This window comes from Amblyomma mixtum, chromosome 5 (genome assembly GCF_055824585.1).
Source record: "Amblyomma mixtum isolate Tamu chromosome 5, ASM5582458v1, whole genome shotgun sequence".
In the NCBI taxonomy this organism is placed as follows: Eukaryota; Metazoa; Arthropoda; class Arachnida; order Ixodida; family Ixodidae; genus Amblyomma; species Amblyomma mixtum.
This window is the reverse complement of record NC_143016.1, coordinates 99387168-99608851: the sequence shown is the minus strand read 5'-3', so window position 1 is coordinate 99608851 and position 221684 is coordinate 99387168. Positions and strand designations below refer to the sequence as shown.

The following is a 221684-nucleotide window of genomic DNA, read 5'->3' as shown; positions in this document are numbered from 1 at the left end:
GAGTCCCGGCGAATTAGGACTTGGCGGCTAAAGCTAGCGAGGTCAGAAAGAATCAGCAAGAAACTTTCAGCATACATACTCCCTAGAGAGGGTGCCGCATATGGTGAGAATCCAGAGAATAAATTTGTAGAAGGTCAATCCACAAGAAAGTTCGCTGCTCGGGGTGCCTGGGGCTACCACCTTATCGCCTACGCAGACAGCTCAGTGCTAAGACTCCGGCTCGCCGTTGCTACCTATACCATTCATGCCCTGGACATTATCAGCCAGTGTCGACTACTCTTCCCATCTCACGCATTACAGCTGAAATTGTAGGTCTTCACATGGCGGCAGACCTCCTTAGTGCACTTCTTATCTGCGAATCCCGCTCAGCCCTCCGACAACTCCTCACCTCAGGCAAAGCAACCCAAACTGTTACCTACCTTTGATAAAGCTGCAAGCTCCGGGGGATAGAGGCCATCTCCTTTCCCTCCACTGGCTCCCCTCCCACACCGCCATCCCCAAAAGTGAGGAGACAGACACTTGCCAAGCAAGCTCACAGTCCGGATACCCCACCCAGCACGACTGCTCACAACACATCCCGAAACAGGCGCTCCTCTTTCGACACCCCGATCCACAGGTTGCATCAGGACACCCCGCCAAGACGCCTCACCGCCAGCTGCTCCGCAATGAGCGTGCCCTTCTCCCAAGACTAAAAAGGCCACCGGCCTCTCTCGTATGCTTCGACCTTCCCCTTCTTACTCTCCTTCACATGTCTGTCCCCCTTCCTTCCACCTCTCTAGCACCCTCCCCTTTTTCTATGTAGGTGCTGAGCAATGCTACCCATACAGGGCCACAAAACAAAGCACCATTTCCCTCTTTCACTGCAGAACTTTCTCTCTCGCAGTATTTCCAGCTCATGGCAGTAGAAAATACAACATGGGTTTAGCAGAACGCATACGAATTTCGCCTACTAAAGATGAGTGCACCTGACAAGAAAGCATGAGGAGCAGAGCGGAGCTGGCTATACAGACACACAGAAGGCAGTCATGTGCTATGTATTAGGATGTGTACAAATAGGAGCAACAACCTTTGATGGAAGTTAATAGCCAGTGTCCCCACTGGTGCTTTTTTTATTACTTGCTTTGCAGAGCATGTTGGTTCTGTCAGTCTAGTATAAAACACTACGATGTGTCATGACAAATTTGCATTTATTGCCAAAATTTGCAGCGAATTTATTTCTTATCCAATCATCAATTGGCCATCTAATGATGTCATATCCACTGCAAAAGCTGCCACTGTGTGGTTACACAGTCAGTGCCATGACCACATTTTCTTGAGCAAATTAGGATATTAAATACTGGAATATATGCGTTACAACCAATGCTGATAGCATCGCCATAACACAATCTGTGCAACAACAAGTAAAATCGATATGCTCAGATTATGTTGCAGAGCCCGTTTAATGACTTACAGAACACGTTTCCATGAATTTCAGCACAGTACACATTTAGCAGTGTCAACACAGGTACAGCTTATGGAAAAGCTCTTATACACAAGCTCTTAGTATAGCTTCTGTACAAGGTCTTGCTTAAAATCTCGTCATCCAGCATGCGAGATGTTTTGTCTCTCAGCAGGCACGAGCAGTTTTACCTAGGTAGCCATAGCGCACATCGCACCGACGCAGTTATTGAAATTAGTTGTGTTCATTGACAATATTAGAAAAACCCAGCTTTATGCAATAATGAGCTCTACCAGTCCATATTTTTAGAGCTGCCTATTCATATGTCAGGTTTATTTCTTTCACACTATCTCTAGCTGGTTACCATTACTAACAAAGACTGAGACTGCCAGAAGAATGTATATGCTGCACTCTAAAGAATGTAACATTTTCCATCAGCTTCTTACTAACACACAGTGAGCCTGAAATTGTTAACACTTCATTTATTTACACACATGGTCACCTACTCTGCCCAACATCTCAGAATAAAATAAGCAAAAGCAAGCACTATATGCTGAAATTCCTGTGCTAGCGCATTTTTGTGAGACAGCTTATTTTTGCATGTCAACTTACTTGGTTATGAAGCTAAAACCGGCTGGTTAACTATTAAAGCCAAACTGGCTCCACCAGTCAGAAAACAAGTCAACAATACTGCAGGAAACACAGTTGGCTTTATCATTTATGCCTTCTGTTGTCACGGTTCACAGCAAAAAATCACACACGACTGCATCAGGGCTGTAACATGAAAGGATGCTGGTGCTTACAAGCACCAAAGTGAACAGACATTTTCCTGCAGTCATTTGCTTAGTTACAAACTCGTTCGACCAGAAAAACTTCTTAAAACCTCAGCTGGAAACTAGCCCAGGAGCTTTTGTTACTGTTGACGTGAATGACATTAAGAGAACACTGCAAGGCACCTGTAGAAAAACCTTCCTTTAATTCTTATTCAATGTCACTGCTGCAAGTTGTATCTCAAAAAATCTCATTTGACTGCATGCTTTAGGTTAGCATCCGATGACAATGCAGCTGAGCAAGTGCCTGATGTGTATAGCAAGTGCACAGCTAAGTTTATGTGCCTGGTTAGCCAGTGACCCAAATTGCAGTTTAAAACTATAAGAATGGCTCTGTTAATTAGTCTAATTGCTTTCTTCTCTTTCCTATCCCTCAAAACAACACTACACCAATTTCACCGTTATCTCATCATAGAGGCCAAAATTCTAGGACTGCAGCCTCAGCTTTTATTGGCACAGAGGCCATTAGAATGCTAGTGGGACATTTGAAAGCCACAAACCTGAGCTGCCACCTGCAGACACACTCTAGTCATTTTTTTTTTTGTAATTATGGAGCTATGACCATTGTCACAATCCATGAACACAACAGGCTAAACTTTTCTTCTCAGGCTCTCATTGCTTTCAAACCCTCCCCATTGTACACAATCAAACCGGGCACTACGCTTGGTTATTCTCCCAGCCCTTCCATTCTTATCTCTCTCTTCCTGTACTTGCCAGCAAATCAATAAAATTTTCTACATCACTGTGTTGACGTGGGCTGTTCATGCAAGCCTATGTTGTGCATTCTTCTATCTCCATGGCCCAACTTAAGCTTGCAAGTAAAATGCTTTTCAGAAACAGTAACGGAAGCTTTTAATTCCACTAGTCACCCCCATACAGTTCTTGGCACACCTGTGAAATGTGGATGTCCTTTATCGGTGGTATGGCACCATTAATGGGAGTCTTCTTGTATTCATACATGGCATGCTTGTCAGTGATGGTAGCCGGTGAGTCCAGTGTCGCTGTAGCAAAGGCGATGATGGCAGGATAGAGGCAGAAGCCAAACATGAGTACAGCAATGACGCCCACAAGAGGAATGGCGATGGCCCACACCTTGTCGGGAAAGTAGGTGATGCCCATTGCCCTCAGCCAAGAGCTTGGGATGTATGCCCACAGCACGTAGAGAGCAAGTCCCAGATGGCATGACACATACAGAACGTAGCCATAGATTGCTCGGCTGGCAAGGGGTGCCGGTGTCTTGATGGCCATGGTGGTGATGACTGTGCGGGCAGCGTCAAACGAAGCCACTACACACGTCTCAAGATGCGGGCCCAAAGCGCTGGACCGTGTAGATGGCAAGTAACAGGAGGTCAAGAAAAGAATTCACACCAACTCTCAAATGCCTTGCCTCCTTAGCAGTGAAGTTTCTGCAAAAGAAATGAAACGGCCAAGTAAGTTTTCCACCTACTTGCAATGTATTCAAAAGGAAGTGAGGTTTGCGCAGCACAGGCAGTCTGCAGAGACGGTTTTAATGCAACAGCAACACCACAACACATGGCCTGGTAAGTGGAGAAAGCAGCTTTGAGAAACTCACACAGTGTTTCTAGAACACCACCAGCCAATGCACAGTTTAAGATACAGATGCCTACGCTACGCCGAAGCCGGCTGACACCTGCATGACTGGGCCATGCTGGGCGCACCATGGCACAGAACACCATCAGGTGCACAGTTCTTGCATTTTAGAATCTCCACAACTCAAGCAGATGTGTGTGGCAGCATTGAGGGGTAACAGTCAAGTGACTGGAGGTTGCGTGTAACATATAGGTGTTACAGACAGCCTTTGATGAGTGCAGGATGTAACGGGCAGCTTTCACGACCTCTGTACCTAGTGGCTTTGCTTACAAACCTGAGCAAATGCCATACAGCATTTGCCTAGGGAACAAGGCATGCCATGCGTTTTGTATTTATCTCTCCGAGTAGTAAAATATTCTCCTAAGCAAACTATTGGCCTATTTGGGCTCAGCCATTGACCACAAGGTAGCTTACGATAGTCTGCCTTTTTTTGTACATAATTTGACACTGCAACTTGCCTAGATTGTCTGGAATCGGCAAAAAACTGCAGTAGGCTATGCACGAAATTTTCGTCGAGGCAAGTCGAATAGCCGATTTGAGAGGCTGCGCCATATGGGGAACTTCGAGACTCACCCCAGCTCCAAGCAGGTGTGTGTGTGAAAAACATTTAATGCACAGAATAAGTGGAGGTTAGCAGGAACACTGGTTGCCTTGCAGTTTGCCTGATGGAGCCAGATGGTGACAAACCTGGCATGAACCAGCACAGTGTGTTTGTTCCCTAATGAGCAGCCAGTGAGACTAGCGCCCAGACACGGACAATACAACATTTTCTCATGGGCACCACCATTTGAAAGAAGTTAATGCCGTCTAGTTTCTGGTGTGATCATGATCGCCATGCTTGTTTGTGCAACCAGCCACCTCTACATTTGGCTAAGCAGGAGCAGTTGCTAGCTGGACTCTGCATGCATGTTCGTTTTAGCGTTTCTTTCCTCAGTGGCAGCTTTTTTAAATAGAAAATTGATCTGACAAGGCTCTCCTGGCTACGCCAATCTTGATCTAGTGCAGCGGTCAACCGCACAGCGTGCCTGTGCACATGCCAAACGTGCACTGGACCAGCAACAAGTGCTCAGTGTAAATAAACAATGCGGCTAGAAAGCAGATGCCTGAAATTTTAAATGAGCAGGAACTGTCATGCTAAGTTACTTTTAATCCAGTGTACTAGATGAATAAAAGATAGATACATGCAAAAATTGCTCTCTCCATTCTTGAAAATACTCATGCATAATATTTCAAAGTTTACTCAACACTCAACTGGTTCTAACATGGTTCACATGAAATTTATGCGACCAAATGCTTCTCTCGTTAACACAAATGAAAAGAGACAAATGAATCCTGCTGGCAAATACTGCTCATTCGAAAGATTTAAATCTGTAAATCCCTTTCTTAACTCTCCTCGGTGAACGCATGTTAGAGAGCTCAAATTAGATATGTTCATGTGCAGAATTCTGTACAAAGGTGGCATGAAAATTTCCTGGCACTTTCGTAACATCCAGTACATGCCTGATGCGTTTTTCTCTAATACACGACTATGCGGCACTGCCCGAATACAGTGACCATATCTTGCCTGTGCATGCCATACATGGTAGTCCAAAGCAAAACAATAAAGCTGTGACAGTTCGCACAAAGTAGCTTTTTTTTATTTAAAAATCTATGTATCTATATATATTCTTGCCGAATACTCATTTAACCTATGCATGGTAACGAAAAATAATTATTTGTTAAAATGCGCTGAAAAGGTGAGAAAACAGCTGATATCCAAACAGAGTACAGCATAGGCAAACCTGGCTCATCCGCAGTACACACCAACGAAGGGAGGAATGACCCCTTCCCAGTGCCACAATTACATTGCTATTCGTCCTGAAAATGGCAAGCCATCAGTAGCATGCCCGTCCTTTCAGTTTGCTCCCAGAGTTCTCTGGCACCGACAACACATTTCTGCAAAAAGGAATTTGTCCTCTGTTTGCCAGACTCTATCCAAGCGGTCATACCGGTTTAAAACACAATTGCCAGTTGGTTTTAACTGGTACTTACTCGTTTGAGGCGAAATCAACTGGAAATAGTTGCTTAAATCAGTTAGAACCAATCGAGCATTTTCATCTGCAAGTAATTTTAGCACCTCATTAGTGCCCCTTAAAGGGGTGGCGACACCAAATTTGTGGTTGGCGCGTTCTTCGTTTCAAACGCTTTTTATTGCTCCAGAAAGCATGATACACACTCGAAGATTCATATAATCACAGTGAATAATTTAAAATCGCATTTTTAGGTGAACAATTTTCGGTTTCGGTTTCTGAACGCCGAGTTGGACAGTGACGTCACTGTCTAGGATGCTCAACTATGCCTGGTCATGTGGGCACACAAAGTTATGACGCACCCACTGCTGCACTGTCTGCTTTCTCACACACGTGCTGACCAGTGCATGAAAACAATGGCATGGCTAGTCCCAGCAGCTCGGATTTTGACGAATCTGATACCAATGAGGACATCGACTTTTTTTTTGATCGCATGCTAATATCACCTTCAAGGGTTCGCGTGAGGGTGCGAAGCACTTGCAAAATGCCAGTAAACATGGCTAGCTCGGCAATACGTTGACAAAAACTAACCGAGCGAGTGGCGGATCGCAGCAAATGCAGCTCGCTTGTACGTCAACCACGCTCACGTGGCACGTCACTCGTACCTCATGGCTGCGGCTGTAACTGTGCCCCGCTCATCGTACGTCACTGTATTTTGGTATGATGTCACTAAAACGTTGGTTGCTCTACCAGCGTAGTGATATCAGCAATGATCGTGCTAGCGATGGGTCTAGATTGTGAGAGTGAGCATTTAGGCAATCTTTGGAACCGAATTAAAATATTCTTTTAACATTTGTTGTGCCCAACACCTGGCTATGAGTTCCCTTAGCGTACAGAGGAATCCCATAGCAGGCTTTTTATAGCCTCAAACTTTGGTGTCTCCACCCCTTTAAGCAACTGCTTTTAGCCTTACTTGCAGCCCAAGAGTACGCTGGAGATTATGCACAGTAGTGTTTGAAATAAAACGTCAGAAGCAAAACCAAACCCTTGCAGGCAGCACTTCTGACGCCTCCTAAGACAAAACATAGTTTATTCTTACAATGGCTTCATGAGTGTCGAACCAACCGGCCCAACAGCAAGTTCTGTTCAATGGCTTCATACTGTTTGAAACTTCCATCCCTGCACTTTTATAAGAAACATGGGGTAACATCTACAGGTTAAGCTGACTAAAATTCGTACACAAAATAAGTTGCAACTATGTTGTTTTCCCGTTTGATTGTACACAGACACTCTGCACTTACATTGTGAGTATGTTTCCCTCCAAAGAAAGTTTTTTTGAGCAGCCGGACCTCTTTGGGTCAGGGTCAATGCGGAGCGAGTTGTACACTACTTCTGCGTCTCTTTCAGATGGAAACGGCACTGACACACATCTGTTAAATTTACGATAAGGAAAAAAACCGCACTGGAAAAAGCTGCGCTTCCCACTGCAGGGACCGATCATTATGATAGTAAGAAACTCTATGATTATGAAGAAGCACTGCATTTTGTCCACGTCTAGATCAACATTACTAAAACAAAACGAAAGTTTCAACGAAAACTATAATGTAGACAGTGGCAGGAAGGCTTGATGTTGAATTCATAAGTGAAATCGCAGGCGAAGCACATTTGGAGCACTTAATTTGAGCTCTGATATTAAGCGTTGTGCTATTTACTGCAGCTACTACGGACAAAGGATACGCAGACAGACCAGCGTCAGAGGAGTCTTCTGGATGCATCGAAGAAGTCATTTTGGCATAGTGGGTTAACGTGAAAGCACTATTGTGTCTTCCAAAATCACCTTCCTCTATGCCCTTCTGCCGGTAGTTAAACCATAGTACTAGTGCACTGTAACCATAGGTTGAACTGGCACGAGCGCCATATTTTCAGCAGCCAGGATAAACAAAACCTTCATGACTTTTTCTTTCAGTCTAGAACTAGCCTGGTAGCCAGCGCCACCACGCTACGCGAGTGTGGCTCCGAAGCAATGGCTTGATACTGCTTTTGTTTATCTCATCTAGGCAGTAGTCAGCTCTTTAGCTGCGAACCAGCCTGCAGCTCGCTCCGCACCTTACGGCATCCAGCAGATTGCTTTGATTGTTTCGTGAGTGAGTTTCCGTTCTGCTGAATGGAAGTACACGCCGTCTGAGAAGATTCGTCGTCATCTGGTCACTGTGTTTCGGACGTGTTGAAATGGGGATACTTTTTGCCAAGCTATGGAGCTTGTTCACGAACGAAGGTGAGTGGTCTTGCTGGCCAGAATGACTCAAAACTTGGTCCGATGTTATCGCGCATGTTTTTCCCCCTTGAACAGAGCTTCTGCGTAGAGCCGAGCAAAGTTTGTCGCCGTGCTTGGCGCCTTGGATGTTGTGTTCACCTCTTGGACCTCGATTCCGCACCGTTTCTCAAGGCAACAACTCGGTTGCTGCGTTTCTCGCCTATCTCCTGATGCGTCTTCGCTTGTGCTGACGCGTTTTATTAATCACTCGCGCAGATTTCCTTGCTCCTTCGGGGCTAACCCTTGCATAGCTCCGGAGGAAACCAGCTAAGCGTGGCAGCGGGTGCACATTCGCGAGTACCGTTGGTGCCATCCCAGCTGTCTCGCGACAAAGAAAGTGGTGCCTGTGAAAGCGTCTCGGACCGGTGAGACGATTTCCGCCTGACCCAGTTTCCCCCGCGGGCAAGACGGGCTCGCTAGCCGCTGTCGTTGCTGACCAGCCGCGTACAGCTGCTGGAGCATCTTTTCGGAAGTCGTTATCTCTTGTGCGCGCCGTGACGCAAACGGCGATCTGCCCTCGGGCGTGTACGGCCTCTGACGTCTGCGGAACTCTTGGTGATCGTTCATACCCCCGCTGGGGTCAGGAAAGCGCGTCAGGAGCGGATCTCCCGTCGAGGCTCTGTTTGCCCGTGCGACCGGGCTGAGTTGCGGAACGGGCGAGCCCTCCGCTGCTCCGGTTTACGATTCCCACTCCTAATCTCGCCCGTCAGCGCGATAACCTTCGATTTTCTGGCGTCGGCGCTGGACGCCGTGCGCGACACAAAGGCCTGCCGACGTCATGCCGCTGGGACGGTGCACCTGTTGCAGAGACAATTGGCGTAGTGTTCGGTCGTTCCCTCTAACTATCCGAAAGGTCAACGAAACGGCCGTGGCCAGCGGAGTCTTGTGTGGGTCGATGAAATTGAGGCGCGCCAATGGGGTGGTTCATTATCGAGTTTATTTTTGGTACGGTTTGTTTCTCCTGCTCGAGCCGTGTATTCTGTGTATTTTTTCGCGGAATATTTGCTCAGCTTTTAAAGTTCAAAATAGTTTTCGCTGCAGTCTGTTATTAAGTTCTCATTGCTACGGGGCGCTGATGCTCGACCCAGCAAGCTTCAGCCGCTGTTTTCCTACTTTGGGATGCGCATCAATGCTGTCGCACTGGATTGACCATTACGAGAGCAGCGATGCTACGTCGGCACAGCTGCTCGGAGAGGATTTCGGTGTTGGTCTCCTTAGAACTGGTTCCAGTTTAGCAAGACCTTGAAGTCCCCGGGCGTCTGTAGTCAGCTGGCTAGCTGGCCGATCGCGCTGTTAACATACGCTACGCTTTTGTCATTGCTTTTCACCTGTCGAGCTTCGCGACGTCCTTGTGTGGGTTCCTGTTGCATTCCAGACCTTTCGACAGCTCTTTGATATTCCCACTGCGTCGTTGAAATTGCACAGGCTTCACAGCTTTACTCCATTGCATCACACCGAAAATGGCATGACAGAAAGAAAGAGTGGCTGTGGTAGGGCCGTGCAGAAATGTATCGAGAAATATAAGCCATCCATCTGTGGAATGAAGTTCTGAGAAGGAATGCAGTGAATTTTTTCGTCTAAAATCTCCACGTCAATTCTTATTAAAACATTTAGCGAAGTTCATTTTAAACGCTTTTAAAGAATCAACAGCTGGCTACATATGTTCTTTAATTGATTTAAAGATCAGGGAGCTATACTAGATTAGTACATTTTTTTTAAGTTCACATTACGTATAATACTGTGAAAGAATACTTTGAATGGTGAGTTCTGTAATACCAACTGGAATTTTGTTTTGTTTGACCTGAATGCCAGACTTGCTGCCAGCTAGTTAACTACACTGAGTGCATTTGTACACGTATTGCCCATTTAGTTTCTTGTCTCATTCATTCATAGCTCATGTGCAAAACTTAGACAAAACCTCAAAGCATTATTGTAAGCCATTTCATTTCATCTTTATTCAACATCAGGTTATGTTAGGTGCTCAGGCAAAAGGCAAAGCAGTGATGGCACAATACTACAATGTGCATTATTAGCACATACATGAAGCAGAATGCAAACAAAAGACTGTAATGGACGATGACAGCACATTTTAACTACACTCAAGCAGAAGGTACATGCAAGGAGAAAAGTCTGTAAAAAAAAAGAGGGCAATGCAGTTTTATATCATATTTGCAGAGAAAGAAACAAGCCAAACATAAGAACAAGTCAATGTTATTTGGTCATTACCTTTTTATTTTTCTGCTGACGTACGAAATATGACTGTTCATATGCATGTGCCTGGATTATAACCCAGCTGTGCAGTGCTATACGTTTGTTAAAAAAAATGAGTTACTGATTTACCTAACAATAGCTCCGCCGCGGTGGCTCAGTGGTTACGGCACTCGGCTGCTGACCTGAAAGACGTGGGTTCGATCCTGGCCACGGTGGCCGAATTTTTGATGAAGGCGGAATTCTAGAGGCCCGTGTACTGTGCGATGTCAGTGCACGTTAAAGAACCCCAGGTGGTTGAAATTCCCGGAGCCCTTCACTACGGCGTCCCTCATAGCCTTAGTTGCTTTGGGAAGTTAAACCGAAACCTAACAGTATTTTCATCTCCATTAATTGTATTATACCAGTTGCCTCTATGGCGGGTTGCACTGAGAGTAAGTGTTTGAAGCTAAAAAATTTGCTTATTGTCCACATATATTACATAGTCTGTGTCTTTCGATGTCAGTGGAAGTTTAGCGCTTGTGTTGTGTCCCTTCAGTTTTGTGTGCTATGGATCCTCATGTCTTTCAAAGGCTGCCTTGAACCGACATGTTTACGTAATGATCAGAGCTAAACCTTGTGCGAAACTAATACCACCAATGAACCTTTTCCCATTAATTGCATGAATGCCGAGAAAGGATTTTGGCATGAAAGCAATTGTGGCCAGCTCTTGCGAGGCATAGTGACACATACAGTTGAGTCATAGCTTGTCACTGTCATAAAGAAAGTATACTCATGTCACATGTAGTCATGCGAGGTTTGCTGCGTGTGATAATCCTTTTTCAATAAATTGTACTTTGCTTTGATTGGTTCCATAGTCTCACTAAAGCTGGAACTTTTTGTAGCATATGATCACTCACTGAGAACTGTTTGTGATGTTCCTTCTGCGTTTAACCTATTGCAGCTTTTTTTTTTTTTTTTGCTATCACCTACGTTATTGACAGCTACGTATAAGACAGGATTCTCTACTGTATTAAGACAATTTTACGAAAGAAAGCTAGTGCTGCAAGAAACAAAGCTTTCTTGTGCTCACTGAATAGCTGTGGGTCCCATCTCCGTCTCACAATTTGTTGGCAATGAATTAGAAGCCTCAATTACCGCAAGCCAATCAGGTTGGTGATTGTGCGGGGGATACTCTTCCCTCTCTTATAGGTCGCTCACTGGCACTCTCTAGTAGTCAGCTTTGTTAAAATGAGATGATGATGCAATCATGTCTTTATAAATGGCAGAAGACTGAAAGGCATGAAGAGCAAGTGAGATAACAGAGCTGTTTTTCTTGCACATAATGTCAGGTGCTTGAATCTGCCTCAAAGCTTCTGCTGGAATTCCAGCATACTGAGAGACAAGAGTGCAGGAACCAGGCAGTCACTAATTGCAAGTGCATGGGAGCCCTGCCAAATGAAGTTCAACTCTCTCTCTCTCTCTCTCTGCGAGCTTCTCAGTGTGCAGCTTTGGCAATTAGTCTAAGCTTGTCTGGAAAGAGCCTGTTGAGTCTGTGGAGTCGTGTCACATGCGCTCCATGTGCCCAGATAGCAATGTAACCTGAGGAGAGCTCTTCTGCTGGCTTGCTTACGAATGTTTGTCTGCATGAGTCTCTGCCGGTTGGCTCGTTAGGCCTGTGTGTGTGGGAGGGTAGTTGTGATTAGGGCAGTCTGTTACAGTGAACTTTCTGCTGACCTTTGAGGAACGACAGCATCTCTGGTTTCTTCTGCTAGGCAGTGTCTTTAGGCAGTGCGTTTTTTTTTTTTTTTGTAATGGTGTGCATTATACAGGAACTGGGACATGGAATTTGCCTGCACCAGCTGAATAATTCATAATCAAATTTTTTTACCATGTCATATCGGTTTCAGCAGGCAAACAACAGCTGCGATGCAAAAGACGAGTTGTGGGGTCATATGAGCCATACAAAAACTGCTATATAGTCGCTGCTTGTTCATGTTTTGTCATTCCATCTCTTGGTCTGGCTTGAGTAAGGGCCACTTTTCAGCTGCTGAAACCGAAACAGCATGAGAGAAAAATTCAGTTATAAATTATTTATTGTGTGTTGGCGAAATCCATGTGGCTGTCCATATTTTCTAAAGTCCTATGCATCATTCCAACGGAAGAACACATACTTAAAATTTGGTGTCTACCCGTCTTTTTGACTGCTGTTGTGCTGAACCACACAAGCTAGAAAGGCCTCACTACTATGCATAAATCTGCATGCACATTCGCTCTGCAAATCGTGACACATTTGACTCATTGCGCTGTGAGAAAGAGGAAAAAAAATGCCCTGCAGGAAACGTCATCTGCTCCAACTTTGTTGTGTTGTTTTGTTGCCATTGTGGTCATACTCAGTTTCTAGAAATTGTACACCTGTTGTGCTGCCAAATGCAGTCTATGGCCATTAGTCAAATCATGGTGTCGCTTCAGAGCCGAGTCAGATTATCCGGGAAGATTAAATAAAGGTGCAATTTGCTCATGTTTTGTGCACACTTCTGCGTACAGTTTTGTGCATGATCTGAATTAACAGGAGTGAATTTCACAGAAGTCTATTGCGTACTTTTGCTACAGAATTTTATTTCCATGGCAGTCATGTTGCATAGTGCAGAAGTGGCACAAAAATTGACAACGAGCACAGAAAAGAATTGCATCACAAGCACTGGCTTTCAGCAAATTTGCTCGAGTAACAGCACACTCTTGTGTCTTACCCACACAGTAGCCAATAACTAGTTCGCTTGCCCTAGGTTACTTATTGTACCTGCTTGTGTCTGTACCCGAGAGCTCATAAATATCAAATCACCTCATGACAGCGGTGACAGTCACAAGAAAATAGAACCACAAGTAGCAGCAGGAGGAGGAGGGGGAAATTTAAACAAGTTCGTCATTGTACCAGGCATACATTTAATTTGTTCCACTGCAGAAAGAAAATTGGTCACTGCACAAAAGTACAGGCGGCATTTTTTCCCACGTACGAGGTACAAAAGCTTTGCAGGAGTGCAAATCTAAGCCCTGGAAAAAGCAGGGGCACATGCGGAAGCATTTTGTCAGTTTCACAGACAAATGTTGGTGAGGTGGTAATATTGGTGATGTGTTCACAGCAAGTTCAGGGAACATAATAGCGGTGTGCGCAGGGCAGGTACACTTGGGGACACAGTGCTGAGATAGTGCTTTAGTTGGGAATTCAGCCAAGGTATTATCGTGCTCCAACACAATCAGAAGTTGGGTTGTGAAATTATAGAGATGACAGATAACAAGAATAATCATTGCTATGTCAGTGTCCCATCCAGCGCACTGACCGGAAAAAGGTCTTTCAGCAAACATTCGTTATTTTTTCTTTTAATTGTTGACTGCAATGTAGTGATTTGTTCGCATATCTTTTTTTGTACTTTTTGTCTTTTCCACGTGTGCTCCAATTAAATCAATATGCTATTATTCACACGGACTTAATGACAGGCAGCATTTCTGGTCGCGTGTTTAAGTTTTGTTTTTTCTCCGCTAGGAATAACCAACAATTTATTGTTGCCATTTTAATTTTAGGTTGTGTCTTTACACTTTCTGTGCATGTTCCACAACTTGCTGTACTGTCTTGCATTGCCTACTTTTAATTCTTGTTTTCGGTCTCGCCTTTCAGAACACAAGGTTGTCATCGTGGGCCTGAACAATGCCGGCAAGACAACAATACTTTACCAGTTGTAAGTGCTTATGCTTTCTAACCATGCTTTCTTTTATTGTCTAGCTGCTGACGGATGCGCATTGGAAATAGGCAAGACTAATTCTTTTCAGTGTATTTCCACAGCTGTGTGAGCATCACAGTGTCAGGTTGATGTGTATAATGTTTGTTTTCGTTCTGTAGCATGGGAGAACAGTGTTACATTTTTTTTTTTACCTATTCTTTGCTTGAATAGTTGATTAGCTTTCACGTTACGTTATGGAGCGCTGGCAGCCAGCATCACTGGTGCTGTCGCTAGCCTAGTGCAGCAGCTAATCCTCTCTTTGGGAAAAAGGGGATCTATGGCTGCATTAGTGTGTAATGTGAAATACAGGCTTTGTGGAGCTTCATTTGCTCCTTACTTTTTTTTTTTTTTCAGCTTCTCTAGCATGGTTATCTGTGGTGATTGTGGAGCTTGAACATTGTGCCTTTGCTTCCTAGAATAAAGGAAAATTGAGCCGAGTGGAAGAAATGTGTCCATTTTTGCTTTGTGCCCAAAGAGCCGAGCAGTGCCAGTTTTCATTGAGGTCTGACAGTGATCTGTTGAAATACATTCCTCTACTGTTCGCAAAACCCAAGGGTATGAACCTGCAATACCCCTCTTTGGCACGTTGCTCTTTGTCTCCTTGGGTGTTGTGTTGCATTCCCCTTCGCCTGGTCTCAGGTTCTGATAGTGATTCCAAGATGAGCTTTTGCCCAGTAACAGTAGAAGGGTGCTGTGCCCTGTTTCTCCTTTGTGTAATTCTATACTGCCTTTTTTTCTTATGCTTTGGGGCTTCTTTTCTTGAACACAATGAAATGGAAGTACCTCAATGACCACAAATTCTTATGACACCATCTTGTGTGAAATATATCTTCTTGCTATTTCTGGTGGCACGCTTGATGAAAGCAAGACTTAATTAAGTGCAGCAACAGAAATAGTAGGTGCATGAAAAACTGTGTAATTGCTTTTTTTGGGTTGGTTTGGTTTATGGGTGTTTATCTTGCCAAAGCGACTCCGGCTATGGCGGACGCCATAGTGAAGGGCTCTGGAGATTTCGACCACCTGGGGTTCTTTAACGTGCTCTGACATCGCAGAGTACATGGGCCTCTAGAATCTCACCTCCATCGAAATTTGACCGCCGCGGCTGGGATCAAACCCGCGTCATTCGGTATACCATCCTGCATGGCATGTTCAAACTTGCAGAGAGCTTAGGTTCCTTATGGGCCTAAGCCTGTCCTTTAAGCACTGTTCCTTGTGGCACATGGGGAATCAAGTTTAAGTATTTATGCCAGTTCTTCTTCACTTTTAATGCATATTTAGCAAAACTGCCGCAAGGCTTTTAGCTTTTGTTTAATTTTGTTTAATAGAAGGTCTTTTTAATGTTGGTTTACTGGTATCATTTCTTTCACAAATTTGTCATTTCCTTGGCTATAGCTCACTCTACATTTTTTACATGATAGAGGTCTTACTACAGCATGGTAAGAGTCAGGATAATGAAATGAAATCAGCTAGCTGCGGGGGCGCAGTGGTTATGGTGCTCGGCTGCTGACCCAAAAGATGCGGGTTCGAATGACATTTCGACAACCCAGGTGGTCGAAATTTCCAGAGCCCTTCACTATGGCGTCCCTCATAGCCTGAATCGCTTTGGGATGTTAAACCTTCATAAATGAAATGAAATCACAGTGCAATGATCTGAGCTGTCTATATTTTTTTAGATTCATTCAGTGTGACTCTTGCTTATGGCACCAAATTCCTCTTGAGCTTTGACTAGCGGTATTTGTTGCTGTAGTTTTTGCTGCTAATTTGTCATTTGAATCAGCTGTCCAAGCAAAATAAGTTTGTCTTAATGTTTACTCTGGCATCAGTTTAATTTTTGCCATGAACAAGCACATTTTGTCCAACATTGCACTACATTGTTGCCTGGAGGCTGGATTGTAGAGATCACAGCTTTATATTGATATGCAAATATTAGTCTAATATATGTTGTTAGCCTCCTTACTTGAGTTATGTCCGTTAGCTTCTGTTAACTGAGTAAAGAAAAACATTTGAGTGTGGCAGGAGCCAAACTTCAGTTGTGCTAAGGATAGCTATAGTGGGGAGGCGGGGGCCTCTGACTATCTGGTAACCTTAACTCCTCTGACCTTGGTCTAGTGCACTAGAACGGCGTTCTGGTTTACTCAGAAGTGTGCATTTTGCTTATGGTGAATGTATTGCTAGTCACTCTGACTGTGGTGTATGGCGGTTGATGGTACAGTTCAGTTCATCATGTACTTATCAGGTGCTTAGCGTACATGATGCACAGAATAGATTGAAGAAGGTGCCAGCGAGCTTGAGTGCAGTTTAGAGCAGAGGGTCATTTGTTCGTTTTGCTGTTTTTTATTGGTGTGCTGTGAGGGGCTTTTATTGATTGGCTGTCTCCTCTCTTCTGGTGTGTGTGTGTATAGCCTGATGAACGAGGTGGTACACACGTCGCCTACCATAGGCAGCAACGTGGAGGAAGTGGTGTGGAAAAATGTTCACTTCATCATGTGGGACCTGGGCGGCCAAGAGTCTCTACGTGCCACCTGGAACACATACTACAGTAACGCAGAGGTGAGCACAATGCTGCCTGCTGGCTTGGCCTTCATGCCTGTATGAAATTTAGTGTATGGACAATGCTGTAGCAGTTGTGAACAGAAATGGTCGTGAAGTTGCAGGGGCACCAAAGGGGAATATGAAGTTCAGCTGGAATGAGAGATCAGTGTCCCAATATTGCAAAAAGATTCAGGGGACACTTCAACGATCTAAAGTGCACGAGGCGAAAGCCTTTCCATGCAACTTTGGCTAGTCAGACCCATAACTAACTAGTCATGACTTATTAGTTGATGACTGGTTAATGACTTGTTATTCATGACTAATTATTTTATGACTGGTTAATTACTAGTTAGTCGTGACTTGTGGCTAGTTATTCCACTTCACATGTAACGGATGGACAGACAGTCATGGCCGCAAGTACGAGCCATTAATTAAAGGCTTTCGCCTTAATATGTGATTTTTACTATAAGCGTAGCTTGGATAAGCCAGAAAATGAAAGTGAAGGATTGCAGCTTTATACCACTCGGCAATTTTCTATCTGCATCTGGGCAAGCGAATTCTTTATCAGCCATGAATGCCTGAGTGCCTTTACACGCAGTGCTATTTTGATGAGAGGTGCAGTCAAAATAGGAATACCAGGGCGGCAAGTGCACCCGAGATGAGAAAATCTGAAGCGTCATTAATTTCGCATGCCATCCATTCAGCCTGCTTGAAGCCATCATGTGCAGCAAATTCAGAACTGCAAGCCAAACATGAGGTCCGAGTCGGTCATGCTTTTTCCGAATGATGAGGCCGCATAGATTGAGCTTATAGATTGAAAGAAAGTAAACTGGACTTCAAAGTTAAATGTACAATAGCACCCTGTGGTGGGCCAGGGGATTTTAATTTTGTCCTTCTTTTTTTCTGATTTTGCAAAGAGCTCAAAGCATATTCATCATAAAAACAGCATAATATCGCCCATGTTTTGTTAATGCGTAAATAGGGGTGAAAATCGGGGACTTCGTTTGCACTTTTATTGGGAACAAAGTCACCCTTTCATGAGAAAAACCTTTCTAAAGGGATGGTCCATCAGTTCTTGGCATAGCTTCTTGTGTCCATTTGCATTTTTCTTCATTCCCCCTTTAAGCATTCTACATGCACTGTAAAGGGGCTTCACGGGCTTCCAGTATATAAAATGTGGAAGCCATAGAGACATTGCAGAGACCGATGCCGTCTATTATCATCTGTCTGTCTGCATTGTCCAAAGATGTACCATTCGTAACTGGCACTGTGGTGCGAAGAAGGGCTTAAGACAGTTCCATCCCATCATGTCCTGAATTTTGCCAAATGTACTGCTTAATAATAATGAGGCAGTGGGTGTCCTGCCTTGAGTGGCATACAGCAGTCTTATCTTGTTCCTATAGTTGTTGGCAGGCACCATACAAATCATAGTTGTCATTTACAGCCATTTCCTCGTATTAATATTTCTATTTCATCTGTGACTGAGGATAGTATAAAAGTCTCTTGGAGAAACAGCTTGACCCACATTTGTAATTATCCTTTGCTCGGCTAGCTGCAAGAGTGTAATATTCACAACAGGTAAAGCAGGCATCATCAAAAACACAGATGGTGCAGGAGAAATAACTTTCTTTTATTCATTTTTAAGCTCTGAAGCACAAAAAGGCGTCTGTTCCATGATTGTCTCTCTTGAGATCTGTGGTTCTCTTTGCCATCTTTATATTTTTAAAGTCAGAATATTTCTGTCATCCTCTTCTTTGAAATTTATGGTTGTCATCATCGTTTTAACGGGACGGGAGTGAACATAATAGCAGCAGTGGTCAATGACTGTGTTGGAAAAACCTACAGCATGTGTGCCTTGCCTGTTTGGTCTACACCTTGCATATTTGCAGGGATGGTAAGGTGCCAATGCTCTACATTGATCTTAATGAATTGTTCATGTGTCGCAACCGTATTATTTAAATAATGTAACAAGTTGCAGTCGATCCCTGTGATCCCTCTGGCCTTGTGGTTTTCATTGATGTAACTTGTGTTCTGGTTTGATCACAACTGCTACGTGGAAAATGTAGACAGATTCATATTCATAATAAGCACTTTTTCCCATGAGTGCATCACTTCTTAACATTGTCCCTACCACACTGGTGCTGTATTCTCTGCATGCTGTTGAGGACTGAGGGTGGCTGTTCTGCCTCGCACCATTAAACTTCTGCTTCCCAAGGTGATGAAGGAACCTCTGAGCAGCACATGCTTGTGTGGCTGAAAGGTTGCAGCCTGGTCTAGTGCGAGCCTACATTTTTTATGCAGTGATGCATTCTAGACATTTATTTCTATGTATCTTGCCTTTTGGTTCTCTGTGCCACACCCTCCACTCATTATTAAGAACCTAAATTTAGATAGCACACAAAGGGGGCTGTCAGAAAGTGAACAATGCATTTGTGCTGACAGACAAAGATGTGACTTACTATATCTCTAGCATGTTTATAGGCATTTTATGGTTGTTTGCATTTCACTTGTGTCTGCAGCCATGCTTTTAGTCAGGAAGTAAGGTGCAGGGAAATGGAGAGTAGTTGAGCTGGCTATTAGCCTCGTGAGAAAGTAATCATATTAGCAGGCAGTAGCAGTAACAGCCGTGCACAGCAGGAATACCTGCCTGGCCTCCCGGTAAATTCCAGACATCCTTGCAGACCTGTCTCGTTCCACGTTGGCCGTTAGCACTTGACAGCCAGGCTCGTAGCATGCATGCGGTCTGATTTACAGGCTTGTGTGCGTGTGTCACTCTCTCTCTCTCTCTACGAAGCCCCTCAGCAGCTGCCTGCACCATGTTTGGCCCCCTTTTCCTTTTCATTAATGAGCTTCGCTTGAAGGCACGTGTGCTGGGGATAATTTGGCCTGGAGTGTCACAACAAATGGGTGACAAAAAATAAATAAAACTAAAACGAAGAGGGAGACGTCCTGTTTGTTTTGCTGGTGTGCAACAATAGGTTCGCAGGTGCTTGAAATCTGGGGCCCTTGGCTGCTATATGCCTCATAGCCCAACGGTGCTGCTTTCGAGTGTGGAATTCTCTCTTGTTGTACGTGTTTGGCGCAGCTTGTCATCACAAATGCCCAATCTCATTGCCCCTGCTGTACAATATGTGTGATGGGCATAGACTTTATGTTGGACAGAGCAACTGCGGCAGTTTGTGTTTGTGTAAAATATCCTTTGGAGATGTTAGAAGGAAAGCTTACTGTTTGTTGCTTGTGCCTTCAAAAAAAGAGTATTACAGGTGGTCACCTGTTACACGCCCATTCCTCCATGCTGCTGTGTGTAAAATTTTATGTGGTGAAGTTCCATTTCACAACCTGGTAATGTCATTAAGATGCAGTAATCCTGTGTCTGTTTGGCTGTAGCAGATGCTGTGGAATGCAGCACTGAATGTAACTGAATGCAACTCGCACTGAATGTAACACGTGAATGAAGTTGTCTCCTCTGGCTTTTGTTCTCAATTATGTGGTTAGAAGAGCAAAACTTGTGTTGGTGTGCATGTTGTACCACTTTTGAATGCAAGGAAAACTCCTTACAAATGTTCAGGGCATTTGGGATTGTGTCGTCTCTGCAGCTCAAATCATTGTGCTGCACATATTGGCACATATATACAAGTCTACATTACCTTGCCTTGTTAAGGACTTAAAAGCAAAAAGTGACGTCAACCAAACTAGGACTGATATGGTGGCTTGGCTAAAGTGCCACTTGATAAGTATGTGTATGTCGTGTGGTCTTTCCTAAAGGTCTTCACCCTAAGACCTTCACCAGAAAGGCCTTTCAGACATTATTACTGTTTACTAACTAGTACTGGCTAGTAAACAAATATAGTTAACTAGTAGCCCATGATGACGTGCAAATGCTTTCGCATTCACAGCGCGTAAATAGTCCTAAGTGCCCTCTGTAGTTTTTTTTTTTTTTTTCACGATGACCTGTGCAGTTAGGTGAATAATACCTGGACTGTTTTCACTTACTAAGGTGCCTCATCAGAGGCTGTCCAGTACCCGACATGGGCGTCAGGCAGTGCATCTGCAATTCAAACTAGTTTTCCGGTCCTTATGTCTGTTGTCGCTGAAGTGACCCTTGGGTCTGGAAGCTATTGAACTGATGTGCCTGCAACTTTTCCATCTCATTTTCAGTTTCTCATAGTGGTGGTAGACAGCATGGACCGGGAGCGGCTACCATTGACAAAAGAAGAGCTTTGGAAGATGCTTTCACATGAGGTAACTGTTATTTACCTTGGTTCCTTGCTTTTAACAGAGATATGTAGCTCGTTTTTAGAGACCCTTATGCATAGTGCGAATGATGGCTGTACTATCTGGGCCGCACCCATAAGTGTGCTCGTGGAAACTGCGCTCGTGTGAAAAGATTTCACATAGGAACTTCTGAGCTGCTCGTTATTGTGTGTGATATGAACAGGTATATGGTAGTGATACTTGGCAAAACAGGCTGTTCTTTTTCACCTCGTGAGGCCTTTGAAGGAAGCTGTGCCAAATTTCAGCCTTTTGTAAGTATGTGCTGCACCTTGAAATTATTTCTTTGTCTCAGGCAAACTCAGCATTCTTCATATCACAACTAGGGTGCCTTTTTATGCCAACTGGTGAATGCAGTGAATAATTCTGAAAGCAGTGAACTTGGTAGTGCGTCCTTCGCTATTTTCGGGCAGGATGTTCTTGCTGTCAATAATAACGTGTTTCTGAATTTCTGATAACGGTCATGATAACGTTTTTATGAATTTCTTGCACAATATGCATCTTCAAAACAGGTGAAGATAATTCTGCAGTTCTTTGGCTGTTTATTCTCAAAATTGTGCTGTGCGATTTGTCAATTTCCAGTCATTGTGGCATTTTTTACAAAACTCTGCACAAGCCTGGAAAAATTAGCCGTTGATGTGGTTCATTGGACGCTAATGAATATTATATACTTACTATTACGGTATATTATTAAGACGAAAAAGAATATTTGTTTTGGATCGAAATAACAAACAGTGCCTGAAAGTGTTGGGGATAAAAGGAGTCCAGATAACTAGGTTTTATGTAATAATAAAGAGGGGCGGTTGCATAAACATGCATGTGAGGTTGTATGCATCACCTCGGCTCTTTTAGCTGAGTATTCACTCTGAGTGATGAGGGAAAGCCTGTAAATTTGCAACACAGTGCAACACTGGGAATAGTTTTCACTTCTACTACGCCCCAACTTCATCTCTGCTAGTCTTAATCCACACTCCCGAGTCTCATCCATTAATGTTAGTGGTATCAGTCTGTAAGGTGAGCCTGTTCTGGCACGAATGCTCACACTGGCAGATCTCTGTTATGGCTAAGCAGCGATCACCTCCACGCAGAGCAGCAGCTCTCTGTTAGATTTCAGTGCCGCACTGTGAGGTGGTGATCTGAAGTGCAGCGTCACAGGACTACATTGCTCTCAACTGAATAAGCAGGGGAGTGCTTACAAATAATCTTTGTCTTTTGTAGTAGTAAGTTCAGTTCTTCTGTTTGGTTAGGGCGAAATGACATTTAGCCCATTAGACAGTTAGTCTCCATTCCGTCAATTGTATTTGTTTCATTCAGATTTAGAGACGTTATTTCAGCGCTGTGACGAATTTGTGATGGTAATAGAGGGCCTATTAAATGGTGGATGCATTGATGAGGTCATCATTCTTTTTTTTTTCTTCTTCCATGAGTGGGATAAATATTTTGCTGTAGTAAACTGCTCACAAATCTAGCTACAGCATATTTGTTATGAAGAACAGGCACATAGAGGCAGTACATGAACATAGCAAATGAAAAATGAATCGCTTGCTAGAAGCTTGGGAAATAGGTTTGTTTGAGTCTCGCTGCAGCTGTTGTTTGTACGCTGAAGTTAGCGCTATCACATGCTGCTTCTACGCTTGCTAATTCTCTCCGATCGCTGCCTGGTTGCAACCATATTCAATTCTCAGCAGGAAGATTTCAAATGGTGCCTGTTGAAGAAACGCTTGCATACCTTACTCATCTTATGCCACTTGTACTGCCCTCTAATTCGTTGGGTGCCTATGGGGACTTGCGCGTGTGGGACGCAAGTTGAGAAGAATGAAATGAAATATGTAGATGGACACTCACTTTGACAAAACATAAATCTCACCCAAGTGTCTGTCTAGCCTGACCAGCTAGAACATGTCAGGACTATGGATTGATGCAGTACCTTAGTTGTATCTTAAGGGAAGCACAATTACTGCCTTGTGCTCCGTTTGCCGCATCACAGGCCAGTTGTACATTCAGAAGTCATCAGATATGCTAGCATGCAGTTTAGCCACAGACTTTCTTTCCGTGCAGAAATTTTCTGCACTCGCCCTTTCGGCTTTTGAGGTTTAGTGGCCCATTGCTGCAGCTATCTTTGGATCAAGTATGTAATGTTGATTAATAAATGGATAGAGTGCTTGCCAAGGTTTGTTTTCCAGGAAAAGAGAAATGGAAGTGACACCAACTGCAAGACTGACTTATGCTCCAGCTCTGACATGGAAGCCTTGTTAACAAATCTTTTTCTTCAGTTCTTTTCTTCCTTGCTCCTACTTTTTTAAAGTGTAATATGTTCTAGCACTCGTCGTGCATGTGATTCACAGTGAGTCAGTGCAACCTTTAGAAGTTATTCAGAAATTTGCAGCTTCCACTGCGTTCAAAAACAACCTGCAGCAAATTGGCCCTCGGCTGTGCATGGTTTAAGTGAAGGCTTTTGCAAATGTTGACATGTGGACTAAGTCGGCATGCACATAGCATCGTGTTTACATTACTAGAAAGAGAAGTGAAGGTCACATAGATGCCAGCAGCAACTTCACAACACCATCAATCAGAAAGCCAGATAAAGGACTCAAGTGGTGGAGGCTGCAAGCTAGCGTTACATGCCTGACAAAAGGTCAAGGAAAGAGAAAATTCGAAACCTGCTGCTGCTGAAGTAAAGTGGCTGGCTTTATACTAGCTTTTACCATAAGTATACTAGTAAAGCCAGTGTACCATAAGCATACTAGTTTTTTGTTGTTCTTTCTTGTGTTTACAAGCAAGCACATAAGGGAAGGACAAGCCTTTCGATGTCTTCTCTTTTTTTGTATCAGAGCTCAGGGCATAAAAATAGTTTCCATCGCAATGGAGGACATTAGCAAAGTACACTCAGGATTCAGTAGGTGTCAAGAGATACCAAAAGCAAATCACAAGCGCGGCTTTTGAGTATAAGCACTTTCTGCTCCTTTCAGTTGTCACATTAGGATGTATTACTGTAATTCTGGTGAAGTTTTTTTTTCACTTTTCTGTTCTGCAGTTTTCCACTGTTTTTTTCCCATTCCATTTTGGTGCTATGCTGTACGAAACCGCTCCTATGTATTTTCGCACTGTTTGTTGTTCCCACTGTTTTGCAGTTATTTTTTCTTTCGTTCTTGTATGATGTAGTATATGAACCACTCCTATTCATGTCCTATTTGGGCTGATAGTACCAATAAATAAGTAAATAATCTGTTTTTCTTTAGTTTTTTTTTTTTTTCACAATCAGTAGAGGATTGCTGCTGCCATGGCTTCACAGCAAGACACTTTAAGACAAACCTTGTTAGGCATTTATTGCCTCTTTCTAATGGCCACATGCCTAGCTTTTGTGCTGAATGTGATTGTGCCCACGTGCCAGCTTTCGGCTCTTTGCTGTCAGCTGCACGTACAACCTTTTAATTTAAAACTTCAGATTTTTGCCGGTTTCGTTTTGCTCACTTAGTTCTCATCTTCTTCTGAATCAGTACTTAGGTGTAAAGGATTTCCTTCATTTAACCCTTTTAGACACACATTATGTTCTACTATCAGGAAGAAAACTGAAAATTTGTGTGTTAATATTTCTAACTTCCTACTTCACAAAAATAGCATAAATGGCTCAAAAACTTTAGAAGTTCGCACACGTCGCACAGTTCCACACTCATGGAATTTGAGCCCTATTCTTCAGAAAAGTGTATTTATGCCTAATTCATTGCTTTCTTTATCATACAAAGCTGTTTCTGCAACGAAAACTCAGTTCCCATGTCTTTTAGTAAGCTATTGCACCGTGTGAGAGACGAAAAAAATTACAGCACTACCTAGACGTAGCATAGAGCTTCGCGATGTTTATCTTTATTTCTTGTTTTCGGAAAGCAATCTTTTTTTTTCTAGACAGGAAGTGGCTTCACCATTCTGTCCAGGAGGAATTTCAAATGTAGCCAGCATTACTGGCTTCGTTAAAGCAGCTCTAGACACTTCGAAAAAAGTTTGAAAAGTCTTGGGCACTATTGTAAGCATCGTGATGCAAAGGGTTAAAATGAGTTCTGCATCCTTACAAATTAGTGGAGTTGCGACACTCTACTCCAAGCGTTCCTTCTATCTGTTGGCATGTAGAAGAAACTTCCCAGACAAGCGTTGGGTTACAGGTTGAAATTTAATCATTCACATCGACGTACAGCCTACGTGGTTAAATACCATTCACACACAGTGCCCACCAATGGGGTCTGAGGTTCAGCCCCGGAGTGGCACCTCCTGCCCCCCCTCCCCCTGGGAGTGTTCTTTCTTTCCACTGGAGATGGCCGTGAATCGTCGCCCAACACACATCCTCGCTGCTCATGTGGCACCATCGCACAGCTGTGCCTCAGCTACGCATTCTCCACTTCTTGGAAGAGCTCATCTTGCCGTCGCTGTTGTCTCACCACCACAACCAGCTTTGCTGCCACCTCCAGCAAGGTTTGGCACAAACCTGTATGTGTTTCGCACTTGCGCAGTGGCGTCAGTGCTGTTGTCTCCACCGATTTCGCTACATGGCACAACGAGGGAGTTGCACGACCATCAAGCTAGCGGCCTTCACACATGAAACTCGATCCACACTCCCCACCTGGCACACGGAAGGTTACTGAACTGCACGACAAACAGCGCTAATTCTTTTTGCTCTCCTGCGACGTCTCGCCACTTGCCGCGCACTTTCCTCTGCCACGTGCAGATGGCTTTTCACTGTGTTTCGTTGCGTCATGACAGGTGGCTCTCCATGAGCAGCGCCGTCCAGGCCTTGGCCCTTCTCCAAACACTGCTGTCGCTTCGCTTACACGAGCATGTCTCGCTATTGCCTCCTCTGCTGACTGGCCGTAACTGAGGAGAAACGCTCATTGTTGGCGTTTTGCCAATGTAGCAGGGTTGCCCAAGCAAGCCACTCAATTCCAGCGCATAGGTAACCCTGCGGTAGGCGTCGAGTTGTAACAAATGGTTTTGTCAGTTTTGTACACTGCACTTGTAAAGTTGCAAAAGTGGGGTTGTTTGAGTGTGGGATGCAAGCTTCAAGTTTTTCTCTTCTTGTGTGTGCAGGATCTCACCAAGGCAGCAGTGCTGATCTTTGCCAACAAGCAAGACATCAAGGGTTGCATGACTCCACGGGAGATTTCTGAGCAGTTGAATCTGACCTCCATCAAGAAGAACCGGTGGCAAATCCAGGCCTGCTGTGCACTCACGGGCGAAGGGTCAGTTGAGCAGCCTTGTTAGAGCTGTGTTGTTAGGGAAGTGCCTGTGTTGGAGCTGAATTGAAATGCTGTGCTTGGAATATACGAGGTGTTTTGGGAAAGGTGGTCAACAACTTTTAAAATGGGTTTTTGAGGCAAAAAGAAGCTTTTTGCAGCCTCGTAATACCAATTTGGCTGACATTAAGAAACAGGCCAGTCATGTTGACTAGTAAAGTGATTAACTGAATTCTAATAGTTAACTTTTTAACTATTACTTACTGGCAGGTGATTGCAATCGGAGATTTGTAGCCACCATTAGTAATAGATGTATCAGTTTTTAGAATTCCGAAAACTCTATTACCTTTTGCACTATGGCTCGACAAAATTTGGCTACATCATGCCAAAATACATGCGCTTTCAAAAAGCATGCTGGCAAAGCAACCCCTCCAGTGCATGTAACTAGTCGAAATCACTAAATTTTGTCAAGCCACGTCAGCGGAGTAATCGCGTTTTCAAAATTCTTTGTGTTCACTAAGTGTTCAGTATCTTAATTGCGGGCCCTCTGCCTGTTTTGTTTTTTTTTCACCTGTGGGGAAAAGCCCAGAAAACACTTTTTTCAAAATTTTTTTTGCCCCTGAGCCCTTCCATCTCTAGTCAAAGGAGCAGGTGGGATTTCTGAGCTGGCATTCTGTACAACGGAGCTGTTTTAGCTCTCTACTGCACGGTGAGCCTCGGTGCAGTTTTTACTTATGAGTGTATGGTACAGGTTGTCCAGTGAAAAAAGTGCTCATTCTGTTGCACTGTGGAGAAGCAATTAAGACCATTTTTCTGATCTCACGCCATCAAAAAAAAAATCTGAGAAAACTGCGTTACCATGCTCCTGTTTTATTGCAACTAGTGCACCACTTTACTGACGCCACTGTTTATTTTAGTTTCAATGAAAAGGGGAAGGATAGAAGTTGTTAGCGGTAACGATGCTGCATTTTTCTGGCATTTTTCTGACTGTCTAGAAACAGGAAGAAACGAGGGAAAATGGTGGATCTCGTTATGCTTTTAGACACTCCAGTCGCATGGTGGGGTGGACGCTGTCCAGATGGCTTAGGTGGAGTTGTAATCCAGGGTTTGACGGAATCCCGTCTGGTCAGGTAGTGGCATAGTAGAATGTAAACAAGGAACCCGTAGCGGTTCCGAAACGTCAACCAACCCCCTTTTTGACGTGGTCAGTGACCCAAGTTTACATTCTACTTAGGTGGAGCTGCACGGTAACTCGTGTTGCGCACAGGCATAGAGTTGAGTAGCTGGTTGCATTCGCTTTTTCTGTTCCGGATTCTTGCTCAAGTGACACAGTTTGTGAAAAACATTCATATTATGTAGATGCCTGTTCACTGAACCATTGCTTCACCATTATACGCACGTTTGGCTACTGCAATGTTCATACCTATCTTGTGCATTTCACCAAGTGCTGATCAGTCCACAGGTAACATGCCCGGCAATAATAGATAATTAGCAGTCTACTTTGGTTGGCAGCAGGTATAGAAAATCGCTTCTTGATGTGGGGTCAATATGTAGTATGTGACAGTGCTTACCACAGTTTTGCCTGGCTGCACTTTTTCTTCTTGAATTTTTTTCCGCAATTTTTCAGGATTTACATGGCCATGCCTGTTGCTGTATTTTCATCTCTCCAGGTTGTACCAGGGGCTGGAGTGGGTGTACTCACAGCTGAAGAACAAGAAGTGATAGCAGCTGTTCCCCTAGAAACCCAAGGACAGACCGTGCGCTGTGATACGACCGAACGTCAGGGCAGCTGCGCGCAGCATCTGCTGCTTCCTCCGTCGCCAGCCTGCGGAGGGGGACGACCAGTCACGGGGTGGCAGCGCAGTCTCAGACTGCCATTTCTTCTAAAGAGGTTACTGCCACCGTGTATCGCTGCTGCTGCAACGGCAGGAATTCTCAGAGACAGCTCGAGGACACTTGCGGGCCAGCGATGAGCGAACTGGCTCGGTGGTCGATGCAAGCGGCGACCCTGTCTCTACCCGCGTCGACTCTGTGTGACATTACGGTGGTGCTTTGGTGCGTGTCTGCACGGAAAGTGCAGGTGTCTTGGCAGTAGAGGGTGTTGCGTGCACACACAACTTATTGCTACATTTTAAGCGACACATGTACATACCGAGAGACACTTTCTCGCTTGTTTTTACCGCGCAAACTGTTAATGCTGCAAGTCGAGTCGCTTGCGCCGTGTTCCAGATTTCTTGGTGTTACTTTGATGTGGCACATGTGGTGGCATGCTGTTTTGTAGATGTGCATGCTGGTTTGCTTCATTTTTCTTTCTGCTTGCTTCCTTCCTTCCTTCCATTGTATTGATTTATTTTTTTCTTTGTGGTCGTAGCCCGCTCGTGACTGTTGTTCGGACGCTTCTTTCTTTGCTGTGTTTTAAATTGGTAGCACCAGCATTCTCCGCTCATGTGAGTGTTATATAGACTGGCCCATCAAGCATTGTTCTTAACCATTGCTGTGTGTGGTCCCCATGTACATAGTCGTTTTTAATAATCACGCTTCATCCAGCTTCTCTTTTTCTTGTTTATTCCGTGCCACATCGTCCATTATTGTTTATCAAGGAAGCATCTATGGTATTTAGGATTTCAAGAGTAATTACTGCTAATCATAATAAAAATTCATGCTGACAACCAAATCTCTTGGATCTCGCAAGTTTTGTTTCACTGTCACCATAGGTGTCACCATACCTGTGACTATTGCAATCGGAGGTGAATGTATGGGTGACTTTTGGAGTGGCGGTCGTTGTATTTGTTACTAGATTTACTGAACTTTTTTTATTGAAAAATATATTTGCACGGCTTTTCCATAGAAGCCCTCCCTTCCTTCTTCCATCTTTAATGCACCGCTGATGATTTCATTATCTATGGCGCTGTGCTAGTAGAATGAAGTAGGGAAATTCCACTGCTCACAGAAGCAGTGCTACCGGAAGAATATGAAACGGAATGTATAGTTAAGCCTCATTGACTCATTCTTTAAAAAATTTGGTGAAAAGTGCATTATCTGGGAAAACTTAAGGTCTAAAACCATAAAGGATTTTAAGATGATTTTGAAATGAAGTACAAAGGAAGTTTACTGTTCCTAGGAAGGCTACTCTATGCTTGTTGCCACAAAGTCCGAACAGCTTTAGTTCTAGCACTTGCAGACTTTCACATTTGCCTTGTCTTGTCCTTAGGCCGAAAGAAGCTTCATGTATTCAGTCTCGCAATGGCAAGGATATTTGAATGCTTTGCCCCTGTGCACAGCGGAGAAAATTTCTCCAAGGCAGCTGACTGCCACTTTGATTCTGCTCTTAGTGTCTCGTAGCCCCAGGCCTAGCCTGCTCTATGGGCCGCTGGAAAATCGCATTAACCAGGAACATATTAACCAGAAAAGAAAAACTAACTGCTCATGTTTCTGAGCAAATGAGCATCCAAATGAACTTCGCATCCTAAAACGCAAACTGAGACATGCAACGTGCACAGTCTTTGCGAAAAGTAGCCAGGCTGCATGGTTTGCTTCTCATTCTTATAGCAGAGCCTTTACAGCTTCTGTAAAGATCAGAAAGTTCTTTGAAGGTGGGGGCAGGGGTCTTCTTACCGTACAGAGATTTTGAGCTTGAGGGCTTGCGTAATAGCTGTAATATACGACTGAGAAGCAAACCATGCAGCCTGGTTACTTTTGTCAAAGACTGTACATTAAGCTACAAACATGTAAGAGTGTAGTGCAACCAAAGTTGGAGTGTGCGAGCACATATGGAACCCACATTGCCAATACCAGATCAATAAACTTGAGAAAGTGCAAAGGTTAGCATCAAAATTTACATTTTCGACCTGCTGCAAAACAGTCGGTGACAGCTTTATGCATCCAAGCTCAACTTACCGAACTAGCCACACACAGAAAAATAGCCCGTCTCAAGTTCCTTTATACTCCGTGAAAATAAGTTTAATTTAGACCCTACTCTGTATACTGGACTGCCAGGCAGATCATCTCCATGTACTAACCACCCATTCGCCATTATGCATGATACGTCTAGAGTTGTCCTCTTAAAGTTTTCGTTCCTGCCGAAAACAATTGCTGAATTCAGTCATTTGGGTAATTTGGGTCCATGGTTTTTACGGCAACAATTCGGTTGAGAATACTGAAAAAAAAAACAAAAAAAAACTGGAATTGTGTTTGTTGTAATGTGCCTTCCGTATTTTTTCTCCTTACCCTGTAACAGCCCACAAAGGGCTTGCAATACTGTAAAAAAAAAAAAAAAAATTCGATTGCAGCCTTACCGAGTGCAGGGGTAGTGACTGTGAAGTGCTGCAGTCTGTTGGACGTCGTTTCAAACATGTTTTTTGCCAGGCATGGGCAGTATCGAAGGTGCATGCACCTTCGATACTATCTTTTGATACATTTTGGGCACCAGTATTAGGTATCGCTTTCCGAATACATTTTCCACGTAACGCGTATTTTAACAATACTTGATTCTCAAAACTAGAATAGTGCCACAGATTTTGAGGCTGCTGCTGTGAGTCAGACTTTGGGCCAGCAGCGCTCGCTCAGCCGGTAGTGCACTGAAAAAAGGGAAGATTTAGGAAGAGACGATGTCGGTGCCGTTGGTCTGGTCAGTCGTCTTTCTTCCTGCCTTCCTTGTTTGGCAGACAGATGACATGTTGTGCTTCTGCACAATTAAGAAGACAGGCTCACCGTTACGGCTATTTCAAGTTGCGGTAGGTGCCAACAGGAATGCAAGAGACTTTCGCCTTCATGCTCGGGAGCTTACAGAACATGTTATTTATATTGTATGCATGGTAAAGGTCACGAACTCTTCCGTACGCAGGTCAATAGGGCTTCAGCTCCGGCAGCGTCACATGTATCAGCTGACGCACTGCTTTCCTTTGGTTGGTTTATTGGTGTTAAACGTCCCAAAGCGACTCAGGCTATGAAAGATGCCGTAGTGAAGGGCTCCGGAAGTTTCGACCACTTGTGGTTCTAGGTGGTCAAAATTTCCGGAGCCCTCCACTACGGCGTCTCTCATAGCCTTAGTCGCTTTGGGACGTTAAACCCCATAAACCAAACCAAACCACTTGTGGTTCTTTTAAGTGCACTGACATTGCACAGTACACGGGCCTCTAGAATTTTGCCTCCATCGATATTCAGCCGCCGCGGCCGGGATCGAACCCGCGTGTTTCGGGTCAGCAGCCGAGTGCCGTAACCACTGAGCCACCACGGCGGGGCTTCTTCCCTTTGGAAAAGCAAGGCTACAGGATGTAGTTTTCAAGATGCACTTGAGTTTCTTAACTATGCCTCAAGGATCCTAGAGTCGACGTGGCTATGCTTCACTATCGGTTGGTAAAAAATTTGCTACACTTGAGCTCCCCCTTAAGGGTATAATGAGATAGCTTCATTGGGTTCCTTCAGCGGCCTGGGGTCCTCTTTTTTTTTACTACTAAAAAAATTTATTTTTATTTCTCAGAAGGTCTCCCTTTAAGCAAGTTGGATGAATGTTTAAAAATCTATGATGTGATGGACAGAGACTGCAATGATGAAATTGTATTGCTTTTTTGAAATCTTAACACAACTGAAAACGGAATGTTAACTTGTAGATTTGTAAATAACCACCTCACTTACTGCATTGTATTTCCATGCCTCTGAAGGCAATAAGAAAATTTTTTTCAGTGGTCGAGAGGTAGCGTGCCAGGGCCCCGCCGCGGTGGCTCAGTGGCTACGGCGCTCGGCTGCTGACCCGAAAGACGCGGGTTCGATCCCGGCCGCGGCGGCTGAATTTCTTGAAGGCGAAATTCTAGAGGCCCGTGTGCTGTGCGATGTCAGTGCACGTTAAAGAACCCCAGGTGGTCGAAATTTCCGGAGCCCTTCACTACGGCGTCCCTCATAGCCTTAGTCGCTTTGGGACGTTAAACCTCAACAAACCAAACCAAACCAAGGTAGCGTGCCAGGCTCGCGACTCGAGTAGCAACGGTTCAGTTCTAGCCCGACTGTTTTTCTTTTCAGCCCAAGTTGCTTTTCTTTCTTCCGAGGCACTAGGGAATCGTCGTGAAATGACCTCATGACCCTGTAGACCAGTGACAAATTCTGTAGTGATGTCGTCAATGTTATACTGTGTGATCATTGTGGGTGGGGTGTTTTAACACCCGTGTGAGGTCGTGGTTGTGAAGTCGCGACCCTCAAGACATATCCCAACTTTCTCGACAAGTCAGCACCAACTATGGTGGTTTCTCCACTCAACGGGACCCTTAATGCTTTCATGTTAACAGCCACCTAAACCATGGCCACATCGCAAGGTTCTTTCAGACATAGTTTGAGGAAACGGTGTTACTACCATCAAGTGAAAAAAAGATTAGCAAGATATGCTTTGCCCAATATAAACTTTTAGCCCTTTTATTCTTTGTTGTTTTCCTTCTCGCCTTTAAAGAAGAATGTCCAACTTAATTAAACATAGTGCTCAGGAAACAACTGAGTGGCTTTCCTAAGTGCACGGAGCTTGCACTATTAGCTCAAGCACAAGACAAAGGCAACTGGCAAATAATAGAGTAACAAACGAGTATCGGAAACAGTTTCAAGTTTATACGTAAAGTAGTCAAGAGCTCGGAGACCAGTTCGCATGAGGGACATTAGCTTTAAAAAAACAATTTTGCTAGGCTGCTTCTAGAGGTGACCATTTCAATGTTACTGTGACTTCATTCCAATGCCAAAGTTTTGACAAAACCAGCTGTGCCGACACTTAAAGAAACTAGAGAAATCCATGTAGCTGGAATGGTTTCAAACTCTTTCAAATATAGTGCGCTACATCAAGTACACTAAAAATTCTCGCAACCACGTAAAATTTTTTAACTTAGAAAATCATATTACCAGCGATATATATTTGCGATTTCAGTGCTGCATGGAATTATCAATGATACAGTATTATCTGCATCGGAATTCAATTTTGGTTCGGTATCTTGTGTCGATATCGGAAATTTAAGTTCTGAGGGTATCTGGTATTGGTATCCAAGTTACTCTTTGAAAGTATCGTGCCCAGCCGTTTTTTGTGTTGCTTTGATTCAAGATCATTCGAAAACCCACTTAAATAGAATATTTTAATGTCTTGCTACAGCCATTCGTGCAGCTGTGGGTGAAACTATGTGCATCTGTGAAAAAAGCTACCTCCCCCAACCCATTTGCCGCATTATAACGTGTTCATGCAGCAGCTGATGGTGCAGCCTGTTTAATGCTGCCTATAAACATCGAGTGCTGTGGACTCGATAGTATGCAGAGAGCTCTCAGTCTGTAGAAGCTTTAGCTCAAGTTCAGGCTGAGAAAAATCCTGCACCATACATTTGCTAATGCTTCTGTACGAGGCATAAGCATGCAGTTTCACCATGACTCGGGATGTTTGTGGAAGTGTTTATTCGCGTCTAAAGATATTTCACCACAGTGGGTTGTAAGGCAGCATGACTAACAAGGAGATATTGTGCAAGAAGATTCTCAGTGATTGCTATTAGTAGGTTTGCATAGGCTTAAGGTGTAACTGTCATAACACTTCATGATTCAAAACCCTGATATAATGAATTCCCTTTCTTAATCATCAGCTCCATTCTTGGGCACTACACATTTCTTCTAATCAGAATATCTAACACCATTCAACGTCAACCCAAACATCACTGAAAAACAGATTTCAAACAATGTTCAATATTCACAAAGTTTTCATGGCACAAAATGCAGCAGCACTGTTCAAAACAGGTGAAACAAAGAAGTCTCACAATGCTAAACCATGAAAGTATGAATGTGACCAGCTTTCGTAAGCACAATTCCACATTTCTCGCATTTTTTTTTTTCTTTTCAACAGTAGGTGAGTGAGTGCCTGTGACCATGGATTGTTACTAGGGGACCTTGAGGAGCTTTTTTCCCTTGATAAACACATGTGCATAGTATCACTTGAAGAAAGTCAGTCCTCGATTGGACAACAAGGCTTGACTAGACTAGCATCGCCAGCAGACACACAGGTCTGACAAAAATCTGGCAGACAATGGGAACTTCAACATAAAGCCACAGAACATGAGTGCAAGAGCTTTGCTCAACACAGTAGCACGGCTGTGACAAAGGTGATAAACAGCACCACTAAGGCATGCGCTGCTTCATAGACTAGCTTTGGGCTAAACACAGTTAAGACAAAGAGATGGTACCTCTGAATCACCATCAGCAACAGATACCAAGCCGTCGTGGCAAACTTTGCCAACAAGAACATACAGCATGCAAGCAGCCTGGTCCTGCCGAGACCTTCCCTAAGATCAAGAGTCTGAAGTTCTGTGATCCGCTTCCAGAACATCAGTAGCCAGAAGACAAGACTGCTGTAGGTATGAGTGGCCATCAAGAGGCCAACTAGCAATGGGTTATAGCTGCTCACTCCTACATAGCCAGCTGAGACACTGATTGTGGACAGCTTATTAGAATTGCCTTGATGGAAATGGCAGCACATGCCAAACCAGAAGTATAGCAGTGCCCTGTATGTTACAGTGAGCGGAAGCTCGCCAAGCAAATAGTGCACGGCCTTCTCCAAAAGAATGACCAATGTAAACATGGGGACATTCTGTGGCACATGCAAAAGCAGGCACAGCAGAACCCAAGACTGAATGATGGCCGTCAGGAGGTCGCACACACTGCCTGATCGGTACTGCTGGAAGACGCCCAGGGCCACCAAGAGTGGCAGGTACCAGTAGAAGTTCTCAACGCCTTCTGCGTCGCCATAGTATATGAGTTTCATTTTGTACAGGCACAGGTCCAGCAACGCGAGGTAGAGGAGGAACGAAGAGAACTGCTTCTTTTGTTGCGAAGACGTTAAGATCACTGCCACGATGCCTGTGAGAATGAGAAATGCCAAGACGTGGCGGTGGCCTTCCTCTCCCAGCCAATCTGCAATGTCTGGTAGGTGTGCCCACTTGTCACCGGTGCTGTTCCATGAGCGAAGCACCCTGAGAAGAGCCATGATGCAAAATCCCTTCTTGAAAGTGAGCAGAGGGCTATACACACTAAGACGAGAATAGTAGAAGCACAGGATCAAGACAACACTTGTTGTCATGAAGTACCATGTCAGGTGTTCTTCCTCTATGAAGCTGGAAGACACAAAACTGATGCCATGGAAGATTGTGCAGCCAAGAATGAATAGCTGTGGAGCCTCTGGAATCTCAAGGCGGCTGAAAAGCCGAAAGAAAAAGGAACTTGTCAGGGCTGTGACTGAGGCAGACAGTAGAGACAGGAGGCCTGACCAGGTGCCATTGCCACAACTCTGACTAGACGGGAAGAAGGCACACAATGTGGAGTACTCGAAGAAGGCTAGCATTGCACTTACGGCAAAGGCGGTCTGGTGGAACCGGGGAATACGATGGCTATAACCTTGGACAATGGACAACATCAACAGGAATAGCGTCAGCGCTCCTTTGAGCGCAACTGATACCCCAGTGCCCACAAGGGTCATATCAACAGTGGTACTGGTACTCAAAAGAGCGCTCTGGATGTCAGACATAATGTTCAAAAACAATGATTGTCTTGCTGCAGCTTCATCCTCTAAGTTATTCTCCTTATTTGTAATCTTTTCCAAAAGTGTGCACAGGGTTTCCTTAGCCTGCACAGAAATCTTGTTGTCATTTCCAAACTCTGCCTGGTAGACTGAGAGTAGTTGCTGCAGATTGTATTGTAGAAGAAAGAGCCGTTCCAGAATGGTGTAATTAGCTGCAGCAAGGACAGCTGGCAATGCAATTCCAAAACTACCTTTTGGAATAGGAAGACCCATTAGAAGGCTCAGTGTGGGAGCGATGTCCGCCTGAGACACTGTTTCTGGTGCCGACATCTGTGCACTGCCGAAGGTCCACCCACGTGTAGGAATCAAGATTAATGGAGTCATGACCTCAAGCTCTGAGCTGCCACCATGGTTGCCCAAAGCAGTCATGCCATGGTCTCCCGTGACAACAATTAGATGGTTCTCATCCTCCCTCTTACTCAGGGACCCATGTATCACAGACAGGACATCATCCATCTCGGCCAGCTTGCGGTCGACGAGTGGTGATGATGGGCCATGCGAGTGGCCGATATGGTCCAGCCCCAGATAGTGCAGGACAAGCACATCCCAGTCACGAGCGTCCATCTCGACTGGCACGTGTCGCGTCACGTTTTGGTCCACCTCGGTGTAATCAGACACAAAGAACGATGTGGTGCCGTCATGGCGCTCGAAGTGGCCCGGCAAGATCCGCAGCCAGGTGTCGTCGCCGTAGAAGACGACACGGCGGCCCGCGGCGCGCGCCTGGTAAACCCAATTGTCTTCGCTAATGGCGGCTGCGTTCAGGTTGAGCATGACGTCGCCGAAACCTGGCACTGTGCCCGTCAGCAGCGTCTTTATGCGCGGCAGTGTCACGGTGGGCGAGAAGCCCCGACAGCCGTACAGTGTCGCCGCATTCCTCTGCAGCAATGAAGAGACGAATGGCAGCGATTCGGGATGCGATGTGACGAAGTCAAGCCGCAGAGCGTCGATAAGTACGAACACCAACTTGCGCTTCGACTTTACAGCAACCGACATTGCTGCCTCCGACGGCGACTTTACACCTGGCTTTCCGCATAACTCATATGGGTAGTTAACTTGCTCGCTGGAGGAGCGTCCCGCGGGCTTCTTGACAACTGCGAAGAAGCCGTACCAGAATAAGGTCAGTCCGATCACGTAGGCGATTGCGACGAACCAAAGGACGCACCACTGTTTTGCGTACATTTTTCTTTTTTCTCGTACCGTCACCAGCGATGCACTGTTCTCATTCTCGTAGCACTTGAAAATGCGGCTCCGCCCAATCCTTTTCAGGCAAGACCATATGGTATTCGCAGTCTTCTCATTCGGCCACTTTCGTTCTGCTCAGGTTTGTACGGGCGCTCTCAACGTGACCTATGCTCCTTGTCGATTCGCGTTCCAGCAGCCCGTTCTGGGATCGAGCAGCCTCTTTTTGTCAAAATCCGCGTTCATGTCGAAAGCAAACAAAAGCAACGGGCACTTCACTTCGTGCACACGAGTTCGTGCAGTCACGTTGTTGGACATGTCTTCAGCGAGTTCACCTGGATGCCACTAGCCTTGCGCTCCGTGCAGTCGCATTGCTTTCCTGACACATGTGACGTCCGGAACGCATCATTATTGCACTCGTAGAGCACGTATACATCTTGAAAAAGCGGCAACTACACTTTGGTCTTGGTTTCAACCACGACAGTCATTACATAGAGCACTAAAACGACGACTTCGAGCACGGCTGAACCGGGTAACAGTTAACAAGGCTGGCCCCCGTTATCATCATTGAAAATTCCATGAGGGCGGCACTAGGAGCCGCAAAATATTTTTGCAAGGCGCGTTATCGCCTTATGCCCTACGCCTACGAAACGAAACATCGGCGTTTACGGCGTGGATGGGGTACAGCATAGAGTATCACATAAAATCAATGAAATGCTGGTGATCGTGGCAAAGTGGTAGCAAGCGCCACCTTACGTTAACTCTAGCCACTTGCGTTCTGCATAGATGTCTCGAGGGGAGTGCGCCTTAGGCTTAGGCCACTGATCTCCACTAGGGGAGCTGGATGCCGCATCGAAGTGAAGCCACCGGAAGTAAGCGGCCTTGTCCCGGAAGTCAGCCTTTGGCAGTGCATGAAATCGGAGCTCAGCACGGTTTTTCAGTTCCAGTTTTGTTTTCCCACTTAGCATTTTGTCTTTTCGCCGTTCTCGTCTTTTTCCATGACAATGCCTACCTTTTGCGCCGCCAACTGAGCGAGGAGACCAGCGAAGTCTTCGGGAAGGACGTTTCAAAAATAAGGGCCCATTGCATTTCAATGGGGCGACACTAGCAGACGACAGGACGCCGCTACGCGAGCCTCGTCTACTTGGCTCGGTGTCGTCTCGTTTGCCTAGCTTCGCCAATTGTGCTCTTTACTGCGATGCTTGTTCCCACGCTCAAGCCCAAGTTATGCTATCAATGGGGGATAAATATAAGAAAGAATAGGTTGAAACATTCACCAGGCAGCTTACTTTGCAGCGACCATTTTACCGAATTATGTTTAGACCGAACCGGAGCGAGGGCTAGGCTACTATCTTGTGAGTTGTCGACGGTGTTCGGTTGGTTCACATTAGCGCCTCCAAAAGGTATGGTACTGCTTTTTTGACGGAGCGTGTCATGTACTGTTTCGTGTTGTAGCAAGTTAAGCCTGAATGGTCTTTAATTCGTGGTGCTTGGTGCAGTTGACTTCTAACAGCGCTTCTCACGCGCACTGCACCATTCGCCTTTCTTGTCAGTCGTTCCTCTCGCGCTGTGCCTTTTCTTTGCTGCACGAAAATTCGGTTTTAAGGTGACCTAGCCTCATCGTCATTCCACTACTTCTCCTTTACGCTCGGAATACAAGAACCAGGCAAGAACATAGTGTTTAATGCACGTACCCCTTTGCCGAGGCAGGGTGAGACCTGCATGCCTGTTTTCTTCACTTTCGCAGAAATTACAGGGTTCTGCACACAATGCTCACATTTCTCGCGTTCAGCTTGCTTGTTCCTTTCATATAACAGCAGACATCACACGAAAACAACGCAATAAACTGAGAACGAAAGGGCGAAAGACACGACTTTTTGCATTGAAATACACAGCAGACACCCGACTTCCGGGACAAGCGGTCCAACTTCCGGTGGCTTCACTCGCGCTCGTCTCGGAAAGCGGGAATGCGGCATCCAGCCACCTAGTGGAGATCAGTGGCTTAGGCTTATAAAAACTTTATTATATCAGATAATCAGGACGGCGGCCTCGCCATCCCGTCCTTGTCAGACGGCCGAGATCCCTTGGGACCGGGCGGCTTCGAAGGCATATCTGATGGTCTCTTTTTGTTCTTGGAGGTCCTGGCTGCGTAGCAAAACCTCCCATGACTCCTTGCAATTCACTAAAGGTGTGGATTGGGCGCACGCCCACATCATATGGGCTAAGGTGGCTCGTTCTCCACAGGCCCTACATTTCCCGTCATTGAAGCCGGGCATGAACCTACTCAGCGCGGCTGGATTCGGAAAAGTGCCCACCTGCAACTGCCGCCATGCTACTCCCAGTCAAAAAAAACCATTGAGATTTCCAATTGAGCCAGTTGATTTTTGGGCACCATTGGAACCAATTGGCTAGAAACCAATTGGAAAGACCAATTGGTTCCAGTTGGCTTTTGAGCCAATTGGTTCCAATGGTGTCTGAAAACCAATTGGTCCCATTGGTTTTTTTGACTGGGTAGTGCCAATCAATATTTTTCTACGGAATTGAAATTAACATGCCTTTTTTGGAAATCAAAGCCAACAGACACACATACATCACACACAATCAACACTGCACATTCAGGCACTAGTAGCATACATTAGCTCAATATATGTACGTACATCCAGAGAACGCACTTCTGCTCCAACTTATATACCCAATTTATTTGGCTCTCATGCTGGGGCCGGTGGTGCTTGCCCACTGAGCGCAGTTATTTAATTTAATTTCAGCTCCAGTGGTGGTGTAGGTGATGAGTACAATTTATTAGGCTAAGCTGCTGATAGCTCTTATTGTAAGTACCATATTAGTTCTGCATTTTTCGTCAAACATGCAAACATTCATTGGATAAATTGGATGCAATGGGTAAAATCAATTGGGCTCACCAATTGGAAACCCAAATGGTCCAATTGGATAGTCCATTTGGACCATCCAATTGGAACCAATTGGAAACTGAACTCGTCCATTTGGAACCAATTGGTTCCAATGGTTTTTTTTTACTGGGCTTCCTCCTTCTTGCTCATGAAAATCGGGATGCATATTCCGTGGCATAGGGGGGATTATTATTTTCTGCCTCACTTCAGCAGGAATTCCCACCTCAAGGTCTTTTGTCTGCGTGGGAGAGTATCCCAGCTGCCTTAGGATATACCTTATTTTTTATTGTGAACATGTACCGCCGGTCTCGCTGAGTGTTGTGTTATAAGCGTCAACGCAATGACCAGGTTAGCCCACTTGACTTTCTGCGTGATTGCATCGTTGTTGTTTTCTTATTTATTCACCTGCAGTCATTCTCTTCATCTGCCATCCGGCAACACAAGTGGCAACGCGGTTTCACCGCCGGTGGAGATAAATGTAGCTTATTTCTGCTAAAAGTTAAGAAGTAAGAAAAAACTTGATTCGAGGTATACATAGTACTTCGCCCCCGTGAAGAGCCGTTGCTTCGCTCCGACGTACGATCAGAGTTACTCTTCCTCGAGAGATTTGGAACTCTGGGAGTGCAGAACGTACGAGTCACTCGAGCGGTGCGGCCAAGAAATAACCCCCCACTTCCCTTGGGTCTAAACTTTTGACAAAGGTACAGCTAGGATCAATGTTACTAGAACTAGGGGGATGTACTTTTAAAAGTATGGCCACTGACAAAAGTAGCCCCCTCCCTCGATCGTGCTCTGAAGCTTGCAGCTGTGCATGAGGACGCCGCCTGACGAAAAACACCTACTGTCGAGACAGGCCGGCAATAAAGTGAACTAGAGTATTGCCTAGTTCACTTTAAAGGGACTATGCGACGAATTAAAAGTCGCTTGTAAATGTTTTCAGTGATTAGAAATGATGCTATGAAGCATTCACACCAAAGTATGAGTTAACAAAACTTCGTGCTGGGCTATGAGTCTTCGAAATTGAGCCGGCAATTTATTATGAATCTTTAATAACCGTGTTTTTTTTTATTCGCGTGCCGATTGGTGCTTTCGTAGTGACCGATTTTGAAACTAAAATCATGAAAATATACGTCACTAGTCCCGTGACGTCGGCAGGCCACGACACGCTGCCATTCGCTGGAGTCACGGCAGCCACGACGTCACGGGCACACTTCCGGTAGCCGTGAAAATCGTCTGCTCGTGCCGCCGCACAGGGATTATTCTGTGCGGCGGTTCTGAATGTGGGCAGAGCTGCACTAGTTGTATAGACCTTAATTTCCTTCGGGCGAGCACCCTTTCCGGGCTGTTGCAAACCGGTTCCGCTGCCGCTTCCATTACGCTTGAGCGGGGTGCCCACAACAGTCCACCGAGCAATGTGGCGACCTAATGGCGACTACCAAGGAGCACTTATTGGAAAGGTATAACGGATTCAGTGATCCACCGAGGATCGCCGAAGAGTATTTCCTTGAGGTCTGCCTCAGTATATTTCACCTGAGTTGTTTGGAACAAACGAGAAGGCATCGTGGAAAAGGATGAAAGCAGATTATGGATCCATATGATGGGGAAGAACAGTAAATTTATTAACGGTCTCAGAGAGGGGCTCAATAAAGTTGCGGCATGTCTAGCACGTTAAAGACCGCTGCTTCACATATATCCTCCAACAAGAATTATTTTAATTCGTTTTGTGGAGGATATGATTTATACGCAGTCAAAATGTGGACTTTCCTTTCTTCCCGCCTTTCTCTATCCCAATTTTTACACGCCAAAACGTCGGGTCGGCGCTCCTCCGCTGGCCCGGCCCACTTGGCCCCTTCCCTACCTCTGCCAGCTGCTGGCGCGCGGAATGGCCGCGGCCGTGGTTCCTGCGTGAACCAGTGATCATCATCAAAACTTCTATTTCCACCGATATGAAACTCCTTTTTGGACCCCCCGGCACGCATGCAGGCCTAAGGAAGCCCTACTCAGGAGCCTCACAAACTAAGATCTGGTGAATATACCTTGTCGCTTCACGGCCTCAGCAGCCAGGCGGATGACTTGTTGCTGTTGAGCGGGGTACTCGCGCTCCGTAGCAAGGTCTCCCAGGCTTCTCTATCTTCTATCTTTTGCTTGGCCAGTGATGACACCCTGCTGATGACGTCAATTGCACGGCTTGACGTCGTATGCCAGGTTTCGTGCGAAAGCCCACCACCACGCGTCGCCGCGAGGTGCGAAAGCGGGAATTTTAAAAATTGTATTGTACATTTCCCGCTCGGTTATGAGGTATCCTGTGAGGCATGAGCGCTCAGTGGCCTGTACTGTACATAGTGCAAGCATTTTAAAGCCAAGCTCGAATATCCTTTTCTGTGGCCCTTTAATTTCAAATACTCGAATACAAATAGAAACTCGTCGCAGTCTTCTGGAAAAAAATTGGAGGGCACGCACAAGCGGATAAAGATATATATATAATAGCCCTCATATATAAGTACGTCATAGCCTGAGTCGCTTTGGGACGTTAAGGCCATATATATATACAGGGTGTCCCAGCTAAATGTAACCAAGCTTTTAAAAAACACGGGGTGTCCTAGCCATGTGAAACCAAATGAGGGTTGTTTAGAGTCGCGTGACCTAGTCTGCAGTATTTTTTTCGTTCTTCAAGGTTGAATAATTAGTGAAGCTTAATTAACTAACTTTTTAATTATTGACTTGAGGAACAAAGTGTAAATCGAAAAGTTGTAGATCGCTTTGAGAAACAGCTTACTGAGACATTTGCAGCAAAGTAATACTTACGTATAGTAGTTTTTTTACCGGCCTTTAACCATAACCCGCACAAAAAGAAAAAGCTTCCACATGACAACTGTGCCACTTCAACGTCCCAAGGCGCGCCTTAAAGAATAAAATTCATTTTTTCTGAAGTCCTCTCCTCGATGAGACTTTGGGTGCACATCGGGGCAGAGAAGTGAGCGAGCAGCTGGTCACGTGACAACTTTCTTCTAAGGCCAATAAATGAAGCTACGTAAATCGTAACTTGACGGAAATAGCACTACTAGCGGTTTTTTGAGGTGATCTAAAACTTTTGCATTGACACTTTCTTCCTGAAGTGAATAATTAAGAAGTTAGCTAATTAAACTTACCTAATTAATTAACTTTGAAGAGCGAAAAAAATACTCAAGACTAGGCCACGCGACTATGAACAACTCTGAGTTGGTTTTACTGGACTAGGACACTTCGCATTTTTTAAAAGTTTGGTTACATTTAGCTGGGACACCCTGTATATATATACGCCATAATCGCTTGTTCGGGCTCACAGAAGTGTAATTTGGCGGTCAATTTTGTTCATACTAGTTTAGTTGGGGTGCTTGCCTGATTTAGTCAAAATTAATAGAAAATGCCCATCGTTTGTGGCGACGGTGGACCAATATAATGTCAGTGCAGCAACCTTTCCCAAAATGATGATGATGATTTATTGATTATCCTCTTTGTATACCCCATCGTATAGGGTGGGCACCGCGTCGGCGCCCCAGCCATAAAAAACACAGTAAACAATAAAAAGTACACTACAAACAAGACAATTCACTATTCTTCGTAGCGCCATCTCGCGCCAATTGCAAAAATGAACTTTTCACCGTAGTGGATACAGCGGTAAGTATTCGTTCCCCCAGCAGGCGCGAGATGACGCTACCGGTATTATTGCATAGTTGCGATTGCTATTCTGATTCGTCGTCGCCGCAGACGGTGACGATTAATTATGATTGAATCAAGCAAAAAATTTGGAGTCACTTTGGCGACTAAAGTGGTGCAAGGCGAAAGCCTGAGTACAGCATTCTGCCACGAATGTGGTTGTGAATGATGATTCAAGTGCTGCCAGCGAATGACGCGTCCATTGGCTGTCTGCTTGTGTCACTGATGTGTGGTTAAGATGTTAAGCTTCGCCTGTAAGAGTGGAACGCGACAGCGTCTTGCAACGCCGCCAGGGAGTCCACAGAACGCCATCGCCAATTCGGCTGTACGCCTTGCTGGACGGTAAATTTATTTTTTGAGGAAAGGAAATGTATCTCTCTCGCATATCTGGGTGGACACCTGCACCTCGCCGTAAGGGAAAGGGGGAAGATGGGAGTGAACGAAGACGCCGTATTAGCTAGACGCGCCTTTGTTCATTCCAAACCATTCAGCTGGCATTACGGAGTGGCTAGCGTGCTCGTGTCGCACTCCGGAGACCCTGGTTCGATTCCCCAACTCGACCAATTTCGTTCTCGGTTTTGTTGATTTATGCGGTCTAACTAGAAAGGTTAATTAGGCTATTTCATATTTATATTATTGTAATTCAGTCCATCGTGTTCTGTCATTCACCTGTCAAATGTTGGAACTGTCTAGGATGTTCGACACAACGTATACGAAACGAGCAATGTCGAAGTGCGTGGTGGTGGAGCGAACGCGGCTTCGTACTTATCTGCGTACTTGCTGCGACGCGCGTCTTTCTGTTCTCTCCCTCTTTCTTCTGACCTCTTCATTCTCCTCTATCTTAATTAGGCTAATTGATTAATTAAGCAATTAACTAAACTCATTCCCACTTAGTTGTAGCATCACTATACGATCCCTTTGATTGGTTGCATGGTTACTAGCCAAAATACAATTGGCCCCATTTGAAATTCGCGCACTGTGACGTCACGAGCATTTCGACCAATTGAAAAGCGTGACATTTTCTGTCGACAACTCCTGCTTACAACGATGAGGCATTAAAGGCTTCCGCCTTAATATACCGACGAAATGTAGTATAAAGCAAAACTGACCACCAAATGCGACCTCTGTGTGAGGTGTTAGCCCAGACAATAATTAAGTGAGCGGTTAGGCCGACATAACATTTTTTCTGAATATATTGCCACTAGATGCGCGAGGTTACGTATTAATATAGTTTAATAGATGGGGGAGGGAGATCGTTGGGTAGTGTAATGGGGAGCGTGTGAGAACTGGGAAGCCGCTCGAGCGAAAACAAAAGAGCTCAATTGCGCAGTCACCAGTGCACACCACCGCTGCTGTGGTCATGGCGGGACCACGGGTGCTGCGGGTCCCTGGTTGTACAGCCGCACGCCGGAGAGCACGCGTATCTCGAGTGCGTGCGCTCTCTCCACTTCTGCGCACATTCGCCCTTCGTCCTCTGCCGCGTCAGCCGGCTGGCTGCATAAACGCCAAGGTAGTACGCTGTGGTGCTTTGCCGCGCTGCGCCGTGGGTGACCCCACCGCGGGCTTCCAAAAACTGTCGCGATGCGGCGCCACCACCGCACGATGTGGCGATCCTGCCCGTCCTTTGACTTGCCCTCCTCCGCATGCCTCTCAGCAAACTGCAAGAGCGGAAGGAAAGAGGCGAAGCAAAAAGAAAGTGCGGCACTTTGTTTCTTTTTTCTTTTAGCCGGCCAGCTTTTCTTTCACTCCTTCGACTACTCTCGCCTCCAGTGGTGCTAGGGTAAACATGGCGGATCCGTGCGATCGGGTTACTGCAGTTTGTAGATTTGTTGACCTTTAGGTTTGGTGGCCCCCGGGAACTGCGGATCCTCGCCGCACTCGCTATGAAGGACCAACCTGGGATTACGCACACCAGCCATGCGGCCCACCGAGCGCCCTGTACCAAAGGTAAGCCTCGTCGACGACGAACGAAACGGGAACAGCGCTCCTCCGTTGGGCTGGCTGACACATCGTGCGGAGGACAGGCGCGATCAATAGGAGACCGTCAATTTCGGTTTGTGCCGCGGCGATGATACGTGACAACATGCTGCATATCCTAGGTTTCTCCGGCAACAGCCGGCCACCAGCTTCACCCTTCGGAAAAAACCGTCGGGACGCGAGGTGATCCGGGTCGTGCCCGTACGCGACGCGATGCGCCGAGCAGCCGCCGTCCAAGCGGGTCAACGTGATCGAATGAAACGGCCGCGGGCAGGCAGGTCCGTCGTGCAATTGCGGAGTGTTCAACGAGTGGTGTTTCAGTTTCGTTCGTCCGCACCCGTCCTGCTCGATTATAAGTGGGTCGGGGCGAACTGGCGTGGTCGGGAGGCCGGCGGCAGTGCGGAAGACCGCTCACGACCGGACGAAACGTCTCGCTCAGCTCGGTGCGGGAGGGAACACTCCCCGAACTCGACGCGAATATGGGTACGCGACACGGCGGTTGCGTCGCCGTGCCTAAAAATTGTGCGCGCGCCGTTTTGTTATTTCTTGCTCGTTCGAATCTCTCAGGGGGCTGGGCGTTTTCCCCCACTCGACCGACCGCTTTTGTCGGGACTTCGTGGCGCGTAGGGGAACCACGGGAACCCGGGGCTTTTTCTCGCGTTGCCGTGCCCGCATGGTTCCCACAGCACGCCGCGGGCTGGGCCGAGGCGCCGTTTGGAGAGCAGAAAAAAAAAAAGTTTTCGAAAGTAGATCAATACGCTCGCGCGTGAGCGCCGCTGTGTTGTCCCCCCACCACCGCGAGAGCGGCTAGGGCTCGTTCCTTCGCTCGCGCTCTGCCTTGCTCGGCGTCTTGTCATGATGTCGGGGGGGACGCTGGCCTGCTGCAGCGCAGGCAGGGGGCACACAGGTTAACGGCGTTTTCGTTGTTGTTTTTTTCTTTTCCTTTCGGCGACTCGCTTTTGTGCCTTTTCGCCTTGAGCCGGCTGCTCTGCAAGAATGCGTCGGGATCGTTTCGGACTGAAACGACCGGCCGCCGAACGACGGCTCATTTTTGAGGGACAGGCGAAGCGAGGCCAGCGTGGTCTCGCGATGCGGCGCGAGTCTAAAATAAGTGGGGACGGAGGCAGACGACCAAGAACGAAAGAAGAAGACAAAAACGAATGCGCGACGAGTCTCGTTCTTGTACTTACCTGCCCCTGTTGGCGCTCTTGCTTTGCGTGTTTCTTTCCTGCTTTTTTCGCAGCGAGCGTAACCCGATAACCGCGTGGTTTGCGCGCCAGAGAATTCTTGTCGCGGCGGCCCGTTCGTTTCTTGCTGTTCCTATTCGACGCGCGCGTCCCGTTCGCAGGTCGTATTGTTGCTGTTACTGGCGCCCCGGAGAAGCCGACAGAAACGAAAACAGCGACAGCGGTTGTAAAATATAGCAGCGGCAGTCAGGGACCTTTTCCGTCCGCTCGCTCGACGGAATGCGTCGGGTCGCGCTTGAAGCGCAGCGGCTGGTTTAGGAATGCGCCCGGGAAGTCGAGCGAAGTGTCTGTTGTCCGCCCCCGCTTTAGGCCGCGCGAATGTAATTGCTCGATTTTGACGCTGCTGTATATACTCTCCAGCTGACCGGTTCCTTGCTCTGTGGGTCTTCAGAAACGCGACGACAGCCGGGGTCTGTCGGTTTCGAAAGGCGGTGCGGTGATCCTTTGGAAGGCGTTCACTTGGGAGCGCGATCCATTACAGACGACATTCCGCAGACGGCAGTGTGCCGTCTCTTGCTTGGCTAACCCTGCTTCGCAGAACTGCCTTTGGCGAACGTCCACTTTTGTTGCGTACGTCTTAGCGCCGCTTTCGTTCGGCCTTTAGTTTTCGCGCCCTACTAAACGGAGGCCCGAAAGTGAATATGGAAAGTTTCTTGCATGTTCTAGCAGCCGTGGTCTGTGTTGTGCCGTTATATATGAACTTTGAAGGGTCGAGTGGATATGCGATAGAAAACTATTCATTCGGCGCTTCTCACTCAATCCAAAGTTGACTTGCGCGTCTTGGGTTTTCTTTTAAAGTAACCTGAAGAACGTTAAGCTTTAATTAGCGCCTTAAACGAAACCTGTGAAGTAATTCTTGTGGTCCACCAACGCGTGTCATTTGATGGGCTTAAAGGACCGTAAATACGCTTCCTTGGACAGGCTGTCCGAGCTCAAACAAGACGTTTTTCTTATCCGTCAAAACGACAGAAGGTTGACTGACACAACCTCCGCACTCTTTTACTTTCTTTAATGAGAAAAGCAAAGGCTGTCACCTTGTGAGTTGCGCTGTGATGTCTACACAGAAATTCTGTGTTCTGGAAAGTTGGCAGACATTGCCATCCTCTGCAGTGACTGACAAGGCGTGACCACCGTTTACAATTGCCACATTGTTCTTACGCTGTCCTAGCCAAGGCGACGCCTGACAAGACTCGAGTTGTTTGGACTGCATTGTTCAAAATGTGTGTATCTGCGGGAACAACAGAATGATTCTGAAGCACGCCTATCGCCATCCCTCGACCAATTCTGGTTGCAGTGTTAAGGGAAAATAATTCCGCATTAATCCCACAAAATAATTTCTTTCACTTACAATTCGACTTAATTGTTCGTTGGCCGCCGCGGTGGCTCAGCGGTTATGGTGCTCGGCTGCTGACCCAAAAGACGCGGGTTCGATCCCGGCCGCGGCGGCTAGAATTTCTTTGGAGGAGAAATTCCAGAGGCCCGTGTACTGTGCGATGTCAGTGCACGTTAAAGAACCCCAGGTGGTCGAAATTTCCGGAGCCCTCCACTACGGCGTCTCTCATAGCCTTAGTCGCTTTGGGACGTTAAACCCCATAAACCAAACCAAACCTAATTGTTCGTTGCAAAAGTTGCAGCTGAACGTCTCTTAAGTTTTTAAAGTAAAACTAGTCCGGCTGTCGAAGATTGAGACTTCGCGTCGCGGTGGAGTGATAGCACTCCACAACCTTGGCCCCTTTCATTTTTTTCCCCACTAATGTCACGTAGTGGCTTGTCGTGTGCATTAAGGGGAACGTTTGTGACGACCTCGAGAACGGACATAAGACCCCTTTCGGTGAGCACCTGACCCCGAGGACGTTATGTTCGGCTCCACAGGCCGCTTCTCACGGTCAGCGCGTCCGTAATGTGGCGCGAACTCATAATGTGCCCAGGACCTGGATCGTTACGTGGCCATAAGCGCTACCTTCCTTGCATCCCATTTTTGACGCGCGGTCGTGATGACTTCGCACTTTCCGCGCAGTCGCAGAAAAAGCACGAAACTCGGGACGTAGTTAGTCAGTGAACGTGCCAAGAAAATGCTATAATACACTCGGTCTTCAAAACGAGCCCGCGACTTCAGTATTCTTCGTCGAATGTTTGATATCTGCTCCGAAAGTTCGCTAACCTTTTTACACCTGCGCGCAAACCGGAAATGGAATCTGGATGCCTATTGTGCCACGGGCATCCTGCTGGCTATTCCTGTACCACTAGCCGATTATTAGCATTTTATTCTAAGTGTATATGTTGCTTTGTGACATTAATTGATCTAGTCTATAGACCATGAGGACTACGTTTAGTCAGGGGAACAGCGTGGATTCCACTAGAATTACTCTGTGAAACTCGGAATTCCTTTTTTTCTCTTTATGCTCTTTCTTTCTTTTTTCAAAAGCGCGCAAGTTCTTAGTAGCAGCATCTGGGGATTCCATGGTTAGGGATTATACTACCACGCAGAAATGGCGGAAACGTTTTGAAGAAAGTTCTACTTTTGAGGCAGATAAGGAGAAAGTGATGAAATTGTTGAGTAATCTATTTTTATTCATTTATTTAAAACCTACTGCAGTAATAAAGACCAAGCAGGAGTGCAATATGGGACGAAACTCGGAAACTGCAAAACACCGAAAGAAATGCAGTGCGCTCTAATCACGAGCAGGCAACAATTCGTTTAAAAACAACAAAAAAAGTACTTAAAGCAAACTAAGCAGGAAAAAAGCACAAACAATGCCGTAGTGGAGGGCTCCGGAAATTTCGACCACCTGGGGCTCTTTAACGTGCACTGACATCGCACAGCACACGGGCCTCTAGAATTTCGCCTCCATCGAAACTCAGCCGCCGCGGCCGGGAACGAACACGCGGCTTTCGGGTCAGCAGTCGAGTGCCATAACCACTGAGCCACCGCGATGGCTAAAAAAAAATAAACAGATTCAAAGGGCGTACAGTACACGTTCTTGAAAGACGGCCTCTTCACCTGCGGGATAGATATGAACTGGAAATGCATTCCACTTGGCGATAGTACGTGGGAAAACCCATTTCTTGAAAATATTAGTAGAGGCGGATGTGGCGTGAGGTTGTGTATGATCTTTTGATACCGAGCTGGGGAGCGTGAAGTATGGGCAGGGGCCTCCGTGTGGCGCACAATCATTCTTCTGCTTTCTAACGTCGAAATGTTTTTTGCAGCCGTGAGTGACGATTGCGAATCCTGGTCTGCGATAGGAGCCGAATATAAAACGGACTGCTTTTCCTTGAATCATCTCTCTGAGAAGGAAAATTGAAGTGATTCGTTTCAGTTGTCACTTCGCATGTCGGGGAATTACCCGCAGAGGTTAACGAGAGTTTCGGTAACGCGCATGAAGCATCGCGGTAAAATTTGTGCTGTGGGCGATGTATCAAAGGGTCGAAAGCGCACACGAGCTCTAGCGAGTTTTTTTTTTTTTTTTTCTAGGATTGGTCAGATGTAGCTTTGCGGAGAGTGTCACCAGTAGGCATGGGATACGACACGCGTGGTTATATGACATGGAGACAAAACGTGAATCATTACAGAGTTCTGAAAATGTTGACCAAAAATGACTAATTCGGTCAAATTGTGATGGTCTTAGTAGGAGTTTTTTTATTAATTCCTTTCTTACTGTGTTGACTTCATGTGAGAGAGAAGCCGCCGCAGTGGCTCAGTGGTTATGGCGCTCGGCTGCTGACCCGAAAGACGCGGGTTCGATCCCGGTCGCGGCGGTTGAATTTCTTTGGAGGAGAAATTCTAGAGGCCCGTGTACTGTGCCGTGCGATGTCAGTGCACGTTTGAACAACTCCAGGTGGTCGAAATTTCTGGAGCCCTTCACTACGGCGTCCCTCATAGCCTGAGTCGCTTTGGGACGTTAAACGCCCGTAAGCCATAAACCGTACACCATCATGTGAGAGAGAGGAATTTCTTTCGACGGAGAAAACAGCTTGTATTTAAAACTGTCTCAGAAAATACTGGATGCACAGAGAAGGGCGCTGGTTGCCACATCTTGGCAGGGCGTTCCCGCCAATATTTAAACCGCTGAATACACAGCCTGGAAGCAAACCGTGAACGGCGAAGCGTCTATATGCTGCTTGGGCACAGCTCCCCACTGAACTTCATTCGTTCAGCAAATCGTTCGCGATCCTTCATTCATCCCGTCTAATCCTCGAGGCAGTAATTGCCGCTAAATAGAATCCTCTCCGGAAACTGCGAGCAGCAATGCGAAGGAATCGGGCAGGAAGAGTTTCTTTGAGGGTAGAACTGCTATAGATTCGGTCCACTGAATCAGGAGGGAGTGGTCGGCTTTAAAGGCGGCAGCTGAACGTCCAATCTCTTTGCCGTATAGTAAAAAAAAAAAAAAAAGAGAAAGAAAAAGCTATAGTTGGAAGCTTCAACCTTCCATATACACGTTTTACTTGCAGTTTGCTATCCAACTAATTTAAACCACTTTTTCAACTTTCCGGCCGCCGCGGTGGCTCAGTGGTTGGTGCTCAGCTGCTGACCAGAAAGACGCGGGTTCGATCCCGGCCGCGGCGGTCGAATTTCTTTGGAGGAGAAATTCTAGAGGCCCGTGTACTGTGCGATGTCAGTGCACGTTAAAGAACCCCAGGTGGTCGAAATTTCCGGAGCCCTCCACTACGGCGTCTCTCATAGCCTTAGTCGCTTTGGGACGTTAAACCTCATAAACCAACCAACCTTTTTCAACTTTCCGCCTGAATGCGGTTTCCGTTCTAACGTTTTAGCCCAGCAGTTTTAGTGTTTTAGTGTGTTTTAGTGTAGTGAGCTTTTTGGCGTAACAAATACGTAATAGTATAAATGCATGCCGGGCCTGACGGGGGCGCGGTGGGACCCCCCCCCGGTTAGGTTAAGGTGCATCGATGCCAGCGCCGCCGTCGATGCACCCTCACTGGACCTACCTTCTTCGAGCCTACGTGATGAGCCCTGAGCTGGCCTTCGGACCGTATCCCGGCAACGGGTGTGAATGTCTGCATTCTGTCGTAACGGACCGAGCTTGGCGGTGGTTGTCTAGTGCAATTGAGTCACTGATCTTGGAGCGCCCGCTATGGATAAGCAAGCATGCATGGAGCATGTGATGCCGTCAGGGATCACGCGAAGAAGATGTGGTCGTGGGAGCGGTCACTTCATTGCCATGGAGAAGGGACCAGGACGAATTTTTCTTTAACTACGAAGTTTCTGAGAAAGCTGTATAGCTTTCCTTTGTAGCCGTATGGCTGCGCTTGGGTGGATGCCAATGAGTAATTACTCCCTTATTATAGAAGGGTTACAAGCCCAGTAGCCTCCCCCTCCCAGTTACTGTAATCATTTACACAAATTGGCCACACCGCGGCCGTGGGCTGAAGCACTGGCGTTTCGTGTGCGCGCGAGCAGTAGTAAGGCCGTGAACTTGGGTGCTTGGCCTCTTGGTGTCGTGAACTATACTTTCCGATTAAAACGTCGGTCATACATCTAGCCGATAAAGATACATACCGAAATCTAGTTAATCACTCCCAACTCATGGTTTGTCAACTAAACTAACTTTGCTTCGTATAGTACGCGGCCGCCGAGCTGCGTTTGTTTAGTGTTGGCGAAGCGCCTGTTTCTTATTTTCTCTCATTTTCTTTTTTCTGTGGGCGCTCGGAGTCATGTGGGACACCACATTGGGTAGGCGAGAGTGGCATGCGTTTAGTTGCGCAAGTGAGTTCTATTGTTTGGTGCAAGATAATAACGGATAAAGAAAACAACACGTGGGTGTTTACGGCAGCGTTAGGAGAGCGTAGATGCGCCATATTCCTCGCTCTCCGGCCAATTCAGAAAAGTCTCTCGGGTCTAGCTGCCTCGCGCGAATCGCCCACGTGCGTCTCTGTTTAAAAACGACGTGCCATCGAACTTCCCTGTGGAGGTTACGGATCATTTGGAAAAACGAATGTCCGGTGAGTGGCATGGGGTGATGGCTTAACGTAGCTAACTGTTTGAAGGGGGTGTTGTCCTCTACAGCGTACCTATAGGGGAAAAAAAAAAAAAAAATGCACGCACGCAACAAGTGTCGCTGTACGGAGGGCAAGTCACTTTGCACAAAGCGGTAACTAAACGGGCTGTGTGCGAGAGCGATTAAAACGCGTGCGACCGTAGCAGCTGGCCGCTCTTGCTTGCTCGTTAACGGGGGCATCGAACCGAAGCGAAAGCACCCCGTTGTTATCACCGAGGTATACGAGGCTGATTACTTGGCCCGCATGTTTCGTCTCTGTGCTGTTTTCCTTTCTTTCCGAAGTATGCGATGTAGCCTTAATTGCCGGTTGCTCGAACATTGCAGGTTTCGGGGATACTTCGGTCGTATTTATTTTTTTTTGTTCGTTTTGGTCTCTTGTTTCGTTATAGCGAAATTGTACAATTTTTTTTTTCTCGTTCCTCACGTAGTTGCTGTGATTTTGAAATCGTCCACCTCAGTTAACACAAGGAGCCAGCGAACACTGTTCCGGGCCGGTTTCCTTTAACCGGTTCGGTCCCTTTTAACCGAATCAGTTAATCGAAACCGGTTGAGGCTCTTTTTCCTTTAAATGGCCCCGCGTTTAGCAAGGTTGGTGCTACCGCGCCGCGGCAGTTTGATACATGCTCGCTCTTGTCAAGGGTGCGTGGTATACGAGGACACACAGTTCTATTCGCCGATAAAAAAGGTTCCTCTTCGCGCGTGAGGTGATGACGATTTTGCAGATAACCTGCGATCACGGCGGTATGGCTGTTACCGCGCAGCGATAAAGCGGCGCCGGTAGAAGGATGTAGTATAATACGCTTTCGCGAACGCTCCATTTCGCGCAGTGTGTGCTCCATTACTGAGTCGGGCCTTGGTCCGTGTATAACCGATCACTGTCGCTGCTACTCCCCCCCCCCCCCCCCCCCCCTCCCAACATTCCGCGCGCCTACCCTAATCGGCGTGTAACTACGTGTCCGCTCTAGCAGTGTTGTCGTTCGTTGAATCGATGTGCTTCTGCACATATAAGCGGGGCAGACCGAGACGCGGCGCTAATTGATTTCCTTATCTCGCTTTATATCTCTGCGAACCCCGCAAGCGAGAAAAAAAAGGGGGAAGCGGGTCGCGCGTGTGCACGAACTGCGTTTCGCCTGACGCCTCGGAGCACAATGGTCACGCGTGCGGAAGACACGCAAAGACGGCCAAGTTGGTCGGCAAGTCGTCGCGCGTGGTTCGAGATATGTCGGTCGCTTTCGTGGTGATAATTGTGGCCTGTCAGAAGAAGAAAAAGAAAAAACGGTGAGCGCATTTCTGGCGGCGTGAGAGGAGCGTTGTTTTCTGCCGCTGCTTTTTCGTTTTTTTTTTTAAATATTTTTTTTCGAACTTGAGCTCTGATTTCTTCTTTTAAGAATGTGCCGCCCGTGGAAGTTGTCGGAACGCGGTTTCAGCCGCGAAATGAATTAGTTTCTTGGCGGTATAAAAGCATGCAGCCACGAAATGAAGATTGCGCTGTGAATCCATTTCCCTAGCTGTATGCGACCTGAATGCGCAGTGCACGGCATATTAAGGCGAAAGCCTTTAATGGGCTCATACTGTCGTCCGTTAACAAAGCTTGTCACACGCGTTTAACTTGAGAACTAAAAAAGGTAGAAAAAAAACTGGTTGCTTCAGATAGAGAGGGAACAAATGAACCTAGAAGCCAAGTTGGATGACTGTCGGTTAATTAGTTAATTAATTATGAGCAAAAATGTCGAAATTGCTTCGAAATAGCGCGGACATCGATATAGCCACGTGAACGGTGTGACGTCACATCCTACGGAAGTCGTCGCGGCATAGTGACAATTGTCACAGAATGGTCGGGAAAACGTCAGTTTTGTGTCAAATTAGATGCAAAAAAAATTACCGACGATTACGTTACTTCCTAATGCGAAATTTGAGCGCAGCAAATAAGCTGTTTCACCTTTTCGATAGTGAGTCAACCCCAGCTGCGGAGTTGGTTTCAGGGACAACGCCGCCGATGCCGACACAAACAATATGATACCCTCGCTTCCGCAGCGCTAACAACCAGGTCTAGCCGTGGGAAGGTGGTCACGTATTCGTCGACGTGCCGGGGCCTACGTGAAATAACCGGCGCGTCGGCAACTGAAGAGCACCCTATCCGCCACACAAGAACAGGGGGGGGGGGGACCCTTTCCTCCTCTTTCTGCATGGCGGCGACGGTGTTCTATGCAGTCACGTTATCTTGACTCTCTATCGGCGTCAGCGGCATCCAGCGGTATCAGTCGGTCGTTATCAGTCGGTCGCTGCTAGCGCTGGGGGGATGAAAGGGGGGCGGAGCTGGTTACGAGGCCGACGACGACGCGAAACCCAGGAACGGACGCCAAAGAGCTGCGCTCTAAAATGTGTAATTAAGCGTACCCGAAATATGTACAATTTGGGTATCGATATTGCCACGGGAACTGTGTGACGTCACATCCACCGGAAGTTGTCACGGCGTAGTGTCCTCGGCTTTCGCCTCTCAACACTTTATAGTTACCAAAGTGACCACGCAATTTTTTAGCATATATGGCGCGATCTGCTATCGTGATCCGCTTCCGCCGGAGCCCTACTGCGCATGCGCTGTTGGCGCCCCGGAGAACCGGTTCACGGATCGCGCTGCGCTTTTAAATCTCTGTGACCGCTCCTCCAGGTACACTCTGAGCAAAAAGGAGTTAAAAGGGAATGAGCTTCATGACGGAGAACGGAATCGCTCGTTCCACGACTTGCGCTGCACTTGTCTGGGCACAGATAAAGAGCCTTACAGTTAGCAAAATAGCAACGCTTGTACTTTGGCGGAGCACCTGTCGTGTGAACTAAAATATTGTTCAAGACGCCCCGAGCTTATAACGACGACGTCGTTGCTGTCCGCACTGTAGCGCTGTCGGAGTGAGCCGTAGCGGTTTTGCTCAGGTCTGAAACTTTGTCTTGTATCCAGTAACTTGGTGTACCCGTCTCATCTTTTCTCGCTTTAAGCGTTCCTCGGTTCTCGGTGAATCTTACCGTCAACGATGACCGCTTTATGTCAAAGGCGCCAGTGGTGCTTTGGCTACTTGCGTTCGACCATCGGCTGGGCAGCCTTGGGCACAGCTGAAGTTCGTCTTTACGCGCTGCACAATTAAATATATACTAGTACGGCCTCGTAAAGGTTGGCGCGGGGTTGATTTGGGCTACTCGGGATTATTTAGCTGACAGCGGAGAAGAAACGCTAGTTGCTGGCATTCTGTCGGGAATTTAGCTATAGGACATCGGGTTGCGTAGGGCATGTAGTACGCAGAACAGCTAACTGGCAGCCTGTATATTAGGTGACAAAGTGGACGCGAAGTTTTGGGCGTAGTTGGCGGCAAATGCCATTGTGGAGCATTGCGGTCGGAAAGTTTGCCGGGGTCGCGGATATACAGAAGCGTTTATCTGCATGCAGTGGACTAACCGCGCTAACAAATTCTTAACGTGCGGGCGTTTTGATCGCCATTTCTGCCCCATAGAAACTCAACCCGGGGGTAGAACCTTCGACCTTATGCCCCAAAGCATAACTCGATCCGTAGCCTCCGAGCCACCGCGGTGCAGGATATGCTGTCTGTGTACACAGTCGATCACACTTAGCGGGAACACTAGAGCGCGTGGTTCTGCCTCGCGCGCAGCTGTCGCACTGTCACAGTATCCGCTGTATGGTGACGCTGTCCGTGCGAGGCGCTCTCAACTGGCGTTGGGCGTGCGCGCTCTTGTGTTCCCGCTAAGTGTGATTGACCCTGCACAGGAAGTAACACTTTGGTGTCGCATGCATGTCGGCGTGCGCCGCATCTTGCGATCGGCTGGACGTGCGCACGACGGCGGTGAAAAAAAATAAAATGTCTCGAGCAGCCAGCGGACCAGTCGCGGCAACGACGTTTGTTCCTGGTCCTCCTCGGCTGCTCCAGCGTTCGCTTCCTGTCGACGGTGTGGTGGGCAAACTCCCTTCCGACTCCGAGACGCAGACCTGGCCGCCTGCTTCTCCGTCTCGGCACCTCTTTTCCTCGTCCGCGAGTGCTGTTATATATATATATGCACACCCGTACTAGAGGGTCATCCGCCACGGATGCCGCGGTTTATAATAAAGTGCACGGCTCTCGGAACAAGTAGAGGGTGGGGGGTTCCCCTTGTCTACTCCGCGGCCTGCTTGGCTCGCGTGGTTGTCCGCGGCGGAACAGCGAGCTGCCCAACTGCAGCAGCCGCTCCAGACATAATAATAGCGTGTCGCCGCCTCCGGGACCTGCTTTTGTGCGCTGCTGCGTCTTTCTTCTCGCCGCTCGAGTGTTGCGCGCCACCCCTCTTCTGGTGGGCCGCTCGTCGACGGTCCCCATTGTTTTCGCTTTTCCGCCGCCGCCTGGACCACCATCACCACCCTCCTCCCCCTGCTAGTGTTTTTGTTTGTTTGTTTCGTTTTCTCTGCCGTTCGTAGTGCGTCGCATTCGGTACGTTACCGTGTCCACCACTTCCTCGGCGGCTCATTATCCCGTCTCCTCCTCCTTCTCATATTCGGTCCTTCCCGCCGCCTCTCCTCCCTCGGTTTCTTCTTCTCTTTAACCCCCCTTTCCCCACCCACCCCTTTTATTTCCTCCCCCGTTTCTTTCTTCGCATTGTGGCGGTGATTAAGCGTTCTCGTTCCGCTCGTGACCGGGCGCGCGTGTACTCAGAGCCGACGGCGTCGTTGCGCTGAATCGACGTCGGGTGTTGTTGTGAGGGGGGAGGGGGATTTCTCGTCGTCGTCTTGGGGGTAGTACCGCCGCCCCCTTGTTTGCCAGCTTTGCTGTCTAGGTGTATTGGTAGCTGTGGTTAGCGTTAACAGTTGCTGCTTTTCCTCTGTCAGTTCTATTGTTTAGGGGAATCCCCAAATGTGGATTAGATTTGTAATAAGGTAGTATAATCACTAATTATAGCGTCCACCCAAGCGCGCAGCCATTTGGCTACAAAGGAAAGCTGTACAGCTTTCACAGAAAATTAGTATTTGAATGAAAATTCGTTCTTTCTAATAAGGGATTAAGTACTCACAAGCACCCACTCCAAGGTGCAGCTGTAAGGACGAATTTTCCAACTACGAAGTTTCTGTGAAAGCTGTTTAACTTTCCTTTGTCACCGTATGGCTGCGCTTAGGTGGATGCTAATGAGTGATTACTCCTTGATTTCCCTCGGGTCTGTGTAAACGGTGCACGCGTCTGTTTTAAGGATTTTTTTCTTCTTCTTGGGATGGCCCCGCACGCGAGTACTGGCGAAAGCAAACGCGTTTTTTTTGTGTGTGTGGAGGGCCCCAAGGTTGATTTCGGCCGCATAAAGTTTTTTAGCGCGCGTCGAAGACTCGGTACAAGGACAGCTTTTTAATATTTTTTTTTTTTTTTGCATTCCACCCGCGTTTGGAAAATGCGGCTGCCGCTGCCGGGCATCGAACTGGTGACCTCGGCTACATGAGCACAACGCTGGGCGACTGCGGTGGTTGGTGGAACTCATCGCCATTGCGATCTTTATTGCTGTTGAGGCCCGCTTTTTTTTGTTGTTGTCTCGGATACCTCGGTTTTATGAACGAATTTTTATCGCCCGACCGCAGGCCACCTAGTTTTAACGCATTTCTGATGTTGACACATAAGAAATGGAATTGTCTGTCGAAAATGATTTCGCCGGGGATTCAGGAGCAAGCAGATAGGAGCAGGTGGCAAAGAAAGGAACTGACGTAAAGATCATACAGTGCTGCTTTTTCTGACCTTCCTACAGCCTATCCGTCTAGCTGGTAGCTGTTCGAATGGCTTCGAGCGCACGGAAGCGCCGACAGCATCGAACACCAGACACAGCTCAAAATTGCGCTATATTGCGGAAAGTATTATGGGATAGATGAATGGAAGGTATTCTGGAAGGGAGCATGAAGCCCGCTCCTGATACCCGGGAGCTTGCGAGTTTGACGAGGTCAAAGTCGAGGCCTGACGTCAGCGGTTAGGCAAACGCCGATGCCGATGATGCGGGCGCAGCATTAAAGCTAACATCCTTACCAGCGAACCGGTGTCAGATGTGCTAAAGCTATAGTCAGGCGATCGGTCCGATCCACAAACTATAGTTAGTTTGGCGATGAACCATTTTGTGTCCTTGTAATGTACGAAAAGCGGGTAATGCCACTGTTAAGAAAAATCGTTTAAAACCCTTTTTGTTAGGAATTGAGATTATTGATATGAATTATTCATTCGCTTGACAATTTTTTATGCTTTTAGTTTTATGGTATTCTCGGTAGTCCCTGAACCACCACCCTTTGAACTCGTTGGATTAGGGCTATACATGCGTATAACAGGACTCTTATTAGGCGCAGAAAGACAGCGCAGGACAGCGCTCTGGCGTGTGAAGTTTTATTACACTTTTCCATGGATCTGCAGTCTTTCGTTGTTTCGTCGTGCAGGTATTTCAGTTGCGGTGTTGCATGACCTGTCGGCTGAACTGGTTATAGCTTTATACCTCAGCTTTCCATGCCACTGAAATCCTCCAGAACACCCCTTGACTTCCAAACATTGCCCTCTTCTTTCTGTTCGCCGCCAACCCTTTTTGGTCCCTCTGAATTCCCGGCGCGCGCAGGGTTGGTCACAGGATCCTGCGGCCCACAGGGCCTGCTTCTGAGCTCTGTTGTGGAGCATTTGTGACTGCCCCCCCCCCCCCCCCCCCCTCTCCCCGAAGCTGAAAATCTCTGAAAGGGGTAGGATAAGCAACATATTTCACCTCTCAGAACATTGGTAGCTTTGTAGGCGCGGAAAGTGCCCGACTAAGCATACCCTGCGTGCCGGGTACTTTTGACCAACCATGTTGCGTACTATGCACGCGAATGCATCTGATCGTCTAGCATTACTTCCTTTTCTTTTTTTTTTCCCCGAAGTTTATCTCGCTGTGCTGTGCAGTGCTTTTCCGAGTCTTCCGCGTTGTGTCTGCAGTTTACGTCTGTCCTTGTTCGTGGTTCCGTATTCCCTTCCGTCTTCGCGTCCTCTCCTGACTGCATGTCGGTTGCATCAGTTCCATTATTGTTCCTTTAGGGTTCCTTTGACCGCAGTGGTGTCCTAGTGGTTTGAGTCTCCGCCTCGCGTATCCCCAGTGCCGCCGGGTACTTACCGGTGGTTACAAGGTTTCCCCCTGCTCTGGGGTGAAATGGTGAGAAAAAGGGTTCTCTGACCCCACCTTGTGTAAAGAAAGATACCTTGTGTCATGGTGCTCTTTGGCCGAAGCTGCCCTTGCGCCAGAAAATTCGACATCACCTCTGGGCGCGTCGTCGCCGTAGCTTCTCGTCATCTTCCAAGCGTTTCTGCCATTCGGAAAATCATTCAGTGCCTGCGTCCGCGCTTTAGAGATCTTAAACGGGCCTCTTGGGCCCCGCGTGAGAGTTTAGAGACGAATGGTTGCGACACGACGGATTCGACTCACCCACGCGTGAAGCCCCTGAATGGACTTTATCCCGTCCCTGGGGGCGTTGTTCGTGTGTCCAGAGTGAAACATTTACAGCGCCTTTCCACGTCTCCTTCCTCTTGCTTTTGCTCTTGCGTGTACGTTATCCGCTGCCAGTGCTCACCCTGTGCGGTTTGACACATCTAGGCTGACGAAAAGGCTAGAAATTAAGATCAGCTATGAGAGCGCAGCGAGCCATAGGAAAGGAAAGTGGTGGGAGTGAACGTTAAGGGACAGAAAGAGTAGAGATGTTCCCTGTTTGTCTTTCCATGTTCGCGCCTCAATATTCAATATGGCCTCCGTTCTTCAGTGGACGCAGCTAAACTGCTGATGTTGATAGTAGCGATGGCGACATCAATGGCGTTTCATCATTCTGTCTTATTTAAATCGTTAATCGACAAGTCCCTGTGCCTCTACCAGTTAATCAACCCGCTAACTGTCCGCCTCGTTGGTGCATTTTGTGCGACGCTTTCATTCACTCGTTGGAAACAACAGGTGCCCCGTGTGCGCTCACTGATGCGTCGAGGCGCTGCGATAGAGTAGCGTCGTCACAGCCCGCAGCGGAAGCGAATTATAGGGCCGTACTACATCATCACACGTACACGCGCTGCTCGCCCTGCCTCTACACCTGTCGCAATGTTCTGTCAGTGCTGTGAGCCGAATGTTGAGCTAAGCACGCGTCGAGTGCGCCCGCAGCTGTGCATGGCTGCTGCATGCGCAGGCTTTTTTTTGTCCGCACCGACAGTGTGTGTATGATAACGTGGAACGCTGAGTGCGTCCGCGTGCATGTATGTGTGTGTGCTGGCGAGCAAACTTGCCAGTTATCTGTGCCGCCTGTGCCCGTGTTTCTTTGTGTGTGTGTGTGCGGTAGCGCTGCTAGGCGCATATTAAGGCGAAAGCTTATAATGGCTGATACTGTCGTCCACTGATAAAGCGTGTCACAAGCGTTTAACTCAGGAACTGAAAAATATAGAAGAAAACCAATGGTTGCTTCAGATAGAGGAGGAAAAATGAACCCAGAAGTCAGGTTTGATGACTGTAGATTAATTAGTTAATTAATTATAGGCAAAAATGTCGAAATTGCGTAGAAATACCGCGGACCTCGATATAGCCACGGGAACGGTGCGACGTCACATCTACCGGAAGTCGTCACGGCATAGTGAAAATGGTCGCAGAATGGTCGGAAAAACGTCGGATTTGTGTCAAATTAGATGGAAAAGTGTGTAATTAAGAGTAAGTAACACTTAAGATCCCCGAAAGATGTATAATTTGGATATCGAAAGAGCCACTGGAACGGTGTGACGTCACATCCACCGGAAGTCGTCACGGCATAGTGTCCTCGGCTGTCGCCTCTCAACACTTTAGTTGCCAAAGTGTCCTCGCAATTTTTCTTGTTGTTTCAGTGGGTCACAGCGTTTATTGATTCTGTGGGACGGAAAAATTAACGCGCCAACAGCGCCGTGTTGTCTAGCGTATTACTTCCATCCGTCCGTCGTCTTTTGAGCTGTTGTAACTACATGTCTATAGTTAATTCTGTCGCAGTGCATTCGCTTAGGTGCGCTTGTGCCCTCTCTGTAGCGGTAACCGTTCGCCGGCTGGGATACCTGCTATAACAGGCCTCAGTGATGAAGTTCCTCTGTTCACCGCCCGTTTGCGCCTTCCAGAAGCGCGCCGTTCCACAATTTCCACTCTCTCTCCTCTCTCTGTCATTGTGCAGAAAGCGGGAAACGCGGGGAGGTGAGGTCGATGCCGCGACGCGCTTTTTCCGGAAGGTCAATAAATCAATCGGAGGTGAATCACGTTTGTTTGGCGCACGTGGCAACCACAGACCCCCCTCGCTTGGTGCTTACTCGCGAGAAATAATATGTATAAAAAAACAGCGTGCGTTACAAGCGAAATTCCCTGTAATCCTGATTGAACTATAGGTGGAAATGAAAATCTGAGCAGGGTTATTTTAAATTATGGGCTGTAATGCACAAAATTGCGAGAACACTTTGGCAACTAAAGTGTTGTGGGCCGAAAGCCGAGGACACTTGCCGTGACGACTTCCGGTGGATGTGACGTCACACCGTTCCTGTGGCTATATCGATGCCCAAAGTATACATATTTCGGGGATCTTAAGTATTAATTACGCTTAATTACCCTTTTTTCCATCTAATTTGACACAAATTCGACGTTTTTCCGACCATTCTGTGACAATTTGCACAATGCCGTGACGACTTCCGGTGTGTGTGACGTCACACCGTTCCCCTGGCTATATCGACGTCCGCGCTATTTCGACGCGATTTCGACATTTTTGTTTATAATTCATTAACTAACCACTCTACAGTCATCAAACTTGGCCTCTAGGTACATTTTTTCCTCCTCTATCTAAAGCACCCATTGGTTTTCTTCTATATTGTTTAGTTCCCGAGTTAAACGCGTGTGACACGCTTTGTTAATGGACGGAAGACAGTATGAGCCATTAAAGGCTTTCGCGTTAAAAGTGTACTCGGCGTGTCACTAAACGGGTCACTAAAAAGCTTGGAAGCATTGAGGGGATGTGGAATTGCCATTCGCTGGAGCGAATAGCAACTTACTGGGTAACGAGGCTAGCGCAGCGATGACTCTATTAATTCATTTCTTTTTTGTCACAACCCCATGCCGTGATACTTTCTCTATGACTGTACAGTCGGATTAACTATGAGCGTGATCGCTTTCGTTTGGACTGGACGAGAACAGTAAATCTTTACTGGTGTCATGACGCGTTACTTGCTGTCCAGTAAAAGTGACTGCGAAGGATAGATACGCTAACGAATGGCTATGGTGATGCACTGTCATCGGCCTTATTGCATAAATAGACGGTTATACGAGCATTTACGTACATCCGTGTTAACACCAAAATGGGTATATAGTGCCTCCATGTCCATTCCAAATTCCATGTCTTTGTAAATGAACAAACTTCCAGCTTCCTTCCTGTAACATCTGGCGTCCCTCAAGGTTCCGTACTAGGTCCCCTTTTGTTTTTAATATACATAAATGATTTGCCCTCGCATGTGTCCTGTAAAATTCGCATGTTTGCTGACGATTGTGTTATTTATGAAGCAGTTAATAACAATTCTGATCAATTATCTCTCCAAAACAACCTTAACAAGATTCGGGATCGTGTAAAATTTGGCTAATGGAGCTTAACCCTCACAAATGCAACGTACTCTCTTTTCATCGCCGCCGTAACCCGCTCCTGCCCTTCTATCACATAGACTCCGTTCCCGTGCTGCCAGTAGAATCATACAAATATTTAGGCGTAACCTTGTGCGCCGACCTCTCCTGGAAAACGCATATAACTAGCATCATTTCTTCAGCTAACAAATCCCTTGGTTTTCTAAAACGTCATCTGCACGATGTGCCCATGCATGTTAGGTTATTAGCTTACGAAGCACTTGTGTAATCGAAATTAGAATACGCATCACCCATTTGGCATCCACATCAAGCTTATCTAACCAACACATTAGAAGTTTTGCAAAACCGCGCAGTCAGATTTATTCATTCTTCATATCATTACAGCACGAGTGTTACGCATCTGAAATCGCTTTCAGGCATACAGCCACTCGAGCTGCGCCGCCGCACAGCCAGTCTTTTATTATTTCACAAGTTATTTTACAGCCATCTACGAACTGCACCCTACATGGTCCCTCCGGCACGCATATCTCACCGCACTCTCCATCAACTCCAGATCAGCCGTCCACGTGCACGCACAGTCACCTTCGCAGCTTCATTTTTTTCACGCACCGCCGCGGACTGGAATGGCCTTCCCGCTGACATTGCAACAATAACCTGTCCCGCGAACTTCGCACGCGGAGCTAACACCTTTTTGTCATCATAACGCATGATTACTTTGTCTCACCAAACGTTGTACCCATCCCTTATGTAATGCCCCTGAAAAGGGGTCTTTAAGGAAATAAAATTGATTGATTGAAATGTGCGCCAATTAGCGTACGAGCTGTGCGCATAATTCTTATTCTCTTATAATTCGTCCGTTCACTTTTTGCGCACATTTATAACCGCTGCGGAGCACGACCGATTCCGCGATACTAAACAAGCAGTGTAGAATCCACTCCCACTGTCTCCACTCCCGTGCAGTTCCTCTAATGGTTGTAATGAGAGGAAAACTGGCGCACGTTGCTCACATGGCGACGGTGTGTCGGACTGCGCGCCGTGCCTACAGCGCCAATATGTGCGTCTACTGCTATACATGATGAATGATATATTCGAGAAGAGGCGTGTGCGCGTGTGTACTACTACGACCCGCGCATACAAACCGCGCCGTTTCTGCCGCAAATTGGGCGAGGTTTCGAATCCCAATGAGGGGCGTTCATGCGCAGCGACCGTTAGTGCCCCCCCCCCCCTATTCGACAAAACGAAAAGAAGAAGAAAGAAAGGAAAATATCCGCCCCATATATACCCACCCTCGCCTTCATATCCGCATCAAGTTCTCGCCGAGCTGTTTTCTTTTCTATATTTTTTTGTTTACCCCGATGGCCGCTCGCCTATAACGGTTCTTCGGTTGGCGGTGAAGAAGGGCGTGCAGGGTGTTGGCATAAGCCAGCGTGTGTGTTGGATGTGTTGGAACGAGGTGGAGAGGCGGAAGGCGTCGTCCTTGAATCGCTCCGCACTTGGCCTCCATTCGGCGGCGGGTGTCGTCGCCTCCTTCGTCGGTCTCGTAAAGAAGGGATAAGGAAATCGGAGCGGGCTTGCCGGAAGGAGCTTCCCGATAAGCCTTGCCCTGCCCTTTCCCCCCTCCTATCTATATGGGGCTGCGACTCCGATAGCCGCATTTCCTGTAGCGCGTGAACCCTGGCAACGGCGCGCCGTGAACGATGCACGTGCCGAGCATAGATACAGTTGAACCTCGTTATAACGAAGTTGAAGGAGCCCTGCGATTGCTTCGTTACAGCCGCTGCTTCGTTATAGCCCGTGTTGACCGACCTTTTAAGGAGTTGTCATTCCTTCGTTATATCGATCGATTATTTCCTCACAAACCGTTTTTTAAGGCGGCAGCCTTTAATGCCTCATCGTTGTAAGCAGGAGTTGTCGACAGAAATGTCACGCTTCTCAATTGGTCGAAACGTCACAGTGCGCGAATTTCAAACGGGGCCAAATATACTTTAACTAGTAACCATGCAACAAATTAAAGGGGTCATATAGTGATGCTCCAAGTAAGTGGGAATGAGTTTAGTTAATTGCTTAATCACCCAGTTAGCCTAATTAACCTTTCTAATCAGGCCCGATAAATAAATAAAACCGAGTAGGAAATTGGTCGAGTTCTGGAATCGAATCCCGGTCTCCGGAGTCACGAGCACGCTAACCACCATTCCAGCTCGACGGTTTGGAATGAACAAAGGCGCGTCTAGTGAATACGGTGTCTTCCCTCAGTGCCATCTTCCCCCCTTCCCGTTACGGCGAGGTTCAGGTGTCCACCAAGGTATGCGAGACAGATACATTTTCTTTCCTCAAAAACCAATTTACCGACGAGCGAGGCGTAGAACCGAATGGGCGATGGCGTTCTGTGGACTCCCTGGCAGCGTTGCAAGACGATGTCGCTTTCACTCTTAGAGGCGAAATTTAACATATTTAACAAATTTAAACAACACATCAGTGACACAAGCAGCAACACCGCGCTTAAGAAAGCCTCACCGCACTTTAGGTCAACAAAGTGCCCCCCTGAATTTTTTATAACCAGGCTCAACTGTATATATCTCGATATGTGCTTATGTGCAGGTGGCGCGAATAAATAATGCAGTCGAATCTCTTTAATCCGAACTCGCTTAATTCGAACTTCCGGTTAACGCGAACGGATGCGTTGGTTCGGTCAGCGGCGCGTGTGTTGTTAAGGGCAGCTCGAAGGTGCTCCCCCTTGATTCGAACTCAAGCGTAAAGCGAACAGATTTTACGTTCCCTTTCAAGTTATAATCATTGAAATTGGACTGCATTGCTTGTTACTCGTTACTCTCCTTTGTTGTTGGCTGCTTGTCTGCGAGGAGTATTCAGGGATAGCGTTGAAGTAAGAAGGGTTCCTCTGGCATGCCGAACTCAGCGGGCGAATTACAGCAAGCTATACAGGACCGAGACGGGATGCACCTATAGAAACTAACACTTATGAAGTGCAGCATGCAGTGAATATTTTTTTCTTCCAAATGAAGGAAGATTTTTGCGACTTGTACCAATTTACTGGATATGTTAGAGCCGCACGTGTGTGTCTGGGCCTCATAATCGCGGCAAATCCAAAACGTGGGAGGGAAATTAGCGGGTGGGTGAGAATAGATTGGAGTGCATTTGGCTCTCGCTCCCAAATATTGATAATCTGCTCGCCCCATATCATTGCAAGGGTGGAGGCTTATCCTTCTCAGACCTGTACTATTAATGGTACATATGTCAGATTTTTTTTCTCTTTTCAAAACTTTTAGGATGGGGTGATTTGGGTTCCAGAACGTGGTTGGAATGTATTTTGGGGCTTTTCGAACTTTCGTTTTTCTTCTGGGAAATAAAGGTCTAATATGTGGAGAAAAATATTTATGAAATTTAATTTCGAAGCGCAGAGGAGAACAAGAGGCCCCTTTTATTCGCTCAGGTACGCGCTTATATGCGTTGGTCACACTGTTACATTCGCTTTATTGGAGAGATACAGCATAACGGAAAAGTGCATCCATAGACGCGTACCGGTTTACCGGACGCCGGCTGCGCGCGCATGCGCAGTGGCCAAAGTCCGACAAACCGGTGCACGTCTACGCAAGCACATTACCGTAAAACGTGTTCCAACCTTTTTTGAGAGGAACCTGAAATCCGCGCACACTTCGGGGCGCTGTACACGCGGACAGCGTGCAACTCTCCTGTCGGCCCACCTCCCTCCCTCCCTCTTTTTTTCTGGGTTAGCGCGCAGACGCAGTTCGGTTCTCGCTCGCGCGATTAATCCCTTTCTTGGCGAACCGTTTAGTTTTCCGCTCGCGTGCGAGAACAATCGCTCGCCCGTACCGCACTGCTACCGCAGCGACTGGAAAAGCGTATCGCATGGGAACGCCAAGGGACGGACCGTTGTTTTCGCCTCCGCCGTTGCGCTCGGTCGTGCAAGCGACGCGGGGCACGGTCGCGATTTGGCGCGGCCGGCCGCGCGTGCATATTACTGCGGGAGGATATAAAGGCGGCTCGATTGCACGGCTCCGCTGGCTGGGTTCGTTTCCGTTGGCAAATTGCCACTCGTGCACGGCGCAAGCTGCCGCACGTTAGCGGCTGAAGGAGGAGGGCAAGGGGAGGAAGTGTGAAAGAGAAATTGACGTGGCCTGCGTAAGGAGAGGCGCGTTCTTAGACAAACAGGTAAGGCCGACTACCGGCGAACTGCAGGGGTTCGACGCGTGTACATTGTACGTGCGGGCCGCATGTCTCCCGGTCCCCTCTTCCCCGCCAGCGGCAACGTGTGCGAGCGGGCTGAAAACGCGCGTTTATCGAGCTGCTGTGTAGCGGTTATTGCGCGATCCTCGCGGCTTCCGCCGTTTGCCGCGGCGTTGTTATGTGTGCGCGACGGTATTGGGAAAGCGTGTGCGTACAGCGGCGCGGTTGGTGCGTGATGGTGGTGCGCAAAATACGCGAGAGTGCGGATATTGTTTTAAATGATTTTGATCGCAACTGCTTAGGAACTTGCGCTTACGTCTGAATTGCTTAGACGCTATACGAGCGATTGCTCGAGAAGTATAGCGCCACTTCTGCAGTATCGGAGGCCATGCATGTAGCAAGGGTTGTCGAATCCAGCCGTGTTTCGTTAGCGACGTGCACCTCACTGTCTTGACGGTCGGTCCAGGGAAGCTTTGCGGTGCGGCCGATCGGAACATCCACTTTCCTGATTCAGGAAATCGGTGAACGCATTTGGGGAATCGAAGATGAACTATACAGGCCCAAGTTTTAGTACTAAAACTGTCGCAGTCTATTACAGACGGTGGGTGTCGGCGTTTACGAGGCTACAATAAAGCAAGACTGCGTTACACCGTCCTGGTTAAAGAGGGAATCGAAAATACGAATTCTCGATGTCAAGACAGGCCCGCATAAGACGTGCTGGCGTGCCGCTGTGTTGGCGGAGTATCACACGGTGCGTACGGTCGCAGTGGATGTGACGATCCCTCCAAGTGGTCGAAATTAGTCCGGAGCCCTTCACTACTGCATCTCTCTCCGTTTTCGGCGCGAGGAGGAAAATAGCCTCGAACCGGCGCGCGCGCGCCGCCGCTTCTTCTCCTCCTCTCCTACTGGTGTGCGCGGGCGGCGAAGTACGCGTTGAGTGACGTTCGTGTCCTGCTGTCTTTTGCGCGAGAAAACAGTTTTTACGTGTTTTGACGCTGACTGTGAACATGAATCGTGAGCCGAGGTCATCAGGATACCAGTGCGCTGTTTTTGGCTGCACCAACAACTATTGCAAGCGGAAAAAACTAGCCGCAGAGCCATGAGCACAGCATCAACAGCCGCGGCGTCAGGGCGGCTGCGACCTGTTCCATCTGCATCGCTTTCCGTCAGGTGAAGACGAGCGATGTCTTTGGCTGGCTAGCGTTAACAGAGAGGATTTTGTGCCTCCTTGTTGTCACATGCTTTCTTCTCCAGCAAATAAAAAATGTTATGTGGCATCCGGACTGACAACACTTGGAGGCCTGTACAGCTTGTGACCTGCAGACAAGTATGAAGGTCACAAAATCTGAGCAATGGAAGTAGATATAGCTCAGAGAAGCAGAAAAAAGACCTCTCCGAAGTTTTTGTTGCATGCTAAATATGACAGCAAATGATATGCGATATTACAGCACTGCCGAATAAGCAATGTTGTTGCAGCAGTGTTGTTACCGCGAACAACCGGGCCTTGGCAGAAGCAAAAGAGCGTGCTCACTGCACCAGTAGTCAAGATACCAAAGTCTTCAAAACTTGTTTGAAGACGCGTAACGTGCTTAACGACGACCGCAAACGCGCTTGCTCACCAAAGCACAATCGAGCTGCGGGTGGCGTGGCGAATTTCTACTGCTGCATGGCAAATACCCATGCAACCTCTCATCTAACTTCCTCTGTTTAGTGCGGACATTTATTTAGGGCCGCAACACGTTACTTTCGACGACTGAAGAGCGGACACGTACGCGAAAAAGAGTGGCGAGGCAGCGAGAATGACCATTGCTCGCGCTTGCTCGGTGGCCAAGCCCCCAAGCAAGCAACGGTGACATACGCGATGTCAGCTAGCGTAGACAGTGCTTTCGTTCGGTGCCTGCACGCTCTGGCTTAGTAAACATTCTCGCACCTACCACCTAGACCTGCTCGTAGGCGAGCATTTATCTCGAAGTGATAACCAGCTTAAACCCAGAGGGGACACCAGGCATCAAACGCCTGAATCTGGCACGACGCGTATCTCGCTGAGAAGTGTAGTACCTGCCTGAAATTGTGAAGTGTATACGGGTCAGCTTTCACGAAAGAAATTCATCACCGTGAGTGGTCCAACAATACAGTCCGCGTCTGCGCACCACGCACACTGAAGCAAAGTGAAGTGCGGCTAACGTAAATATTCAAGAAGTGACTTTGTTATGCTGGCGGTAATCGTAGTCTATCGAACTCAATCAGATAGCATAAAAGAAGCTTGGCGGCTGCCTGTGTCTCTTCTTCGACCGTCGTCGTAGATAGCAGTGCGACCGTTGCTGTGCACTAGAACAAACAAATAACTCGTAAACAAATTTCGTTTGACTAGGTCAATCATCGGAACGACGTTGGAAGGGCCTCCTGCCCCATAATCCGATGAAGTTCCGGCCACCACTAAACCAAACGGCGGCAGTCTTGCTCGAAAAGCTTTTCCCGTCACCCAGGCGCTTTTCTAGCATACACACACACACACACACACAAAAAATCAGAAGCTCCCTCCGAAACGCCAATTTGCGACGCCGCCGTACCGCACCGTGGGCGCAGCACAAATGCGCGCGCATACCAGCATGGCGCTAGGGACAAGAACAGAACATAGACGGCGCCACCTCCCCAAAATGGCGGCGCCCTAGATGAAATGGTCTGCCTTCCCTCACGGCGCGGTTGAGGTGTCCGCCGAGAGGTGAGACATTTGCCGCGCCTTTCATTTCCTGACATTCATTCATTCATTCATTCATTCATTCATTCATTCATTCATTCATTCCGCGCTCCACTTTCGATGGTCGCAGACATTTTGTGCTTTGTTCTGGCAGAAGTTATACCAGCCTCTGTCTCGAAAGGAATGTATTTTCTCTTTCTTGCTGTTATATAAGTGGGGATCGGGTTCCGTATCCCAAAAGGCGGGGGTGAACCTGTGTTAGAGGAGCCGATGTCACTAATGAGCATACATAGCCGACCTGCGCTGACCGTGCGGCACGAGGGGAGAAATTGCCGGCGCAGTTATAAGGCTAATGCCGCTCGCATCTTAACATTGTCAGCTATATTACTAGCGTAGTAGTAGTAGTAGTAGTAGTAGTAGTAGTAGTAGTAGTAGTAGTAGTCAAGCAGTATATGGTGGAGGCGCTACACAGGCGCGCCCCAACGAGTGCCCACCGCCACGGCCGCTTGATGCAAAGCGCAAAGCGAGGTTGCGCTTTGCATCAAGCGGCCGTGCCCTCGCTCTCTGGTGTGTGAAGCAGTCAAGTCGTGCGAGAGGCACTGTGTTGGTAGCCGGTGCAACCACCGTCTGGGTTTTATTGCTCGCAGCGTCTCTCTGTCATATATCTTGCAGTCGCCAACAATACGGACTTAACTATGACCACGGCCGCGTCGACGCGCGCTTCGCTTTGTACTGTGTGTTCATATTGCCATGTATCATGGTATATCGTCCGTTCGCGCTCGAGGCCGCAGGAAAGGGGCGTTATCATTTTTGTTCGTGATGCGAGAAGCGGTCGGACTAATCTCGATTGATCACAGCCACGAAGTGCATCTACGTTTTTCCAAATGCGTATTCGTGTTTAGAGTATGTGTGCTTAAATACAGTTTTTTTTTTCTTCTTGCGTGGGCGCGTTTCGTGGACGGTGCCTTGGATAGAGGAGGATTTTATTGCGAAAGCAATACTAGTTGCACTTTCAGCCCGTCGCGTAGCGAGGCCGGTAGCTACCATATTAGCATATTGGATTGGATTGGTTTGGATTGGATTGTATAACCGATGCATCACCACATGTCTAACCACAAGCTACACTGCCAGCTGAACTATAGTGTCTAGAATATACTATAGCTGAACCATGGCGTAGCTACGGATATTGCTTTCGCAATTACCGGGCTTAGCCAAGCTAAGCCACAGCCATTTTTTTTAAGGCCATAGTTTTAGGCAATCGCTTCACTTCTGACGGCTGACTTCACTTCTGCTTACTTCTCGGGGCTGCTGTCTCAGGAGAAACGCTCATTATACTCGGTACTTTCATAGCACCTTCCTCCCACCTTTTCGTGAAGGCAGCGCTGCGAGTTCATTCAGTTTCCGCATGCGCGCTCTCACACGCTCCCCAAAAAACAACCGAAGAAAGAAGACGCAGGAGTATAAACAGTTGGCGAGAAGTGAAGCGTATATATCCGCCTCGCGCTTTATTTGTTGTCACTGCCTTTGGCCCATCGATTCACGCCCGCTGAGCCGTGCTCTTTCTCACTTCGCATGTCTATACACACACGCCACTCCCCCCCATAGTCGGCTTCGCAACGAAGTTTTTCTCCGCGCGGTTTATTTAAGCTACGGGCCGCGCGAAAATTGTTCTCCCGCACGCGTGCTCTATTATAGCAGCCACAACTATACCACCGGCTTCGGAGTGTTAGCGCTTTCTAGAAGGGTACGACGGACGGATATAGCCTATGTTGGGCAAGAAGGCGTAACCATGCAGCGTGCAAGTTTGTTGCACAGTAAAACGGCGCGGCCTCTCAGTCGGCGTGTGTGGTATCATACTTGCTGTGCGCGGCTGTGTGTTTTCCCAGGCCGGCCGTCGCGGAAGGGTGCCGGAAAACAAACATTTGTCCGTTCGTCATTTTTGGCACCTCTCCCCCGTTTTTTCCCTTGCCTTCTCCCGCCTTGGGTGGCTTGCTCGAACCGGCGCGGGATCGTCCGGCTTCGAAGTCGGTGGTTGCGTGTCAAGGTCGCCGTGGCGCCTTTCGTGGCATCATGGGAGTCTAAAAAAGGCGCTGGCTGCCCGGTAAAAGAAAGGAAGAAAGAGAGAAAGAAAGAAAGAGAGCGAGAGAAAAAGAGAGAGAGATATCAAGAGAGCAAGAGAGAGAGAGAGGAAGATAGAAAGAGAGAGAGATAGAGATAGAAAGAGAGAGATAGAAAGAGAGAGAGATAGAAAGAGAGAGATAGAAAGAGAGAGATAGAAAGAGAGAGAGATTGAGAGAGAGAGAGATAGAAAGAGAGAGAGAGAGATAGAAAGAGAGAGAGAGAGATAGATAGAAAGAGAGAGAGAGAGAGAGAAAGAGAGAATGGAAGGAAAAAAAGGAAGGAAGGGTGTCCTTTCTTTCGAAGACTTTTTTGTTAGGCATCGAAGACCGTCCGGGCGGGAAATTTCGCGATGTTCGGCCTCGGGTTCGGAAGTTTTCGGATAACTTCGGCTTTATGTCTGGCCTCAGGTTTCCTGAGGTCTCAGGACGGCGTTTGCCTCGATTTGCTGACAGCAGGAGCTAAAAGCGTTTCGTGCTTAATTAGCGGTCTAATAGTCCGTGCTATACGCCTGTGTTACCCCACTACAGGAATGGGTGCGCGCTGTTTGGTGTTTTCAAATATCTCGTGCATACACTAGGAATATAACACAAGGAACGGGAAACGCGGTCACTGCAACCAGGTGCGAGCGCTGACAAGAAGACGTGTGTGGGAGGCTACGAACTTGTGCTCGAACGTAGTGGAGGACGCATGACAGAAAGGCACTCCGCGATAGGCCGAAAGCTCAAAAAACTGCAGCGTTTGCAGTGAGTCTGTCTTTGGTCTTCTCGTCCCGGATAGTTTCCATTCATGTGCGGAAAATTTAGTCTACATCTTTGCTCTTGTACTTCTTTGCTCTTTGTACTTCGCTGTGTACGATCTTAAAGAGCGAGCGTTTAGCAACGTTGTTGTTATTGTCGCACTTGTTGCAAGCAGTAGATATGTAGTAAATGAGCAAGTGCCTCTTTACATAAGCTTCTCCTGCATGCGAGATGACAGGGGGAACTTGGGGTGTCCATTCGTTATTACAGCAAACGCTTTGTTTGCACGCGGTTGCTGCGGCGGGCCAATTTTTTTCAATCGTTTCTTTTTTCTTTTTCTTTTTTTTTTTGGGGGGGGGGGGTTATCTGTTTCTTTCGACTCCCTTCCCTCTGCATGCGGCAGTGATAGTGACCCAGTTGCATGTCAGTTAAAAAAAGGGAGCGAGTATTGGGGTTATCTGTAGCTGTAGCAATCGCTTCGGGAGGGTGCGATTGCTAGTCATTTTCTCAGTGTGTTGACGGACGGACAGACGGACGGGCGGACTAAAAGAGGTAAAAATGTTGCCCTCAAATGCATTCTTGCCTTAAAAATCTCTCGTTGCTCACGGTCGAGCCACAAGCGATGTTTGTAAAGCCCTGTTCTCGAGGCATGGCGCAGTTGCATGAATTTGGGGTGTTATATATTCCGTTGTTTCTTGTGCCACTCGCCCGTACTGTTCTTTGTGGCTCTAAGGCGGATGCTTATATTATGCCTGGCTGAACGAGCAGCGACTGTTTCTCTGGCCGGCGTATATAGGAGAAAGCGGTTGATTTGCATGCCGTTCGCTCCGGGCTCAGCTTCCGTATAGCGTTTCTGCAGTCGTCGCCGTCACGGTGCATGCGTACTCAAGAATGCGCCTGTGTTCGCCTCCACGAACTTGGAAGCGCACTTTTTTGTGTCCCATCCCCAGAAATGTTCCGCTTCGTAAGGGTGCACCGATAAAGGGCCGGGCGTCTCTGATCACGGTGGGAGGTCAGGACGCTGCAGATATCTCGATTGCATAGCTAGCCGGTGTAACGGACTGGACGATTTTTTTTTCTCTTCGTCGAGACCCGGACAACGGCTGGAGCAGAAAAAAAGCGACGGTCGGTGGTCCACAGCGCTTGCCGCTGCTGCTGGCAGGCGAAGCTCGCTCGTCGACGGCGGAGATATTCCCGCCGAAAGGCGATACTGTCTACGCGGCCGTATATATGATACGGTGAGATTTTCCGGATGCCTGCCTCGACGAGAACGCGACGAGAAGGCTACTTTCCAGTGTTTCCCTGCTGATGACGCACGCACCCTGATGTGGCTCGAAGCTCGGTCGTATATCACCCCTGTCGCGCTTGTTGCATTCCTCGAAGATAAACGATCCTTAATGCCGCCGCCGCCGCCGAGCCCGCCCGCGTGAAAGCCTGTGGTGTAAGTACGTGTCACCAAGCGGCCGACGCTGCGCGCGGAAGTGTTCACGATTAAGAGGCATCGCCTATTTTATGCGAAGCATATTACTCTGCTGCGCCGCGCACGGCCGCGTAGCTACCACTTGACCTTCATCGGCGCATCACGTGATATGACGTCACAACAGCTGTGAAAGCTGGGGCCTCGTGCGCTCGCTTGCGGACGCGCAGCCTCCGCCGGCGGCCTAACTCACGCTCCTACCGCTAGCAGATACTGACGTCACGCAAAAGGCGACGCACTCGTTGAGTCAGTTGAGCAGCGAGATGTCGGCCAGGGAGAGGGCGGCTCGCCAGACCGCAAAACTATGCTTCGCATCCTAGGCTTAACCATAAGCTAAGCCAGGCCATTTTTGTGGTATATAGACAAGATGCGCTAATGGAACTAAACCCTTGTTCTTGGGGAGTTCCCACGAGGCATCCCTGTGACCCGTTATGCTTCCCCTATGTTGCAGCGGAAATGTACAGGGTCGCTCAACATAAAAGGGAACACGCGAGGACGTGGCTGCCGCACTTCGCGAAGCGCTGCCGCCGGTATCTGCTTCAACCTCACTTTTTTTCTAGACGAGTTGATCATCAGTGGAAGATCCGAGAGGTTAAATGTCGCACAGATGTTGACAAAACCTCGTTCTTTCCACGGACGATCAATGAGTGGAACAGGCTACCAGCCGGCGTCACTGAGTGCTGCAGGGAAGGTCAATTCCGCGCATTCTTATCTGATGTGTGACGTGGTGCGCAGTTGTCTTGCGCGTTTCTTTTTCATTTCATTGGTTTCATTTTATTTGTGGAGCGTGGTTGTCTTCCTTCAGTGCATAAGTTTCCTCATCTATTAGTTGTGTGATTGTATTTCTGTTATCATGTGTACTTTCGGCCAAATGAGCAGAAGTTATTGTGTCCCCCCCCTGCAATAATGCCCTCGGGCGCTGCAGGTATCTGTAATAAATAAATAAAAAAATGATGTGGTACCACGGCCTCTCTCGATCATCAAGCGGCCGTGGTGGTACCAGGCACATACGCCGAAAGAGGTCTGTTCTGAAAGTAGTAGGACTGGTTTTTTCCCGGGCGAACGGGCGGACGAGAGGTGGTCTGCGCGTGCAGGATCGTTGAAGGGGGATATAGGGAAGCGCACCTGAAGTTTGCTTCCACTGCACCAGCGCCACTTCTCCCCTGCCGGTCATTTTGGCGTTGCTGTCCGGGCACGTCGCCGGCGGAGCGCATTGAGCCAGCAGCCTGTCGGCTGGTACGCGCGTGCTGCTCGCGCAGCTGGCACTCTCTCTTTCATTGTGAGCACGTGCCGTCCTGCTCGCGGGCGCACAAAAGTGGTGTTGCCGCTCGCTGTGAATTCCGCGACGTTCTAAGAGTGGAGAAACTGGTTGTGTGTGCGGCTGTCACAATAGTTCTCTGAACATCAACGGTCAAGGAATGCCCGTGTAAATCTACAGATTTCCTGGTGATGTCCTACATTCTTGGGGAAAAAAAATTTAATATTGGAAAATTGTAACGTACAGTAACGGAAATATTGAAGGTAATGGTCCACCCTTTCTATATGCAGCAAAATCTTAAATATTTTTCATCGCTCGTATCGAGCAGTTGACGATAGGAAAAACGTTAATACGAAAAAAAAATGCAAGCCTATCGATGGGAGATTGCTATAGTCAAATCTTCCAGTATATGAAAAAAAAATGCGGTCATACATTTTTTACTATTCAAAAATGTTTTTGTCCGGAATTGTTGCGTATGAAATGGATCAGAACGAGAAACGGCAGGCCTCGATAACTGCTATGGGCAGGGTGAAGTAAGCTTTTTCCTGTTACTAAACACGTTTGGTATGTCGCACGCGTAATATTATTTCTGCGCAGTTTTTGCTGTAATTCACTAAGCATGCAGTGTTTAGTAAAGCTCGCGCTAACGAAACTCATATTTTTACCGTTTTTTATTTTGGAGACTGACTGCAGCTAGCGGCATTATGCAGACGCGTGTGAGGCAAGGTCAGTGATCGCCTGAATGTTCCGACTTGTGACGCCGGGCTCAATTTTCGAAGTTGCTTTACATGTAAAAAATTTCAAAAAATAAAAATAATCAAAATGTTTGCTTGCACATGAATGAGCGTTTGCATATGAGCGATGGCTCTGCAAATAATTGTTTTGGGAATGCACGTGCGCTGTAATCGGAATTAAAATAAATATACGAACCGCTTATCTCCGTTGTAGCGATTGACAAACTAGAGCATTTTTTCTCTTAGCCGTATATAGCAAGCAGCTGGTAGGCGCATTTCGTGCGTGCTTTCGTTTTTCTCCTCAGCCTCGCGTGTCGCCTTAAGGCCACTTTATTTTAAGTTAAAATAAAAATTATTTCCATCATTATTCATCGAAACACGTAACAAAATCATTATTATTTGGCCAACAAACCTGCATGCACCGAAGTGCTCAGTCACCCAACGAAATTAAGCATCTTGCGAAGATGGCCGTGCCAAAAAAAAATGGTATTTACCTCGAATTCCACGTCTTAAATGATCTCGTCATTTACTTGCGATACGCATTTCGCCGTTACGGTACCGGCTTTTTCGTCAACAATCTGCTTCACGTAGTGGGCCTGATCCACTAGCAGTTCTTTTCTCAAGTTCGCAGCGAAAAAAAAAATTCACTGTCCACTATTTCTTTTAACCTACATCTCAGAGCGTACTGCCGCGACCGAAAGAAGTGCGAACAGCGGAGTGCCTAGGCTCTCCGCTGTTGGAATTTATTTTCGTCAGGCTTATAGGGAAGCGCACCTGAAGTTTGCTGCCACTGCACCAGCGCCACTTCTCCCCTGCCGGTCATTTTGGCGTTTCCGTCCGGGCACGTCGCGGGCGGAGCGCATTGAGCCAGCAGCCTGTCGACTGGTATGCGCGTGCTGCTCGCGCAGCTGTCACTCTCTCTTTCATTGTGAGCACGCGCCGTCCTGCTCGCGGGCGCACAAAAGTGTTGTTGCCGCTCGCTGTGAATTCCGCGACGTTCTAAGAGGGGAGAAACTTGTTGTGTCTGGGGCTGTCACAATAGTTCTCTGAACATCGACGGCCAAGGACTGCCCGTGGAATTCTACAGATTTCCTGGAGATGTCCTACATTCTTGGGGGGAAAAAAATGCAAGCCTATCGATGGGAGATTGCTATAGTGAAATCTTCCAGTATATGAAAAAAAAAATGCGTTCATACACTTTTTCCTATTAAAAACTGTTTTTGTCCGGTGTATGAAATGGATGAGAACGAGAAACGGCAGGCCTCGCTATGGGCAGGGTGAAGTAAGTTTTTGCCTGTTGCTAAACACGTTTGGCATGTTGCACGCGTAATATTATTTCTGAGCAGTTTTTGTTGTAATTCACTAAGCATGCAGTGTTTAGTAAAGTTCGCGCTAACGAAACTCATTTCTTTTGCCATTTTTTATTTTGGAGACTGACAACAGCTAGCGGCATTATGCAGACGCGTGTGAGGCAAGGTCAGTGATCGCCTCAATGTTCCGACTTGTGACGCCTGGCTCAATTTTCGAAGTTGCTTTACATGTAAAAAATTTCTAAAAACAAAAATAATCAAAATGTTTGCTTGCACATGAATGAGCGTTTGCATATGAGCGATGGCTCTGCAAATAAATTGGGGATGCGCGTGCGCTGTAATCGGCATTAAAATAAATGTACCAAAGCGATTGACCAAACTAGAGCATTTTTTCTCTTTGCCGTATATAGCAAGAAGCTGGTAGGCGCATTTCGTGAGTGTTTTCGTTTTTCTCCTCAGCCTCGCGTGTCGCCTTAAGGCCACTTTATTTTAAGTTAAAATAAAAATTATTTCCATTATTTTTCAGCGAAACACGTAACAAATTCCTTATTATTTGGCCAACAAACCTGCATGCATCTAACTGCTCAGCCACCCAACGAAATTAAGCATCTTGCGAAGATGGCTGCGCCAAAAAAAAATGGTATTTACCTCGAATTCCACGTCTTAAATGACCTCGTCATTTACTTGCGATACACATTTCGCCGTTACGGTACCGGCTTTTTCGTCAACAATCTGCTTCACGTAGTGGGCCTGATCCACTAGCAGTTCATTTTTCAAGTTTGTGCAGCGAAAAAAAAAATTCACTGTCCACTATCTGAGAGCGTACTGCCGCGACAAAAACAAATGCGAACAGCGCAGTGCCTAGGCGCTCCGCTGTTGGAATTTATTTTCGTCACGCTTATACTTGGCTCGCAACACAAATACGCTGGAGACATCCGTGATACAATAATGTACCACTCTAGCGTCTTTTTGTTACTACCGAAATAAAAACGCATTGAAGATAAATTCCGACTGCGCAGCGCGTGGGCGCCGTGCAGTCCACATTTTTTTCTAGTGCCCCTGTACATTTTGCTAATCCTCTGAAGCTCGTCAGCGTTCAAGCACGAGGGAAAAAGCTCGCGACTGCACAAAGAGATTTGCAGGCTGGCCAACACGTGCAAAGTACGTGCAGAACTGGCTTTTTTTCAGGAGAAAGCGCGCTGCTCGCGCAGCTACTCAATGGGAGGGAGACCGGTTTGCCCGGACAAAAGTGCGGAGTCGGTCGGAGAGGGCGCTTTTCAGTGGCGTCCGCAGCGCCCCCCTGCGAAGCTGCGGTCCCCTATACTTGGCTCGCAACACAAATACACTAGAGACATCCGTGATACAATAATGTACCACTCTAGCGTCTTTTTGCTACTACCGAGATAAAAACGCATTGAAGATAAATTCCGACTGCGCAGCGCGTGGGCGCCGTGCTGTTCGCATTTTTTTCTAGCGCCCCTGTACATTTTGCTAATCCTCTGAAGCTCGCCAGCGTTCAAGCACGAGGGAAAAAGCTCGGGACTGCACAAAGAGATTTGCACGCTGGCCAACACGTGCAAAGTACGTGCAGAACTGGCTTTTTTTCAGGGGAAAGCGCGCTGCTCGCGCAGCTACTCAATGGGAGGGGTGACCGGTTTGCCCGGACAAAAATACGGAGTCGGTCGGAGAGGGCGCTTTTCACTGGCGTCCGCAGCGCCCCCCTGCGAAGCTGCGGTCCCCTATTGGGAATGCTGTGGAAAATCGGCAGTCGGCTCTCGGCCGTTGAAGAGAGGAGGTCGCTTGTACTGTGAACCCCTGTCGAAACGTCTCGTCACGCATAATCGTCGAGCGTTTACTGCATCAGCGATACGCGATCAAATTTTGAGTAAATCTTGGTAAAACGGGCAAAGAGACTCACAACATGATTAAGGAGGCCTACGGTGACGCTTCCATGGGTAGATCAGGTGTTTTTGATAGGCACAAGCTTTTCCGAGAAGGTAAGGAAAGAGTGGAGGAAGACGACCGCTTCAGACGCCCTTCGACCAGCAAGACCAACGAAAATGTGTAGCGAGGGAAACATTTACTTAACAGTGATCTATCAGAATGATTGCTGATGACTTGAGCATTCCTCAAACCCAAGTTTTTGGGATCGTGTCAGAAAACTTACCCATGAGGAAAGCGTGCGCGAAGTTGATGCCGGGAGTGTTGTCAGATGAGGAAAAGGCCAACCGGTAGGATCTTCGTCATCTGAATGAGGACCCCGATTTTTTGTCCCGCACAGGGCGGCAACGCTGTCTTAGCCCCCCTACAGCCTCGACTTGCCTGCTGGTCGAAGGGCGTCTGAAGCGGTCGTCTTCCTCCACTCTTTCCTTACCTTCTCGGAAAAGCTTGTGCCTATCAAAAACACCTGATCTACCCATGGAAGCGTCACCGTAGGCCTCCTTAATCATGTTGTGAGTCTCTTTGCCCGTTTTACCAAGATTTACTCAAAATTTGATCGCGTATCGCTGATGCAGTAAACGCTCGACGATTATGCGTGACGAGACGTTTCGACAGGGGTTCACAGTACAAGCGACCTCCTCTCTTCAACGGCCCTGCCAGACTTTTTTCTATTCCCGAGAATAAAATCGACGCTCGAGGGGAAACATCACGGATCGGTAGAGGTAGTTCAACAGGCCGTGACGAGGGAGCTAAACAACATTCCGGTCCAGGCGTTCCTGGAGGCGTACGAAAATTGTAAAACTCATTAGCAGCAGTGAGTAGGTGCGGAAGGGTGCTACCTTGAAAAATTGTAATCGTTTGTACTATTCTCTTGAATAAATTTTGTTTAAAAAAATGAGTCCTATTACTTTCAGAACAGGCCATGTATGCTTGCATATTTACGTCGATTCTCGCCGGCTTTTGGCGACAGCGCTTCGCGAAGTGCGGTGGCCATGCGCTCGCGTGTGTCGCACTTGCCGTGCCTGCTCGAGCAATGTCACGACGCAGGGTCTGCTTTGCCCATTCTTAACATGGCTTTGGATACCCTTCATATTTCTTTTGAAGTTTTTTTTTTTTTTTTTTTGTCGGCCAAGACGAGCACGCTCGTAACAGAGTCGTCGCGGTAAATTCCGTTTGCAGTGTCTCGAGCTCTCAAAGAGAACCGCGGTACTGAAATGGAGTAATTTGTAAGTCCGTAACAGCCACATTGTGGAATTCACCACCCTGTCCACAGCACGTGAGGATAGTTTGGGGACAGTTTGTCTCAAATAGAAGATTGTGTATAGTGCGTTTTTTGTGTGTCCCTTTTATCTAATGCAAACGGTGAATTGCACTGATATGGATATTCTTTTGTCATCCATAGTCGCCGTGCCTCTTACAACTTTGCTTTGCAGCGTTTGGAGAGGTGCTATTGTCACGTCGTGTCATGTATTCAAGAATAACATAACACCAAATAAAAAAAAATATATTTTAATTTGCTCACTCAACTTCCGAATCTGCTGTATTCAATCACCTGCCTCACTTTTATGTGACTATTCAAGTGTGATTGAGGGTTTCACTCATGATTGACCGACGATTGCCAGCCCCAATAGCAAACTCGCGACCTTTTAATTTTTTTAGCAGATGTGAACGGTTCTTGAAGGCTTCGTTGTCCGCGGTATCCTTCGGTCTCTATACGTCGAAACTGACCACAAACGTTTCGTATAAACGCCATCGCAGGCGCGACTTCTTTGTTGAGCTCACGACCAAAAATATCCAATTTGCGACGCGGCTGATAGTTCTGAGCGGAGACCGTTGCAGGCGCCGGTCTTTTTATCCAGCGCACGCATACGGGTAGAGGGGCACTCGCTTGGATGGTTACCGGCGCCGAGCCGGTTTGAAACCGGTGTTGGGCGCAGCTATATACCTGGATAAAAATGGCCAATTTGTGTCCGTGTCTTCGGGGTCTAAGCCGTTCGTCGACTTTCGGAAGAGAGAGATGGGGCTGCAGTTCGTTTTTGTCTTTTTCTTCCCCTGCGCGACGCTGTGCCTGTATATTCACGGGGACGCACACTCGGAACAGCCTCGAGCGAGAAATATAGCGCGAGAGATTCGAAAGCGTTGCCTGCTGTGCGACTCGGCTGCCGCCGTCTCGCGTGCTTCCGGCAGGCGCGCGTCATGCAGTTGGCACACGTTTCGTGGACGGCCGCGGAATATAGAGGCCGCCCACGTCTTTCGGATGTCTCTCGGACGTCACGCTGCCGCAGAGAGAATGAACCGTTTGTTCTGCTGCTTGTCTGGAGAAGTCGACTTTCGCGCCGCGTAATGATGCGCACGGACCTCCCGGGTGTTCATACGAACACCGGAGTGCGTGGCTAGCTGACGACGACGGTGATTATTACTGAATGAGTCGGCGATACCTGCAGCGCCGTCTCGAGGTGGCCGTTTGCGTCACAGGTGAGGTTACTTGCGTGCGAGTCGCGAGCCTACACTCTCAACAGAAAGGGGTAAAAAGAGAGTAAAGCAGCGTTGTAACAAGTGTAGTACAGCCTTTGTCAAAAGTAGAGGGGCCAAGGGTTTTGCGTGTAGTTGGGCTCCTCTATAGCACACGTTGGGAGGGATGACAACGAGAGGTCATATCTCACCTTCGAGAGATCTGGAACATTGCCGGTGCGTAGCGAATCACCATGCCCCAGAAGTGGAACCCTTGGGCTCTATTGTTTTGACGAAAGCTGTACTTAGCTTGGTAAAAAAAAAGTCTTCGTATTTAATTGTACAATGCAACTTTCGTCGCCTGCTTAGGGTTAAGCATCTATCTTATACCCCTGCCACACGGCAAATTTAATGTCATTCTCATCGAATGACATTTGTTCGACTTAATGTCATTTTTTCTGCGCGCTGCTACACGGCAAAAACTAATGTCATTTGCAAATGATGGCGATTGCGATGGAAAGAGAGTACAGTGAGTACAGCATACAAAAATTTCGATGTATGCTTCAATACGTTGCAAAAAAGTATTGCTTTGCTAATGGAAACCGATTCTAAAATCTTCATCCTCATTTTAATCAACGTATTTAGATAGGCGCGCTGTGCGAGGGATCTAAAAACGTTGATTTCAATAACGTGTTGATCACTGCTATCCACCACAAGTCCAAGCCAAGCCAAACCTCGGCCAGCGGCGGCAGGCAAATGGCGGACGTCATATTGTGAAATGCTCTCTATGGTGAAATTAGACAGTATTAGCTGTGCGTCCGCAAAAGCTTTGCGCATGCTACAGGCGCACCTTGCGCGCACTGCCGCCCCTCCTCACTACAGTTTTAGTAGGGAGCACGGTGGTTGGGTGTGACTAGCGTAGCGCGCGAGAAGCATAACATACTGTGGCGCCATCTAGACGATAGCGAGTCAAACCTCCTGAACTCAGTGCCGAAAAAAACGTTTTTCTCTTTTATTAACGGCAGTAATGAATGCATTCGAAGGCTTTGTTTTTTTTTAATGTAAATCAATTGGATGAAATGAAAATGTTGATTCTAGTGCAAAGTTGGAGAAATACTTCGCTCGGGGTCGTTGCTATGACGACAGTGTACGCCGTGCATAGTTAAGCCTAGCATCAAGAAATTCTGAAATTTATCTCAAAAGCGGCTGATATTTCAAACCTATATTGTTACGGAGGGATGAGAATGCACAAAATAAAAGCGAATACAACCGTTTAGAGCAAGCTATCGCGTCGAAAAATGCAGCGGCGACACAGTATTCGGTCCGAAGCGGGTGAGCTGGGCGTCGCCATGTTGTGAATGTTAACCACGCAAGGCTGGTAGCGAGAGTGAGTTTTATTTTTTTCCAATTCTATTTGGCATTGTTATATACATAAATGAACGACAGCACAATCGTAGGGACGCGGAAATATTACAGTGCTTGTGACGTTTTTGTAATCGTGTTTTTCGGTGTATATTCTCACCAAGCCTCTGGTGTCGAGGGAACACATTAGCTCGGACGTCGCAGGCGAATGTGTTCAGGGAACTCATTCGATACCTAATGTCGTTTTCATCGAATGACATTAGATTTTCTCGTGTGGCAGCAAACTAATGTCGTTTTGAACGAATGTCATTCGATGGGAATGACATTAAATTTGCCGTGTGGCAGGGGTATTAGCTGCCAGTAACGAAAGCAGTGACACAATTTTGAGCGCTAGTATTGATTGCGTCGTCGATCAGTATTTGATTGAAAACAAAAAACAAGAAAAGTTATCTGCTTTTGTCCGTATTGCGCACTTTCGGGGCGAACGTAACTTGGGGCGTCGTGTTCAGGGCAGCGATTGCTGTCTTCGACACAAGCGAACAAATATTCCCCGACGTTCACGACTAGTCACTTCAGGGAGACGCGACAACTAATTCTTTACTTTTGAGACATGTCGCTGGAGTCTGGGTATATATTGATTACCTTGTCCGTGTGATCAACGCACTGGGTGTGTCTTCGCCGGCGAAAGCATGCCGTTTAGCGAGAATGCGGGACATTAAAAGCCCCCCACGGCTGCTCTCGCAGCATGCCTTGGCTGCTTATCGTTCCACGCTCTGACGTCCGGAACCGCCGAGACTGATCATTTTTGCGCCGGCGGCTATTCAACGCGGGAAGCGTGCGCGCAGAACAGAACGAACGGCAGGTTATGAAGTAAACAAGTACAAAGAACGGAAACGCAGCCAATAAGAGCAGAAAAGGGGCGTCGGCGTGGCACAGCTCGGTAGAGAGCCTAGCCGGCCCGTTCGCTTCGCAGACACGCGCCGTGCCGCCTCACCCTCGGGACAAAGGTCAAGGACGCCGGGACTCCTTGTGGAAGCGGCCGCCTTCCGATCTAATTGACCCCGGGGGCCGCGCGAGCGCGCCGTCGAATAATCCGTTGGGCGCCCAGTTCGTTTATTTTTTTTTATTTCACTTTTTTTTTTCTTCATGCGGGCCTGTGAAATCGCCGAGCGCGGGCGTACGCGTTCTTCTTCGCTGCAATCTGCCGCGCCGCTTGTGGCCGAGTCCGCGCAAGAAAAAGGCAACATGGCGGCCAATTGTGCGCGACGCAGACGACAGAATATGCGGCGTTAGAAAAAGAAAGAAAAGCATACTGGCGCGATGCGCCGGTCGTGAACGATATTTACCGACTGGCTCATTGTGGATATGACACGCGGCTTTTCCTTGACGTTTCTTTTTCTTTTTTGGTGTTGGTGCCCGAATTGCCAGACGAACAAGCGAGCGGGCTTTAAGAAGCGCGAGGCTGTTTATCAAGCAGGGACGTTCAGTGGCCGCTCTTGGAGCAGATAATGGCGGTGTTGTTGCTCTTCGGAGCAGAAGTACGAGAGAGGGGAAAACGCAACGGCTTTGCGGTCTTGACAGTGCGGCAGTTTCTTTTATTGCCTGGCGTCAGGATCGGTGCGCTGCCCGCTTCGTCGAGTGGTATGCGTGCGCTGCAATAATAATAAGTAATGCCGCGAATATGAGCGGACGTAGCTGCAGCGAGTCGCTGACTGTCGAGGGTCGGCCGCACAGCTGTCGTGAGCGGGCCTCGCAGGCGCGGTAAACAACTGAGTTCGTCGATCGAAGGTCTCTGGAAGCCGGCACGCTGCGCGAAAGCGTAATTCGCTTCATTTCCGGGTGCACTGTTGTGGGCACATTACAAGCAGTTTTTTCAGCGTTTTGGAAGCGCTCATCTTGGGCGCCGCGTGCTTGTTCTTTTCCCACTCAAGAGGGCAAAGGTCTGTGCGACATGATTCGGAAAGGCGATTCCAGTTAAAGCTGAGATTCACAACAGAGAGAAATTCAGAGAGCAGTTTTGAGACTGTTTACGTGTGTGAAGGCTAATCCGGCCTCGACGCAGGTTGCACACTGAGGGAATGAAACGCTGATTCCACAAACGCTGAATACACAAAGGCCCGACACTCGGTTCGAATACCTGTCGCGAGCTATCCTCCAACCTTACTTAAGAGACGTCTACTATATGCAACAAGAATTCGTGTGACCACCTGCAGGGGTGCACGACGAACGGTATTGCGCCACAATTTTGATACGAAAATTGGTTTTTGCGGAAAGGGAATGACGCACTAACTGTCTCAAACCTTGGTTCAACTAATGGTGAATTCCAATGGCAGATCGGGATCAAGTTTTTCTGCTCGGTTTGGATCAGTCGTATTCCAATGGTAAAATGGGAGCGCGGGTTGTATGTTCCAATGGCAGATCGGGATCAGGCGTAAATCCCGGATCGCTCCGTGGAGCAGCGATTCTTGATCTGCCGAAATCGGCGGATTTGACCGGAACCTCGCGTGACGTTTTCTTTTCCGCCGCGTCTGCTTCCTGTCGCGACCGGCAGCAGCCGCTTCGTTCCTGTCGTCGCTACGTGGTGAGCCGGGCGAGCCGGGACAGACGGGCACTCTCCAGTCAACAGTGGACGGCAATGATCTTGCTTCGAGCCGTGCGGCACTAATTTTGCTTCATGGAAGTGACAGTTCCGACTCGGGCACTGAAAGCTCAGAGTCCAGCAGTGAAGATTCATCTGAAACGGACAGCGAGTGTGAAGCTGCCGACCTGTATATGCCTGCCGCCGGCGTCAGAAAAATGCGCTAATATTCTTTGTTCGCGTTCATAACAAGCCCTGGAGTAGAGGAATGTAAAAAATGAATCATTTTTGAGGATCGTTGGCCAATACCGAGTTGCTGGTAGAAGTGATAACTGCGATACAAGCAAATTTCTTCCTGATGCCCAGTGCGGCTGGCCTGCTGTCTGCTAGCTCCGCTGTTGGAGGCGTCGCAGAAATCGATCATGTCTTTATTTTATTATGAGACGAAGAACACAGTAAAACGGTGACGCGAGTAGCACCTTTACTACAGCGCTGGCCAATTCCGAAGCGCCCTCAGCTGCGGCATCGATGAAAAACAGTTAGGCTTAGCGACGACTACGGCAGCCAGGGAGAACGTTGGCCGGGGGGGCAGCGCAGTTCGTCGCTCGGCGTGTCCGCGGGCGGCGTCGTTGCCGAAAGCTCGACTGTCTCGCTGATTGGTTCAGCGGCTTGCGTCTCGCAGTCGCAAGGCTGGAAAATCGAGCAGCGAGCAACTTGCCTGCGCGTCGTCCGCCACTTCTTTCGTGAACGGTAGGGACAGGCTCACCGGCTCTCCGAAGACCGCGGCCGCATACTCGCGTGTTCACGGAGAGTGGACCATCCTGTACATACGCTTTGGTTTTGGTTTTACATTACGGCCTTCGTACTACTTCCTTTTTGTTTCGCCGAGACGGCGTCTGTCAACGCGGAGATCGCGCCTCGCGCAACTCCTGTCGCACTCGAACACGAAGCTAGCAGGGCGTCCGCTCCGGCGGCGCGCCTAGTTTCCGCTGTCGCCGCTGCGGCGCTGGCGTCGCGCTCCCGAGGGATCACTGGCATTCCAATCGCAAACTGGGAGGTGGCAAATCTACGCGCTCCGACGCGCTCCGTACGCGATCCGACGGAGCGGTCTCGATCTGCCATTGGAATTCAGCATAAGATTCTTGAGGGAAGAGGTAGTGTCTGGGAAGGCATACAATTGAAGGTGCATATGTCGTCGGTTCAAGCTATATGCAACGAGAAATCGTGTGACATCAGCCGGAACTATGTACGACGAACGGTTGCTCACAAATTTGGTACGAATGTAGTCGGGAAAACTGGCGCCACATCGAAATTAGCCAGTGGGGGTTTACATATATAGACGAACGAACACGTATATGATTGTCGGTTTGCCGCGTGCGTCCTACAGCCGCTTGATGACGTTACCCTATTTTTATTACCATCGCTGGGATTTTGTTTACCATATGCGAGTACACACTAACAAACTAACACACGCCGCCGGGTTTTCTCGTATATGGACAGGTCTGCACTTCTAGGCACTATATCTGCACCGAAGCCGTATGCTGGCGCATCGCCCCCTTGCTGGTGCCACACGCTGTTTTGCTTCTCATCGACAGAATAGTGCGGGCTCCAGCACCACGGGGCCTTCCCATTTCTGTGTATGGGCATGTTAGGCGAGGGGAAGGGGGAAAACCCCCGGGAAAATTCAATTCTGTCATGGGCTGTCGTGCACTCCTGGTGTTCACGTGAACCTCGATTTAATGAACCGGGTCGCTGCACCTCCACTTCAGCTCTGGGGGGCTCCGTGCTCGCGCGAATTCGCGGAAAAGTGAGGTGATGGCCGGACGACCGATAGGTGGCCCGGTGCGAGCTTTAAGAAACGCGGGCACTGCGTGCGCACGCGGGCGAGCAGATGCGCGTGGGCCGTCGCATAAATTTGACTGGGTAACGAAGTAGACCTCGCTTTTTACGCCGCTTCACTGCCTGCTTCGGACGTCGTTCGGGTTGTTGCAAAGAACGAGTTTGTTCAGGTCCCGACGGCGATAAAAGCTGCCGTGGCCTTGTGACCTGGCTAGCACGAATGCAGTTTGTGGAAATAACGATGCGACGGGAGCCCAGAGATGAGAGAAGTAAGGAAGTAAGGATGAGTGATAGGAAGAAGTAAAAAACAACAACTGCTTTTTATGGTGCTTGTGGCAGCGGCATCAAAGCACATTAATCGAGGACCGCTCAGGTGGGGTCGCTGGCGCCTCTGCAGCGAGCTTTCACGACCGTATTTCCGTGCAGGTTGCTGAACCCTCTGTAAATCCCCAACGCAGTCTTAAATGTAATAAGAGCTGGTATCGTGTGGTGTTTTCACCCTGAGGGAGAAGTCTGTGGAAACAATTTGTTCCACTTATTTAACGCAGTTATATATAAGTGAAAAAATGCGGGGGGGTGTTATGGACACCCTCAGGCGCAATTGCAAGCCAAGGAAACAGTGACCATTCTTTATCACTACCTGTTGAGTATTGTGGTGCGAGGATAAGCCGGTGCTCTTTAACGCCTGGTGGCAATGCATCTCCCATCTTGGTCCCAACAATATCCGGCCCGGGACGTCGCACTGCGAATTCTAAATCGGCCTCTACATACGTATTAGTGTCAAGATATGCGTAATTTTCTGATGACCGATAAATTGCGTCGCTTGCTTGTCCGTGCGGAATGTCTAATTCTGGCCGCGAGCACGCACTATCGAGCTCAGTATTATCGAGCTACAACACAGGAGCTGTGACCGAAGCTGGGGAGAAGTTCGTGAAGCAGTGTCAGTCCAGCTCTTCTGGAAATTTGCACACTTGCCCGTTAATGTCAAGAACAATGTACACCCAGCGTTTGTGCAACTTGGATGCTCTGCACAAGTGTGAGGTGAAGAAACTTTATTTCCGCCAGAAGAAGACCCGTGCCCCTCCGGGTCCGCACGCAGGCGCCCGGGGAGGGGCAGCGTCGCAGCTGGAATTCTAGCAACGATATAGTCGCGCAGCTTCTGCTGCCAGGCGGGTAGCGTATCGTTGTATGCTAAGGTCGGCACTTCTGAGTATGGTCTCCCATTCCTCTGCATTACTAATTCTGCCGTATCCTGGGGCACTGGGGCATCTCCATAGTATGTGTTCGAGTGTAGCGGTATGCCCGCAGAACTCGCACACCTCCGCATCCTCCCTCGTGTCACCTCCTGTCCAGCTCCTCCAGAGCGGGGATGCGAAGTTTCTAGCTTGGAGTCTTCTCCAGTCATAGGCCTCAGCCGAGCTAAGCGATCTATCCGAAGGAGGATAGATCCTTTCGCTGTTTTTCTGATTGTCTGTGATGCTATTAAAGATGTTGGTTTCCTCTTTAGTGCTGAACTCGTATGAGGTGTCCACGGCTCCCCGGGGTAAAGAGGATTGGGCGAGCCTGTGGGCGGCCTCGTTTCCAACCAGACCCGGGTGGGCTGGGCTCCAGAGTGTTTTTACTGTTAAGCGGAATCCTCATCACGTTCACTCCGTACGCATTGCAAGTAATATTGAGCGCATACATGCATCTATTTTCGTCTGGATGTCCACCGGACATTCGTTCTGCAGCGCAGTGAATTTAACAGCACTTTTGCGTCTGGTGGCAGCATGGCAGCAACCGCGTATGTGACTCTCTTTCGTGCTTGCCGCTTGCATGCGCTGTCGGAGGCGACACGAGGAAGGCATATATTACAAAGGCATGTTCAGTTTGTGAATATCCAAACGTCGCCGCAGTTTTCACCGTGCATAATTGATGCCTCTTCGAAGGGGGATGGTCCGGTTCTGGAGACGGATATGTACAATTTCCACCTATTACTTCCGCCAGAGGGCATGTCGCCTTCGTTCATTTTAAAGTCGCTGGAACGTGTTCCAGTCACTTTAATTCATTTGGAGTCCTTTCATCGGGGCGTGACTTTTTTGTCTGAAAGCAGTGTTGGACGGTCTCATAAAGCCTCAAAAAACGCGAAAAGGCTGCTTTCCTCAAATATGCTTTGGTGTTGCTAAATGTGCGCGTGCCCGGAAATATGTGACTGTCATTCCCATGAAAGTAGTTTTTGGGGTAAATTTTTGGCTGGAGAAGAAGTGCTGCTTATTTGCACGCGAAAGAAGTGCGAGTGCGGAAATAGAACAACCGCGAGCACGAGCAGCAGCGCGGTGTCCTGTCCGTCCCCCGCGCGCGGCGGCGGTGCGAAAGGTCAGGTGAGAAACGAGACGCCCGCCAGCGGCCAGCCGCCGACGTGGGGGAATGGCCCCGATTCGCGACAGGAGTGTGTCGCGACGTCGCATGCGTAACCGGAGAAGCCGGGCGCACGGGCCAGTCACTCGGAGGGAAGAGAACGGCGGCGGGGTGAGGCGCGAGCGGTGAGAGGCGCATGCCTGCTGCTCGCGGATGCCCGGCCGAAAACGTTGCTACTTCTGCCGCTGCGATGGGGGTCGGACTGTGGAGAGCAGTCTTGCGCGAGACGAACAAGATTGCGGAGACTAAAAAGAAGGGCGAGGGGGGGGGGGGGGGGGGTGCACAAGTGAAGAGCCACCGGCAGCACGTATCTGCCGCCGCCGCCGCGGTGTTGGGAGGTGGTGGTGGTTTATTTTTAAGCCTGACCCAGTCGCCTCGGGAGATCGGCGGCATGTGCGCGCACGGATGATGACGGCCGGCCGGCGTCGGTGCCGCCGGAGGGAGAGGGGGCAGGTAGCCGGCGGCCCGCCGGCATGGGGCTGCAGCTGCAGGCCCAGAAACCGGAGCGCGCGTATTTTCATTCTACCATAAGCGTATCTCCGGCATCTACTGGGGCACAAGTGTGCGGGCTACTTTTGGTGGGCTACTCTTGGCGCCCCCCTTTTTTTTCCATTCTTGAGTGGATTAGCCAGATAAAACTTGAGGCCGAAGCAGCATTATGCCCTTTGTTACGACATCGTGGCAAACCTTATATTGTATCTTCTTGCGCGAGATCTCATCTACGTTCCTAGCAGGTGTAAAGAGGTTGACCACAATGTCATGATTCATTTGAGGGCTTTGGGGCCCATATGCTGCTTTTTTTTTTTTTTTAAGTTGTTCTCAACTGTGGTACATAGAGAAAGTAGGAACAGACCCAATTTTTCAGATACTTATAACTACTCAGCATCACATTTCCCAGGCGAGGACATTAATTTTCATTAGGAAGTTCATACAAAAGCTGCGTACTAGCTAGAGGGCCTATGCACGGTCTGTATTCAAGTGCAGTCACTCGTTATAAGCCTTTCTCTTATCATACTCGATCCACATGGTTGGAAGTAGCAGGCTGTTATTGTCAGATACAACTCAAGAGCGAAGCGGCAGACACCCTTCAAAGGAGGCTGTCCAGCTAATGTTTGCCGTACAATAGAACCGTTTTGCGCGTGTCCACAATATGAATTACTTCCAACTTGCCCAGCAAAACGTTTTGTTAAATAGAACCGTATTCGAGGATATGGGCCTAATGCATGTGCCGAATGCAAGGCACAGGCTTTTGATGTTTCTTTGTCATTTTATTGTGCAGGTATTCCTCATTAATTCTTATTGTGGGTCAAGTTTCACTCACTAGATGGCCACATGCCATCGTTGTGGCCTGTTTGACTATGGCTAAAGAGACTGCTTTTAGACTGGAAGAAAAGTACTGATCCTTATGCTTGACCGTACATCCTGCATGGCTGTGGCCGCACCTACCTGCAGCACCTACTGCCAAGAACAAAAGGTTGCCTCTGTCGCTTGTGTTGCATGCTTTTGGGGTCATGCCTGATTGACACTCTTGGCTCACACTCAAAGATCTGACAGGCAAACTGCCTGTCGGTAGCACGGACAGGCAAAATGAATGGCTGTGGGGAGCTCGGTAGGAGGATCTTGGGTGATTGGAAAGAAGCCTGTCTCCACGCTGAGGGTATTGTCAGTAGGAGATCTCCTGGGGGAGCCTGCTGCTGTTGTGCTTCCTAGCCTGTCCTTATGTGCTACAGCCACACAGCTTGCATTGGCCTTGGCAGCATGAGTAATCCCTAGAGCTTCGCTTGTCACGTATGAGGTTTTGAATCTGCTTCTCAGGTCCTGGGCTTTGTGTAGATGTGGTCGTCAGTGCTCTTTTCAAATCTCAGTATGTGTGTAACATCTGCATTGCTCGAAATGTAGTCATTATTGGAGCTACTGTTTAACTTATGCAACTGGTATATAACATCACCGTACTCCGCACTTTCTACAGAGATATTCCATAAGCTTGTTGTGCTTGGCGAAAAGGGTGCGAGGGCTTGTCGGTTTCAGTATAAATGTTTTGTTATTTATGAGGCGTTTCTTATTTTGGATGGATGGTGCAGTATTGGTGCAGTATTCTTTCGGCAGCAGAGAGCCGAAAGGGAGAAAGTTTGTACAGTGGAATCTTGCTTGTCCCTTGAGAGGAATCTGACCTTTCTTGTTTTGTATCGGGCCATGGAGCACAAGGGAAACTCGGCTGGCTCTCATATCATCAACTGTATCAGTAATGTTGATTCTGCCTCCAACACCCCTATCTTGTAGCTATCGCCTTCTCCATATCTTCTGCCAGAAGGTTGAGTTGTTATGGCGTTTGTCTTGGTGCTGTTCTGTCAGCCGTAGCACGTTTTCCTAAGGTCCGCTATTTACCATTTGTGTGGCCGACTTGCCCATAAATGCCTCTGCCCCAGTGCATGGCTTATCTTGGATTCGTGAAGTGCACAAGGCTTGTTGGTTTGGTGTAGTGGTAGTTCTTGTTCGGGTTTACGTTCTTGTAGGAATTTCCCCTTAGTGGGCACCAGCCAAGGTGACAAGCTGTACTAACACTAAACGCTGGTTTGCATGTTTGCTTACTCTTCTAGTTGCTTCATAATAATGTGTATGAAATCAGTTCTGTCCTTTGTTACAGTGCTTTTATAAAATTTTTGTATACTTTACCACTAGCAAGACCAATCCTTCTCTCTGTTTTAACGGTGTGACACTCAGGAGTTAGAGTTGCAGCCCCTCTGTATGGCTAAGCAGTGTTTCCAGCACTTGGCCTGTCTCTTTGCATGCCCAGTTTGGACAGTGTGGAGTACTGTATGCACATTTATCCTTGTACTGAAAAATTTGGCAACTTTGCTACAGAAGGAACATTTTTTCGCTTCCTTTAGTAGCAGGTACTTTACTTGAACTTCAAAGGCAAAATCATGTATGCGTGAAGTTACATGGAAGCAGGACCAACTGTAATGAGTTGAATGCTTTATCTCGATCTAAGTGGAAGAATTTTTTGTTGGTTCTACTAGATACTTTCTTTACTGCTTTACTACTAGATACTGGCTTTACTAGATAAGGTGATAAGACCCCAAAGTTAGGGTATCACACTGGGGGAGGGGAGATTGATAACATATGACAGTAGTTAGTTTATATACAAGTGAGTAGCAGGCATTAGGCGCTTACAGTCAGGAGAATAAAGTGTGAAAACAAAACAAACTTTAAAAATTCAAGGACAGAAGAAAGCTTAAGAGCAGTGCATTATAAGTAGACGAAATGAAAACTTGTTACAGAGAGAAAGGATCGTGAATGCTAGAAGAAATAAACAAATGTAAGCATGGTATATCACGGACAGTCTGGGGGAGCTCAACTACATACACAAAAAGGAAAGGAAGCAAAAGGACCTAGATTTTACAGTGACTACTCTGTCGTGAACTGTAAGAGATCTGTTCATGACGTGTTGGAGAAATGCACCATCTGGGAAATTCATGTTATGCAAGCTGACGGAAGCTTATTTTATGCCACCCGATATGGCTGGCAGCTATCTGGCTCGTCAGAACTTCGCAGCCATGAAGATGTGAATACGTTTGGTAATTTCTTTGTATGCTTGAGAAATTTGCCACAGTATGCTCTTAAATAGTGTCTTTTGGCCTGATCAGTTTGATACTAATGACATTCAGGATGGTGGAAATAGCATTTATAATAATAATAATAATAATAATAATAATAATAATAATAATAATAATAATAATAATAATAATAAAGGAAATGTGAGTCCTGAGGTAGCAGAATCAATTCCCATTTATTTCTTGCATTCTTTACGAGGAGAAAAATTGACGAGACGATTACGGTAGTTGGTAATGCAAATATGCATAGCAGGTGGCGTTTTGCTGGGCTGCTACCTGCCACGGTTGTCAGGTGGCGTGTTACGCCGACTACGACGCGGAATCCACGAATGGGTACCTGATGTGCACTAATGTGCACAACTGACTTTTAGTGTTTGCGTATGACGCAGCTCCGAATCCTTCTTGAAATTGTTCAAAGAAAGCGCTAGTAGCCTACAAAAGCCACACAAAGAACCTTTTGGCATTGTTGTAACTTTCAGATGCCTTTAAAGTACTTCTTATGCCGCCTTTAATTCCTAGTAGCGGGACAGCGAAACAGTTTATTCAGGTTATAGGCGAGACCCCATTTGCCACTATGGGCCTCTGCTGCCTTCTGTGCCGGTAGCTGCAGGAGCATTCCGGCGGCCTGCCCCTCGTGAGGCCATTTGCTTGCGGCATGCTCCTGTATTCCTTCCCCTTGGTCCGCCCTTCCACTTCATGGCCTGGCGCACTGCCTTTGTTTATTTTTGTCCAGGCGCAGGGTCATTACAACTCGTGCAGGGTCTCCACTGCTCTCGACAATGGCTCTCTTTGCCCAGCTCGGCAGAAGGAAAGGGGGGAGAAGGAGGAAATGATCCCTGTCGCTCCCTTGTGCAGCTCGTGTGTGTGCGTGTGCGTCCATTGTCATTTGCCTGGGAGAGTGGAATGAGGAGGGAAGGGAGTGCAAGCACCTTTCGCCTGCCTGTCATTCAGGGTGTTGTTTGCAGTTGCCAAACGCAGTTTGGAAAATTCCTGAGTGAGTCAGGGTTGCAAAAGCAGCAGCCGGAGGGGGGGGGTGACCGGCATGCGTGTCCTGTTCCTTGAAGTGTGTCGTCGTTCTCTTTGTGATTTACTCGCTTGGCCCTCATTCCAAAGGGCCTGTGACAGGCAGGCACTGTTCTTTTGTTCTTTGACTACTACTACTACTACTAGTGCTGCACAGCCGACATTCTCTTCTCTGTTTTTTTTTTTTTTAAGTTTTCTGTCTGAGTTATTGCAGCGTCTAGTGGAACTACATTTACACTTGACAGACTTGTATGAAAATAATGGGCAGATCCCTTTTAATATTTGCTTTTTTTATGTTTAAATAGTTTGAATTGCTCCTACAAGGTGAAAAATAAAGTATAAATTAATCAAGCACTGAGTAAGTGCTTATGAGTTTGCAGCAGGTAGTGAATTAGTGTAAATAACTGGGATGTCTATCACCTCTCTCGTACATTCAAAAACACTAGCCGGTTTATTGCATCCTGGTCATGCACATCACATGCACGTGTTCTTTATTGTTATCTCTACTTTAGTTAGCTGCTCTCTTGCACGTCGTGCAATAGGCTTCGTGGTACAGGAATGATGTTTGGCGTCAGAGCTCACTGCAACTGCTGACTTAAAATGCAAAGTATTTCTTATTTATTACCATTCAAATAGTGCAATTTTTACGAACACAAGCGTGCACGTCTTCCTGCCAGTACAGGTGAACTATGGCTTTGTTTTGCATGAAAAATTAAGACTAAATTGTCCACTCTTTTTATTTTGTGGATATAGCTTTTGATTTATTTTCCCTTACAAAAATGAAATTTAGTTTGTTTTTTAAAAGAACGTTTATTTGATGCTCAGCACTACTCGTGTTGGCATTTTTCCCAAAAAAAGTACAAAATGTGGGTGACATTTAGATTTAGTTTTTCTTTTTTTGTAACTGTGCATTTTTGCTTTTTTGGCGAGTGCCAATTGTTTGAAATAACAGAGAAAGTTTTCAAGATAAGTCCTGATTTCATTGCTTTGTTAAGGTTGTTGGTCTGATCAACACAGCTTCTGTTTCTTGTCTGCACTTCAGATCTTGTCTAGTTTTGTATCAGGAAGAGCAGTTTAGTCCTGGAAAGCCATGGTTATCTCAAGAATTCCTAGTCTGCTATATATGATGCAGAGAGTACTGATGTCATTTGCTTTTCTTCTAGTGCAAAAGAATCTGAAACCAGCATAGTATTACACAAATTGTTTTCCAACTTGTTTCTGAAACCGTATTTTCTGCATCTGCTTTTACAGAGATGATCAAGTGCAAAAGATAACCCAGGTGGCAGAACAACCTAAAATTTTAATGCGCAGACTGCTAAATCAGTATAGACTATTGAGTGATTCTGGTATTTGGCATCTATGCACTGCATGTATGAAGTATGTTTGCAGGTCTGATGTTTTAAGGCATTTAGAAGACATTTAAAAATGATTTGTGTAACTTGAAACTTGCTTACTTTGCTAGTTTTTAATTACACGATTTTTTGGCTTTGTTAGTTATTGCTATGATTTCCTTTTACATTTTTATTGCCTAGGAATTGCAAAGGGCCGAGTTGTCAACGCGGACAACATTCAATGGCATTTTCATGTTGTAAACATCGTGCTTTTTTGCTGCATTTCTTTCTGATGCAATCAGTTGCAGCTGCAGGTGCTTTCTATCAACTAATTTTTGTATCAGATTTAATCTTCATTTGCTGAAAGTATATGCTTTCTCGTCGGGAGGAGGCCAGTGCCATTCACGTTTGTGTTGTTTTTCTTTTGCGCAGGATGGGGAGGGATGCGTAGCGTCTTCTAGTCTTAGGGCCACTGGTGGACAGCATGGTGTCCAAAGGTGGAGAAGGTGACATCTCTTCCTGGACAAATCAAGTAAGCCCCCCACCTGTAAATCATTACTGATGTCAGTTACTTTCTAACTGGGGGCATATGGCATCAGCTGCTTGCTGTGTGTAGCACTTTCTGATGTGAGGCGAGAACTTGAAAACGTTTTCTTTGGTGTATGCTAACTTTGTGCTCACTTAATAGAAGCCTGCATAATTCAGAAGTTTTGCTATTGTCATAAGGGCACACAGGTAATGCAATATACATGACAATGATTTGGTTCAGATATCTTTTGTTTGTTTTTTCTTAATAGTGACAAAAACCATACGTCAAAACTAGATCACTGTCATTAAGAAAAAAAAAGATTGCTATTTAACCTTGGCTTTGTTGAAAAGTGAAAAATGAGGTAGAAACAGGGTTGTGGCAGAAGCAAGGCTGGGTTGACAGAGGTAATGTCGAACTTTGGCCTAATAATAGCTAATGATTGGCCGTTCTGGTATATGGCTACTCTCTGGGTGAACCTGTGGCTGAACGAAGTTACGGATTTTGTGTGTGTTGTGTATGTGCATGCGTGCATGCATGCATGTGGGTGAGTGTGAGAGAGAGAGAGAGATTGTCCCTTCCTTGCGTATTATTTTTGCATGTCCAGGATCAGGCTGCAGGCAAGAAGGAAACCAAGGACGACAAAGCATGGCATGGGCTCAGGACGGTGGTGCTGGAGCGGTCAAGCCTCAACGAGGATTTGGGCTTCACGCTGCGGCACTTTGTGGTTTACCCTCCCGACACCATCAAGGCGAGTTCCTCTCTCAACCCAATTTATCGCTGCCACTTGTGTGTTCATTGTAGTTTCCAGCTTTGTTAATCCATGGTATTTCTTTATTGTTGTCTGTTGCAAAGATATTGGCAGAGTGGTGGCTTTTGTAGTTGTGGTGCATGTAAGGGGCCAAGAGATTACCGCGACCTTGAAATGCCGTACCTGGCATGTCGTGATTATGAAGGATTTGTTTCAGCTTGAGAAGAAAAATAATGCCACTTTCAGTGGCACATGTCGTTTTAGTTTTATATGGTAATTTGCTTTTCAGTTATCGCTACAGGCGAACCTGACTGTTTATAGTACATGGGCAAATACGGATATATGAGATTTCAATAAACGAGTAACTGCTCATCAGCATATGCCCAAGCACAGCCAAACGGCTGCAAAGGAAAGCTGTATAGCTTTCATAGAAACTTCGCAGTTGAAAAAAAATTTGCCGTGGTCCTGGGTACTTTGCTCGCATATACAGGGCGTGGCAGGTATTGGAGAACAACGTTATGTGCACACGCAAGCAGAGGCACAAAATGCAGACAGGTCATTTATCATCTTTTAACATTTTGTACAAGTGGCCATACACATTCTGAATTCAATAATTCAATGAAACAGCCGTCAGCAGCAACAACAGACTGCATGTTGTTGAAACCGACCGCAAGTAGTGATGAGATGTATCTTCAGAATGTTAGACATTGCATCAACAACAGCTACTCCGAGAGCTGCAATGGTGTTTTGTGGCTGCATATTGGACTCCCTCTCAACCACGCCCGATGTGCAGTAGTCCACTGGGTTGACATCTGGGGAGCTAGGAGGCCACAGGTTCGGAGTAACATGGTCATGGAGATTTTCTGCCATCCATTCTTGAGTTGTATGGGCTGTGTTGGATGATGTGGAACCTTGCTGAAAAACGTACGGCCTCCCACGTGCTACAGCAATAATCCAGAACTTCACAACCGCATTCAATACCTCAGTGGAAGCAACATCACTGACTCTGGGTTTTGTCCAGAAGGTGCTTGGCTTTGGTCAGGCGGCTCTCCTTGGTTTTCCCGGACAGGAACTGTGCTTTCTGCATAACATATAACTTGTACCGAACGTCCTCATGAGTGACACGTGTGATAGTGGCCTCATTATCCTCCACTTCCTTGGCGAGGATCTCATCAACTTTCGGGGTCCTCTTCAATGATACTTTGGATGCGATTGATGAATTCGGGTGACCTAAGAGTGCCAGAACTTCGACAGTGTCGTTTCTTTTGGGAAACAGTGTCCGCGTTACCTTGGCAGTCTCCAGTTCTTTCCGTACTTTGAAAACAAATGACAGGGCAACCTTCAGGAATGTAGCGATCTCTGAATCGGGGTGTCCTACATCCAAGGAGATAATGACTGCATGTCTCTTGATTTCCTGAGTTAGCTGAAGCTCTGCCGTGCTTACCCATGGCTGCAAAAAGGGATTTGTAACTATGATGTACAGGATGATGTGTCACGTATAATATTTATTCTCAAATACGTACCCCACCCTGTAGATGGCAAGATGCTTGCAAAAGTTATCGACTGATATTGGGGGAAATTCAGCTCATATCATGCCGATTTTAGGCCTCAGATGTGGTGGTTAAACAGCCTGCCTTTAGCCGCAGCCTGTGTGACACTTCTTCTCTTTCCTGCAGGCTGCCCGGTTAGCAGGAAAACACCCAACAGTTGTAGGTGAGTAACAAGCTGCTTTCTTTCTAGCATGTAGCATGATACATTTTTTCTTTACCATGTGGAATATAGAAACAAGGCTTTGCTTAAAAAAAATAAAAAAAAATAAAGATGCTTTAAAATTACGTTCAGAGTTTCAGCCATTATTTATCAATTTTGATTGGTTTAAGCCTGTAGTAGCTATGCTGAGGAAGGAATTCTCTCACCCTTTCTTCTATTCTTTTCTTTTGGCTTTTGCCTGTTAGAGGGTCTTCAGATTGAGGAAATGAGTTATCTGACAGGTAGCAGAAATTGCTTTGCATGACATCCATATGGGGTGAGCGAAAACTCCGTTGTGCTACTGTGAGCAAGGAATGGCTTTGTTGCCGTCATGCATTTTGTGCTGTTCCCACAGTGATGTGGCACATTATGTGTTGCAATGCCTCAAACTTGCTCTAAGGCTTAACATATTTCTCTGTGGCAGAGCAGCACTATAGGCTTCGAGGCATATGCAGGGGAGGGCTGCGAATAGATTTCGACCTCGTTGGGTTCTTAAACTTGCACCGATATTTTTGTTCAAGGGCTGAGGGTTCTGAGGCTAAGTGTAAATCATATTGCGGTGCCCTTGTGCTACCTGTCTGAAATGCACTTGGTGTAGTCTGCAAGCAAAACTTTTCCTCTCGCTGTGCCTTTTCCTGCATGCTTCAGAAGTGTGCAACTCTCCTGAGATTTTGGCTGCGTTACTGACTGTTCACTACGTGTGGTATTAGATGCGTTGAGTTGCTGTAAATTTTTTAATTAGCTCAGTACGGCTTAATTTTTTTTTAATACCGCAAGTGAATGAGGAAAGCACGTTGTGTATAGAGCCAGCATTAATAGTTCAGACAGGAAGGTGTGTGTGCATGACAGAGCAGAAGTGCAGTTTTGTCCTTTGGGGCCATTACAGACCCGAGCTGGGACCAGCACAAGCAGGAGGCGATGGACACCATTTTTGTGCGCGAGGTTCAAGCTGGAAGTGCGGCTGAACGGGCCGGCCTTGTCACGGGTGACCGCATCGTCTCCATCAATGGGCAGCCTGTCACAGGGCGTTCATATGCGCAGGTCATCGATCTCATCAAGAGGGGGTCAGTGCCTTTTACTGCACCATCTGCCTGATTCTTCTGACTTGGTCTTTTGCATAGCCTTGCTTTTCTGCTGGTTTGCTAAAACACTGGAAATAGCATTGGTGCAGTTTGACGTTTATTTTAGAGAACTGCATTTTGCTTTCTTTATAGCTTTCCTTTGGACATAATTGCATTCCAACATGAGCTTATAACTAAGACTGCTTGCTTCTTTTACACCTACCTCATGCTAGAAAACAGGCATGTGCATTATTACAGTAGGTTCTGGTTTAGGTTGGATTACTGGGCAAGTTGGTAAAAGTTCAATGTGGGTGGTACAGCTCGAAACAGACGAAAGCACAAAAGAAATAGACACCATAGACGAGCACTGCTCTCGTCTGTGGTGTCTCTTTCTTTTGTGCTTTCATCTGTTTCGCGCTTTACCACCCACAATGATTTGATTCAGGTACTGGAAATACTACTTACTCCATGGTATCAAGCTCTTTTATCATACTGGTTGTGCAATTTTCCATGCACTCCATGTATCGAAATTCACTGCCTTAGTACATCCAAACCCAAGTGGTTAGCTGACTGTGCGCCACTTGTGGCACTTAGGTAAACTGATCTGGCTGTCAAAACATGGTTGTGTTTGAGGAAGAAAGATTCAGGGGGGCTCTTTGTTGGCCTAAAGTGCGGTGAGGCGAAAGCCTTTAGCACGGTGTTGCTGCTTGTGTCACTGATGTGTGGTTAAGATGTTAATTAAGTACACAATTGTTTGTGAATCTTAAATGCTGGAGGCACTGGAGGGCGTTTGGGAGGCATCTGTCTGATTCGATGCCTTCCTGCAAACACACTCCAGCGTCCTAGACAAGGAGAACTACGTATGCGTTGGCAGGAAGTAGCGTAGCCATTAGCATGCTCGGCTGCGGAACGGAAAGATGGTGGTTCGAATCCCATCGTGCACGAAGATTTTTTTTCTTGTCTGACTAGAAAAAGCGTGACACCTCTGCTGAGAACCTTCTGTCAACAACCTTCTGGCGACAACGATGAGGCATTAAAGGCTTTCGCCTTAAAAGTTGCAAGGAGCCACTAATAGCTTATAGCCTTGCTCATAGTGGTGCCAGTCTACCTCCAAAAGCTAGGTGCATGTCATGTCTGGATTTTGGTTCATAGTTGTGTAACTGGTAGTATTAGTTGGGTGTGGATGTCATTAAACTGTCAATCACCCTATTGTTTTGAATAGTTGTTTCACTTCTGTTTTGTTCCTTGGGTTTTGTTTGTCTTTTGCCCAGTATATAATTGCTCTGTGCCATTCAGCAGCGTGGTGTTTAGTAACAGTCAGGTCAACTTTTTCATGAGCTTCGCTTTCATACGTGTGGGGTCTTGAGCACTACAGCACTTTCTTGTGGTACTATATGTATACTTGTATACTTCTTATTATAAGTTATCATCCGTGTTATGGCACCTTGAAGAATTAGCAATCTGCTGCTGCTAACAAAACTCATACCCTGTGATTGAGTGGAATGTTGATACATTATTTACTATCGCTTTTTTTTTTTTTTTGCAGGGGTCTGTCTGTACAGCTTTTGGTTGTGCCCAAAGAAGATGACATCCTGCAGCTCGTAAGTACTTGAAAGGGAGCATGTTTGATGAACCATGCTAGATGGTCACACTGGGCTTACCTGTAGCACAGCCTGCCAGTAGCAGCTAGTTTCAGCACTGTCTCTCTGCTGTTAGTAATCGCTGATAACAGCAATCTCAAAAGAAGTTTGGACACATATTCAGCAGCATATAGTTACTAGTGTGGTCTCAATATCAATCCATATCCAATTATTCTTGCCGTTGAAAACTTGTTATTGTATCTGCATGCAATCGAAGTTTTGTTCTTCTGCATTGATTACATCACAAAGGCCTTAAATTGGTTAGTCCTTTCCGTTTTGGAAAAATTTTAAGTTGCCATCTTCTTCCTTTCTTTTTTCTTTTTTTCAGTATTTTGCCAGTGCAGCCTACCAACCAGTGCGGCGACCACCATGGCAGGCTTCCCAGGCTCGTCCCGTAACCGATGGTTCCTCTCTTCTGCCGCCCCAGCGAGTACGGGGGGTTGCTTCCTCCGAACCGACCTCTCCAATCCACTGCGCTCCATCGACGCACTTCAGGCCTGTAAACCCAGCTCGCCGCCGCTTCTTTGGCCTCGATCCATCTCCGCCACCGGCCATGACTGCTTCAGCGTCTGCGGCATCTCCGCCACAGGGTACAGCACTGGGTGGCACCACCATCGAACATTGCGACCGCAGTGACCAGAGCGACCTGCTCGCCTCGCAGCCCATGTCTCTCAGCTACCCGTCCTACAGACTAGCCGAAGTCGGCGTGCCGCGGCCACCCGCCTCGTCCAAGATGCCTCCAAGTACAAGCGTTCCCATGCACCTGGGAACTCAGTTCCTCAAGCCCGAAGACCCTTGGCCTGCCCAGGGGCAGGCAGACAGCGGCATCGGAAGCGTCGAAGACACCGACCCCAAGCAAACGGCAGTGACGACGACGACAACGACGACGACAACAACAACAACAACATCGCAATCAGACATAACCATTGATGATCAGTCCTCCCTGAACCTTGTGGCACAGCGGTTACATCTCTTCGAATCGGGAGGCCTCCTTGCTCGCTCACTCGAGAGGATGAAGCTGTATCGAAGCGAGCTGGCACGACTGACCTCTGGCTGCCCCGTGCCGATTGTGTCGGTGCGGGCAGCCAAGTTTGAGGAGATGGACGGCTCGGGCTCAGACGGCCGCAGGGGGGACACCACATCTGAGACATCGTCACTGTCGGCAGCACCGCCCGTGTCGTTTGACCGGCTGCTGCCCCTGTCATCACCCACATCACGGATCCCTTCATTTGACCGGTCACCCGATAGTCCTATCTGTGAAGAGAAGGGCTTCTCCTCATTGCCCGACCCGAGCACACTTGCCAGGAGCAACGAGGGGAGCTCGCCGAACCTCGATAATGGCACTGTTTGCCACAGTGAGTTTTGATTGTTTTTTTTTTTTTTTTCGTCTTTGGCATGCCTCCCTTCGTGCTTAAGATTAATTAAAAATAATGTTGGCTCTGCAGGTGCAGGATTTGCACATATTATAGCAGCGTTTGGCTCTGAGGAAGTGTTTAATCCACTCGTCGGGTTACAGCTTTCAATACACACTCTCCGAACAGTGCCCTGGGCTGTGCAAAGCATGTTGAACATCACTGAAAACAACTGAACTGACTGCCACTGGCCACCATACATTAGGCAGCCTTGATACATTAAGCATTTCAGCATTTTTCATCTCCCACATGCTATAGTAGAATACAATTTAAGTTTGCAGTGAAGCTCCGCTCACATTCAGGGCCGTGCACAGAATTTCTCCACGACAAAAAAGTAGTCCGTTGTGAAAACTTTGCTTGTTACCTAAGTAGGAAGATAATCACTAGAAAAAAATTATAGGCTTTGGAATTTTGATGCCTGGCTTGTTTAATATAGTCACACATTAAAAAGCTGATTTCGTTTACTGTTGTGATTGGCAAGCGAAGTAATACAGAAGCTGCGGACCGCGGCTTAGTGTTACCAACTCTTGTTTTTTTTAGGTTGGTTTAGTTTATGGGGGTTTATCGTTCCAAAGCGACTCATGCTATGAAGGACGCCGTAGTGAAGGGCTCCGGAAATTTCGGCCAACTGGGTGGTATCCTACTATAGAAGGTGAATGCTGCGGGGTACCTCTAAGTTACCTTAATGGTAATGTGCAGTGAAGTCGTGAAGATTGCTGCATCAGCAAGACAAACAAAGGCTGCAGTACTGTAAAAGACTTGTCTTTTCTTAGCTTATTTTTTTATGATCGTGTTTCATGCCCAGCTTCTGCAATGATGTGCGGGCAGTAAATTCTGCGATAAGTCTTGAATGGATGTGTATAATGTAGAGGTAGCCAAGGGCAAGCATGGCGCATTTAATGCTAAGCCATGTGAACTACCCAGATGGAGACGTGCTGAAGACAGTCACTATAAATTGTTTCACTCACTGCCATGCTGCGTGTGTACAAGAGGGCACAGAGAAAGGTCAAAATGCAAGTAATGTCGAGGTGGACTAAAGAGCCGGGATGGTAAGGCCTGTGCATGTGGTGTGGCCTAATTGAAGTGCATGCAAGCCTGGTGGTTCACAAAGAAACAAGGCTGCTTTTTGGCAGGCTTTGCATAAGCGTGTTCACTGCATCTACCGGATAACCACAAACTCTGACTTTTGCCATTATTTTCATGGACATTATGTTGTCATAAAGTGCAGATCTCTGAATGCATTTCTTAAAAATAATTTAGGCTGATATCAAAGGATGTGTAGTGTATGGAGGTCAACTATCTTTTTTCTTTTTGAAACGGCATCCTCTGTGCCTATATTTCTTTTGTGTGACAATACGAGTTGTTTGTAGGACAAACACTTCATAAAATTCTGGCTATTGGCGAAAAGATTGGAAATTAAGTTGCTTCTGTTATTTCAGTATTCGAGCAACAAAATTGGCCATCTGTTGCCATGCGAATTGTCAGTATGCTGTGATTTTTAAATGCAAACAGATTTCAAACAAAGAGAATGAGAAATGGCAAGTTCTTTTGTCATGGCAAGGTTTGCCTTTCCTTGAGCCATAGTGGTTTGATAATCCTTGTACCCGAGTGTGCATCAGGTCTGTGCCGACTGGTTTTGGAGTTTGCATTCAGGCATGGTGTGGTGGGTTCTTTTTTTTTTTTGCCTTTTGCTTTTGGCTTCTGTACGTGTAGTTGCAGTGAGTCCATGTACAGTACTATTTTAAATCTCCTGCTCTTGCATTGTCCAGCTCTAGAGCCCAGCTGTTGGTAATTATGTCCTAGCATTGCAGTCCTCAATTGTGAGTTGCCACTTTGAGGGGGAGAGGGAGAGAGAAAAAGGGAAAGGGTGCCAAGTGGAGAAGTACACTTGGCATGGCACAAATGGTGTGCACAATGTAAGCTTCTAACCTAGCTTTATCTCGGTCATTAGAAGAGAAAGAGAAATGTTTTTTGTGGAAGCTAGTTGCCCAATGTGTAAGGTAACCTTTCCCATTAGAGTGACAGTTACAAAGTTGTGGGAAAATTGCTAGACTGCGTTTCTTGCAATTCTGCTGTTAGTGAATCTTCATAAAAAAGTCTTTTTGCTACCTTGGACTGGGCCTTGCAAGCTCCAAAATGTAAAAAATTTTTTGATTTAATGGCATCTAAAGGCCCTTTTAGCAAGGATATGCAGGCAGTGCATTTATCTGTACTCATTGGAGCATCTTGTCCTGTAATATCTATGTTTCAAGTCTCTTATCGATCTGTATATGTTCTTTGTTTGCCCACTGATACTGTGCAGGACAGATTTCAGTGCACTCTTTGAGATGTGCTTAATGCCAAGCCGCCTCCCGTTCCCCTCGTTTTTCTCTCCACCCCCCTTTTCTCCTAACCCTGTTTTTGCAGCGGATGATTTTGTCTCACCCGACGTTGACTCATCTGTTGTATATAGGAGAAAAAATGGTTCTCAAGGTAACGCCTTCATAACCCATGCACTCACACAGCATGCTTCCACTGCATGCTTCCACTGCACTTTACTCCAGTTAAAATTACATCGTGTATGTTATCCTTTTATACCCAACCAGAGCTTTAGTAAGTGTAAGATTTCATTAAAGACATTGTTGACACTTATGTGCCATGCTGGTTTTGCATCAGTGAGTCATGGTGCATACCCTAAATGCACTGCATGGGGGTTATTAGCATGGCATGTGGTTTAAGAGGAAGTGCTGCAAGATGGAGAATGTGTCTTGTTAAAAAGAGCTTTAACAAATGGCCGCCTCTCGTCATCAAAAATGAGCAATTTTATGACTTCTTTGCGCACCCCTACACAACTACCAAGGCTTTGTGGTTTCCTTAGGGGATGCTTGGGCACTCTCCTCCACCACTTATTGTGGTAACATGACTTCCATAATTGTTTCCAGGGCTCTGGCCAATCAGTGCATGCTGCAGGAAACCTTGCCTCGGAGGTGTTTGTGTCAGACTCTGTGTTTTTGTTCTCCCAGAGTTCTTTGTCATTTAAGAACTTTGTTCAGCATTTAAATTGATATATGTGCATGGTCAGCTCTGTGTAAAAACAAAGAAAACCTAATGAGAAGAAGACAAAAAAGCCAGGGCGCCTAGCTAGGGGCAGCTTTGTGTAGAATGAAAACTATGCTATCAAGCAATAAGAGGCATTGGGCATTGCTGCATTGCACCATTGTTTTCTGTCCTTCCCGCTTACCACCACCTCCCCCCTTCTCCTTACTCTTCCTTTTGCTTGGTGCACAGAAGACAAGGCTCACCCGGCACGACGGACGTCGTACCTCCGAGCGACCGCAAACGAACGCCTTCATCTGGAATCGGACCAGAGCGAAGATGAACAGCATTCCGTTTCCAGGTCAGCCACAGCACTGCCCTTGTATTATACCATATCCATCATCCCTTCTTTCCTGCCTTACATTGATGCAAAGAGCATGCACATGTGCGGCTGCCTAGAAAAATGGCCAAACTCAATGATAATAGCTGTCTGTAGAGTAAAGCAGTCGACTACAAGCAGTTGCACAGGATTAGTTGCAAAATAAAATGGTTACAGGAAAGGTGGGGGTTTATTTATGCGTGGATTTACCGTATTTTCCGGTGTATAAGACGCAGCCGCCATATATGCAGGCTGTCATCGAAAAAGTTGTTATATAAGATGCACCCATGTATAAGACGCACCCTAATTTACCCAGTTAGGCTAGCAAGGCTTAATTAAACACGCTTGCGCGACCATCGCGAAATCCACCGTACCTGAGAAGTTCTTAAGCAACGCTAAGTGATCGAAAAGGCAACACTCGCGCCATACCTGCCCACATTTTAGCAGAAAAGAAAGAAAAACAAAAGAACTCGCCTTATGTCCATAACAACATTTTATGTTTACTTAAAACCTTCCAAGTCTTCATCTTCGGATGCGCTATCAAAAAGTTCGCCCATTTCTGGAGGCAACGCGGCAAACAGAGTTGCGAAGCGTGACTAAAAAAGAACGCTGGCCTGTCTTGGCTTGTGTTGACTATGGCGAGAAGCGCGATTGTCGCCATCTTTTGGCATTTCACATTTACTTTTGCTTGGGTCCTCCGAAACGGCCGCGTGTTTGTGGTCCTGGAAGTCATCATCCCCGCTGTTTCATGATAAAGTTAACCTAAAATGTTGCGCATGACGGTCCCGGTATTGAAGTGTTAACTGTGTCACAACCGCGTTATTGGTAGTGATATTTTTTCTGTGAAAAAAGCTTGAACATATGCCCGAGTAATATCTTAACTCGCAAAAAAAAACGAAACATTTGCGTATAACACGCACCCTTGTATAGGACGCACCAGCAAGATTTTTCGAAAAAGCCGCTTCTTATACAGCGGAAAATACGGTAAATGCTTTTCGCAGAACCCAGTTTAAGATCCTTTGCTTACGCGCAGGCAGTCTCTGACTCTTGATCCTGTGATACTTATGCACCTACACTGTTTGCTGATTCGCTCACCGCTTGCTCTTTGCTACGCAGTACCTCGTCTACCCCAAGTGGATCTCATCGAATCCAGCGGTTAAAGGCATTCTTTGGCGACAGGGTGAGGTTTCAGTTGCTTAGAATCCTTGACAAGGTGTGCCACACAGCTTGTCTCCCTATGGTATATACCATACATTCCTGCTTGAAAATCTTGTTTGAAGGCGTCCTCATTCTGTCTTATAATGTCGCACTTATCATCTTATTTTTCATATTTTGCTGTGCTTTCCTCAGTATTGTTAGTTTTTTGGTGTGCTCTGTTAATATTTACTAATTAACTTAACAGCCACTGCTAAATTGAGGCTTTCTTGGTCTGAACAGATGGATGTCATCTGGTTTAATGTTTTATTTCTGGTAGTAAAGTTAAGAGTAACGTTAAGGAGAGGCTTGTGCTTTTTTTTGCCATTTCAAAATGGCTGTTTCAATGCTAGAAGCCTAGTTTGAGCATTGGGTCATTGGTTTTCTGTTGTCATTGCTATTTTTTCAGTGTTTCATTTTGAGGAAAAATTGTCCTTCTCGTTCTGCCAGGTAATCAAGAAATACCAGTACGCAACCTTTGGAAAACCAAAAAAACTTTTATTCTTGGCACTGGTTGGAATTGGTTGCTTAGAGCTTTACTGGCTGATGCAGATTGTCAATATGACATTTAATTGATTGTGTTGTAATCTGTTACAGAGGTGCATTGTTAAGTTTTTGCTTGAGGTTAAATGGGGTCTCCTTGTTCTGTAATAGGAGGTGTTGGTTTTACTCATCAATATTACTAAAAGCAGAAGGTTGTATTTCAACAATTAACAGCCACAATCTTTTAACAATATCAAGTGGGTGCATATCGGCTTGGTGTGCTGTGTGTAAATTCACTGACTTGGCTCTGCACGGTTTCATCATTTGCAGGCTTCAAACCCATCGACACCAGTGGGGGACGTGAAGAATGGAGGCACCGATGAACATCATCAATTACAGCAGCAGCACCTACAGCAGCCCGAAGTGACAGGCGACGTACAGGGATGGTTGGCCTGCAAGACAGTTCTTGTCGATGGCAAGGTGCATGTTTCTCTTTATCTCATCCTTGCGTGCTGTATTTGTTATCTTTCCTTGCACTTAACGAGCATGTATGATGTATCTCACCCACTGCAGAGGTCAAGCGACCGCTCCTGGCGGCCTGTCTGGGTGGTCCTCAAGGGCGACAAGGTGTACATACTTAAAGACCGAAAGGTTAGCGATCTGACACTCTTTGGCCTTGAAGTTTAAAAAAAAAAAGTTTTAGTCATCAGTGGTTTTTACTTAAAATTTGTAATCACAAAAGTAATGCTAGTATGTGTGTGCTTGCTGTTAGCTTTGTTCCACTGCCATAATTGGTGACATCTAGTTATCATTTTCTTGTTTCGCACCGTTATGTTGTAGTCATGTGTTTCCATGTCACTGTGTGCTTATCCGTTTTTTTTTATCCTTCTTGTGACCACCAGGGTGTGTTGAACTTCGACCTGATTTTTATTGGAAAAATGTAGCCTATCACTGAGTGGAAAGTCATGCACATTAGTTAACTGTACTTTTGACATGGTTAGTGAACTTGAAATAGTTAATGAGTGAATCGACATCCTTAGGTGAGCAAGATTGTTTCAAGCTGGCAGAATGCCAGCATTCTTCTTGCACCTTGCTTTGGCAGCAGATTCGTTTCAGCGTGTTCCCAAAAGAACTCGAGCACAGTCTGATGTCACTTGAAGGCGATCACTTTAGGCTTAACGTATTCATATCAAAGTGGTCTAGCACATTTATTTTCAAGAAGGTTGAACAAGACACATGGACTTAGCCAGCCGCTTGATTTCTCTATCGTGCGCCGTCATTTTCGACAGCAAGTGGTCATTACATGAGGAAAAATTTATTGGTCCTGTTCAGCCCTAACGACCGCAATAACCTTCAGATTGCAATTGGTAGCTGTACCTGGTTAAGAAAATGGAGAGCCTGTAAGTGTTCTCCTTTCTCCAGATATGCTCCTTGCCTTCAGATTGTGCTGGCAGCAATTGGTGTGCAGTATGATGCTGTCTTGTGTGAGAAAGCCAAACCTCTGTTGACTGATATTAGCCTCTATTCTGCTGCTTGGCCCGATGCAGACCATAGACTTCGCCGAAGGCTCTCGGCTCTCCGTGAGGACCTCGATGAGCGACGTGGCACGCGACTACACCAAGCGCAAGCATGTGTTTCGGCTCCGCATGGAGTCGGGCACTGAGTACCTCTTCCAGGCTGACAACCATAGCCGCATGATGCAGTGGGTTGATGCCTTCCGGCAGATCACCGCCGAGGACTCTGAGGTGGGCCTAGCTCTGCGCTTCTTATAATTTGATGCACTGTTGTGTAAGCTGTAACTCGACAACAATGCAAGAGTTTTGATATTGTAAGGCCAGGTGATGACGTCCGTTGTAGTGAAAGCCACATGCTTTACCTCGGATTGTGTGCGTCACAAGTTTCCAGCAGTAAAACCTAGCATATTATTATAATTTCTTCTGGATTTCTGCAGTTGTTAGGCTTAGAGAGTATGTGCTATTTGGCTGCCCTAGAAAAACAGTGTCAGGAAGCACAGGATGTCGAAATGGGTTAGTGCTTGTGATCAACTTTCGCGTAGTAGGTTGATTTTATTGTTTATTGCTGCAAATTAATAAATTCTTGAGACCTACTACGATGCGTTTCACTTTTTTTTCTGAAATGGCACTGTGAGTGGCTGGCATGACGTAGATGTGACCAGATTCTGCTGCTTGTACATAACGCAAGGCTGCCATCCACAGTGAGAATAGGAGCCCGTAAATTTGAATCTTCCAAGTTTTGGCCACCTCATCTCAAACTCTCAAATAAGGTGGCTTCCAGGAACGATGGTGCTTTGGACACGTGAATGCCACTAGCTATGATTCTCGTTCCCATGATGTCTGTTGTTCTTAGCATGTTTTGGCACATTTGAGAGCAACACTGCAGTGCAGGGAAGTCTTTGCAAGGTTCCCCAGAAATTCTTCTCAGCAGCATGGTTTGTCCTTGATAAAGTGCAGTGTAGGTGAGCCGTTATGTTGTAGGCACGTGTGACAGCTGTTTTTTATTTTGGATGGCTTGTCCTGTTTTAACAGATTCGCTTGGCAGACGTGTGGTTCATTATTGCCAGGCTCATCAGTTTGATGGCGCAGTTGTACTGTAGTGAGGACCCTTGTAGGAGCTGGAAAAGTGAGAGAGCAGGTGGAGGTTGGGTCTGTAGTATACTGTGCAGGAGGTGCTTCATTCACTGGGATTAAAATTTATTACACTGGGAGGTGACAGTGATGAATGATAATGGGGGACGGGTAGTGACGGTAGGTGGTGGTGGCAGGTTGTGATGGTTGGTGAGGCATGTACTGCTCTCTTCTGCAAATAACTCACTCGGCAGTTCTCAGCATTTCTGTCGCTCTGCAATGCGTTTCAGGTGGAGGAGCTAATGCGCAGTGACCAGACAGTGCTGGAGAAGGCGCAGGCCTTTGAACAGAGCCGCCTGTCACCAAGCAATGCTCCACATGCCCTGGTGCGGCCAGCACCGCGCAAGCTGGCTCTGCGTCACCGTTCACCCACGTCTGGATCACCCCGGGTGAAGTCCCGCCGGGCCTCCCTCGGGGGTGAGCAGTCCTTTCCGCATCGTGAAACATCATGGTTCATATATGCTTGCTCTTTCTTGCTGGCTGTCACAGGTTCACGTGTTCAGTTTCACAGGTTGGTCAGAGTTGTTCTTCTCTGATGCACTATGGGATGTCAGTGCACACTAAAGAACCCAGGTCGTCAAGATTAATCCATAGCCCTCTACTACAGCATCCCTCACAGCCCATGCGCAGCTTCGGGACGTTAAACCCATATACTTTAGCGTATCATCAGTAGTGTTTGTTGTTGCTGCTCCTGATCAGTCTCTTTCACTTTGTCGTACCATTTACTCATTAGGTCCTCAGTGTCTTAACTGTAGTTTATTTTTCTGTGGTGTCGTGCCACAGCTCTAAGGCTTACCCTTAACATTTGCTATATTTTCTTCAGCTTTAGTCATCATTGCTGCCTTGGTGTTTTAGTTCACAATATGTGGCCACACTATCTGAATCTCTTAATGCAAAAGCATTAGTAGCCCCATTAGACAAAATTCCATCGGTGGCCAGTGCTGTTGTTGTTGACGCCCAGATGATCCCAAAAAGATGACATCATCATGCCGTCTCTGAGTGAGGCTCTCGCGTTGCGCCGATAGATGGCGCATTCATATAGGGTGATGTCACAGCACCGACTCGGTGGGGGCGATCCCACTTCGGCTCCAACTCGTGGAGGAGGCCTGCAGATGAGGAGAAAAAGTGGTGCATGCATTGCGGCATTGTCTGACAAATCCCTATGAGTTGGAGCCAAGATGGGATCGCCCGTGCGTAAGACACTCTTGTGCCGCGACCTCTGTGCAGCACAGTGCAGCGTGCTTGGCCGTGAAGTGTTGTTGCCGTGGCTCTCCCCAGACGTGACGCCATCTGCTCCTCTCATAGTGCGCTTGGCCATGACTAGAGTCACTGTTTACAGCTCGAAGTTTTGAACATGTGCTGGTCTTCGTGCACAACAAATCACACAGACAAACCATCTTGCAGAATGAACTTTAATGAAAGAAACTCAGCCACGCAAAAACTAATGCTTTTTGCATTCCCACACATAAGCAGTCTTAAAGGGACAGTGAGCAGAGCTCTATCAATATTTTTTTTACAGCAAAATCCGATAGTTTGGCATTTCATGGCTTTGTTGCCACTTGGCCGGCAGCGAAAGATGCATTTATTTCAAGAAGTTTGGATTCGAAGTTGAAAAAGTTTTTCCCGCCGCTCTGATTCAAACTTGGAATTCTCCTATGACGACACAGGACTAAGTGACGTGAAACATGACGTGCACATGACGTAACGCAGACTCCGTGATTTCTGACGGCCAGCAGTGTGGCCTGGCAGCAGCCGAAAAGAAAGCTACCGCCGGCAGCACGTTGAAGGCATCTATCGGCTATTGCGGCCGTCGCTACCGTCGCTTCGTTTACGTTTGCACCGGCGTTTTGCCAGCGTTACGATGGATCCTGTTCTCGAAGTCGTCAACGAAGTTCTAGCAAAAAGACACCTTTAGCATACCGTGTACCTTGTTACCGCTAGCGGAATACCGGGAGCCCGCCTACTGCCGTTGAGCAGGCGCTTGGTCCCGATGCCGCAGACGCGCGCGTAGCTGCCGGACACGTGGCGCCATCTGGCGACGTCAAGGAGATTTGCGCATGCATTGGCTGCGCCTCAGTGATTCGTGGCTTCTCGTGTTCTAGTGTTTCTAGAACCATTGGTTCTAGCAACACTGTTTTGTCCTATGACGTCATCACGCTTGTACTTGCGAGTTTGGCCTGTGGCGGCGATACCTGTATTTTGGTTCTTGCTCTTTTCTACGTTGCACGAGCTTTGTTGTCAGTATGAGTGGCATTTTTGTAATCAGGAGCTGGTATTCTGTCGATACAAGCCAGCTTCAATTTCTCCTCAGTGTCCCTTTAAGTGTGTCTACTGAATTTTTTTTTACAATGTTGACCTTAATGTTTGTGTCTTTCTTTATTTATAGACATTCAAAGTTTCAGACTGCATGTTTATTGCTTCACTCATTAACCTGGTTAAGTTTACGCCGTTTCTGTAGTTTAGTTATTTTCCTGGGCTGCTGCCGGTTGATCCCCTGCGATTACTTAGATAGGCACAGTGCAACATGGATGACCAGAGAAAATGGGGATCTGAGATGTCTTCAGAGTGTTGTATTTAGTCATTGTTGGAGTGTACGTTTTATGACGTTGGAACAAGCCTTGTTTCCTATAGTGCCATTGAGATCAAGGCATGGCGTAGCTTTGAATGGCACCAGGAATGGTGATGTGAATATAAGGCATTAGGAAAGCAAATTGTGGATGTAATAAAGTCAGATTAACTATGCCTTTAAAAGATGAATGATAATGTGCCAGAAACTTCCCTCTGGTTGTGTGGAAAAACACTGCAGGTCTGTCAGGTCCTGACCCTAGAAGTATGACATTACTTCTTGGTTGCCTGATAGCCTGGGCTGAAGCTTACTTTGACCAGGTTAGCAAAATTGTTGTTTATGAGGCTATTACTTGTGGCTTCAATCCTCAATTAATTTGTAAAACATATAAAGCTATGGACACACACCTTCTCTCCTTACTCTCTTATAATCCATTTATAAGCATGGGTTATTTGAGCCTACTTAGCAGTTGAGCGTTGTATAAAACAAACACTCTGCTTTTGTAAACAAGGTCTTTAGAACCATTGCAGTGGTCACTGGCTTTAGTTGGGTCAAAGAAAGCGCTTTGGGATCTTTCTGCTAATCGACGCAATTCAAAGCATTGCACATGACTGAAAGACATTGGACATGATTTGTGCTTGTTACCAGTATCCTTTACTATACAAATTGTACAGAAGGTCTAATTTTTTTTGTTTGTGGCTGCGCTTTAATGCGCTTATACACTTCTGAGGGTGAATCCCTGTGGGTGAATCCGATTTCGGCCACATGCAAACTGACCTTCTTTCCTCAGACTGTGCCATAGATGTCTTACCCTTTGGCTGTGGCTCTTGTTGTTGCAGACGAGCCATCCTTGAAGGCAGTGCACATGTGGCGAGGCAAGGTGGTACACGGTTGGAAAAAGTTCCATGGGTCGCTGGCCTCCCTACCACCCAAGGGGCACAGCATTGGGGTGCCCCTGCATGAATGTCCGCCTTCCCATGAGAACCAGGTGCGGAACATTTTCAGTCTTAAAAGGCATGACAGGTGTACCAGATGTCATTTCAGGGTACCAGATGTCATTTGAATGCAAGGAGCTCTAAGCTACTTGGAGATGTCTGCGAAACCTTCAGGCCATGCCAGAGAACAAAGTTTCCTCTCCTCGGTGATCTTTGTTCATGAGCACTTGGACAGTGGAGTTCGTAAATGGGGTTTGGTAGTGTGTGGTTGTTGAAGGCGGTCTCTGCTGTGCAGTATGTGCCCTGGTTGGTGAGCCAGTGCTGCCGCCTGGTGGAGGCCAAGGGCCTGGAGACGGTGGGTGTGTACCGCATCCCGGGCAACAGTGCTGCTGTGGCCGCTCTCTCAGCAATGGTCAACGGCACTGGTGGACCGCTGGACCTGACGGACCCCCGGTGGGGGGACGTGCACGTGGTGTCCAGCCTGCTGAAAGCTTTCTTCCGGCAGCTGCCTGACCCCCTGGCCGGCCTGTACCCACGATTCATCGCGGCTGCCCGTGTGCCACAGGGTGCTCAACGCCTTGCTGCACTCCGAGCACTGGTATGCAGTGACACCTGATGCTGTGTTCTCTTTCTACTGATTATGAGTAATTCTGAGAGTGCGAACGTTTGGAAAAGCGCCAAGAGGGCGCATCAGAAATAGAAAATTGACACTGTGGTTTGTGGTCCTGTCTGCAGCTCATTAACCCCTTCATCTCAAGTGCCAAATGATGTCTTTCTGTAACGAAATATAGCACGCTATGCACATCCTCACTGCGGCCATCACTACTTATGTGAAATATTAGTGCAAAACGAGTTGCTAGATAATGGGTGAAACATTTTGAAGGTCTCGGCGGAAATGGGTGGGCATCACTTGGCACTGAGGAGTTTGAGATATCCGTTTAACGTCCGGCCATGTTCAATATGTCGACCAGTTCAATATGTCCACGTTCTACTGTATCTATGCTGTTTACTTGTGAGGCGTGCATCTATGTGCTATCCCTATTTGATTAAAAATAATAAGCTTCTTCGAGCTGCGCTCAAAGAAGGGGTTCAGTGCCTCTTTAAAGAGTTGGCGTTTGAACATGTGCCAAAAGGTGGTGGTGCTCATGCATGTTGCCAACACATATGCTTGACTCAGGGTTACTGTGCTGTAGAGTGTGTGCATATTTGCTGGAACAACCATTGAATGGTGTGGTAATGTATGGTCATTGGTGAGGATCCAGGGATAACAGAAAAATTAGCTCAGTGCGTGGCACTCGTCCTTCATGAATGTCTTTTAATCGCATTGTTTTTTTCGCTTCTTGGCAGGTACACGAGCTTCCCATACACAACTTTGAAACTCTCAAGTTCCTCATGCAACATCTCAAGAAAGTGGTTGCCCACAGTGAGACCAACAAGGCAAGGCCTGAGTGTTTGCTTTTCTTTTTTTTTTAATCTCTGTTTGCTTCTCCAACTGTGAGGTCACACTGGCAGCACCTTGTGAGACTGCATTGTGAACTGTATTCTTTACTGAGGGTCATGGTTTAGTTTTTTGATGGAGCGAGTGAGTGAAGGTTTGGGAGGCAGCATGCATTCAAGTTGATTGCTGAGAAGCATTTTCGTATGGCTTTTTACTTTGATTAAATGCCCCCACTAGTCTTTCATGGCAGAGAAATTTTTGTAGTGTTGCACATCGAGTATGTGACTCATGTGATCTTGCCAGCGTGTACATTGAGCACAGTGCAGTTCTGTCAGATATTAGCTCAGGCAGATTTAATAGCAAACTGGCCACATTTATGCTAGCCGAGTGGCTCCATTGTTTGCGTGTCAGTCCAAGCTCGTATTTTTTTTTTTTAGTGCCAGGGAGGTTTTTTAACTGGATTGATCTCGTAGGTGTTGTTTGCATGATTGGAACTTCCCCCTTTTCTTCTTCCAATGTTCAGATGGAAGCTCGCAACCTGGCCATTGTGTTTGGGCCAACATTGGTGCGGACAGCTGACAACAGCATGCTGACTATGATCACGGACATGTCCCACCAGTGCCACATCACTGAGGCACTCATCAACTATGTGAGCCCACCTCTCATTTTCATATGTTGACTGAATGTGGCATGTGCTACCGTGAAAAATCTTGAGTAGTTGACCAGTTCTAATGAATTAATTCAAGTCAGCAGAGTAGTTAGATTTCGCACAGACTTATCGACCTCTACTTTCATCATTGTACACATGACCAAAGTCGTGTGTACTGACGTTCATTTAGGTGCATGCTTTTAAGCTGTGGTGCTTGTAGGAAGACTGTCTGTACTGTACCAAATCAGAGGAGTTACCATTGGCTGAAGCATAATATTTTGTTTTAAATGTGTGACGTCGCAGGTGGACTATGTGTTCAGCCCTTCGGATGAGGCCGCAGTCCCGGACCTACCTTTGGACGTGACCGCACTTTCGGACACAGACTCTTCGGTGCTGCTTGGAAACTTGCACAAAGTCAGTGGCCAGAGTAAGTGACCTATAACTTTTTTTTTTCTTTTGGTCCTCCAGGCATCCTACTCTGTCCCTGGATTTGATGTATTTATGAATATAACGTGAGGGAGGGAGTTTGAGACCTCACGAAAAATGACAAGAAAAGGTTATTATAAATTGATTTTGACCTGTTCTAGCCATCTATATCTGGGGGCTCAAAAAAGGCAGACGACATGCTAAAATGCAGAAGCAACAATCCGAGAGGCAGCAATTCAGAAATGCGCGATATCACAGAGTGCAGCAGAGCCTCCAGCACGCTAACACACTCAGCCTTCCATGCCGCAGTGAGTGCCATCGCTGCCTTGTGCCACCTTGCCACTACTGTTTTGTTTTTGTGCTGCTCAATATTAACGTGAAAGCATTAAATGTGTCATGAGACGGAAAATCCGGTGTTGTCGTTGTTCACGGTCCGAACATCCACATGACCTCACAATGTCATCATCCGGAAAGAAATAAAAATAAAATTTCTTTAAAAGTGAGTTTTTAACTCAGGCTAGCGTGAACAGATCAACTTTGCTGGCTACCTCATTCGAGCACTGCACCATCACGGTAGCCCAACACCTCGCGTGCCAAACAGCCATTCTCTTGTGCTGAGGTTAGGTGTCACTGTCGTTATCAACTTCCATTTGTGTGGTGTCAACAGATGAGCTTCGCTGGCCGCTGCATTACAGTAGTATGCCATCACCTTAGCCGAACACCCCGTGTGCGTGCTTTCGCATTCGCAGCACGTTAGAAGTATTGAGTGCCCTCCATAATTTTTATGCCTGTCCGCCCTTCTTTCTTTTCACCACTCCACTGAACTCTTTCAGTGCCTTCTTTTTCTTAACTGCCGCATCGCTTTTCCACACTCATAGCCATAGCCTTCTGCCCATGCGCCGTATGGCACCAAAGTTTTTGAAAAGTTGGCTTCTCCCAGCAGCTGGCGAGTCTGGCGGTGAAGCTCACTGCAGCTATGTTGAGCAGCAATGAAAAAAAAAAAAGCGCGTTATTATCGTACGTTGCTTCTGACTGAAATGCAAGATGAGTTCCAAAACCAATGAACAAAAGAGAAAAACTCTATACATAGCACCTGTAAACACAGTACCTCTCTCTAATTGTGTATGAGAAGACTTGCAGAATTGCTAAAGGCATACACTGAGAGCTGTGTACTGAAAGCTCTACTTGTCATTGTGTTGGTTGCCATGTGCTTTTGTGTTGAAGGGGCACCCAAATTTATGCGAGTCTTAATGGTATACTATTCAGGCTAAGTCTATTGAACATCGTGGCACTAAAGTTTATTATTTCTGTCGACTCATATCATTACTCAAGAGCCAATGTGCATTACAGGTTAGTCTCCTTATATTTTTTCCATTTTAGAACTTTCTATTCTAAGGTGTGATGTCGTTGTTTAAATGCTTCATTCATCGTGGTGCCTGCCCATTCTAGTTTTGCAAGCATGTCGTGCACCCAAATGCAGTGGTGATCTGGGCTTGCACAAGGAAATTGCTTCTAAATTAACGCAAGTGGCATTATCATCACAAGTGGATCACAGCTGTTGTGTTTGCCATGCTGCTTGCAGCTGTTCAAAAGAAATATACCCTTGGCCCTCCCTCCCTCATTGTGTGCACTGCAGCAGGCAGCAACCCGGAGGTGTCCCCGCGAGACCTGGTCTCGTCACTGGTGAGCGCAGCAAACCGCAAGCTGCGCCAGCGCAAGCTGTCCCTCACTGTGGAGAGCAGTGGTCCAAGCAGCGGGGCCCTGAAGCCCGGCTCACGTGTCAAGGACAAGATCCTGGCATTCGAGAGCAAGGTGGGCGATGAGCCCAGCAGCAGCAAGGCAGCCAGCAATGGCTCCCTGCCGGCTGAGAGTGCCTCCCCGCCACCTCCGCCACTCTCGGCCGGCTCCAACAGCTATCCTCCGTCTCCAACACGGACTCTGCTGGGGTCACCGCCCCAGACACCTTCCGTGTGCTCAGAGTGAGTGGCACAGGCTCGTCTCACGATGCTGGCAATGGGAGGGTGCGTGATTTTAGGCAGCCCCTACTGTCGTTAAATTGTAAGCCAGCCTTTGAGCCTGCACATTTGATCATGTTGCAGACGTACTGCAAGAGAGAGATAAAATGGCTAAGTGATTTGTGGATTTTTTAGAGATGATTACTTGAGCGTACATGACAATGCAAATGCTGCGCTTGACATGAATGAAGTAGTGTGTATGCAGTATAGGGTGTTATGTCAAGTCTCGATAAGCTTCATCCATCTAGAAGGCTAATTAATTCAATGCCTGTTCATATAGGAAACACTGAATGTGCCTGATGCGAAAATATACAATGATATTTTTGTGCTATGCTTGTCGAATGCGGAATTGTAAATTTAAGTGGCTTCTATGGTTGTTTTGTGGCAGGACACTTCTAGCTATTGTGTTGTGTTAGCCAATGCCTCACATTAGTAGTATGTTTTTGGATTTATTTTTGTGTTGCTTCGGCTGCCATTGTAACAGATTCATCATTGCTCTCGACTTGAACCTACAGCTGATCCAGTAAACACTTGTTAATTCAAACCACTTGGAGGTGCTTAAAAGTTTCAACTTAGATGAAATCTAAACTAATGTAATTAACATACAGTGGAAGATGTGGTCCGAGTTGATAGGAATTTCGGGATGATATGAATTCGTAAAATGCTCTGGCCACAGTGCACTGTATGCAGTGGGCAACAATTTGGATGTTGCGAACAACCTCCCCCACACCACTGCACGTGAACACGTGCAGTGAACACGTGCATAAGAACACGTGAACGGTGACCGCACCCTTGAGCACCGAGTATTTGCTGCCCGTTCATCGCAAACGCCGGCATCACCAGTCACACAGTGTGCACTGCTAATAGTAAGCGGCGACATGCGACCCTAACATCGCCGACGTCGTGATCGCCAGTCACGCGGAACACACGGCGAGTATTGAGTGGCAGCGCGTGACCAACACAGCGCCAACGCCGCGAGGCAGCGGTGGTGCACAGCTGAAAGTAAACCCCGTTAGCCAGAAACATCTGTGTAAATTCTGCATATAAATTTTCTTTGTTTTGGATAATACGAATATTTCTTGTGACCCCATGATCAAAATTCTGCTGTATATATGTCATTACCCGAGTGAGATGTGTTTAATTACCCAAAAGTTTGAATTTTGCAGTCTAACTTAATGAGCTTTTGCTACAACTAAAAAAAATTGCATTAAAACGAAAAACAATGTCATATATGATAAGCTTACTGCATGGTATGGATGCGTACATATTGGTAGTGCAGCTACCACTCATCAATTGGCTGGCGTGACATCTCGTCATGTAAAAGTAGTGTACAAATGTTTGGTGCGGGCAGAGTTGCCAGTTACAAAACTGGTGATCTGGTGTTTTGATGATCTCTCTCTAAACCATTTTTTTTCCTGCTTGTACGCATGGGAACACTCTGATTTCGATGGGATAAACATGTTGCTTTGTTTTCTTTCTTCTTGAAATTGAAACACATAAGGATGTCACACTGTGAGACCTTAGACACAAGAACTCAGAGTTGCATTTTGGTCATAAGCTGACCCTTCACACTTTCACATGTGCCCACACACAGAGACCTGTGCTCCTCTTTGGCCAGCGGGAGTGCCTCACCACGCACCTATGGACAGCTGAGTGCGCTAGCGCAGCAGAAGGTGCGCCACCTGGAGGAAGAGACTCGAGCCCAGCTGCGGGCGTCATCTCGTCGCTGCTGGCCGCCGCCCGCATGCCCCGGGGGACCCGCCCAGCGCGAGCAGATCGAGCGCGACTGGCAGCGGGCCAAGCAGGAGCTCGAGCGCGAAGACCTGCTCGACTTTTTGGCTGACGAGCCCACGGCCTACCTCAGGCTACTCGGGGGCAGCAACGGGGGTCAGCAGCAGTCGTCCCCGGTGCCCTTCAGCCCCCTCACCAGTTCCACAAGAGGCTTCTTTCGGCTGCCTCAGGTGTCACAAGCATCACAGGCACCAGCACCACCTGAGCACTCAGGTCAGCCACCTTTGCCTGAGCATCGGGATGTTCTCTTTTTCCATTGCGAACTACTAGTCTGGCCAGCGTCCTGGGCAGCGTGTAGGTGCTTTGTCAGCTGCTTTGACGGAAGCCACATATGTTTATTTAAGGGCAATATGTGTCATTTCCTCAGCCTTATAGCGGCCTAAAACAGATGACATCAGCTTACGTTGTCAATTCCTACACCATAAATTGCTTCGCAAGAAATAGTAGTAAATAACTAGAGTCGGAGGAGAAGTATCAATGCCCATTGAGCTGACAACGGTTGAGCTCAATAACTTTGGCTTATGAGGTTTAACATCAGGTTCGAACCAGAGTTTTGGCGGGAAAATTTTAAGAAGAGCATTAGGCACTCATTGTAGAGGTTTATTGTAGAGGTTTATTGTAGAGGTTCATTGTAGAGGTTCATTGTAGAGGTTCATTGTAGAGGTTCATTGTAGAGGCTCATTGTAGAGGTTCATTGTAGAGGTTCATTGTAGAGGTTCAAGAGGCTAGTGCCATGGTGTAAACGCGTGCCTCGCTACCATAGCCTCTGGTGTTTGCTGCCTACCGTCAGATTGGGCACTACTTGTCGCCAGAGAGTTTGACGTAGCCAATAATTTCTGATACCAGTTCTTGATGTATTGAGGTTCGACTGTACCTAATGTGTTGTTCAGACAATCCATTCTACCTGCTGTGACAGGAGCCAGGGAAGAAAGAAAGAGAGTGGCTTTACTGACAGCATATTAGTCAGGTGGCGATGTACACGAGTAAGTATTTTGCGGAATGTAGCACATACGTCTGGCCTAAGAAATTTAAGGTAGTATGTGTAAAGGGGGGGATTTTGTTCTGTTTTTTCCTATAGCTTTTTCACAAGCGCATTTCTAGTCGCTGGCATGTACTGTGCAGTACTGTACTCTTTTAATTTTAGAGTTATTTCAAGAGAATTTCATTTGTTGGACTCTAAGAGCAGCCCAGAGCAAAGTGAAAATTACAAGGAGGCAACTCGTGCCTTTCTGATCTGCATACATGGCTAAAATATGTGGCAGAAAATGAGCCCCAAACCATGTGACCTGAGATTTACTTGTCACCAGTAATGAATTAGGAGAGCAGAGGGCGTGACCACTGCACTATGTTAAGCACCAGCATTGCGCTCGGACCTTCACACTGGATGTGCACTACCTCAAACATTTCAGTTTAACAGTTGCGCTTTGGGCATTGGAGAGGGCCAAAAATTGTTGTCTGAGAGTTAGCATCTACCGAAGCATTGTCCCTTAGGTTGCCGAGGGTAACGAAAGGAATCCCAAGAGAAGACGGGCGTAGTAGGGGGCGGTAGAGAGTCAGGTGAGCGGATGAGATGAGGAAGTTTGCGGGGATAGGGTGGCCACAGCTGGCCCAAAGATGGGATTAGTCTGAGGCCAGTGGGAGAGTGCAGCGGACGTGGTTTAGGCTGATGATGACAACAATGGTGGCGTTGAGAATGTCATGATATACTGGTGCTGCCGCCATGTGGAAAGACCCGGCACGGCCCATTCGTTTGGTGCTAACATCCTGACTGGGGTGTGGTCTGGCCCGTCTATCTTCCCTCAGAGCCATTTCGCACTGCACAGCGGCCATCTTTGCCGCCATGGTCGCGCGGCATCTACAGCCTGCCCTTTACTGGGGCTGCAGCGTCCTTTCTTGCAAGGCGCCACGCCAAGTGGCCTTTTGTGCCCAGTTGGTAGACAGCGGTGCGTATTGGCATGCTTGATTGGTGCCATGATGGAGAATGCCGAGGCAGTGTGTGCTTGTGGCTTGCTAACTGCCTGCGTCCCGAGCATTTGTGTTTCCCCGTAGTGCTTTGTACATAGTACTATACCTTTAACATTAGGGCCTACCAAGGAACCCATCTCAAATTGGAATCATTCTTCAGTATCACTTGCATTATTCGTCGATAGTGATTTTGTTATTCTCATTAAATTATTAATGCATCAGAACCATTAACAGGGTTAAAAGAACAAACAGCCAACCACAAGTTCCAAGATTGTTGCATAAATAGTTCATATCAACAGAGAGGGCTTCGTACTACAGGAAGATGTTGACAACCTGTGAAATTTCAGCTTGAATTAAATATTGAATTGATTAGTGCGAAATGTGTAGAGAGAACCGTGAAAGATGCATTTAATGTTAGGAACCGAGGAAAAAGAAAGCTTATTTAAAGTTGACAGTAAACCAAATGCAGAAAGCAGCTTATGCTTCTTTAAATAAGATGAGAGTTGACAGCTTTTGTGACATTTCTTAGAGCCTATAACCAGCCCCCTTTGGCGCGAATGATGGAAGTGCAAACATTAGAGCTGCTGCCCATTTAACGAATAACGGCTTGGACTGAAAATGAGAGCAGCTATAAACAGTCTCCACAGATGACATCAACTTTCATGGTTCCACGAGGTCTGGTTTACTGGCACCCAAGTTGGACCATGCTTTATTGGATATAAGCTGCAACTCATGTTGCAAGCCTTTTGACTCACACTAATGGGAATAACTTCTTTGTATTGAGCTGTATTCCTCTCAGGGTGAATTTTAATGTTTTTGAAGTTGCATTCAGTGCCAGGTCAGCTGTTCCTTAGTTCAAATTCTGAAACTTGATCTGCAGACATGGCCTTCTATAATGTGAACCAATTTATGATATTTTATGTTGCATCAGGTACCGATGAGCACACATTAATATGATATGCCAGTCCAAGTTTTGCGTTGTGCTTACTCTTAGGTATCCGAACTGCCTTCAGCACATGTAGCTGTTGAAATGTGAAAGCGCTTGTCATCTCATAGCACTCATTTTTTTTGCGGCAGGTTCTTGAAGACGTTGTTTTAAGGCCCGTTCACACTTGTGAGTCGCAGAGGTCGCGCGAATGTTTTGGTCGAAAAGCGACAGTCGCAAACAGTCGCCCTGGTCGAAAAGCAACAGTCGCGGGCCAGTCGCTCACTGCTTGATTTTTCAGTCTCGCGACTGCGAGTCACAAACCGCTGAACCAATCAGCAAGCGAACCAAGCTTCCGGCAGCGAAACCGCTCGTGGGCGTGCCGGGCGACGACCTGCGCTGCTCCCAGCTGGCTGCCCTAGTCGTCGCTAAGCCTAGCCGGTTTCATATCGATGCCGCAGCTGAGGGCGTTTCGGATCCTGGCCAGCGCTAGTCACCGTTTTGTCACCGTTTTATTGTGAACCGCGTATCATAATAATATCAAGACATGCTCGACTTCCGCGACGCCTTCAGCAGCGGGGCTAGCAAACAACAGTCGAGCCGCATGGAGCATCAGCAAAGCGGCTATGGGAAAAAATTTGCTTGTGTCGCAGTTATCACTTCTACCAGCAACTCGGTAGTGGCCAGCGATCTTCAAAAATGATTCATTTTTTACATTCCTGTACCCAAGGGCTTGGTATGAACGCAAACAAGCAATATTGGCGCATTTTTCTGACGCCGGCGGCCGGCATACTGCAGGCTGGTAGGCCGGCCCTGCAGAGAAGCGTGCCTCTGTCATCATGACGCTTGTACGACCGTGGTGCACATCAAAACCGTCACGACAACCTAATCTTCGCTCGGGTCGTTGTAGTACATTGCGAATAGCAGTTTAGACGACCGAGTGCGAGTACAGGAGGCGCGGCCAAAACAGATGAAACTCTCGAAAGCGCGCGAACAATGTTATTCCTGAGAGTTTTCGCTTCAAACGAGAGTCTAACGAGAAAGTGACCCGCTGGTCGCGCTTGCAAGTGTGAACAACGGTGTTGTCGAGCTGCTGCTAGGTCGCAAGCGACTGCTGGTCGCGTGCCCTTTGCGACTCGCAAGTGTGAATGGGCCTTTAGTGCTTAAATCTATTACACTGGTGTATTGCAGTTTTTCTGTTGAGTCAAGTGAGCTCTTTCAGTTTGCACAAAGCACTTGTGCAAGCAATAGCTATGCTTATTCACAAACTTTCTGTTCCTGTCCATATTTCAGACAAAGGTTTTTGTTTGGCATCATTTACAACACCCTGGTGGAAACACATTTAAAGAAAAGAGTCGCAGTCACACATGGCAGCTGTTGTACAACGATTCTCTTAAACCGCCATCAACATGCCCTGCTTTCTGCACTCAATTCTGTGATATGCAGCCTGGAAATGCAACAAGGTATATCCAGCTAGAAGTTCTGTTTTGTTTCTTACAGCTCTCAAGAATAAGCAGCGGTGGTCCACAGCTAAGTAAATCGCTCAGTTGTGTGTCCTTCAAGTGCTGGCAAAAGTGTGTGCATACTAGTATGTTGTGTTGGTGAACAGCCTTTTTTCTCGACATGCTTTACATTGCATGGTGTGCACCTTGATGGTGTCGAGAAAGTTCCTGGCGCCTGTTCATTTACTAACATTGCTTTAACATTGATAACTTTTAGCACATGCTAGTATTTATTTATGAAGATAAAACCTCTTTGTTTGCATAGTTGTTGTTCTTGTAATCACTGAAGTCGAAATATTTGATATGCAAGTTTTACTGATACTTGGAAAATAGTTGTCATTGAAGGCACCTGATGAAATTTTTACTCATGCACAGTAGGCAGCTTCTTGTATTAAAATTTTCTTTCTGAAATAGCTAGTCAACTGTTCGTATTTAAAACGTGAATGGAACTGAAAATTTTTTCGAAGTATGCCAAGTTCCAATTAACGGGAGCCTTTTTAGTGCACTTGGTGTTGATGGGACAAAAATCGTTGGTTTGAATTAACTAGTAGTTCGACTGAAGTGGGTTTGAAGTAATGAGAGTCAACTGTATTATCAAACAGATTAGAGCAGCCTTCTAATGGCGTTATGTTTACACGTTTACATTGCACTGCTAGCACAATGTAACATCTAAGAAGTAGCAAGGGTTGTGCTTATTTGTTGCAATGTTCTCATGCGTTGCTCATATTTTTGTCTCTTAAATAGCCAAGGTTTACCTCTCTGTCTTTGCCTCTTAGTCTGAGGGGCCAAATGATGTGTGCTTTTAGTGAGATTTTACTAATGATTCGAAGTCCTCCTTAGTTTGATTTTCAGTCCATTTGTGAGCACCACACGATGTACGGAACCATTTAGCTTGGCTCACAATCTGCTAGGCTCAGTAGGAATTTAGGGTCTCGTTACTTAGGAGTGTAGTTCCTGGGCAGTTCTGGCTTCTTGGCATATGTGCTGCTGTGCCCTTTTAATGCATATGCTGCAAAAGCAGATGTATGCAAGCTGCACATGTTTAATTGCTTCATCTGTGTTTTCTGTGTGAAATTTCATTCTTTTAGCAGAAGTTTGCATGGCATAACTGACGAATCAACTGGTTATCCTTGTTTGCGTTGCTTACAATTTCAATGATGGCACTGGCAGATGTGAAGTCAGATCTTGCAGTAATAGCATCGTGTCAGGTATTCTGTTTAACGCTGTTTATAAATTTTTTTCAATTACAATGTCGGGTAAACTCACTTTCGTTCAGAATTTCATTTGTTGTTATGCCTGCATTTGCTGAACAAAAGTTAAGTTATGTGCTGTTCGTTGTTTTTTATTTGTAAAAAAACAATATACCAATTTTCAGAGTAGCCTTCATTGAAGAATAAATTATAAACAACTTTATATTCATTTATTCTTTTAATATTGGGATGCCACTGCTTGAAGGCTAATTGCATGCAACATGCACTTAATATACTGGAAACAACATTGTGAGGTGCCTAAGCAAGTTGAAATGCTGGTTAGCTTGTTGCAGAGGAGTCTAGAAGGCTTACTAAATTACATTTATCTGAAAGTTATGAAGAGCTTGCACTTTCACTGCAGACCTGGAAGGCCTCCACAAACATTTATCTCTCTCTCCCCCCACCTCCCCTCTATTTTCTTTTTTTGCTAGCAGAACTGCACCAAAAGGACTTTCATATGCCCGTTGCCATCAACGATGTCCAGATGCCTGGTAGCTGCGCAGAGACATTCCAGCAACAGTACACCAGCTCGTCACAGCCCATGGAGTCTCCGTCTAGCCAGGCTCCTCCACAGCCGCCCACAAACCTCTTTGATTCTCTGCACGAGAAGGAAAACATCCCGCAGACCACCACATCAGCGGCGCCATCGTGTGGCACCTCGGTGACTTACCGCTGCAAGAAGCAGTGCTTGAATGGGGCTGCCGCGACACGCTACGCCATCTATCGTGTAGATGACGAAGCAGCAGGGGCCGGAGGACGGCCGCAACAGCGGCACTCTGAGAACGGTGTGGTTGCCGCGTTGGTCAGCCGCCTGGTGGAGGGCGAAGCGGCACCCGTGGCAGTGGGCGGCACGCGCCGGCGGCCATTGTCCTCCATGGGACTCCAGCGGCGACACACCATCGGGAGTTCGCGTGATGTCAAGTTCCATCCATTTCCGTCGGTGCGCAAGGTGCCTAGTGGGCAGCGGACAGACGACGGGGTTGAGTGGAAGAGGGCGGCAAGCTTGCGGGTGGCCTCACCTGTCTGAGGCGTAGGTCGGTGGTGCTGGGTGGACACGTTGGTTCCATGTTGGGCAGAAGGGGTGCCAGGCTTCCGTGGTCAGGAGATGGGCCATCGGCATGCAGAGATCACCGGTGCTTCTGGTACCTCAGGCAGGCTGCACAGTGTGGTTTCTGCCTCGGTAATCAAGCATGTGAATGATAGCACAAAACCCGCAACCATGTGAACAAAACAGTGACATCTTAGTAGCGTAGCATTTCCCATTTCAAATAGCAGTGCGTGAGCATCAGCTACCACCAATACAAGCATACACGCATACAAAGAAATTATATTTGCTTGAAAGTAAGAAACTGATGGCCGTTGGTCTGTTGGAGTAGCACAGAAGATATCAGAGAAGCAAAACGTAATCAAGGGTGACTGAGAGTTGAGTGGAGAGACGAGCTTAGCTAATTTGATGTAATAATGTGACCATCAAACAGTGCATCAAGACGGCTGAAGTTGTGGCTTGTTTCGAAGGTTGTGGCCGATACCTTATGGCCATTTCTCATTGTTATGAAATCAGCAAGGCATAAATTTTTATAGGTCACGAAACCCTTGCTTACAAGTCCCCTGCCTGATTGGGTAGTAATGCTGCAACTGTATGTGCAGTGTAAGTCATCTAAAAGCATACTATGAGTTTATCAGGCATTTGGTAGGAAACAATTACTGATCACAAAGGGAAGGTGTTAGATATGAAAAGTGCTTACAAAGACAGGCTCTAGCACACTTTCGAACTCTGAAATACCGAAGACACTAAGGCCGAAACTAAAAAAAATACTAATATTCAGTGGAGTACAGTGGAATCTAAAAATTGGGCAGCTTATGATAAAATCCATAAAACTTGGTAGGGATGCTCCCAAACATGATGTCCAATGCTAGATTTCGGGGCGGAAATCCCTTGCTGCTGCCTCCTGAAACTAGAGCCCAGCCTGCACTGTTCTGGCCCTGACAAGCATAGAAACGTTGGCTACATAATCTGTGGAGTACATGCCGGGTTGCCTAATGGACATTTTGTGTTCAGTGAACACAAACAATATTGCAGGCGCCCAAGCTTGGGTGCTCGTAACACAGTGAGATCTCTCTTGTTTTTCGTTCATACCTCTCTCTCTGGTTTCACACACAGCATTTTCTTTCACCTATCTTCCTTGTCTCAAAGCAGCTGCTTTGGAAGGTGTGTTCACATCTGCTCTAAATAGTTTCTCACACTGCTGAGAACGAAGTGTTCGTCTAAAAAGGTGACTAGTTTTTTTTTCGTTAATGAAACGGTACTTGTTGATGCATTATCGTCTACTCCTATGGAACGTACTGCTGCTGTGCATGGCACATGATTTGTTCAAGGCCTCACAAGACACAAAGAACAGAACGAGTTTGGCCTGAAGCTGCATTTTTTATAATGTTCTGCCTTTTTTGTTGTGGAGGTAGGCTTTTTGTTCTTTTTGCAGTTTTCGCCGGCCTTCAACTTGACTGCACAAAACTGTCCCTTTTGTTTATGAAATAATTTCACTAGCTGCCCAAAATGGCTGCACCTGCAATAGGATTGATGTTTTTCGGCTGTGTGTTTAGTCAAGAAAAAACAAAAAGGATGCCATGGCCAAAATACTTGTCTGGTTTTTGCCTGGCCTCGTCATTGGCGGAAACCACTTGCTTAGTCACTTGGGACAGCTGTTTCCTGCCAGCTGGTTTTGTCTGCCTTTGCCTTCCCCCTTTCTTAGTTTTTTTTTTTGTCCTATACAGATCTGCCCATCTGCATTAGCATCCTTGATACAATGATCTCATTTGTCAGTCTCAACTTGTGTCCTAAGCTGAAGCTATGTCCAATAGTCTTTCAAGCACTGTAGGTGAATGTCTGCTTCCGTCCTTTTTTTTTTTGCTTTTAAATGGAGCTAGTAGGAGAAATTCAGTTTGCATTTTTGTTACGCGTGTGTGATAGAGGAAAACCGTGCCGATAAAGCTAGGCTGCTACAGTGTAATGAATCTTACAAAGCTGTTCCAGTTTTTCGTGAAAACTGTGTCGCTGTGGTGTAGTAATGGTTACGACGCACAAAATCTTCGCATCCTGTCAGTTTCATGATACTGACATTTTGTTGCATATCAGAGAGTTCGTGAACTTTGTTGGGATTAAGGAATTGTCGTTAATAGTGTAGCATTTTAGGTAAATGAGAGAGCAAAGAATGGGCTTCAGACATTAAACATAAATGTCTAAGAGAACATGTTCGAGCTTATATAGATGATTGGTTTGGTTTATTGGGGTTTAACGTCCCGAAGCAACTCAGGCTATGAGAGACGCCGTAGTGAAGGGCTCTGGAAATTTCGACCACTTGGGGTTCTTTAATGTGCACTGACGGCGCACTGCACACGGGGCTCTAGAATTTCGCCTCCATCAAAATTTGGCCGCCGCGGCCGGGATCGAACCCGTGTCTCTCGAGTCAGCAGCCGAGTGCCGTAACCACTGAGCCACCGTGGCAGGGTCTTATATAGACGATGCAGTTTTTTTTTATTAGTCTATTAATAGGGTCTAATGCATAGATTGCGGATACCTTCAGTTTATATATGTTGCACTTAATAGAAGCTGTGCATTTAATTACATCAAAATCGAGACTGCATGCAGGCATCTGTTGGTGCTGTAAGTAATTCACTTAGAATTAAATGGGACAGCATAATGGGTGCTCCCTGGATATAAAGCCTCCCTACATTCTTGTTTTAAAATCGTATGCTGTTAAACCTTGCTTTTTAACGCACAATCTGTTGTGGAAACTGTATTTTAGATGCTGGTCTGGGCCGCAGAGGGTCAGTTCATTTGACACCTGAAAGGCTGGCTGTGTGCAAGCAGTAAAACATCAATGTAGCTGCGTTTCTCACCTCGCGTTGCTTACAGCTCATTATTTTCAAAGTCCAGTCTGATGGGACTTTTTCGGCTTTAGTCCAAATCATCAGCTGTTTCCTCCACTGACCTATCAGACACGCGTGGCAAGGCCTTGTCATGCATGGCAAATCTCAAGTGAAGGGTTGACAGCCGGAACAAGAGGCCACAAAGTATCCTGCTACTATGCCACTTATAGCCACTGTGCACCTCTCGCCAACACCTGCCACAGCCACGTAGGCTTAACTGAGATGGACTTGGAGCAGTCGCCATCTGCAGTGCACCCTGCCTGCTGCCGCCGTCGCCGCTGCCACTACAGCACCTCTTGTTGTCTTCTCTGATCAACTGCTGCCGTGGTGTGCATCTCGGATCCTTTGCGCCTCGCTGCAAGGGCTGCAAGTGTACAGTGTGTGGAGACGCATATATGGGCACGCCGTCTCGAAGATGTATAGCCGTGGTTGCCGCATGCGGACAGGCAATGTGCTGGGTGGGCCTGGAAAACTGCTTCTGGGCTGACTGTGCACTGCAGTCACGTCCATTTTGAACGTTGAGAGTTCCGTGTCAGTTACGTCTTCTCCGCTCTTGTGTGTATACACCTGTAGGAAATGTGCGAGAATTCAAAGTGCTATCATCACTTTAAGGAACGAGCAGAACTCTGCATTGGCCGCCCACCCTCGTCCCACCACATGTCCTACGCAAGGAAACGGTGGCTGCTGCTTCTAGTGCAATGGTAGGGGACGCGATGCTTTGTCAGTGCTTCTTTTGTTCCCATTCTCTTTCTCTCTGCGTTTTTCTTTTGCTGTTGCTGTTTTGCAGCACAAAGTTGTCATTGTTTGCGCTGTTGGCTTTGCCCTTAGCACCTAGATGAGGGTGCGGGTGATGAACTGTTGGCTCTTCCTTGTTTGTGTCCTGTGTTTGTGTGTGGCGCATCCCGAAAACTTGGGATAGAGCTTTAGAGAGTAATATATTGTAGCTTGCGATTCCAAAGAGGGGACTCTGTGTATGGTGTGTGGGTAAGCTGCGAGAGCTTGGAGGAAAATATTTATGTTCTCTTATATGCGAGCTTAGGCAGAAGCACACTGTGCGCATGGAGGCTAGGCAATTGTGCTCGTCACTGATATGATGAACAGAGAATGTGGTTCTGACTTGTTTGATTTGTTTGTGCTACAAAGACTGCAGTGAGCTGACAGGAGATTTGCAGGCCATCATAAATTTTACTTTGTAGCATCTTCACTGGACTGGGGGAATTCTGCTCTGTTTGGCTTTGTCTTTCCTTCTGACTCTTTCCTCTAGTGTATACTCATGAACTGCTGCAGGCTGAGGCATTACTAAGTAAAGATTTTTGTTGTTTCACAGCCATGCTTCAAGGAGCCCTGCAACACTGTTCAATAAAGTTGACGTATGCCTGGGATGTTAAAGGATGCCGTGTCACGCGTATCTTCCAGCAAGGATTTTTTTCATGCATTTTCTAGAAGCCGAGCTACCCGCAGTCAGAATATGAATTTCAGCACCTTGGGACCTTTGTCCCTTCTCTTGAAACTTTTTGTGCGCTCAGAGGTTTTCGCTGCTTCGCCGAGCAGCCGATGCACATGGGAATTTCTCAGGGGAGGTGAGAGAGAGAGAGAGATTGCTGGCATGCTGGTACATTACAGCTGACCTCTGAAAGAATCTAGGCCATAGTCATTTCTTAACTGATACACGCATATGGGTGACACGGAGGAGGGCACAAGTTTGAAATTGCTAGAAAGGGCTCGCCAACTTTCGAGCATGATTGAGAGTTCTCTGTTGCATGCGGAAGTGTATTGTTTGCCTCATGTGTTCATGACAACACAACCTAGCGATTGAGCAAGTTTATTTGCTATGCTCGAAAAGTGTTGCAGGGCCCCTGTAAATGATTTGATCAAAAATGTTAGATGGCTTGGTGTTGAGCGTATATTTAAAAAAAAATGCATTGCTGACTGAATTGTGCGCTACAGTTGGTCCGATAATTTGGAGGGAGAGAAAGAGATTGTTTTCACAGCTAGTTTCCGAGTCATGTCTGCATCTGCTGTATATGTGGCTTCATAATTCGGGATTGTGCAGAAACCAGTTGAAGCAACAAAGGAAAGAAGATGTAAGTTCTTGGTCTACCTTTGTGTTGGTGGTCATCTTGCCGTTATTTACAGGCGGCAATATTTTCAAGATCATCGGCTTTTTTTCCTTCCTTGTTATGAGGTGCCACACAGTTTGTCTAAAGCTCTACTTGAAGGTTGTTTGGACTTGCTCTTGTTGTTGCCCGTGAATTTTTTGAGGCAGATACCAGCTTCTCATTCGTTTTGAATTTCTCATTTGCTTCCATCAAGAGCTAAGGGAAGACAAGTGTTGGGCTTAGTTCCACTGTGGCAGTAATTGTGTGTGTAGGTGAAAACAGGCATTCAAAGTATTTTCTCCCTTGTGTTGTGCTTGCGCTCTTGCCATGTGTCCCGGAAGGGTGAGATGCTGAGTGTCGAGTACCCTGCTTTCTCACTTGTACAGAGCGTGTAACATTCCAGTCCCCTTATGGCAGGCTTGGCGTGGGTTTGTTTCTTTCTGTTCTCATAGGAGGCAGTTGCATGTGTCTCCCAAAGCTCGTCGTGTAGGAGGTGCTGTTGCCTGATCTTCTCTCCTGCTGTTTGCGCTTCTCCTGAGGCAAAGGACATCATTATGCTCTTCTTCAAAGTACGCGGAACAGGAACTACTCATTATCTTGTGATGGACAGCGCTGCTTCAGTTTGTTTAAGTTTTTAGAGTTTAAAAGAGGGGAGAGAAAAAATAAAAAAATAATGGGTAACATGGTTGTTGATGCTTAGTGTATTTATTCCTTGCATTTGTCTGACATATGCTGTCGTTAGGTTTAGTAGGATGCGTGTGTGCGTGCATGGTGCATGCCTGTTACAAAGCATATTTCTATTTCTTTTTTTTTCTCTCCATTTTCACTTGCTGAATCAAGTTTTACTGCGTGTGGCATGAGAAATCTCAATGTAGTGATACAGGCCTCCCTATGATTGTGTTCTGCATTTTTTTTTAATTATATTATGCATTTGACACAGCTTGTGCTGTGTGTGGGGCATGAAACTGGCTACTTGTCTCACTCCAATCCTTTTTTTTTTTTCACTGGCGGCAGCTTTGCTGTTCTGCCAGTTAAACGGAACTTAGTGTGATAGCTTTGTTCTAATCATGTGCGGCTAGTTTACTTTGTTGTGCTTGTGGTGAGGCAGCACCATTACCAAGCCCATATATGTTGCAAGCCAGGAGCAGGAAGTGCATTTCTTTTTGTTTTTATGCTGCAGTGTCGCACAACAGGCCACTACTCTTTTGTAAACAAATCCTCTTTGTTTTTTCCTACCATGTACATAGAATGCACTTATTTTGTAACTTTGGCATCCCTTTGTGCTAAATGAAATTGAGCCCCGTATTTTTGCTAGCTCTTTTTTTTGGTACTATGCGTTGATCCTCGCTAGTGGGCGTTCCAAAGTTCTGCAGCATTGTAGTTGGACTAAGAATTGTAACTGGAGACAAGTTATTGACGCACACTGTTTTGGAATCTCTATTATTAAGATAGAGTATTTCCGTTGGCCAAAATATTTGTCACAAAACCTTGCATTGCAGTGGGTGCTATATTTGTTTTAACAGAAAACACAGCACATGTCTTATGTAACCTCCGCCTGTTTTTTTTTTTTCTCGAATGAATTGTTTTGCATGTGGAGCTCTTCAGGACAGGCATTTAGCATGGTGTACACTGATTGCAGGGTACGCTAAGCAAGTGCATCACAGCCTTTTTTTTTATCATCTTTTAAGACGTATCTTGTACACTGCAGTGACATGCTGAAGTGCAAAATGCAAAACTCAAGCTTTATTCCCTTTGATGGCTGTAGTGGCATAGCTGAGTTGCCGTAGCATTGCCCCGTTTAATTTGTTGCCTTTTTTTTTTTTTGCGTGCCTTTTATAGATTTGGTCTGAAATGATGGCTTTCCAGGTTTGGGTGGTGCTGTAATTTTTTGCTTATTTTATTTTTGTTTGGTGAACTGTATTACTCATCCACATCATCATGTGTGACATGGAAAATGGCTGAATGCTTGTGCCATTGAGTTTCCAGCGCTTTCAGACAGTGTTCCAAAACAGTTGAAGGGGAATTCTGTAGTGTAAAAGGTAGACAGGTATATTTTGAAACACAGCTGCAGTTGTAAGACTGTTTCTGTCATCTCGGAGAGTCTGACGCACATGTATGACGAAAAGCGGAGTAGTGCTATACACTCCTCCGTAATGCTGTGCACTTTACTTGGAAGCGGCTTTTTGTGATTTGAACTGACCAGAGAAGTGTTGGAGCTTGCGAGTGATTAGGACTGCCTGATAAGGGGGCTTTTTGTGCAGGCAGAAGTTTTGAAGTATAAACAGCTTCCATGCTTAACATCCTTGCTCACTGACAAAGAATTCACGCATGTGTGTGCATACATTGCTGCCACACTCACTTCAAGCAGATTGCATAGCTTGCTGGCCACACTACAAAATGAGCGGGCCTTGCGAAATGCTGCCTTTTGCTCCTCTCAACATACGGCACAGCAAGCATCAGCCTGTCACCGTTCAAAACTGATTAACTTAAGATGACCCGAGTTCTGCTTTAGAATCGTGTTGGCTCCTTACACGAGCCACGTAAATTTTGCATCATGTAGATTTATGTATTTTATGTACAGATATGTAAATTCATTGAGCTGAAAAAATAAATTATTGACACTGATTTGTTGTGTACTGTCAAATGAACGGGTGCTTATTGAAGCATGTTGATTTAAAATAGTTACTGGCTTGAAACTGCCATAAAACAAACTGTGATCATTCCTTTGTTGCCTTAGACCTGACTTACTGCACTACCTGCATTAAGCATTATCTTAATGCTATTGGGGCATGGAGCAGATTTGGATGAGTTGGTAAGTTGGTTCCTTTGGAGACCGAAGTGTAGCATTTAGAAGTGAACTAAAGATATACTTCGTTAAACAACACATACTAAAGGCAATGAGGCATGCGGCTCGCGTTTATAGTGCATAGAATATATCGCATTGAAGGATTCTGGTCCATCTAGCAGTGTGGCCGATTCATTTTACTCGGCAAAGTGGCTGGTAGTTTATTTGCAGAAGCGAATTATTACATTTGCGCATATCAAAGCAGTTTACCACGTGCGTGCTGTAACAAATGTGCAAAAAAAAAGTTTGAAGCCGCATAGTAATTATCGGAATGAAATTTGTAACTAATATGAAGAATTTAAAGTTATCGCGGATTTTGTGAAAGACCTGTCGGGGTGCTCTTGGCAACGCATGACAACAGCGACAACAACAACCATGCTGCCAATTCAGCGTAGTCTATGCAACGTCTGGCAACCGGCACACGTAAACACGCTGCATTTGGTGGTTTGGTTGGTGTCCATAGTATCGTGGTGAGCAAGTCCGGCCGTCCGGCTCTGTGAGCATGTTTACGCTGCTCGAGCGTTCTTTCGACTCGAAGCAGTCGCCAAAGAGTAAATTGAACTTCTTAGAAGCCTCGCAAGCAAACTCGGACTACTTCGGTCAGGTAAGTCTCTCGTTAAATGGGCAGCACGGCTGACCCGCCTGTGCCATCGTGCGAGGTGTTTGGTCTGTGGTAAAGTAGATTATACTTTTCAGTGGCTTGTAGGCAGGCCTATTTTTGCCCGTCAGAAATCCTTCTAATGCCCGGAGCGTTCAAGGCAAGCTCTTGAAAGCAATTGGCTCATCTGTCATTCAGCAGTGGCGTTTGAAAGTAGCGGCGAGGTTTGCATCGTGAATAAACTGCACAAACAAAAAAAATGCCTTTAAAGCGTGCCATTCTGTCGGCACATACCATTGAGACCCACAAGCGGTAATTTTAATTAAAAAATTGGCATCGCATGCGCTCTTGCCATTGCATTAGAGACGTTTCCATGCGGCATGACAGGCTACGCACGTGTATTGGGTACTCTACCCTGCATGCCTCGGAAGCCTCATAAATGAATTCGTGAATAAAGCAAATCGTCCAGCGAAAGGTGTCTCGCCTGATGTGCTCGTAAGGATAATGAAGCGAAGGTTTTTGCTTTTGCCAAGCCGCGGCCCTATGTTGCTGGGGGACTTGTGCGTGCAAACTTCCCACGCGTAGCAAGCAGCGCCACGTTTGATTTGCCAGGCTTCAGAGTACTGTGCATTGACTGCCGTTCTTTCTTTTTTCAGGCCGACGTCACGCCTAAAATCGTCGCGACTAAAGTTAAATCTCTGCTCCAATCACACAAGACCAGGTAAAATGCTGCACACTGTTTCGTTTCACGGTCAGATTAATGTATGCATGGGCGATGTCGTCGCGTTTGCGTTTACCTTTGAGTGGTGCCTTCCGGATGGTTAATAAGGTTGCTGGTTATTGCAGTTCCCGGTAGAAGCTTTACGTCATGTGTATGATATCAAGAACATCGTCGGGTGCGTGAGAATGAACGGAACCGTAGTAAGGACCGTTCTCTACTTTGGTAGAAGCAAAGAATATCACAAAACGCATATGCTCTTGCTCAGAAAATATGTTTCAAAGGACTGCTGTACACTAAGTCGTAAGAAGTAAAGGCAGGTGAGGGTCTCTAGAGAGAGTGCCCAAGCAAAGGCATGGCATTGCTGGAACAAAGAAATTGGCAATTTGCACAGACACAAGCCCAAAATGAAGTACCCTCTCACATTCCCAGAGATTGTAGATGCATAGCTTTATACGATGTGGGGGTGATGAAAGGCACTACGGATGGCAACAAGAACTTGGTGGCAACAAACTGATTGCTGTGTTAGTCCTCAGAATTGAATGCAGTATGAGCGCTGATGTCGGTAGCAGGCTGTGCTCATTCTATCACTGTTGCCTTTATAAGAGTATTGCTCACTGTGTCTAAAGAATCTGAGTACTCCTGAGCTTAGCACATTCACTGATTTAGTATTCGGTACAAAAGTCTCCAAGGTCTCCCAGGTGCAAGCCAAAACCTCTTTTATTATCGGGTGGCTCGATGCCATACTTGTGGAGGTAAAGGTCAGACTAACAGGCTTTAATCTGTGGTTATCAAGTGAGGTTATTGTTGGCAGACGCATCACCTATATGCTATAACTTTTGTTTGTAGCACAGGTCCCTCTGATATGAAAGAGAGCAAAGCTTGAGCAAGCACACTTTTCTGTTTTGTAACGACTTTTCCTTGTATTTTGTAATATTCAAAAGTAATTTTTAACTTTAGTTGAAAAATAACTGAAAAATTAGTATGCAAACTGGTTGTTCTTTTTCATGTTGGAAGAGCGTGTACATCGACACTATTCAGGATCTGCTCGTGGAAGTTGTGTTCACAGCATGAGTTGGGTCTGCTTGGAAGCCATCTTTTCTGAGCATGAAATTTCACTTGGTACTGGAGCTGTGCAATTAACCCTTGAAGGGCATATAATATTGGAAGAAGCTTGTTCAGTTTTCTTATTTGTGCAAATAGTAAAGTTTATTAAGCAAGTCCGCATTTAAAATCTGCATGAAAGAGGTATAGTATAGTTTATTAGCAGTTATTATTGCAGAAAGGAAAGGTAGGTGTCTTTGCATACTCTCTTCGAACTCTGACTTCTCAGCACAGGATGATATGCATAGGGCTCTTCATTTTGAGCTAAACCTTTTTTTTTTCACTCTTTCTACACCCCAAAGCTTGTTTTTTAGGAACCGTATTGAACCCATTGCCCCCTCGAAACGGTCTCACTGAAATTTATTTTGCCCCTGCAAGCAGCCAAACAGTGTGTTTCATGAAGTCACTGATGCCAGCTGTATTCCAGATTCTTGCTCGACAGAATGGCAGGGCCATATTATGTGCTGATAAAAAAGAATTGCTTTTTCAAAACAAGAAATAACGGTGGGCATCGCAAAGTTCTTTGGCTTGCCTAGGAAGTGATGTCACTTTTCTAATCTGACACTGGGGAATGTTTTTATTAAAGGCTGCTGGCCAAGTTTTTTTTTGCGAAAACAGCTTCGGGTGATAAATTTTAATTGTGCATAAATGTGTTTGACAAAAGAAAAATAGTAAAACTCCGCAAGCGTGGAAGTGTGTAGCATGCACAAATTCCGAAAGTTTTTTCGATAGCAACGTCACTGAAAGGGCTAGATCTATTTTAGAAAGGTCATCGTGGTTGAGTAATAATGATGAAACCTAACCCTTGTCACTCTCATTTAACTCCCTTTCTGCCCTTGTTACAACAAGCACAGTTTCAGAATATTGAAGACACTTGCACACTTTTTATGACAGATGTTTATTTTTAGATCCTTGAAACTAAACATGTAGCAGCAGCAGCATGCGCTGTCGGTGGCCAGGACTGTAAACACAACTTGTGCCCGCTGTTAGTGAACCTGTGGGCATTCTACTTATCAAGGGAGTCGGAGGATGTAAATTTCTGGCCTCAGTGGAGGAACAAAGTACCGAGTTCAATTTTGAGACTTGTGCTCATGACTGCTTATGCTGGCATCACACAGCAGGTGACAAAAGTGCAGGTGACTCACAGCAGGTGACAAAAGGTCCTACTTGCTGTCTATGTGCTCCATTGCACTTAGTGAAAAACAAGGATTATTCTCTCTGCCTTCTTATTTTTTCAAGACAAGGTTAAATGATGCTGTGTGCTATTCGTGCATGAGTAGGTCTATGAACTTTCTGGCTTCAGGCTGTGCGTATTATTTCTGTTGCAGGCTCTGTTGTTGTCGGGTCTGCCTTGCAGGGCCCTTTTACTGTCGCCCAGTTTTCTTGTACTTTGTCATTGTGACATCATAATTGTCGCCTTCTTCAGCCACGATGCATTGCTGCTGCTGGACTGCTACCTCAGCGCCTTCCCAGCCAGCGTTGTACAGGCAGAGGCCCTCACTTGGACACGTTCCATCATCCACCTGCTTGCAGTAAGCCCACTGTTGTGAAGTCCTGACCAGTGATTTCTGAAAGCCTGAGCCTTGCTAAGTAGTTTGCCTTGTCTTTTCTCTCCTTTTTTTTTAACGTGCATGCTTGGTGCTTCCCGTAATGCATTGCTCATACAATATAATCGGCCAGTTCCTTAAAGGGACCATGAAAAGAATTAAAAGCCGCTTGTAAATGTTAGAAGTTATGCTCAGAAGCACTGACACCAAGTATGAGTCTTCGGAACTGAGCCGGCAATTTATTATGGCTTTTTAAAAATCGTGTTTTTTAAAATTCGCGGGCCGTTTGGTGTCTTCGTAGGGAGCGATTTTGAAACCAAAACCGGGAAAACAGACGTCACTAGTCCCATGACGTCGGTAGGCCACCACACGCTGTCATTCGCTCGAGCCGCGGCAGCTACGACGTCACGGGCACACTTCCGGTAGCGGTGAAAATCGTCTGCTCGAGGCGCCGCGCGACCCCCTTGGGCAAGCGCGGGCCAGGGCATTGCCTTCACGCATATGTTTTCAATTTACCTCTGCCGCCTCTTTCTGCCGGGAGTTCGGGAGCAAAGAAAGCGCCGAGACCGGAGAGACGCTGCCGACGCACGCTGCTCCTCGGGAGTGCGACAACCGGAAGTCGTAAACCGAACCTCAGCGAATGACGTATTCATGGGCGGAGCCCATACCCGGAGCTGTTTTCTTTATTTTTTCTTGGTGCTCCGCGCGTATGAGTTGAGGGGGGAGAGGAGGAGCATGATTTTTAATCGTCTATAACTTCGTTGTTATTCATGCTAGCTCGAAAATTCTTTCGCTGGGGTGACGAGTGATGGATTGCCTATCTTTACGTAATCTCAATTAATTTGTTTCATAGTCCCTTTAATAATATTTCGCAAGTGATGACCAGCTGGCTGGGTTGTGGCGTAGTTTAGCAGCAAAACGTGAGGTGCTCTACGACTGGTCACCCAACACGTGCTACATAACGAAATTGTGAAAAGTTTGAAATTATTGTTACATGCAGTTTCTGCCTGAGAGCTCGAAGGGGCAATTCAGAACGGAAACTAAAAATAAAAATTAATGTTGATGAAATTGCTGAGCAAACACTCACAGTAAACCCCTGTCACTCAGTCTTGAGCTTGGAGAAACACCTCGCAATCATGTTGATTATGCCACCATCTCTGCCCCAACTCCCATGTCACCGCTACACGAGAGGTGGAGAGAGTGAAGAAGGCGATAGAGTCCAAAGCACCCACTCTTCCTGAATATCCCCTCTCTTTAGTTTGCTCGGCTGCCATTTCCCTAGGAAACGGACTGCTCGCCTTGCGTTGCTGGCAACCTTTGCCGTTTCTGCCCTCCCCTTGTGTCTGCTGTCGCACTGGAATCGTGCGAGCAGCTGTGGTGGCAGTAAGCATGCTCTGCTCATCAGTGGGCATGTACTGCCCAGCATTTCTAGCCAGATCATATATGCTGTGAACGCTTCCTTAAATCCCTCCGTGCACAGGGTCAGTACATAGCCCAAGAGTGCGTTTCCTTACATGTCCCGGGGGTGTGCATAGAGAGAGACCCACTGCGTGGTTTGAGCACTGAGCTGAAAGGGGTCTGGTTTGCTCTTGCCGCGCTTGTACAGCCGGCCATATCTTTAGCTGGCGTGCGTGACGGCCGCTTTTTCTGCGCTCCTGCGCTTTACTACAAAACAAACTTGCGGAAAGCTCAACACTAAGCATGGCCTTAGTAAGCCCTTGCTTATATTTGCTATTTTCGCTAATTTTATCCGTAATAAGCTGCAGGAGCACGGAAAACGAAAGTGTCACGCACGCCAGCTAAAGATTTGGCCGGCTGTACGCTCTTAATCCAAGAGAAGTAGCACGTTCACAGTGCACATATTTATTGTGCAGACAACTACAATACAAACACAAGCACTGTACTGCACTCCTTCAACTCGTACGCCCTTGGTGTCCACCGACAGCGGGCCGTAGCAGATGCGCAAGGGCGGAGCGCGAGGTTCTCGACTTGTGATGTTGGGGTCCTGTAGGACAAGGCACGTGAACACCCATCGGCAAAGTCCTTGGGGACAGTGAACGCCTGTCTTCAACTGCCGCACGCCCCCAAGACCGGCCCCGGAGAAAGCACAACTTTGCGCCTACGTCACGCTCCCACAGCCCAATCAGCGGACCACGTAGCATGACACCACGGAGCACAGCCGGGATCCCCATGCGACCGGAAGACCCAGCAGGTGTTCAGGCAACATCCCAAGCGGATGGGGTTTCACAGCAATCGAAAAGGGACAGCACAGGCTGCCCTTGAGACAGCGCAAATCCCCACAATGCACACTTCAGGAGGGGAATATAATAACTTGCTTGCATTATACTTGGGTTGCAAGGCTACTACTTTAAGCCGAGGAAGTGCGAGCCGCTGTACTCTCTTCATTTTTGAAAATTTCTGTTTACACTCCTTCGATGTTACTCTGGTAATTCAAGATGCACGGATTGCTTCCCATGTTGGTGGTGAATCTGTGCAAAGCATTTGCCAAAATTGTTTTGGGTGGTATTGGTAGCGGCTCTGATTGTGTGAAATCAAGGAGCCTCTGCCGTGTGAAATGCATATGATTGTGTGTGCCTGTGTGCAGGGCAAGCGGCCTCGTGGATCTCGACGGGTGGGCTGGCGGTTGCTGTGTCGCCTGCTCCCTCTGTTGCCCGAACAGCTGAGTCGTGATGCAGCGGGACTCATGCCTGTGCTGCTGGAGCGGCTGCTGGCGCAGCTGTCGTCGCCTGCAGAGCGGGAGGTGAGAGGGGCCCCTTTGTGTGGCTATCTGTTGCTTGTGGTTGTGGCATGGTTGTGGGGCGACCATTGGTGTTCATTGTGGTCCATTTTGGCAGGAAACATGTGATTGACATTTAATCAGTGGCTTCTGTTGAGGTGTGGCTTCTAACTGTGCGTGTATTTTTTCGTCAAGCAGCTATCAAGCAGCTATCAGATACACTGCAGTCTTCATTTCTAATGGTACACTGGGATGTTGTGGGGTTAGAGCAGTTTTTTTCCAAGAGGAATCCTCACTCAGTTAGGTGATCAAGGTATTGTTTGTGCCTGAGGATGCCTGTGTTGAAATCATCCAGCAGAACAAGCCGATTGTGACAGTGCTTTTTAATGTGGGTTATACAGTTGCTTGAGTTTTTCTGAGTGACTGTGTCATGGCATGCTTGTGCGCTACGGCAGAACTGGTTGTATTACAGCAAGTGCTGTTGTGGCACTAGATAAGGGATCATCACTGTGCAGAAGGGGAACCTCTGTGCTAATCACCTAGCACAGGACGCAGCTTCACAGTATCTGTACAGACACATTTTGCAAAACCAGCTGAATGTCCTTTATAAAGTTAGCACTGTAACAAAAAGTGACTATTTCTTCAGCTCTGTTTGTTGGCAGCTGCATGGCATGCATAGAGGTTGCTGTGGAAGTAGATGGGGTTTGTGTCGTAGGCTAATAGAGAGCTAAGAGTTTTTTACTTCTGCTTTCCTTGCTGGTGTGGATTGGTGCAACTTAGGTGAATGCTCTTGAATAGTGTGTAAGCACCCGCATGATAATTTTAAAGAATCATGAGCCGTGACGCATGTAATGGAATGTTGCAAGTATTAAATGAGAGTTGCGTGCCAACACTGATGTTCCATGCCATAACAGAAAATTTCCTCAGACCTCCAAATTCCTATTTCAGTCTCTTTTTCTGTGCAGTAGCTTTAAAACTTCAACAGTTTGAAAAAGTGAGAAATTTCAGCTCTTAAAATTCTCTGAAATTCCGCAGAAATTCTTCTTTCAACAAATTTTACTTCTCAGATTCCCCCAGAAGAAAAAAAAAATCCCTCAAATGGAGCATCACTGCACACCAAACATGCATACACACATGCATGTGGTAGTTTTGATTTATTGCGAAACTGCCAAATGCTGAAAGGCAAATTCACAAACCTAATCACTCTTTTGTGGGCCATAACATTTTTTTTTTCTTTTTCATGAGGAGCATTGTATTTTTTGTGGGTCCATCTCCTTTCACAGCCCATATGCAGAAACTTTACATCTAGTTTGTATGCAAGTCAGTAAACGCAGTAGCGCTAGCTCCTCTTCTGTTTGCCATGACCATCAATGAGTGCAAAGAGAAACTGGCCCATCTATTTCAGGCAAGTGGTTTGTTCAGTTGGTAATCCCTGCACTCTCTTGCAGCCTGACGAAGGAGCCCTGAGGTGCTTGCTAGTGTGCATGAAGGACTATGGCAGACTGATGGGCTCTGTCCAGGTGAGCACAGATTTGACTACCCTGCACTAGAAGAGCAAAAAGCATGCCTTTGTGGTTGCGTTAATCCCTTGTTAACTCATACCCTCCTGTGTCTGAAGTATCAGTTAAGTCAAGCATATTTAATGTTGTGGAATAGGCACCATGCTGTGTTCGTCACTGTTTGTTTCGAAAGGTGTTTCTCAACAAATTTGGATCTCTTAAAATCAGGCTTTGGAAAGCTCTAGAAGAGCATCACCAGCCAGCCAGGAATTTGCGTGGCCCGCAGATCATGCCGCAAACCAACAAGAAAGTCTATAATAGGGGAGTGGTTACTCATTGGCATCCACCCAAGTGCAGTCATATAGCTACAAAGGAAAGCTGTACAGTTTTCTCAATCTTCGTAGTAAAAGAAAAATTCGTCCTGGTCCTGGGTCGAACTCTGGACCCCCGCTTCACCAGGGCAGTCGCTCTACCAACTGAGCGAACCGGGAGCATATGGTAGGGCAAGAGTGAATTGATCAATAACTGGAAGGAGGAACAGCGTTGGTCAAATGTTTAGGAGAATCACCAAAGGTGGAGTATATTTGTAATAGGAAAAAGTTTCCGAGAAAGCTGTGGCTTGGGTGGATTCCAATGAGTAATTACTCCCCTATTACAAATCTATTCCACCTTGGGGGATTCCCCTAAACATTTAACCAAGAAAGTGAATGCTTGCGCGCCACAGTGCACAGCGCCTACTAGTGCTCTGCGCCACTTTGTACTTCACATAATTTTGCATTCTGCCTTCCTAGGTTCCTTTTTTTTTTTGCTATGCATTGCTAATTTGAGGACTAGCTTATATTTGGACATTTTTCGTGGACCCAATTACTTTGAATTACCAAGGTTTTACTGCAGTCTGCTGAAACAGCAGCACAACCACATTTCTTGCTTCTGTGCAGGATGCCCTGGAGAAGACCCTGCTGCGGCTTCTAGTCACCTGGAACTCACAGCCAGTCCAGGTGGGGAAAGCTAGTTCATTGCGCATTCACAGCACTGGAGTGTTGCGTATTAGCTGAACAAACTGCAGTACCTAATTTATGCAGAGCAGAAATAAGGAGGCAGGAGAACTATCTAAGTGATAAGTTGAGTTTTATAAACAAGAAACAGTTAACGAGGTACAGGTATCTCTGCCATTGGCTTTTTCCACAACAAACTGGGATCGCAGTAGAGCAGTTTTTAAATGCCTATCTCTCAGGCTGCGCAGCTCTGCCATTAGTTTCCAGCAGGCGATCTTTTTCATTACTGAGGACGTGAGTTTGAATCGAGTGGCAGAAAATGAACTTTTTCCATTTTTAGATGCAGTTTTCTCGACAGTGCATGTCTTTTGAGCTGAGAACAAACTTCGTCTGTTTTAACCACGAAAAACAAAAAGTGAAGGGGGGTCGTCCCTGGTGCCCCTTTAAACGCTCCTGTGCTGTCTTGTACTACACAGGAACTGGTGTGCGAGTGTGTGGCTGTGCTGCCTGGCTGCCGGCGAACTGGTGGCTCTGGAGGGGGCAAAGGCAGTGCTCCTTCAGACGCCTGGTCCCGCCAGCTGGGCTGTTTGTTGGCCACTGTGCACGCAACCCTGGACAGCCTCTTCCAGGACTTGCACGTGGGTGAGTGGTGGGGCGGGGGCCACTTCACTTTGGCTGGTGCGACTATTTAAAGGGGCTCCTTTTTTTCTCTCTTTTTTTTTTTGAGTCTGCATTTGCAGTGGTTCAGCTTGTGCTACTGTGAATTTCAATTTGTTCTGTTGTGCAGATCAGCAGCGCAGTTTTAAAGCACTTGTCCCACTTGGTGCTGTGGTTCACATGCATTGCAGGCCAGAGAGAAGAATGTCGCAGCACCAGAATGATGCTGTGCAGGGCGCTGCTAGCGGCCAAAATATGGGGCTCACCGATGGGCTCAGTGAGGGATGAATTAGGCGTGTGCTTTGTAAAGTGATGGCGATTTGCATGTCCACGAGCATTCTGTAGGTGCTCCCATAGGTATTTTTTGGTTGTTAGTATTAAGGACTAGACTTCAAAGTAAGAAACTTGTGAGAACACCTGTGGGCAATGTATGAGACCCCCTTCACCCACTGTCTAAACCGCGTCTTCTTCCCGTACTAACAAAGCTATTATCGATCTTTGGCACTTAGCATGTTATTTAGGGACTAACCTGTCCACTGAACATAAAAAAAATCAACAGATTTGTCAGGGGGATGGCTAATGAAGTTCGAAGTGCTTGGGGTGTCTAATATGATGTTGCAGTCTGATACTTTCATATAGGATGTACGCACTTATCACCATATCGTATACATTTCAATTTTGAATGGTACAATATGCCATTTGCCATGTTTTGGGGGTGTTCTCAATTACTCATGATGCATCTTTTTCATTCATTGCTGTTAGCTTGATTGTTTCTTGGCTAGCTCTTCATGTACAGTGGAACCCTACTACAGCTAATGCCACTACAGCACTGTGTTTCAGGTTACCCATCGGCTAATTCAGACTGTAAATCGTTAACTTCAACCGTCATATCTCTAAATATCACCAAAGTTGAGTTTATGATGTCACACACTGCTTATCTCAAAAAGTTTGTGGCAAAATTTGCCTGCAGTCATTTTTATTTGTTTACATTTAGTAAGGGCAACATGCTGTCGCAATCGTTCACGTGCACAGAAAGTTTTGAATGCCCTGCAGTAGCTCTATGTATGCCTGAGCAGCTGTTGGGGGCAATGGAGGCAGCAGTGAAAAGGGCGAGTTTATAGAGCGGGAAGACCGTGCATGCTTCTGCGCAGTCGTCGTGGCGGCCGCTTTAATCCTACACAATCCTTGTCTGTTTGGAACCTAGGAAATGTATTTTTAGGCTGCAGGCGACACACTAAACACTGATGACAGAAACATGCCTCAACACCAACCCGTGCAGCTTCGTCTCATAGAGCGTTGCCTACTTGGTGTCTGGTGCGGCATAGTTTTGTTTTCGCGCCTGTGGTCGTTCGCAGTCGCGCCACTGTGAGGATGAAATTCCACCGACAGCCGCAACAAGATTCATGCCATCCGTGAGTGTGCCCAGTGTCTGCTGGGTGCAGCATGCCGTAAGCCGTTGAACACGGTGGCGGCCAAGTGCCAATGGAGTCTAGAGTTCGACTTTGGCCCTTTCACCACTCCGCACGTGCTAAATGTCGGCTACCAAAATGCTGTTTGGAGTGAAAACCACAGTATGTGGGAAAACTGCCATAGTTGTGACTAGTAGCAAAGTTTGTATTACATGGGTTTCTATGGGAGCTGGGATGGGACTGGCTCACAAACGTAGCAGCCAGTAAAATGCAGCACCCAGAATGTAACGGCAGGGTTCTACTATATCTAAAATTTAGCCTCACAAAACTTTTGGAGGATGGGAGCCATTTGCCAGTGGTTTCCACAGCCCTCATGCAGTCTTGCAGACCATGCCGCGAACCAACTAGTAGCAAGTCTGTGCTAGCATGGCGCAGTCCGTACTTGTGCTTGGCATCTTTTTCATTCTCTTCTTTCTGTGTGTGCATGCAGACAAGGGCCGGCCCCGCGCCGAGAAGGCAGTTCCCATAGAGGTTCCCAGCTCGCCCGAGGAGAGCCACCAGGCCAGCCTGCTGTGCTGGCGTCGCACCATGAGCCTCATGAAGACCATCAGCCTCATGCTGCAAGGGTCAGTTGCACTGTCACACACACACTTTCAGCCGTTACATCTGAACTGTGTTTCGTCGTTTCAGATATGTCAAGCTGGCAGGGGCATATTTATGGCTCACTCTTGGAGGGGGGATAGTTGTGGGAGAGGGGGCTTCATTTGAGCAATATCTTATAGACATTTTCATCGAATAAATGGGGTTCAGCATGGTTTTTCTTTGTAAAATATCTCGCCCTTAATCTGCCTCTGCAAGCTGGATCTGTACAAAATGTGAATGAATGAAGGACAGAGTTCAAACTAACTGTTGTTGATCTTTTATTTCGAAGGGTTTGTTACAGGGTTGCTTCTTTTAAGGTTGTGCAGCGGTGAATTTTCAACTCTGATGGCACATCATATAGTCAAACCTCGTTATAGCGAAAAGGTAAAAAAAAAAAATATCGTACAATAGTACGATATAGCCGAAATTCGTAATTCAAGTAAACCCCTTTGTAACAGACTAGTACTGAAGAGGAGTGTTTGTTTGTTATATGAGAGGTCTCTTATAAGCAGGCTCTCGTGTTTTCATTACTTATTGATCTCTCGCTGTGTTCACGTTGTCACCCAGTGACTAAAATTTTCACAAAAGAAGTTTATAGTTCTTTGCTGAATCTCATTAGCAGAAAAAGTAGAATTTCACATCTGTCTGATTGCTGTGTATCAAGAGTCCATATGCCTTCTGCTGCACATGCAGCTGAACTAATTCACAATCTCTGTTTACACTATTTTGTTGTAGGACAGTAGTAAACTTAGCCCTGGGTAACTTGAAGTCATAAAAGCAGAGAAGAATCTTTAGATAAATGGAGTTCAAAGACATGCAAATTACCAAAATTTTTTTTGTTTACTGATATTGAATTGCAGAAATTTAAGCCTACTGTACAGCGTTATTTTGTTGAGCGAACTCCGTTACAGTTAAATGAGCTCTGTGTTACGGCACCGTAGCACATGAAATGCGGCGGACGAGGAGCACGCCTGCTTTGGGCGCACGATTGAATTGATGAGGCGACTGCAGCCGCCACTGTCTAGGGGTAGATTGGAGGCACGGTTCTTCTCGCATGTCCCCTCCTTTGGTTGGCACGCTCGTCGTTGCCTTGAGAAACGGACTCTCTTCACGTCCCACTTACATTCTCCAAGATTTCCGCCATAAATTTAGTGAGCATCGAAGCCGGGAGTAGAGACGCCGCATGTTGGCCATGGGCGCGATGCCGAAATCGTGTCAGCTACAGAACGGCGGTGAGGGTCGCGCATTGCAGTGTGCTGGCAGAGGCTTGCACGTTGGTTCACGGCATAATCTGTGGGCCGTGCAAACCGCTGAGTGAGGGTCATTTTTTGGGGTTTTGAACTTCTTGATTGCGGGAATAGTGCAAACAGTTCCACTGTGCGCTCCCGCCATTCTAGGTGCAGGCAAACGCCTGTACACTTGCATCCACACCCCGCCGATAGTTTGGAAGCTATTCTTCACGCTGCAATCGCAGTTACTGTGCCCTTGTCGATGTTTCACATCTAGCATGCCCGTTGTACGGTAGTTTGATTCTTAATAAGTGGCACGAGAGCGATCAGGCCTTGCCTTCTTCCTGGTTCGCAGATGCTACGGCGGTTTTCGAACAATGACGTCACATCTGCGGAGTGGGGAAGAAACCCCACAAGTTATTTGCATTTACTCTTGTAATGAACCTACGAGTATGTTTTTGCAGGCTAGTTGGTGCCTAAGCATTGTGGGTTTTTTGCGCAAAAGACACGACACAAAGGAACGAGGTAGACAGGACAAGCGCTTACTAACAACTCAGGTGTTTATTGACATAACATTGCTTAAATACAGCAGCTGCTCTTATCAATCACGAAAAGGGAAAGAAGAGACTTAGCATACATATATCATATCAGCACAGCTCCCACCATCGCACGAGTGAATGCATGTTTCGAGCTCTAATTCTGCGCAAGATAACTGATTTCTTTTTTTGAGAGCAAAATTGAAGGATTGCTGACACACGAGTTACCCGATTTTCCTATCTCATTGGCCTCAATTATCTCTCTTCCAAGTTGTGTCTTGCACCGGCGCAGTACTGAAGTTTTTTCGAGCGCGGGAGTGCAGTTGCGGCAATTCCGAATATGTTCAATCATTTTGCTACCTGACTTGTTCTTTACATCTCTTGCGTGCTCCCTCAGCCTTTCATTAAGGCACCTGCCAGTTTGGCCAATGTACTGCTTACCACAGGCAAGTGGTATCGAGTTGTTAGTAAGCGCTTGTCCTGTCTACCTCGTTCCTTTGTGTCGTGTCTTTTGCGCAAAAAACCCACAATAATGAACCTACTTTTCTTCCGGAAAAGTTGACATTAATTTGGAGGAGGGTTTGTAATACGGGGAAAAAGAAATGTTTTGCCAAACTTCTTTAATGCGTCTACCCACCCGCTGTCAACACAAGCACGCTCTCAGCCGTTTTCGTGCAGCACCTTATAGAAACGGGGAAGGTGCTGATTCGTGTTGCTGGTGTTTAGCATCTTCACTTCAAAAAGGTGTTGCTGTACCACGGCGTGATCCGACGATTTCATGATAGTCGACGGTGCTGGCCAATCGCTGCAAAAATAAAGCAAACATGCTGAACAGTGCAGCCCTGAAGATCGGGTGCATGTTATTTTACGAGAAGTTAATAATATTCGCTGGATGATTACGGCTTTGTAATGCAAATGTTTAAGCGTTAGCTGTGGTGTGAAAGGGGTTAGGCTTTTTTGCTCCCGATTTTGAGCTCGCCAAATCTCTTGGGGTCTCCTTAGCATTTCAATGTAGAGGATGTTTTATAGCATTCTGGTTTGAACTGCTACGCTCCTCTTCGTAGATTTTCTGGTTCTGGTAGACTTTCTAAGCATACGGTGGTGCAACTGGCAGCAGCGCGCCAAGCAAACCACCGTGGCTGACGCTTCTGTCAAGAGCGCACAGCGTCTTGATGCTGTGCCAAGTTCACCGAGCGCGCCACACCTGCAGGAGCTCTCTTCAAAGGATAAATACACTGTGATGTTATAGGCGGGCAGCATCTTGGCGCACTGCCAAGGTCCACTCTGTGGATGGCAGGAAACTGAGGAACAGGCTAGGGAAAGCAAATGCTTAAAAAAAAAGTTCTCAACAACAATAGGGGGGAGGGGTGGGTTCATTATGCCAGTGAGTTCATTACTTTGCTGCATGCTAGTACAGTCATCCACAGACCTGTCTATAGCGCTCGAACTCGGTGCCATCTGTGATCCGCAGCGCGCAGAGCAACGTCTAGCGGCAGCGGCTGATTCGAGATAGCGCGTCTTTGAATATCGTCTGAGCATCAGACGTGCGCTGTCTCGAACCAGGTGCTGCCGCTAGACATCGCTCTGCGCACTGTGGAGTGCAGATGGCATGGGGTTCGAGCGCTCTAGACAGGTCTGTGGACGACAGTACAAGGTGGTGACTTTATTCATTTGATTTAATGTAACCTGGTTTGACTGTAGGTTAAAGGTTTGTGAACAATACCCTGTGTTCCTCATGTTCTCCATCAGATCCAATGTGCACCTACCAGTGGCAGTGCCAGTTGAAGATGTGCTCGATCTGGTACAGAGGGTTCTCGGTGCCCACCTGTCAGTCAAGGTCAGTGCTGCTTGTGGTTCTGTGCACTCTGCTTGCTAGCCAGAATTCACAGAGCAAAGGAGTGAATACATGCTTGCCATGCTACCCATCTATGCACCTAGGGAGCAAGCAAGTCAGTTTTACGGGTTGAAACTGATTCTTGCTTCTTAAGGGGGGACACGGCTCTTTGTGGCCGAAAATTGGTCAAAAAATCTTATTTTCGACCTTTCCATTTTCGCGATCCTGATGTCACTGCGCAGCTATCCACGAATTTTCGTTGAAAAATACCGCCTAATTTACGCGTTATAGCATTCCAAAGACGTGAAACAGCGTGCGCGGCCCTTTAAATTGAGGTCTAATCGCACCAAACTTTGACTGCCTGCCGTTCGAGAAATACGCGCTCCGCCGGCGCCATTTTGGTTTCCTTTGAAAGGTCTCGATTCAGGCTATTCCCATATTCCGTTTGGCAACCATGAGCAAGCCCTGGAAGCAGTAAACAAACAAACAAACTTGGGCAAAGCGCGCTCTGCTATTGGTTCTCGAGATCACGTGACAAAAATGGCAACTTTTGGTTGGTTGACGGCGTCGACGGCTTGCAGCCTGGCGCCATTTTGAGTGGGTTGGGCAGTCCCACTGTTACGGCGAAGTGAGGTTCGTCGGGCGCTAAGTGCGAAATATTTCAATTTACGCAAACCTTAGGCTAAGAACACTAAAAGGGAACGAAAGGTAGAGATCCGAAGCGCGCTGGGAAAGCTGTATCGTTGCATCCTGGTGTCTACATTCAGCGACGATGCTCCGCGACGGCGCGGCGCAACAACGTCGTAACCGGCGGTGCTTAGCGTGACAGCGAGGATTGAAAACGCATCCCGAGGGAGCGAAAGGCAGAGATCCGAAGCGCGTTCGGTGCGCTGCATCGGCGCATCCCCTTATCTAACAATCAGCGATAGAGCGCCGACGCTTCGCGATGACCTGATAACGCCATCGGCGGCGGTGCTTAGAGCGGCGGCGAGGAGTGATCAGGGCGATTCCTGCCGCGTACAGACAGCGTAATCGTGACTATGCAGATGAAGAAGCGATACCGAAGCAGCTTCCCATGCAGCTTCCGTTGACAGCCAGCAACGGCGCGACAGATCGAGCTCTCCGGTAAAGCTGGTGGCGCGGCGCCAGCGGCGGCCGCGAAACGGTGTCCGCAAAGCGCGGAATCGGAAACCTTGACGAAATAAACTTGCTTCTCAATGTTTTTAGGGGCAAGATGAGCAAAGAGCACGTATCGTTCGTTAGTGGCTGACTGCGATCACAGCGCCGGTAGAATCGCGCGCCGCAACTTGGGGGAAGTCGCAGTGCAAAGGCACTTATCTCGGGTTCCAGCCTCCAGACTATGCCATCTGTTCGCCGGCAATTTCCTTGTTGCAAGCGCAATTACGTCAACGGGAAATGGTTCTCCCACATCAGAAACGAGCCAGAACTCACTTCAGTGATTTCTAGTTACCCTTGGTGCCACAAAAATATGCCAAAAACGTTTTTCTCCGATTTCTCAAAACTGTAATTTTGGCACATTCAGAATTTTGGAGGAGCGATATCTCCAGTTCTATATCAGCTATTAGTATAGTTCTTTTTGTGCTAGAAAGATAAATGCACAGGTTGTGCAATAGGGCTAAGTTTAAACCACTGCTTCCTTGGGAAAATTCTGAAAATAAATCTTTTGTCTAAGTCATCAAAATGAGCTTTTTCTCTGTCATGTTTGACTGGCTGTAACTTTTGTCCAAGTCGTCCTAGAACGCTCTTTTATGCCTTATTGCACTCCTTGGTGACTCTAGATCATTTATAAATAGTAATGTTCTTCACACAGTCTTATGTTAATTAACCAAGTTTCCTCCAAACAAACGACATAGTTTCCATGATAAATATAAAACTTACTGCTGCAGGCCCAAACCGTTTGCAGTTTTAGAATCAGCACATGAAAATGTACAAACAGAGAAAATTTGGTGCAAATCTGTCCATAAATAGAGAAAATAGTTCTAAGAGGGGTGTCCCCCCTTAAGACTGTTGTGGGGACAGTTATGGCCGAGTCACACTGCGGAAACAGTCCGCCAACCCGTCCGACAAAACAGTGTTTTCGTCGGGTTGGCGATCCTGTCACACCGCGTCAACACGAACAGAGGGTAAACATGTCGCTGTCTCCCGCCAGCCTGTGTTGGCCACATGTGCGCCGCTTGTTCACAAACTCTCTGTCACACCGGAAAAACCACATCAATCGCGTTCCTCGGCGCTTCTCTGCCTTTGCTCGCGCGCTCTCCTCCGTGCGTGTGCACAACCGCGGAAACTGGAGACACCTTGCGCTGTCGTAGCTACTGGCGGTTTTGCAGAATATCGGACGAACTATGATCGTGCGCGGCGGCTGAGGCGCAGCCTTGCTCGATTCTGACTCGGACGACCAGCCGCCACCGCAGAGAAACCGCGCTGGATGATCGACTGGCTGAGAAGGGCGCCTGAGAAAGGCGTTTTCGAAAACTTCGTGCGAAAGAATTAAACACGGACTACATGCGTCTACTTTCTGTGCCCTGTGTCTACTTCTGCACATTTTGTGTCTTGCGCTGCTGTTCCACAATGCATTATCAACCCGGCCGGTCACTACAAATCACGCCACAATCTCGGCAGATTCATCGAGTTTGTTCCACGCTCTGAGAGTACTAAAAAAAAGATATAATTGTACGCATCATTCTTGCAATCAAATGGGAACCCAGTAAAGTTATTCTGATTGCTATCTCAAAGAAAAAAATGCAGCACTGCTTTCTTCTTCATCTCAAGGTCAAAAATAGCAGGACAGGTAACTGGTAACTCACGCTCACCTGTGAAATACAGACCCAACTAGCGATCTCTTGAAACACAGATTCCTTCAGATCACACCGTTGATATTTTGGGTCTGTTATATCCCATGGAAAACGCCTCTCTTCAATCATCGCGATCAGGTCACTTTCCTGGCGGCACGAGTACGACGGCAGCATGTTCACGCGAGCAACTGGCACGCTCGTATGCCGGCTCCTGCTCGGGTGGTTCTCGCGCACAAACCCGTCAAGAAACTTCTGGAACTCGCAGCCGAGGCAGTCCCTGGAACAGGACATTCCTTTTGGCTCCCTACAGAACCGCGTTCGTCAGAAGTGTACGCTTGCTCACAAGAATGCGACGGGGATCGAACGTGCTTCTCCACGGCGGCCGCACCTGCCAGCCGACGGTGCCCAGGGCAGCCTTCCCGTCTGTATGCACCCGCCTGCAAGACGCCGTACCGCAGCAGACAGCATTACCACGAAAGGAAGCGCTCTTTTTTTCACTTTGCAAACGAAGTTTCCAAGCACGAAAGGCACAAAAGCGGTGAATCACCGCAAAGTGCTTGGTTTGTTCGTGCGGTGTCGCCAGGAAATTCGCCCGGCCGGCGAACAGTGCCAACCGTGTCCACGAACGCTGTTTGTTCGTTGTTCCGGTTCCCGGAAGCTGTCACACCGAGGGAACACCCCAGCAACCTGTCTCGTTTCCCTGCCGTTCGTGCAGTGTGACAAGAAGTTGTGGGACAAGTTGATTGGGCGACTTGTTGACGGCTCGCTTGCGAACATGTTTGGTTCATGTCGTTGTTGTGTTTCCGCAGTGTGACTCGGGCTTTAAGCTTACAGATCTTTACCACACGGAGCATGCAAGCATCTACTCGGGTATCCAGCCATGCATTTGCCTTCTGGCTGTAAAGGCCGTTCTGGCAGCACACATTGTCAGTGTTGGTTTTTAGTGCACCCTTCACTTACTTTCTCTACTTTGACCCCTGTGATCTTCTAGTCCTGTTTCCAGCGCTTTGCCTCATTGTAATGTGATGCGTGTCGGTGATGGTGGAAAGCAGTGGTTAAATGCTGGTGATTAATCAAGGTTCACGTTGCAAGTTTGGCCTTAACAAGGCCAAGTCAGTGTGATGTTTAGTTGAAGCAGGATCATATGATGGAGAGTTTTCTGGCCTATGACCAGCCACTCATGCTCTTTTGTGAGCCTCGAGGCCCACGCACTTACTCAGCCAGGTGATCTACAACTTTGTCGCTTCTGAGGTTTTAATTGCAGCAAGCTGCCACTATTGCACCAATGCATGGCTGATAAACCGATTTCTGTGTTAATACCACTGCTCATCACTTTCTGGGTTCACAGTGAAGTACGAAGTGTGGTCTCGCCATAATTAGGCAGGTCTTTGCTCAGTGAGCATGGACACAATGATTATTAGCAGGAGCAGCTCAGCTGATTGTCTAGATCGGAGCTCACCCTTACTTGATCTGATGGTGATAATGCTCGTATCAGTGGATGGTGCAAAGTCCTCTCAACAGAAAACACTGGCTCAACTGCCAGGTTTGAGGGGTTGAGGAGGGAAGCCACACATGACATGAAAGAAGAGGAACTTTTAAGGGCATGTAGCTGCTTTTGACAGAGTCCCGTGTGGAGTAATTTTTGTGAGAAAATATTTGACTGCTAGTGGCCACTGTGCCTAAATCATCATGACCTGACCTGACTGAAACTTCTTTAGGGGCTCATTGAAGAGTTCAACTTGATGACAGTGCACGTTAAAGAACCCCAGGTGGTCGAAATTTCCGGAACCCTCCACTACGGCGTCTCTCATAGCCTTAGTCACTTTGGGACGTTAAACCTCATAAAACCAAACCATAAAACCTAACAGACATCTGCTGCCACCTCATTTCTGAGGGGATATTTATATTAATGCATCAGCTGCCACGGTGGCTCATCGGTTATGGCGATTGGCTGCTGACCCGAAAGACGCAGGTTTGGTCCTGGCTGCTGCGGTCAAGTTTCGATGAAGGTGAAATCCTAAAGGCCTGTGTACTTTGCAATGTCAATGCACGTTAAAGAACACCAGGCGGTCGAAATTTCCGGAGCCCTTCATTATGGCGTCCTTAATATAGTCGCTTTGAGACATTAAACCTCCATAAACCAAACCAATCATATTCATGCATCCATTCATACATTCATGGCGCTTTTGCATAATGCAGTAGAATCTCGATGATGACAATCTCACGGGGTCATGAAAAATATTCGTATAATCCAGAATGAACAAAGTTCATATGCAGAACTTACGCAAATCTGTTTTTGTCTGATGGGATTTACTTATGGCTATGCGCCATTGCTGACTTGCAATGTCGGCGCTGTGCTGGTCGCATGCCACCACTTTCTGCGTGTTATGCGCACCGCGTGGCTGGCGATCGCGGCGTTGACTATGAACGGGTCGCAAACCGCCACTAACAACTCATGGTGCCAGCCACGCGACTGGTGATGTACAGCCCACAAGTACTTTGTGCTTGGGGTTGAAGTCTCAGCTCATGCACTCATATCATCCACAGTGGGGCGGGGGATTGTTTGTAACATCCGAATTTCTGCCCATTGCCCACAATGCACTCTGGCTAGGGCATTTTATGAATTCTTATCATCCCAAAATTCGTGTCAACCAGGATCGTATCATCAAGATTCTACTGTAGCTATTTTGACTGACTACAAACGAGGGGGATCTTGTTTCATCATATTTGTGCGGGAAAGGTACATTTTGGGGGCACCTTAATGGCATGCACCCATGCTAGCTGCTTGTGTTGTTTCTGAGGACTTTCGCCAACAAATATACCTTGTTGAGGTGAAATTGAGAGTAGCCGCGTTGCATTTGACTTTTTCTCATTCACAGAGCACTGGGGCCACAGCGCAGGCCAACCTCGTTGCAGCCATCTTGCCATCTATTCAGCATGAAGCCATGCAGCTCCTTTGCCAGTTGGTGCGCAGGTGAGCCTGCTGTTGAGGTCTTCTCGATTTGGCTGCAATTTCTGCGCTAGTTTGCAAAAGTTTTGTGCTAGTGCAGCGTCAGTTGCGTCCCGAGTGTAGCCTGACACTAGTGTTCTTGGTGCAGTGGCCAAATCCAAGCTACAGCAGTAAAGATAACTGACTTATTTGAACTCAACAACTCGTGTTCACTGATCATGCAACGCTCTACTGGCTTTTCCTTTGATGGCGTTTTCTTTTTTCTTTTCCTTTCGTCCACTCATTTCTGCGTTGGAAATGTATTGCCACCGTAGATGATTTCATCACGTGGCTCCCTATCCAGCACTGTGCATTGCAGAGAAGCGTGAATTCTAGCTTGACTGTTATTGGAGATTGAATCACCTTTTCAAATGGTAGTGCAAAAACACATCACAAGCTTTTCTTTGCAGGTTTCACGCATTCGGTGCATTTAAGTGCAATAAATTCTAAAACCTGTTTCGTTGTCTTTTAACTGCTGGGTTTTTTTGTTGTTGTTTCTTGGTCATTTCTAACAGTGCCTGTGGCTTACTTCCCTCGAGCACTTTCTGGCACTTAAATGCAGAGCATTAGGCTGCCTAATACTAGCATCACATAGCAAGTTTCAATATTCCATAAGCATTATCACTTTTACCATTCACATGTGCAACTTTGCAGCTACTGTGTCAATTTATTGCCCTAGAGTGATTACAGTAGCCGACCGATATTTCGGACTCCAATAATTCGGACTAGCGCGATATTTCGGACTTCGCTGAGGAACCGTCGCGCACCTCATAGGAACGTGTACATTTTCACGACCGATATTTCGGACTTTGCGGAGTCTAAATGTTCGAATTTTCGGACTAAAATAGACGCCAACAATATTGCAGTGATCGTTTTTCAACCGAAAATTTATTTCGGCCTAATGTAGACGCGAGCGGGCATCGCTGTCACTACCAAACCGTTCGCCGCCACCGCGAAAGGCGCCATCTTGGATTTAAACGGAATCGGCTCGGCGGGCGCAGTCGGACTGGCTTGGATAGGTTTGGCTATTTGTTCTCTATCGTCGAGATATGAGATGCTCTCCATTGCCATCGAGATGGCCTACAAAGGGCGCGCGATTGCATTGAAAACGGTACAGCGGGACAGCAAACGCGGTAGATGGAGGCGAGGGTGGGACTGCAGTCGGAGGCGCTCGCGTCTTCCCGCGGGTTACCCATGGGTTACCTCGCGGTCTTCGCGAACGTTATTGCCCCATGCAAACCGACTGTTCTTGCTTCGCGCAGCGAGTGCATTCATTCGCGGCATGACCGCGGCCGCGTCGCACTATCTGGTATCATGATGCGATAGGATGCGGGCATGAAGAAAGCACGGCTATGACTCAGATACGTAAAGTGTAATACATTATCGCTTGTAGGCGGAACACGGGAAGCGGCGATTTTCGCGATTTTGAAAGCCGGTTTTACGCAAAAAAGTTTTTTTTTTTTTTAAGTTCACGCACTGCGGGGTGCGTCATCCAAGCCGCGGCGGACGCTGCAGCTGTATCGTTATCAATGCGATCGCGCGTCCTTTGCGCCGCACTATCTTGGTTTTGGTTTATTGGGGTTTAACGTCTCAAAGCAACTCAGGCTATGAGGGACGCCGTAGTGGTAGTGAAGGGCTCCGGAAATTTGCGCCCCACTATCTGGTATCGTGAGACAGGCTGCGGACATGAAGAAAGCACGGTTATGACTCAGATATAGTCTAATATTATCGCTTGTAGGCGGAACATGGGGAGCGGTGATTTTCGCGATTTTGAAAGCCGGTTTTTCGCTGAAAAGTTAGTTTTTTTTTTAAGTTCTTGGATTTTTCGGACTGTTCGATTATTCGGACCATTTTTCGGGTCCCGCCGAGTCCGAAAAATCGGTCAGCGACTGTAGTGCGGTGTGGGCACGTGGTTCATGCTGTGCAACATGTCTATCTTATTAGTGTACCTGCAGAATTTGATTAAATTTTAAGGTGCTTGGTACACAACTGTTGCTGTAACTAACACTAATTTCTTCGTTTCAGATGAATTTAGCATCCTTCATGTGCAGATGAGATGTTTTTTTATGCCAAATAGCAAACACACGACAAAATATTTCACAAGACAGTGAGCTTGATGGAATGTCTTAAACCATAATCTTGTTATTTTGCCACCAGTACCAGTGCTGTTTTTTTTTTCTGGATTTCTTGCAACATTATGTCTTCGAAATGCTAAATGATTGCACATTCCCTAGGGTGTTGATTTGATAAATCCTATTGTTTTAACTTTACAGTTTCCAGCTATTTTAGCGTTTGCATGAAATTTTGTTTCTGTGTGTAAAAAGTTAGCCATTGGTGTTTTTCGTTGGAAAACTTACAAACTGGCTTTCTTTAGGCCTAGGTATGCTGTTTAGGCCAAAATACAGTGGAACCTCGATTATACGTCCCCCGGTCATGCGACGACCCGCATTTTACGACGAATTTGTGCGGTCCCGGCAAAATCCCCATAGAGACATTGCATTAAAAACCTCGGTTTTACGACGCAAATTTTAGAAGGACCCCGCTTCGTACGACGTCTGGCTCGTACCGTCTGTCAAAAAAGGTCGTCAGCAAACGCAGGCCGGGATGTACCGTATTTTCGCGATTCTAAGCATCCCCCGAATCTAAGCACCCCCCCTATTTTCGGAAAAAAATTTCTGAAAAAAAAACTTTGCTTGCGAATGCTTGCGAATCTAAGCACCCCCTTTTTTGCGCGGAAGAGAGCGTTGCTGAGGCCGCCAAGTGCACTTGCTCTCTTTTTCGTTGAGCCTGTGCAGTCGGAGTCCCGAGGAAGCGCGGCCTGCGCGTTGTTGTTGTTGTGACTGAGAGAAGGATGAAAAGTAAATTGCACAGGCCTGCCTACTGGCTCGAGCCAAACCACCACCACTGCCAAGTGCAGATAGAGGAGAGTTAAAAGATAAGAGGAAAGATAAAGAGAAAAGATAAGACGCTGCTGAAAAAACAGATAAGCGGGCGAGGCCGCGCTCCGAAGCGAGGATAGCGCGTCCACGGCGCTTTTTGTGTTGTTGCGCACTACAAGACAAGACAGATGGCGGCACAGAACTGTCTGCAGCTATTTTTCTTTTGAATGTTTCCTAAATAAAATGTTTTTTCTCGCGCCTGTTTCATCGAGATTTCGCCGCGAAAAGAGGGGGGGGGGGGGGGGGGGGCCGGGCCGTTTAGATTATTCGAATCTAAGCACCCTCTCTCACTTAAAGCATCGCGATCGTGAAAAAAAGGGGGTGCTTAGAATCGAGTAAATACGGTAGGCACACTTTAGCCAGTCGATAACCGGTGCGCCTTAATCTTTCCACCTATCAAGAAAACCGCGCGAGCCGCTGCTGCTCACGGCAGCCTCAACGGCCATTTTATCTTGATTGTTGAAGACTAGCCCTCTGCCGGCAAAATGTGCTGCATTTGTGTTCCGAAAAAAAAAAAAAAAGATGACGATGAAGTTCAGACGTTAAAAAATATCACGCTTGATTTTCGATTATACGACACCCGGATTATACGACGGTTTCGCGCGGTCCCCTGAACATCGTATAATCGAGGTTCCACTGTATATATTTGTTTTGAGTCGAAATGGTAGATGGCGCCTGGAAGGGTTAAGATGTCCAGAGACGATTGATGTCTTATTCCCTCCTCCCTTTCACAGCTGCAGGCAGTTGCTGGTGCCCCATGCAGCTACCATCGTGAGCCTGATCGAGGAAACGGTTCTTCACACTGCCCAGGACTTGTCCAATGACACCAGGTTGGTAGCTGCTGAGCAGCAGTCTTGCTTCAACGAGGTTATTGCCCAGAAATGCCTATGTGCTGTGCAGTGTTGGTCAGGGGGTCAACTTAATGAGCTTTTACTGTAGTAATTATTTTTGCTGGTCTAAGCAGCTTTGGTTTAGTAAATGGGTTTTCCTGTGTTTTTTAAAAGGTAATCTGGTGCTCTTACCTTAGACTGTCTGCATGTTGAGGCTTACACTTCTTCTAAGTGCTCAGCCGCCACGGTGGCTCAGTGGTTACGGCTGCCGACTCGGAAGATACGGGTTTCGATCCTAGCTGCGGTCGAATTTCGATGGAGGCGGAATTCTAGAGGCCCGTGTACTGTGTGATGTCAGTGCACGCTAAAGAACCCCAGGTGGTCGAAATTGATGGAGCCCTTCGCTACAACATCCCTTATAGGCGGAGTTGCTTTGGGACGTTAAACCCTGATAAACCATAAACCAGTCTTTAAGTTCTCTAACTGCTACTAGTGTGCTTGCTCACATTGGTGTCTTAAATGACGGCACAACATACTGTGTGTAACAAAGCAGCTGCTGTCCGGTGTTGCAGGCGGTTGCGGCAGGCCTGCTATGCTGCACTGTCCCTGTGGCTGCAGACAGCCCGCTCTCGGCTGGGCCTCGGCTCACTGGTGGAGAAGCTGGTGCCACATCTGCTGTGTGACATCGAGCCAATTGGGGCCACCACCATGCAGGTAGGCAGCGAGACGGCCATCTGTATGGACGGTTTGTTGTCAGAAATTTTTTAACTTCAGAGTATCAGTATAAATTGGTCTCTTTTTATACATTGATGCTTTCTGCAAGGCATTGAATATATATATTGCCGCAAAAATTTGTAATGCTGCAGGAATTCATGCTCAGAGCCGCCAGCGCACGGCTTTTATCACTTTGTGACGAGAGATGTGACATACCGTATTTACTCGCGTAATAGGCGCACTCGCATAATAGGCGCACCCCTAGTTAGGGCGCAAAAAATCAGATTTTTTTATTTCTGCGCATAATAGGCGCACCCCGAACTTGGCACTGTGATCAATACTGTATTTACACGATTGCAAGCCGACGTCTCACCACCCCCCGCTTCCCAATCTTTATTTTAACAAAGTTTTTGCTGAACTGACTACTAGTCCCTACTAGTGCTGCTGCCGTCGCAGCTGCTGCGGACCCACAGCACGTACAACGACATCGCGTAGAACAGCCGCACACAGTTTTCAGGGATGCTCACTTTAAACGTCTGTTTGGAAACCTTCATCTCCAGCCGGAAACGTTCCCGACTTAGGCCCACGAAAACCTCGGCGCTTGGAGTCGCGTACGAAAATTTAGGGACGCCGCAGTCGCAACTGCCGCACTTCTCGGCCACGTCGTATTTTCCGACCTGCCGCACGCTTGCCGCGTTCGAGAGCAAACTCCTAGCCATCTAGCTGTTAAGGTGCTTGGCCGTCGAGCTAAAACATCAACGCTCCGCGGCAAAGCCATAAACCACGATAACTATCGCGCTACCGCAAATCCGGGCACTTGAAAGCAACAACAAAACAAAAAAAAAACGAGCTGGAGATGCTGATGGCGATATAGATAGCGAAAGCTCGCGGCGGAGGAAAACGATGATGATGAGCTTGGCCTTGGGCGCCCTCCGTGGGCGGCGTCTGGAAGCTCCTGCGCGCGTGTGTGGCCTCCGCAACCAAGCGCCCGTTGCGCGCAGCCAGAGCCGATCGCGGAGGCCTCGGCGCGTGCATTCCGAAGGCTATTCCCGCGTGTTTCGTGGAAAGTATCGGTGCGGCCCTTCACGGATCTTTTGTTTTTTTTAACATTTTCTTCACGAAAACGGGGTGCGGCCCGTACACGAGTGCGTTTACGCGGTGTGTTCAATTTTGCGAGTCGAAAAATTTCCGGAAATTTTACCCCGCGTAATAGGCGCACCCCGAACTTTGAGCCGGATTTTCTGGAAAAAAAGTGCGCCTATTATGCGAGTAAATACGGTAGTTTAACTCTATGGGCTTTTTTTTATTACCGGTGATTTTGGGTACACGAACTGGGAAATACAGTCTCTGACTGATTTTTCGGACTTGACAGGACCCGAAAAATGATTCAAATAATGGAACAGCCCGAAAAATCCTTGAACTTAAAAAAATAATAAATTTTCTGCGAAAAACCGGGTTTCAAAATCGCGAAAACCGCCGCTCCCCATGTTCCGCCTACAAGCAATACTGTTAGACTGTATCTGAGTCAGTCACGCTTTCGTCATGTCCGCACCCTAATTTCATATTATGAGTTGGTCTGTCAATCAACAAAAGCACACGGGCAGTTGAAAAGTTGAATTATGTGAGTGGGTTTGCTATGTGAGTAATTACAGTAATGATTATCCTTCTTGTGTGTTATGTTTATTGTAGGATTATTTGCTGCTCGTGCAAAAATTAGAATTGTCATGTCCGGTTTGTGTATGTTGGGCCTGTGCAGTTTGCAGTGACTCTGCCTATGAGATTGACCTCTGGTTGAATGTTTTCTTTCCTATTTTAGCTGGCCTCTAGGCATGGCAGCTCAACGCCTCATAAAGATAGAAATAAAGTGGACGACAACTTTAACCTGGAGTTCTCTGCTCAGCTGTGTGAAAATGCCTTGAAAGGTAACTGATGGAGCTCCCTCTGTTGAATCTCACCATCATTGACAGCGTTAGGCTGCACTGAACAAAGGCCTTTGTTGACGCTTTTCTGCATGTGGAATGGGGCCGAGAGTACGCATTTCTGAGGCAAATTTGTTGTGGTAAACTTAATAATTACAAGTAGTTGCAAATGGCAGTAAGGCTAATACGATTAAGTTTTCGTGTGTGGCACTGTGCGAATGCTATTTGAATGTGAGGCAGTAAGCACTTAAAGTCATTAAATTTGCTCGTGTGGAACAGGTATTCCTCCAGGCGGTTCATTCGTAGTGGTCAGACTCTCGTGCTATGATCTGTAGGTATATGTGCTTTCAATGCATTATGTATATGAAGGATTTGCAGGGGCTGCGCTAATTCCTTATAAAAATGTGTGGCACTGCCTGAAAGGGGACTGTGTAATTGGAGCACCGCTGTAGTACTATATATATGTGGTACTCAAGCTTGCGGCAGTCAACGAGGCCGAGATGTAACTGCTATGGCGATATAACTGCATAGAAACTGTAGGTAGTACAGGTTAGATCTGATCTGTAGGTAGCTTGATCCTTGGCATACAGAATGGTTCGGTGATGCTGGCAGTGCAGCTAATAAAGCCCTCCTTCTATGCTACCGCTGTGCCTACTCGCTCTGCACTGCCGTGCTAGCATTCGCTCATGAGCGCGTGAATCTCTGTATGCTTAGAGTGGTTTGTAATGCTTTCCTTGAATGGAAGGCAGGATGCTTGGGCTCAGCAATTTGTGTATTTTTTGATCCCCTTTTGCAGCATTGCAGAGCCTGGTCTACACATATGGGGCTGCAATGAAGCCTGAGGCAGTGCAGGTGAGGCCTGCATGTGTTTCTGTAGCACTGTCAATGTGATTACAAGCTTTCAGCTGCGTGCTTTGCTAAAGTGGTGGTTTGGTTGAGATTTGAGTGTGTAAGCAGAGCAAATGATGTAACCTTTTTTTCTTCTGAAACAGTCCATTTGGCTGACATCTCGTAAGTGAGCCTGTCTCGGTGAAATTTCAGTTGCACTTTGAATGGCGATTGGGTGGTGACCTGCCCTGACAGGTTATTTTGTGTATTCACTACAGCGACACTTGGTAAATCATAGGTAAGTATTTGCATTTTAGAACTCAAACCAGAGTTGCAGTGTGAAGGTCTAGTCTGCTTGGGTTCACCATTCTGCATTCTCTCCTCAGTCATTGTTGTTTTTGCAGCTTCTTTTAGACAGTGCAAGCCATGTTGATGCTTTCTACAGGACTGTCTTCAGCACACCAAATACCATATTTACTCGCGTAATGATCGCACCCCCAAATTTTGTTCGCAAAATTCGATTTTTTTTATTCCCCGCGTAATGATCGCACCCAAAACTTGCCGCTGCAATTTGTCAATGGAGTCTAGCCGACGATGATCGTACTTGCTATCTGTCTAACAGATGGCACGTGCAGGTGACCATCTTGCTCTGTCAGCATTGCAGCGGCAGCCGCCTGTTGGCGGACCTGCAGTCACACGGAAGTCTAAATGCGGTTATGCTTAATCGCGGATACCAAACTTATCTGCGGTGATCTCGAATTCGCCGCTGTCGCAAGGCTCGCCACTGTTCTGGGTTGCGGTGCAACGAAGTGACGCGGTGATCCGGTTAAACTTTATTGTTCTCGTAAATAATAAGCCCTGGGATACGGGAACGTCAAAAATGAATCCGCCTTGAGGATCGCTGGCCTGTACAGAGTTGCTGGTAGGAGTAATAACTGCAATACAAGCTTGTTTTACGTTCGCAGCCGCGTAGCAGCTGCCGCCGTTGCAGCGCGAGTGACCCGATCTGCTTGCACGCCAGCTCCGCTGCTAAGGCATCGCTGAAATCGATCGTATATATTTCTTTTAATACGAAGCAATTAGGTTGTCAGTAAGGCAGCATCATAAGTAGAACATTCATTATAGCGCTGGTCAGTTCAAAAGCGCCGTCCACTGTGGCTTCGATACGAAACAAGTTAGGCCTAGCGACGACTAGGGAGTGCAGAGCGCCGTCGTCCGCCGCGCTCGCGGAATCTGGTGCTGCGAGCGTTCCGAATTTGTCGCCTACTTTAACGATGCGGCAGGGACCGGACATTTTTCGGGATAGCGGCGGTAAAATGCGTAACTTGAGCGCCGCGGGATGTTGCTGTTACGCTGTTGCTGCGCCATCAGATGAGATCGAAGGCTGCATAAAAGCGCTGTGGCGCAGCACTATACACACTGCCTATTTTGATGCGTTGCTCTTGGAACGTGATTTAGTGCAAAGATACTTTGAAGCGGGCCAGCTCGGGCGCTCTTCGCACTTATCGGTTATCGACGTAAGCCGAGATCGCCGAGCTCGGTTCGCGATAACCACGTTTGGCGGCGGCGCGGGTAGCGCGCCCGAGTTACCCGAGTGACAAGGCTAGTCTGGCCTGCAACTTGTTTGTGTTTTCGGGGCTCCAAAATTTTTTGTTAAAAATTTGCCCCGCGTAATGATCGCACCCCTAAATTTGCGTCAATTTTTTTTTAAAAAAAGTGCGATCATTATGGAGTAAATACTAAACTTAACATGCTTTGCATGCAGCACCTTTACTGCATGACACATTCCAGTGAGCACCGCAATTGTGAAGTAGCACTGCCATTTGCCACCGCTTACCAAAGAAGCATCCCAACCAAAACAGCATCGCAGTAGTAAAGCCAGCGTTTTCATGCATATGAGTGCTGTGACTGACTAGTTATCATTTTTGGTGTTGTTAAAAGCTCTGTTCGTTTCCTTGACCTTGCTTGTGGAAAAATTCATTCTCGCTTTTATTCTGTTCTTAAATTTCTGTGCAATATATAGTTGCAGTCACAGAAAACATAACTGTAAATTAAGTGCACGGAAATAGAAATACATGTAGACTGTTTGCTTTCGCAAGACTCATCCTCATCACTCTGGAATGGCCAGTGAAAATACTGTAATCCGTGAAGACACTCCAAGAAATTTTTATTACTCTTTTGGAACACAATGGACTGTTTTCTTCTCGTCTGCTGCCGGAAGAGTGGTGCACCCGAATGTCTACTGTGGTCGGGCACATCACTCGGCAGAGTGGCAAGCTGCCATGCAGTTTGCTGACAGGCACTCCGCGCATGCTTTTCGACATGGAAACCATGTTGGTCGACTGCTCCTACTCTCCGCGGTGAGTTAAAGGAAAAAGGCGGGAGCCTTGGCGTTTAATCCAATTTAATGGGGAAATCAGCTTCGCGGGATAATAATTCAAAGTTTTAAGGATGCTCGGAGCGTTGAGATCGAGTTCCCGCAATACAGCGGTATTTTAGTTATGCTTCATGGTGTGTAGTAGCGTAGTACTAGCCTGATATCATCTAACACAGCAGCTGGTTTTAACAGCCACAGGTACTTCGATCCTACTTCTTGATTAGTCCACTCGTAAAGCCACAAGTTTCCTTCCAGAATGTTTTTGTGTTTACGAACATAAGTACAAGCACAAGGAGGGGAAAAGGACGTACTGGTAGCTGTCAAAATATGAGGCGCAGTGCCTTCCTGCTCCAGAGAGGGAAGTGAAAAGAGAAAGGGAGAGATGGAAAAAAACACTAGCAGATTGTTTACTCTGCTGTACACAATGGTACTCGTCATCAAAAAAGAAAAGTTGGAATAGGGGGTATAAAGAAGTACAGTGGCATGAAAAACAACATAGAAAGGAGGCTGTGCTCTAAAAAAAATGGTATGTTAAAAAATGCCTGTTAATTTGCACGGTTAGGCCAAATACGAATTACATGCGAATTACGAAATTAATTACCAAAAACATGCGCTGGCATTTTGGTTCCAGTGTTCGGATCCATTGTTCACAGATCGAAGCTGTTCGGACTGCTATAATATTGATGGGTTAATGCCCATATATGCAGAATTGGTCACTCCCTACTTTACATTCATAGATCCCTGGGAGTCCTCATCCCACTCCTGGGGCAAAGTTGCAGTGGTTAGGCAATGGGACACTGCCCTGAGATGGCAAGTGCTGCCACCGGTGGGGCTTGTGAAACCCAGGTTGCTCTTCCCGAGCAACCTCTCACAACCAATCATTAATTTAACTGCCACCACATGGTTTGCAGTGGCAAGTGGGCAGCCTATGCGTTCGTGCTTGTGTGTGTGAGAGAGAGAGAGAGACGCACAAACGTGGGCAGCTTTCCCACAACTCGGTAGGCAGCCTGCCACAAATCAGGCTCCAGACAAACAGACAATGGCTAAATGCGGGGAATGGCCACTCCAAGTTCTAGCGCACTAAAACAGAACAAGAAGGATGCCACTGTCATGGCTAGGCTTCTCGATCGAGCTCGGTTATGCCAAGATGCGCAACCACTCAAGAATGGAAAGTTGTATGAGGTAGAGTGAGGTTATCCGGGCATCAGTTTGCTTTAAGTGGAATAGCCTGCTAGCTTTGAGAAGCCGCAGTGGTTTGCTGTTTAAACAAACGCTAGTAGTCTCCTTTTTCACTCTTTTCCCTTTGTGTTTTGTTTTCCTTTGTTTCTAGAGCATCGGCTGTTTAGCCAGAGCACTGTTCCGGGACACTTGTGATCTTATGGTTGTCGGTCGTGTGAAATGACATCACATGACAAGGTCGTATAAGCCACGAGTCGTGACATTCCCCCTTGACTGGTGAAGGGGAATGTCACCCATTAATCAGTTCAACTGCAGAACACGTTCTTTTGTCATTTTGGCCGCCACGGTGGCTCAGTGGCTATGGTGCTCGGCTGCTGACCCGAAAGACGCGGGTTCGATCCCGGCCGCGGCGGCTGGAATTTCTTTGGAGGAGAAATTCTAGAGGCCCGTGTACTGTGCGATGTCAGTGCACGTTAAAGAACCCCAGGTGGTCGAAATTTCCGGAGCCCTTCACTACGGCGTCTCTCATAGCCTCAGTCGCTTTGGGACGTTAAACCCCATAAACCAACCAACCTTTTGTCATTTTCTTTCTTCCATGTGCCCCTTGTATATGCAGCTGACGTTGAAATGCGGGCTGCATTAGGTGAGCACCCCTTGAACTTTTTTTTTTCTGCTGCAGGAGGTCCAGCGCAATGTGGTGACACTCCTGCTGCGTCTCCAGCAGCCTGGGGCCCCCCTGCCTCAGCCATACCGCAGCCCGCGTTGCCGCCGTACCCTGTACGCCCTGCTTCTCTCCTTGGCGACCAGCAGTGGTGGCCCACCACCTCTGCATTGCTGCGCACGGCTCTTCAGCATGGGCCTCAGGGACACATGTTGCGAGGTGCATTCCTCTTTGTGGCTCTCTTGTGTCCTAATTCTCCTTGTGGGGCAGTGGCTGTGCTGGGACACTGCACGGGGTAGAGAGTACTGGTGTGGTAACCAAAGCTGCCACTTTGCGCCGCTGCATTGGCTCGATGGTTATGGTGTTCGGCTGCCGACCCAAAAGACGCGTGTTTGATCCCAGCCGCGGCAGTCACATTTCAGTGGAGGCGAAATGCTGGAGGCCTGTCTACTGTGCGATGTCAGTGCATGTTAAACAACCCCAGGTTGTCGACATTATCCGGAGCCTTCCACTACGGTGTCCCTCGTAGCCTGAGCAAACCTCATAAGCGAAACCAAGCCAAAACTGCCGCTTTTCCTAGCTGGCCAGCAAGATTTCTGTCCAGGTGTGCTGAGGTCTGAGTGGTCTTCTAGGGTTTCCCCCTTGGGGTCATGTGGTTTTTCTGCTAAGTTTTCAACCAGAAGGTGAGGCGCGACATTGAATTTTGCTTCCTTCTGATGCTGAATGCCCAAATGAGCGCGTAGCATTAGCCGTAGCACTTCTCATTCATTGCCTCCCGATTTGAAGAAATGGGCAGTTTGTGTGAGTGACTTTGTTGACTAATCATAGGTTTTTAAGCCAATTTTCTTGAACCCTGCCTAGTGCCAGTTGTGCATATAATTTGTTATTTCATCTGGCTCCTGTGTTTTATTTGAAAGTAATGGAAGGAAGCAGCGGAATGTGCAAATTGCCAGCAGATACTTTTGTACATGCAGGAGAGCTGGTTTTTGTGCAGGCAGGTGCCTCAAGATAGGTCAGGTGCGTTGCTGTGGTGAATGTGAAATGCACACAGCCTGGGTAGGTTCAGTGTCACTCTTGGAGATCAGTGCCGAGGGAAAAGGGTAGAAAAGAATTCAAGCTTAGCTTATTGGCAAAAGCTCAATGTTTTCTACTCCTATTTCACTCTCAGGAAAAATTCTTGGGGAACGCTGCTTATGATGCACCACACCAATTCTGCGCTGTTTCTTGCAGTGAATGAAGAGATGTTTGAGTGCCTCTTTTAATGCTGTAGTGCCGGATGTAACGGGCTGCAGTGTAGTGATGTGCGGGCACGCCAATACAAAGGTACCCCTGAAAGGGACATTTAGGCGAGTTAGTTAAGGTAATTTTGGATGAAGGGAAGATCACGGAAGGGTGTAGTATCATAGTCAGCGGCACTAAATGCGTGAGCGAGCCCACACTCGCCTTGACAGATAAAGAAATATTTTCATGTTTTGTGATGGTTTAACGTCCCAAGGCAACTCAGGCTATGAAGGATGCCATAGTTAAGGGCTATGGATATTTTGACCACCTGGGGTTCTTGTTGTTTTAGATAGCAGATGAGAGTCATAGCCTTTGCATTGAAAAGTTTGCACTGTAGTTTTTTTTTTTCCTATTGTTGTCATCCTTGCTTTAGCCTGTTATATTTGGGCTCTTTCCAATTATCAGTTGAGAGCCAGTGCCTGTCCTGTCTTGATGTTGCGCTTGTCCGGTGCTTCGTTTGCGCTGCTTTTCATCTAAAATTGCAGTAACATTTCTCTGTGTGGTGCCATGCAGGTGGTGGAGCTGTGCACCCAGGCCCTTTCGTGCCTGTCGCTGCACCCCCAGGGTGCTGCCCCAACTGGCACGCGGGCCCCCCTGCGCTGTCACCGAGCCTCGTGGGTCCTGGCCGATGCCACTTGCCAGACCATGCCCCCACCGCTGGCCAGCGTAGGCTGCCAGGCCCAGCTGCAGCTGCCCCCGGCACCGCCTGTCGTGACCAACCCACAGCCACCTCTCAAGCGCAAGGCTGCTGCTGCTGCCATGCACTTCCGGGTGAAGCGCATCACGAGCCTCGAGTATGTGCACCTCTGCTTCCTTGGCCCTTGGAAGGGGGCAGCATTTGCGCAGCGTCAATTTTCACTTTGCTACCCACACCCCTCCACCCATTCTCAGTATCAGTGCTGAGCAGGACTGTTTATACAGTCGAACCCGGATATATCGAACCCGCATATTTCGAATTATTGGCTATATCGAACACACAGATTACCCCCTTGAAAATACTATGTAAAAGTATAGGACAGTTGCGTTGTATATCGAATTCCATTTTCGCCGGACATTGGATATATCGAACGCCGCGCCGCGCCGCGCCCCTGGACGGTGCGCTTTCCCCAAAGACATTCCTGTCCGGTCCTCAGCCGCCTCAGCGGAGAACATTTCCGCAGTCAGCAGGCGCAGGGCCCTTTTTTTTTTTTGTTGTTCCCCGTTTTTGCGCCCCACCGGCGCGAGCTTTCCCACTCCTCCTCTCCTCCTGTACCGCCGGCGTGTGCTCCGTCAAGGTCATTGGAGATCAGCGAAGAGAGAGCGCCGCATGGAGACGCGCGGCGACCACGCTTCTTGGGGAAAGAGAGAGAGAGAAAACGGTCGCTCGTGGGCACATCGTGGGTCTGGGGAAAAGAGAGAGCTCAGAAAAAAAAAAAAAAAAAAGAAACGAAGCCCAGAGCGCCGATCTTTCTCCCTGCTCTTTCTTTTCCCTCTGTCGTTCCTTCGCAGCCGCGTTGACTGCCGCTCGCATAGGCTTCGCTCTTATCGCTCCATCTGCGCCTCGCGTGTTTTTTTTTGTGTGTGTGCCTGTGTTTCAACGCGCGACGTGAAGCAGGCCCCAGTAGCCAACTGTTTTGGCAAGGCAGGCCTTGAAGTGGCCGGAGATTAATGTCCGGAAGATTTAGATGACGATGAGTGCTTGGACGACGCGTTTCGCAACTTGTCCAATTTTCTCGGCGCCGTTCCGTCCGAAGTGACTGTTGAGGACTTTAACGCTGACAGCGAAGTTCAAGCGGTAGCTGGCGTTCAAGACGCCGACTCCAGCGACGACGAGGGCAACTGTGTTCTCGAAGAAACGCGTCCGTGCGCAGCCACTGAACTGGCGTCAGCGTTAGCCTGATTCGGCGCTGTTGCGGCGAAATGGAAGGCACTGTGCTCTCGCACCTGGACAGTCTCGAGAAGATCGAGGCCAGTGTTTTGAACTTCGTTTCCCAGGGGAAAAAGCAGCCCAAAATTAGTGATCTTTTTTTCCGCGAAATAAAGCGCTTTCACATTGCGCGCCCATACTATGTGATTCGCGGCTGTTCCAAACGGTAAGCCACAATTTGTTATGATCGGGAGTGCAGTTTTAGTTAGCCTATATCTGTATATCGAATTTTCGCTATATCGAACTATTTTCCGATCCCCTTCGAATTCGATATATCCGGGTTCGACTGTATACAGTACACTCCCGTTAAAAATTTTAAGGGTCATGGAAGTTTGTTCATCTTATCAGGAGTTCATCTTAAGGGGGGACATGGGTCTTAGAGAAATTTTTTTTTATTTACAGACCAAATGCAATGAAACTGCACAGACTTATTCAGTTTCTTCTGCTGATTTCAAATATGCAATTTGTTTATTTCTAGGCCAATTAGTTCCTGAGATATTAATATATCATGCCATTGTCTGCTGAAACAATAGAAAAAAATGGGCCACCAGAAATTTAATTTTAACATGTGGGTAGACACTACAATGTGTGAGGAATGCAACGCTGGAAGCAGTTTTCAGTTTTTTGTCCGTGTGGACAAATGGGCTTAGTAGTTAGTTTTCAAGTGAGTTAACCAGACATACAGTGCCAGAAAACACACGACACACATGAAACTAACTATAAGCCCATTTGTCCACATGGACAAAAAACTGAAAACTGCTTCCAGCGTTGCATTCCTCACACATTGTAGTATCTACCCACATATTAAAATTAAATTTCTGGTAGCCCATTTTTTTCTATTGTTTCAGCAGACAATGGCATGATATATATTAATATCTCAGGAACTAATTGGCCTAGAAATATACAAATTGCATATTTGAAATCAGCAGAAAAAACTGAATAAGGCAGTGCAGTTTCATTTCATTTGGTCTGTAAATAAAAAAAATTTTCTAAGACCCATGTCCCCCCTTAAAGAGGTGCCCTCAAAAATGAGATCTGAGCATGCTAGATGTGTATAGATATATGTTACATGAAAACAATATCTAAATGGCCTTGAGTTGATAGGGTTATGGTAAACTAAACCTTGATTGTACTATATCTCTCACAAACTGAACGAGGGAGGGGAAGGCCTCGGGGTGCATGTTTCGACAAGAGGACTTGTCTTCGTCTGGGGAAAGCATTCATCTGTGGTGGGGAGGAGGAAGGCCCAGTGATGGGCTGGAGGGCTTCAAGTGGGAACAGTGTTAGGATGGGGAAGGTGAAGTGAGCCAAAGACTGAGGACATGAAGCAAGGTCACGTTATCTTACTCTAAAATGGCATTGGTCTAGTATCTTCTTTTTTCTCTCACACACAGTGACTGCTATTCGTTAGTTCTTTCTTCTGACTTTTATGCGAAGCATATTGCTAAAGCTATGCCCCACGCCGTCACCGTGGCTGTACGCGCCCAACCACGTGACAGGATGACGTCACACCACGTGACACGGTGACGTCATGACAGATGAGAAACAGGTCCCCCACCTCACGCCGTCGCTCGGAGCTGTACGCGATCAACCACGTGGCACGATGACGTCACGACAGATCGCCGTCACGCGCTGGGAGAGGGAGAACGATGCCATCACACAGACGCCGGAATGTCCTCGAGCGGCATTCCCCCTCATTTCGAATGCGCGTTCACACTCGGTGTAGGTGAAACGCTCGCTCCACCGGGCAGGCGGACGCGGCTTCCGTGGCAATCCAGGTGCCCACCCAACGCGCGTCTCGTGGTTAGTCGGCGTTCCGCTGTAGCCATGCCGTTGTCTTCCCCCACGACGAAGGCTTCTAGTGGTTGTATTAAAATGACCAAGTATTCAACCAAGGAAAGCCATGTATTACCAAGCCTAGCCATCAATATGCTTCGCATCTGACAAGGCTTAACCTTAGCTAAGCCTCAGCCATTTTTTCTTTCCCGGGGCACGGAGTGCTTTGAAGCTGCTTAGATGGGTCTTCATGCTTCTCTGTCTCATCTCATTCCTTGCAAAGCATAGCTGTTGCCAACTTCACAAGCAGGTGCACAGCATGACGTTCTGTGCATTGCAGGCAATGCGCACACGGCGCCAATATCGGGCCATCTCTGTGCCACGATAATGTGATGCTGCGTCAATTGAACATTTTACCACTTTAAGTATTCAAGCTCAAAGTCAATGAGCGGGTGCACTCCATGTCTACATACCTTTTACTGCACCAGAGTACAGCAGTGGTGCATGCGCTATACCGATATTTAGGCATGTCATTTCTGAGCCAAGCACAAGCGCTAAGGTGTTCTGCCTTTTCCGCATCAGCAAGAAAGTGCGCTCCTGCAAGATGGCTTTTCTGCAGTTCTGCTTGCAGGTGTGCAGAAACTCTTTCAGCAGTGCGCTTTCTTGCGTAAAAGCATTTTGTTGGGGAGTGTGCGAATCAAATATTCGTACAAATAGTAAAGTATTCGTCTCGAGCGAATGATGCTTCTGGAACACTAGCTTCATGTGGTTTTTGATTCAGTGTGCCTCCTTCGGGATGGCATGCTTAGCCAAAACATCGACCCCATGGACACTTCCCAAACATAGGTGCCATGTGCCTGTGCGCCCGTGTAAATCCCGGAGCCGGTCTGCGCTCGCGTTAACTCTGTGCACACACACCGGAACCAGCATGGTGGCTTGCATCGATTGGAGAACCCATGGCTCAGAGGCTGTGCTGTGTTCAGAGCGTAAGTCGGTCGTGGATGTGACTATGAAAAAACAGCACCCGAAATGACTGGGAATAACGGGAAGCAAATATGACACGGGTGCCCATGACACCCGTGTCGCACCCATGTCATGTTTGCATCCTGTTAACCTCTGTTTTTTTGTGCTTTTTTAGTCACTGCGCATAACCAGTTAACTTATGTCAACTTTCCATTTCACTTGTAGATCTTTACCTTGACCATTCTAACGATGGGTATTTGCACACCCCTCCGAAATCATTAGGTTAAAGCTAGATGACTCTCTATTGTTCTAATTTATGCTCGCCTGGTTTTCCTGCTCCTTGCATCAGTTTGCCTGCATGTTTTTGATGTCAGTGGCCTTCTAGAGTTGCACTCCTGTCTGCTTTTCGCAGGCCAGCCTACCGAGCCGGAAATCAGGAGGCTGAACTGCTGTCGGACGAGGATGGACATGAGTACATGGACTTCCAGGAGGAGTATGAGGAAGCCGAGCTGGAGAAGATGCAGGCTGCAGAGGGGGTACAGGTGTGCCACCCGCCTGTCAATGGCCAGGGCCGCCAGGCTTTCCACGAGCGCCACCTTGGGCTTGGTGCCGGCGCGGGGCGCCCCATTGGGGCCTCTGGGTCTGCGAAACTTGTACCCGTGGGTGAGGACTCGTCCGAGGACGAGGAGTGCTCCGAGGAAGAATACGATGAGGACGAAGACGAAGGTGACTATGTCGAATCCAATGGAGAAGCCTGCATTGAGCTGGAGAGCGACGACGTCGATGGTCCGGCACTGCCTACTGAGAGCGATGGGGTACCCGACGCCATTGTCGACACATCGCACGAGGAAGACCAAGAGGAAGCGGGCACCGATTCGGATGCTGCGCTCTCCACTGCGGCCAACACTGCCACTGAGCCATCAGTGACTGCAATAACAGAGACCAGTGATGTCAACATCATTGTTGAAGATGGCCATGCTGAGGAGGAAGAGGAAGTTAGCAAGGAAGAGGAAGTTGCAGAAGAAGAGGAGGAAGTAGAAAAGGAAGAGAAGCCAGAAGAAAAGGAAGAGAAGGAGCAGGTGCCACCACCTCCAGTGGAGGAGTGCAGCGCTGACTTGCAGGAAGAGCCCTGTGCTGGCGGTGAGGATGCAGGTGCACCAGATGCGAAGGAGGGAGAGGAGGAGGAGGTGGCCGTCATTGTCGAGAACCACACGGATGAAGAGAAATGTGAAGATCGGCCAGCATGTGAGGAAGCCAAGGCCTCTCCAGCTATTGAGCCTCCAGCAGGCACCACAGCGACAGAACCCACCTCAGTGGAGTCTAGTAAGGTAAGCCAGTCTTTCACGTGACGAGTACCTCACGTGAGTGCGAGAGGGACTTCCAACGAAATTTTGAATTTAAGTGTGGTAAAGTGAACTGTGGGGCAAGGTGCCAAAAAAACTTTTTTTTTTTTTGGCACTTCAGAATTTATATCTTCTTGACGTTCACATATGCAGGAAAACCTCAATAATTCGATCTCGGTTAATTTGAAATCCTGGATAATTTGTAGAATTTCAGCTGTCCCATAATACGTGATTTATACTGGATAATTCAAACTGGCTGCTTGCACTGGCTCGGTTAATTCGAAGACCTGGGGTTCTATGCGAGAATGGCCTAGTTCGCCACAAACTTGGGAGTACCTGAGTTCAACCGGTAACGCAGTATCGCGCCGCTTATATAGGAGTGTGAGCCCGCATGAAGCAGCACAGGTCCTAATCGGACTATCAATACTTCATGCACATCCGCACTGACAGTGGTGGCACTCCGACTTTTCGCTTGGCACGGTGGCATCACGCCAGCCAAAGCGACCCTTTGCAGCGACGTTAGGTGTGCTCATCGCGTCGCCCCTCACACAGCCTAGTTTTTAATTCGTGCACAGCATGCACCACGCCGAACTCATCAATATAAAATACACTGTGGTGCATCCGGTCTGGCCAGTTGAATCACTTGCATGCTTTTTCCATCGCACCTTTTCAGTCAACAGCTACCCTGAGTATGCGCTTTGCAGCTATGCCACACCACCGCCTGGCGTATTCTACCTTTGTTACCACACTAATGCACACTGAGAATGTCAAGTGCGAAAGCGCTGGTGAACAGCGAAGAGTTTGCCGATAAGCGAGTTGCATCGAGAGATGGGTGCTCAGCCATTTTCTGTGGATGTCAAAATCGACATGGCTGAATTTCGTGCGATTGGCAGTGACGTGGTGACCACAACAGTCCAAACGAGCTCCGTCTGTAGGAGGAGTTAACATTGTCTACAGCTTTGTTCAGTGCAGTGGTAGCACTTACGGAGTGCTGCAAGCAGTTGAACAACTGTTTGTGCTTCTATTTTTTTTTGCCAGCACAGTTTGAGTTCATTAGAAAAGGTGTTCAGTTTGTGAGTGGAGTCAAGCGGTAAAATTGAATTTTGCTGCCCATTTTTCGGAACCCTGATGTGCCCCTCGTAATGCCAGAGTGTGCGTATGGCTGGCAAGTCATAGTGCACAGTTGGTTGTGACATATGCTGTCTTATGTTATGTGCCTGGTGCAGGGGGAGCAAGAACCCAATGTGGCTGAAATGCTGCGGGACTTTGTGGACTGCGGCCCAGACGAGTGAAAGCTCGACTGCACCACCAGATCTCAACCGGAAGGGCCCACCTTGAAGCACGCTCTCATTTATCCCCCCCCCCCCCCATCACTGTTCTCAGCTGACCCATACCTTGTCACATGTTCATAAAAACACATACACATGTGCTTATGCATTAGCATAGCACTGCAGTGTTTCATCTCAGTGGTAGCTAACGCAGACATTGGGATGGCGCTGTACATCCTTTTTTTGTCGAAGCTTAATTGAATCCTTCTGTGTCTGTGTATCCGTGACTGTGTGTGAATGAATACGTTGAAGGGAGTGCCACGAAGCTTCATTCGTGTGCAAACTGCAGTTGTGATTGCATTATATAAGCGTCAGATGTGAAATACTTTCAGATGTGAAAGTATTTCTGCAGTTCTGTTGGGTTTGAGGGAATACCTTTTTTTCCTACAAATAATAAAGTCAATTTTTCATTCAAATTTGGTATTTCATTAGGCTGCCTCATTTTTTATGGAAGGCCAGGTGGAAGGCTTGGACAGGGCACAATCAGAGTTCTGTGAAAGGAGTCGATTGTTGCAATTTGACTTAATGCTTACATGAAAGCTTACTGAATGCTATCATGAAACATCCTAAGGTGGCCAGATACCTCCTTACTGGAGGATTGACATCAGTGGTCGGTTGTTAGAGAAGCAAGGCACAGGGCACTGCTGGAAAAAAATTGGAGAACACAGCTTTTGCCTTTAAGAGTATGGCAATGGTGTTAAAGGGGCTCTGGAAGGGGCTGTAATAAAGCTGTGGTATGTTAAAGCACACTGCTTCACAAATATTGTCCAGGAAGTATTTTTTTAATGCGCTTTGTAGAACCTGAGTTATCTGTATTTAAAATTTGAATTTCAGCTCCTTTGTGCCTTTCCCTGTCCTCTCGTCACTTTTTGCACGCTGGATGGTCTGTGCTTCTCCACTGACCCCACCTCAAGAGGCAGAGCTTCCTGACACCCCCCCCCTAGAGCTAGGTGGCTTATTGGCCACTGCCATGGTAGCTGCTTGATGTCTGAAAGAATCGAAGCAATAGCCATCTCTAAACTTGTATACGCAGGTGTGAGCGACGGAAGAAGGTGCGAGCATGAAAAAGTCGCCGGGAAGGGCTCATCAACTTCCATGCATGATTGTGGGTTCTCTACTGCACGTAGAAGTGCACTATTTTTCTCGCGTGTTCATGACAGCCCGATGCAGTGATTGAACGAGTTGATATGCTCTCCTTGGAAGGTGTTTCAGAGCCGCTGGTCCTGTCAGTGGTTACTCTTGCCCACGCAGACATAGACACTCTTTCCTCTTTCACAATCATTGAGAAAGACTGCACAATGTATGTACAGGTGCCGTCAAAAGTAAATGGAAGGCAGTATTCACAAAAAAAATTTAATCATTGGCCCCCCCAATTCATGCATCCTTGAATACGTATGTGAAGCCTCCTTTCAGTTATTTGGTCTCTGCTGCCAAAAGACGAAAACGCATCCTTGATTGCAAAAGACAGCTGTCAACCCGGCAGTATGCAAGTACAGTCAAGCCCACTTATAACAATATTCAAGTGCCATGGAAATACCATTGTTATAACCAGTAATTTTTATAACAGGGTTGTGCCAAAAAAAAAGAAAAGATGAAAAACTTCAGAGCATTTATTGACAGTAAATACTCGGAGGGGTTTGATTGTTCTAATGCCTATAAAAGCTCGTTAATTCGAACTTCACGGAACCGGAACAATGTTCACCGATGACCAAAGCACCGGCATCACTGCACCACCGGGAGCTTCGCACACCTCTACGTGACAGGAATCAAGCCGGCTTTCCAGAAGTTATTCTTACGGGAAATTCAAGAAGCATGCAGAACTAAGGGTGCAGTGACAGCTGACAAGATAAAAACCGCGCTGGCTGCACGTATGCGCACAGCACCGACTGATTGGGGGTAAGCATGGCGCGCATAGCCAATGCAGCAGCTCGCCTGACGCAATGACTCCTGCCCCTGGGACACGGGAAATTTGTGAAGTGGGGACCGTGAGGATGTTAGCGAAGAACAGCGGAAGATGGGACAACGTATGCGCTGCCGGTGCCAGCCATAGCTCAGAGTGTAAAAACAAAGAAAAACGCGTCTGCACATTTTTTTTCTGCGAGCAGCGCACCCCTCAGAAATACTGCTCCGCCAAGGCTCCCTATCATGCTCTCTACTTTCTTCTCTGCATGGGCCTTTTGCCCAGGGGAACGCATTCACAGATTCTTTTGCTTTCGTGGCATCGCTGTGCCGGCTTAGTCCATTGGTCGGCCCCACACGCGAGCGCTTTTGTGTTGTAAGCATGGCTTTGCTGGTGTGGTTGTAGCATTTCATTGTTTTTTTCTATAATGGTTGACACTCAATTACCAGATTTAATTGTTATAACCAATAATGTACCTTGACAGCATTGCTATGAGCAGTTTATTTTACCATAGCACACATGGTAAAGCTGATGGTGCCATGACTGGCCATTGTTATATCCAATATATTGTTATAACCAGTATTGTTATAAGTGGACTTGACTGTACAATGCAGGGACCTGCAGTGCTTGTGCAGAATATTGTGCTACACTTGGTCTGCGAACTGACCACCATGCTGTTTGCAGAGCAGTGGAAGAGGGCATTTTGCACACACACAAAAAAAAGCAAAAGCATTTCAGTTTCAAGGCAAGGAATTCAAGAAGCCCCTTGTTCAAAAGGACACAAGACTACAACCTGGTGCCTCTTGATAAAGTGACATATAAGGCACAACTTTGAAATTTTCTCGAAACACACTTGCAGCAATGAAACCCGGCAGCGGCGTCCACGAAAAGTGGTCCACAAAACCTCGAACGGCGTCGCCAGCAAAAGAAAAAATTTCTTTTAAAGGTGCGGGGAATTGAACCAAGAAAATTGAGAATACAAGGCGAGCGCTCAACCAATAGGCCATAAAACCACAGTGCATTTGGGCAAATAAAGGTGAACCTAGTCTATTTGCCATGAGACTAAGCTAATTATTAGGAGTCATTAGAAAGGAAAAAATATGCTTTTTGCCTTCAGAACACATGTAGTCTTAAGTCCCCTCCATAAATTTTTTTACCACTTGCTTGGATTGTTTCATCGATCTGTTAGTGACTGCTGGGTCTGTATAGAGGTTATTTTTTCACTGCATTCGTTTAGAAACAGTTCAGGTTGCAACATTTAGTTTTCCGGCACGTTTTCAGAGTAACTTCTACATTTTAAGGTGACATCCAAGGATGTTGTGACCTCATCCCTTTATTTTTAAATGCAATGCACTTTTAACAGTTCTACCATATATTTTAAGTCACTCAAGCTTGGTACAAGATTAAAAGGACGAAAGTTCCATAAATGAAAATTTGTCGAGATACCAATGTAAAATTTTTTATGTATCCCAGAAGCATTAGCGGTAAACTCTGCCAATTGTCATCAGAATCCATGAAGAAATGAATTTAATTCTGCCATGTTCCACCTTAAGGGGTAAGCTGGTCTTAGAAAAAAAATTTTTGTTAATGGAGTCACAATTATGCTATCTTCAAGAAACATGTATTTTTGCATGCTGATTCCAAATATGAAATGTAATTTTATGTAAAACAACTCCTTCTGCACTTACACTATATGTTATGCAACTTTTTGCCAAGAGCTTTCAATAAATTTTGCTGCAGGAAACTTGCTAGGACGCATGCCATTGGTTTGTCTTGACATCAAACTATGCAATAAGGACAAAGTTATCCTGCCTATCATAGAAGTTGAGTTGCAGGGTTTTGAATTTGCTACTTCACAAAGGGGAAGAAACGGATTTCAAAATACTAAACTCACCTTCTATAACCGGCAGGATGGCAATTTTACCCTTATTGCATAGCTTAATGTCTAGAGAAACCAATGGCATGCAGTCTAACAAGTTCCCTGCAGTAGAATTTTTTCACACCCTTGGCAAAACTTACCTATCATATTGCATAAGTGCACAAATATTTGTTGTACATAAAATTGAATTACATATTTGGAATCAGCACGCAAGAATGCACATTTCCTAAAGATTTCATTGTTGTGACTTCATTAAGGGGGGACACTGGTCTTAGACCTATTTTCCTTTTTTTTAGCCCAATCCTAATGAAACTGTACTATCTTGCTCAGTTTTTTTATACTGATTTCAACAATGCAATTATCTTTCTTATAAATTAGACGGTTCCCAAGATAATTTTAATTAGTCATTCATTATTACCTCGGTGCAAAAAAAAACTGCTAAATAAAAAATCATTTTTAATCCATGGCTGCATAGTATGGTGAGTAAAGAGTGCAATAATCAAAGCAGTTTTTTCATTTTACCCTCATTAGTAATATTACAGCACTTGGAATATCAGTGTTCAAGGTGTGAATGTAGTGCTTTGGTAAACTTTGCAAAATTATAAATTTTTGAAGTGTGATTGAACAAATCTGCTTCGATTATTGCACACACTGTGCCTTCAGCTTCCCTTAGCAAATAATACATCTCTATCTGTCCTAGATGTTGAGATATCGACATACTAAGATAGCCAGATGTCCAAAATTTTCATGCCATTAAATTAACAGCGCCTGCATAAATTCAGCCCACACGATGATATGAATTTAATATTATGGTCAAAATGATGATTTCTTAAAGGAAAAAAGCGGTACACTTGGAAAATGGTAGCTGTAAATTCCACAAATGTCATTGTTTGAAAATCGTTTTTTTGGCCATTTCTTGGTCTCAAAGACCAGTGTCCCCCCTTAATAAAATTTATTTGTAAGGCCCTCTTCCCCCCTTAAGTTTGCATTAACACAATAGACAAGGTTACGGTTACATCAAGGTGGTCCAAACATGAGAAGAAAAACTCATCGTTTGGAACAATCTGCATTATAAACTACTACTACTTTTAGCGGACAAACCTGCGAGCCACATGGCTTTCACTGTGAGGTTGACACAGCATAAATACCAAAGGAGACATGGATGACTGTACATATGGAGGTTTATTTAAAAATTTCAGGTTGGGAATGGGGTGGTTCTGGTATAAAAGCATAAAATCGACACGGCAACATGGTGACTATGTACAATGCCTTAGAGCACAATGAGCAATGTGTGTAGAGAGCTTGCACTGTCCCCCCCCACTGTCTTCCTCCGCACAACAGGGCAGCCGGAGGAAAGGTGGTGTACCTCAGCTGGTCTCCACCGGCAGCAGCGGGGTCAGCGCTACCTCAAAGAACACCCTGCACAGCACACAAGAACAGTCGTTAAAGAAAAGGAATGTAGTACCACGCTGAGCGATTGTGCCAAACTGTCTACTTGCTGTGAGAGGCACAGTGGCCTGGTTCATCACAGAGGTAGAGGTTGCCCAGAGGCTGTTCCCACGAACTCCCTGCAAGTATCAATAACGCAGCAACCACTGCCGCCTACTATGTTCCAAGTGGGGTGAAACTTTAAGGAAAGGTGTCGCGCCACATTAAAGAGCACAGCATGACAGCTTGCCTATCTTGCTTTGAGCGTACTGCATCAATGAACATGTACAAATCATTTTTGGGCTTGATTGCACCAACTACCTTTCGAGCACTTGCTCTGGGAGCGCCCCAAGTTTGTGGATCTGAAGGATCCATTGGGGTCAAGTTGCCAGCTTTGAGCAGTGGCCAAGTGCAGCAGAATCTGGCATGCTCCGCATGATGTGAAGTGCGGGGGCACTTCTTGATCGCTGGCTTCATAGCCACCTACAACCCTATCCCCTTACCCTAAGCCAACAAGAGAAACCTTGCTAACAAAAAACTATCATCATCATCACGGCTTGAGTAAGGCTCAACGGAAGTAAAGTATAGTCTTGCTCGGGCTACATATGAGCCAAAATTTCTTGCTACATACAATGCTGGCCTCGCAAGTTTTGAATGCATTTTAAAACCTGCAACAGCACATGGCGCTGCTTTAGTCACATGTGTTTTGTTGCTCAGTCAGGAGGAATACAACGCTGGAAAAGGAACTATTTGCATCACAGAAATTAAATGTTTGGGCTTCCAATGTGTGGTCACACGACAAGCACAGCGCTAGCACCTTCTCAGAAGAAGTGTCGGAATGCGTAGCGAACTTGACACACAAAGTCACAGGAAGATACTGTATGCCAGCATGTCAAATTGTTTACACTCAAACCTGGATATATTTGCCACGGAATAGAAGATGAAGCAGGCAGTGGCGGGAGTGCTCACGCTAGCCCCGCAGCCATTAAATTGCGGCATCACCATCAATCATGTCCTGTTTTCACCGCCTTGCCGTCACCACGGTGGTGATGCGCTTCTTGCACAGCAACGTGCTGCCCACCCAAGTGGTAGCAGTGCGCTGCTCGCTAGGCGTTGCTAGCTTTGCATTGAAGCAACAACAAGGAGCTAGGCACTGCCTGTCATAACATGTCCGATACAGTTACCAGTACACCATAACTAGGATATCTCTCATTAGAATTAAGACAGTTGGCAAGCCCAACTTTTTCAGCATCAAAGCACGCCAGGCGAGGGCCCCCGCTAGGCTTTATTTAGGTGGGCTTCACCACATGACAGTGACGTGGCAAGGAAAAGGAGTGCAACGAACCGATGGTCACCCTCTTCCAGCACCTGCGTACACCTTCATCCCACACTACACCTCATTATCATTCGCACAAAACCATCAGAAACCTAATTAAAGTTCTCACCTAAAGGCTTGTTAATTCTCACTGCGATTCCAGAGAATAAAAATGATCAGCATGAATGCTAAAAACACAAAGTGAAAGCAGCTTTAGCACTACGTAAAAGGCAGGGCCAGCCATAACAGCATGTTTTAAAAATGAATGACCTCAACCTCGCCAGCTATTGTGCAGGTCCATACCTACACTTCTCAAGTGTTTTTTACAGCGATCAGAGTGCCTTCCTTGCTCATGATCATGACGAATGCGTCTTTAACGTGCTCAACATGGTGCAATGGTCAACTCACGTGTGCGAGTATTTCGAGCGGATGGCCTCCAGGCTGCCCTTCTGCTGCTGGCCCAAAAAGTGGTTGAGGCGTCTCTGCAGCTGAGCCAGCTCCTTGGCGGTGTAGCCAGTGTAGTGCTCCAGCGTCGCATTCTGCAGTAATGGGAGACACAGGGGGGCAGTTGTGGAAGGAATCCCAAGTGGAAAGGAGAGCAACACACAACAACATTTGTCAAGCGCGTTCTTCATACACTCTGATAGTGATGTCAGACGGGCAAATTTAGCGTCACTTTCAGCAAGTGCACTCTCCCTTGTGAAGTGTCGGTTTGGCAACTCTGCCATATATGGGGAAAGGAATTGATGTCAATGACAAGTGGCAAACCTATCGTGCACTGAAGAAAACCTAACCCACATAGCATCCATGAATTTTCAACCGTGGTGACTTTTTGAGCACAAAAGGGCTATTATATACAAGATTTTTTTTTTTTTTCACAAAACTTCTCGCAACAGAAGGAAGTGAAATCTCAGTCACTGACCAAGTATTTCCTAAGACTACTGGCAGAGTGGGTCCTGACATCATAACCACATGACCTCGCATGGGTAATTCAAAGACCCACCCCACGACTACACAGTACAACAGTGATGCAATTCCTACATAAAATTCCTCATTTGTCCACAGGGTTGTGAAGTCATTGCATCACCATTACGCAATGCATTTGAAGATCCTCCTCAGCTTGCTTTGACTGCAGTTTTGTCTTTGCATTGCATCCGGGTAACGAGACTCGGGTGGCTAGTGTGTTCACAGCCTCCAAGTACAGATTCAGAGATTTTGTGGTTTGATTTGGGTATAACGTCACGAAGCGACTCAGCCTATGAGGGACACTGCAGTAGAGGGCTCCGTATCATTTAGACCACCTTGGGTTCTTTAATATGCACCGACATCACAGAGTACAAGAGATATGGTGGACAGAAGACGGCATCAGTGAGCACCTCAAGTACTTCGAAGTAATTCAAAGCTTCCAGGGTAAACAGTGCTTGAAACAGAGAGGCCAAGAACCCACCCAAGAGAGCCCCTTCATGAGCAGAGCCTGGAGAAGAGCAGCAGCAGCCATCTTGGACTCCCTCTGGTCCACCAGAGTGTAGTCGAGCAGGGACGTTTCAAGGACGTAGCGTGCCAACGTTAGCGTCTCAAGAGCCAGTTTTGCACAGCGCGCGTAACGCCGCAGGAACCGGTATGACAGTGGCATTCCGAGCTGAAAATCCAGCACTCGCAGCAAGTGACCCTGTTAAAAAACGGGATAGAGGGAGCCTTAAAGTTTTCACGACACTTACACATCGCCACATACAGCATGCAGCTCAAAATTCATCAAACAATTGAACTAGCAGCAAACTTTAGCTCTATAAGCTATGAAACAATCCAAGACTCCACTACAAAGGTACGATCCAGTTGAAAGGCTTTATAAGTGGTAGATGCAGTAAGAAAACATTTTAGCATTCTTTATCTGCATAGTTTAAATGTCAAGCGCTACTTGTGCACATGTACCACACGCACGTGCAATCAGTTGCTGGCCTACCGAAAGTCAGCTAAAGCATTTCACTAATTGTGCATCTGCGCCAAACATGTGCACAGCCGGTATAAGACAGTAGTACCAGACCAAATGCCACGTATTCCCATCGTTAACACCACAACACTAAAACTGATGCAACCAGCGGTGAATGGCAATGTCATGCATGCAACTAAGACTTTGTGGGCTCCTCGCAATGCATACAAAGGTAACATCTGGCCAAGGCAACCATGACCACATACTTTACGCACTTTGCACTAGTTAAGACTTGTCGAGACAAGAACAGTCACGTTACTATTTTCTGTCCACAAATAGTGTTGCACGGTCATGTTCCAAGATCACATTTAAATGTGATGACAATGGAAAGGATCAAGGCCAGCAGTACCTCCATGGCTATGAGCTCGTCATGGCTGTAGGCGTCGTCGCAGATGTAGAGGAAGTCTCTCACAGATGGCGGGCAGCGCTCGTCAAACTTGGCAGCCACAAACAGTGCAGTGGCCCCCAGTAGCTGCAGTTTGGCCTTGGAGCAGGACTGCAGGGACAGGTACCGGTCCACCGACTTGACAGCCAGATACAGGGTCTCATGGTTGAGCTCAAAATTCTCCTGCACCTCCACCATCCAATCGACAAGCACTGACCGCATGCCTACCGACAGCTCTTCCTGTCGCTCTAGGTACTTGGACACCAGGAACATTTCCTGCAAGTGAGACAGGACGAGAGACAAGCCTGCATATTTAATCGTCAAACACATCATAAAGCCTTGATATTTCAGCTCCAGTTTATTAGGAAATTCAAATAATTCAGACTGTCAACAAGGCCCCCAGCTAATGCCCATGTAAATCTGTGGTGTTAGAAGCTCATTAATTTGGATGATGAAGGGCTTGCACCGGTTAATTGAGACAGGTTCCCAAGGGGGGTGGGGCATGTCGAGATACAACAGGCAAGGCAACCAATTGTCCAGATGAACTAGTATAAGGACAAAAGCACGTTTGTTGACGACCACCTCATTTGACTATCGCGCAGTAACAGCATCCGAGTCCAAATTTAGCCTTCACAAGAGTGGTCTTGATCTAACTGCTAAGAACGAAGCTGTCAGTTTACGTTGCCCTAGAGACTCGTCCCAGATACTAAATTCCTCTTCAAGCCTGAACTATGTTGGGCAATCCTGCCCGTGCACCTCTGACGACGACTGGAGGGCCCTATTGCTAGGCTGAAAAACAGACTGGATGCAGTTTTGATTTCTGATCTTTGCCTCTGGCCCTCAGCAACCTGGATATAACAAACCTCCGTGTAGCAGATTCCTCAGAATTGAAGTTTTTCCGTTCCCAGACGCTGTCCCCATTGAAGCTTGTGCATTTGCAAGTAATGAAGGTGCTGAGGTGGTCAACCTTGATACAATGAACTCGCTACACTGCCTGTTTATTAGCTAGCGCTGCATTATTAAAATCTGGCCGAGCCACACAAAGTTTCAAGACAACAGAACATGAACCTCCTTGACAGGACCGTCTACAATCATTGCCAGCGATTGAAGTCGACACCACGCATTGTGCTGTAGTGCGATTGGTGTCCTCTCTCCATGGAAAACAGCAGTCTCCGCAGCTTTCGTTTCTGTACACCAATTGGCGCAATGCTAGTCTTTCTGTTTACAATTTCTCACTGTTGCAGTGCCAATCTCCAAAACTGCACACTTGTCGCTGTTTTGCAATGAAGTGCCCTCAAATGCGACGCTCCCATTTGTGAGGAGACCCTCACCATAGCAGTTTTACTTTGACACTGCCAAGAGTGCACATGCAGTAAAGTCTTTGATTGAACAGCAAAAAGTCTCCATGGCTGCACAGATTTCATAACAGTACATGACCACTGCCTAGTTTTCCACCACATAAATTGACTATGGTGCTAACAGTGTTTGGCAGTTTTCGTTTGGGGGTGCATTCAATAATTTGACCTTCAGATAGTTTGGGTTTTTCTTTTTTTCACTCCCTTGCTGATCAAATCGACATTTTACTGCAGCTGAAAGCACGAAATACTTTGCTGTAGCAGCTGAATTAGTACCATCAGATGGCACTCATAACGCTTAGCTCCGCTACATCAAAACTCATTTCTACCGCCTACTGCTACTGAATTCCAGAGTCTGCTTCCATGTGGCTCCATTACCATTCCTACTATATATGTAAGTGTGCGACAATCGGCTCCACTACTTCAGTGTTGCTTCAAACAATCAGGGGCCAGACAGTTTTTGAGCACTTTCTTCTTCAACGTAGACCTCTAAACTAAGGTCTGGCTCTGTTTTCTCAAGAAAATGCTTCTTATGCCTTCCACATTCATGTCGGCACGTTCTCATTCATCTCTTAAGTGGAGTAGGCACCTACTGAAGACTCAGAAGGTGCCAGCATTTCAACGAACACCACCAGCAACACAATTTCCCCAAACTTGCAACCATGAATGCACAACCTTTCGTCTTGTGCACCCACCTCGCGCTCCTTGTAGTAGTTGAAGATATCACTGGCATATGTCGGCTCTGCAAATGGGTCATCCCGTGACTCAAAGTCGAAGTCTACAACTCCTTCGGGCAGCACGGGGCACGGAGGCTCCTCTTGGCTTGAGGAGGGCAACAGTGAAGTCTGTGCCGCTGCTACAGATCTTGTTGCCCTGTGCACAGTACATTAGGCAGCTCAGCACTGCACAGAACATACACACATCAGCACAGAAGCCAAACGGCATAGCTCGTATTTATTACGCTAGAGTATGGTTCCTGCTTTCATGATATTCAGCAGGCAAGGTTCAGCCACCCGCGTATGCCGACAGCTGAAAGTCTGAAATATGTTAACCAGCGTTTTGCAAAGTGCATCTGTGCGTGCAAGCAGCATGCCAGTCAAGGATAATTAAACAGGAAAGTCTCTCTCTCTGCACAAGTTGAAAGTTCCCACTGTGATACACTCAAATCTCAATATGAACTTGAGTCGGACCCAAAATTTGTTATAATTCAAATGCAGAGTTTTAACTAACGGGAGCCTGGCCACTACCATTCCCAAGATCTGCACGGGTGCTTCACAGCCTAGCATCGCAAGTTTTCACTCCACAAGCTGCTGCCTCACTTTTCTGGCTGGGGCTTGGAGCTGGTGGCAGCTGTCCTGGGATCAGCCTTGTGAGCAGCAGTTGCAGCTGCAGTGGCGGCTTTTGCGTGCCGTGCCCGAAGCACAGTCTTCTTGGGGCCTGGCTTGAAGCCAGCCTTGCTGGCTTCTCCCGTCGCTGCCACTTGGTTGGTGGGATTTGAGATATCGCCCAGAACAGCTCGCTTCCGCGCTGGGGCCTTCTCTGGGGAGTTCTCTGCCATTCGTTTCTGGGATGCCATGGCTGCTCCCTACAAGCAAAGGAAACAAAGGGTCTTGACAAAGGACAAAGGGCCTTGATACTTTCCTACAGGTGCTGAAACTTCCGCACAACACTATGGCAGAGCACTGTATGCCACATGGAGTTACCTCGTCATGGTGCCATATCGATGATGGACAGAGCCTTCTATTAGAATACTGGCAACACTCAATACACACTTCACCTCAACGATCACTAACTACATCCTGTAGAACATGCAAAATTGCACCAAGAAAATGTAGAATCTGTGCATAAACTACACCATTTCTGTTTGAAGAGCAAACGATTAAGCTGCAGTGCCTAAGCATATACCACTCTGCGCTTGTTTCATTAATGGTGCTCCATCTATCTCCATGTGCAAAGATCCTTCCAAGGTAGAACAGAAACTTGATGCCACTAACAGATGCTCGCAACTTTTATTGATGGCAGGTTAAGTTACTACATGAAATGTTAGCCGAAGTGCCACACTTGGCAAAACTATCAAAGGACCATTCCCATGCTAAGCACAGGCTGCCCATACCTCAACTGCCTCAACTAAGGCGCTTCCAAGAACTGCCAATAAAAGCGTATTTAAGACCTGTTACTTGCACTTGTTCTGTGGCCGATTGGTCTAAGGCATGATTTTGGATTTGGATATGTGGCTTTCCCTTTGTATCGGGCGGTCCTTACGGAGAAACCTCCGAAAGTGTCCTAGATTATTTTGTAGTCTTCCTCGTCTTCATGGAGATTTCTCTCCACAATGCTAATCGAAGTTTGGTTGTTTCCACCGCACCAGCCACGGCATCTGTCCCTCCGATATCCGCTGTTTCAATGGCAGCCGAATTGCCATCCAGTGGCCGAAGCGGCGGGAAACCAAGGGCCTGCGCAAAAAGGGTTCCAACCGGATGTTGTGGCTGAAGCACTGGACAGGCCAGAACTACGTGTTTGGCAGTCTCTTCCCCTTGTTGGCACACCACACACGTCACGTCCGCTTCGGCTGTGTTTTGACCCCTGCATTTAGTCCACCAAAGCCTTGTCCGTACCACTCCAGCGCGCGCCTTGAAAAGCAGTGAACTTCCTACGGAGTTATCATAGAATTTCTCCTGCTTGACCTCTGTCTTCCGAGCGCAATACGTACTGAGGGCTGGCTTATTCTCCGCGGTCATCTTCCAACGCTGCGTCTCGGCTGCTGACACCCTCGCTCTCAGATGACCTCTGCTCGGCTTGTTCCCTTTAGGTCGCACAGAGCTGGGAGGGGGACCTCAAACTTGGTCGCTAAACCCCGGACTTTTCACCCATCTTGTGGACAGTCCCGAGTATAGAAGGTAGCGCTGGACCTGATTCACCCAGCGCTCTTGACCCAGAACCCATGACCGGATTTCAAAACCCAGCTTTGCCACTGCCTCTCGTGCCTCGAACGCGGACCACTCAATGTCACCCTGTACCGCTTCGTTGGGTGTCGATCGGTGGGCGCCCAGTGCTTGTCTGCACACCTCTCGTTGCCGTCGCTTTAAAAACTCTCGGGTAGCAGACGACAGACACAGCACCGCATTGCCAAAAGTGAGCCCAGGTACCATTACCGCCTTCCATAGGCCTCTAACCACCTCCATGCAGCTGAAAACCCACAACGCATGTGCCTTGAGTACGCGCTGGCCTCTCAGAGCCTTCTCATGTGCCCGTTTTTCATGGGCGACGAGGTAATCTCCGCCAGCGGTGAGCTGCATGCCAAGGTAGCGGTACGACGACACCGATGGGATCACCCTGTCCTGCAGTGTAAATGCTTGCCCAACGTCCCGTGTCTCGGGAGGTCCCCAGGTCATTACTGCGCTCTTGCGAGGGCTGAACCGGAGTCCCAGCTGTCTGGCTCGCAAGCTGCATACGTCTAGGAGCCTTTGGAGTTCCCCTCTTGAGTCCGCCACCAGCACTATATCGTCAGCTTACAGCAGGGCAGGGAGCTTTTGAGACTGGACCTCGCCTTCAACCATGTATGACAGGTCGAAACCTGCTCAGCACGTCCCCAGGTCACACTTCAGGTCACTCAGCATTAGCATGAATAGAAGCGGGGACAGAGGGCATCCCTGCTTCAAACCACGTTCTATAGCAATTTGTTCCGATTGAAGGTCCTGCCACTCCACCACCACCGATACCGCCGTGGGCAGGCCTCTCTCGACGAGTATCTGCCAAAGCCTGGCATGGTCCACTCCATCGTACGCCTTCTCTACATCGAGAAAAGCTGCCCATAGTGGTCTTCCTTGTGTCCCTGCAATTTCAATGCATTATGTGAGCACGAACAGACTGTCATCCAGTCGACGTCCTGTGCGAAAGCCGTTCTGCAGCTCACCCAAGATTGATGACCTTTCCGCCCAAGCTTGGATCCGACGACGCAGGACTTGGGCAAAAATCCTGTACAGTACAGGGGTCACCATGATTGGCCTGTAGGAAGCACAGTCACTTCGGTCGCCAGCTCCTTTGTACAAGAAAAACATTCGGCCTACTAGCCAACCCTTGGGTACGTGTCCTGAGTGGAGGACCTCACTGAGGGCCTATCACAGCGCTTCACCCTGTCTTGGCCCCATTTTCTTGAGGAGTATCGCAGGGAAGTCGTCCAAGCCTGCCGCTGTATTTCCCTGGATGCCAGCGATAATGCGTTTGAACTCCAGCTTCCCAATGGGTCCCAGCCATTCGCGCAAGTCTCCTTTGGGTCCAGTCTTGTGGTCTTCGCCACTTGTCTCATCCCCCTTCTCACGTTTGGTGAACTGTTGCACGACCCACTGTGTCATAACCGCCAGTCCCTCTGGCGCTGACAAGATTTTGTAGGTCTCGGTGTAACAACTGGGGTTGTGATGGTGCCCTACCATATGTTCTTAGAAAACGCCAGAATTTCCTTCGGGCATTCCAGCCACTTTTCCTTAAGTCCTCCAAGAAACCTCTGTCCGCCATTCGAATTTTCTGCTGGATCTGTTCGGCTGCAATCTGCTTCGTTTTCTTATATATATTTCCCATAAGCCATTGCAGGTCTGCTCTGGTTGTTCGGATTTAACTGCCCTTCTGTGGTTACGGCAGGCTTCCTTCCTCGCTGCGACGGCATTTTGAATTTCATCGTCCCACCACCTCTTAGGCGTATGCTTTTTTCTCTTCCTTCCTGCCCGTTTCTTCTTCCAAAGGGCAGCTCGTACTGCTTCCACCATTTCCTGACAGGTTTCTGCTGGAGTCTCTTCCAAATACTCCATCATTTGATCTATTTTCTTCTTCGATAGGAAACACTTCCTCTCCGAATCTTCCCCCATTTCCTTGACTAGACCACCAAACTCTACCAAAATTCGGTTGTGGTTGCTGCCCAATCTACACCCGCCCTCTTCGTCAATCGTCATCCTCGAGAGATACTCCGTCAATCACTTAGACGGTGGCTCAGTGGCTATGGTGCTCGGCTGCTGACCCGAAAGACGCGGGTTCGATCCCGGCCGCGGCGGCTAGAATTTCTTTGGAGGAGAAATTCTAGAGGCCCGTGTACTGTGCGATGTCAGTGCACGTTAAAGAACCCCCAGGTGGTCGAAATTTCCGGAGCCCTCCACTACGGCGTCTCTCATAGCCTTAGTCGCTTAGGGACGTTAAACCCCATAAACCAACCAACCAACCGTAACTGCATAGTCAATAGTTGATGACCAATTCCCTGATGTCCAGGTGGTCTGCTCTTCACACCTCTGCAAGTTCCCGACGACCAGGTCAAAGTCCTCGACCACACCTAACAGTCCCACCCATTCGTATCAGTGTACCCGTCTAGGTCACCAAGATGAGCATTGAAGTCTCCCAATAACAGCAAGTGGTAGTCTTGCTGGAGACAGCGGATGTCTTCTCTCAAACACGCCCAGGGGGTATCATTATGCGTTTTGGCAGCTGATCCTGTCCACATGTAGACCACAACTACCGCAACTTTCTTGGAGCCCAACCTGCCGGTTACCCACAGATGCTCTCTGCACTCGGGTCTCACTCTATCCCATCCTTGCTTTGGTGGAAACACGACTCCGATTCCGCCTCCTTTCCGCTCCCCATATGTCCTATTACATCCCTCCCAGCACAGTCCTGGGTTTCTCGGCGGTTCTTCGGCTTCTCGCAAATGAGTTTCCACCACCCCATACAACACGAAGTCTTCCGATTCAACTGTGTTATAAATCTCCTCCCATTTGCGCTGCGATCTCCCTCTTTGCATGTTGAGGAACGCCAGTCATGCAGTCCTTCTAGCAGGCCTTCTTCTGTGCGGTCGCCATGTGGCTCTCTGTTGCCCCTTTCTCACTGTGGCGAGCTTGACACTTTCCTCTAGCCCACCCCTTTCGTAGTGAACCATCCTTAAATCCGTCCACGGCCGCTGGTCGCCTTGAGCCTCTTCGTTGGTGTGTTCCCGCCATTTGTAGGAGCGTGTGACCTAGGGCCTTCATGAGGGGTGCAGTTGGGGGGAGGATTTGTTTTTGCCACTGCTGGCCCTCTCTGCGAAGGTGTAGGCCTAAAAAAGCCCTAAATCGGTTGCCCAGTCGGCGACCTAACTCCTCAGCGGCGTCAGCCGTGTACTGATTCCATTTGCGCACTGCTTTCAAGGCCCAGCTGGAGTTCACAAACTGTACTTGTGACCCCAGCTCCTTGCAGATGTCCTTCAGGTCCTTATTCCACTGGCACTTCAAGTCAGTAGGGTCTTCCGACTCTGGGAGGCTGTACAGAAGAAGTCTGTGCTCTGGCGCTTTCTGCAGCCAGGCCAGCAGCCTGGCTCGGAGTTCTTTGACTACAGTCTCAGGGGAACATTTCTGGGACAAGGTAGCATGTTTGCCAGCAATAAAAGCGTATTTAATCAACCTCATGACATATGTAAAATGTAATAAGCCTGCAGGCAAAGCACATACTGTTTTCACTCGCCACAAGAAACTCACTACCTTTTGATTGCGGATGTAGACGGCACAAACAGAAGCGCTAGCTATGACAGCGTTGCACTTATGTGCGAACCTAAGTATAGCTGGCCTCACTTCGCCATTTTATCACTGAATTCTTTTGCTCACATGTAAATTTTCCTAAAAGGTGTGTTATGTTCTATGCTCAATACAGTATCAGCTGAGAGTTCAGAGGCCGACTCAAGTTTTGCAATTGGTGAATGAAATGAGGTTAGGTAGAAAACAGCATGCATTAAATCCTGGCAGCATGCTCCCAGCAAAGGACTCAAACATCCACTTACAACTACACCAATTAAACTTAACTGTGTATGGAAAAAACTTCACTATCATAATACTGTTTCTTTTAATAAAGTTCATTTTACCTCGAAGCTTTGTAATTTTGTTTGTTCATGCTGAAAGCTGCCAGCACGCGGCTTTGTCATTCTGTGACGAGAGATGTGACCAGTTTTATCTTGAACAATCGCAACCACACACAACTGCTTCTACCGTGTTCGAGACCATTGTAGCTGCTTTCGGAGTTTCATCTCAAAGATTCTTAGCCAGCTTTAAACTGAGCACGGCCAGGGGCAGCAATGATTCTGTTAAACGTCCGCCGAGCACACGTGTTGCTATCACTGCCGCCAAGTAACTCATTTCCTTTTGCAGGTATAGGTCAGCCCAATAAAGAGTCTTTTAAAAGTAGCCTTCGCAGTCTTCCTGACTGCCGTCCCTACTGCATAACAGTTAGGTCCCCACAAACTGACAGTAAAACTAGCCGTTTTAGACACATGAAAAAATTTACATCTGCAACTGGCCCATGTGTTAAGCAACTTAGTTGATTGCCTGAAAGGAACCAATTGTTTGGCAAAAACTTTTCATTGGATGGCATCTCCTATTGGCAATACAAATACTGCTCTGAGCTGAAATGGTTAACTTTTAAAGAAATCAGCTCCCTTATAACTGCGCGAACCGTAAACTTTCTATCGAAATTTCTGAAGAGCCGCACACACACACACATATATGTTTTGGTCGTGGCCTTCAATATATAAAAACAAAAAGGAAGGCGGGGGGGGGGGGGGGGGCTGCCGCGGTGGCTGTCACTTTCTGCTGCTGGGCACAGGGTAGCGGGTTCGGTTCCTGACTAGATTTCGCGATTTTCAATGCACGCTCGTCCGTTAAGGAACTTGAGGTGGTCGAGATTAATCCTGAGCCCTGTGCTTTGGTATGCCTCAATTTAAACTGACAATGTCGGATAGTTTGGTAAAAATCCAAACCCAAAGTAAGATTGTTCAAGTAAGAAAGGCAGAGGGACGACTGCCGACGTGCGCAGCATTTCACTACCACAGCACGCTGCAGAACTTACTCCCAGGGACGCTCGCGAACGATGCCCGCAAAGCTTTTTTTAGGCACCTACGAGCGCAGCTGATCAGATATGGGCGTAAACATACGCCATCACTGCGAGTGCACAGATAAAAAGAAAAGGAGGGAGCAACTGCTGAGGAATAGAACGAGCATGCACAAACATATGCAGTCACCGCAGTGCGCCTCTAACAAGGCTACCTTCATTGCAGTTTCGTCAGCACAACCGCTTAGCCCTGCTACGCTTCCTTAACCACTCATTAAAACGATCGGTTGAGTGCCCCTGTCAGCTCGCCCACACGTCTATCCGCAGGGGCATTCAATACGGCGAACACATACGTGGCAAGGCTATCGCCACGTTCTCACCTGTTTGCGGCTGTTTTCTGCTAGCCCCTGAAGCTGTCTGGAATTCTTCGTCGCCATCGTTGCCTTGTGGGGGAGGGCTGTGGAACAAAAGACCACGGACGTTTAGATGCCTTGCCAACAACCAATTCAAAAATTGAGCATCCAGGTAGTTTGAGTTGCGAGGCAATGGGGCACCACAGGCTTCATATTCAGGCTAGTGCCGCGGACTCCAACCAGATGCCACCTATCTAGACCGCCCAGACTCCACGGAGCCATGGATTCAGTGCGGACCAGTACGAAGCCTCCTCTCGTAAGTGTGCGGTACGAGAACGAACGTATTAGGAAAAGAAAAAGAAGAAAGCGAGCGGGAAGCTTTTAAAACAGATACGCTCGTGCTTAAAATTCGCAAGCGGTAAGTTAGTCAAGATGAAATGCACCGAGGATGATAACGTGGCGGTAACGCGCCGCCGCGCCGGGCAACGGGTCGCTGCGCCGTAGAGCGCGGTTAATTTTGCGCAGCGAGCGAGACTCACAATCAAGCCGCTGTAGCCTGCAAGATGTGTGTGTTTTCAGGTCGCCACGGTGCAGCACAGAGGACGGCGACGATAAATCCAGATATTCTTCAGTGGCGGCCGCAACAAGTGCAACGTCGCACCGCTACAACCACCCTGGCTTGCAACCGACAAGGAGGGGCCGGCGTCCGTTTTGAAGTTACCACCATTGGCAGCCTTCGCGCGCGATAGACGAATCGCCGGCGCTATGTTCGTTGCGTAGGCCGACCAATCAGGTAGCCGAATCCAAAGGACCTGATCGATTGTCTATTTTTTCTGTTTGGTTTCGAATTAGTACTCGAAAATGCCTAAAATATAAGCTTCAGTGCAGTCATGAAATTTATTGCATAAGTTTACTGACGCATTTATGCATTTAGTATACATCAGCTGGGAATCATACGACCATACGTCCAGATTCCGAAGCCCTGCAGAGCTATAAAACTCTGCTTACCGCACGCAAGTCTGAATTTCATGTTTGAATTCAACTATGTTTGAATTTTAATAATATTGCAATTTTAACTAAGCGCAAATACAATGATTTGCTTTCAAAAAGTAGTATGACAAATAATTTTGCAATATAAATATCAAGCCAAATCAAGTCTCTTATTAATCCGGTGGTGCAACAGCTGCTTCTTTCCCCTCCTTTTACCACCGTAGTCGTGTAGGTGTGTTTCGTTTTTGGGGGTGTTGCGGGTGATCTGTCTTGACGCGTGTACGAAAGGATTACGCCTGTGGACTTGCGCCGAGACATGCAGAGCGTCATCAACACTGTCAAAGGCACGGCCCTCGGCTTCGCCGACAAACTTACTCCAATTCTCAAGGTATTGCAAAACTCTGCGTTTCTACCGCCCTGTCAAGCTGTTGACCGATTCTGCAGCGCGCACTACACGCACGTAGAGTTTGCTTGCCGTCTTGGGCTTAATGCTTGTTTTCGGTTTACGCAGGAGTCCAAGTTCAAGGAAACCGGTGTCATCACTCCAGAAGAGGTGAACATGCCTTCCAATGCACTTTTGATCGGCGTCTGTGTCATTGCAGCGCCTCTTCTTTGGTCATTGTCACGGTGGTCTTTATTATCTGAAGCTTGGTTCTTTGCTTGCACTTCGGCTGATATCGACGTGCATGGCGAGAGGGGCCAGATTACCTGGCATCTTGTACACATTTGTTGCACGCAGTGACTCGGATGTCTGCTATGTAGGATGATAAACGCCTCCAGGGGGTCATTTTAAAGCTGCAAAATACTGCGCCAACATTGTGACGTCTCACTGCGAAATTGTCGCAATGTAAAACGCTTGTTCCGTAGTGTTGCCGCATCTGGTGACCGACCAGCGCTAGTTTCATCAAAACTTTTCCTCTTTCACAAGTAACTAGGGTCAACACTGCGGCGCGTTAATGCGTTGTTATAAAGACAGTCCTGTGATTTAATCTTTAGCATTCCGTTTGACGGCTCGTGGTCAAATGAAGTTCGTAAAGCTAGTCGTCGATGGAACCGCGGTAATGCCTGTCGTCCTTGCATAGAGCTTATGATTAAGCTCGGGTCGTCGTCGCAGTCCCGGTGATTTTTTTTTTTTTTTGACGTGCGGTTTTAATGAGACTGTGCCTATCTAGACAGATAGCTCATCTAAGCAGCCTGAAGCCTGTCATACGTAACCACGAAAAATCCTTGTGTGTGTGTGTGTGGGGGGGGATTAATTGTGACAGAGTTATAGATCAGCTTTTACTTCCTGACTGTTCTGCACAGTTGGATTGCAAGAGCCCACGCTTCAAGCTTGACTCTGTGTTTTTATGCAAGGTGATGTGCTGCCATTTGCTGTGATTCTACATCAGAGCACTGATTCACATAACTCTGTAAATGAGTGATTACATTTCGTCTTTATGGTCTGAGTGCAAATGAGAAAGCATTGGTTCAGTTTTTTTTTCTGAAAACTGACTTCTTTTAGTGTTTTCTTAAATTTTGCACACTTGTTATAATGCACAGATGCACAACAACAAGACAAGCTTGATGCTGCTATGCAGGCAGTTGGAAGCTGACTCAAAGTGTTGGCAGCTGTCATATTGAACAGCATTGAAAAAAATAGTCAGTAAGCTGCAGCTGTGGTACAGGGCTATGAATAAATAGGGCTGTCGTAAATCATGTGATTTTCATAACCATATTTTGCCCCTGTTTTGGGGAAAAATGCATAAACAGGTCAAAGTCACATCTAAGGCAGATAGCACGGATAGCCCACTGTAACCAAGGTTGTTGTATGTGCTGTGTCATAGTTACTAAGTAGATTTATTTTACACAATGCAACAATGCATTCGTCCTGTTTGTTGGCACTAGAATGCCCTTAGTAATATTTTATAATGCCGTCCCGGTTCAAAATGGTTAATTAGGTGGCATGCAGGGCTTAACATTACAAAGCTGCACACAGGCTATGAGAGATGGCATAGTTAGAAGGCCTTGAATTAATTTCAACCACGTGGGGATCAGTCCTTCATGTGCACTGACATTGCACAGTACACAAGCATTTTTGCATTTCACCTCCATCGTTTTGTGCTGAGCAGCCGAATGCCATAGCTGCTAGGCTACGTGTCAGGTAAAATGGCAAACCAAAACTTGCGAAACCGCATTTAGGGTGTATCAGAAAGAGTGAAATTCCAATAAGTCCCGGTTGTGTTTTTGCGAGTTCTGTTTGGTCTTTCTGGCTGAAATGCCTCAGTACAAAACATATGCCGGCCTCCTTTTGTCTATGCAGTTTGTGCTGGCTGGGGACCACCTTGTGCACCACTGCCCCACCTGGCAGTGGTCGGCCGGCGAAGGCCTCCCGGCCAAGTCATACTTGCCGCCTGACAAGCAGTTTCTTGTCACCAGAAATGGTAGGCATTACTGGCTTGGCAATCGTTTAAAGTTTTCCGACTCACTTCACTTCTTTCTATTGATGGCTGCTTGGAGCACACTTGGGCTATCATTTCCTGCTGGATCTTGTTTTTTTTAGGCGCAAAGCTCTTTGCCTGGGGCTCCGCTTGTCTGGGGCTCTGCTCCTAAAGTGCCGACATCTTTAGAAGATAGAGAAGATAGCCACAAAACAGCCCTTATGTTAACAGTGCAGTACATGTGTGAGAAAAAGCGATAAGCCTTCACTTTATCGCTTTAACCGAGACGCCATTCGCCATCCCTTTGGAGAACATTTTTTTTTTTTCGTGATAAATACTTTATACAGACCAAAAGAAGACCATTTAAGCTATGTGTTTTATATGTTGTGTAAGTTTATGGCGAGTAGCATATGCGGCGGTAGTGTCCATTGAGTCCAGGCTGCAGCACACATGGTTTCTTCTTTCGACGAGAGAGAAGAAAGAAAAGGCAGTGAGGTTAGCCTGCCATAATGCCCACTTCACTGGCCTGCCTAGGGGGAAGAGGATAAAGAGAATGAAAGAGATTGAGAGAGAAAATTCAGTCAATTGTGTCCTGATGCTGATTTGTGAAAGTCAGTTGGCGACAACCCGTGATGAGGTATACATTAGTTAAATCTCCTGTTTTCACAGAACAATTCCTTGCTTTCAGATGTAGCAGCAGTTTGCTTGCTTTGAGGACGCTACTACCACATAGTAATGGTTGACACAGCTGGGCAATAATGGACATGCACTCCGTGTTCTCTCATACAGTTCCAAGATTTTGGATGTTCTGTCTTTGCAGCTGATAGTTAAGGGCAGTACTTTGGGAGCCAAGTGTGCAGTCAGGAGTGGTCATTTGGCTCCTGTAGGCTGCCAGGCTTGATTTTTATGCATTTTCAGCTCAAGAATAGCAGATATTTCTTTTTCCATTGAAAATTGTTCAGTAAATTTTTCGTGACCAAGTTCCTTCTCGATGACATGCCCTCCTTCACTTCTTCACTCGTATATTCAAAGTAGGCAGAAATGTAACGGTCAAGTTCTGTTCTTTTTCTCCTAATATACACACCAGCTGATCTTAAATTGCTTGTGGGCGTACTTTTCAATTTGACCTTACAGTTCTTTTCTTTCTAAAAGGTGTAAACCAGGGCAATGTAGAAAAAAAAAAATCCAGACAAAAATACAAGTCATTACTTAGAAAGTACACATGCGCATTGCTCAGTGCATCTTGATGCACCACCAATGGGGAGCGTACACTGCAATTGCACTGTGGCACTTTATACACAGCTGCAACCATGCACAATCAGTGGTAGCAGAATGTTACTGCTTGCTTTTAATTATTGATCACTGTCGTTGCTTGTCCCGGAACTCTGCTCTTAATTTGTTAACACAGGGTTCATTGTTGATCAAGCCTTTAAAAACAGTGCTGTGATGATGAGCGAGTATTATCTGTTGCAGAAGCCCCTAGTGTGATGTTACGCACACGTTGATGAAACAGCTCTGCTAGCATGTTCGCACACGCATAATCAACAAAACATGAGGATCCATAGGGCACAATACTCAAGGGACACAACACGAGCACTATCATGGATCCTCATGTTGACTACCCACTAGCCCAGACTCTGACCCCTCACCAAAATGTTTCCTCGACATCTTTATCGGCAAAGCTAACGAGTGGCAGTAAACAGTGCCTTGGTCTCAAAACTTCAACTACAGATGGTATGCTCCCGGTCACACTCACCTAGAGTGGCTAATGCCACATTTCCCTGCCTTTGTTCTACACTGCGCTTCTTGCAAGCTTTACACAAATATGATTAGATCAGTCTTGTACACGTTACAGGAAATAAGTAACCGATTACAATTACAATTACTTAAATGTAACTGATTTCAGTGGTCATTTACCGCCCCAGAAATGTAACTGAATAATTGCAAGATAGTTATCGATTACTATTGCGTTACTTTTCATCTTTTTCACTTAGTCATTGAAGTCGTGGTTCACCTAATTAGTGCTGGTTATTCAAGTGCATTTATTTCCAGCATTTGTGAAAGCCTGCTGTACAAAGCAACAGAGACAGAAAAGCGAAACATGAAGTGAACAGCCAGGTTATTCCGTATTTTCATGGGCTGTTGCATAATAATGAGAAGATGGCAAATAGATACCACATCCACGTAATTTTCTCTTTCGCGTGCAACCTTGGCAAGGTCTGTGCAATGCTTCGTGATCAAAAGCATGATTTATAGCCTGAGAAGCACATCACCAAGTACAGTTGAACCTCGATATAACGAAGTCCTACTTGCAGCCGAAAATTTCGTTACATCGCGAATTTCGTTACGTCGAGGTTCCCATGTTTCAGCTGTCAAAATAAAGTATAACTGGTTCAGGAACACTGCTTGTTGATGGGAACTTGTAAATCACTTATTGAGGAAATACGCAAGAAAATCGAGTAATAGTATCGCTAACAAGGGCACCGGATGTTTTTTTCTACATCAGGAGCATAATGAGTGATAGCAAACACCGCGACGGCATCATTTTTCTCCGTGTGCGCATAGCAAAAGAACGAGCGCAGCGGCTAGTACTGAAAGCCGCCACAAGATGTCGCTACTGGTATCATCATCATCAGCATTGAACATTTGCAGCCGGGGACGCATCAGAGAAAAATAAAGAAAAATGTTCGCATCGCTCACGCCGGCGCGGTTCTACTCCAACGTAGCGCGAGCGCGCGTGCGCGCGCGGCACGGCGACGTCACGTCCGCGAAACAGCGGCGCCCGATCGCCAGTGTGTTCGGCGGCTACCGGCGCGCTCTGATGGCACCCGGCGCGGAATGCAGCCGGCTGCATTTCGCGCGAGCCGCGCCGAGAGCGCGCCGAAGCCGCCCACCCAGAATGCACCGCGCGCGCCTCCCACGCCACGCCTCCCCTCTACCCCCTTCGCCACTCGCCTCCTCTGCCAGGGCACGTTTTTTTTTTTTTTTCGCCGCTCACCCGTTTTAAAGGTACGACCACACTAGCTCCACGAGTTTGTCAACACTGAAGACTTTTTTTTGTTGTTCTCTACGAGGACATCGCACGCAAAAAAAAAAAAAAAAACGAACGGACGCTGCAAGAAAATTCCGGTTTGCGCTTTCACGTTCAGAGTCTACAGCTCGCCAGTGGCGTCATGGCGCGGCGCGTCTTGAAACTTCCATGCCGCGGGCTTTGTATGCGCACGACAGATGGCGCGGCGGTACGTTCTCGCAGATTCCCACACTGCCGGCAAAATTGGCGCGTAAAAGGGCAAATACAAACTGCGTTTCGTCTCGGCTAAACTTTTAGCTCTCATTCGATTGTCAAGGTAGCTCCTGGCACATGCATGCGATGCGCACGGACTTCGTTAAATCGAAAGTGCGGAGCAAAATTACTTCGTTAAATCGCGAAAAAAAATACATGGTTTTCAATGGGGAAGTGATTGGGAAATGAAAAAAATGCGTTACATCGCGAATTTCGTTACATTGAGGTTCGTTACATCGAGGTTCGACTGTACACGATATGCAGGAGCAAACTTTTCTTTAAGATCCCCCTCATCTGCAGTAGTGTTTGCAGTGGACAAATGGGAAGATGCTGTAAAGATAGGGCCTAAGAACACAACTTGAACGTAAAAAATAAATCTGGAAGTTTCTTGGCATACCATTGTAACAGCTGGGGTTGTAAGCCACTCTTCAAAAAACCAAGTTTCTTGCAAACGTCAAAGACAGACTGGAGCAAGGGATTATCCAAGCTTTTCTTATTTCTAAAGTGGAAGAGAAGTGTGTCAGCACACGCTCGATTTCACTCCTTGATAAGGAGCTGTGATTTATGGACGGACAAGTGTAGGCTGTTTCTTTTTTGTGAAAGGTGATTCCTGCTGTTTGTTCTGTGATTTTCATATGTCTTGACTGGAATTGCTTTTTTGATTTTTGACACTGCTTTGCTAGGAATGGTTGGTAACTCTCTACACTGTGTGCTCCTTTTTCTCTTTTGACGCAGCCTTGCTAAGAGATATATGATTCTGCATTGATAAACACAAGTTATTTGTTGTTTATTCCAGGTTATGAGCCGGTTTTATATCGATTTTCTTGTTTTGTTTTTTTTTGCTGTGTAGAAGTGTAGCGTGTGATGTTGGTAAGCAATATCTGCACAGAGAAATATAGGTTTATCGCTTGATCATGTGATGGGTGTTGTACATGGGCAATAGTTCTGCCTATAAAATGTGTCCGTTTGAAGCTAACTGAATCAGTTGGTAGTCAGCGCCCGTCTTGTAAGTATTCCCTCTCATTACCCACGCCATCTTTGCGCTCTTTCTAACAGTTAAAGGAAAAAGCAGTTTTTTTCATTACAATGAATTAGCTAGGCACGATGTATTGCAAGAAGCATCCATAGCGCCAAGAAGTGCCAGCTACACCAGGAACGAATACCACGGAAAACGCAACACGTTAGGTAGCCATGCGCACCTTCGTGCACGGCATTGTCACGGACACTTCGCCTCGGTAGCCTTTTTTGCAAAGAAGTAATTGGTTACCAGTCATCGATTACAGCAAAACAATAACTTAATTACCCAAAAACTCAGTCAGAAAAAAAAGTAATCAGTTGATTACAAAATTACACAATGTAATTAATTGCAGGTAATCAATTACGCACAACTCTGGATTAGATCAATACATGCTCGGTGTACACCTTTCACACGAATGGGCATTTCATGTGGCATTTCAGTGCCCTGCTACAAGCGCTGCAAACATATGGAGTACAGTATGGAGCATGAGAAGGTGCTCGAGGAGGAAGGCGATGAGGATGGTGGCTGGGTCGACACACACCACTACGCAGGTAAGGGTAGCTTGCCAGAGGTTACTCCCATACGTGCTTCTTTTTCTCTCATTCTTTATCAACAGGCTGAAGAAGTGCAGTGATTGCACTTGCTCCATGCTAATGAAGGGGCATCTACTAAATGCTGACCCTTCTTAGCATTGCATGATTGAAACGCACTTAGCACAGAATGTTTCTGTTGAGATTTTTTAATTGAAGCCATACTAAATGCAGTGCAGAAGCCCTTTTCTTGTTCTTTTTGTACGATGCCCTCATTCTTGTATGAAATAAACGTGGAGAGGTGATTTCATGAAACTGATGCGCCCGTATCGAGCTTCTGTATTCCAGAAGGGCCCTCAAGAAGGGCTTCGAGTATGTTGCTGCAATTAAAGTGCAGACTGGTTTCTACTTCTACTTTTCTTGGTGTCATTGGTGCCTTTGGAATGCTATGTAGCTCAACTATATTAAGGTTGAGATAATTTGCCAGTTGCCGCATATGATTTTGACTCGGTTTTGCTAATGCTTCCTAATGCTTATTTCATTGTTTATGTTTACCACTGAATTGGTTTCAGATGCAGCATCATCGGGCCTAGCAGAGCAAGTTCAGGAAATGACTCTTGAGCCTTCTGTAAGTTGAGAGATGCATTTCTTGAGGCTGACCCTTTAGAGCATCAACAATTTCCAGTCTTGACTGTGAGCAGTCTTACCTACAGCTGATGAGTTGCAGTGCACCATGCATCTAATTTTGCATCCTTTTTTTTTTTTTTCACCTCAGAATACTCGTTTACTGCATGGAAATGAATATCTTGTTGTGTAGTTTGTGATGTGGGCAGGCATGTTTTGTCATGGCCAAAACCATGCAGTTCTGAAGGAAGAAAAATGACGCAATGGAGTCGAGAGGAGTGGAACTGATAGCTTGTGCTGTGTAAGAGCTGTGCACTTTCTCGTCCGTGTTTGTTTTGCATTGTTCAGTTCTGTGATGGAGTGCACCATATGATGCATTAAATGAGAGCAGTTTTAATGTGAAAGCATTATATATGGCTCATTGGCTACGAAACCCTGCAGTGGCATTGACCAGCGGCAGTGGTCCAAAAAATCCCAGATCACGTCACTCTGATTTCGAAGAAAAATAAAATTTCTTCTGAAGGTGTCGGGTATTGAACCCAGGGCTCTCAGATTTTGAGGTGAGCATGCAACCCATGAACGTTTGTTTGCCATTTGATTTCGTCCTTCGTGCAGAGACCTACTGCGGGACCTTCCTTAGCCCAGAGACAAGGCTGTGGAGATGATGACGACGATGATGACGATGAAGAGGCTGCCGACATGGATGCCTTTGTGGAGAGTGGGCTGCTGGATGCTGATGACCCAGTGTGTTTCTGTCTTATGCATTTTGATCACTGCGAAGGAATTTCTCTGCCAATTTTGTGAAGGTTGGAACGAAAAGTGCTTCCAAACGGCTAATGACAATTATGGGGCTGACACTTACAGCGGCAGAATGGCACATTGCCTTCTCTGTTCCGGATACAAAGTACGGTGTGAGCTCTGTCCTTGGAGTTATGAGTTGTTGGGTTTCACATGTGATAATGTTCACTGACAGTCGTGGTTGCCTAGTAGAGGTCGCAGTTAGCACGTATGTTGGGCAGCATTCACTACAGCCAGTGCAGGCATGGCACACAACATACATTTCTCCCCTTCACCAGGCAACTGTCGTCAGCAAGGTTGAGCCAGCAGGAGCAGCGTCATCCGCAGGAGATGGGGAGCCCGGCTCACTAGACGGGGCCATCGTGAGCACCCGCACATATGACCTGAACATCACCTACGACAACTACTACCGCACTCCACGGCTATGGCTGTATGGCTACGATGAGGTAGTGCACCCTTGCGCACATTTCTCTTAAAGAGCTAAAGATTGTGTTGCATATACTGTGGAGCCGGCGATTTCTACCATTTTCAACCCTTGGTAAAAGTGTTCAAGACACATTTGTCAGCTTTTTCCTTCATTTTGTGGCCTGTGTTGTGATAGGATGTTTATTTATTGGGTGTCTTTAAACAGTACGCCGCCATCGACCCGTTTCCTTGAATGAGTGGCAGGTAGGAGAGCGTGTTATTGTGCTGCATAACTGAAAAAGGAAAGTCTACTCAGTGTGGTAGAATGCGATTAGCCAAGTGTCAGAAGTGTCGCGTAATCTGCACCAAGCCTCCCCCTGATAGTGTCCGTCAGCGGAGTTAATTATGCCGGAAAGAAAAGAAAAGGATTCTACCGGGGACACCAGTTTTGCTCAAAGTTTCATCGGGGCTTCCATGATGCCGGCACTTGCTGGCTGCTCTCAGTTTCATGCAGGACTTGGCTTTTTGCATACATATATGCTGGAATATGGCTGCAGCGAGCATTCTCGGTCCACTTTGTTTGCTTGTCAGAGATTTGGAATGGAGTGTTACATGTTTGGAAAGCTACCGACAGACATGCAGGTCACTGTATTGTGCAAGTTGTGCAGTGTCACATTTCGCTTTGAACAACTGCATTTGCTGCCTGTGGGCCAGACCTGAAAGGGATGTGCAGTGCTGCCTCCGGCTGAGGCCTGTGTGCCTGACTGTCTGTGCAGAAGCGGCAGCCATTGAGTATGGAGGCCATGTACGAAGACATCAGTCAGGACCACGCCAAGAAGACGGTCACAATGGAGACGCACCCACACTTGCCGGGCCCGCCCATGGCCTCTGTTCATCCCTGCAGGTACCACTGCATAAGACACTTGCACATAAGGGGGAATGCTGGTACATCGCAGCCTGTTTTAGCCTAGATCTGCTGTTTTAGCCTAGAACTGGTCAAGAAAGTGTGACCATATGAAGAGACCTAAGATCTCTTTCGTTTGCATGTTTTCACCTTTAGTGCCTTTTGAGCATGCCTGTTAGACAATTCATTGTTCTGGGAACATTAAGCACAGTGTTCTTTCTGTGCATACTTGGCAGATTGCAGAATGTGCATGCGTTTGGGGCAGAATCCTTAACAAGGCCTGTACTGTTATCAGCACATGGTTTTGGAGTACTCTTTCTTCAGCAGCAGTGGCTCTCTGTCACAAAATGTTGAGTACAACATATGCCTGTGGGTTTTAGTAGAACCCGCAGGTATGTGCGGGAAAGCTAACCTCCGGAGATGTGCTGACAGAAAGCCTGCTTTTTGAGTCGGCCGGAGTTGTTCGTAGTTCGATCAGACTTGCGGGGAAGCTAACCACCAGAGATGTGTTAAGTGAAAACCAGCTCCTTGAGTCGCCCGGTGTTTCCTAAAGTCAAGTCTGTCGGATGTGATGGCTCATTTTTGTGTGATGTAGCCATACATTTTCCTATATATTCACGTTGTAGCTTTACTACGGTGGTTAGAAACAGTTTGATCACAAGGATAATTCGATCTTCTAGCAGAGTTCGATATAATCGGGTTCGACTGTAGTTGCAAAGTTGCTGAGTTATTTCGGAACAAAATCACTCAAATAGTGTGTACAAAGACCTTTGATTGACATGTTTTTATTTTCAGAGTCTTCTCTTCCACAATACTCATTTGTCATACATTCCAGCTTGCATTTCCCACTACGTAGTAGTAGAACCCATCTATATAAAGTCACTCTGACCAGCAAAAATCTTTACTATGGCAGTGTCATTTGTTGGGGATAGCTGTCTGGATGCTGTCTGGTAATTTGGCTGCTTACTAAAGCCGTAGTGTTGGTTTTGGAAAGAAACAATTAGAAATACCTAGGTTCCATCCTGTCCTAATCATTCCATCATGTGCTAAAGATTTATTTTTAGTTATCGCATTTAATGTGATCACGTTGCCAATTTTGCCCAAGTCTTGTGGATATTTGCACAAATATGACGCGAAGCGGAGAGCTTGAGTTTATATATATGAAAATGAAAGCTTTGCGTGGACACGGTGTCGTCTTCCGCGGCCTTAGTGTCACATAAGAGGCAATGGTGAGAAATGTGCGCAGAACAAACAAGCGCTGCCAAACCACCCACGCAGTGCTGCCGTGCCTCCACTTCTTGCCGCTGCTGTTCCTTGCTGCCCAGTGCTGTTCACCTTGTTTTCTACCCCTCAGAACTTCTTTACTGCTTTCCTGTTCCCAGTGGCCCGCACCGTCTTCTTTCTGCATCCATAGTTGGCTTTTATTTCTCTTTTTTTCGTGCGCGCTGCATGCTTTGCCTCAATGCTCTAAGACCTTCGAAAAGTCAGCTTTTCCCCGCAGCTCACAAACCTGGTGGTTAAGCCTCTCAAAAAGCACCGCTTCGTCATCATCTATATCCATTTGTCTCCGACTGTTGGCCTTGCAATTGCGCTGCTACATTAGTTATATCTAGTTGCTCTACGTGTCTTAGACTCTGCACGTGCCGTAATGTAATCATTCCGTGGAAACTACGCCGCCACGCCCTTAATGCTGTTTACTGTAAGCCTTTCTTTGTTAAAGGTCTTGTTACTTGAACCGAAAAAAATGTAAATGAAATGGAACCACAGTTTCATTTTACTATACTGGTGCTTTTACTTATATGCGAGTTTACTATAGTGGGGTGCTACTTTAAGTGGCCTTAAACAATATCTTTGTTGACCGCAAGAAATTCCTTGCAAACTATAGGATGTATTATGAGTGATGTCAGTAGCTAAGGAATTTTTCTAAAGCACTCTACAGAAGTGGAGCAATTCACAGTATTCGGTCTTTGAAGTTTTGCTCAACTTGTTCTTGACTTGCACCTCCAGGAACGTCGTTGATAATGCAACAATAGGTAAGGTTTAAAAAAGGAGTCATTACTTTTGAATGCTGGGTACTGCATAAGACAGGGTAACCTGGCTGGGAAGTTTATGGTGGTGCTGTCCGCCAATTAAATGTGACAACTAGCAAAGCTCACGAGGTGTTCACGGGCCCTTTAAGAGTAGCAGTAGTTACAAGGTTAATTTGGGCACACGAACCCTCCGTAGCTCAGTTACATCTCCTGTGCCTGAAAGCTGATGATTCCGAATAATTGTCTTCCTCTGTCATTTAAATTCATGCTCCCATTTTCTCATGCTACCAGGCATGCGGAGGTGATGAAGAAGATCATTCAGACAGTGACCGAAGGCGGTGGTGAGCTGGGAGTTCACATGTACCTCATTGTGTTCCTCAAGTTCGTCCAGGCTGTCATCCCAACCATAGAGTACGACTACACCCAGAACTTCACCATGTGAACGAAGAAGCTCAGCACGTTCGCAGCACCTTGCTCATTTTTATTTCTGCAGGAAGGCGACTGGACAAGACTTTCGTTTCTGTTTGTGTACATTAAATCGCAAGTGGTTTTAGGACTCTTGACGGCCATGAACTTTGGCATGCGTTGGCAGTTTGCAAAGATTGAACACTGTGATGGGCACGCTGTACTGCATTCTTCTGCCTTTTTGTGAAGTGATAATGAGCAGATTGCTCAATGCAACTAATGCACGCTAAGCCAGTGCCAAGCAGTAGAGCGGGGAAGAGCATGCGGTTTCCCTACTTCACAGATACCTACTTGGCCTCTTGATGTTTCCGTCAGTGCCTGCAGCATCTGTGGAAGCTTCTTAAATTTTGCACGCACATTTTCCCAATAGCTGCAGACACGTGGCAACTGTGTATAGATTTTAAGGGGATGCATGTTACATGGAAGTTAGCATCGCTCACTGTAGACAGGAGAGTGCATAGGGGGCACCACTTTAAAAGCAGTGCTTTTATCCTTCTAAGCATTCCTGACTGCTTAGCTGTCCAATTGTTACAGAACACTTTATTCTATATACAATCGTACGTAGGGATCTTGTCTGCAGACTTTACTTTTAAGAAACTTTTCATCATTTATATAAGTGGACCGAGCGATGCTAATGGGCTGCATGATACATTTTCAGTTGTGTGTGCAGAGGTGAATAAAGTTTTTGCAACCACTTTTGCCTAACTTACTTGCGCCTTGTGCTTAGAACTGCACACATTGTGGCAAGCAGGCGGCTATTTCTTATCGGATTTGTTAAAAATCTTGCATATGTTACCTTGTCATGTTACACCTGCTTTGCAGCACTCTAGTGTGGAAATTCATGCTGCTGCCTCTGAAAATCACAAGATAGAGATCAAATTCAGAACATAAGTGGCAAGCCTTCGTGATCGGTTGACACCTTTATTGAAACATTGGCTCTATTTTAACAGTAGTCTACTGTTTATTCAGTTGCCTGCAAAATTGCACAGGCTTTTTTTGCTTCAATGGAACTTGTCAGGCTAGTTGGTTCATCATAAATTCGAAGGAAGGACTGCACAAATGTTTGTGTGTCTTTGCCTCTTCGTTGCCTTGTGTCATTTGTGCAATTCTTCCTTCGCATCTTTTGTTGCTTCTATATGTGAAAAAAAAAAAATATGGTGGAAGGGTTTTGTGTATCTTTTATTTCTTGCAACAGTACATGCACTTGGTATCACTGGCAAGTTCGTAAGAGCATAAAGGTAGAAAAGAGGAAGTGAAGAGCGCAGATCGCAAATGAAACAAGGAAACCACCTTGTGTCACCGGATGGTGACAGGGTTAGTATTGCATCTGTGAATACTATTTTGCTTTGGCTGGCTGCATTAAAAGCTGAGACAGCTTTGACCTCTTCTATAAGTTCAATAACAGATATCTGTACGATAATTTTCTGGGTTCAAATAACTCTAATCTGGAAAAACTTGTGTGCCTTGATGCCTGGCACAAGTTCAAGCACGAAACATCTAGGTGCATGCCCAAAGCACTTGCCTGTGTGGTTTTCACAATGCAAGGAATGGCCGAGACCACTGCAGCCCATTAACAGCAGTTTCCTTAAGCTGAAATGCTCTGCTAGGATTGTGGATAGCATGCACAGCGCTTCCGCCATTACTGTTGTATTAGTTTCGGTCTCCCTTACAACCACTTAATCCATTTTATCCCTCTTTCTGCCCCGTGTTTGGGAAACTTTGGGGCTGTTTCATCGTATTCCTCTTCCAAGAATGATGCCATTATTATTTTGACCTCCTTTACTACCTCCTGACCACATTTCCTTGCCATTGTTCCTTAGCATGGCTATGATGTCCAAATGTGCTGTGCATTTACATTTTGCTGCCATGTTCTTCGGCCAACATGTCCCGTTCTGCTCTGCCCATAACTTGCAGCCCCTGAACACAGTATTGAACTAATTTCTGTGGGAACCAAGGCACATTGGTTCAAATGTCACCAAAGAATGCGAATTCCTTCTGCTTTTACATCTGAGGTCCGAGTGCAAATTGTTTTTGGGGCACAATTTGCCAGTATTCTGCAAGAACTGGATTGTTGCCACTCAAGCATTTCATAATCCTATAGCCGTCGCAGTGGCTCAGTGGTTATGGCGCTCGACTACTGAGCCAAAAGGCACAGGTTCGATTCTGGCTGCAGCGGTCGAATTTCGATGAGGGCGAAATTCTAGAGGCCCGTGTACTGTGCGATGTCAGTGCACGTTAAAAAACCCCAGGTGGTCAAAATTTCCGGAGCCCTTCACTACGGCGTCCTTCATAGCCTGAGTCTCTCTTTAAGCCAAGCCATAATCCTATGCATGAGGACCACTTAGCAAGCCCTATGATAATGTCACACACAAACTGTGCAAAGATCATTTGTACATTTGTGAATGCCTAACACCACATCAAATTTAGACTGATGCTAAGCATTCGTCATACAGATATGACAATGTGGAGATTAAATTATTCAAAGGTGTATAGACACCGAATCTTTGGACCTGTGCTTTCTTTGTCTAATAAAGAGTTAGACAGCAGTGGGCATGGTATTCCTGTGGTATTCCGCTACAACCAATAAACAATAGATTTAATTTCTTCTTATGCTGTTTCATTTGCAACAACCAAATGACAGCTGTGATTCAAAGGTTAATTTAGGTTATGTGAGGCATGAAAAAATAGCAATATGTTGATTGATTGCTGATTTGTCATTTTAATGCACTGAAACGCACTAAGCCAGCATGCCTCATGAGCTGAAATGACAACAAACTGTGCATCGGCGATTATATTGAATTTTTTTTTTCATGCCTCGTGTGACCTAGGCTTATGTTCGACATCACAGCCATTGTTGAGTAGCTCAAATTGCAACAGCATGAGAGAAGGAAGGAATTCAGTTGTACATTATTTATTGGTCACAGGTGAATAGTACATAGTGATCCATGTATACTAATGTCTTGTGCAGCATTGCAGAGAAGAAAAAATGCAACTAAAATTAGGTGTCTGTACTCCTTTAAGCAATTTATGAAATAGTTATGGCAGTGTATTCGTCAATATACCAGTATACTGCATGCCTGAGCATAAGGCTCTAGCTGGTGTGCTAGAGCACTTGGTTGCAAAATGCTGCTGGGTCTCACTGCATGTCTGTTTCAATCTAACAAGCCAAATTCATGTGATGATAAAGTTTACTTGGCCCCCTGCACGCAATGTGGTGACCTTTCAGGACAAACTGAAGTCTCTTAACATCTCAAAGTCAGGTTAACGATGGAATTTTTCGTTTAGGATTTTAGGGTGCATTCAAAGAGGATAATATTCCGCAATGTGGATGGTAGCCTAACACATGACTATAGTGGCCGCCCGAGTGGTGAGCAGTTCTTGTATAGCAGGCAGCTGGCATGTGCACTTCAGCCTACACCACTTCTTCAATAATTCAAGCTGCCAAGATACTTGACACTCCAACACTTGCATATTTACCGCATCCGGTCCCCATATCCGAATAAGACAATCACTCCAACGTATACTTAACGACAGTCTTTATGTACTCTCACTGGTAGCATGAAGTTCTCTGCATCTCAGCAGTATACTCACATATAAGCGCTGAAACTTGTCGGTATTCCTTGTTCGGCAGCTAGAGCGCTTTGTCAGTGGTGCTGAACGCTTGTTACACATTTTCTGCCCCTGGTTGGACCGCCATTCTGACACTACCAGTTGACAATGGAAACACAGCACCAAATGTGCACAGTACATAACTGTTAACAAACACATGAAATATAATGAAGCTAAAAGTAAACAACTCCGAGAATCGAGAATGGAAGAGCAAAACAAGCTCTCAGTAAGGGCACTTGGTTTTACATCAGCGGGAAACCTTATGCGAGGTCTGTTTCATTATGAGCAGCTACGCTCCGTACATCAAGTTAATTAAAAAAAAGAAGAAAGAAATGACGCAAATATAACTTAAATATTGAAAGTATTTCTGGACACCACAGTTACACGTTTACACATCCCTTGGGGCTGTTCGTAGACAAAAAGCTGCACTGAATATAATATGCTGCAATATGTATAAAGCTTGAATTTATTGTTTTATGCATGCCGGTGTTTGGAGTCCTTTCAAGTGCTCTTTGTATTGGCCAGCACAAAAGTTGCACAGTGTTTGCAAACTCGTTTGCTAGTTAATTCAAGCGGCATATAAATAAGTGTCCAAAATGCACCTTTCCAGAGACGGATACAAAAAGAACAGGCACTGCATCAGTACACAGGCGCCATAACAAGCCACACCGGAGAAGTTTGCCTTCATAACAGTAAAACTGCCAGCCAGGCAAAAAGTGAAACATCTGTCATATAACATGATCACAGCAGTAACATTCTTGCAAAACCTAGGCCAGTCAGTCCTGCTCATATAGTACAAGAAGTTCCTTAGCCACAGTTATTTTGCAATGAAATTCTCTGGACAATATTCCAGTTCACAGGCTTCCCTGTCCAGAATGAATTATCAATGGAACTGTATTCAAGGAGATGACTGGCTATCAATCCCACAGGGTACATTGGAAATTTACAGCACTGCACCATAAATGAGATCTTGCTACCAACTGTTAGCGCCTCAAGGTACAGTTTGCTATCATAACAGCACACAGGCATGCCACCTATTATGCATGCTATTTTCTCATAACACAAAAGCCACACTGAATTCTGCAGAAATAATCAAAAGGTTAAAACAATGGAAAACAGCAGTCCTTTTTGCCTATTGCCAGACCTGGCACATCAGAGGAACTAGGTATGTGTTGTCCACGCTCTATGCTATGCTGTGCTTTCATAGTCATGGTCAGTCAGCTTTTTTGGAGCCTGGGTCATGCCTTTGCGGCAGAAGGAGTCCAACACAGTGTTGGTTGCCCTTAAGGTCGATAAGATGTAGTCTGCCTGGTGAGATAACGGTAGACGCTCCTTAGTTGCCAGCAACTCAGCTGCCCGGACACAGGTTTCATTGAGCTTATGCAGGGCACAGAGCACCTCCAGCTTCTTCTTATCAACGTGAACACCAACTTGCTCGACACGCTCAATGCTTGAGAACGCAAAGCTTGTGCACTCTGCCAGTGCCTCAGGTGTCATTGTATTGACAACTTCCTCAACCAACCCCATTGGTGGATCGTCGATGGCCGAGTCACCGTGAATCAGACAAGCATGAATGTGCCGACACATGTAGGCACAGTTGCAACTGCAGCGGTACCTGTGCGAGCAAGCATCACACTGCCTGCAACGCGGTTCACACTGGGCCTTGTGACAGCTCAGCACTTCGAAGACATCGTAGCTATTATCCGCCTCATTTACTTTCCATTGGCTGCTAGACATGCGAACAACCTGTTCTGGAAGAATGTTAAGTGCATCCTCATGAGCTCTGTAGATTTTCTGTGCCATTTGACGGGTGGGCCTGCGACGCGAACGTTTTAACCTTGGTGATTGCTCTTCAAGCTCTGACGTGCTTGGAGAATCAGCCGGCAATATGAACTCGGGCAAAGTTTCAGCACACACTTCTTCCACATGGATGGTCTCAAGTGGCATTTCTTCAGTGGGTACCACATGTATCTGCACTTCTTCAGCAGGCATAACCTGGACTGGGAGTCCTTCAGCAGTGATTGCCTCATAACTCACTGTGTCAACAGACACTGTCTCACCAATGTGCATAGAGTCAAGGGTCACTACATTAACTGGCAGACCATCAACAATGTTGACAGTTTCACTTAGAGAAGGTGCAACCTTTGATTTCTTTGAGTTTACAGCGTCAGGCGGCGTCTGACGAAGGACTTTCAGGTAGTTCTCGTACTGCTTGGACTCTGATGCAAGCAGCAAATTATGGGCAATCTTGTCTAGCCTCTTCACTTTAAGGCGGCTAGCAATGCGTCTGAATAATGTGTGAAAATCCTCTATGTTGATTTCTAGGTCTCTGAAAAAGCAACTTCCCCATTGCTCAGGCCGTCCTGCATATGTCGACTCAAAGACATCCCCAAAGCTGGCAGTGTCACTGTCCATCTTCAACATGGTGACAACACGACGCAACATCTTCTGAAAGGATTCAGTCGATTCCTGGCTCATGAGGAGATCAAGTGACCTGTTGACGGCCTCCTGCTTCTCCTTGCCGCGAACCCACGTGTTGACAGCCTCAGTCCAAGCACGATGAAGATGCCATGACGAAAGAACCTTGTGTGGATGCTGTTCACCGCCAAAGGCTTCAAGCCAAGCCGTGTAGTAGAAGTCGGTGTCTTCAGACATGAAGAATCTCGGCCTCATGTCTCCCATATTCTGATGGACAACGCTAAAGAAGGCCGTCACGACAGCCGGATTGGCAGCACCGCAGACACACCAGCCAATGGGAACCACAAGGCCCGCAAGCGTAGTGGCAAGAAGAGCCAGCAACGTGTACTCGGAACTGTGGCCCGTCACAGGCTCGACGCAGACCAGAACCGGCGATCTGCTTACCAGGTCCCTCTGGTAGCGCGTCTGAATCACCAGCGCCATGTCGTCCTCGGCCAAACCACGAAACGCGCCTGTGCTTGCCGCAACCGCATCGGCGTCCGAGGTGGCCCCCCGGGATTTGTAGAGCAGGATCGGGCTGTAAGATTGCCCCGCGAAGCGCGCAGCTAGCTTGCGCACGCTCCGGTCGTCGTTCACGTCAAGCTTCCAGGAGAGCAAGCCCTCAGCGACGGCGATGTTGCGGATGTCGCCCATGGTGATGAGATGCGTGCGCGTTATTTCACGCGAGTCCTGCGGGAAATCGTTGCGGATGTTCTCGAGGATACGGTCGAACGGCACACCGCGCCGGATCTCAGCCAGGATCGCCCGCCGATCAGCAGCAGAGATCCGAAGGTGCGCGACGTCCATGTCGTGGCCGTAATGCGTCAGGCAGCCGTTGACCCGCACTGCGCCCGTCAGCAGGCACTCCCGGGCGTTTAGGTAGGCCGTGCACCAGCCACCCATTTTGCACGAACCCTGTGACTTGACGCGGCGGCGCCGCGCTGTCGTCTTGAGATTGCTCAGTCCCGAACGGTGGCAGACGTAACGGTGAACGGTTGCTCGGGCCTGCGTGTCACTGGCCCGTGCCGCGAACTGCGTCCGGTTAGCGCGCGACACAAGGTCCATCCATTCGCGAAAGTCGGCCATGGACTCGAACTCTTCTTGCACTTCCACCAGCGAAAGGCCGTGCTCAACGACCAAGTGGTCGCGCATATCGTCGCGCCGAGTAGCGATGTAAGTGCAGTCGAGTTCACCGCACTTTACCTGCCGACCCACACGTGACACCTTCGTCGGGTCCGGCACCACTTTGTGCACGCGCTTCTTATGCTTGGAGAGGCTGCCCGACGTGCTGAATTCCTTGTGGCACAGAGGACACTTGGAGAACTTTCCCATGAACGCCATGGTGCCTCTCTTTTGCGGCACCGGAGCTGCCGCGCGCGAGGAGTACGTCAGTCTTTCAGCTTTTACACAGGCTGTTCAGCTGAACTCACGAGCTGTAACCGCAGTGTGGCATTCAGAAGGACGCGATGACAGCTCACTTCACTTAGTGCGCGAGCCATGCAAAGCGTGCACATCGATGCACACTACCTCGATCAAAACACACCACCATTTTCGCTTGAAGATTACCGATGCCGGAAACCGGAAATTTTCAATTTCAAAGCTGATGATGATGAACGTACAGTACATTGCTTGCTTGAATCAATCGAGCGCCCACGCAGAGTAGTATCAAGTGCTAGTGAAAATAAATAAAAAAAATTATAAGAGCTAACAAATAGCAAAAAGACATTATTTAAACGTTGATGTTGGTACCCATGCAGCTCGAAGCATACGTAGTTTCGTTTCTCAATTCAGACGAAACCGGTAGCCACCCTCGGGAGAGCGCGAGATTGTGCGACGGCCGCTGCAAAAGACAGTTAATTTCATTGTATTGCTTTTCAGTTTCATTCTGTTAAACCCGGTGAGGGGTATCTTATCATGAGGGGTGTGAACAAACAGCACCCTGCCCGGGGGTTCGCTTCCAAGTCGTCTAGTGTAGTGGGGCTCGTGTAACATTCATGGAAGTTCTACACTCCATCCAATAGTATTCCCCAGTGACACCGCTAGGTCCCAGAGATATCCGAATCACAGCCAAATATACCCTAACACCTTTAAGTACTTGGGAGGGATGTCCGTGGCAAGTCCTTGTTTTAGATGTACCTTATCTAGTGGATATTCCTTTCGGGTGATATTACGGACACAAATTTATGTGCACATGCTTTCTGTAGAGATGTCCTGACACGATATCCGGTGGATATCCCGTTCGAGTTATATTATGGATATTTACTTGAATAACGTCTCATTACCTCTGCATAATGTTCGCATCAAATCTGGCAGAGTGGACTATTATGTTTTTTCTAATACAAAAGGTACCTGCAACGTAGTCCGCTCATTTTATTTCCTGTTTCAGTCATCAGAGATTCATAATTTAAAATGCGACTTAAAGCCACTGGCTCAAAAGAAAGGGTACGTCGTAGACTTGGAATAAAGTTTCTCTCTCTCTCTCTCTCTCTCTCGTAGACTTGGAGTACATAAGCTTGTGGAAATCCTTCCTTCTGTAGACGTATGCTCAATATGTTAGTCCCGCATGACTTCTACCGTAGACTGATCTGTGTTTCGCATGTGCTTGTTAATTGTTAGACGTGTTCGCGGTGACAGCATGTGATGCTATGTCACGGCGAACATTTTTAACAATGTCTAACAATCGGTTGCGCCGCCGCGGTGCCTCAGTGGTTATGGTGCTTGGCTGCTGACCCGAAAGACGCGGGTTCGATCCCGGCCGCGGCGGTTGAATTTCTTTGGAGGAGAAATTCTAGAGGCCCGTGTACTGTGCGATGTCAGTGCACGTTAAAGAACCCCAGGTGGTCGAAATTTCCGGAGTCCTCCACTACGGCGTCTCTCATAGCCTTAGTCGCTTCGGGACTTTAAACACCAATAAACCAAACCAAACAATCGGTTGCAGTCATTTCTTTCTTCACGTCTAAATCGGAGAAAATATAAAGTAGTGTTTGTGAATTTTTTTCACGTCGACACTGATGCGTTACAGGCGCAGACTGCTGAGCTTTAAGAAGTACAACTCTTTAGAGTACGTCCTCATCCCCGAACGAGCTCCCTGAATAACCTCAATTATTGGCATTTTCTTTTCTCTTTTACTATAGTCGAATTCAACTTGCGTCGGCCGATTCTCGTGAGCCTAGCGTGACAATGCAGGGACCCAGACATTAAATGTACTGAGGACGTTTTCAAATGGTCAGAACGTCCTCATGTCAAACAGGACATTCTGAGTACTTTTTAGTGCATCGATAGAAAAACACCCCGATGAGGGTATTCTCAGTTTGTACTCTGCTGGACGACTCGAGGCTGAAAATTCGTCAAATGTCCTACAGCGGTCCTATAGCAGGACAATATTGTGGGAATGAACTGAAATCAAACCAGCTTTATCTCTCGCACTTGGCTCTCATTACTGAAGAACTGCAGGTTTATTAAATATTTATGTGTGAACAGTAGTGATATAATGAAGGAAACCATTGTGACCCAAAAATTATATGCCTTGAAGAGATCTCTTAGAACTTGGTCTAATGTACCATGCACATGCTTCTGATAGGGTTGGGGTATTTAGATTTTTGGGTCGCTCGTGTTTTCCATTCACCCGTGCTGTGTCTCTTCTCTTCGCATATTCTGGTTACCTCCTCTTCCCAGCAAACCAAAAACCTTTCAGAGACGTCTAACTAGACGTCTCTGAGAGGTTCTTGGTTTGCTGGGTTATATTCGCTTTGAATGCGGCACTCATACGAAAACAGAGCTCTTGATACAAATCCTAAAGCAGCACTGAAAACGTCCCCAGACATGATCTTCAAGACATCTTGGGAATGCACAATGGAAAGATAAATAGGTCCCAGTTGGACTTCTTGAGGATCAGACAGGGACAACCTGAGGACATCTGAACATCCTGATATGGGCACCCTGAGGTCATACTCAGAACGTCCTTGCGTTGTCTGTGGAGTGGCAGATGAAAGGCGATAGTTTTCTGCCAATAGGGGCTTTAGTACGGGATAGTGCCCTCCCTGCATTGTCACGCTAGCGGGCTCATGAAAATCGGCCGACTCCATTGGCTGGAAGTGGGTCCTTCGTCAGGGAAAATCCACGAATTCGTTCTTGAGTTGTATTCGACTATATGGACTATAGGAGGGGCGCGATTTTGTGCGATTAAATCGGTCTGGCTGGCGTGGTTTTGTCGCCTGCCCATGCATTTCCTTTGTGCCGGTGCAGTTATGGGGAGCGGCACTTCCCTCGCTCTTGGGAGGGAAGTGCGAGGAGGGCAAGGAGGACATGTACCCAACAACGCGAAGACGTCCGGAGTATGACCTCGGGATGTCCGCGTCAGGATGTTCAGATGTCCTCCGGTTGCCTGTAACTGGTCCTCAAGCAGTCCAACTGGGATCCATTTGTCCGTCCGCTGCGCATACTCCGGATGTCTTGGGGATCATGTTTGGGGACGTTTTCAGTACTACTTCAGGATTTGTATCAATACCTTTTTTCATTGGAGTGCCGTATTCAAAGATAATTTAAGCGGTGGTAACCAGAATAAACAAAAAGAACGGGTTTACCAAGGGCCGCAGAGAGTAGCTGTCTGGAGTTGAATGGAAAAGAGTTGCCTAAAAAGCTAAACAGACCAACCCCATCAGAAGCATGTGCGATGCATAATAAGAGTTGTAAAAGCAAAAATATTTTAAGATGTCTCCTCAAGGCATATGATTTTTGGGGTCACAACTGTTTCCTTAATTAGATCACTATTGTACTCACATATATCGTTTAATAAAGCTGCAGTTTTTAATGCGAGCCGAGAGATAAAGCTGACTTTATCTCAGTTCGGTTCCACACTGCTATTCTACGATAGGACGACTGTAGGACATTTGAGAAATTTTCATCCTCGAGCCGTATAGCAAAGTGCAAACTGAGGACATACTCAAGAGGACATTTAGCCACCGATGCACTCAAAAGGTACTCAGAATGTCCTGTTCGGGATGAGGACGTTCTGATCATTTTGAGGACGTCCTCGGGGTGTTTGGCGTTGGGGGAGTTAGAATGGGCAAGAAAAGAAAAAAAATAATAAAAGTGTACAGCAGTGAAAAGCAACGAGGGAGCGAAGGCACGGAAGGAAGACGATTACCACGACTGGTTTTCCCCATAGTTTTCCCGCCCATCCGCGCCGTCGTCTGCTCTCGCCGTCCGTCATGTGCATATCGACGCTGCTGCCCGCGCACGAGACGGAGCCAGTGACTACGGCTGACGTAGTATACTCTGTCCGCGGTCGGAATCGGTGATTTCGTCCAACAGCCGACAAAAAGAATAGAGTACCGTGGATGTTTGTGCACATATCTGCTGTGCAAGATGGCGCATTGATTTGGTATGAAGCGGAAACTTCAGTTGGTTCCATGACTGCATGACTTTGCTGGTTCACTCGTACGCGTCGCAGGTCATACTAAGCGCAACAGTACGCATACGTAGGGCGTGCTCCAGTGCATTGTGTAGTATGCAGCTTATAACCTGTCATTCGTCCCTGATAATTTGCATGCAATATCCGCCATCTTACAGCATACCTCCTAGACCCCTCCCTTACAATGGGAGACCTTATACCAACTCCGACATATATTTCTGTCCTCCTAATCTGCTTCGTTTTGCAGTAGCAGCATTTGTCAGAAAAAAAAAATCTTAATTGTCTGAAGGTCGAATTACCGAATCGGCCCCAAGAACTGTTAAAAACCACTCGAATCATATGCATAAAATTTATTCGGTGAGAAATTGGGCAGTGGTCGCCTTGTTTAGACATGAAAACGATCGGTGGTGTTGGATCAGAGCTGTTCCAGAATGATATATCTGTCATCCGCGTCCTCTTTCATGGACGGGGCGAAGCTGTAGCAACGGAGCCTCCTCATCAGCGGTGTCGTCGCACTTGGGAAGGCTTCGCCGCACATACAGTGAACAGCACGTGACAAGCGCGCCGTTTCGAAAACGTTGATTTCAGCGCACTAGAAGCATGGAAGTACCACGCGGACAGAAGTTAGGGAAATACGCATGCCACCGTAAAGGCGGGACGCCATCGAAAAGAAAAAAATATGGTCGATTTACGTAGTTAACCACTGAGCCACCGCGGCGGCTCTCTCTCTCTCTCACACACACACACACGCACACGGGGAGTCCTCGTGCCCCTCCTGGCGCAGTGGTGCAACGGGTAAGCGATGCGCACCTGCCCTGCGATGGCCGGTGCTCCCAGCGGTGGTCCTTGTGCGACCCAGGTAGCTCTATGGTCCCGAGCGACCAATCGCTAATTTTACTGCCACCTGCCACGGTGGGCAGGTTGTGATCATACCGCAAGGTCACGTGACCTAGGTGGCCCACCTGCCTCCCGATGATGATGATGATGTAGCCTTCCCTTTGTAACGGGTGGGCGCCTACCAAAGGTGCCCTGTCTGGATAAACACCATCCCAGGTTGCTCTCTGGGCACCACGTGTCAGAGTCACGCTCGTGATTTTTCGCTCACAACGTCGACGCCGGATTTGTGTAACGGGGCCTTTAATGCTATCGCGTTAAAAAGTTTCCAGAAACTGAAATACAACAGGATTTATTTCACGATGTTTGAAGAGAATTGAAGACAAGACGATCCCCCAGCATGGAGGCAAGTGGTCGAAGGAAACAAACGAAATTATGCGGCCGGACGGGTCACGACT

General features: G+C 47.0%; 8 protein-coding genes and 1 long non-coding RNA gene across 17 annotated transcripts; 5 read left to right on the top strand and 4 right to left on the bottom strand.

Annotated features, from left to right (window-relative positions):
• Positions 1 to 1420: 1420 nt before the first annotated feature.
• Positions 1421 to 7763, bottom strand: PIG-P (phosphatidylinositol glycan anchor biosynthesis class P). The gene is made up of 2 exons (XM_089545711.1): positions 7636 to 7763; positions 1421 to 3674 (listed from the first exon to the last, which is right to left on the bottom strand). Exon 2 carries the CDS (start codon positions 3514 to 3516, stop codon positions 3130 to 3132), a length of 387 nt encoding a protein of 128 aa, XP_089401837.1. The 5' UTR covers positions 3517 to 3674; positions 7636 to 7763; the 3' UTR covers positions 1421 to 3129.
• A 167-nt stretch (positions 7764 to 7930) lies between these two features.
• Arl5 (ADP-ribosylation factor-like 5) lies at positions 7931 to 28862 on the top strand. Its single transcript, XM_089545710.1, has 6 exons — positions 7931 to 8163; positions 14063 to 14123; positions 16568 to 16715; positions 20856 to 20939; positions 26043 to 26194; positions 27859 to 28862. Exons 1-6 carry the CDS (start codon positions 8118 to 8120, stop codon positions 27908 to 27910), a joined length of 543 nt encoding a protein of 180 aa, XP_089401836.1. The 5' UTR covers positions 7931 to 8117; the 3' UTR covers positions 27911 to 28862.
• A 2417-nt stretch (positions 28863 to 31279) lies between these two features.
• LOC149343179 (uncharacterized) lies at positions 31280 to 32593 on the top strand. The gene is made up of 2 exons (XR_016283101.1): positions 31280 to 31880; positions 32137 to 32593. It is a non-coding gene; the product is annotated as an uncharacterized LOC149343179 (long non-coding RNA).
• A 988-nt stretch (positions 32594 to 33581) lies between these two features.
• PIG-G (phosphatidylinositol glycan anchor biosynthesis class G) lies at positions 33582 to 37645 on the bottom strand. The gene has a single exon (XM_089545709.1). The coding sequence runs from the start codon at positions 36942 to 36944 to the stop codon at positions 34266 to 34268; it is 2679 nt and encodes an 892-aa protein (XP_089401835.1). The 5' UTR covers positions 36945 to 37645; the 3' UTR covers positions 33582 to 34265.
• Positions 37646 to 45265: 7620 nt separating this feature from the next.
• On the top strand, positions 45266 to 135443 carry LOC149343177 (rho GTPase-activating protein 23-like). Of its 8 annotated transcripts, none has more exons than XR_016283100.1 (23): positions 45266 to 45493; positions 96908 to 97007; positions 97609 to 97752; positions 99429 to 99465; positions 100388 to 100565; positions 102109 to 102163; positions 102531 to 103557; positions 106021 to 106086; positions 106882 to 106990; positions 108125 to 108188; positions 109016 to 109165; positions 109259 to 109336; positions 110233 to 110430; positions 111561 to 111747; positions 114736 to 114884; positions 115127 to 115429; positions 116179 to 116268; positions 116793 to 116918; positions 117222 to 117345; positions 118981 to 119323; positions 120954 to 121363; positions 125334 to 125503; positions 127227 to 127362. XR_016283100.1 is itself a non-coding variant. In XM_089545706.1 (23 exons), exons 2-22 carry the CDS (start codon positions 96960 to 96962, stop codon positions 123085 to 123087), a joined length of 4020 nt encoding a protein of 1339 aa, XP_089401832.1. In that variant the 5' UTR covers positions 45266 to 45493; positions 96908 to 96959; the 3' UTR covers positions 123088 to 123093; positions 127227 to 127366. The 8 variants fall into 8 exon arrangements, 7 of the variants coding, with proteins under 7 accessions (XP_089401832.1, XP_089401833.1, XP_089401828.1 ...); XM_089545706.1 differs by lacking the exon at positions 125334 to 125503 and adding an exon at positions 122954 to 123093 and having other exon boundaries at positions 127227 to 127366; XM_089545707.1 differs by lacking the exons at positions 125334 to 125503; positions 127227 to 127362 and adding exons at positions 122954 to 123093; positions 125541 to 125562.
• A 645-nt stretch (positions 135444 to 136088) lies between these two features.
• LOC149343176 (proline-, glutamic acid- and leucine-rich protein 1-like) lies at positions 136089 to 177437 on the top strand. The gene is made up of 18 exons (XM_089545708.1): positions 136089 to 136267; positions 136918 to 136982; positions 139510 to 139615; positions 142236 to 142391; positions 143816 to 143887; positions 144805 to 144864; positions 145338 to 145503; positions 147418 to 147553; positions 151084 to 151171; positions 156861 to 156955; positions 160644 to 160739; positions 161312 to 161453; positions 163270 to 163375; positions 164169 to 164224; positions 168436 to 168636; positions 170212 to 170492; positions 174756 to 175671; positions 176913 to 177437. The coding sequence occupies exons 1-18, from the start codon at positions 136166 to 136168 to the stop codon at positions 176976 to 176978; spliced, it is 2910 nt and encodes a 969-aa protein (XP_089401834.1). The 5' UTR covers positions 136089 to 136165; the 3' UTR covers positions 176979 to 177437.
• Positions 177438 to 181956: 4519 nt separating this feature from the next.
• On the bottom strand, positions 181957 to 196186 carry CycB3 (cyclin B3). Of its 2 annotated transcripts, XM_089545699.1 has the most exons (9): positions 195986 to 196186; positions 195474 to 195550; positions 188583 to 188848; positions 187959 to 188136; positions 185873 to 186184; positions 184984 to 185205; positions 183945 to 184075; positions 182293 to 182361; positions 181957 to 182212 (listed from the first exon to the last, which is right to left on the bottom strand). In XM_089545699.1, the coding sequence occupies exons 2-8, from the start codon at positions 195528 to 195530 to the stop codon at positions 182319 to 182321; spliced, it is 1209 nt and encodes a 402-aa protein (XP_089401825.1). In that variant the 5' UTR covers positions 195531 to 195550; positions 195986 to 196186; the 3' UTR covers positions 181957 to 182212; positions 182293 to 182318. The 2 variants fall into 2 exon arrangements, with proteins under 2 accessions (XP_089401825.1, XP_089401824.1); XM_089545698.1 differs by lacking the exon at positions 182293 to 182361 and having other exon boundaries at positions 195986 to 196185.
• Positions 196187 to 196625: 439 nt separating this feature from the next.
• On the top strand, positions 196626 to 209607 carry Atg3 (Autophagy-related protein 3). The gene is made up of 9 exons (XM_089545697.1): positions 196626 to 196824; positions 196948 to 196989; positions 198739 to 198859; positions 203598 to 203708; positions 204260 to 204315; positions 204927 to 205055; positions 205388 to 205555; positions 206291 to 206418; positions 208740 to 209607. Exons 1-9 carry the CDS (start codon positions 196753 to 196755, stop codon positions 208888 to 208890), a joined length of 978 nt encoding a protein of 325 aa, XP_089401823.1. The 5' UTR covers positions 196626 to 196752; the 3' UTR covers positions 208891 to 209607.
• Positions 209608 to 212434: 2827 nt separating this feature from the next.
• On the bottom strand, positions 212435 to 216534 carry LOC149343173 (uncharacterized). Its single transcript, XM_089545696.1, has one exon. The coding sequence runs from the start codon at positions 216318 to 216320 to the stop codon at positions 213711 to 213713; it is 2610 nt and encodes an 869-aa protein (XP_089401822.1). The 5' UTR covers positions 216321 to 216534; the 3' UTR covers positions 212435 to 213710.
• Between the last annotated feature and the right edge of the window lie 5150 nt (positions 216535 to 221684).

Coding starts and splice junctions, on each gene's coding strand:
- PIG-P (XM_089545711.1), bottom strand. CDS start 3,516: ATGGCCATCAAGACACCGGCACCCCTTGCCAGCCGAGCAATCTATGGC.
- Arl5 (XM_089545710.1), top strand. CDS start 8,118: ATGGGGATACTTTTTGCCAAGCTATGGAGCTTGTTCACGAACGAAG. Junction 14,124..16,567: donor ACAACAATACTTTACCAGTT/GTAAGTGCTTAT, acceptor GTGTGTGTATAG/CCTGATGAACGAGGTGGTAC. Junction 16,716..20,855: donor CATACTACAGTAACGCAGAG/GTGAGCACAATG, acceptor TCTCATTTTCAG/TTTCTCATAGTGGTGGTAGA.
- PIG-G (XM_089545709.1), bottom strand. CDS start 36,944: ATGTACGCAAAACAGTGGTGCGTCCTTTGGTTCGTCGCAATCGCCTAC.
- LOC149343177 (XM_089545700.1), top strand. CDS start 96,960: ATGGTGTCCAAAGGTGGAGAAGGTGACATCTCTTCCTGGACAAATCAA. Junction 97,008..97,608: donor TCTCTTCCTGGACAAATCAA/GTAAGCCCCCCA, acceptor TTGCATGTCCAG/GATCAGGCTGCAGGCAAGAA. Junction 108,189..109,015: donor AGGCATTCTTTGGCGACAGG/GTGAGGTTTCAG, acceptor CATCATTTGCAG/GCTTCAAACCCATCGACACC.
- LOC149343176 (XM_089545708.1), top strand. CDS start 136,166: ATGTTTACGCTGCTCGAGCGTTCTTTCGACTCGAAGCAGTCGCCAAAG. Junction 156,956..160,643: donor CTTTGCCAGTTGGTGCGCAG/GTGAGCCTGCTG, acceptor TCCCTTTCACAG/CTGCAGGCAGTTGCTGGTGC. Junction 164,225..168,435: donor TGAAGCCTGAGGCAGTGCAG/GTGAGGCCTGCA, acceptor TTTCTGCTGCAG/GAGGTCCAGCGCAATGTGGT.
- CycB3 (XM_089545698.1), bottom strand. CDS start 195,530: ATGGCGACGAAGAATTCCAGACAGCTTCAGGGGCTAGCAGAAAACAGC. Junction 184,076..184,983: donor TCATGAAGGGGCTCTCTTGG/GTGGGTTCTTGG, acceptor CCATTACTGCAG/AATGCGACGCTGGAGCACTA. Junction 182,213..183,944: donor CGCTCGAAATACTCGCACAC/GTGAGTTGACCA, acceptor TGTGCTGTGCAG/GGTGTTCTTTGAGGTAGCGC.
- Atg3 (XM_089545697.1), top strand. CDS start 196,753: ATGCAGAGCGTCATCAACACTGTCAAAGGCACGGCCCTCGGCTTCGCC. Junction 196,825..196,947: donor AACTTACTCCAATTCTCAAG/GTATTGCAAAAC, acceptor CGGTTTACGCAG/GAGTCCAAGTTCAAGGAAAC. Junction 205,056..205,387: donor TGCTGGATGCTGATGACCCA/GTGTGTTTCTGT, acceptor CCCCTTCACCAG/GCAACTGTCGTCAGCAAGGT.
- LOC149343173 (XM_089545696.1), bottom strand. CDS start 216,320: ATGGCGTTCATGGGAAAGTTCTCCAAGTGTCCTCTGTGCCACAAGGAA.